Consider the following 272,433-nt stretch of genomic DNA (forward strand, 5'->3'; position numbering starts at 1 on the left):
TCCATATGTTTTAACCATACCGGTGGAAGATAGGAGTTATCCCTATGTAGTGTCCATATAATCCAGTTACCAGTGACGAGAGATGCTGAAAATGAATAAAAACTGTTATTTAAAAACAAATTGCTTGGCTCATAAAAAAAAAACAAGGATGTGTTATTATTCACATGGACAGACATTGGATGGTTTTGGTGCGGTCTGCTCCTCAATGTCAAGCCGCCACACCTAGTGGGTAGTAAGGAAGTACAGGGGGCAGGAGGAGTTGGCGCCATAATATTTATTTCCATTTTCAGTTCCATTTTTTTCAAACATTTTCAAAAGGGTTATATAAGGTCATATAAGGGATATAAGGGATTACAAGGTACATGTCGTGTTCACAGTTACAGATAAATAAGTATGATGCATTGCAATAGCTAAGTAATAAATGACACAATAACAAACAATCTCAACAAGGTGAAATTATTTTATAGGAGCAAGAGGTATAGGATGCCTACTAGAGGAAGAATGAAAAGGGTGAGAAAGGAAATATGAATAAAAAAAAAAAGGAGGGTGAGATCACTACAACTCTCCCCATCAAGTATCAGTTTCCATCTCTCCTCGTTGGCTTACTGCAGAAGGAGGGAATCAAAGAGACCCCCTAGAGGCACTATTAGCAGTCGGAGTTGGAGTGGACGTGAAACGTGTCCAGGATGCCCATGTTTTCATAAAATCAGTAAGCTTATGTTGGGAGATGTAAATCAGACCCTCCATTTCTGAGACCCTATCCAATCTTGCAAACCATTCTTTCAGTGATGGAACAGTCAGTCGTCTGCAGCGAGTGGCCGTGCACATTCAAGAAAAGCCTATGAGGTAGGGATGAGTAAAGTAATACAAACTGAACTGGGGAAAAGTCAAGAGTAAACGTGGTTATCTCCTGGATAAGCTAGTGCACCTGTCTCCAGAAGGGCTGAAGCAGGGGACGATACTACCAAACATGGAGCAAGGTGCTCTCCTCCATCATACAATACCAACAACTCTTTGGTAGTGAAGGATAGAATTTATGTAATGAAGAAAGGATCGGGTACACAGATTTAATCCATTTGTTAATGAGTATTAACATTGAGGAATGCCTTATGAATAGTTGTATGAATCATCCCCCAGTCTTCCTCTGTGAATTGGATTCCCAACTCCATCTCCCATTTTCCACATGTCAAGAACAAGTTTGCAGAAGTTTGCAGTTTGTGATCAGTCAATTAGGTATAGAACTGGGAGATAAAGTGCAGTTGTGGGGTGCCAGATAGAAATACAGCTTCAAATGGGCAAGGCTCCCTACTGTAGGCTTGTCTACAGTACAGGTGATTAATAATGTGGCTAATTTGAAAATTCAGTATCTCACAAAAGTGAGTACACCCCTCAGATTGTTGTAAATATGTTATTCTATCTTTTCATGTGACAACACTGAAGAAATGACAATTTGCTACAATGTAAAGTAGTGAGTGTACAGCTTGTATAACAGTGTACATTTTCTGTCCCTTCAAAATAACTCAACACACAGCCATTAATGTCAAACCGCTGGCAACAAAAGTGAGTACACCCCTAAGCGAAAATGTCCACATTGGGCCCAAAGTGACAATATTTTGTGTGGCCACCATCAGGCCCGGACTGGGACAAAAAATAGGCCCGGCAACTTAGACTGAGCAGCCAATTTTCCAGCAACCGCCCGTTTGCGAGGGCAGTTGGTGATGGGATAATCACGGAGTCAGTCCTCTGTAATGTAATGGGGGCACTGTGATATAAAGGGGACTGCACTGTAAATGAAACTAATGATTACAGTCCCCCTTTACAGTGCAGTTCCATTTTCATCACAGTGCCCCTACCAATTACAGCCTTCCATTACAGTGCCCCTTGCAGTCATGCCCCCTCATTTTTCTCTGTAATCGCAGTGGCCCCTGTTACTCTCTGCCTCCCCTGCACAGTCCTACCTTTGGCAGGGCAGGGGCAGGCCTGTGTGTCCTCTACCATCTCTCCCACCCCTCCAACGATGTCATCCTATAAGCAGAGTAGGGGGCGGGAGAAGCTGTAGATCATGTTTATATTAACAAACAGGTGATTACCCGCTTGTTGTTATTAAAAGACTCCCACTTTATTGAACCTGTATTACCATTGATTAGCTTTTTCTGCACCAAGGTTTTGTTCTCTTCTTTTTTCACCTATAATATTTTAGGTTTTCCCATTTTCTATTTTTTCTTATTCCGGTTTCTTACTCTTCGTGTTCTTTCATTTTTATCCTTTATTTTTTATTTCTCCTTTTTTTCCTTTTCTTTTATTATTATTTATATTTTTATATTTATGTTTTATTTATTTTTTTCACACTTTATTTATTTATTTTTTATTACTTAGGTAATTTTCTTATTTTTTTTTTTTAAGTTTATTTTGATACATTTTTCTCAGTTGTACCTTATCCTCTTAAATTGTCTCCTTTTCCCACTCATTTATTCCTTTTTTCCTATTTTCATTTCTCTATCATCTTTATCCTTTTTTTTTTTTTTTCACTCGTATTTTTCTCTCATTTTCCTCTCCTTTTTCTGTTTCTTTTTTCCTCTTTCTCTTTATATATCCCCCCTTTTTTTTCTATCTGTTCTTCTTCCTTCCTCCCCCTCTTCTTCCCCCTTTCTTATCTCCTTTTTGCCACCATTCATTTTCATTTTCATTTTTTTTCATTTTTTTACCTGTTTTCCTTCTGTGTCTCCTTTTCCTTGTCTCCCAAGCGTGGGCGGGGTCTCCAGACGTCATACGTTTCCATGACATCAGCGGCCCCAGCCCTGGCAGCGTCCCCGTTGCCTAGCTATCGCCGGCAGCAGCGCGCGTGCGCAGACAGCAATCCCTGTTTTGATTGGATCCGACCTGCTGCCTAGCAACCACGGATCCCTGCACTCACGCTGTTCAGTGTCTATGGCTCCTCCCGCTCCTGCTAATAGATTACATTGTCGGCAGGGCAGGAGAGCCTGGAGAGGAGACACAGGCACAGCCGCACGGTGAGAGGGGACCGCGGCCTGTGTTAACCCTCTCCAGGCCGTGGTCAGTGCTTAACTACCAGGTATCGGACTTCGGCCCCGATGTTGATCTCGGCGGGTCTGGCCCACCGGGCAAATGCCCGGTGTGCCCTATGGCCAGTCTGGGCCTGGCCACCATTATTTTCCAGCACAGCTTTAACCTTCTTGGGCATGGAGTTCACCAGATCTTCACAGGTTGCCACTGGAGTCCTCTTCCACTCCTCATGACGACATCACAGAGCTGGTGGATGTTAGAGACCTTTGCCTTCCTCCACCTTCCGTTTGAGGATGCCCCACAGATGCTCAATAGGGTTTAGGTCTGGAGACATGTTTGGCCAGTCCATCACCTTTACCCTCAGTTTCTATAGCAAGGCAGTGGTCGTCTTTGAGGTGTGTTTGGGGTTGTTATAATTTTGAAATACTGCCCTGCGGCCCAGTCTTCGAGGGGAGGGGATCATGCTCTGCTTAAGTATGTCACAATACATGCTGGCATTCATAGTTCCCTCAATGAACTGTAGCTCCCCAGTGACGGCAGCACTCATGCAGACCATGACACTCCCATCACCATGCTTGACTGTAGGCAAGACACATTTGTGTTTGTACTCAGACCACAGGACATGGTTCCAGTAGTCCATGTCCTTAGTCTGCTTGTCTTCATAAAACTGTTTGTGGGCTTTCTTGTGCATCATCTTTAGAAGAGTCTGGGGCTTGATATCTCATAGATAATGGAGACAGCAATCAAATAGTAACAGCCTCCACTAATCAATGAACAATACTCTTCTTCCCCTTCAATCACACAGTTGTGAGGAAGCAAGGAGAAAACTGACAATACACACTCTTACAGACCTCAAACTCACTGTCAGTCAACTCTCTAAATGGCTAAATTGACTCAATAGTGCTCACTAAAAAATAAACCTCAATAATCAATAGAACCTCAGTGATCCATATAAATAGACTCTCATAATAAAGGAAGTGTTCTCATAAAAATATATTAATCCTCAATAATAATCATGCAACTAAAAATTTATAAAGAAAAATAACAAATAATTACGAAAAAAAAAACATTATTTAAAATATATATATATATATATAACTAAAATCAATAATCATCCATTATAAATGTGCAAAAAAAGCCCATATGTGCAAAAAACAAAACAAAGTACACAATCAGCGTTATTCCTGTGGAGCTACTTTTCTCATAGTACCTTCAGAGGACCATTTATAAAGTTATATTTATATAGTATTGTCAGATTAGAGATTGGTAAGCGCCACATTCATACCCATAAATAGTAGCTTGTTGTTTTGGTGTGGGAACACCCTGATGTTGGCAGCTGCCTGTTGATTTTTTCTCCTATTGGTTTGCGCATTGATCTCCTCTTATTTACATCTTTAGAAGAGGCTTCCTTCTGGAACGACAGCCATGCAGACCAATTTGAATCAGTGTGCAGCGTATGGTCTGAGCACTGACAGGCTGACCCCCCGCCCCTTCAACCTCTGAAGTAATGCTGGCAGCACTCATACACCTATCTCCTAAATAAAGATAACCCCCTGGATATGACGCTTAGCACGTGCACTCAACTTCTTTGGCTGACCATGGCGAGGCCTATTCTGAGTGGAACCTGTCCTGTTAAACCGATGTATGGTCTTGGCCACCGTGTTGCAGATCAGCTGGGTCTTGGCAATCTTCTTATAGCCTAGGCCATCTTTATGTGGAGCAACAATTATTTTTTTTAGATCATTAGCTAGTTCTTTGGCATGAGGTGCCATGTTGAACTTCCAGTGACCAGTATGAAAGTGTGAGTGAGAGTGATAACACCAAATTTAACACACCTGCTCCCCATTTACACCTGAGACCTTGTAACATTAATGAGTCACATGACACCGGGGAGGGAAAATGGCTAATTGGGCCCAATTTGGACATTTTCACTTAGGGGTGTGCTAACTTTTGTTGCCAGCGGTTTAGACATTAATGGCTGTGTGTTGAGTTATTTTGAGGGGACAGCAAATTTACACTGTTATACAAGCTGTACACTCACTACTTTACATTATGGTAAAGTGTAATGACATGAAAAAATATAATAAAATATTTACAAAAATTTGAGGGGTGCACTCACTTTTGTGAGATACTGTAATGCCGCATACACATGACCGGACTTTCTGGCAGAATAGGTCCGACGGAATCATTCCGTCGGATAGTCCAATCGCGTGTGGGATAGTCTGATAGTTTTTCTTTAAAAAATTCAGACGGACCTCAAATCTGTCCGATGGACTCAATTCCTATCGGGAAAACCGTTTGTCTGTATGCTGGTCCGACGGACCAAATATGACGCAAGGGCAGCTATTGGCTACTGGCTATTGAACTTTCTTTTCTAGTCTCGTTGTACATCCTCACGTTCAAAACGAAGGACTTTCGAACAGACTTTAGGTCACATAGGGAGAGAGGCATTAGGAGGTTTTAGGTGGTAGTTCTTGTCTATCACAAAACATTGCATTTTGGAAAAAATTATGGTCAATAATGGTTGGATGCAGCCACAGGTTCATCAAAAAAAAGCTTGAGAGGCCCTGAGGAAATTCAAGGTTGCTTTGTACAGGCGTTATAGAGTATCTTTTTGAAGAAATAGTGGTGTTAGAGCATGCTAGGTTAACATTTGTATCTTGGCGTTAATGAGTGGGTGTGAGCATACAGCATATCCTTTACTGCTGTATGGGAGGTGAGCAGTAGGCAGGGTGAAAGGTGACAGAGTGCACTCCAAAGACAGCCATCCTTTTTGGGAGGTTTGCGTATATCAGTCTACTATTCACATTAGGTGGCATGCTCAATGATAGTGTTGCATGTCAGATTATTATTATTATACATGATTTATATAGCGCCGACTCTTTGCACAGCGCTTAACAAAATGAAGCAAGGCATTACAATTACATTACAATTTGGTACAAGTGGAATTAGAATTGTTAGTACTTTGAATTTTATTTGGGTGAGTGGAAGCCAGTGCAGGGATTGGCAGAAAGGGGGGGAGGACACTGAACGGTTGGTAAGGTGGATGTGTCTTGCAGCAGCATTCATTATGGACTGAAGGGAGGATAGTGTATGTAAGGTAGTCCAATGAGGAGTGAGTTGCAGTAGTTGAGGTGAGAGATGACCAGGGAGTGAATTATAAGCTTGTTGGTGTCATTGGTTAAAAAGAGGCATACTCTAGAGATGTTACGGAGGTTAAGGTGGCATGATTTGAACAGGGATTATATGTGGCCCTGAAAGGACAGTTCAGAGTCTAGGGTTACCCCTAGCACCCTGGCATGTGGGGACGGATTGATAGTTGTACCATTGATCTTGACAGGGAAGGCAGGGGAAGGGTCAGATAAACCAATTCCACTCTATGGGGGTTATTTACAAAAGCCAAATCTACTTTGCACTACAAGTGCAAAGTAGATCTGAGAGGTAGATCTGAATGAGGGGAAGCTCTGCTGATTTTATTATCCAATCATGTGCAAGCTAAAATGTTGTTTTTTATTTTCTTTGCATGTCCCCCTTGGATCTACAGCGACTGCACTTCCAAGTTCAATTGCAGTGCAAAGTGGATTGTCTTTAGTAAATAACCCCCTAAGTATAGGGGTTTTATTTTGCCAGATAAAAGCATTAAGAGGCGAAGAAGGCCGAAGATGATTTTTAGGAATAGTCTGCAAAAGATATAAAAAATTTAGGGACTATATCCATTTTCAGGATGGAGGAACTACCAAACCAACAAAAACATGTTTTCTCAAGTTAGACACCATAATATTTACCTGTGTTTTCCCCTACCTTTTGTCCTGGTGACAATGGACACCAAGACAAATGGTGAGGATGAACCCCTCATAATTCCATCCAAATTCAAAACAAACAAAAAAAGATTTGGCTTTAGATACAGTTTAAACTGGTGACATAGATGATTGTTTTTTGTCTCTTTTTGTCTTGTTGTGTAACAAGTCAATTTTAAAGAGGCTGTAACCTTCCCATTCAGAGCAAAGTGGCAGAGTCTATTTACAGCCCAGCCCCATCCACCTATATTAATTCTAATGCCGCGTACACACGAGCGGACTTTTCAAAATCCAAAGTCCGACGGAATGATTCCGTCAGACTATTCGATCGTGTGTGGGCTGCAACGGACTTTTGATTCGCAAAAGTCTGACGGACTTTAGAAAATGGAACATGCTTCAAATTTTTCCGACGGAACTCCGCCGGACCCAGTTCCTACCGAAAAATTTGCTTGTGTGTATGCTATTCCGACGGACTAAAACCGACGCTAGGGCAGCTATTGGCTACTGGCTATGAACTTCCTTATTCGAGTCCAGTCGTACGTCATCACGTTCGAATCCGTCGGAGTTTGGTGTGATTGTGTGTGGCCAAGTCCGCTCAGTCGAAAAGTCCGTCAGAACTCTGTCGGAACTCCGGCAGAACTCCTTCGGATGTCTGTCGGACATAAGTCCTCTCGTGTGTACGGGGCTTAACAGTTCTGTTCTGATAACTACATTGGGGGCTGGACTCTAAAGAGACCCTGCAACCAGTGGGAAAAGGTGACAGAATTTCTATAATAAAAAGCAATCAAATTTACAGGATCTTACACTAACATATATTGTGTTTATTGTGAGTTATTGTAAACATATTTTTTTTTACTTTTGCATACCAAAAAAGTGGGTACTTTTACTGTATGTACATCTTCTATTATGTGATACATTAAAGTACAGAAGTAAAAAAATATATAATAATTAAATCAGGTCTAAGGCATATGGTTGGATTATGTGAATATTGGATATTTATTTGATAACGGAATGTCTAATTTGCATACATCCAAAAAGCATAATTCTTTTCAAAAATTACGGTATCCAATCTGGAATTTTTTTTAATAATTCCTCTTTTCTGGTACAATGTTTTTCTTTGAAATATAAAAACAAGGGAAGAACCAGGTGACAAATTCCCACACACGGGATATGAACATAAAACATAAAAAAGAGGTTCACTTAAAAGTGCAAAATAGAACATATGTTATGAGGGTTTTGATTATAGACTGACACCGGCCCACCAGCTGGAGCCAGGGGCCAGTGTGTTATGCCCAAGTCATGAGACCCAGGGGCTAAGGCGGGCAAGGATGTGCGAGGTTGGCCGCACAACGGAAAGAGAAAAACAATGAAAATTAGGGAGTGCAAAGGACCACCACAGGGCCCATACTTTAAGAAATTTTGCATGGGAGTCGTGGAGGATGCTGGACAATTTTTCACGGATCATAAAGGTCATCGGGTATTCTTTACCTCTGCAAATGAGACAGAAGGTAAATATGTGGCTAGTTTCTGTAAGAATTGCTCTTTTCAAGAATAAATTTACACAAAAAAAAGAAGATTACAAATCCACATTAGATGCAGATAGGATTTACCCTATACAGGTCAGAAGACATTGTGTGGAACTTTATCAGAAATGTAGAGAGATGGCTCTGCCAGGGAATTACAGCTCTGAACTTGAAAGTGATGTAATACATGTTGCTTTCCTTTTCATTCACAGTAGGGAGAAACAGTGGCAACACCCACCATGTTCATCAGTTGGGACAGCAGAGTCTAGGATACATGGCAGGAAGTGGGGGCAGCATTTCTTCTGTCTCTGTGGAAGTGATTTCTTACTCCAGAATGTCGACAGTCATCTAGAGGAGCGTACGCACACAGACCATGTTTAAAATCCCATGATAGCAGGTGCCACTGCAGATATCTGCACGCCAACTTGTCAATCAGGGTGAATAGCTACTTTCAAATACGGTAGGTTGTAATCTAGCACATTCCCAAAGTATGTGTGAAAAGAAACCAGGGAGAGCACAACCACGAAAACAGGAGGGGGAGACTTGAGGGTAAATAGCAAGTAAGCATAAAGGGGTATAATTCACCAGCATGTGAAAAATTTCAATGCTGTTTCATGTACAATTAATGATTTTGTGCAATTATGCATATTAAGCCATCTAGACTCCCACTCTGGAATATCATATTCCACGCCTAGCTCCCGCTCCTAGTTAGTCACATATAGTAATTTGGATTAGCCACTTAACGTGGCCATAGATCTATAAAGACTGGAAATTAAGCATTTTTGTCTGGGGCATCTGCCAGGACTAGTGAATAATATGTTAGAAGAAAAAAGTATCTAATTTGTAGCTAATGATAGTATTCCCGATGAGGGAAATTTTTTGGGGTCTGCAACTGGGAAAAGGATTAAACTTTGACTCATATTGAAGATCCATGACCATAGCCAGACCTTGGTCTATCCACCATTGGAATGCCCTTGAATACTTAAAGGCTGCGGGAAGTCTGGGGTCCCCTAAGAACAATATGTCCGATTTTGTAGCCTAAAGGTCCACAATAACCTTGGAAGGTAGTTTGGAGCGATATCGGCCTGTTCAAACCTGAGCCAGAGGACACGAGAGTCTACAATATTCCATAGGGATAATTGTGTAAATCTACTGGCCAAATGATATAACCATATTTGGGGAACTCCTATACCCCCTGTTCTGTGGGAATGGTATAGTACTGCCTTGGTGAATCTAGGGGATTTACCTTGCCAAATGAAGTTATTTAGGTCGGTTTGGATTTTATGGAGATCTTAGGGTCTTAGAAATAAAAATAGGTAAGGATTGAAATAGATATAGGAGTTTGGGAGAACAGACATTTTTATTGCTATCACCCTACCTAAAAAGGAAATTTGATAGGCTGGCCAGGTTTTGAGTAGATGGCCAATTTTGGCTAATAAAGGGCGGAAGTTACTGGTAAATAGCCATTTGTAGTTTCTGGGGAGTGTGATCCCCAGATAAGAAAGGGAGGATGATGCCCAAATGAAAGGGAAAGATGCTTTAAATATTTCCAGCTTAGAAGGGGTAATGACAGGGAGGGCCACCCATTTAGTCACATTAACAGAGAGTCTGTTATTTTAGCAAATTTAGTTGAGATTCTGAGCTGATTAGGTAGTGGGATTTGTTAAAAATCACAAAAACATTGTCAGCATACATACAGAGTATAAAGTTCAAAGGTTCTTTAATATATCTCGTAATACCTGGTTGTCGTAGAATACCAGTGGTGAGGGGCTCAATTGCCAACGCAAATATCAGAGGTGACAGGGGACAACCCTGCCGGATACCCCTACAAAGCTGTAAAAAGTCGGAATTGCAGCCCGTAACTTCAATCCGGGTTCTAGGGTTGTGGTAAAGGGCCTGGAAAGCTCAGAAAAACTCATAGTGCTGTGGAAGGAGAGACATATAGCTCCATGACACAGTATCAAAGGCCTTGTGAATATCAAGGCTGAGAAGCACACTTTTTTAGCGTATAAATTTGCATCCTGAATAATATTGGTGGCCAGACAAATATTATCGGTGATAAAGCAGTTAGCAATAAAGCCTGACTGAAATGGTGAGATTAGAGAAGGGATATTGATAGCAAGGTGATCAGCAAGGATTCTACTAAATATCTTTAGGTCATTGTTGATCACCGAGATAGGCCTATAAGTTTGAGGTAGGGAGTGATCTTTATTGGGCTTTGGGATCAAAGACATATTAGCTAATAGCATTTCCTCAGGGAACTTATGCCCCTGAAGAATATAGTTAAAAAGCTGAACCAATCTCGGGGACAGATGGGAGGAGAGTTTTCTATAATACAGAGAGGTAAAGCCATCTGGACCTGGGGTGAATGAATGAATGAAATGAATGAAATATTTGTATAGTGCACAATGCGAACTGAATCGCCTCACTGGAGGTGGAGGTGGAGCCTCTCTTTAGGAATTTGATAACCGAAGTAACTGGGGAGTTCAAGGTTCCCAATTGTGAAGGGGTAAGGATCGGGAAAGAAGCAAACCAGCAAATAATATCCACTGTGGGTTCAGTTTGGTGGGAATCAAAAAGGGATGAATAGAAGTTTTTGAAAAATGTTAAAACCTCCTGCAGGTGGGATGTAGTCAAACTAGCAGAGATATATCATTTATATACATGAGGAGGGCATAGAGACTGGTTCAGCTTTCTGGCAAACATAGTGGAGGCGACATTACTATGCGTTAGAAATTTTGCCTTAGACCACCATAGTGTTTTTTCTACCTTAGGTTAAGGTGACCAGATTTTTAAAATGAAATCCGGGGACATATTTTTTTTTTTTACTAGTAATGGCAGCAATCAGTGACTCATAGCGGGACTGCGATATTGTGGTGGACAAATCGGACACTAATGTCGAATACACACGACCGGTTTTCCCATCGGAATAAACTCCGAAGGTTTTTCAGACGGAGTTCCGCTGAAACTGTCTTGCATACACATGATCACACCAAAGTCAGACCTCCAAGAACGTGGTGACGTACAGCAGGTACGACGGGACTAGAAAAAGCAAGTTCAATAGCCAGTAGCCAATAGCTGCCCTCTCGTACTTGTTTCAGAGCATGCGTCATTTTTGGTCCGTCGGAACAGCATACAGACGAGCGGTTTTCCCGATAGGAATTGGTTCCGTCGGAAATATTTAGAACATGTTCTATTTCTAGGTCCATCAGGATTTTCTAAAAAAAAAAGTCAGATGAGACCCACAGGATCGGAATATCCGATTAAAATACTTTTTCTGTCTTACATTCTGCTCGTGTGTACGCGGCATTAGTGACAATTTTGACACTTTGTGGGAACCAGTGACACGAATACAGTGATCAGTGCTAAAAATATGTACTGTCACTGTACTAATGAAACTGGCTGGGAAGGGGATAACATCTAGGACAATCAATGGGTTAAATGTGTGCCTTACAAGTGTTTTCTCACTGTGGGAGAGGTGCTTTTACTAAGGGAAGACATATCTCCCTGTACTTGCTTTGCAGGAACACAGGATCAATATCTTCCACACTGACAGAATGGTGAACTGCCTTGTTTACATAAGCAGACCACTAGGCGAGTCCTCCAGATCCGATGATTGGCTCTGACACCCAGAAATGCAGGATCACATATATAAGTGTTCCTGCACAGTGTGAATGCCCTGCAGCAGTAAATCTGCTACCAGGCGATCGGAAACTGGTTAAGATCATCAGCATTATGATAACTCACAGGCAGCGGGCACTCTATCATGGCTATGGCTAGCTCTGTCACAGTGTGTCACATAACATGGCTGCTGGGTGCTGATTTTGTGAACTTCTGACCAATAAGTGCCTGCTGCCTATGAGTTCTGATACCATCCATTATGCCAGAGAGACAGACACAGTGCAATGTAGTCTATTCACAGACACCCCCAAAGCACACCTGTGTTGAAGCCTTGAAGGCACTGGCAGCCCCATGATTGGATCTGCTTCCCCGCTATTCCTGCTGCTGGACATCATCAGCTGAGCTCAGCTGCCTCTCTTTGCCTGTCGCTGCCGCCGCCACCTGCCTCACAGCCTCTCAGGTCTCACTCTCCAGGCCCCGGCTACTACTGGGGGGGGAGCGGAGGAAAATTACTCTGCCAGGGAAGGCAAGGAGATAATCAGGCAGATGGCTGGCCGGGATTTGCGCCAAGGCACAAGAACATGTGAGCGGAGCTGAATTGGCATGTGCCGGAAACTGAAGAAATAGTCCATCCGCTCCGACCAGCACATCATCATCAGAAAGGGACACAGATGATGGAAAAAATACACCCCCTAAGCTAGTAGGAGTGGGGGGTGGGGTGTAATTCAGATTTTTTTTTTTTATTCTGCACTGTCTTTGAAAATTGCCCCAGCTCCTGTTGAAGTCAAATACGGGGACAGAACTTGTCCGGGGACAGTGTCCTCAATCCGGGGACTGTGCCCTGAAACCGGGGACATCTGGTCACCCTACCTTAGGTGATAACAGAGAATCTAGTTATAATCGTTTCTGTTCAATGGAGTGTCTAGTAGAAGCTGAGTGAAGATCAAGGGAAACCTTATACAACTGTCTAATTCCCGAGTAAGGAATAAGGCTGAAGGGGTTTTGAGGGAAAACCTATCTTCCACCATGTCCACCAATAAATGAGGCATCGTGACACACAGTGTGACACTCATTCTTTTCCTCAAAGTAATCTGTCCCCACCATAAAAAGACAAAATAGTTGCTGTTATCTACCAGGCAAAAGATTGCTGATTCTCTCATAGCCAAGACACACCCTGCAATCGATAACCGAAGGAGTAGTGTACCTCTCTTCTTTGCAAGTTCCTTGTGAGGACATGTGCACATGGCTTTTGTTCAGGAGTCTTATATGAGGATAAATTCAGTGGCATAGGCAAGTTACATTAAAAAATACATGTTCATGTTTTGTTTTTTTTATGAAATTAATTGATTATTTTATTTTATTTTTTTACATCTGCCTGGAGTTCAGCATTAATGAGCACCTAGGAGAATTTGAAGACATGCATTTTTAGCCCTTGTTTCAGCGATTACCCTCATATTTAAGATGGTAAACATGTGTTGCAGAAGCTGGAAACAGTCACTTGGAATTCCTAGTTGACTTAGTTAAGCTGAAATATCACTGCGTTATATTTTTCCAGTCCACTAGACTTGAGGTTAAGTGCTTTAAATATCATTTAGATGTATAAAGTGATTACATTCAGGACATCATGTTTATTTACTTCATTTTTGGCATGATTTGTACACTCACAAAAAGTTTTTTTTTTTCAAAAGCAGCCATTCTATATGTGTGGAACTTCTATGAGGTTTAGAATATCACCCACCATTGAGATCTAAGTTCCACTAAATTTTTTGCATACTTGTTTTTATGCACTTTTGCTAATATGGAGGTTGCAGTGTTCATGAAAATTTTAAAGTCCAAAATATTAAAATATTGAAAATAATAAAAGTCCAACTGTATTTTTGTTTTGTAAAGCATTGTCCAGCAGTGGTAGGTACAATAAAAAAGCTGTCCCCCAGGGCAATCCCTTTACAAATCCCTTTGTCGTATGAGTTGGATGACACATAGCAGCAATAAAGTTGAACTCAGCTGTATCTGAACACCACAAACTGAAAACCCTAATAATTCATTTTTAATATTCAAAGCAAACTCACCCAACCATCCATGTCTCTGTGCCTTATTTTGTTGAGCAATCACTTTGAAAACACCCCCAGTATTTATATCCACAGCCATCTTGAGTAAGGGCAGATGATTCATGTAGCATTTACTTCCTGGAATCCACTTGCCGTTAGCTCAAGCATGCAAGCAGGAGGGTGTGCTTAGCTGTGAAAGCCCCTTCTCCAGATAAAAAAAACAAAATGCTCATGAAGACTCCTGAGATGTATGCCTATTGTATGCTGCGGACATGGGTCAGTATGGGCACCCTGACTGGTGTGCGGTTACCCAGACCCATGCACAACCAACTACTTTGGACTGTCTGTTCTGACACCTTTCTATCAGAAATGGCATTAACTTTTTCAGCAATTTGAGCTCTTCTATTGGGTTGGACTACAAGGACTAGCCTTTGTTCCACATGAGCAACAATGATACTTGTCCACCCGTGATACTGTCCCTGGTTTTCCTTCCATAGAACACTTTCGGTAGGTCCTGATCACTGCAGAACAGGAACATCCCACAACAGCTGCAGTTGTGGAGTTGCTCTGACCCAGTCGCCTAGCCATTACAAATTGGTCCTTATCAAAAATCACTCAAATTCTTACGCTTGCCCATTTTTTCTGTTTTTAACATAGAAACTTCAGAGACAACATGTTCACTTGCTGCCTAATGCAGTATATCCCACCCAGGTTCAGGTGCCATTGTCACAAAATAATCAATGTTATGCACGTTACCTGTCAATTTTCAAAATGGTATGGCTGATCGGGGTAAATACCCCTTGAATGTTTTATCTACCAAAGAGTTTGTAGTCTTGTGTGGCCACTCTTGTGATTTATGTACCTTTGCCACAATGTACAGCTAGAAAGATCGCTATACTACCTCCCTTTTAAGCTTACCCGCTTTTTTGATCACCTTCCAGCTTACTGGATAGAGGTAATGGTGCTTGTCTACTGTTTAATGAGCATGCTAGAGGCAGAGTGGTAACATAGGAAGTTGAATGGCTCAACCGGAAATGAGTGTGGTACCTGATTGCTTGGCTGTGCGGTGTGCCATACGTGCGTACATCACAAGACTGTCTGTGCAGAGTTACAAATCCCTTGGCCAATATACAGTAACAGTACACACATACAGTATGTATGTATAAATGTGTACATAGATGTTTGCCTGGAGATTAGATTTAATATTAGAAACAACTATGGATGGTATGATTATCAAACCTTTCAGAAAATCAATTTCAAGTAACACTTTGCTTCATGCAACGAGTAGTCATCCAGAACATGTTATTTTAGAAGTCCCAGTGGGTCACTTTATTTGAGATTTCTATCACATGAAATTCAGACACCAGGTGAAAAAAAAAAAAAGGTTACTCGCTAGTCACTAGATAAAATTGCTAGGGACTAATCCCATGGAGTGTTGCATGTGGGTCCAGTAAGTCATGATAACAAACTGTCAATTCCTGCATTTGCTTCAGCTTAGAATATTATACAATTAGATCTGTTGATATCTTAATATTTTATATATTTACCTTATTTGTGTGTAGGTTTTACAGCAGCTTTGTCACAAAGCACATCCATGTGTGTCCCTTTATAAAACATGAGATCAAGGAGACAATCTTGGCTGCACACATATAGGTGTGAGCTCAAAAGATGTTGATGGTAGGAAATGAAAAGTGTTTGTTTTCAGACCAATCTTGTCAATTGCTCTACCTTTCTGCTACCCAAGAAGCTACCTGTGGAACTTGCATACACATAGTGAGGCCATTGTAAAAAGTAGGAACTCTGCCTGAACATTGCACTTTTATAGTACCTAAAGGAGCCACCGCTGGGGATGTGCTCTGAAGTTGTTGGTTGAAGAATGCCTAGAGAGGTTGGCAGCAATGGTATAACCACATGGCTACTATAAGGCCTTGGGTGGAAAGTGGCCCCATTAGTGAGCGAGATTAAACAAGGAAATTTCCTGTCTAGAAAAGCTAAGGAGCATTTGTGACTTGGCAGCGAAGATGTATTACCTTCAGAAATTCTACTACAGCCTTGTAACCCTGTATGCCTAATCTAGGTAATGATCCCAACAGCTGAGGTTTGTAGATCTGCAAAAGAAGCCAGAGTTTAAAGAAGTTTGTATTTGGAATAAAGTTAAGCTGGGCACACACTATAAGTCTTTTTTCGTTCAACCCCTTGAGTTGAATGAAAAAAAAGAAAAAAACCTGACAGCTCCATGCAAGGTTAGTTCCGCGATCTCCCCGGCTGAGCTGTTGTGTTCTGACACTACGATCAGCACTCTCTGCCATTGGCTGAGAGTGTTGATCAGGAATCAGTGGGATGCTGGTCTTCCAGCATGCTCATCTGACAGAAGCAGCCAGACCGACATACACACAGGCCAAATATCGGCTGTTTTTTTTTTTTTTAACTGGCCGTTGTCTTCCAACATTCGTCTGTGTATACCCAGCTTTACTGTGAGCAGGGCCATTAAAAATTATGTCATAAAATATCATGACCCTTAATAGGCAGAAAAGAATGCCCTTGAAACAGGATGGCTCCTCTGTCTCGTGGAGACAATGATCCCTATCTATGTATGTATCCTAACCTTTTTAGCACCCAATGTCCCCCCATGCATCAAGTTGATAACATCTGCATTTCTTTGTTGCTTAAAGTGAGCAGTGTTCCAGACATTTTTACGTTTATTAAAAGCCAGCAGCTACAGAAAATGTAGCTGCTGACTTGTAATAAACAAAAACCCACTGTCCCACAGTTCAGCGATGTGGCCGCCCGAAGCCTCGCTCCTCTTCTCTCTGCAGTGCCGGTATTGCAAGTGTGGACATTCAGTGACAGCTTGCGGCTTCATAGCCGGGTGCACCTTCTCAGTGGTCATGCAATTTTCTGGGACCTGGCACATGTCCCAGAAGATTTCAGGGAGGGAGTGGGAGAGGAGGAGTCGCCATCTATGTGGTGTCCGCATTAAAAACTATTTGCAAGACTTATGATTTCAGGGGGTCATTGCATCGGATTGTTGTCATATACAAAACATAAAGGTTGGTTGATGTCAAGGTCGACAAAATTTTGAAATAAAATTGTGTGTATATATATATATATATATACAGTGCCTTGTGAAAGTATTCGGCCCCCTTGAACTTTTCAACCTTTTGCCACATTTCAGGCTTCAAACATAAAGATATAACATTTTTATTTTTTGTGAAGAATCACCAACAAGTGTGACACAATTGTGAAGTGGAGCGAAATCTATTGGATTTTTGAAACTTTTTTAACTAATAAAAAAATGAAAAGTGGGGCGTGCAAAATTATTCGGCCCCCTTGCGTTAATACTTTGTAGTGCCACCTTTTGCTGCGATTACAGCTGCAAGTCGCTTGGGGTATGTCTATATCAATTTTGCACATCGAGAGACTGAAATTCTTGCCCATTCTTCCTTGCAAAACAGCTCGAGCTCAGTGAGGTTGGATGGAGAGCGTTTGTGAACAGCAGTTTTAAGCTTTTTCCACAGATTCTCGATTGGATTCAGGTCTGGACTTTGACTTGGCCATTCTAACACCTGGATACGTTTATTTGTGAACCATTCCTTTGTAGATTTTGCTGTATGTTAGGGATCATTGTCTTGTTGGAAGATAAATCTCCGTCCCAGTTTCAGGTCTTTTGCAGACTCCAACAGGTTTTCATCCAGAATGGTCCTGTATTTGGCTGCATCCATCTTCCCCTCAATTTTAACCATCTTCCCTGTCCCTGCTGAAGAAAAGCAGGCCCAAACCATGATGCTGCCACCACCATGTTTGACAGTGGGGGATGGTGTGTTGAGGGTGATGAGCTGTGTTGCTTTTACGCCAAACATATCGTTTTGCATTGCGGGCAAAAAGTTCGATTTTGGTTTCATCTGACCAGAGCACCTTCTTCCACATGTTTGGTGTGTCTCCCAGGTGGCTTGTGGCAAACTTTAGATGAGACTTTTTATGGATATCTTTGAGAAATGGCTTTCTTCTTGCCACTCTTCCATAAAGGCCAGATTTGTGCAGTGTACGACTGATTGTTGTCCTATGGACAGACTCTCCCACCTCAGCTGTAGTTCTCTGCAGTTCATCCAGAGTGATCATGGGCCTCTTGGCTGCATCTCTGATCAGTCTTCTCCTTGTCTGAGCTGAAAGTTTAGAGGGACAGCCAGGTCTTGGTAGATTTGCAGTGGTCTGATACTCCTTCCATTTCAAAATGATCGCTTGCACAGTACTCCTTGGGATGTTTAAAGCTTGGGAAATCTTTTTGTATCCAAATCCAGCTTTAAACTTCTCCACAACAGTATTATGGACCTGCCTGGTGTGTTCCTTGGTCTTCATGATGCTCTCTGCACTTTCAACAGAACCCTGAGACTATCACAGAGCAGGGGCATTTATACAGAGACTTGATTACACGCAGGTGGATTCTATTTATCACCATCAGTCATTTAGGACAATTTTGGATCATTCAGAGATCCTCGCTAAACTTCTGGAGTGAGTTTGCTGCACTGAAAGTAAAGGGGCCGAATAATTTTGCACGCACCACTTTTCAGTTTTTTATTTGCTAAAAAAGATTAAATTATCCAATAGATTTCGTTCCACTTCACAATTGTGTCCCACTTGTTGGTGATTCTTCACAAAAAATTAAAATTTTATATCTTTATGTTTGAAGCCTGAAATGTGGCAAAAGGTTAAAAAGTTCAAGGGGGCTGAATACTTTCGCAAGGCACTGTATATATATATATATATATATATATATATATATATATATATATATACACACACACTGTATATACACACACGATATACTGTATATTGGATATCTGTATACATGTATATTAATGATATTATTTACCTCCAATTTCCAGGTTGCTGCCGGCCCTTAGGCCCAAAAACATCAGTGAGCAAAACTGGGAAACTCCATGATGGATAAAATAATCTGCTGGGTAATAAATAGCAGAAGGATACATGATAGTGTAGTTCAAAAACACATACTTAGGTCTTGCGCCCAAAAACATTTTAGTATCATGATAGATGTTTTTACCTAAACCTTGAAAAATCTGTTCCATTAGGTATGACTTTAGGAGCTTCCAAATACACCACAGATCAACTAAAACATACCCTTGCAAGGTGTATAGGGAAGACCAATAATTGTGGTATGTCTTGCCTGTATATACTCCCTTAAAGTGAGTGGGCTACTCCTCCCAGAGGCTGCCCACATATCCCGGATCAAGGCAACTCAGAGTTGGCGTAGCTGTGGGCAGCAATAAGGGAAAAGAAGCTGGATGAAACCTACCTATTGACGATTTATGACATCAGTTCGTGCTTTTCCTTTTGTCCCTTAGACAAGAGCACAGGTTACAGGTTTAAGATAGCATGTTTTTTTCTGCAATACTTGTACATTTTGTAGATCTACAAATATACCTGTAACTGTAATTTCCGTTTGATTCCAACTAAAGGTGTGAAAATGTAATCCGAAAAAGTATAACTAAAGGCAATTATTTTATGTGTACAGAGTGGGGGGGGGGGGGTAGAACACCTGTCAGGTTTTTATTGCTGTCTGCGTTAAAGGAGATTCATCCTCTCTATTATTCTTGTTTACCAATATTACAGAGAGTGAATGTAAAAGAAAATCACAAATTTTGGGTTGACCCAAGAACAGTAATAGAAGGGAAATCTTCCAATGTGGGCACTGGTGACAACCAGGAATTCCCTCTCACTTTCTGTTTTGGCTATGGGCCAGGAAGTAAAAAGAAATCTCCCAATGGAACACAGATGGCAAATATAACTGACAAAGGTTATACCCATCCCTTATTCTATCACAAAAAAAAGTTTGTTTAGTTCCACTTTAAGTTTCAAATCTAATAAACAGTGAACCATCTGTCCTAATAAAATAAGCAATTCATTCAATGTGATTTGCTTTTTGAACCTGTGCAAAACATGATAGCGAATCCTAGAGAAGAGGTAAAATCGAATTATTAGAACACTGAATATCCTAGACTTAGTCAAAGAATAGCTAAAGTAAAATATCATCCTGATGTATACAATTTCTTTTGCTGTCTCTTTCCACTGGGGAATGTTTAAAACCCTAGAGAGGTCTGTCTCGCCAGCAATGACAGCTTATCTCTGGTTTACTAAGATAATTGATGCCATCTTCTACTCCTGTTAATAGATTTTGACTTTTTAAGCCAAGGTGAAACTGTGGAATGTTGAGATCGTAGGTGGTTTTCTGGAGAAAACAAAGATGACAAACTCATCATAATGAATAATGGGCCATATTGATTTTTTAAACTTCTAATAGCATAAAGGTACAATCTAGCGAAGCTTGAAAATTTAGTACAGAAATCATGGTAACAGAGCATACATGCCTGGAGATTTAAACATCCTGGAGCTTCCTTGCAGTGTAAAATTTGGCTGTGTAGCAGTCTGATATTTGGGAACACCAAACCACAAACTGCAGGAATTCCTATTGGGGTTGGGGTTGGTTTACTAAAGGCAAATAGGCCATTCAATTTGCAAGTGCAGTTGCTCCAGAGATTAGTAAATGAAGTAAAGCTTCACTTTGCAAAGACTACCCAATCACATGCAAGGAAATAAAAAAATAAAAAAAAACTGAATTTTTGCTTGCACATTGGATGATGGAAGTCATCAGAGCTTCTGCTCATTTACTAAGATCTGGAGCAACTGCACTTTGCAAAGTGCACCATTTGCCTTTAGTAAATCAACTCCACTGTCTTTCTGCAAACATTTAAATTATCATACTCCTACCCATCCAGCATCTACCGAGGGGCCCTAATGCCTTGCCACCTAATATTGCTTGTATGTAAACCTTAACAATAAACATATCTCATTTTCCTACTTTAGGTTTGTTAAATACGAATAAAAGTGTTTTGTTGTATCTGTTCAACTTGTGCAATACCTGTCAAAAAATGTAAGCACTGATATCGTCCTGTGCTCCCTGCCTTTGCTGCACTCCTGTCAGTTACAGTGGGGTTCAGTTACTAAAGACAAATGCAGTTACACTCTGCAAGAGCAGTTGCTTCAGAGATTAGTAAGTGAGCAGAAGCTCTGCTGACTTCCATCATCCCATCATGTGCAAGCATAATTGCATTTTTTTTAACTTTCCTTGCACATGATTGGGTACTCTTTGCAAAGTGAAGCTTTACCTCATTTACTAAGCTCTGAAGCAATTGCACTTGCAGAGTGCAACTGCACTTTGCAAAGTGCACAGTCTATTTGCCATTAGTTAACCCCATTGTCTCCACAGGCCCATGAAATTGTTATTCGCAGGATTACCAGGTGAAAGTGAAGGACAAAAATTGTGAATCCAGCCTAAAGCCACATCAGATAGTCATAACTATGGCAAAAATCTAGGTATAACTTTGAATTCCCCTCTCTGGGCATACACAACCCCCCTGCCCTTGTCCAACCATTCCTTCATTATAAAAAGATGGATTAGGTAATGAAATAAGCTCATTGATCACTTGGAGGGGAAGGTGCAAAAGGTTACAATGAGACTCATGCCCCTTTAAGAAGTTATTGGGGGCAAATTAAGTTGTTGGGTCAATTTCATATTTAACCTTGCATTTCCATATTTATTACGAAGGATTTTTTGATTGAGGTGGAGGTTTTTTTTAGCAAAAAAAAAAAAAAAGTAGAAAAAAAAGGCAGAAACATTATTAGAGTTCTTTAATGCTAATTCTTACAGTAGAAACATTTTTTTTCAAAATCATCATTGTTCATCAGCAAATTACAATGCAGACATAACATCTTGGACTCTATAAAAGGTTAGATGAAGAGAAACTATGAAACAAGCATAATTATGACTACCACAAAAACTAAAATGGTACAAAACCTACAATCTCTTTATTGCTTAGTTAAAAGAAAATGTCAGACTAGTTCATGTTGCACTTCAGCAGGCACTGTGTGACCTGAAAGTGTGTGCAAACTTTTCAAAAGCACGTATAGGCAGTGTTATGGATTCTAGTGACTGTTAATGTCTCTCAGTTGCAGATTGTCCTAGTGCTAAGGTCCTAGCTCTCCAACTAGGACATAGACCTTAGTGAAAAAAATCTAGGGAAGGCTTATAACCTCAATCAGTTTTTGTTGTTGTTGCTCATGTCCCCTTTGCCCAGATTTCATCTCACTCTCTGTTCTGGGGAGCAAATTAGGTAAAATATTCACACTGGGACCCAAGATAGCAAGTTCCCAGTGGAGTCAAAGACAGCAATTAAAGCCGAACAGTGTCCTTGACAGCAGAAAAACTCAAGTTATGAGAGGCCCTAAAATTGTGCTTACCACTGGATGACCGGAGTCTGCCATCTTTGATAGCATGTTTATGTAGTAAATTATTCTTTCCAGGAAATGCGCTGATTTATGTACAGCAGAGATAAGGTAAGCTGTTCTGATTTCTTATAAGACACCATGTTGTGTGATTTTCATTATACAGGGACCCTACAAGCACAGTTACATGGACCATGTGTTGTAAGGCAATCAATATCTCTTTCCTTTTCTATCCAAAACATAAAAACATAGGCATACTAATTTCAAATAAACTTGAGAAAGAGAAGGTTGATGGCATGAAATAATTGATGGCCTCGCTAATTGGGAGGGTGAGTGTCACAGCTTGAGAACACTGAACCACTGCATTAAACTACTATACCACATGCTCAGATATTTCGCTGTTATGCACAGGCTAGTCAAAGACAATATTACTTAGCGTTTTTAGCATAACTTTCAGTTCACAATACAAGAAGTCTTCACAAATATTCATAAGAGGTGCCAGAAAATTAGAAAAAAAAATCCATATTTTTCATTTCATATGATTAAAATGATTACCTTAATGCAACATATCTTAACTGCGGCTCTTCATTTAAAGAAATTCAAAGCTCTAACAGGTAGCCTTTCATCTTGTCCTCCACTGCCTACTGATTACAGCTCTCTAAACCACAGCAAGGGGTAAATGAGTGGCTCCTCAGTTGTACTAGAATATTAATTTACAAACTGTTTTCTTCTGGAACACCGCCCTTGTGAAGAAGTGTAATTTCCCACTGCCACTTGTGAGATGTCCTAGAACTGTGCTTAACATGAGGTAAACTGGGTCTGTCATCTTGGGTAGAATGCTTTTGTGGTTTCAAAATGGTTGTTTAGAGCAAATGAGCTGAATTATTAAGTGGATATGTCATTAGCAATAAAGCTCTTCTAACCTCAAGTATTACATTTTGTGTAAAAAGAAAATAACATCAGAACTAAGGGTAGTAGGCCCACTAGTCCTGAATGCATATAGAGAGTCAATGTCAGAGAAAGGAAATCTTCCAATGTAATCTCCAGATCATAGAACAGCTGTTGCTGCCCTCTAGGGATAGGGCAGAACCTTAAAGTGACTATAAAACACAAAAAGAGGGTGCATCAGCTTTGTGCATTACCATAAGGGGCTCATGATCAACTTTAGAGCCACCCATTCGACTACAGGCCAAGAAAAATGCTTATTCATTGCCGGATAAATGTGAGCTGTGTGCAGGTGACAGTAAGAAGGATCCCTGTACCCGTCTGACCCATGTTTAGTTTAACTGGACCCCTAAGTAACAAATATTGTGTTCAACCTGAGTTAAGGGCAAACCAACTACTGGAGGCATTCACAATGATTTGTGTGACTAAAGTCTAGGAGGGAAGGACCACTGTGAGAGGTGATGCATTTGCTACAAATACATGATAAAGTAAATCAACCAAAGAAACTGATAATATAGTGGTTCCACCCCAGAATAAATTAATTGGTGGAACCCCAAACAGCAAAGATCTTAAAGCACACCTATCACAACAAAACTCAGATGAATAACATTGCTGGAAACAGTCCAAATTGTCAGTGTTGATAGGGCACCTATAGATTTTGACTTCCATGGACGTTCGAGGGGAATAGTGACATGATCTAGATAGTAGAAGTCACATTCAGCTGGACTTGTTCTGTAATGTTGAAGACGTTTCGTAGCTTCTACACACCGCATCTTTCTAATGAGTGTCAGGAAGATACCCCACCATTCAGCATCTGAGCTCCACCTTCAATGTTACAGAACAAGTTTAGTTGAATGCAGTTACTAGCTATACCATGACCTAGATAAATGAAAACCTTCACAGTGACATGATAGGTTAAAGCATTTTACTGCTCAATGGTGTCTTCTGCTGCTAAGCTAGACACCCTCCATCCCCCTCCTGCCTCTCCTTATATGCCTAAAGTGTCATGTGACTGTGGTTGGGAATTGCCAGCTTTGGGCTTTAGCACTGCTAGCTACTATCTCTTTTTCTGATTAAACTATTATGCCGTGTACACACAATCTGATTTTACAGCAACAAATGTTCGTGGAAGCTTGTTGTCGGAAATTCTGACCGTGTGTAGGCTCCATCGGACATTTTTTGTCAAAACTTTGAGAGCTGGATCTCAAATTTTCCAACAACAAAAGCCGTTATCGGAATGTCCAATCATGTGTACGCAGCATTAGGGTGACACACACTTACAAGCACCAAGTGATATAGCTAGTATCCAACTAGTCAGAAAAGTAAAAAATAAGAAAGACTAGAAAGAACAAAAAAAAAAACTGATATTACATTTAATTTATCAAATGTGTAGGGAAAAAGTCATCTGATTAGTTGGTTGCTATAAGTTATGCTGCATCAAAAGTTATTTGTCAATTTTTACATGTTAGAATATATAAAAAGAATGTGACACAACGCCCTTTCAACACTGCTAAATGCAGTATTCCATATAATCCTATAGAGTTCCACCTTGCTGATTTATATTAAAGAAGGCAGTAGCACACAGAAAGCTACAAAAATCATATGAAAAAAAACAAACAGTGCAAGTCAGTAGATTTAAATAGAAATACAGAAATGCTCAATATTTAAAAATGCAACATTATTAAGCACAGAGTTTGCCTATCTGCTTTCCACAGAGGAAGCAGCCATTTTGTGGAGCACATCAGTATTTCTTTAGATTCAACCTAAGCTGAATACTGTAAGAATAACTCCCACCAATGACCTTGGTGTCTTTTATATTTAAAGTGTATAACTGCAATTATTTTCTACCTGACCATTTATACAACAAAGATAACTATAAATTTTTTAAGCAAAAAATCCCAAGAGACTAGTGCCACTAAGGCCTTTTCCAAAACACCCACAAAATAAATGGAGATGGCACACTAAATGTGTAGTGCCTTAGAATTATGGTACAGACTGAGAGAGTCAGCAGCAGCATGTTGACTGGAGAAGTCCTATACTAAATGCCACACACCTAGTACTTTTAGGTGATCTGTAGCTTGACAGATGTGTCACCTGCATAGTGCCTGCTAAATATGTCTATCAATCTACCTGGAAAATATGTAATGTCACCCTCTCCATTGTTGAAGCTGGAGTAAGGCAAGTATAATTTACAAACTTTTAGAGAGCGCCACTGCAAGCGCCAACTTACAGCAGCCCGGTGATTCCATGACTGTTGGGTGCTGGCATTCAAGGGGTCTGCTAAAAGTGGCTGTGAAAGACAATGAGAAGCTGCATGCCAACACAGCACAGTCATCATGTAGTGAGAATTGGCTTCAGCCTGTCTCTTATGAAAGCAATGCCCTTTTGATGTGTTTCACCCTCCCACTGGCTTAATCATTTAGGTCATAACTGATTACATCATGACTGGGCTATGTTGGTGGTGTGAGGCTTCTCATTGCACAGTACCCTAAGATATTAACCTCCTGTAATCCCCTTTAGGCCATCCATATACCATTCAAAGCATTAATGGAAAGGCTGAATGTACCAAGTTGATCAAGCTGCTAGTGATAATCACTGTCTTCCCCCGGTGGGTATGGCTTTCCCTGCCTGCCCACGTTCTGCCCGGAGAAGACAATTGCTCGGCAATGCCTGTCAACACTGACTGTTTTGATGGGGGGGATCGTGCAAATTTCTTTCCTGCAACCCTTTGGCCAGCCTTATAGCTGCGCTCACACTGGGAGAGGGCAGGGTGATAGTCAAGGCCAATCAGGAGTGTTGCATACAAATCAAATATGCTGATAAGGATAATTCTGACAGGAGAAAGAAAAGGGATAATTCTGTCTGTCTGCTGTTGCTCCTTCACTGTCCAATCAAAGGCTGGGGTTACAGAATACAGGATACTATATTAATCCCGAAGGGAAATTGGGAAATTGTTAGACAGATGACCAAGCTGTATTGCTTAACTGCAGCAGAGAAAAGTCAGGTCACTAACCTTGCTTTGTTATTCAACAGCACTCTATGAATTTAAGCACCAGATGGACAGTTTCATATGTTTATTTAGCGGTTTGCCTTATATTCAGCTTTTAAGGTTTAGCTGAATACAAGACTGATGTTTTAGCTATGGGTAGATACCGGCAGGATCACTCAAGCACCAGTTTTGTATATTTCTGAGGGTCACCCATGAAAAGCTTTGTACACCAGAGTTCCAAGGTCTGCCAACGTGGCATAGTTTTAGCAAAGGGGTCTATTTGTCTCTCTCTGCTGGATTTTTTACTTACTTCACATCGTCGAGGCTTCAGTGGAAAGCATGACACTCCTCCTATGCAGTTTGAGGAATGAGACCGGCATTGTTGGCCAAAGCAATTCCACTCATAGGGTTCCAAAACATGTAAACAGCAAGCATGTAATTCAGCCCCCCAGGGTCTATACACAAGTGAAAAACAGCTTTAGCCTGAAAACCAACCTACATAAAACTTGTATATAGTATCTAGAGACAGAGCTGTTAAAGATCCAAATAGAAAAACTATTAACAGTTCTGTCTCCATTTCTAAAGCTGAAAGGGTACCTTGTATACAAGATGTCTGAGCTCTGATTGTTGGGAGTTGGGGGGCTATGCTCTGTGCCCCCTAGTGACAGCTAGACATGCTGAGCAGGAGGCTCCTAACATTATAGGTAAAGTTCACATGTTTAGGACTGTTAAACAGCTGGCATTTTTTTCACAGAAAGGGCTGTTTTTTCTTAAAAAGCACCGCAGTTTTCTTATGTGGTCAGTTTAAATGCCAAAACTGCTAAAGTTCAGTTTGGGCAACACTTTCATGTCCTTCCTAAAGTGACCCTTTCCTTTACCCATGCAGGGGAAAGTAAAAGAGTTGCTTAACTCTCCAATCCCAGCAGCACATATTCACCATCCTCATACCCGTGCTGCTCTGTTTTGGCACCAGAGCCAGAAAAAAAAGTTCTGGGAAACCACCTGATTTGTCAGAACTTACACAGGCCTATAGACTCGTTTGCCTGCCCCATGTGACAGCAATGGGCCAATCAGAGGACACCTATCGCTGGCACATGGAAAAGCGCAAGTAAATCACACCTTCACCCATACCCAGGGGGTGCCGAATGGACCGAAAAGTGAGCTAGGAATGGACAGTATATATGCTGCTGGGGAGAGAGGGAAGCTAGGTGACTCTATAAAGAGTCACTTTATCTGCCCCACTATCATTTGGCAATATTTTAAATACAATATATTCTTATAAATCCACAAGTTACCCTGTTCATTTCCAGATATACATCAAACATACAATTTACAACAAGGATTTTTAATTGCTAAAATTAGAACAAAAATGGCTGTTTATAATAAAGTGCAAGAGTGCCAACTAGACACTACTGCAAGAACATGTTCACTGACTAAAGTAGTGCTGAACTGCACTTAGAAAAGCTCACTTCCCTTGTAGCAAAACTTACTCAGAGCTACATATGCTAGGGTCTGTCAATAAATTTAAAGAATAAATACACAAACGAAATAGAATACACAGTTAAATTATGTGAAAGGCAGCTGTAGCATTGTACTATCATTGCTGAGAAGTTTGGCGAATGATTTGCAGACAAAAAAAAAACAATAGAAAGAGTGAGCAAGATGGCTAAAGCCAAGTTCAAAAAAGCGTAAGAACAGAAAAAAAAAGAGAACACCTTATTAACATATTGTTTCACTGAGGCAAATACAAGAAAAAGTTCTAGCTAAATTATGAAGCCACTGAATCAATAAATTTCATTACTTAAGGGTATCAACCCATATCTGAAGGGTTTGTGGATATTACATATTTGATGACCATTAAGGTTCCAGTGAAAACATTGTTCTTGTGCTAGGTTACCAGTACTTGGAGAGTCAATCAAAGCAGCAATGTCAACTGAGCAAAGGTTATCCCTTATGGACGGATGGTGCAGAACTTTGAAAACGTATGCTTTTTGTCTTCTTAAACTATACTCATTATGGCATAGAATCCTTTAGGAGTTTAGGAGGGACTCTGGAGGAAGACAGATAATATGTGCTTCAGATGGAAAAGCCTCTCCTTTAATGAAGTCATGGAAATAATTAGCGTCTGATAGACCGGATCCAAGGGCAAGACGGACAAGAGCCACCAACACCAGAACGGACCATCTGGAGATGCCTGTGCCAGACATAAACACAAAAAATACAGTAAGTCAAGAAAGGAACATAGATGTGATATTGCTGCAGCAAATCCTAAAAGTTGCACAATAAAAAAGTCATTAACAAGTAACAAACAGTACTTTTCACCAACAAAAGGGGACACTTCATGTGCATCTACATAGTTACATAGTTAGTCAGGTTGAAAAAAGACACAAGTCCATCCAGTTCAACCATAAAAAAATAAATAAATAAAATAAAAAATATCTTACAATCCAATATACCCAATTCTATGCCCACAGTTGATCCAGAAGAAGGCAAAAACCCCAACAGAGCATGCTCCAATTTTCTACAGCAGGGGAAAAAATTTCTTCCTGATCCCAAAGAGGCAATCAGCTTTTCCCTGGATCAACATTACCTATAAATGTTAGTACCCAGTTATATTATGTACATTTAGGAAAGTATCCAGGCCTTTCTTAAAGAAATTTACTGAGCTAGCCAGAACTACCTCTGGAGGAAGTCTATTCCACATTTTCACAGCTCTTACTGTGAAGAAACTTTTCAGTATTTGGAGATGAAATCTCTTTTCCTCCAGACGTAAAGAGTGCACCCATGTCCTCTGTGTTGACCTTAAAGTGAATAACTCAACACCAAGTTCACTATATGGACCCCTTATATATTTGAACATGTTGATCATATACCCCCATATTCTCCTCTTCTCAAGAGTGAATAAATTAAATACCTTTAATCTTACCTCATAGCTGAGCTCCTCCATGCCTCTTATCAGTTTGGTTGCCCTTCTTTGCACTTTCTCCAGTTCCCCGATATCCTTTTTGAGAACTGGTGCCCAAAACTGAACTGCATACTCCAGATGAGGTCTTACTAATGATTTGAACAGGGTCAAAATGATATCGCTCTCTCTGGAGTCCATACCTCTCTTAATACAAGAAAGGACTTTGCTCGCTTTGGAAACCGCAGATTGACATTGCATGCTATTATTGAGCTTATGATCTACCAAAACCCCAACATCCTACTCCACTACAGATTCCCTCAGTTGTATTCCCCCTAGCATGTATGATGCATGCATATTCTTAGCCCCCAAGTGCATAACTTGCCACCGCCACGCCTCTGTCCAAGGTTTTACTTACCTCTTCATAAAAAGAAATCAGGTTTGTCTGACAACTTCTGTCTTTCATGAATTCATGCTGTCTGTTGCTTAAAATGTTTTTTTTTCCAGCAAGAACTTGTCTATGTGGTCTTTTATTAAATGCTCCAGTATCTTCCCAACTATAGAAGTTAAACTAACAGGTCTATAGTTACGTAATAAAGACTGTTCCCTTTTTAAATATATGCACCACGTTTGCCCTCCACCAATCCAGTGGTACTATTCCCGTCATTAACGAGTCCCTAAAAATTTGATAGAATGGCTTTGAAATTGCTGAGCTCAATCTGGGTGGAATTAGAAAGAAAAGGTTTCTTCTGAATTCTGAATACATTATTATAGTTCAACTTCAGCCAAAATGTTTTAGTTTTGGATGTTGTGTGAAAAAGATAGAACTTCTTTTAGCTTTTTATTGAGTTTTCTTCTCATTGTGGAAATTTCTCCTGGTTTCCCAGAAACCTTCCCAACAAGGTCAGAGGCTACAATAAAAACCTTCAGATTTTAACCCAGAATGCATGCCCAGGCAGGTATGTAATGCCATTTGCAGTTGAAGCTGCTGCCAATGGCTGTATTGACAGCTCACTAGGCTGAAAATTAGGAAGCCTGACCCATGGACCCCTGACATCACTGAGAACCAAACAGAGGTTTAGAATGCTGCTGTGCTTTGCGGAAGAAGCCTGCCAATGTGTCTGTATACCTGAAAATACAGGGTTTGGGGCTGATCTGAGTGAATGAATGCATGGGGGGTTGAACTGAGGTCTGAAGTGTATGCTTTGGACCCCTGGGTTGGGGGATCATCTGAGGTCTGAAGTGTATGGATTGTGGCATTATCTGAGGTCTGAGTTTTTTGCTTTGGTGCTGATATAAATTCTGAAGTGTATGGATTAGGGCATGATCTGAAGTCTAAAGCCTTGGTCATATTAATGGACACATTTTTGTCAGTTTTTTGATTGATGCTAGTCTCAAATCGAAAGTGAAGAGGGTACTCACCATCAGAAATTTTTCTGACGACAGAATTCAACATCAGAAGTAATGTAATGTGTTGAATTCTTTTGTATGTGTTTCATTTCTGAGAGCATGCCTAAACCTGGAGATCCTGCCAGAGACCTTGTTGTTCAATGACAATATTGCCTTCACTGCATTGAAATCCCAAGCAGTGACGCCACCTCTGCCTGAGTTTTCCTCTGCCAGACTACAGAACTATGCTGACCCCCACCCCAAGTGTTCCTCTCCACATGCATACATTGATTTATTTTCCACAAAAACAAACATGCTGTCTTGACTTGCAAAAGCCCACATACTATCAATAGAAACCAACCTTGCACACCCTCTTATCCCTCCTCCCAGTAGCTGCCCCTGCAAAAAGTCATATGATCACAAGAAAAATAGCCATGTATTAATAAAGAAGCAAGGTTAAAGAAAAAAAAATAATACAGGGGTATGCTCAAGTGGAGGGATATTTGGAGGTAAATTTGGACCATGCCCGTACAAATGCTTAAAAAGTTTATTATAACCACTGCTTTTGTATAACATGACCTTTCACCTGTCTGCCCTAGAAACTGAACAAGGACAGCTCTAGTCTCCTTGTTGGTCTATAGTACTATACTGATGTGAGCAGGTGTAACCTTTTCCATTATCTGTTTACCTATATTACCAAGGTCAGCTGTATTTTATCCATTATACCACGTTTGGCTTGTTTTTCTGTTCTCACAATATGTAAATCATTTGTCCTCACAAGAGAAAAGCATACCTTTCTCAGGTTCACACTCTAATTCACCTTGTCTATTCTTTGCTGCCACATTATTAAAAAGGAAAATAAAACTGAGATACTAAAACAGGAACTTATGATCTCCTATTTGGATAGAAGTGTCCCCTTGGAGTCTTTAAGTATGCTATTTTGGTTTTGAGAAAATTTTCCAGTCATTTGCTTGCAAGCACCTGGCGGCTTTTAATGGACAGGAGCATCAATCTCGCTTTCAAGAGCCGACTGTGTGGGCAAGGATAAGCACTGCAGGGTGCATGTAGTGGGGACAGATCTCCACGCTGTGCTGAATCCACTAACAGCTGCCATTAACCCCTGCTTAGCCAAAGACAAAGCCCAGCATCACCTTTATAATAGTGTTACATATAGCCTACCTGATTTGTGTGAATTGGTTTAAGATTACATTTAAAACTAGATTTCAGGCAAACAGCTATATATACCACTGCAATTCATATTTTGGAGCTGTTACTGGAAAAGTGATTTGCATTTCAGTCCTTAGACAATTTTAGACTACAGAGCCAGGCTGGTGACCTGACCTACAGATAAGCAATACAGCTTTGACACCTTCCTGCCTTTAGCTTGTGATTGGACTGTGTAGGAGCAGAAGCAGCTTGCTGAGCTCCTCCCTCTTCCCTAGCGCCTTTTAAAATTTAATTGTTAGCTCATGTTCACTGCAGCGCACTGATTGGCTCCCTAATGCTGGCCTTCCCTTTCCTAGTGTGAGTGCTGCAGTATATAGGATTACGAGAGGCCGAATCAAAATTCAGCTTCTTTACAAAGTGAGATGCGACCATCTAATTTTTAATCAACTTGCTCTAGTTACTAGTCTGCTGTGTATGGTCCAGGTGTTCTAGCGGGATTACATTTAATCAAGCTTGCAGACATGATCAGCACCTTCAAGTAAAACCCAAGATTTCATTTATTCTATTAAGATTGAAGTAGTGCAGGTGCAAGAGAAGTGCGTATACAGACAACTCATTTCAATTCACTAGGTCTTTATTAAATTCATGTTAAAAGCAAGGGAACGTGCTTTGATACATTCCAACCAGTTTGCTCTCCAAACTTCTTGATTATTTCTGCAAGCTTCACTATTAGTTGCATTTAAAAACACAGCATTTTTTCTAATCTGAAGTTTAGCCTGTTACTATTTTGCCTTCCCTGCTCCCTACAAATGCTAATGAAATTTGAAAAAATCTTGCCCGTTTTCAATTCTATAACTTATTTCAGAGTGATGTCATCATTAGGTCTCTGCTTTTCTATGCAACACTGGCAGATCATGACTGGATGGAGGGGCAAGCAGGGTGATGTACATAGCTCTCTAAAGACATCACAGCACCTTGGTTCAGTCCTGATGCATGAAGTGGGTTGGCTTCTGGGATGTATTAAAGGGGTTGTAAAGGTAAACATTTTTTCAACTTAATACATTCTATGCATTAAGGTGAAAAAACATCTGACAGTGCCGGCCCCCCCAGCCCCCTGTTTTACTTACCTGACCCCTCAAAAGTCCTGCGCTCGCCTCCGACATCCTCGTCGCCGCTCAGCCTGGCCGTTGATTGGCTAGAGTGGATGGATTACAAGCAGCACAGCCATTGGCTCGCGATGCTGTCAATGCCATCCAATGACACGGCGCGCCGGGGGCGGGGCCGAGTGATACAGTGAGCAGCTATAGCCGCCGGCTGTATCACGGGAGCGCGACCGCAAATACTTCTCACCATGCGAGGGAGCTCGCATGAACGAGAGAAGTACTTGCGGGGGGGGAAGCAGAAACAGCAGCCGAGGGACCCCAGAAGAGCAGGTTCGGGGCTACTCTGTGCAAAACAAGCTGCACGGTGGAGGTGAGTATAACATGTCCTCCGCTCGATTCACACAGTGCCCGAGTACCGCTGAGCTCCGTTCCCTGCGACGTTACGACGCACGGGAGCGGAGGTTGGCGCCAAATTCAAAAAAGTAAAAACACAAAACACATACAGTATACTGTATTCTGTACTGTATAAAAAAATACACATCCCCTTTGTCCCTAGTGGTCTGTCCAGTGCCCTGCATGCACTTTTATATTATAAATACTGTTTTTTCTGCCTGGAATTTGGAGATTGTCCATAGCAACCGAAAAGTGTCTCTTTATGTCAAAAGTGATTTTAGACCAACTAGAAAACAGCGATAATATGTAAAGCGCTGAGCAAACTGTTGGCGCTATATAAAACCTGTATAATATAATAATAATAAATTAGAATCACTTGCAGAATTGAGCGATCGCGATTTGTGGGGAAATTCATCATCAAACACTAAATCTAATGACAGCGACAATTCTGCAACTGAGCAAATTTCTGTGTTTTTGGATTTGATTACATTATTGAATATTTTTTTATTATTATTTGTTATAATTATTTATAGTTATTTATTATATTATAAACTTTATCATACCCGGGATGTCTACCAGACTCTGGTTTGAACAGATTTAAGTGAGTTATTCCTAAGAATTGCAGGCCTACAATATAAAACGGGAAATTTTCATGAAAAAAAATTGTACCGCGTTCAGCACCTAAAATCAGAAATAATCATACCACCAGGGAGGTTAAGTAAATGTGAAAATGCTTTCATATGGAGATGTCAGTCTGGAGGAGTGGGTGTTTCTGGGCAGACCACATTTGCATGCAGATCACCACAGGTTACACCCATTTGTGATCCTGAGCCTGCATGATTGAAAGAACTGAAATCCAATGAATGAAAGAGGCAAGCCAGGGGTAGCAAGGCTTGGCAAGGAAGGAGCTGGATGTTCTTCAATTAGGCGTGGTCTATCTGACTTGCTGCAGTTTTTAATTCACACTGTGAGAAGCTCAGAGCATGCAGTAAAATCAAAGTGAGCTATTTCAGTCCAGATGAGTCTGTACAACTTTGTAATACTGAAGATAAGGCTGGAGGTCAACTTTAACAAATGCATTTTTATATATACATAGATATGCCTAGACTTCACCTTTTTAAGATCTATTTTATTCTTTTTATATTTACTTGGCTGTAAACTCCTGGCCCTGACAATTTTTCAAATTTTAACAGTTCTACGGGCTGTTTGCTGAGACTTGGAAGTGTTGGAAGAAAGAAAACTAAACTAAAAGGTTAAGAGGTTCTACACTCTTATCAGTCTGCAGCAACATTTTCTGAGTATAAGGTCTACTATGGTGCCCACTGATTTGTCACTCCGTCATTTCTGCCACTACAGTCACCTAAATATGCTGGGAAGGAATTTAAAAAACTGAGCTTCCTCAGCATTTTCACTAACAGGCATTTCCTGTTGTAGGGCATTTCCAAGTGTAAATCAGTCACAAATCAGGTAACACGTGGTGGCTACAGAACCAAAGAGAGGCTTCAATGTAACTTTAAAGCGTATGTAAAAAAAAATGTTTTCCAATGTTGTTAGAAGATAGAGTATAGAAGAGATAAACCCTACCTCAATGTTTCTTTATAGGGGTCGATGTCCCTGCTAGGAAGATTAACCCTTTATCTGTTTTTTAGGCAGCTGTCATCGAGACCGAGAGTGAGAGGAAATCCCAAAAATTTTGAGTGTACACCAAAGCAAGTAGTGAGGAAAAACGTTCTATGGCAGGGGTCCCCAACCCCTGGCCCATGGACCGGTACCAGTCCATGGCCTGTTGATGGCCAGGCCATGCAGTAGGAGGTGAGAGGCAACCGTGGTCCCATCAGGACTATAACAGATCACAGTTGCAGCTCATCTCCTGTTGTGCGTCTGTTTCCCCGAGTCCATGTGTCTTCTCCTGGATCTGGAGATCAACCCTGAAGAGCAGGAGTCTTTCATATTAACAAGCACCCTTTACATTACATTAATGTAAAGGGACTGCTTTAAAGGGAGGATGGAACTGTGATGTAAAGGGGGACTGTGGACACTGTGAAGGGGGGTTGTGGTGTGAAGGAGGAATGAGGGATATCCAGTCCGTGAATATCCAGTCCAACCACCCAGTCCCTGGAAAGATTGGCTGCCACAAAACTGGTCCCTGGTACCAAAAAGGTTGGAGACAGCTGCTCTAAGGGGAGAATCTGTTCCTGTGACAATTCCAGAGGCGGCTCTAGGCTTTGTGAGGCCTTAGGCAAATCTTAGACATGAGGCCCTACTAACTCCCATAATGGAAAAAATAATTCAAGCAATAGACCCCTAGCAATTTCCCTCTCCACCCCAACATCCCAAAAAACAAACATGCACATAGACTTATCTAAAAATAAAAAAATAAACTTTAATAATGTGCAAATAAAAGTCTGGTTCACTCTCACTGATTGGTTGTTAGAGGTTAGTGCACATCATTACTGCTCGCTGATTGGTTGCTAGAGGTTACTGCACAATATCACCACTTAATGATTGGTGCTAGAGGTACTGTACATCATTACTGCCCACTCATTGATTGCTAGAGGTTACTGCACATCATTACTGCACATTGATTGGTTGATAGAGGTTACTGCACATTATTACTGCTCACTGATTGGTTGCTATAGGTTACTGCTTATCATTATCATTCACTGATTGGTTGCTAGAGGTTACTGCACATTATTACCGCTCACTAATTGCTATAGATTACTGCTCATCATTGATTGTTTTCCAGAAGTTACAGGACATCATTACCTCTCGCTGGGTGGCAGGGCAGTATTGTGATGTGTGATGCAACTGTTGGAGTACAGTTGGTTGGATGACAGGATGCAGTGTGGGATGATGGTGGTAGCATTGGGGTGAGAGGATGAGATCATATCTTCCCTATAATGATAAGTTATAGGGTGATAGGATGCCAAAGGTGGGGTACAGGAGGGATGAGGATGATAATGACAGGAGGCAAGGTGCTAGGATGTCGGAGGTGGGGTACAGGGGGATGATAATGACAGGGGGTGGGGTGGTAGAATGCCAGAGGTGGGGTAGAGAGGGATGATGGGGATGTTGATGAAAATGGGTGGGGTGGTAGGAGGTCAGCAAAGAGGCATGATGACAGTGGGTGGGTAGGAGGCTGGTAGGGGGCTACAGGGGGGTGATGATGATGGGGGTAGGATGGTTGGATGCTAGAGGTGGGGCACAGGGGGATGATGGTGATGTTGATGACAGGGAGCAGGGTGGTAGGATGTCAGAAGTGGGGTATGGGGAAGATGATGATGATGATAGTGGGTGGGGTGGTAGGAAGCTGACAGTAGGGTAAAGGAGATGAAGATTACAGGGTGTGGGGTGGTAGGAAACTGACAATGGGATACAGGTGGGATGATGATGACAGGGGTGGAGTGGTAGGAAGCTGGCAGTGGGGTATAGGGGGTGAAGGTTACAGATTGGTGGGGTGGTAGGAAACTGGCAATGGGGTACAAGGGGGATGAAGATGACGGGGTGGAGTGGTAGGAAGCTGGCAGTGGGGTGCAGGGGAAATGACGGGGTGGTGGGTTGTAGGAAGTTGGCAGTGGGGTACAGGGGAGATGAAGATGACGGTGGTGGTAGGAAGCTGGCAGTGAGGTGCAGGGGGATGAAGATGATGGGGATGGGGTGGTAAAAAGCTGGCAGTGAGGTGCAGGGAGGATGACATGGTGGGGTGGTAGGAAGCTGGCAGTGGGGTACAAGGGGATGAAGATGATGGGGGTGGGGTGGTAGGAAGCTGGCAGTGGAGTGCCCGGGGGGATGACGGGAGTGGGGTGGTAGGAAGCTGGCAGTGGAGTGCAGGGGGAATGACAGGAGTGGGGTGATAGAAAGATGGCAGTGAGAATGAAGATGATGGGGTGGGGTGGTAGGAAGCTGGCAGTGGGGTGCAGGAGGGATGAAGGTGAGGGGAGTGGGGTGGTAGAAAGCTGGCAGTGGGGTGCAGGGGGATGAAGATGATGGGGGTGGGGTGGTAGAAAGCTGGCAGTGAGGTGCAGGGAGGATGACATGGTGGGGTGGTAGGAAGCTGGCAGTGGGGTACAGGGGGATGAAGATGATGGGGGTGGGGTGGTAGGAAGCTGGCAGTGGAGTGCAGGGGGGGATGACGGGAGTGGGGTGGTAGGAAGCTGGCAGTGGAGTGCAGGGGGGATGACGGGGTGGGGTGGTAGAAAGCTGGCAGTGAGGATGAAGATGATGGGGGTGGGATGGTAGGAAGCTGGCAGTGGGGTGCAGGAAGGATGACATGGTGGGGTGGCAGGAAGCTGGCAGTGGGGTGCAGGGGGGATGAAGATGACAGGGGTGGGGTGATAGGAAGCTGACAGTGGGGATGAAGATGACGGGAGTGGGGTGGTAGAAAGCTGGCAGTGGGGTGCAGGGTTGGATGAAGATGATGGGGGTGGGGTTGTAGGAAGCTAGCAGTGGGGTGCAGGGTTGGATGAAGATGATGGGGTGGGGTGGTAGGAAGATGGCAGTGGGGTGCAGGGTTGGATGAAGATGACGAGGGTGGGGTGGTAGGAAGCTGGCAGTGGGGTGCAGAGGGGATGAAGATGATGCGGGTGGGGAGGTAGGAAGCTGGCAGTGGGGTGGAGGGGGGAGGAAGATGATGGGGATGGTGTGGTAGGAACCTGGCAGTGGAGTGCAGGGGGGTGACGGGGGTGGGGTAGTAGGAAGCTGGCAGTGGGGTACAGGGGGGTGAAGATGATGGGGGTGGAGTGGTAGGAAGCTGGCAGTGGGGGTGAAGATGACCTGGGGTGCGGTAGTAGGATGCCAGGCACAGGGGGATTATGGTGAGGATAGAAATGATGACAGGAGGTAAGTTGGTAGGAAGTATGGTGACAGGAGGTAGTGGGATGCCAGGAACAGAGGGATGATGAGGAGGATTATGATTATGGCAGGGGGTCAGTAGGTGGCATCATATGCCAGATGGCATACATCACATCACTCAGGGCTGTGAAGTCATGGGCGGCTGGCAGCCTTGATTTTCGGGTGCCCTCGGTCAGGAGGTGACATCAGGGGATGCTGTCAGCCCGTAAGTGTCGGGTAGTACCTTAAAGCTGTGGCAAACTGGCTCCTCGATGATACGGCAGCTCTGGCAAGTCCTCCATTACAGGCTGATCCATTCTGGAGAGTAGAGCAGGGAGCTTCTCAGCTGTGGCATGCAGAAGACTCGCAGAGCGTGGCAAAAGGGGGGAGGAGCCGGGGAGGCAAATACATACAGCCACCCACTGACCCGGGGACCTTGAGCAGTTATCAACTGGTTAGTCCACCCACCCGCCCGAGCTGGGAAAAGTAGTTGCAGACACCGTATTCCCCCAAGTTAAAGACAGATCGGGGACACCGTCCGGGGGCCCTCCGCAACTTAGGCAAACTAGGTGGCGGCCGCGAGGCCCCTGGGAGCGCGAGGCCTTAGGCGACCGCCTAATTTGCCGAATTAGAGAGCCGCCTCTGGACAATTCTGTTCACTTTGAGAGCATGCCTCTTATTTTTTCTTGTGTCTCCAGGACAGAAAGTATAGGGGAGACTTCCTAGAAGGACCCAGGCAGCAAGCAATATCCCTTCCATACTTATACAAAATATGCAGTGTTTAGAAACTCTATGCGTGCTCACTAGCTGTTGCTGGCATTAGCCAGACGATACTACTCCAAAATAAAGACCTATTTTTTTTTTTTCATTTTACACACCCAGCCCTCATTAACATCACACACACACACACAAACACAGACTTCAATAAAGGCTGCAGAGGCTTGGTGTTGTAGTGACATCAAAGATGGTGCCATCAGTAAAGTACTGTATAGCTCATGTTTCCATTATGATGATTACAGGAAGAAACTCACATAAGATGTATCGTGCTCTGAACTGAAATTACTTCATAGCTATACTGACAGGAATTCAGGGAAAATACAGATAATTAAAGTGGTGACAGGAAACTAAGCAACAACGTTCTCCTGGCCACCTCTTGAGATGAATTTATGTCATGTTAGAATCAACCCAGAATAACAAAAAGTAATCTGTCTATATTTTTCAGTATGTGGCTATCATTTTCAGAGGATTCTCTACATATATATGGCTGGGCATAGACGGATTGTAGTTTAGGCATTTAGCGTGCGAAAGAGAGAAAATCACTTGATTACCCCATGTATGCTAACATCATAGATGGAGGAATCTTCATTGTATTTCGGCACCCACAGCAGCGGGCATTGTTAAACAATGACTTTATTTAATAAGATGCGGTCACTATTTGGGTGATAATTTTCCACCCGGCTTAGTCAATTTTCAGTTTGACTTTTGCCAAGCTAAGGCCGCGTACACACGGGCGGATTGTCTGCCCAACTAAGTTCGTCAGACAATCCGACAGACAGTCCGTTCAACTTTTGAATGAACGGACTTGACCACACACGATGAACAGACAGTCCGCTGAAAACTTGCGCGATGACGTGTACAGCACGTACGACGGGACTAGAAAAACGACGTCCAATACACTGCAATGCAACCTTCGGCCGTGTAAATCCTTTCTGAGCATGCGCTATACTTAGTCCGTCCAACTTGCCTACACACGAGCGGACTGTCCGCTGAAACCAAGTTTGGACGGACAAAACCAAGTTTGGACGGACAAAATTACGGAAATTCCGAAAGACAAAGTCCGTCAGACTGTCCGCTGAAAAAGTCCGCTGAAGCCCACACACGAGTGGATTGTCCGCTGAAACACGGTTCAGCGGACTAAGTTGGGCAGACAATCCGCCCGTGTGTACGCGGCCTAAGTGTTACTTGCAGGGCCACCCATGGCTCTAACTTCATAGACATATGTGCTATGCCATTGTGCCACCCTTTCTTATTACCAGATCCTTTACATTGTCATACTGATGATTAAACATCAAACCTTAACTCTGCTAGGAACAAAAAATGCTTTTTAACACTGCTGCAATCACATTACCACTTCAGTTCATTACCAAAGCAATTTAATGAAATCATTTTGTAGTGATATTTACATTACTCAAAACAACTGTGTGTTTATGCTTTTAAAAAAGTCATTTTTGGAATAAATGAGCCTTGCACTGTGCCAAGTGCCAGCACTACTTTGCATGAGATGCTTGCGACTGCTGCAGCGGGATAAGATTAATGCGCGGTGGCAATGCTGTGTACGGCTTAACAATCATTAGTATACCTGCAGAGCAGAGGGACAGTAATAGAACGTGGTGTCAGAACAGTGTGTGTTTAACAGGGAGTGATAGAGAGCAGGGGAGCGACGACACAGATGTGTCTGTCAGAAGAAAAAATGTTCCATCTGTCATTTCTACTGTCTTCTCCCATAAATTAACGCTCAAACTTTAAGCTGCGTTGGCTATTTAGTGAATGCCGCTCAGGCCAGAGGTCATCGTAAAAAATGAAAAGCTGGACAGGTTTTTTTCCATGATGAGGAGCTATTGAAATCATTAAAGCAGAAATCCAACCAAAAATAATAAGATCAAATCAAGCAGCCCATTTAGTAATAAAATAATAAAACCAGCTTTTGCTGCAATATTCAACTTCAATCCAGAGGTCTCTACCACACTATGTTTTTCTGCCACTGATGGCTAGTGCGATTCAACCCACTTCCTTTGAGACCAGGTTGTCCTGGACTCACCCAAACCTGTGAGTAGACATTAACAATAACAAGCAGTACTGTGGTGATCTCTGTCAGTCTGCTTTCTCTTCCTGCCTACAACAGGCGGATGCCAGATCAAATTCAGGTACCGTATATACTCGAGTATAAGCCGAGATTTTCAGCCTCTTTTTTGAGGCTGAAAGTGCCCCCCTCGGCTTATACTCGAGTCATCGCTGTCTGCCCGCTCGATCAGCGTGTCGAGCAGACAGACAGCGGCCATTCTATAATTCAAAAGCCGCGCCTCCGGCTCCGCCTTCGCCTGTGATAGGCGGAACACTGAATTTCCCAGCAGCCTGTGTTCCGCCTATCACGGACATCGTCTCATCCTCGTACTACGGACGAGGATGATACGATGTCCGTGATAGGCGGAACACAGGCTGCTGGGAAATTCAGTGTTCCGCCTATCACAGGCGAAGGCGGAGGCGCGGCTTTTGAATTTTACAATGGCCGCCGAGGCGCCGACGAAGAGGGCACGGGACGGAGACAAGGCAAGGCACGGCACGGCACGGGACGGGACGGGACGGAGGCAAGGCAAGGCACGACACGGGACGGAGGCAAGGCACGGCACGGGACGGAGGCAAGGAGGCAAGGCACGGGACGGAGGCTCGGGACAAAGGCTCGGGACACAGGTAGGCTGGACACACACACACACACACACACACACACACACACACACACACACGGATGGATGGATGGAGACACACACACACACACAGGGATGGATGGATACACACACACACAGGGATGGATGGATGGATGGAGACACACACACACAGGGATGGATGGATGGAGACACACACACACAGGGATGGATGGATGGATGGATGGAGACACACACACAGGGATGGATGGATGGATGGACACACACACACACACACAGGGATGGATGGACGGACACACAGGGATGGACGGACACACAGGGATGGACGGAGACACAGGGATGGACGGACACACACACAGGGATGGACAGGCATGTCTCACCCTCGGCTTATACACGAGTCAATAAGTTTGCCAGTTTTTTTGGGGGTAAATTGGGGGCCTCGGCTTATATTCGGGTCGGCCTATACTCGAGTATATACGGTACTTACACTGCTTGTATTTAAAAATGCATTTACTGATGTATTAATGATTACAGAGCAGCAATTTGTGTCTTTATATCTGTCTAGAGTTTAGCTTTAAAAGGGAACGTTAGTCTTATGAATTTAATGTTTTTTTTAAATTATGTGTTGATGTATGAAAGGAAATGTATAGTAGTTTTGTAATTAATTTCTTTTGATCATACCTTTAAAAGAATAAATTCAAATATTGTACAGGACACCAGGGATGGGTCCTGGGCAGGAGATATATTTCCCACTATTTGGGCTGTCATTTTTTTTAAGGGAGAGTACAAGCGACATTTTTTAGTACTCAGGGGCTCTCATTTTGGTCCATGCAGGTTAAAGGGTTTCAAGGCAGTTCATTCGAAGAGGAGGGGACTGATTTACAGTACTCTCTGGACTGGAAGTCCTCATTTGGGACCAGGAATTCGGAGATTAGGAGAGACTCTTGGTGGGAAAGAGTCTTTAAACTCTGATTACAGGGCTTTTGGTCCCAGAAGGGCTAACCCATCTGCAAGGGAAATTTGGAAAGCAGCAGGAAGGAGTCAGCACCTATATATGAGATGGGGGGAGTAATCTCTAGTTGTGAGAAAGTGTGGGCTGTTTGAATTCCTGTGACTTGTCTTGTACCCGAAACAGATGGGAATCCTAAGCCAAAGTGTGGGACTGAGCTACTGGCGGTGAGCCATTTTTTGGTCTAAATTATACCAGGACTATGGACTGTTTGCCTTTAATTTTTTTGAAGACTCTTTGTATTTTGAGAGACTAATAAAGACTATTACAAGTGTCTGGATGGTGATCACGGGCTCTCCATATTAAAATATGTTTCTTTTCAACAGGGAATTTTAAAGTTTAGACAGCTATAGTGCTGCGGGAAGGAGGACCCCTCCATGTTACAACATACAGATGCTTCAATCACATATAAGATTCTGGGTCAGGGTTTTGTGCAGCAGAGCAGATATCTCGCTGCGATCTATTGAAAGTCATCCCTTGAACCAAGCTTTAAAAAGCTGTCTACTAGGGCTTACCTTTAATTCAAAGCCCTAGCCCCTTGTGCCATGTGATTATTTCAGTGAAGATCACATTTAGAATGTGTGATTAGAGGCAGTGTACTTTTCAATTGTACCACAGTTTCATAAACTCTACAGAGCATTTGGACTCCTTCTCTTCCGTCTACAAATTATCCTGCTGAAGTTGGCAACAAAAGTCCAGATTTGGCCAGAGGAGGTAAACAAAAAAAGAAATAATAATCCCAGCAGAAAAATTAAAAATTCACATAAAAGTTAAACTGCCAATATCTCTGAATGTTCTGGTTGTTTTAGTGTGCGGTATTCACTGAAGATAATTAGACTATCAGCGGTATCAGAGCTCTAATGACCAGATGGGGTGAGGGACACACTTCAACTGCTCAAGAGATCTGATTGAGTATTGATGAAGTGAAGCCTTCCTAAATGTGGCTGTTAATGGGAAAGACAGTCCCTAAAAGCATTTACTCCATTTTAATCTGGTGAGTGCAAATTTTGAGGGGAGTGGAATCAAGTGGTGCAGTGAAGGTTGTTATACTCTATCCGTCAAGCCCCCTAAAGAACACTCGACAGGATTATGTTCCAGTGGGACTCACCTGTCACAGGGTGTACTACTATAAATTGTGTGATATTCTGTGTTAAATACACTGAAGAGCGTTGCTTTAGTCTTATGGATCACCGGACATGAACTTTTAAGATTTATGATATACACATATAAGCAGTTTCAGTTATTTCTGGGAAGTCCCTTTTCTTGAAAACATGAAATGAACTCTTAAACTCACTATACATATTATAATTAGTGTATACAATCTTCGTATTAACTTTAGATTTACCAAAACTATGTAATATGAGGGCCTACCCAAACTACTCAATCAATCCGTATTCATTTAGGCAGACCCTTGCACAACATACAGTTTTTGTTCATAGATCCAAAGGAGATTATACAGTCAGATTGTAACATGTACAGCAAACTTAAAAGTAGAACTGGGGGGGGGGAAGGGAGAGGCAGCCTACCCCCAAAAGGTGGGCTTGAGGTTTGAACTGTTCCCATAACCACTCACTAGTATTGTGTAAAGCCTTTATTCCTGGTCTCTCTTTCTTCCCTTCTTTTTTCCTTCCTGCCATATAGCCAATACATTCTTTGTCATTTTCCTGATGGCCATTCCATATACTTCAACTGCTGTTCTCCTAGATGTGAATTCCAGTATTATCAAGATGCAATTCTCAAATAGATGTCTTTCTTATAGGTTATTTAATTTGAATACTTGCCAAATGTTATATTGTTAGGTGTAACCTCAGAACTTGACCTTTTTCATTCTCTGTTGACTACTATGTGTTTTACTGGTCTGATAGCTCTACACCTGGCATTTGTCTAACACTGCAAATGTTGATTAAGAATGCATTGTAATTTAATAGAATGAGCTTGTTAATCAGTGATTGTACTTTCATTTGAAATTCCATAAAAATATTAAAAAAGTAAAACTCCTGGCAAAAATGAAAATCCTTACATGTACTAGTAATGCTTCTACCTATTAATATTCCAGGTTTATTCTTTTTTTTATTATTCCACCACCCCAGCTACTACCATTATGGCTGCTGAATCATAGCTGCCTAGGACAACGTTTTGCCTACTGGGGATGACAATGAATGATGGGCTTGTGCTATTGAGTAGACCAATTCAGGCTACTTTTGATATGAGGGCTGTCTGACTGTGCAGGTGGCCACAGTTGGTCCACTACCCATCCATATTCTTACCCAATCTACCTAACTGAATAACAGAAATGAATGCACGATACAGACAGCAATGCCATACAGTATACCAGAAGATCCTCCATTTTTGGGATTCAATAGAGCTAAAACAATGCTTTGGGATGATTTTACATTACATAAGAATTATGTGGATTGTACACTGCTGTTGTGCTTAATAAATTTTGCAAGAAGAAGCTCTTGGGTTGCCAGCTATTTCTTCTATTATGATTTTACATTGTGCCTGCTGTTTTGCTTTAAAGCCCAACTCCAGGGAAAAAAAATTGACCCTTTCAGAGGGAACACCCGCACTGCAAGGGTTAAATGATTGTTTAGTCTAGGGGCAGAGGATTAGGGAGTAAATAGTTTAGGGAGTAAATAGTTACCTTACTACTTCCTCCATCAGGCTCCCCCCATCACAGTGAATGTTTCTCACAGCTGCATTCTAAGGTCAGACCAGCTCCAGTTGCATTCCAGCCTCCTTAGCGTACCATGGAGGATTAATGTCCCTGTATAGTATGTAATGAAGCTGAGGCTCCACCCACAAATTTGGAGCGAAGGAGGAAAGTTGCAGAGCTCTCTATAGCAGGTAATCAAGTACATAATAACCATACACATATTGTGTAATTACCCACTGCAGTGCAAGGGTGAAATGTCTTTATTTTCCTGGAGGTGGGCTTTAAAGCACACCAGTGCTGAGAGAAATACAAAGAAAGCTGTTGATGACCTTGATCTGAAAATGCTAGTTGCCTGGCTGCTCCACATTCAATACTTCAAGACACTGCTGATTAGGAAAGTCAGATCAAAGTCAAAATTTGTAACAGACACTTTTGTTTTATGTGAGTAACCTAGAGCAGTGGTCATCAACCCTGTCCTCAGGGCCCACTAACAGGCCAGGTTTTATGTATTACCTTGGGGAGATGCAGACTAGAATACTGCAATCACTGAGCAGAGAATGATATCACCTGTCATGTATTTCAGTTATCTTGCAAACCTGGCCTGTTAGTGGGCCCTGAGGACAGGGTTGATACCCGTTGACCTCGAGACTTCTGCAGCCACAGGATCACCACCATAGAAATAGCATTTTCAGTCTGTCACTTATGACAACCTCCATATTTTTTCACTAGTAGTGGCATCCTTTAAAATCAGAGTTATCTGCAGACATTTTGTTCTGCACACTGACCTGTATGTTGTCTTCCTTTGGAGGTGGGCTGGTGTGATGCATGAAGATACGTCGGGGCAGACTCCCTCTATGCTGTGAGAAGCATTCCTCCAGTTGTTGGTATACCATGTCATGTAATCTTTGCAGCTCCTCCAACTCTTCTCCCTCCACCTTCATGTCTGACAGGTACTCTATCTCCGCTTTGTGATAACCATCCAACTGACCTCTCTGCAGCACACGGAAACGTCTCCTGCCAATTGTCTCCACCAATGACCGGCCATCAGGCAAATAGTCCAAGTGCAAGATCTCCAACATGCATCCATAGTCTGCAAAGCTGAACACAGGAGAATTCGCTGTGATTCATGAAGACAAACATACCACTTATACACAAGCAAGCCAGTTTGCACATCCTGGGCAACTATTGCCAATTTTGCCACACAGGAAGGAAAATAAATTCTGTCTGACCCCCCAAAGAAAGTCACCTCAATTCCCTGGATCATAATTTTTTCTTAAATTTTTAAGTAACGCTAAAGACACGCCTTTTTTTTTACAGATATATCCCTCTTACCACAATGATACTGAACACACACATAAATGGTGCTGCCTCCTGTTTCCCGCCGTGCAGTTTTGGTCATGGTGTGCCCACGCCAAATGAAAAAAAAAAAGCTTCTGATCCTCCCTCAGGAGGACATGTCCCATCAATTTTAGCATCTGGGCTAGCTGTGTATGTTTAGTGCAGGGAGTGGCAGAAGTTATACTGTGAGCATGTATGTAAAGGTGGCTCTGGCGGGGCGATATAGGACCCTGGAACCCAAAGAACCACCTATACAATGGAACGAAAGGCCAGCAATAGGGGGACACAAGCAGAACACAATATAAGTGCTGCCAACAGCCTCCTAATTAGCAAATGAAGGGTTTAATTTACCTTTGGACATTATAATGCCAAAAAGCATTATAAAGTCATTCAGAGTAAAACGGCTGGTTGTCTTGACAAGTCACCCACTCACCCAACTGCTGATACTTGGCATGCTTGGCATGCTGTCCTGACACTTTCTTTGCCTGCTGGAGCTCTGGGTTGAATCCCTGTGTAAGTACTAGGTTGGTTTGTATAGGAGCTTACACAGGGTGAATGACGTATCATGGCGGAGTTCAGGCCTAGTGACAAGCTATGCATCTTGGGATGAAAGGGAGAAGGTCACATGCTCCCTGTATTTGAAAATACCCGGTACAGGCAAACATTTTGAGAAGTAACTCAGCTGGCAGGGAAAAAGTGGCTTGTAAATCCAACATGTCACTTTGTGCATGAAAAGGACATGGACAAATAATCTTTTAACAGCATATTTTAAAAAATACATTTGGATTGTGATAATGGAAGTCAATGGGGACACCATCTATGGTGACAGTTACCAAGGACAGGAAATTAATAGCGAAAAGCCCGAGAGCATGTATAAAGAATGATATCAAAACAGCATGGATGTACGTGTAATTAACACTTTAACCTCAGCTCTTCAGACTTTTCTAGTTAGGTTTCATGAGGATCTCCAAAGTCTATCAGCGTTTTTAAAGTTTTTAAGCTAATCCTGCTTATCAGCATTCAACAGAAGGTGTTTACATTATCTTTAATAAAAGGAAAACCTTCTTCTGTGCCCAACGGTGCCAGATGTCCACTATCCAATGGCAGCAACCCAGCAAGCTTATACGAGTGCCCTCGCTTAATAATCATTAGTCTAAAGTTCTATAATCTCCTCATGAGTGAAATATTTAAATTTACTCCCTCCTGGCAATATTCAAACAGTGGGCACTAATTAACATATTTTCTTACAAATAGCCGCGACTTGTCCTGCTAGCTGTAGCTTTTCCAGGGCATGGCTGGTTTTGACAACCTCAGGTTATCGAACCAAAAACTTTTTTCCTAGAAAAAAGGCAAATAGTGGATAAAGTGAGAAAGAGCTGCAACCCCTGTCAGGTTTTACTGCTATCTAGGGCTCTATTAACAGAGAAGTATGGGCAAAGCTTTTTAACCCAACTTCTCTTCTGGGTCACAGGAGCGCATTTAGTTGTGCTTTCCAGTGACCCAGAATCAGCCAATCATGTGCTTTAGCTGATGTCACAGAGCTGCTCCAGGCTCTGGCAGGATCCCGACAATGATGTCTGGCAGCTGGCTCAGCCCCTCAGCACAAAGATGTCTGAGATGCCTGAGCCAACCAGTCCTGCCCATTCTCCAGCCCAGTGCTCCGGTAAGCACTGGAGGGACAGAGCACAGAGTCAAATGCCCCGTACACACGAGCGGACTTTTCGACATCCAAACTCCGACGGACTGAGTCCGGCGGACTATCCGCTCGTGTGTGGGCTGCAACGGACTTTAGCTTCGCAAAAGTCTGACGGACTTTAGAAATGAAGCATGCTTCAAATTTTCCCGACGGAACTCCGCCGGACCCGGTCCCCTTCGAAAAATTCGCTCGTGTGTGTGCTACTCCGACGGACTAAAACCGACGCTAGGGCAGCTATTGGCTACTGTCTATGAACTTCCTACGTCGAATCCAGTCGTACGTCATCACGTTCGACTCCGTCGGAGTTTGGTGTGATGGTGTGTGGTCAAGTCCGTTCGGTCGAAAAGTCCGCCAGAACTCCGGCGGAACTCCGCTAGAACTCCGTCGGAAGTCTGTCAGACTTAATCCCTCTCGTGTGTACGGGGCAAAAGACTGACAGTCACCAAGAACTGAGTGATCTGTGGTCATGTGATCACTCGTTTCTTGCTGTTAAGACAATTGCAGAGTTACACCGATGCTGCAGCCATATAATTCAATATATATGTTTGTTTTTAGCACACACTTCTCATTTAGGGCCAGTTCACATCACATGCAGTCCAGTGCATTTTTTTTCTGCATTAAAAATGCATAGATAGTAGGTTATACGGTTTTTCAATGGCATAGTTTACATCAGTGCTTGAAGTTCCAGTACGTTCTAGTTCCAGAAAAAAAATGAAACATGCCACATTTTTCCTGCACTGGACTGTACCGGAACGCTGTAAAACGCATCAAAAATGCACTGTAACACACTGGAATGCACCTAAATGCACCAAAAAACGCACTGGAACACACATGTCCTTATTTAAGGTTAAGAAAAAAGAGAGGTAGGGGAATGCACTGGACTGCACTAAAACGCACTGGAACGCATCAAAAACGTGCATGCAGAAAAGCATCTAGAACGCACCTGGACTGTGTTTCTATGGTGTGAACTGTCCCATAAAGATATTTCCCTACACTTCTGTTTTGCCCAACAGGAATTTAAGGTAAATTTGCAACAGCAAAACAGAAATAAAAATGTGAAAGTGATTCTAGGCTTGCCCTGCACTACTAAAAAAAATATATATAATTTATTTTGTCTATATTGCTGTTGGAGATTTTCCCTATCTTCCTGTATGGTACATAGATTAATCCCCACTTCCTGTTCTGCTGTCTGCTATCTAAAGGAGACCTAGATAGCAGAAAAACTTGACAGGGGTTGTCATTGTTACTCACTATCCAAAACGAAGAAAAAAAGTTTTGGTTGGACATACACTTTAAAGTAATTGTGAACACACAATATTTTTGACATTTTTTAATACTGTTATAACATACTACAATTATACCAAACAACCCAATACAGCATGCTGTGTGTCTGCACAGTGTCCTGTACCTCTGAATGGTCAACTAAAGGATGAAAACTGACCACAAAGAACACATCAGCTTGTGTGCTTTGTGTGCTCAGTTTGGAACAAAGGTGATTGGCAGAATCAAACAGACACTTCAAATGAAATAAGTACATGAAAATGATGGGGACTATGATTTATAAAAGTGACATATGTGGAAAAAATATTTAGGGTAACATACACTTCACCAGAGTGGCTCCTGTGCATGTCAGAACCATGAGCACCAAAAATGGTGACCACAGAAAAGTTTGCTTCCTAAGGTTGCTGAATTCAACATGAGACACACGCTGCTTATTCAGCAAAATGTGAAGCTAGCTCTCTCAGGAGTGCCATCTGGTGGCAACCTGGAGCAGTTTTCCCCAGAAGGCTGTTCTCATACACACTCATGCCATTCTCATACACACTCATGCCATTCTCATACACACTCATGCCATTCTCATACACACATTAAAACAAGTTCTGTATACAAGCTTATTTTTTGTACTGGCTGCAGAGGCAAAGCCAGATAAGGGATCTTCAGTCAATGTGAAGAGAACTTTTACAACCTAATTGAATTGACATTGACAGATACACAGTCAGACAGACATTGTATTATCAACCTTCATTTTATAGCCTTATGACAGCGAAGCCCAAAAGAGCCAGAGTTTAGCTACATTTCCACATTATTTCTATAATCTAATGCTGCGTACACACAATTGGAAATTCCGCCAGCAAAAGACCGATGAGAGCTTTTCATTGGAAAATGCTACTGTGTGTATCGGACTTTTTCAGGTGGAATTTCGGCTAGCAAAAGATTGAGAGCATGTTCTCAATTTTTCCGATGGAAAATGTTTTGATTGGAAATTCCGATCGCCTGTAGCAATTCCGACGCACAAAATTCCTATGCATGCTCGGAAACAATTCAACGCAAGCTCGGAAGCATCGAACTTCATTTTCTCGGCTCGTCATAGTGTTGTACGTCACTGCATACTTGACGGTCAGAATTTGGTGTGAAGGTGTGTAGAGAACACAAGCTTGAGCGGAATTCCATCGGAAAAACCATCCAAGGCTTTTCCAACGAGAATTCCGATTGTGTGTAAAAGGTAGCTGTTGATTTTCGGCTTGATTTTCTCTCCTTCATCCTTTTTCTGAAGAAGTGAAAATCAATTGATACCTTCGTTAATGCTAACAGCATGGATAGAGGAATGTCCACTGGCGGCTATTGTATACCCGAACGGAGACTGCACCTGAAAGGATAGAGACATTGGGGGTTATTTACGAAAGGCAAATCCACTTTGCACTACAAGTGCAAACTACAAGTGTAAAGTGCACTCAAAATTGGACTTGGAAGTGCAGTCGCGGTAAATCTTGAGGGTTAGATCTGAAATGAGGGGAAGCTCTGTTGATTTTATTATCCAATTATGTTCAAGATAAAATGCTTCCCTTCCCTGGCTTAATCCCTTCCCTGGCTTAACTACAAACACCAGTCTACCATGCACAAAACTCACCCTTTGATAGCTCCAACATTGAACGCCCTCCGATGGGCTAGTGTTCACTACGGTATCACATCAGCTGAAGGGCCTATGACCCCTCTTAGGGGTAATCCAGATTTTAGCCCAGGGTTACACCCTTCATTTCTAACACCAGGTTGGCCTCACACCACAGTCAGAACAATGCACTTCATTCATAATGATACAATTTGCTCCAGAAGTGACTTAGCACCCCTTACCTCTCACGGCACCTTCCCCTTTTGGACCTACCTGCAGATCCGTCATTTTTTGCTCAGTCATCATCCCAGACCACAATGGTCCAGAGCGTTGACCCCTTTTGAAGATCTCTGCTCTGTTGAAGAACCCCGTCGCCACCTGATCGCGCTCACTTACTCCCTCCTATTCAAAGAGTGTGATAAGTCAGAGATGCGAATAAGGCAGAAATGGGCTTCTGATCTCCAGATGCACATTCCTGAGACGGATTGGGAGGATATTTTCAGGTATGTTCATAAGGGATCAGTTAACGCACACACTCAGGAAAACGCTTTTAAAGTAGCCTCTAGGTGGTACAACACTCCTTATAAACTACACATTATAAACCCTGCTAACTCACAGATATGTTGGAGATGCAAGACAGCAATAGGTACATTCATTCATATCTGGTGGACATGTCCAAACATTATACCATTCTGGACGGAGGTTCACAGGATGATAACTGATATCTCTACCTTCCGATTAGACTACTCTCCAGCTCAATTTCTACTACATTTTTCGAACAAATCTTCACGCTCCTATTTTCAATCTTTAGCTATGCACATGGTGAACGCTGCTAGATTGTGCATCCCATGCAAATGGCGTTCACCCGAACCTCCATCAATAATTGACTGGTTTAATCGGATTGACGCAATCATGCAAATGGAAGACCTTATACACCAAGCACATGACACCCCTACAAAATTCACAAACGTCTGGGCTTGTTGGATCCATTTCAAAACCACAGATCCCTACAAAAGTATTACTCGGAACAGCACTCCTTGAGCACTAGTGCGAAATATCTTCATGACATTGCTTTACGGTACTGTTAGAAGCGCATTAATGCACACGTCTATACCACTTCTATATCACTTGGGCAACTTCTCGGCACTGAACTAGACAACCTTACTAATATTTCAACTAGCTCAATAGGCTTATGATTCGTCTTTGCTATGGGACTTGCACACATATGACAGTTTATCTCACCACAGGCGATCCCACACGTCCGGGAGACCTACAGACATTTATATCTTCCTACGCTTCTACGGAAACTGAAATGAGACGGGCTACTAACCATTGTGTGGAAGGAGAGGAAGCTCACGCACTGATGTTTTAAGTTACATTGTGTAATGTCATAATATGATGTAATCTGCTTAATGTTAATTTACATGGCTGTTCGGCCTTTGTCTTTTCTTTTATTTCGTTGTGTTTCTTGCTTTTTCTTCTTCTTTTTTTTCTGCACTTTGAATTAATCATCTGTTCGACAGCGGCTGCGTCCGCAGATGTCATGTATTACATGTAAACCTGACCAATTGCCATTGTTTATAAGCTGTTTTGCGTGCTTGTATTGATATAAAATCTTCAATAAAACTTGTTATAAAAAAAAAAAAAAAAATGCTGTTTTTTATTTTGCTTGCATGTCCCTGTCGGATCTACAGCGACTTTACTTCCAAGTGCACTTTCAGTGCAATTTCAAGTGCACTTTGCACTTGTAGTTTGCACTTGTAGTGCAAAGTGGATTTGCCTTTAGTAAATAACCCCCACGGTGTGGCCAATAATATTCCACCTGGCTCAGTCGATTTTTAAATCAACTTTTGTTAAGGACAGTACTTGCAGGGCCAACCACGGCTCAGATTTTGGCCGCTCTAGCAGCCAGACATTGGCAGATCCCCCCCACTCTTTCTACGCAATACAAGTCTGTCTGAGGACTCTTGTGATGAGAGGTGCGGGTGGTACCCATCTATGCCAGCATAGAGCACTGGAGTGGGAGGCAGGAAATTAGAAACCACAACAAATGGTGGTACAGGCCTATTAAAGAGGAAGTAAACCCTGATGGGTTTACTTCCTCTTTGTCTCCTTGCAAAGGTAAAGCATAATGGGCTACTATGCATCGCATAGTAGCCCATTATGTGTCACTTACCTGACACAGGAGCCAGCGATGTCACCGCTGTCCCCTGTAGCACGAAACGTGCATCTTCTTCCGGGTATGATGGCACGCACGTGCATGTGCACGGGAGCTGCCACTAACGGCATATCGACTTTAGCAGCGGCATGCTCAGTGTGCCTGCGTGCCGCTGTCTATGGCGCATGCGCCGTAGACAGCGGTGCCTGTCTTTTTGCAAATATCTCCTAAACCATGTAGGTTTAGGAGATATTTCATGGACCTACAGGCTTACCTGTAGGTCAAAGTGGTCTGTAAGGGTTTACAACCACTTTAATACATGAAAAAGTGCTTTGATCCTCCACAGCCTGGAAGACAATACAATACAACACAATAGATATGTGAGAAACAGAGACAACGTGTCTGGTACCTCTTCCCACTCTCATAAAGGCACATGCCAAAGCTTTTGGTCCCAGTTTCAAGGCATCGACGCATCATGAGGCGATAACGTGGTTCAAAAACATGCAGAGGACAGGGTACTCCAGGAAAGGCCACCGTACACACAAAGATTGGCACATTGCTGACCAGGCTGGAAGAGAGAAAAATGCATACAAGATGAATACTTTATCTAATAATATGCACATTATAACCAATAACAGTAGAAGCTGTGCCGGCTATTTTTCTTAATCAGAAAAGCGTGCTGTTTTGCAGGCGATGGGAGTTGTATTTTTCTGACAGGGTTCCCAGCAGCAGGCTGCAGATAAAGACTGCTACTCTCTGTTAAAGCAGCAATCTCTCTGCAGCGGTCTGACACAACCACTGCTGAGTTAGAGCTACTCTGCAATCAGTCGCACTCACGCTCCCTGCTGACTGCAGAGCTGCACTTCTGACTAAACAGAAGATGTTTCTATGGTGATAATCCAAATCTTTTCTCTTTAGCTGGTATAACAAAATAGCATTATACCTAAAATATTGCTCGATATGTAATGTTTACTTGTATTCTTCCTTTTCAATGCAGACATATCAGGTTGTAAGCCAGTGGTGGAACTACCAGGGTCGCATATGCAACTGGTCCCTGGCGTTCCGCCACCATGGGGGGGGGGGCAGTCTTGGGAGCAGAGGGAGATGCTCCAGACACCACAGAGCTGCTGATCACCCCTTCCTCCCCCACTGCATGGTGAACTGCTGGCTGGAGAGGCAGAGGGAGATGCCAAGAACTACATGCTGCTGATAAATATGTGCAGCAAAGGTGAGTGGCCATGGAGTGACCAAGGTACCTAAAGTACTATGTTATGTGTGTTGGTAGGGTTAAAGAGAAATGTTATGGGCTGAAGGTGTGCTGGGGGGGGGGGGGGGGAGTGGAGGTGCACAGATGTGCAAGTGGGTACAGAGATGTGTTAGGAGCATGCGTGGGTGTGTGTGTGGGGGGGGGGGGGTGCAAAGATATGCCTTTAAGAGGTTTCCGATGCCAGGAGCCAGAGATGGGGATTTTGGTCATGTCATGAACCATGATTGGCTGTCACATATTCGGAAAGCCCCCAATTGCAAGTAGCAATCTGGAGCTTTCAGTTGCCCACTGGTAACTGTGCTGGGAGCGTGCAGGGTGCACACTCTCACCACAGCTTTGTTGACATTGGTACGCATATATGCAGCCGCACAGCATTAAGGCCCACCCGCCGAGAGGCTGCATATATGCATATGGCTGGCGCAAAGGTGTTGCCTGTCTGAAAGTACACATAACAAAAAAAAAGGTGTCCCTGAAAATATTTTGGAAAGGTTGGCACCATTGTAGCAAGGGGGCCCGCTGCAGAACACATGAAAGGGTCCTGCTGCAGGACCATAATTAAGGGCCCTGCAATGGGAGTAAAGGGCTCTGGAATCAGTAGAAAGGGCACTGGGACCAGTGGCAAGGGTATTGTATTTAGAGAGGTATGGACTCCAGAGAGAGAGATATCATTTTGCCCCTGTACAAATCATTAGTAAGACCTCATCTGGAATATGCAGTTCAGTTTTGGGCACCAGTTCTCAAAAAGTATATCGGGGGAACTGACACCTTCCTGCTATGAGGAAAGATTAGAGGAACTGAATCTATTCTCTCTTGAGAAGAGGAGATTAAGGGGGATATGATCACCATGTATAAATACATAAGTGGTCTATATAGTGAACTTTATTCACTTTAAGGTCATCACAGAGGACAAGAGGGCACTCTTTATGTCTGGAGGAAAAGAGATTTAATCTCCAAATATGGAAAGGTTTCTTCACAGTAAGAGCTGTGAAAATGTGGAATAGGCTCCATCAAGAGCCTAGTAGATTGTTTTTTTTTTTTTAAATAGATTATTTCCTAAAGGTACATAATATAACTGGGTACTAACATTTATAGGTAAAGTTGATCCAGGGAATATCCAATTGCCTCTTGGGGGATCAGAAAGGAATTTTTCTCCACCTGTAGCAAATTGGATCACGCTTTGTTGTTTTTTTTTACTTCCTCTGCATCAACTGTGGGTATAGGATTGTGTATATGGCATTGTATGATATCTTTTTTTTCTTTTTCCCTTTGGATTTATGTCTTTTTTTTCATCCTGACTAATTATGTAACTATGTAACTCTTATACTAAACTACAAGGTCAGCTGGCTTGCCAGACAGACTGGTCACATGACACTCTCAGTGGCGGTTCACACCAGCGCAATATCAGATATTGCATGTGATTCGCACCGCACTGCTGTGCAGATCACACGCGGTGTCTGTGTGATGCGAATTCAGTCATACAGATTGTATGGCTGAATTTGCATTGCATTCGGACTAAAATCATGCAGGACCATTTTTTTTTGTCTGCACCAGAGTGTTCACACCCATGCGATCCTATTCCTGTCCGAATTCACAGTTCGCACTGCGATATGCGAACCGATCTGAAGGTGTCCTTAACTTTCTATTGACACCCGCAGCGGTTCGCCTAGGGCAGTGTGAACTGCCTGTGAATTCTATGTGATGCGGGAACTGGCACTGGAATCGCGCTGACGTGAACTGGCACGCAGACACGACCAATAACTTACTACCCCTCCTGCCCTCACAGTTTCCAATGAAAGTATAAAAGTGCAGAAACTTTTTGAAGACCCCTCGTATAAGAAGGGTGCTGTCAGGATTAGAACAAGATGTAAATATGTAAAAAAAAAAATTTTTGGTTTGTTAAATATGGTATTTTTTATTCAAACTAAGGATCTGATTTTATATCTATGCCCTACAGAATAATTTAAATTGAGAATTTTAAGGACAGCCTCACTTTAAAAAACAACATCAAGTAAAATTAATAGGCAAACTGCTGACACATTTTAGAGACCTGAGCTTATGCTTCTGTACTACACTCAAAAAGTCTTCTCAACTTACCTGCAGGACTTCTGAGAAGGATTACAATCTCCTGTCACATGACTCTCCTCTGCACAACCTTCCTCTCATTCCCCAGAGTATGTGGAAAAAGATGCATAGCTGCTCGAACTAGAGACGACACTGGCTCACATTTGTTGAAGGCTTTTATTTATAGTCACCTAAGACTTTAGCAACTATAGGAATATAACTGGGAAAGTAGCCATCTATAGACAGTAAACATTTGGGACACTCAGCAGGTAATTCCTTTTTGCAGAGTTTGTTTTTAGTGGTATTAAACCCGAAACCAAAAATGTAATACATTGCAGTTTAACGATGATTAGATGTGGTGGCTGCATTTATTTTCTTATTTTAGACGTTTTCCTTCTGTTTTCACCTGGTGATCTGGTCAGTAACACACCTCCTGTATTAGGGTGCCTACACTCTGGATCAGTGATCCTCAACCAGGGTTCCTCCAGAGATTGCTAGGGGTTCTTTCAGCATTGGACAATTTCTGCCTCTCAGATAAGTTCCCACAGACACCATTGATCTTTTTAGCCATCTGTAAGGAGGTAATTCTTCCCAATGACCACACGTGTAAGGACCATTCTTCCCACTGATCATCACACTAGTGTATCACAAGCTGCAGATCTAATTTTTAGCAGGGGTTCCCCAAGACCGGAGAACGATGAAGGAGCACAGGGGGACCTTAGTACAGCAGAATTGTCAGTCTGGGGGGAGGGGGTATTAGATGTACCAACAGATTTAAATACACTAACAAATTTTGAAGCCAATTTCCAGCTCACACTGCAGTTACACAAATGACGCATACACACGATCGAATTGTCCGGCGGTCTCGGTCCACCGGACCACAGTACGCTGGACAATTCGATCGTGTGTGGGCTCCAGCGAACTTTTTCATCGCAAAGTCCGGTGGACTTAGAAAGTAGTTTTGACTCAAAATTTGTCCGCCGGACTCAGCTTTCAGCGGACAATCCATTCGTCAGTGTGCTAGTCCAGCGGACCAAGAATGACGCATGCTCTGAAGCAAGTACAAGAACAAACTATTGGCTACTGGCTATTGAACTTCCTTATTCTAGTCCCATCGTACGTGCTGTACGTCATCACGTTAGAAATCGCCAGACTTTCGGAGCGTCCGTGTGTGGCCAAGTCTGTTCTTTATAATGTCCGGCGGATTGTTTGCCGGACCAATTCCGCCGGACAATTCAATTGCGTGCACGCGGCATAACATTTACAGCAACAGTTTTTTCTTTTCGGATAACGGTTTAACATGAATAAATAAAAGATTGTAAGCACCCCTCTCAGAGTTGTAAATGGTATGGTTTGTCTCAATCTTCTAATTGCTACATCTGCAGGACAGTCTTTTTTTTCTGTTGAAAAGTAACAGACTATTAACCAGATCACAAGGTAAAAAAAAAAGTCTAAAAAAGAAAACAAATGCAGTCATCACATCTAAGGATTGGAATGCTACACAATAATACAGCTTTTTTGGGGGGTTTAATGCCACTTTAAACCTAAACTTCAGGCTAATCATCAAAAACAGAGATGAAATATATTTTAACCTATCAGAGGATTTGCATTTCTGAGACTAAAGCCCCGTACACACAGGACAAATGTCGGGAGACAACCGCCCAGCATTCGGCCCATATGTTTGTCAGTATGTCCGACAGAAGCTGGTGGTTCAGAGGTTCATGCTGGAAAACCATCAGCCGTGAGACTCCCAATCGGCGCTCTCAGCCAATGGCAAAGAGCGTTGATCGGAGTGTTCTGGCAGCAGGCCATCCCCGTCAGGCCACCCCCCCTACTAAACTCACATGGTTAGTACAGCAGCTCCGACCGGAGCTATCAGGTTTTTTTTTCATGCAACCGCTTTACTCAGCTCTGCCACATAGCACAACCCTGCCTGGCAGAACAGGAGACCTGATCTTATTCTACTGGAGTTCAATAGCACCTACGGGTCCTGTTACTCCACTAGCCTGTGAATAGCTGGTGAAAGGAGAAGCAGCAGACTTATACTCTGCCCACTCCTCCTATCTGTGTGTTCCTTGTAAGCACATGAGAACTGTAGTACAACCGTTTGGCTCCTTGTGCTGCTTCTCCCTCCTGTAGTCTGAGTTCTACTGCACAGGTCTCATAACAAGTCAAATTCTGGTACTTACAAAAATGTATGTTGATGATGTATTAAGGGCATGCAGAGCTATAGTATTTTGTGTCTTTTATATGTGCCTACAGTTCAGCTTTAAATGCAAAAATATTCAGGTTTGGCTACAGGGTACCTGTAAACGTGTTATAGATACCATTTGTGGTGAACCTTTTCCAGAACCGTGCAGCACACATGACTTGATGAGGTTTCTGACACCAGGGGAAGTCAATTACAAGGGCATGCCTCATTTTCAGGCTCTAAAGTCAGCAGGAAAAAAATAACGGCAATCTGGGAACATTAATTACTGCAGCGAACCTCTGGGTAAGTGTATAAATCCACCTGCTGAGGCTCTATGTCAGCAGAAGAATAATTACCCAAGACCCCACAATTACTGAACTCTGTTATTCTTTTAAACTGTTCCCGTTATGGTAATTATCTTTTTTCAATATTAATGCCCTGACTCATCTGCATTCATTCTGAAGGAGAAGAGCGGGGATCTTTGGTGTGTTTGCCTCCACTTAACTGCAGCTGTTGTGATTGTATTCTGCATTAAAAGGAAACTATTGCCAGTTCTACTCTTTTGTTCTTTTAATCTGTGTAAACGAAAGTTTTTAAATGTTGTTTTTTATTCATATGGCTCTTTTCCTTTATCTCTTCCTACCTAGTTACTAGGGATGAGCTCTGGCGTGTTCGCATGGAACACGTGCAGAGCCCGCCAGGAAGTTGGCGCAGTGCTGCGCTAATCACAGGCAGTGAGACATTGCCCTGATGTGTGGCTGCAGTCGTATTAAACCCAAAAGCAAACATCTATTAAATTGCAGCTTACCAATTCTTAGATCTGACGGCTGTAATCGTTTTTGTTTTTTTTCACCTGGTGGTTTGGCCAGTAAGTCTGTTGTTTTTGAAAAGAATGGGCTCTCAGGCAAATGTATCCATTTAGAGTGTTGGAACAAACCAGTTACGACTGACAGGGGTGCTTATAATTGGCAGCTTTTATTTATTCATGTAAAATACTTTATCCTAAAAGTCGTAAGAAAAAACTGTTTGTATTACTGCAGTTTGGCTTTGTAATGCCGCGTACACACGACTGGACTTTCCGGCAGACTAGGTTCAACGGAATCAGTCCATCATACAATGCGATCGTGTGTGGGCTAATCCGATTGTTTTTCATAAAAAATATCAGACGGACCTAGAAATAGAACATGTTTCAAATCTGTCCGACAGACTCAATTCTTATCGGGAAAACCATTCGTCTGTATGCCGGTCCGACCGACCAAATACGACGCAAGGGCAGCTATTGGCTACTGGCTATTGAACTTCCTTTTTTTGGTCTTTTAGTCTTACGTCATCACGTTCAAAACAAACTGACATTCAAATGGACTTAGTCCGTTTGTATGTGGCCAAGTCTGTTTGCACGGAAAGTCAGTCGGACCTAGTCTGACAGAAAATCCAGTCGTGTGTACGCGGCATTAGTTTATCTAAATCTGCTAGTACATCTAACACTCCCACCCCCCCCCCCCCCCCGACTGACAATGCTGATGTCCAAAGGTGCCACTGTGCTTCTTCATCCAGAATGGGGGCACTCTAATTCTTGGCCAGATCACAGGTAAAAACAAGATGGGGAAAAAAGCTATAAGGGAAAAAAAAAGCTGCAACATATTTCATTTTTGTTTTGCGTTTAAAATCGCTTTGATTTATATTTCTAGATTGCTATTCTTCCTGGAAACTCAAAGTGTTTTATATGCTGCTGAGACAAATGGTGAGGCTCAGTAGAATATCATGCTAGGGCTAAATTTAGACAGCAGTAAAAAAAAACATACAAGCATGTCTTTTTGAGTGTGTGAGCAAACCCACACAAGCACATGGAGAACATGCAAAATCCATGCAAATTACACCCTGACCAAGACTCAAACTGGGGGACCCATTGTCGCAAGACAGAAGAGCTAATACATCTAAGCCACTGCACTGTCTTTTTAACCCTTCTATTAAGGATGAGCTTTGTGTTCGAGTCGAACGTACGTTCGACTCGAACATTGGTCGTTCGGGCGTTCGCTGAATTCCGAACGTTTGGGCCGTTTGCGGCAAAATTCGTGTGGCCCACAATGCACTGCGATGGCGCAGTGCATTGCTGGCTCATGATTGGCCAAGCATGCACTGTGACCCCGCATGCTTGGCCAATCGCAGCGCCAGCAGCGAGGAGAGCCATGATTGGCCACGGGCGTCCTGCCTGTGGCCAATCATAGCTCAGGCTGTGTAGTGCACGCCCCCACTATATAAGGCCGCCTTTGAGGCGGCCTCGTGTAGTGTGTTGGCATCTGAAGCAGTGGGTGTTCTGTGTACCTTCAACACAGTTACACACCAATCGTTTTTGGCTGATTTCCTATCTTGCTCTTGTGTAGTGGTTACTGTCTGTGCCCTGACCGCAGTATACACCACTATATTCACCTCACCTATATAGCTAGTGATCTAGCTTTAATAATAGAGCTTGCAGTCAGTAGTGTTAGGAGATAGTGCGTGCTGTCTGCGTGCTCTGTACCCAGTACATACCGCTATAATCCACCTACATAGCTGTTCACTATTTGGGCCCAATTGTCATCTGCAGGAGTTATTGGAAGTTGTGTGTGCTTCCAGCACAGCACAGTATACATCTGTATATACCCCTTTAACTCTGCTGTTTTCTGGTTATTGTCTGCGTGCCCTGACCCCAGTATACACCGTGATATTCACCTCACCTATATAGCTAGTGGTCCATCTTTAATAATAGAGCTTGCAGTCAGTAGTGTCAGGAGATAGTGCGTGCTGTCTGCGTGCTCTGTACCCAGTACATACCGCTATAATCCACCTACATAGCTGTTCTCTATTTGGGCCCAATTGTCATCTGCAGGAGTTATTGGAAGTTGTGTGTGCTTCCAGCACAGCACAGTATACATCTGTATATAGCCCTTTAACTCTGCTGTTTTCTGGTTATTGTCTGCGTGCCCTGACCGCAGTATACACCACTATATTCACCTCACCTATATAGCTAGTGATCTATCTTTAATAATAGAGCTTGCAGTCAGTAGTGTTAGGAGATAGTGCGTGCTGTCTGCGTGCTCTGTACCCAGTACATACCGCTATAATCCACCTACATAGCTGTTCTCTATTTGGGCCCAATTGTCATCTGCAGGAGTTATTGGAAGTTGTGTGTGCTTCCAGCACAGCACAGTATACATCTGTATATACCCCTTTATCTCTGCTGTTTTCTGGTTATTGTCTGCGTGCCCTGAACGCAGTATACACCGTGATATTCACCTCACCTATATAGCTAGTGATCTATCTTTAATAATAGAGCTTGCAGTCAGTAGTGTTAGGAGATAGTGCGTGCTGTCTGCGTGCTCTGTACCCAGTACATACCGCTATAATCCACCTACATAGCTGTTCTCTATTTGGGCCCAATTGTCATCTGCAGGAGTTATTGGAAGTTGTGTGTGCTTCCAGCACAGCACAGTATACATCTGTATATAGCCCTTTAACTCTGCTGTTTTCTGGTTATTGTCTGCGTGCCCTGACCGCAGTATACACCACTATATTCACCTCACCTATATAGCTAGTGATCTATCTTTAATAATAGAGCTTGCAGTGAGTAGTGTCAGGAGATAGTGCGTGCTGTCTGCGTGCTCTGTACCCAGTACATACCGCTATAATCCACCTACATAGCTGTTCTCTATTTGGGCCCAATTGTCATCTGCAGGAGTTATTGGAAGTTGTGTGTGCTTCCAGCACAGCACAGTATACATCTGTATATAGCCCTTTAACTCTGCTGTTTTCTGGTTATTGTCTGCGTGCCCTGACCGCAGTATACACCACTATATTCACCTCACCTATATAGCTAGTGATCTATCTTTAATAATAGAGCTTGCAGTCAGTAGTGTTAGGAGATAGTGCGTGCTGTCTGCGTGCTCTGTACCCAGTACATACCGCTATAATCCACCTACATAGCTGTTCTCTATTTGGGCCCAATTGTCATCTGCAGGAGTTATTGGAAGTTGTGTGTGCTTCCAGCACAGCACAGTATACATCTGTATATACCCCTTTATCTCTGCTGTTTTCTGGTTATTGTCTGCGTGCCCTGAACGCAGTATACACCGTGATATTCACCTCACCTATATAGCTAGTGGTCCATCTTTAATAATAGAGCTTGCAGTCAGTAGTGTTAGGAGATAGTGCGTGCTGTCTGCGTGCTCTGTACCCAGTACATACCGCTATAATCCACCTACATAGCTGTTCTCTATTTGGGCCCAATTGTCATCTGCAGGAGTTATTGGAAGTTGTGTGTGCTTCCAGCACAGCACAGTATACATCTGTATATACCCCTTTATCTCTGCTGTTCTATAAAAAAGGCATCTGCAGGAGTTAGTGGGTGTTGTGTGCCTCCAGCACAATATAAACTACCCAACTACTGTTTTACCCAACTCCCTTCAGGCCATTACCATGTCTGGAAGGCCAGCAAGGAGAGGCAGACAGGCGCGAGCCGATAAAAGAGGGCAAGCAGGCTCTGTGTCTAGAGACAACAGTGCTGGTCGTGGACGCGGTGCATTGTCATCAGCACGTGGCCATGGGACATGCTTGTCCTTCTTTTCTGCAGCTGGACATGTTGAATCGCAACATGCCAACGACTTGGTAGAGTGGATGACCAAGCCCTCTTCATCCTCCTCATCCTCTCTCACCCAGTCTCAGGGTAGTAGCAAAGCAGCTGCCAACACATCGTCTTCCCTCCTCTCAATGTCATCATCAGTGACTCCTTCCCTAGACCCACCACGCCCTCCTGAGGAGTCTCCTGAACTCTTTGAGCACAGTGTTGGGTACATGCTCCAGGAGGATGCCCAGTGTTTGGTGGGCTCTGATGATGACACTCAGCTAGAGGGAAGGCAGTAGCGTGAGCGCAGAGAGAGGGGATGCTCAAGAAGGACAGCAATCTGGCAGTCATGTTCCACAAGCTGCAGCATACTGCCAGGTTTGCTACAGCGATGAAGAGGGAGGGGATGATGAGGGCACTGACTCTACGTGGGTGCCTGGAAGGAGGGAGGAGGAGGAGGAGGAGGAGGAGGAGGCACATGTCCAACGAGGCAGGATGCCCTCTGGGGGTCAGCTTAGGGGCAGCACACCAACTGAATCACACCGCAGAGGTCCGCCTGCGCAGAGCGCTTCCTCTGCGCGTTATTCTAAAAGTTCTTTGGTGTGGGCCTTTTTTGAGACGAGTGCATCAGATCGCACCGCTGCTATTTGCAACATATGTCTCAAGCGTATCTCACGTGGCCAAAACATCAGCCGCTTGGGCACCACATGCTTGACCAGACATATGTTGACCTGCCATGCAGCTCGTGGGCAAGCGTACCTCAAAGACCCACACCAAAGAACAAAGCGGACCTCTCCTTGCTCCTCATCAGCTGGCATCTCCAACCCCACTAGACCTTCAGTCCTCTCTGAAACCTGCTCTGAGAGGAATGAAGGTGTAGAATTAGGTGTGTCACAGCCAAGTGCTTCCGGGAACTCTGCTAGTGGTACATCCACATCCGATTATAGCAGGCAAATGTCCCTGCCCCAGCTGCTGGACCGGCGGAAGAAGTTTACTCCCAGCCATCCACATGCCCAGCGGTTGAATGCTAGCTTGGCTAAATTGCTAGCACTTCAACTGCTGCCTTTTCAGTTGGTAGACTCGGCCCCCTTCCGTGAGTTTGTACAATGTGCGGTTCCTCAGTGGCAGGTCCCCAAACGCCACTTTCACTCACGGAAGGCGATTCCGGCTCTCTACCGGCATGTGGAAGGCAATGTCCTTGCCTCGCTGGACAGGGCGGTCAGCGGTAAGGTGCATATTACCGCTGACTCATGGTCCAGCAGGCATGGACAGGGACGTTACCTGTCTTTCACGGCCCATTGGGTCACTCTTCTGGCTGCTGGGAAGGATGCAGGACAAGGTGCAGTAGTGTTGGAGGTTGTTCCGCCACCACGCCTCCAAAATGCTACTATTGGTTGTGACACACCTCTCTCCTCCACCCCCTCCTCTTCTTCTTCCTCCATGGCCTCTTCCAGTGCTCTGTCCTCAGAACCAGCGGTGCTCCGTAGGCGTTCCAGGGGTAACGCAAGTACGCAGGCAAAACGATGCCATGCCGTGCTTGCGCTGGTTTGTTTGGGGGACAGGAGCCACACTGGGGCGGATGTTTTGTCAGCTCTGCAGGGGCAGGCCGAGAGGTGGTTGACGCCACGCCAGCTTAAGCCAGGAATGGTGGTTTGCGACAATGGCACCAACCTCCTCTCCGCCCTCCGACAGGGACAACTGACCCATGTGCCCTGTGTAGCTCACGTCCTTAACCTGGTGGTGCAGCGGTTCTTGGGCAGGTACCCCGGCTTACATGATGTCCTGAAGCAGGCCAGGAAAGTCTGTGTGCATTTCCGCCGATCATTTAATGCCTGTGCTCGGCTGGCTGAGCTCCAAAAGGAGTTGAACCTGCCCAATAACCGCCTTATATGTGACATGCCCACCAGATGGAACTCAACATTGGCCATGCTGCAGTGGCTGCACACGCAGCAGAGGGCCATCAATGAGTACCTGTGCGACTACGGCACCAGGACAGGGTCAGGGGAGCTTGGTTTTTTCTCACCACGCCAGTGGGGCATGATCAGGGATGCATGCACTGTCCTGTCACCGTTTGAGGAGGCCACAAGGATGGTGAGCAGTGACAGTGCATGCATCAGTGACACTGTACCTCTTGTCCACCTCTTGGAGCATACGCTGCGTGGAATAATGGACAGGGCACTTGAGGCAGAACAGAGGCAGGAAGAGGAGGACTTCCTTGCCTCTCAAGGCCCCCTTTATCCAGACAGTGTTCCTGCTGTGCCACCCATCACACAGGAAGAGGGTGAGGAGGAGGAAGAGGAGGAGGAGGATGATTGTGTCAGCATGGAGGTGGAGGCTGGCACTCAGCATCAGCATCAGCAGCAGCAGTCTTATAGGGATGATTTACAGTCCCAAGAAACACGTGGACTTGTACGTGGCTGGGAGGAGGTAGCTGCGGATCATGTTGTCCTTAGTGACCCAGAGGACTCCGGACCGAATGCCTCAGCTAACCTACGCTGCATGGCCTCCCTGATCCTGCAAAGCCTGTGGAAGGATCCTCGTATTCTTCGGATCAAGGAGAGGGACCATTACTGGCTGGCCACTCTCCTTGATCCACGGTACAAGGGTAAGGTTGCCGACCTTATCTTGCCATCGCAGAGGGAGCAGAGGATGAGACATCTCCGGGAGGCCTTGCAGAAAGCTCTGTGCAACACGTTCCCAGAGACTGGGAGGTCACAAACTCCTGGTCCTGGACAACGTGTTGCTGAGGCATCAGTCAGAAGGAGCGGTGGAGAAGGTGGCCGTCTGACTGATGCTTTCAGTCAATTTTTTAGTCCGCAGTCTCAAGGTATGATTGGTTCCAGTACCCATCGCCAGCGTCTAATTTACATGGTGCAGGAATACCTAGGGGCAAGGTCAGACTTGGACACCTTTCCCACTGAAAATCCTCTGGCTTACTGGGTCTTGAGGATGGATCACTGGCCAGAGCTTGCACAGTATGCAATTGAGCTACTGGCCTGTCCTGCATCCAGCGTTCTTTCGGAACGCACCTTCAGTGCTGCTGGTGGCTTTGTTACCGATCACAGGGTGCGCCTGTCCACCGAATCAGTTGATCGACTGACCTTCATCAAGATGAATCAGTCTTGGATCACCCACAGCTACCAAGCACCTGAAGCTGATGTAACCGAATAATTTCTTTTGAAATACCACATCCCTTCAAGACTGCCTATGCTGATGCTGAGTGACTGTCCTGTTATGTTGATTGTCTATCCTCTTCCTCCTCCGCTGATATGTTGGAAGAACATTTTTGGTTCTGGGTGATGCCAGCAGCCCAATTTTTCTGCCCCTGTTTAACAGGGGCGTTTAATTAAAATTTTTGATGCAATGCTTTGCAGCAGGGCTAATTCCTGCAATAAAACTAGAGTATATGGCAGAGGTTGGAGTGTGGTGGCACCAGCACCAGTGCCTAAGGCCCAATTTTTCTGCCCCTGTTTAACAGGGGCGTTTAAGTACAATTTTTGATGCAATGCTTTGCAGCAGGGCTAATTCCTGCAATAAAACTAGAGTATATGGCAGAGGTTGCAGTGTGATGGCACCAGCGCCAGTGCCTAAGGCCCAATTTTTCTGCCCCTGTTTAACAGGGGCGTTTAAGTACAATTTTTGATGCAATGCTTTGCAGCAGGGCTAATTCCTGCAATAAAACTAGAGTATATGGCAGAGGTTGCAGTGTGATGGCACCAGCACCAGTGCCTAAGGCCCAATTTTTCTGCCCCTGTTTAACAGGGGCGTTTAAGTACAATTTTTGATGCAATGCTTTGCAGCAGGGCTAATTCCTGCAATAAAACTAGAGTATATGGCAGAGGTTGCAGTGTGATGGCACCAGTGCCTAAGGCCCAATTTTTCTGCCCCTGTTTAACAGGGACATGTAATTACAATTCTTGATATAATATTTCACAGGAGGGCCCCTTCCTGTGCCCACCGAGAGTAACGGTGAGGACTTATAGTGTTGTGGCACCAGCACCACAACCACCAAAGGTCAATTTTTCTACCACTGTTCAACAATGGCATGTAATTACAATTCTTGATATAATCGTTCACAGCAGGGCGCTCCAGCGCCCACCAAGAGTCACTTTGAGGGCTTACAATGTTGTGGCAAAACCAACACCTTGTTCCGCCATTTCTGCAGAGCATATAGGGCAGGCCCCTACTTACTAACATCCAACTTACAAACATCAGACAGCAGCAAGTGAGATGAAAAAAGATGGACGACAAAACAAATTATACAGGGGTGATAACCCTTCCCTATGTTTTCCAAAAAGCTTAAAAATAGTATTTTTTGACTGGAGCTACACTTTAAAAATGTACCAGTTGAAAATTACAAACAGATTCAACTTAACACAACAAACCTACACAGTCCCTGTCTTGTTTGCACCGCCTGTATACTGCTGTTCTGAGTATATAGGGCCTGGGGGCCACACACATTTCCTTTTTTTAATATGGGTACGGGGTTCCCCTTAATATGCGTACAAGACCCAAATAGGCTGGTAATGGGCAGGGAGGGCTACCCATGCCTTTTTTCTGAATGATTTTCAACCATATTGCAGGAACCAGATATAACATTAAAACCGCAAGCAGTTTTAAATGGTGTTATTTCCGTTTAATGTCATTTTGTGCAGGGACTGTTCTAAACACGGGAAACACGTGGCACTTTACAGGCATACTACAGACACCCCCCAGGCACCATATTTAAAGGAATATTTCACTTTTTTTTTCACTTTAATCGTCATTAAAATCAGTGCTCCCGCCAAAACGGACGTTTTTAAAACCTTTTTTTGCATTGACCCATGTCCCCTGAGGCAGGAGTCAGGTCCCCAAACCCTTTTTAGGATAGTATCTTGCATATTAGCCGTTAAAATTAGCACTTTCTATTTCGAACGTTCGAGTCCCATAGACTTCAATGGGGTTCGTTTCGAACACGGGGTCCGTTCGAAAGTTCTGGTGCGAACCGAACCGGGGGGTGTTCGGCTCATCCCTAACTTCTATTATGTCCAGAACTCAATTGTCTCCAGCACATTAAAATTACATATGGCAATATTTCAGAGCCTTTTCAGACTCCTTTATTGGCTTAGTCTGGGCCGGTGCCAGACTATTTTGCACCCCAGGCAAGACCAGCTACTTTCACCCCCCAAAGAAATAAAGGCTGCAAATGCAATGCACACAGCTTTAGGCCCACATCCCCCCCCCCCCCCCCCACAAAGCCTAACACCCTTACATCAGAGTTTACCCCTTTTATTTGGGTCCTCAAAGTTCACCCCCTTACATCAGGATCCCCAGAGTCCCCCCTCCTTTCATCAGTGTCCCCAGAGACATCCCCCCCCTTATGTCAGGGTCCCAAGTGTCTCCTTTCCTTAAATCAGGGCCCCCAGATTTTCCACTTTACATCAGGGTCTTTAGAGTTCCCCCTCCTTAAATCAGGGTCCCCAGAGTTTGCCCTTACATTAGAGACCCCACTTTCATTAGGGCCCCTAAAGTCTCCCCTTACGTTAGGATCCCAAAGCCCCCCTTACATCAGGATCCCTCAGAGCCCATTCCTTACATTAAGGTCCCCAGCATCTGATGTCAGGGGGAAAGGGTGGCGGTAAAGAGCAGAAAAAACACGTAATTTGGTGAAAGTTGGCTGAAAAAGTCCTGCCGTGTGTATACAATGCAAGTTGACAGCCATCGCCTTTTGGACAGAAATTCACGGGAAAGTTTGTTTGAGTCCGATCATGTATAGGAGGCTTTACAAGCAAGCTATTCTGCACATACAGATTTTACTGTTGTGGGTTTAGTAAAGCCTCGTACACATGATCGGACTTTAAACAAACTTTCCGTGGATTTCTGTACAAAGGACGTTGGTCGTGAACTTGTTGAGCATACACACGATCTGACTTTTTCAGCCAACTTTCACCAAAACACGTGGTTTTTCTGCTCCTTACCGCCACCTTTAGTCAACTTCTGTATTGTTGTCTGATCTTAGCATTGGTTCTTAGCATGCGTGTTTGTAAAGTCCGATGGTTTTCTGTACACATGATCGGACTTTGCTCCATCGGACTTATGTTGTCCAAAAGTTTGTCCGTTCGCACAGCCAACATTTGTCCGAAGAAAACCAAAAAAGTTTGTCCGATGGAGCGTTCACACGGTCGGATGTTGCCTTAAAACAGCTAATTTGCATGTTTGTTGTCAAAAAGTCCAATCGTGTGTATGGGCCTTTAGTACTTTAATTCTGAAGGACGGTAAATTGGCCCTTTGTTTAGAAAGTACGGAGACCCCTGACCTAGAAAATAGTTCACCTAATAGTACACCTAATGGGTGTACCCACTGTAAGTTACTATGATCTTTTACAATCCTTTGCATAATAGCCCCACCCTACTTTTTCAGAGTAACAATTCTTGTAACTTGTTTTCTCTTTTGATGCTGCTAACCTACTCTATTAATTAATAAAACAATTAACTCCAATTTTGTTGGGGAAAAAACAACCCCCTTGTGGTGAACTATACATATATGTGAAATTCATTTTGGTCGGATTTTTTTTTTCTCTGTTTTGGAAGAAATTGTTTGCTTCAGTGTCCTTTTACAAACTGATATTTAAAGAAGAGAGTATGCCTTCATTAACATTACCTGAGCAATCTCAGGATTGTAAAAAGAAAGGCTACATTGTCTGCTTCCCTTAGATCAGAGGTCTCAAACTGGTGGCCCTCCAGCTGTTAGCGAAACTACAAGTCTCATGAGGCATTGCAACAGCTGGAGGGCCACCAGTTTGAGACCCCTGCCTTAGATGAACCTTACAAAATATGGTATCTAATCACAAATTAAACTGCTTTTGCAGGGGATACCTGACATTCGACTGATGCACTTCTTCCAGTGATCTCCACTTTGCCGACACACTTCTCCACTGACTGCCAATATAACAGCCTACCACAGAACGCAAACTGCTGCTCTATGTATTCTGTGCTATACGTTACACTCTTCCGACTGATAAACCCTGTACACTGCTTTGTACAATCATAATAACAGATAATTGTTTTTGGAATTCAACATTTCATCTCTTAAGAACAGGTACACTTTAACTAGTTTTCGTTTGTTTTTGCTTTTACTACTGGTTGTAGGTTAAGGACTTACTTAGACAACTCAGCAATCTCGGTAAGATGAACTTGCTTTCTGTCAGCCATCTCAGAAGGAAATATGGTTTCCATGAGGTTCATCAGAAGAGAAGTGACAGCATAACCGCCCACTCTCAAGTACTACAACAGAGGAACAAAATGTCAGTGCAGTAGGCAATGCAGTCAGGACAAAAACAATATTTACGGGAACAAAAGTGGATATTACCTCTCGTAAGCTCTGCTTGCACAATGGGCAGTAGGGCTGGTGGTCCAGGCAGCGTAACAGGCACTCCTTGCAGAAGGTGTGGCCACAAGGTGTGGTGACTGGCTCCAAAAACATCCTGCCGTTATAGAAGCAAAATTACCTTCTCTAAAAAAATAAAATTACTAAAATCATATAGACCAAAACCCAATCAAAGAAAGTAATATCTGCTGTCCATCTTTGTCAGGAAATTTACCAAATGAAAGTCACATCCACAGAATCTTAGAATGTGGTCAGAAGCTCAAAAACAACATGGTTGGCTCTCAATTAATTCATAGCCACCTACGAAGGTGAATAATGGAACTCTGTCAGATGTCAAAACGAATGCTTCTTGTAAAGCTGTGGATTCAGCCCACCCCTCCATCTATACGTACATAGGTTTGGTTGGTTAATCCGGTATTGCCTTATCAAAAACATATTTTTGAACACAGAGGTTGCCCAGCTAAGTATAATAAGGTCTGGGATGCATGGTGTTCTTCAGATTTCACTGTAACCAACGCTTAAGACTGTCATTGGGGGTATTAAGTAGCAGTAATCAATAGTTGTTTTTCTGTTATTAACCATGTATATCAGGAATGGTTTGAAAGGGAATGCTGTATCATTGTAATAATGGAAAATATTCCTGCAATGTAAATGTACCTCATTGTTCTATGTACTCATGTTGAGCGCATTGATTATTATCACTGTTTTAGACCTTTTCAATAAAAAGTTTAAAAAAAACAAATGCTTGTTTCCAAAACTGTAATAAAAACATAAAGGACAGTTTGCACACATTTAAAAATATATTGGGCTGGTTGATCGCAACTAAAGAAATGGAGGACTGGAACTAAATTTGACAGACTACGAAATCATGCTTGAGTAATGTCTTTGCCTAAAGCCAGCCATAGACAAGACAGTTCAAATCTCGGAAGGCTCATTAGGGAGCGGCCAAGATTTAAACCATGTATAGACAGGCTGATTGTACCTGATAGATGAATCAACTTGGGTACAACCAGCCTGTCAGATTTTTCATGCAATTATTGCCAGCAGCTATAGCTGCTAGCAATAATCACTGTGTTCTCCCGGCTGGAAGGCCCCCCCCACCAGGAGAACACAATAGCTCCACGGGAGGGATTTCCCCATCAACACAATCATTCAGATTTCACTACATGTGATTATTGATAGCAGCTGTTAAAGCCGCTAGCAGTGATCACTGTGTTCTCCCAGCGGTGGAATTCATGGTTGCAGGAAAGAAAATCTGATCACCTATGGCCAGCCTAAGAGAAAAACGAAGGCCCCTTTCACACGTGTACGACTTGTCCTATGATTTGGGACTGCAAAGTGGCATGAAAAGTCATTTCCCATGATTTCCAGTGACAACCATTCATATTAGTAGGACTTCAAAGTAGTCCCTGCACTACTTTGGTCCAATTTTGATGCGAGTTACACAGGAATTCCCTGAAATCATGACAAAAATCACGGCAAAATCGCACGACTTTGAAGTCGCGGTAGTGTGAAAGGTGACCAAGTCCCAAACCATGTCTCTAAATTTACAATGAAGGTTTCTCCCACATGCTATCGAGGATGCAACAAAGCTGATACCTTCTACTTGGTGCACTTGCCCTGTGGTTCACACATTTTGGTTTAGTACCTATCAAATGATACATACAATACCATGCCCCATGACACAGGATCCATGTAAAACTTTACCCAATTTTCAACGTAAGCTTTATTCCTTTTTTTTACTGCAACAAAACAAACAATAGCCAAAGCCTATAGCAATCTCTATCTCACAATTTTCCAGAAATAGTGGTGAGAGACTCTTGGGCTCTACTGAATTAGAAAATAAAAAACGATGACACTGACAGACCAGATATGGGAGTATAATACCGCAAAGTACACTCCAACAGTGACTTTATGTATATCTTCATTTTATGGAAGATGCTCTGAAATCAACTTTTTATATTTTTTGGAATAATGGCTACTAGTACTCATTGCTGTTTATGGACTATGTTTCTCTACTGTGTTCTTTATTTATTTTTTTAATTCAATAAAAGCAGAAAATATATTGAACACTGGTATGTGCCTTTCCCACATATGTAAATGTAAACCTATGCCCCTATGAGGAAATTATGAAGAACAGTTGACCCAGGGGCATAAAGAAATTATTTACATGGCTTCGCCCATGATCCTAAACTATACGCCCCTTAAATTTGCGATTTGTGATGCAAGGATTTTATGATCCTCTTGGCCCACCTCACCATACCTATCTGGGTTATACTTTCTACATAAATGCTTGCAGGTTGGGTTTTCTTGTTATCAGTTGTGTTTTTATTATGTGTCCAAGGTAGGCTGTGTTTACTGCGCAGGAGAGTACTGAATACCAGTGCAGTGTGGGTGCCCACCCCAGATCCCCACCGCAGACATCAAGGAAGAATAAAAACTGTCCGCACACCACCCATAGCTATAGTAAAATTAATCATTTTAATGTCTTTATAGTCAGAGAAGCAAAACAGGACAATTTGTTAACGCGTTTCACACTAACATCTCTTGCTTGATAATAACCGATCATAATTATGATTAAGCACGAGATGTTAGTGTGAAACTCATTAACAAATTGTCCTGTTTTTTGTATTAAGGCAGTTCATTAATTTTTAATTGGCTGCCAATGCACAGGAAACTGCACCCTTTTGTGGGACTGCAGCACACAGTAGTGTGCTCATGTAGAAAAAGCAAGGAGAAAGTGCTGCACATCAGAGAAACAGTGTGTCACGGAAGGTTCTATCTGCTGATGACGCTGCTTGATATTTGGCATGCAGTACTGTGGTCCACCAGCAGGTGTTTCCTTGCAGTCTGGAACTGCCAGGTGAGATTTTCCCTGTTGGTAGTATTATGTTATCTTTGGGCTACAGTACTGGCATCCACCAGCAGGTGGTTCCTATCAGAGTGGGGCCGACATCATCTCCTGCAATCGGGCATCACCCGAGTCTGATTGAGATGAGTATAAAGTGCACGTGCACACACACCTTGTCCTGGTATTGTTCTTGTGACCTGACCTGCAGCCTGTTTTTCTATTATCCTGATCCTGATCCCTGATTCCTGTATTCTGAACCTGTTTGTATCTGTTCCTGTATCCCCGGATCCTTGCCCATGCAGCCTGATCCCTTCCATCCTGTTCCCTGTCTGTTTACTCCTGGCCCCCCATCTTCTGATCTCCTGCTTATAACCCTGGCCTGGCTTGACTACAATTCTGGTGCTCCCTTTTGCTATATATATGCTGGTTGGTTTATTATCACTGTTTGGTTTGTTCACTCCGTTTGTATTGGTGGTGTGTTCACATTTATATGCATTTACTTTAATAAACATACTTACTTTCACCTATTTATGTCTGGTTCACTCTGTCGCAGTCACACAGTTCTGGTCACATCTGGTTTATGACACTGAGAGTATAGAGGAATCAAAACGGCTTCAGACCAGCTCCTCCCAGGCCATTCCCCAATGCGTTTGGTATTAGGACTGAAGCTGTTTTGATTCCTTTCTATATTTGGGCTGTTTCTGCGGTGTGCAGTGCTTCCTTCTTGCTTTCTCTACATGTCTACACCAAAGCCGAGATGGGCTCTTCTTAATGGTTTCACCCACCTTTAATGTGAGCCACCAGAGACATGTGGGGTGATTACTTTGAGCAGTATCTATAAGCTCTTCTACAGGTTATGGACACAGTAGGCTTTAAAGCGGGTGCATTGCGTTAGTGAGTTGAGGTGCCAAGCAAACTTAAAAGCAGTGTCATGTATAAATTAGGGTTCATGGTGTGTGGTGTGACATCCTGTATAACCCCAAGGCAAAGGTGTGAAGCCAGCCTAAATTGACCCCACCGCTAGAATATATATATATATATATATATATATATATATATATATATTTTAACCCCTTGCCGCCGAGCGTATGCAGATGTGTGTACTCGGCTTCCGGGGGTTATACCGGGATGATGCCCGTACCTGCAGGCATCATCCCAGTACTGATTTTTAGAGCCGGCGATCGGCTTTCAAGGCATAACAACTGATGCGGCTAAAAGCCGCTCAGCTGTTATGCCGGAGGAGCGGGAGGGGACGTCCCCCCTCCCGCCGCCTCCCGCCGCTCTTACCAGGACACCCGTTCAATTGGGAGCCCCGATCAAACATCTGGTGGCTAGGGAGGGACTGGAATGAAGCCATAATCGGCTTCATTCCAGTCTCCTAATTGTAACCACGGAAGCGACGTCATGACATCACTTCCCGTTTACTCGGCTGCCAATGGAGCCAATAAAAATATATACAGTATTCAGATTCGCCAAAAACGGCGATCTGAATACTTTGAATTGTAAAGGAGGTATTGGGGGTCTTTTAGACCCCCGATCCCTCCATAAAGAGTACCTGTCACCACCTATTACTGTCACAAGGGATGTTTACATTCCTTGTGACAGCAATAAAAGTGATCAAAAAATGTATTAATTTTAAAATAAATAAGATTTTTTTTTTTAAAGCCACCCCCCCCCCGCGCGAGCTCGCGGAACAAATAAAACGCATACGGAAGTCACGCCCGCATATGTAAACGGTGTTCAAATCACACATGTGAGGTATCGCCGCGATCGTCAGAGCGAGAGCAATAATTCTAGCACTAGACCTTCTCTGTAACTCTAACCTGGTAACCGGATTTTTTTTTAAAGCGTCGCCTATTGAGATTTTTAGGTACCGTAGTTTGTTGTCATTCCACGAGTGCGTGCAATTATAAAGTGTGACATGTTTGGTATCTATTTACTCGGCGTAACATTATTTTTCACATTATGCAAAAAAATTGGGCCAATTTTACTGTTTAGTTTTTTAAAAATTCATGAAAGTGTCCCTTTTCCCAAAAAGTTGTGTTTAAAACACCGCTGCACAAATACCGTGTGACATAAAATATTGCAACAATCGCCGTTTTATTCTCTAGAGTCTTTGCTAAAAAATAATGTTTGGGGGTTCCAAGTAATTTTCTAGCAAAAAATATGGATTTTAACTTGTAAACACCAAATGTCAAAAATAGGCTTAGTCATGAAAGGGTTAAGAATGCAGGGGACCAGAATGCGGGAACTGGTGGGAAACAGTACTTCTTTGCAGGGGGGGGGGTACGTTTCTATTTTAGCGGCAGTTAAGTGAAATACTGCCAAAAAATATATTTTCACTGATTATTTACTATATTTTCTATTTTTATTTTAATATCAGATTTTGACATTTCCAACACAGTGGCAGCACAACTTGTGACAGTTCATGTGGGAAATGGCTTGGAGGATATATCAGCAGATAACCAGAATCACAAAATGATGTAATTTTGGAAAAATGCAGAAAAGAGACTTTTATTACTCTATAAACGCAGTCATGCACAACCTGGTCTTATATTTATAGAGGGTTCCCATCAGAGATGACAGACAGCTCTCTGGTGCAGTAGTGGGGCCCTTCGGCAGGTGTCGGTATGCATGAGAAATAACAGCGATTTGTTCTCTTCTACAAGGACGCAGTCTCTGCAGTTTTGGCCGCCTGCGTGGATTCTGGCTGTGTTTTTTGCAACAAAGAGACTCCTTCCTGCTTCTGGTTTCCAGGGAAACGTTCCAACCTCTCCAAATCCCACTAAACCTGTCTCTAAATAGACTGAAGGACTGTCACGCGTTTCTGTGCAGACTGCAGACACTGCAAAGTACTGCAAGCAAAAACAAGGGAACTAAAGCTGAACCAACTTCAGTCCCAAGGACCTGGGAACACGAGGGTACAATGAGATGCAGCTGAAAAAAAAAATGTACAAAGGAACTGTCTTATCAGTAAAGTTATTTGTAAAGTAATGTAGATGCTCTCATCATTTACCCACATCTTCATTTGTATACAGCTACATAATATAAGAAGAGCAACAGCACTATGCAGATCCACTACCCCTCTTCTTTCCTGGTCTTTGGAATACTAGGAGAAATCTCCATAATAGAGACACCCGTGACATGCCGCGGGGATCACTCTGGGTCAGGGACATGTGAGTATAAAACTGGCAGGGTTGTGGGGGGGACTGGATTTTAAAAATAAGCCCAACTGAACCCTCTGGGGTTGATTTACTAAAAGCAAATAGATTGTTCACTTTGCAAGGAAAGTTTCCCCCAGAGCTAAAAGCAGATCTTCACTGCATCTGAACCACAAACCAAAAACACAATTTAACCACTTACCTCCCTGGGCACTTAACCTCCCTAGCGGTGATCCCGAGTCTGGCTCGGGTTGGGATTTTAGTTCCACAAGCGGTAACCCCGAGCCAGACTCAGGATCGCATCGCTGGATACACGGAGAAGTTACTTACCTTGTCCCCTAGATCCAGCGATGTCCTCCGCGCTGTGTGATCGAGCCGTCCTCCGCTCGATTTACACAGTGGCCGAATGACGCCGAGCTCCGTTCCCTGCGACGTTACGGCGCATGGGAGCGGAGATCGGCGCCAAATTCAAAAAAGTTAAAACACACAAAACACACACAGTACTGTAATCTTAGAGATTACGGTACTGTATAATAAAATACACACCCCCTTTGTCCCTAGTGGTTTGTGCAATGCCCTGCATGCACTTTTATATTATAAATACTGTTTTTTTATGGCTGGAATTTGGAGATTGTCCATAGCAACCAGAAAGTGTCCATTTTTCAGTGTTTTAGGATTTGATGACATTATTGAATATTTTTTATTATTATTTATTATATTATAAACTTTATCATACCCGGGATGTCTGCTACAATATAAAACGCCAAATTTCCATGCAAAATAATTGTACCTCTTTCAGCACCTAAAACCAGAACGAATCATACCGCCAGGGAGGTTAAACCCCCTTCCTAACCAGACCAACTTTCAGCTTCCGGTGCTCTCACATTTTGAATGACAATTACTCAGTCATGCAACACTGTACCTATATGAAAAATGTGTGTCCTTTTTTTCACACAAATAGAGCTTTCCTTTGGTGGTATTTAATCACCGCTGTTTTTTTTGCAAAGGGAACAGCCTATTTGCCATACAAAATCAAAATCAGCCAAAATCAACCACTTATTATTGTTCCACAGACATGCTGCATATACATTAATAAATATGCTGCTGTTGTCGTTTTTTTTAACTTGCTATGTGCTGCTGCAAGGATTAAACTACCCTGCACTGGCAGCATGTTGGAAACTGCTTTTACACGCACACTGCTCCAAACAATAGCGCTACTATTAATTGGTGGAGTGTGTGGGGGTGGTTGGGAAAGTGTTGTGGACCACTGCAGACCCAGGCCATTTTGTGTGAGAGCTGCTGCCCAACTCTCCAATGCAACATAAAGCAAGAAATAAATAAAAAAAGAGCAGCATATGGATAACAGTGTATGTAGCCTGAAAGCAATACAGTAATAAATACAAAGGGTTTAACAGGGCTTTGCATCTATGGTCCCTAATTGAAAATGAAATGGTCTCCCTGACTCCCTCACTTTTACAGGCTTGCTGATGAAATATTTATCATGGTCATTTTTGCCCCCTCTGTCTCAAGGACATGTCACGTAAGGTCTTTTAGTTGTCACCTCCTACCCTCAACCATTAATGATGGGGCTGCATTGCACACATATACAGGGCTGTGCTAGGAGCAGATACAGGCAAGTCAACCCTATTGAAAGTGCAGGTTCAGCGTTGCTAAGCAGTGTTTCTTAACCAGCCGCTGCACCTGCATTTTTAACAGGCTCCAGGTCACTGAAGATGTTTGGCGGGCAGGAAGTCTAGTATTGCTAAGCCTATGATTTTACCAGGTTACCTGTGTTACTTATGCCGCGTACACACGATCAAACAATCGGGTGGAAAAGTCCGGCAAACTCAAGTCCGCCGGACAATCCCCCCGTGTGTAGCCTCCGGCGGACTTTTTTGACCCGAAAGTACGGCGGACTTAGAAAGTAGTTTTGCACTCCAATCTTCCCGCCGGACTTGCATTTCAGCGGACAATCTGGCCTTGTGTAAGCCAGTCCGCCGTACTTTTGAAATAAGCGGACTTTTCCCGCCCGGAGAAAAGTCCGCTCATTTTGAGCACGTCTCCAGGTAGGCGGGGCCCGCGAAGGATGCGTCGCTGGCCCCGTCACCTGGTATGGACTTAAAGGGGAACCCCAACGCCAGAAAAAAACGGCGTGGGGGTCTCCCCCAGGTCCACATCAGACCCTTGTCCGAGCACGCTACCTGGCCGGCCAGGAAAGGGGGGGGCGAGCGGCCCCCCCACCCCAAAGCACCTTGTCCCTATGTTGATGAGGACAAGGGCCTCTTCCCGACAACCCTGGCCGTTGGTTGTCGGGGTCTGCGGGCGGGGGGCTTATCGGAATCCGGGAGCCCCCTTTAATAAGGGGGCCCCCGGATACCGGCGCCCCACCCTATGTGAATGAGTATGGGGTACAATGTACCCCTACCCATTCACCTGTAAAATAAAGTTAAAAAAAACACAACACACAAGATAAAATAGTTTATTGCGAGGAAGAAAGGAAGAAAGCTGGACTCCTCCGCTAGTAAAAGAGCTAGCAGAAGATAGCGGAGGAGTCCTGCGAGAAGACCCCCGAAGACGGAAGACCCCCGGAGCTGTGCAATAAACTATTTTATCTTGTGTGTTGTGTTTTTTTTAACTTTATTTTACAGGTGAATGGGTAGGGGTACATTGTACCCCATACTCATTCACATAGGGTGGGGCGCCGGTATCCGGGGGCCCCCTTATTAAAGGGGGCTCCCGGATTCCGATAAGCCCCCCGCCCGCAGACCCCGACAACCAACGGCCAGGGTTGTCGGGAAGAGGCCTTTGTCCTCATCAACATGGGGACAAGGTGCTTTGGGGTGGGGGGGGCGCGCGGCCCCCCTTCCCCAAGGCACCCCCCATGTTGAGGGCACGCGGCCTGGTACGGGTCAGGAGGGGGGGGGGCGCTCGCTTGTCCCCCCCTTTCCTGGCCGGCCGGGTAGCGTGCTCGGACAAGGGTCTGATGTGGACCTGGTGGGACCCCCACGCCGATTATTTTCGGCGTTGGGGTTCCCCTTTAAGTCCATACCAGGTGGCGGGGCCAGCGACGTCTCCTTCACGGGCCCCGGCTACCTGGAGACGCGCTCAAAATGAGCGGACTTTCCTCCGCGTGTGTGGGCGAGTCCGTTAATTTCAAAAGTACGGCGGGTAGTACGGCGGACTTAGTACGCCGTATTAGTCTGCTGAAAAAGTGCCGTGTGTGGGCAAGTAGCCCGTTCGGAAAGTCCAGCGGACAGTCCGGCGGGAAGTCCGCCAGACTAAGTCCGCCGGATAGTTGGCTACGTGTGTACGCGGCATAAGCTGCATCAAGGATGGAGTGTCCTTTCAGCCGGCCATACATACATGGATTGAAATTCGGCCGGTTCAGCAGAGAATGGGCGAATTTTGATTTATGTATGGTTAGGCTGATTCTACCCAAGTTGATCCATCGATCGACTCGGGTACAAGCAGCCTTTCTGATTTTTCTACATGCGATTACTGCCAGTGGCTATAGCTGCTAGCAGTATTTATTGTATTCTGCCAGCAGGAGGGCCTTCCCACTGGCAGAATACATCAGCACTCCAGGATATTCCCTTATATATGACTGTATTAATGGAGGAATCAAGCGATTTTCTTTCCTGCAACCCGTGGTGGGAGAAAAGAAAATCTATTTATCTATGGCATGCTTTATGGACACTTGCCACACTGTGCCTCATGGGCATATAAATTATCAATATATAGGCAATGATGCTATATCTGTATTTGCAAATCTATGCAACAAAAATCTTTCTTTTTAACTTAAATTTTCAAATAATTTAAATAGGTGGTTTGTGCTGACTGATTGCTGGGGGATTTTAGTATTGTTCTAGTAATAAAAATCTGACAGGGATTCTACTACATTCTGTTACTCTACCAAAAAAAGGTGTTATGCCCTGTACACGCGGTCGGAAATTCCGACGGAAACGGTCCGATCGGATTATGTTGTCGGAAAATCCGATCATGTGTGGACTCTATTGGACTTTTTCCATCGGAAATTCAGGCGGGAAAGTTTGAGAGCTGGATCTAAAATTTTCCAACAACAAAATCCGATCGGACCTTTTCTGATAGTTTGTAGAGAATTCTGACAAAGTGCCCCGCATGCTCAGAATAAATTACGAGACGAAAGCTATTGGCTACTGGCCTCTAAGTAGTCCTGTCATACGCAACAAACGTCACCGCGTTCAGAATGATCGGATTTTCCGACAACTTTGTCCAACCGTGTGTATGCAACACAAGTTTCGGCCAAAATCCGTCTGAAAAAATCTGATGGATTTCGTGGTCGGAATGTCCAACCGCGTGTACAGGGCATTACAGTACTTTCTCTGTCTTTGCCTCTTTTGGGGGGATCTCCTCTAATCTTCTGTCCAGGTGAAAGTGAAACAGGAAGTAAAAGGAAATCTCCCCAGTGGAGACAGCAAACAGAAAAATCTGAGGTTCTAACCCTTTCTCATTTTATGCCTTGGGTTTGACAATAAATGTGTTTTCTTTTATATTTAATGAAATTTGTGTTTACAAAGTTAGTTTTTCCTATTTTCTTTCTTTAGACAAATCATATATTTATAAACATGAGAATTACAACAGATTCCGTTTGACTAGATAATTTCTAAACTCAGCAGAATCGGCTCATTATTGCCTGGGACATGACAGACCCGATATTTGCTCTTTTAATCTTTTTGAAACCTGGAGTGCTTATTTGGAGAGAAGCCCAGATCATCTGCTTGGTAATTGACAATAACAACCTTCATTTCTCTCTAAATAAGGCATCCCTTTGCTTTGCCACTTGTGTTACAGAATTAATTAGATTTTGCTATGATCTGCAGTGTAAAGCTGTCTATAGATATTACAGGATGCAAGATTACTAGGAAACAATCTGATCACTGAAAGATGCTTTGTATGCCCAATGCACACACAGGTTTTTAGGTTCATCCCCTCTCTCCTGCCACCCCCCTCTAGCACCAATAGATAGATTCATGCATGGCATGAATCTATCTATGGCTGCCGCTGCCACCCCCTATTCAGGCACCCAACCCCTTTTCAGGCGCAGGGCACCTGAATTACAGTGGCGGGGGGGGGGTTGTTTTGAAGCACCTGATTAGAGCCATAGGCTCTAATAGGCATCAAAAAAGGTGACCTGCGAGCACCATGCTGGGCACTCGCAGGTCACTCAGCTTTGTTAGAAAAGCGAATTAATATTTGCTTTCCTAACACTAAACCGCCTCTCCACCAATCAGATGCTCGGATCTGTTACCCGTCACCTGATAGACTGAAATGACAGGCGATGTGATTGGAGGCCAGGCGGAGGACAGGAAGAGAGGACGGGAGAAGCTGTCCCACAGAGACTGGTAAGTGCAGCCGGCGAGGGACTCACTGGCAGCATTTGATGGGCGCAGTGGCTGCATAAGATGGGCACAAATGGCTTCATATAATGGGCACACAAGGCTGCATATGGTGGGTACAATGGATGCATATGATGGGTACAGTGGCTGCATATGATGGGCACAAGTTGCTGCATTTGATGGGCACAGTGGATGCGTTTGATGGGCACAATGGCTGCATATGGATGGACACAGGTGGCTGCATTTGACAGGCACAAGTGGCTGCATATGATGGGCACAACTGGATGCATTTGATGGGCACAAGTGCCTGCATTTTATGCGCACAAGTAGCTGCATTTGATGGGCACAAGTGGCTGCATTTGATGGGGCACAATGGCTGCATATGATGGACACAAGTGGATGCATATGATAGGCACTAGGGCTGCATATGATGGGCACAGTGGCTGCATATGATGGGCACAATGGATGCGTTTGATGGGCACAGTGTCTGCAATTGATGGGCACAGTGGCTGCATTTTATGGGCAAAGTGACTGCATTTTATGGGCACAGTGAGGCTGCATTTGATGGGCACAAGTGGTTGCATTTGATGGGGCACAGTGGCTGCATATGATGGCTGCATATGATGGGCACACGTGGCTGCATATGATGGGCACACGTGGCTGCATATGATGGGTACAGTGGCTGCATATGATGGACACAGTGGCTGTGTTTGATGGGCACAATGGCTGCAATTGATGGGCACAGTGGCTGCATTTGATGGGCATAGTGAGGCTCCAATTGATGGGAGGGGGGTTTTAGTATTGTTTAGTTTGTTTGCGCCCCCCCCCCCCCCCCAAAAAAAAATTTGAGCACCAGCTGCCACTGGGTTCAACCCTATGGCCCCATTCACACTGGCGCTAAAGGAGGCCATTGTCGGCAGTTCTGATCCACTCCTTCCTCAATCATCAATTTTAGGGCCCAGTACTTTGGGGTGCCATTTTAACTGAATCTTATGTGCATTGCCACATGTTCCTGGTGACACCGTGATCAGAACAGTCAGGAAAGAAATTAGCTTGATTCCCCCATCAACATAGATAGTGTTGATGCAGGAATACCTCCTGCCAGGCTGTTGTCTTCTCCCGGCGGGTGATGGTGGTGCTTATCGCTATTGGCTATAGCAGCTGCCTGCGATAATCATATATGCTAATGTAGCAGGCTGGTTGTACCCAAGTTGATCGGCTAACCATTAATGGTTCAAATCTTGTCCGGTTCCTGCTAAACCAGCCGAGATTCAAACCGTGTATGGCCGGCCTAACCACTCACCACACTATCCAAATCTAAAAGGTGGTGCACCATTCTGAGTTCCAATGGGAGTCACTGCACTCTACACCTTGTGTTTTATTAGATAAATCAAAATTAGCTCATCCATCACAACTTACCTAATACAAAGGGAACATTCCACATCAGAAACACTCAGCAGGTCTTTTAGGGATGGATAGGGGCAGATTTTCTGAGTACCATCTTCTTTCTGATCTGAAAAATAAATTGGAAGTCTTAGGCCGCGTACACACGGGCGGATTGTCTGCCCAACTAAGTTCGTCAGACAATCCGACAGACAGTCCGTTCAAAATTTGCATGAACGGACTTGACCACACACGATGAGCAGACAGTCCGCTGAAAGCGTGCGCGATGACGTGTACAGCACGTACGACGGGACTAGAAAAACGACGTCCTATACACTGCAATGCATCCTTCGGCCGTGTAAATCCTTTCTGAGCATGCGCCATACTTAGTCCGTCCAACTTGCCTACACACGAGCGGACTGTCCGCTGAAACCAAGTTTGGACGGACAAAACCAAGTTTGAACGGACAAAATTTCGGAAATTCCGTAAGACTTTGTTCGTCAGACAGTCCGCTGAAAAAGTCCGCTGAAGCCCACACACGAGCGGATTGTCCGCTGAAACACGGTTCAGCGGACTAAGTTGGACAGACAATCCGCCCGTGTGTATGCGGCCTCAGATTCACACATATGATTCTGCAAATGTACCCCTCTACTGGCTCATTACCTCCTATGAAGGTGATATAAAGTATTGGTGCTTCATATCACCTGTGATCAGTTCACCCAAGATTGATGCAGGGACATACAGAAACCAATACAATTCATCTTGCACTGGTCTGACTTCCTCTGGGAGAACTTTGATTGGTTATTGCACCTAAATCTGAAATTGAATCTACTTATATTTTGCCTTTCCTGGCTGTTCTCTAACCTCCTAATCAATATGCTAATAACATTTTTATATAAAACCATCGCATTTTCATGAGATATCTTATTTGAATATATTATTATTAGACAAGATTTATATAGCGCCAACAGTTTGCACATTGACTATAACTGGGTATCTATGCTTCTATATGCAATGCAAGCAGATCATGGCTGGTGGAAGGGGCTTGTGGGGTGCTGTACATAACTTCCTAAAAATATCACAGCAGCCTACCTAAGTACTCCTCTCGAGAGCCCTTAGCTCTCATGCAAGTACTGGGCTGGCTCTTGCAAACAATAAAATGCCTTGATTGGTGGATGTTAGTCTGGAGGAGTGGGCATTCCTACGCAGACAGCATTTGTGTGCAGCTTGCACTAGATATGCCCAAATATGATGCTAAGCCTCCCTGACTTAAAGAGCTGACATCCAGGTAATGCCAGGGGCAGTAAAACTGGGCAGGAAAGAGTTAGATGTTACCCTAGCCAGGAAATGAGGCGGGCTCTGTTGGACTTACCGCAGCTTCTAATATTGTGAGAAATTCACAGAATGCAAAGAAATCAGAGTAATCAATTCCAGTAGAGGAGAGGACAGGAGCCTGTACAACTCTGCAGGACTGAAGTTTGGCTTTAGGAACTGGAAGTATGTAAAAAAAATAAGGCTGAATATGGCTTCTTTTAGGTCTCATGCACAATGGGCATAAAAAAAATTCCACTTTTAAGGGGGTTTGATGTTTTTTTTCTGAATGCGTTTTCAAAACGTTTTAATGCTGCTTTTCTCCTACCAGGAGAAAAGGTGTTCAGAAAAGCTGGGCATATGCCTAGTGTGCATAAGGCCATATACCTAGGGGAGTCAAATTGTGTATAAATTCTGACTTTTTGTAGCTACAATCATCTGCTGCAATCAGTGAACGACTACCATTTATGCTGCCACTTCCATACCGACCTACTCTGGCACTCCTCTCCTACATGTGAAAATCATATTTTTTTTGCTAGAAACTGACTCAAAAAGTGATTTTTTAGCAGGGACCCTAGGGAATAAAATGGCAGTCACTGCAACTTTTTATGTCACACGGTATTTGCACAGCAATTTTTCAAACGTGTTTTTTTTGGGGGGGGGGGGAAAGAATGGTTTCATGAATAAAAAAATAAATAAATAAAACACTAAAGTTAGCCCAATTTTTTTTTATAACGTGAAAGACATGCTTGTAGTTTAATTGGATCCTGTCTAAATTGGTCCTAGTATGTGTACTCCTTGAGGGCAGGGACTGATGTGAAAGTAAAATATATATATACAAAGCACAGTGTAAATTGGCGGTGCTATATAAATACCTGTAATAAATAAATAATTCTGCTGGCTATTATACAACCACTAATTACTTGGAACTGGAGATGAGAGCTGAGAGAGGACTAAACATAGGCATGGACAGCTATTTTAGGTGTCTAGCCCACAAGAGACAGAGGCCATCCACAGTTCAAGTTTTGGCTGATTAGCAGGAATCACTGAGATTTTAGCTATCTATGGAGGCCTTAAGGCAAGACATACGTTATATAATTTTCTTTCTTTCAACCACAGGTTGAAGGAAAGAAATTGCTCAATTCCCCCATCAACACAGTCATTGTTGATGGTGGAATCCCTTGCGCTGCACTATTGCATTCTGATAGCGGGAGTTTTCCCAGCCATCAAAATACAATGATCACTGAGGGCAGTTATAGCCATCAGCAGTGATGGCATGAAAAACAATCCCAGCAGACTGGTTGTTGAGGCCGGGTTCACACCGCTGCGATGCGGGAACGCCGCGAATCCGTGGCGTTTTCCCGCATCGCATTACTCCCGCCGGCAGTTCACACTGCCCTATGCGGACGGCTGGGAGTGTCAATGATATGTTAATGACACCCCCAGATCCGTCCGCATATCGCAGTGCGATCTGCCGACTCGCACAGGAATCGGATCGCATGGTGTGAACCCCCATGCGATCCGATTCTGTTGCGGACCAAAAAAAGGGTCCCGTGCGAGTTTGCTGCGGGAGCGATGCGAATTCAGCCATACTATCTGTATGGCTGTACTCGCATCGCTACGGAGATCGGATGTGATTTGCGGTGCGAATCACATCCGGATCTCCCCCCGCAGCAGTGTGAACCCAGCCTAAGAATGATAGATTGACTTTGGTACAACAAGCCTGCCCCTAAACGGATGAAAATTCAGCTGGTTCCTGCTGAACCAGCTGAATTTTGATCCACCTATAGCTGGCCCAAGTCTTCTTTCAGAGAGGTAATCTCTCTCTTACTTTCAGCACATACATACCGCAGTACAATCGATTAGCTTCTAGTACTGCCCCTCTTTCTTCCAGTCTACATGCTGCTGTGCAGGGAATTAGAAGAGGATGTATAACTGCATTCATTAGCATTTTTTAAATTATGCCCCAGTTGGATTTTTAGGTTTCCTTCAAATCTCATGTAGTACAAGACAGGCAACCATTTTAACTTCCATTCCAGTACATATATGAAAGTAATTGCAAAGGTACTCCAGTAAAAGCTCTGCTGGGAGGCAGGAACAGAGCACTTGCAATCTATTACCGGAAGGGAATGGACAAGGACCTTCATGGTGGAATGACCAGGTATTATTTAGATCGTAAATGAACGCTGCAGATTTGGAACTGTCTTTTGTGGAACTTGTGTGGAAAAAGTGCAAACAGGCAGACCTTTTATTGCAGAAGAGACATGATTTTTCTCTTCTTCAAGGATTCTTACTTGCCCATTTGCAATCTTGAAAATGTACACATGTGCAACTGAGCTCTGGCATCTGCTAGCTACTGGAATGAATGAACCTCCACGCAGGCGCAAAAGTTACATCATCTCAGCATGACCAGCTAAGATTACTGAAGATTACTAACACAGAAGAAGTCTGAACAAAGTTGCTGGCACTGCCAGGACAGGTTGCATTGCTAGCGGAGAGGTGAGTAAAGTTCCGCTTTAAATGGCACAGTAGATAGGCTATATACCACTATCTTAGTTTCCAGCTACTGACCTTTTAATTTGAAATGCTTACTTAGTCTGTAAGTTTCTGGCGGGGCCGGCTCATCAGGCTCCTTCCTCTTTCCCTGCTCCTGGTTTATGTCAGCTGACTTTGTCCTTCCATTACCAGGGGGCTCTGTGAGGGAGGTCTTTTCATTGTCTTCAAGCTGTGAGAGGACAAACACGTGTCATTTCATAATGCATACAACCTTACAAAAAGTCATAAGTAGTTCCTATATCCACAGAAGAGATTATATATACAACACAGCTGAAGAATAGTTTCAGCACTGGTATGTTACACTGTACAAAATTACATTGATTCGGCTTGGATCAATGTTACTATGCATATTCCATAGCTGGCCAATGCCCCTGGCAGTTGGAAATCATTGAAGTAGACACGCTACTCCAGTGATCCCCACTTGCTTCCAGGTCTCACCCTGCATAATGAACTTGCTGAAGTTGGCTGCTCAGCATGGGCAGCATTCACTATTTTCTGAACGAATGCAAATGATTGGATTGGAAGAGGTGAGGAGCATGACACCACTGTCCTACCTCTTCACCTCTTCCCATCAAAGAAAACTTCGCATTCAGACAATGCACAGCATTGTCTGAATGGTGCCCATGCCAGACAGCTGACCTGTGTTCAGTGAGCAGGTGTAGCTAGGTGGGAAGCGAATGGTGATCAACTGTGTCTGTGTCTACTTCAGTGATTTACAGCTTCCAGGGACATTGACCAGCTATGGTATATACTTAGTTCCCCCACTGGGTTTTTTAGCAGCAAAATATCATAAATTGTTTAAAGTATAAAAAGTCTTTATTACGTGAATTAGAACCACACGTTGAACATTAAAATATGAGCTCTGGTCATGGGACATAATACATATACCAGAATACAGCAATGCAAACATATATTACACAGCATTACATTACAATAAATGCCATGTCAGAAACCTTGACGCGTTTCGACCTATTCGGTCAAGGTCTTCTTCTGGGGGATAGTTTTGCTCTAAAACAAATGCATTAAATTTTACATTTTTCAAAAAACATCTTTAAACATGCACCAATTTACATGTGCATGAACATTGCGCTATTTACCGCTGAAAGCTGTAATGGATAGCCTCAGATGGATAGTTTCCAGCAATAAATATAGCAATGTTCATGTATATGTAAATTGGTGCATGTTGAAAGATTTTTTTTTAAAAATCTCAATTGAATGCTTTTGTTTTAGAGAAAACTATCCCCCAGAAGAAGACCATGAACAAATAGGTTGAAACGTGTCAAGGTTTCTGACATGGCAATTATTGTAATTTAATGCTGTGTAATATATGTTTGCATTGCTGTATTCTGGTATATGTATTATGCCCCATGACCAGAGCTCATATTTTAATGTTCAACACGTGATTATAATTCACATAATAAAGACTTTTTATACTTTAAACAATTTAAGATATTTTGCTGCTAAAAATCCCAGTGGGGGAACATTCCCATTCAAATACAGTTTTGGTGTGCAGCCTTTTATCTCTCACCTAGGTGTCTTTGCCAATATGATATATACCTAGTTACCTTGATCTAAATAATAATGTAACTTTATATAGCATACAGATGTCTGGAATTCTTGTTTAATTAAACTTTTTTCTAACTAACTTACTGACTTGTAATCAGCTTCATATTTCCTCAACCTATTTACTGAAATATTGCATTATTTCATGGTTGATGATGGAGTTAAAGAACAATATGTTTTATAAAACTGAGGCTGGCCATATAGTTAGTCTTTTCATTCAGCCATTGGGCTGAAAGCAAAATAAAAAAAAAACATTCCTCCATCCACACAAACGAGGTGGATGAAGAAATCGCCCCCTACCAGGACACTCTATTCTTACAGCAGCACCCGCTGCTGTCTGACTACACTGATCAGTGGCTGCAGCTGTTTTTCATCTCTTGAACAGATACTGTACATATACGGAAGATTCCTAGGATTCTAGGACTATATGCCAGAGAGTATATAACATTTGTAGTGTCCAAGGGGAGCACATGTCCAGTCCTGTATGGCCTACACAGACAGGTTGCGGAGCCAGACTGATGTCTGAGAGTTGGAGATTGTTAAAGGTTAGAGATAGTCCACATCAGAAAAGAACATTGGAGGGAGATTTGCTAAAACTGGAGCCTTCAGAATCTGGTGCAGCTGTGCATGGTAACCAATCAGCTTCTAACTTCAGCTTATTTAAGGGGCTGTTGTAGATATATTGGGGGACTGGGGGAACCAGGGTGGGGGGGGGGGATTGAGGGAGGGGGGATTTGAGGTTTGAAATATTGACACACAGGGGGGGAGGCGAGTGAGGTTTAAATGAAGTATGCAACTAGGTTTGATAGAGTGATGGGGGTGGAGGATATCTGTTTTTTTATCCTACCTTATTTTTTATTTTATTTGTTTATCTTTACTCACCCACTGTCGGATATGAAGGGAAAAGTGAGAAGGAGGGTGGAGGTGGTGTGGGAAGGATGGGATGAGTGTGGAAAGGTCACTTATAATCCCCCAGGGGGATACCTAGGAAGGTGGGGTGGTGGGGAGGGGGGAGGGGTGAGAATGGGGAGGGAGGGAAAAAGGGATCAAGTAATAGAGCGCACAAATAATCACAAGAAGGGTAAAGTTAAGATTTGTATAGTTTGTATACAAATTTTAATGTATCTAGAATGTATTTTTATAAAGGTCACGCACTTGTTAAGAATTGGTAATTTAAGAGGAAGTGAACTGAGCATATGTAGAATGTCACTTCACCAGGTATTCACGTTTGAAACTCAGGTTTTTTTTTTTCTCTCTTTTGCTTATTTTTTTCTGGCTGAATAATGCAGGATAAAATATTTAAGATCGCCTCTTGGAATGTCAGAGGTCTGGGATGCCCAGTTAAAAGAGCGGCAGTGTTCTCTGTGCTTGAGCGGTGTGGGATTGGACTGGCCTGCCTGCAGGAGACACATTTAACTAAAGCAACCATTCCCCTCCTTAAAAACAGGAGGTATCAAAACCAGTATCACTCTACTCACACATCGTACTCGAGAGGAGTGAGTGTGATAATTGGAACAGGAGTGAGGTTCTCCTGCAGGCAGGCCAGTATTGATGAACTGGGTCGCTATGTCTTTTTGTATGGTACTTTGGAGGATAGATTATACGTTTTGGTGAGTGTATACATACCGCCTCCGTTTAAGATGGAGGTGGTGTGTAGACTTATGGACTTTATGGTAGATAAGGAGGATGTACCAGTTATGATATTGGGAGATTTTAACGAAGTGTTGGATAGTCGGATTGATAGATTCCCCAGTAAAACTCAATCCGGGGAAACGGGGACAACAAAATTAAACCACTTCTTGAAGGAGGTCGGTATCTTGGACATGTGGAGGGTGAGGAATGCGGGTGTGAGGCAATACTCCTGTTTCTCGGGCTCGCATTCAACACTCTCCAGAATAGACCTGGCTTTAGGTAATGAAGAAGCATTACAAAACGTGAGAAAAATAGAGTATATGCCTAGAGGGGTATCGGACCACTCGCCCTTGGTATTGTCAGTGAGTATAGGGTGGGGAAAGAAAACACCGGGGAGTTGGAGAATTAGCCCATTTTGGCTTGAGTTAATAAAGGATGTCGATAACATCTCTAAGAACTTAAAAGAGTTTATAGTGCTTAACAAAGATACTGCCCCTATTAATATAACCTGGGATACATTAAAAGCATTTTTCAGAGGCATTTTGATTCAACATGTGGCCAAAATTAAATATAAATCCAGGAGCTGGGAGGAAAAAATTAGGAAAGAAGTCATTGAGGCAGAGGTTAATTATATTAAAGAGCCGACATATGAGAAGCAAGCAATATGGTTAAACAAACAACAGGGGTATAAATTGGTAACTATCAAGAGAGAAGAAAACAAACGATTATTCCAGAAACAGTGCTGCTTTGGGGAAGGAGAGGGAGTGGGTAGGATGCTGGCCCGTTTAGTGAAAGCTAACTCCCCCCCCTCCACTATCCCAATGATTAAATCCAGGAATGGGACAGTTATCACTAGCGGGAGAGAGATAGTGGAAACATTCTGGGCCTATTATAGGGAATTATATAAAACACGAGATCAGGGGAAGGAAGAAGGCATGGTGTTATTTTTGGAGAAAGTGAAAATGCCAACTATCACTAAAGAGGAGAGGGAGGATTTAGAGGTCCCGATAACCCTAAGTGAATTACATCAGGCGGTGGCCGGAATGGCCTCCCTAAAATCTCCGGGCCCAGATGGACTCCCGATGGAGATATACAAGAAATACGGGGAGATTCTACTCCCGGAGCTGCTCAGAACCCTGGAAGGGGCAAGATTAGAAGGGAAATTACCAGCATCCATGATGGAAGCGACCATCATAGTGATACCCAAAGAAGGAAAGGACACCCAAGATGTAGCCTCATATAGGCCCATATTGCTTCTATGCTCTGACATCAAAATATTAGCCAAGGTACTCGCAAATAGATTAAATAAAATTATCATTAAGCTCATACACCCAGATCAGACAGGATTCATAATGGGACGGTCAACTAGCATGAACATAAGAAGGGCATTCCTGAATATACAAACGCCAGCGGTGGAGGGGGGCTCAAGAGCGATTTTATCTTTGGACATGACTAAGGCCTTTGACAGTCTAGAGTGGAAGTATCTATGGTATGTTCTAGAGATATGCGGATTTGGTCCCACGTTTAGTGGATGGATTAAGCTGATGTATAGCGCTCCTAGCGCAAGATTAAGAATTAATGGGGAACAATCCGAAGAAATAGAAATGAGCAGAGGGACAAGGCAGGGGTGCCCACTCTCTCCACTGCTTTTTGCAATTGCAATGGAGCCGTTGGCAATCGCGGTTAGGTCACATGCTGATATAGCTGGATTCCAAAGGAAGGGAGGCTGGGAGGAGAGAATTGCTTTATATGCGGACGATGTCCTCCTCTTCCTAGGGGATACTGGCCAATCACTTGAGAAGGTAATCAAATTAGTGGAAGATTTTGGAGACTTCACGGGTTTGGTAATAAACTGGGGGAAGTCAGAGCTGCTCCAAGTTGACAACCTGAGTACTGTGACAGCACGGGGGATCCCACATATGGAAGTGGTAAGAGCTCTGAAATATCTTGGCATATACTTAACAACAGATGTCGACCAGTATGTGGACCAAAATATAGTTCCGTTATTGAGAAAGCTCAAGCGGAGCTGCGATGCATGGAGCCGGCTCCCTCTTTCGGTAGCAGGCCGATGCAGCCTGATTAAGATGATATGGCTACCACAATTGTTGTATATACTTCACAACGCCCCGGTTTGGTTACATACGAAGTGGTTTAAGAAATTTGAAACCCTCTTCCGTGAGCTGATCTGGAAAAAAGGGCAAGCAAGGATCCGGCTCCGGGCATTACAGCTGCCTACAGATAGAGGGGGAGTGGCGGTACCATGCCCTAGGAATTATTACTTAGCAGCGCAGCTGCAGCATATAGTGAGTAGTGATCAGAAGGGAATAAACAACTTTAATGCTGGAACTGCGCTGATAGAGGCTCCACATGAAATGCTGGGGGATGTACTGGAGGCATGCTCCTTTCAGCGTAAGGATCCCACAATAGTAATGATGAGTAAAGTATGGAAGACTGCAAAAAAACAGCTGGGGTGTACAGAGTGGTCAAAACATACGCCCCTGTGGGATAATAAGAACTTGCAGGAAGTATTACTAATAGGGAAAATCAGGTCCTGGGAGGAGAAGGGTATAGCGAGGCTGGGTCAAATATATGAGGACAGAATTTTGAAAACATTTGAGGATTTAAAAAGGGAATATAATATACCACAGCAGACATTTTTCCGATACCTACAGCTCCGACACGCTTTAGAAGCACAGTTTGGCTCTCAGATGCCAGATCTGGATAAGACATCTTTGTCACAGAAGTTATATAAGATAAACAAATCTGGGGGGTTCATATCCACTACATATGAACTATTATGTAGAGGTTCTGATACAGAACTGGACTTAGCTAAGCAGAAGAAGAAATGGGAGGAGGATATAGGAGAAATTACCGAGGGACAGTGGAGGAGAATACTGGAGCTAGGTATACTGACTTCAGTCTCTCCATCACAAAAAGTATCACACTTGATGGTGACACACCGCGCTTACTATACACCTAAGAGGCTGTTCGCGTTCGGTAAAAGAACGGACGCTAGCTGCCCTAGATGTAGGGGCTTTGGAGACCTTATACATATGTTGTGGAGGTGCCCAAAGCTGTTTCGATATTGGCAAGAAATAGTCGAAACTATAAACAGGACCTTTGGGACCAAGGTGGACTTGGACCCTAGAACCTGTATACTAGGCTACAGGAGAAATCAGGGGGAGCGAAGGAGTACAACTATCGCTGTTATAAGATGTCTGTTTCAGGCACGGAGACTAATAGCACAGAAATGGCAGGCAGTAGGGGCACCTCTTTTAAGTGATTGGACTCAGGCCATAAATGACTTAGTGTGGAAGGAAAGGACTACATATATACGCAGGGGAAACCTCAGAGGATTCGAGAAAATATGGGAACCGTGGTTGAAGAAAATAGAGAACCCATTGGACTAATAATGCCAGACGAGGATAAAGCTAGGCCTGTGATTAGTTATCTTAATAATCTTAATGACCGGATATGAAATAATTGTGGCTATAGTGAGCAAGAAGACAATAGTCTGGTGCTAGGGGGGGGGGGGGGGGGCGGGGGGATGGGGGGTGGGGGGGATTGGGGGTTGGGTTATGAGGTAATAAAAGGGCACTATGTACGGGATGTAGAGACCATTGTTTTTTAATTCATATGTATTTTTTGAGCTGTACCTTGATTCTATTGTATGACAATATGAAATATAAATAAAAAGAAATTAAGTTAAAAAAAAAAACTTCAGCTTGTTTAAGCTTTGAGAATAAAACCTGGAAGCTGATTGGTTTCTATGCAGAGCTGCACCAGATTTTGCACTCATTCGTTTTAGTAAATAACCCCCATTTTATATTAAATGGTCCCATAAACAGCAGGCAATAGAGGTGAATTGCTGTATGCAGCAATACTCGTGTCAGTGCTAATGCCTGTGTGCATCAGCGCTTAGCCACACATGCACAATTAATAAATCAACCTCATTGTGTCTGAGCAAAGGCAGTCTGTATGTGAGCAGACAGCATTCCAAGTCTGATGACCTAAAGTGGACCTTCAATGAAATTTAGGATATTACATAATCATATCCCTCTCCCTCCCTATTACATATTTAGATTTCATTTTTTTGGGTAGCATCTTTTTCAGCATATACTTGCTCCCACTTCATCATTTCCCGGCTAGGCAAAGCTTATGTCCTCAGAGGTGGCGGCTGCAGATCCCAGGCTAAAAACAGTTTCAACAAGTACAGAGAATACTTGTTGATCTTGCCAGAAAAGCAGTGTCCTTGTCACTTCCTGTGAACCAAGAAAGAAAACACAAACAACCTTTATTGTGTAAAGTTGTTAGCAACCAGCCAACTACTTTAGTGCATTATTGCTGTAATTATGTTCATTATTTGTTATTTTCATTATGTTTCTGAATTTTATTGCTCTCATGTTTTGTTACAGATAACGTTTTTCTCTTTTCTCCTGAAGAAGTACGAAACACGTAGGGGAGCAACCATCACCCCTATGCTCTCCATTACTTCAAGGGATGCTTTACTATCTGCAATCTTCGTATCCTAACACAATACTCTCATTATGTGATAGACGTGATTTTATTTATGTGTTTATGTAAAGTTTTAGTCTCAACAGTCCACCATGTAATGGACATGAGCAAAGACAGACATGCTTAAAGTCCAGCCACCCTTGGCTGCCCCCAATCCCACAAAGGATAAAAAAAAACATGGACAGAAGATGTGTTAGTGGCTGAATCACCAGGTGAATTTTATTTAAAAAAAAACCTTGAAAAAAGAAAACAAATGCAGCCATCACATCAAAAAAACGGTGAACTGCAATATATTAAATTTTTGGTTTGGGGTTTAGATATACTTTTATGTTTAAAACATATTGTTTTCATTTACAGCTTTAAAACAACAGCATTAAATTGAATCTCCAACACAAGGTCAAACAGCAAAATGGCAAGGTGAAACACAAAACTATCTGTCCGGAATAAACAATATATATAAAAGCGTGTCACTTCTCCGGCACGTAGCCTGTAACTGTGCTTCACGTCTCAATGCCTACCTGTCACATCCAATTTTACACAGGCCTGTGGATAGTTGCTATAGCAAAAGCACATGTAGCATCTATCTTTTTTTTTGGGGAGAAATTTGCATTCTTGCAATAAGACTTTTTTGTTACGCTTGAATATAAATCATTCATGTCAAATTATGCACCTGGAATATCGTGAACTACACTTTTCATTAGCTAATGCTGCACGTTTGCTATCTAATTTGAACAGAAAGAATGGGTATATTTCTTATGTGCTTATAAACGTTTTAACTCATAAAATATGTATATAAACACACTGAAATTTAGTACATATTCTATGAGAAATATTAAAAGATGAAATGATATGAAGGAAATAAGATCAGTGTTGTAAGGGAAAACTGGTCATGGACGAATATGGATGTAAACACGGCAATATGTATGAAGATAACAGAAAAAGGTCAACAAATTAGGTATAATTAAATGATAAATTCACTAAATCATTGCAAAAAACCTAAGCAGCTTTATAATAGGTATAGTATAGGTAAAGTTGATCCAGGGAATATCCGATTCCCTCTCGGGGGATCAGGAGGGAATTTTTTCCACTGATGTAGCAAAGTGGATCATGCTCTGCTGTGGTTTTTCACCTTCCTCTGTATCAACTGTGGGTATAGGATTGTGTATATGGGATTGTATGATTTTTTGAACTAATTGACTGAACTAAAGCAGGCATGTCCAAAGTCCGGCCTGCGGGCCAATTGATCTCCCAGCATCGGGGGCCACAAAAGATATATATGTCGCCTGCCTTGGCAGGGTAGAGAGGAAGCGGGACGAGTGCCGTACACACAGGAGTATTTTCTGTTTACACGACAGCCTCTGTAATAGGAAGTCCCGGCGGGACTTTCTATTAAAGAGGCTGCCAAGAAAACAGGAACTTTTCCTGTATGTAATCTTTTGGCGCTCCGCCGCCCCCCTCCCTGTCCCCTCCAAGGCTGCAGATGGATGGGTAACAATCAAGCTGCACTGATGGCAATGATAAGTCTGCACTCATGGCAATGGTGAGTCTGCGCTCATGGCAATGGTGGGTGCTGCATTCCTGGCAATGGTGGGTGCTACATGCATGGCAATGGTGTGTGCTGCATTTATGGCAATGGTGGGTGCTGCATTCCTGGCAATGGGGGTGCTACATTCCTGGAAATGGGGGTGCTGCACTGATGGCAATGGAGGTGCTGCACTGATGACAATGGGGGTTCTGCATTCATGGCAATGGTGGGGCTGCATTCATGGCAATGGGGGTGCTGCATTGTGAGGCTGCAGATGGGCACTGACCCTTATTTTGCTTCTAAGTTCTTTATTAAAAATGTTCGTTTTTTTTCTGAAACTTCCCTCTTGAAGTGAAGGTGCGTGTTATACGCCGTTAAATACGGTATTTCCAAATAACACCCCCGCACTCATCTCTTTACTCACACACAGCCACAAAGGCAGGAGAATTTTTGTTCGGCAGTGTATTAGTGCTCAAACAAACACACTTAGACGGAATTTTAATGGTTCAAAGAATTTCAGGTAAAATGGTCGGCCCTCACACATGTTCACTTCATCAAATCTGGCCCTCTTTGAAAAAAGTTTGAACAATCCTGAACTAGATGGACTTGTGTCTTTTTTTCAACCCGACTAACTATGTAACTATATATAAACCTAATTTATCTGTCTTCTTCACTTACTCTTCAATGTGCACCTTGAGTTTCTTTGCAAAACGTATATTAGTTGTTGGTAAGAGTCCTAAAAATATGAGCTAAAGTTTTACAGCAACCAGCTAGGAGGAAAATGCACAGCCTGAAGAAATTAAATAGACTTCCTCTTTTACTGGTTGGAGTTCAGTAAAGTTTATTACTATGGGTTACTGCACTTCAGACGTAGCGTATTGCTTCTCACATTCTTAGCTGAAATAGCACACAATGGAATATTGCATCAGTAAAAAAATTCTGTAGATAAATGCAGGCTTTGTAGAGTATCATGTCAATGAGAAATGCTCAAAAGGCTTGATGAATACTCAATTTGCTGCCTATTTGCAACATTTAAGCCACCCTCAGCAGTTCTGCTTTGGCACACTGACCTTCAGGGTGCACAACATTTACCCCACTCTCTGACATATCAATTTTTGCGTGTTCCATGCCACTTTCTACATAACCTTCACACCAATGTCTATGCAGCCTTCATACTATTTTGGAGTTCATCTGTCCACATTCTCCCCTACGCTGCCCACTTTCAGCTACATTCTCTCTACACCCCCTTCTGCTAAACTGACTCATTCTTCCTCACCCTGCTAACCTATCTCTTTCCACTCTTCCACACCACTTTCTGTTTCACAATGTCTACTACCTTTTGCCTAAATTCATCCACTTCACCATCCTCCCATCTCCACCACTGTAACACCACTTCCTCCACAATCTGCTCATTCTGATTCTATACACCTTGTGTCAGACTCAGTGGAAAGTCAGACTAAGTTCAGAACCTAGAGAAACCAAAGAAGAATCTCTATTTTTTTGTTTATGAATTACTATAGGTTACTGCACCCGGTGTTTTGCTCCTCACCTCCTTAGGTGAATAAACCCACAATAGACTGTTGCACCAATCAAGTGGTAGGCTTTAAAGGCTATCATGGCAACGGGCAAGGATGGACACTTAAAAATATATATATATATATAAATAAATAAGTTATGTATGTATAAAAGAATGGGGCATCTCATGTTCTGACCATCACTGCCACCCCTAATAGGGGTAAATTGGACTAAAGTGCAACAACATCCAATCCCTCTTCAAATAGGCATGTATGAGGCAACAGTCTGCTAACCAGTGGCGGCCTTTTTTTATTTGGTGGGGGGGGCAGCAAACAATCTACCCGCCCTGGGACCACCCTGCATGTAGATCAGGTGGCCGGATGCATGGATAGGTGCGGGCTCCTAGTGGACGGGCCGCCACTGCTGCTAACCATGGACCGGGTGCTGCTGACAAAGTGATCCACCAGAGATCACACTTTTGCCCATGTCATACAGGCTAAAAAGAAAAAGATAGGAAATAATAATTGCTAGCAATATTACAATTTATACAAGTTTCTTCTAGATTCTACCCAAGTGTCAAATCATTTCCCTAACATTTTGCAGTTTTTAGCTAGTTACCTAGGCAAGATATTTGTAAATTTGGTTAAGTGAGTTGTCAGCTGAACACTTGGGACCACACACTTTGTGTATGATTCGGTGCACTGGAAGGCAATTTGTTACCACTGACATAGCGTGTACAGAAGCACAGGAGGTAGATGGTGCACAAAGTGTGAATATAGTGGGGGACATGTTGTATGAAATGGAGGTAAATGTGGGCAAAGTCAGCTAGAATTAATGTAGAAAAGTGAGGTAGAGTTATGAAGGTTAGCAGAAGGTGCAGTGGACAGACATAGTAGATATAAAAGTAGGCAGAGTAGGCCAGAAGGTAGGAACAGTGGAAAAAAGGTTAGCAGAGTAGGACAGAAGGTGGGAATAGTGGAACTGAAGGTGAGCATAGTAGGACAGGATGTGGAAATAGTGGAGCAGAAGGTGGGCAGAGTTGGACAGAAAGTGGAGCGTGGAACAAAAAGGCGAACAGATTGGGACAGAAGGTGGACAAAGAAAAAAGGTGGCATACTGAGAAGACTGGGACAGAAGGTAGACATTGTAGGGTAAAAGCAGACTAGTATTGAGTAGACAGTGGGGTTAAACTGAAGCACAGTGGAGGTCAATGTGATGAAGCAGTGAGAACTGCTTAAACTGACAAAAAGGGGTTGATTTACTAAAACTGGAAAGTGCTCTGCATATAAATCAGCTTTCAGGTTTTATTGTCAAAGCTTAATTGAACAAGATGAAGTTAGAAGCCGATTGGCTACCATGAACAGCTGCACCAGATTTTGCAGGGTCAAAAGCAGACAGTTGATCAAGCAAAGTGAGCATCCTGTCTTAACACTCTTTTCAAGTACTCTAAATCTACATGAAACCTGGTTTTATAGTAGGTAATGTTGAATAAAGTCCATAAATAGTCCATCCAGTTCAACCTGTGTAGGTGTATGTGTGTCAGTATTGATAATCATTTCCCATGCACGTCCGAGAGTCTTTTAAAAATATCAATACTCCCTGCTGACACCACCAATTGTGGAAGAGTGGTCAACATCCCTATCGCCCTAAAAAAACCTTATGCAGCTTAAAGTGGTTTCAAAGGCAGAAGGTTTTTTATCTTGATGCATTCTTTATGTAGCAGCCCGACTAATGCTTACCTGAGCCTCCTCCAATCCAGCGATGTTGCAGGAGAGACTCTGCTGTCCGAAACTCTCCCAGAACTATCCCTCCTGATTGGCAGAGTAACACAACGGGTGCCACAGGCTCCTGCTGCTGTCAATCAAAGTTAGCAAGCCAATGAGAAGAGAGAGGGGGCCGGGCCACGGCTCCATGTCTGAATAGACAAATAGAGCAGTGGCTCAGCTCGGATGTCCCCATAGCAAGCTGCTTACTGTGGGGGAACTGGGGAAGGAGCCAGGAGTGCTGGTGAGGGGCCCGAGAAGAGGAAGATCTGGGCTGCTCTGTGCAAAACCACCACACAAAGCAGGCAAGTATGACATGAGACTTTAGTATCACGTTAAGGTTAAAAGTTTATCTATTAGGAAAAAGTTTAACCACCACGACTCTGAATAGCCCCTCTTGGTACCTAGAAAGTATGCAGTATCTAAAAAACCATGTAGCCTGCTATGTAAAGCAAATGGTTTCTATTGTTGCCTACTCTGACCCACCACCTCCTACACCACATTATTCCTACTGACCCACATACATCTCACCTCTTAGGCCGCGTACACACGCGCGGACTGTTCGCCCAACTTTGTCCGTCCAACAGTTTCGGCAAACAGTCCGCTCAAACTTAGCATGGACGGACATGGCCACACACGACGGACGAACAGTTTGCTGAAACCGTGCGCGATGACGTGAACGGCACGTACGACGGGACGAAAAATACGACGTCCTATACACTGCATTATAGCTTTCGGCGTGAAAATCCTTTCTGAGCATGCGCGAGACTTAGTTGGCCGAACAAGCCTACACACGAGCGAACAGTCCGCTGAAACCTTGTTTCAGCGGACAGTTTTTCGGAATTTCCGTAAGACCTTGTTCGTCCAACTGTCCGCTGAAACTGTCCGCTGAAGCCCCACACACGAGCGGACTGTCCGCCCAAACACTGTTCAGCGGACAAGGTTGGGCGAACAGTCCGCGCGTGTGTACGCGGCCTTAGAGAACCTACATGCACCTTTCTGCTCCTATTGGCTCACACACTCTCTCCTTCCTGTTTCTGTCTAAGAAAACGGATTTTACATTGATAATAACACAGTAAAAATAAAAGTAGAAAAATCTTGGTTTAATAGGCTGCAACATGAATATAACAGCAATATTTTAATTCCTAAACAGCCCACAGAATGACAAGATAAAAGTATTCAAGCTGCATAAATAAATTATATAAAGTGTACACTAGAGGGCTCCAAAAGATTGGCTAATAAAACAAATTATTTATTGAAATTGCAAAACATATCGTATTGAGGTTTGGAATCTACTCTGAAGCCTCTGGTCAGCTAAGCCCATATTTGAAACAAATACCTTATACCATGCAGGTGCAATCTAGTCATATCTGTTACAGAGAAAAGATGGCTATGCAGGTGAGTTTCATTTTTCATGTCATATAAATGGCAGGAAAAACATGTTTATAGTTTAAATTAGAACTCAAAGCAAGAAGTCAAAGCAAATACACAATTAAAATATACAGTATATCACAAAAGTAACTCAGCACACAGCCATTAATGTCTAAACAGCTGGCAACAAAAGTGAGTACACCTCTAAGTGAAAATGTCCAAATTGGGTCCAATTAGCCATTTTCCCTCCCCGGTGTCATGTGACTCATTAGTGTTACAAGGTCTCGGGTGTGAATGGGGAGCAAGTGTGTTAAATTTGGTGTTATCGCTCTCACTCTCTCATACTGTTTACTGAAATTTCAACATGGCACCTCATGGCAAAGAACTCTCTGAGGATCTGAAAAAATGAATTGTTGTTCTACATAAAGATAGCCTAGGCTATAAGAAGATTGCCAAGACCCTGAAACTGAGCTGCAGCACGGTGGCCAAGACCATACAGCGGTTTAACAGGACAGGTTCTACTCAAAACAAGCCTTGCTATGGTCGACCAAAGAAGTTGAGTGCACATGTTCAATGTCATATACAGAGGTTGTCTTTGGGACATAGACGTATAAGTGCTGCCAGCATTGCTGCAGAGGTTGAAGGGGTGGGGGGTCAGTCTGTCAGTGCTCAGACCATACGCCGCACACTGCATCAAATTGCCATCCCAGAAGGAACTCTTTTCTAAAGATGTTGCACAAGACAGACCACAAACAGTTTGCTGAAGACAAGCAGACTAAGGCCGCGTACACACGGGCGGACTGTTCGCCCAACCTTGTTCGGCAAACAGTTTCATCAAACAGTCCGCTCAAAATTTGCATGAGCGGACTTGCCCACACACGAGCGGACTGTTTGACGAACAAGGTTGGGCAAACAGTTCGCTCAACTTTTGAAATGAACGGACTCGCCCACGTAAGGCGGAGGCAAATCCGCCCATTTCGAGCGCGTGTACAGGTAGGCGGGGCCCGCGAAGGAGACGTCGCGGGCTCCGCCGCCTGGAATGGGCTTAAAGGGGAACCCCAACGCCGAAAAAAATCGGCGTGGGGGTTCCCCCCAAGTCCACACCAGACCCTTGTCCGAGCACGCTACCCGGCCGGCCAGGAAAGGGGGGCGAGCGAGCGCGCCCCCCCTCCTGAGCCGTACCAGGCCGCGTGCCCTCAACATGGGGGGTGCCTTGGGGAAGGGGGGGCCGCGCAGCCCCCCCACCCCAAAGCACCTTGTCCCCATGTTGATGAGGACAAGGGCCTCTTCCCGACAACCCTGGCCGTTGGTTGTCGGGGTCTGCGGGCGGGGGGCTTATCGGAATCCGGGAGCCCCCTTTAAGAAGGGGGCCCCCGGATACCGGCCCCCCACCCTATGTGAATGAGTATGGGGTACAATGTACCCCTACCCATTCACCTGTGAACTAAAGTACAATAAAAAACACAACACAGAGAAAAAATATTTTATTGCACAGCTCCGGGGGTCTTCCGTCTTCGGGGGTCTTCTCGCCGGACTCCTCCGCTATGTGTGTGTAGCTCTTTTGCTAGCGGAGGAGTCCGGCTTTCTTCCTCCCCGCCGCCGGCCTCTTCTCCCGACTTCGGGGGTCTTGTCCCCCTCTTCGGTTCTTCTGCCGGGCCACCGCGCCTGGTCCGGTGGCCCGGTCTTCTGTCGCCGTCTTCCGTTCTTCTGTCGCCGCCTTCGGTTCTTCTGCCGGGCCACCGCGCCTTCTTGTAGCTCTTTTACAGGCGGTGGCCCGGTCTTCTGTCGCCGCCGCCGCCTTCCGTTCTTGTTCTTCTTCTTGTTCTTCTTCTTCTCCTGGAGATGTTGACTCGACGATCTCTCCGGCCGGAATGCCAGAGCCGCGCTGTGCGGTCACTTATATAGTGACAATGGGGCGGTGTCACATGGTATATGTCACATGGGTTGGTCACATGGTGACCCCGCCCCCTTACGATGTCATAGTCCCCATGTGACATCAACCCATGTGACCAACCCATGTGACATATACCATGTGACACCGCCCCATTGTCACTATATAAGTGGCAGCGGAGCGTGTCCCTGGCATTCCGGCCGGAGAGCTCGTCGAGTCAACATCTCCAGGAGAAGAAGAAGAACAAGAAGAAGAACAAGAACGGAAGGCGGCGGCGGCGACAGAAGACCGGGCCACCGCCTGTAAAAGAGCTACAAGAAGGCGCGGTGGCCCGGCAGAAGAACCGAAGGCGGCGACAGAAGAACGGAAGACGGCGACAGAAGACCGGGCCACCGGACCAGGCGCGGTGGCCCGGCAGAAGAACCGAAGAGGGGGACAAGACCCCCGAAGTCGGGAGAAGAGGCCGGCGGCGGGGAGGAAGAAAGCCGGACTCCTCCGCTAGCAAAAGAGCTACACACACATAGCGGAGGAGTCCGGCGAGAAGACCCCCGAAGACGGAAGACCCCCGGAGCTGTGCAATAAAATATTTTTTCTCTGTGTTGTGTTTTTTATTGTACTTTAGTTCACAGGTGAATGGGTAGGGGTACATTGTACCCCATACTCATTCACATAGGGTGGGGGGCCGGTATCCGGGGGCCCCCTTCTTAAAGGGCGCTCCCGGATTCCGATAAGCCCCCCGCCCGCAGACCCCGACAACCAACGGCCAGGGTTGTCGGGAAGAGGCCCTTGTCCTCATCAACATGGGGACAAGGTGCTTTGGGGTGGGGGGGCCGCGCGGCCCCCCCTTCCCCAAGGCACCCCCCATGTTGAGGGCACGCGGCCTGGTACGGCTCAGGAGGGGGGGCGCGCTCGCTCGCCCCCCTTTCCTGGCCGGCCGGGTAGCGTGCTCGGACAAGGGTCTGGTGTGGACTTGGGGGGAACCCCCACGCCGATTTTTTTCGGCGTTGGGGTTCCCCTTTAAGCCCATTCCAGGCGGCGGAGCCCGCGACGTCTCCTTCGCGGGCCCCGCCTACCTGTACACGCGCTCGAAATGGGCGGACTTTCCGAGCGGGAACAGTCCGCTCATTTCGAAAGTACAGCGGACAAGCCCACACACGGGCGGACTGTTCGCTCAAACACAGTTTCAGCGGACAGTTTTTCGGAATTTCCGAAAGACTTTGTCCGTCCAACTGTCCGCTGAAACTGTCCGCTGAAAGCCCACACACGAGCGGACTGTCCGCCCAAACACTGTTCAGCGGACAAGGTTGGGCGAACAGTCCGCCCGTGTGTACGCGGCCTAAGGCCGCGTACACACGCGGGGACTGTTCGCCCAACTTTGTCCGCTGAACAGTGTTTCGGCGGACAGTCCGCTCGTGTGTGGGCTTTCAGCGGACAGTTTCAGCGAACAGTCCGCTGAACAAGGTTTTTCGGAAATTCCGAAAAACTGTCCGCTGAAACTTTGTTTCAGCGAACAGTCCCCTCGTGTGTAGGCTTGTTCGTCAAACTAAGTTCCGCGCATGCTCAGAAAGGATTTACACGCCGAAAGTTATAATGCAGTGTATAGGACGTCGTATTTTTCGTCCCGTCGTACGTGCCGTTCACGTCATCGCGCACGGTTTCAGCAAACTGTTCGTTCGTCGTGTGTGGCCATGTCCGTCCATGCTAATTTTGAGCGGACTGTTTGCTGAAACTGTTTGACGGACAAAGTTGGGCGAACAGTCCCCGCGTGTGTACGCGGCCTTAGGCCATGGATTACTTGAACCATGTACTGTGGTCTGATAAGACCAAGATTAGCTTATTTGGTTTAGATGGTGTCAAGCGTGTCGCGACAACTAGGTGAGGAGTACAAAGAGAAGTGTCTCTTGCCTACAGTCAATCATGGTGGTGGGAATGTCATGGTCTGGGGCTGTATGAGTGCTGCCGTGACTGCGGAGCTACAGTTCATTGAGGAGACTGGGCCGCTGGGCAGTATTCCAACATGATAACAACCCCAAACACACCTCCAAGACAACCACTGCCTTGCTAAGGAAGCTGAAGGTAAAGGTGATGGACTTGCCAAGCATTTCTCCAGACCTAAACCCTACTGAGCATCTGTGGGGCATCCTCAAACAAAAGGTGGAGGAGCGCAAGGTCTCTAACATCCACCAGCTCCGTAATGTCGTCATGGAGGAGTTGAAGAGGACTCTAGTGGCAACCAGTGAAGCTCTGGTGAACTGCTGAAGAGGGTTAAGGCAGTGTGGGAAATAATGGTGGCCACACAAAATATTGCCCCTTTGGACATTTTCACTTAGGGGTGTACTCGCTTTTGTTAGCAGCAGTTTAGATAATAATGGCTGTGTGTTGAGTTACTTTGAGGGGACAGCAAATTTACACTATTATACAAGCTATACACTCACATTGTAGCAAAGTGTTATTTATTCAGTGTTGTCCTATGAAAAGCTATAATAAAATATTTACAAAAATGTTGCAAGTTTTGTCATTCAGGAATTCCTCAAAGATATCTAATCAGCGCCTTACGCCGCGTACACATGACCGGTTTTCCCGTCATCGGAATAAACTTCAAAGGTTTTTCTGACGGAGTTCCAACAGAGTTCCACTGAAAACTGTCGTGCGTACACACGATCAAGCCAAAGTCCGATCATTAAGAACGCAGTGATGTACAGCATTGACGATGGGACTAGGAAAAGGAAGTTCAAGACCCAGTGCGCCACCCTTTGGGCTCCTTCTGCTGATCTCATGTTAGCAGAAGTTTGGTTAGAGACGTTTTGCGCTTTTCAGGCTGCAGCTTATTCCGATTGTTTTACTGCTGTTTAGTTTGTCCTTGTATCTAGTTTTCAGTGCGTGTAGTCAGTTCGTATCAGTTTTTCAGTGCGTTCTTGTCTGCTCATTACTGATCTTCAGCTTGCTCTTCACAGGCCTTGCTGTTCCTCAGTTCATTCTGTTAAGTTCGTTCTGACAAGCCGACCGTATTGAAGCCATGGTGCGGGTACATACTCGTTATAGAGTTCATGCTGTGTGGGGGCTTGGTGTTGGCGTTCATACTTTGACCCGAGCCCAGTCCATGAACAGGGCAAGGAGGAGTTCATGGACCAAGAATTGGTTACTCCAGTGTGACCAATTCTCGCACATGCCTCTGCTTCGTGAGATCCAGGAGAATAATCCTAATGATTTCAGGAATTATCTCAGGATGACGGACCCCGTTTTTCACCGTCTGTTGGCTTTGCTGACCCCTTATATCAATATACACCAACAATATTGCGCAAAAGAAAATGAAAAAATAATAAGGAGTGTGTAAGGCTAGCAGCCCGCACGCTAAAACTAGGGATTTTTTAGCTGTGAAATTGGTGAAAGGTATAGTGCAAGCGCTCAACCTGTATACACTTCCTGTAGTGCTACAAGGTGATATAAATTACAATGTATATATATGATAACCCAAAGAACAAAAATAAATATGATATTATACAAAATACAAAATATAAACATATATATAGTGACTTATATGTGTATATATAAAAAATAGTGATTAGTAGGGTATTGTATCCCGAGAAAGAAACAGTGACTGTGGGTATCTATAAACCCTAATCACAGTGATAAAGTCTATAAATGGATGTATAGTCCAAAACAATCGTGCAGAGTGCCAATAACAGCCAAGGTTCTGTGATGTTGTGACCGAAGGAAACAATATTTCACCATGTGAAGATCCCGCCACCGTATAAAATGCAGGCTTACCGGATCTATATGACCCTAGCAGGCATACGCCTCAAGGGTCAATCATAGCTTGCGATCCCAAAAAAGGTCTCAAGAGTTGGATGTATCAGTCATATCATATACGATCCCAACAGATCCCAGCAGATGGCTAGATGTAATCAATATTCCTCATGTGTATGTACAAATCCAACAACGACTCATAGGTAGGCATAGAGGATGAGAAGACGGAGCCAACATAGCATAATAACGTTTTTTAAAAAACTTTAATAAAAAATTTTTTTTAATAAAACTCACATTTCGAGAAGAACAATCAAGCGTGTCAGAGAGATAAAAATGGCAGTAGCGGAGTCCTCCCGACGCGTTTCGACCCACCGGTCATCATCTGGGGTGGACTCACACTACTGTCCTACTGCCTTATATAGGTACTCACACAGTAAAATGATGGCAATCCCCCATGTGATGTGAATATGCCCACTTCCGGTCTGTCAAAGATGGCGGACGGGCGTGCGTACCACGCCTCGGTTAAAATGCGTTCCACCCATATATCTGCACCATTAGACCTCCGGAATCATATTTAGAAGTGATGGTAATGATACTTCCGGTATACGGAAAAAATGGCGGCCCGGCGTGCGTTCCACGCCTCGCATAGGATGCGTTTCAAATATTCATGTTGATATGTGCAAAAGAAAATGTAAACAGAGACCTGTTTAGATGGTCTCTATATAAGACAAATGGGTAGGAATTGTATCCAAAACCTTTCTTAAAATGGTGGATGAGAACCGGTAGTGCGCATCCACAAGACCCGGAACCGGAAGTGAGTGTGCATCACTTCCGGAGCGGCATGGGGATGTAAACAAGGACATAGATATAGAAAAATCACTATCTATTCACTTATACTAATGGAAAGGTGGCGCTAATGACACCTAGTGGCCACTAGTAGAATTGCGACTTAATAATGTAAAAAGTAAGCCGTCAATACTACACACTGTGCAAAAAATGCATCGCATGATATAGAGTGATAACCATCTGGTCAAGGTGACTGTGTGACCAGCCACCCTGACCATAAAGTCACCACAGTCACCACTCTACAACCATAAAAAATAAATGAATATTATCATTCAAAATAGAATTGAAAATAAAATAAAATGTAAGTATATAAAAAACAAATATATAGATGATATCCACGGGTGGAAACCCACCCGATGCCAGACTACAAACATGCCCAATAACAAACTACACATTGCTAGTGCCTAAAGGTCCTATGAATCATCGATGAACGCATTAATGTCCCACTCCACATTCATACCGAATGGGGAGTGGGACTGTGGTTCATATATCCAAAAAGTTTCGAGCCTGGAGACCCCACGAGTAAGGGGTCCCCCTCTCCAGGGTGGGGTGTATTTATCTATCGCAATAAATTGGGTTCCACGTAGGTCATTACCGTGGCATTCCCTATAATGTTTCGGCACCGTATGCTTGGATAGTTTACTTCTAATCAAGGAAATATGTTCACCAACCCTCGTTGAGAAAGTTCTGGTAGTACGGCCCACATATTGCTTCCCGCAAGGGCATGTTATCAGATAGACCACATATTTAGTTTTGCAAGTGCAAAAACATTTAATAGAATATCTTTTGCCAGTTACTGTAGATGTGAATTCCGAGATTCTACGTTGTGTCAGCACGTTGTGCTGACACACACTGCATCTTTTGCACGGGAAATAGCCTGACATGTTATGAAAAAAAGTGGGTTGTGTTGGAGGGTTAATGATATTGGGGGCAATTTTACTTTGTAAGGTAGGAGCCCCCCTAAATAGGACATTGGCTCTTTCAGGAAGATTAGGACCCAATACAGTGTCCTGTCTCAAAACTTCCCAATGTTTACTAAGAATCTGTTTTACCTGCCTATGTTGTGTGCTGAAGGTGGTTATAAAAGACCATTTAAATTTCTCACTTTCATTCCGAGGGGTTTTCACCTGCAGGAGAGTGTCCCTATTTATATTCGAGACTTCCTGAAGTTGTTTTTCTAAGGTGGGTGCGTGGTACCCCTTGTCCAAAAACCGTTGTTTTAAGCAGTTAGCCTGATCCACAAAAGTACGATCGTCAGTGCAATTACGACGCAGTCTAATAAATTGACTGCGTGGAACAGAAGTGAGCCAACTTTTATGATGGCAGCTATCCATGGAAATGTAGCTGTTACGGTCAGTGGACTTAAAGTGAGTTTTGAAACTAAAACCCCCGGAAGTAATTCCAATCTCCAAATCGAGAAATTGGATTCTGTCTGTGCTGGTCTGATAGGTCAATGAGATTCCCCTGTCGTTGTTATTCAAACCACTAAAGAATTCAAGGAGGGCATGCCAAGTTTGCGCCAAGTTTGCGCCCAGTTTGGCCAATCTTTTTATGGCCAAATGGGAGGAGGATGTCGTCTATGCCCAGCGGAGCCCATCATTGTTTTTTTGGGTCCGGTACATAGACGACATCCTCCTCCTATGGGGGGGCACCCTTGATGCCCTCCTTGAATTCTTTAGTGGTTTGAATAACAACGACAGGGGAATCTCATTGACCTATCAGACCAGCACAGACAGAATCCAATTTCTCGATTTGGAGATTGGAATTACTTCCGGGGGTTTTAGTTTCAAAACTCACTTTAAGTCCACTGACCGTAACAGCTACATTTCCATGGATAGCTGCCATCATAAAAGTTGGCTCACTTCTGTTCCACGCAGTCAATTTATTAGACTGCGTCGTAATTGCACTGACGATCGTACTTTTGTGGATCAGGCTAACTGCTTAAAACAACGGTTTTTGGACAAGGGGTACCACGCACCCACCTTAGAAAAACAACTTCAGGAAGTCTCGAATATAAATAGGGACACTCTCCTGCAGGTGAAAACCCCTCGGAATGAAAGTGAGAAATTTAAATGGTCTTTTATAACCACCTTCAGCACACAACATAGGCAGGTAAAACAGATTCTTAGTAAACATTGGGAAGTTTTGAGACAGGACACTGTATTGGGTCCTAATCTTCCTGAAAGAGCCAATGTCCTATTTAGGGGGGCTCCTACCTTACAAAGTAAAATTGCCCCCAATATCATTAACCCTCCAACACAACCCACTTTTTTTCATAACATGTCAGGCTATTTCCCGTGCAAAAGATGCAGTGTGTGTCAGCACAACGTGCTGACACAACGTAGAATCTCGGAATTCACATCTACAGTAACTGGCAAAAGATATTCTATTAAATGTTTTTGCACTTGCAAAACTAAATATGTGGTCTATCTGATAACATGCCCTTGCGGGAAGCAATATGTGGGCCGTACTACCAGAACTTTCTCAACGAGGGTTGGTGAACATATTTCCTTGATTAGAAGTAAACTATCCAAGCATACGGTGCCGAAACATTATAGGGAATGCCACGGTAATGACCTACGTGGAACCCAATTTATTGCGATAGATAAATACACCCCACCCTGGAGAGGGGGACCCCTTACTCGTGGGGTCTCCAGGCTCGAAACTTTTTGGATATATGAACTACAGTCCCACTCCCCATTCGGTATGAATGTGGAGTGGGACATTAATGCGTTCATCGATGATTCATAGGACCTTTTATAACCACCTTCAGCACACAACATAGGCAGGTAAAACAGATTCTTAGTAAACATTGGGAAGTTTTGAGACAGGACACTGTATTGGGTCCTAATCTTCCTGAAAGAGCCAATGTCCTATTTAGGGGGGCTCCTACCTTACAAAGTAAAATTGCCCCCAATATCATTAACCCTCCAACACAACCCACTTTTTTTCATAACATGTCAGGCTATTTCCCGTGCAAAAGATGCAGTGTGTGTCAGCACAACGTGCTGACACAACGTAGAATCTCGGAATTCACATCTACAGTAACTGGCAAAAGATATTCTATTAAATGTTTTTGCACTTGCAAAACTAAATATGTGGTCTATCTGATAACATGCCCTTGCGGGAAGCAATATGTGGGCCGTACTACCAGAACTTTCTCAACGAGGGTTGGTGAACATATTTCCTTGATTAGAAGTAAACTATCCAAGCATACGGTGCCGAAACATTATAGGGAATGCCACGGTAATGACCTACGTGGAACCCAATTTATTGCGATAGATAAATACACCCCACCCTGGAGAGGGGGACCCCTTACTCGTGGGGTCTCCAGGCTCGAAACTTTTTGGATATATGAACTACAGTCCCACTCCCCATTCGGTATGAATGTGGAGTGGGACATTAATGCGTTCATCGATGATTCATAGGACCTTTAGGCACTAGCAATGTGTAGTTTGTTATTGGGCATGTTTGTAGTCTGGCATCGGGTGGGTTTCCACCCGTGGATATCATCTATATATTTGTTTTTTATATACTTACATTTTATTTTATTTTCAATTCTATTTTGAATGATAATATTCATTTATTTTTTATGGTTGTAGAGTGGTGACTGTGGTGACTTTATGGTCAGGGTGGCTGGTCACACAGTCACCTTGACCAGATGGTTATCACTCTATATCATGCGATGCATTTTTTGCACAGTGTGTAGTATTGACGGCTTACTTTTTACATTATTAAGTCGCAATTCTACTAGTGGCCACTAGGTGTCATTAGCGCCACCTTTCCATTAGTATAAGTGAATAGATAGTGATTTTTCTATATCTATGTCCTTGTTTACATCCCCATGCCGCTCCGGAAGTGATGCACACTCACTTCCGGTTCCGGGTCTTGTGGATGCGCACTACCGGTTCTCATCCACCATTTTAAGAAAGGTTTTGGATACAATTCCTACCCATTTGTCTTATATAGAGACCATCTAAACAGGTCTCTGTTTACATTTTCTTTTGCACATATCAACATGAATATTTGAAACGCATCCTATGCGAGGCGTGGAACGCACGCCGGGCCGCCATTTTTTCCGTATACCGGAAGTATCATTACCATCACTTCTAAATATGATTCCGGAGGTCTAATGGTGCAGATATATGGGTGGAACGCATTTTAACCGAGGCGTGGTACGCACGCCCGTCCGCCATCTTTGACAGACCGGAAGTGGGCATATTCACATCACATGGGGGATTGCCATCATTTTACTGTGTGAGTACCTATATAAGGCAGTAGGACAGTAGTGTGAGTCCACCCCAGATGATGACCGGTGGGTCGAAACGCGTCGGGAGGACTCCGCTACTGCCATTTTTATCTCTCTGACACGCTTGATTGTTCTTCTCGAAATGTGAGTTTTATTAAAAAAAATTTTTTATTAAAGTTTTTTAAAAAACGTTATTATGCTATGTTGGCTCCGTCTTCTCATCCTCTATGCCTACCTATGAGTCGTTGTTGGATTTGTACATACACATGAGGAATATTGATTACATCTAGCCATCTGCTGGGATCTGTTGGGATCGTATATGATATGACTGATACATCCAACTCTTGAGACCTTTTTTGGGATCGCAAGCTATGATTGACCCTTGAGGCGTATGCCTGCTAGGGTCATATAGATCCGGTAAGCCTGCATTTTATACGGTGGCGGGATCTTCACATGGTGAAATATTGTTTCCTTCGGTCACAACATCACAGAACCTTGGCTGTTATTGGCACTCTGCACGATTGTTTTGGACTATACATCCATTTATAGACTTTATCACTGTGACCCCTTATATCAGCAGGCAGGATACCTGCATGCGGCAAGCCATCACTCCAGAGCAGAGGCTGGTCGCCACCTTGTGGTACTTGGCGACTGGGAAAAGCCTGCAGGACCTCAAGTTCTCAACAGGCATCTCCCCACAGGCTCTGGGGATCATTATTGCAGATACCTGTTCTGCCATCATTCAGGTCTTGCAGAAGGACTATATAAGGGTAATTTTTATCCCTTAACATCACATTATATGTATTTAATGTTTGCTATTGTATTGTATTTCTTTCATCATTCCCTAATTACCATGACTGGAATAAGCTGTGAATGTCCCCTTTATCCTCATGCATGCTGGAAGCTTTTTTAATACTCCTTTTGTGGCCTACATGCATATTTGCTTTCACTAACCTCCCCAGCATGCTATCCTGGGCCCATATATACCTATAGCCTAGTCCCTTTAAACATGTATATTGTCAGCTCCATTGTACTGCTTTCCCCGAAACACCCCCTAAAATGTGTCCAAATGTAATGTGTGTCCTTAAATTCATTTATAACCCTCCCCCACCCTTTAAAATGTGTCCATATATTCAGGCAGAGTGCTGGAGGCTTTTTTTGGGCTCCCAAAGTCACCTCAAGCCCCCCCCCCCATACAATTTTATCAATAGACCATCAGAGGGGGTGAGGAATCTGATAAGTGGGCCTTATATTTTTGTCTTTTTTAAATACTCCTTAAAATAAATGTTATACTGTTGTTGTGCAAGAATGTTTTTGTGTAATCTGCTTGCAATGTTATGTTCAAAAGTACTTATATTTTTTTTCTTGTTTGACTCCACAGTTTCCTTCAATGCCACAGGAATGGCAGACTGTGGCCTCCGATTTTGCTGACCATTGAGACTTTCTCAACTGTGGAGGGGCTATAAATGGGAAGCATGTCCACATTGTGCCACCACCCCATTTGGGGTCTTACTATTATAACTATAAGGGGTTTAATAGTGTAGTGTTAATGGCGGTGGTGTCGGCACACTATGAGTTCCTCTATGTGGACGTGGGGAAGAATGGCCAGATTTTGGATGGCGGAGTCTTTGCCCAGGCGGAATTTTACCAGCGTCTCCAGATTGGTGGCCTGGCATTGCCACCTGATGCGGACAAAGTGGAAGGACTCCCCTTCGTCTTTATTGCAGGCGAAGCCTTTGGTCTGGGAAAGCATTCCCCCAAAGGACCCTCACCCCGGAAAGGAGGGTTTTTAACTACCGGCTGGCCAGAACGAGAAGAGTCGTTGAGAATACCTTCGGGATAACGGCCATCCAGTTCCGCCTGTTTCTGACAGCAATCCATATGGCGGACTACAAAATCAACCATATCATCCTGTGCTGCTGCATCCTGCCCAATTATTTAAGGAAAGATTCCCTGAATTATCTAGCCTCAGTTGGGCCTGAGGCCAGACTTATTACTAACAATTCCCTGACGGGCCTGGATACTGGCCATACTGGCTTGGCACCCCAAAGCGCTGTGAAGTTCGGCAGAAATATGTTAATGATTTTATGGGTAGGGGGGCCACTGCAATGCCAGACAATATATACAATTTTTAGTAATTAAAGTGGGAGTGCGCCGGGAGTCCGCATTTTTTTTTTTTTTTAAAGCCAGCAGCTACAAATACTGCAGCTGCTGACTTTTAAAATAGTGACACTTACCTGTCCAGCGCGCCGCGATGTCGGCACCCGAAGCCGATCTCTCGATCGTCTCTCGGGTGCTGCCGCCGCCATCTTGGGTATGGGAATCAGGAAGTGGAGCCTTTCGGCTTCATTTCCCTGTTCCCTACTGCGCATGCGCGAGTCGCGCTGCGCAATAAGGATGGACCCGCTGCCTCTGGAATCTGTGTGTTTCCCAGCAGGCAGCGGGGGACTTTCGGAAAGGGGCCTAATCTACGCCCCTTTCCGCAGAGAGCTATCCCGGAAGTGGGTGCAGATACCTGTACTGTACAGGTACCTGCACCCCCCTCCCCCCTGAAAGGTGCCAATTGTGGCGCCGGAGGGGGGGAGGGATTCCAATGAGCGGAAGGTCCACTTTAGGGTGGACCTCCGCTTTAAAACATTTTTTCAGATAAAATATAGAATTTTCTTTATTGCTTGCTTTTCTTTTTGGCTTTCCCCTAGGTTCTCCTAGTGCACTTGTAGTGCCAAGTGGATTTTCCTTTAGTAAATAAGCCCCATTGTCACTGTAAATACAAAATTACTTACAAAACTGGTATTGAGCATTGAAAGAAGAAGCCACACATTGTTGTATTTCAAAATGTTTACTCTGTGCACATTCACACATGTGCGTTTAGAAAATGTGTTAAAAAAAAAATCAAAATTTTTTTTTTACATAATTTTTCATCAATATATTTTTTCACAATTTTTTATTTATTTTTTATATTTTTTCATCAATATATATTTTTTTAACAATTTTTTTAAATTATATTTTTCCCTCAATATATATATATTTTTTTACAAACAGGCATGTTTTAAAATATAACATACACAACTCTGGAACTTACATAGTTCAACGTATAAAAACTGAAGGCAATATCAGACATTATAGTGTCAAAAATGTCTTGATATTGCCGTAAATATGATGGGGTGATGTCACCCCTGTAAAAGCCAAATTTTGAAGATGCACACAAATTGGGAGTCCAAATGGGTAATGTCAACATGTGCTATCTCCCATCATGGGGGATCAATGGATGTGTTTTGGGGTGCAATCCCTTCCTCTCACCTACTAGAGTTATGAGGAAGGGGTTGCACCCCCAAAGTGCGTACATCGAGATCCCCTGATGGCAGATAGCACAGGATGACACACCGTGTGCATCTTCAAAATTTGGATTTTAAAATGTACAAATACAAAAAACATTTTGGGGTAATCTAAAAAGAAAAAGAAAACATGATCGGATTTGGGGAAAAAGAGATTATATTCTTCCCTAAACATCGATCATGTTCTTCACTTCCTGCTGCATAATGTCAAGGCGATTTCACACTGCGTCTATCTCCCCATTCCACGCCATAATTTATTGAATGAGGGTTTGGGCGCTGGCCCTACTGAAATGGTCCGCTGCTTCCTCTTCCACAACCAGAACATCACCTAAAATTGTTGAAAAAACATGTATTTAGAAATATGCAGGCAAACACAGATTACCTGAAGCTGGGGTGTCAGACACTGACCTGGTTGGGTGCCCATCTAACCCGCTTCCTCCACCTCTCCTTCCCCAGATCCTTGAGGGGGGGGCTCTGGGTTAACTTCCCAATCAGGCTGATGAGGTTGGGGGTTCCTGGGATCCTCTGACTGTTGTCTGAGTCTTTTCTCCCCTATTATAATGAAACAAAAGGTATACTTAGCACACAGATATTTGAGTCCAGAAATAGAAATATGAAACATTGCATTGAAGTGGTGTACAATTGTCTGTTTGGGAAGAGATCCAAGTTGAAGACATGATTAAAAGTCCCTTTTTACCAAGCTGGAATACTTACCTTTTTTGGCCAAGTTTCACAGATGGAGACACCCCAAGTATCCACTGGAGCACCTGTGTGGGTTACCCTAAAAAAATGTGCTCTGGTGTCCCACACTAGTGCTCATGAGTCCAGATGTGTAAACAGCTGCTGAGTGCCCTCTCCTTACATTCCACTGAATCAAGTTTGCAATTCGTTCTAGTTTCAAACACATCTAGACAACAATGTCCTAAACTTCTTTTAATAGGACAAATTAGCATGACCAAAACGTAGGTATAACCCTGTACCAGCTAAATATGTTGTAATTATTGGCAAACGAACAATTTTTCCTAAGATCAATGTTTCCTACGAACGATGTTTCCTGCGAACGATTACTGTGCCCACGAACATGAAAGTAGCTATTTCAAACTGTACAACAGTAAACAAAAGCATATGGAGCAGCATGTAAGTTAATTATCATAATAGGAACACACAAGTACTTACTTTTTTGAAGCACCTTCTTTATTTTAGGATACTGATCCGGCTCCCTCAGTTTTATATCGGACCATCGCTTCCTTAATTGGTCTTTGGACCGTTGTACCCCAAACTTGTGCTCCAGGGTGTTGACAACAGTCATCATGATCTGGTCCTTTTGCAGATTGGGATGGGTGTACGGACCATGTTTCCCATCATAACCCTCCCTGCGCAAAATCCCAACCATCTCGACCATTTCATCAAAGGCCATGTTGATGGCCTTCAATCTCCTCCTCCTGGATTCAGATGTTTGGGGCTCCGGGCTTTCCTCCTCGCTAGTGTAAAAATGTGTCTCCACCATATTTCTCCTACTGCTCCTACTGCGCACCGAAGAGAGAAGGGGAGGGGAATATTCGTGAAAAAGAACGTCAGGGGTGGGCGAGTTTGACACATGCGCAGTGTATATAAAGCTAACACGCATCTGTCGTACGTAAGATCTGTGTGTGGGACGAACGAACGGAAGCGGTGAGTAAGGGTAAACAAAGGTAAAATTTGAACTTGGCCCATCACAGTGGCCTATACTGCTTCAAGTTGGAGGCCTATATTGGGATAAGATTAAGAGAGTTTAGACTGACATTAGTGTTTTTGTCTTGTGTATTGTCTTACAAAAAAAATGAATCTGTTTAAGGACCCAGAATTTTTTCCAGTTTTATTGATAAGTACAGGGAGATGAGGAATCTGTGGGAGGTCAAACACAGTTTATATTACAACAAACAAGTAAGGAAGGCAACGTTGGAGAAACTTCTGGTATTTGTGAAGACTCGGGTCCCAGAAGCAAACATGACGTTTTTGGAAAATAAAATTGTGATCTTGAGGAACATGTATAAGAAGGAGCACAATAAGATCCAGGCTTCACTCAGATCAGGAGCATCAGCAGAAAATGTTTATGTTCCCAGGCTGTGGTACTTCAACAAACTGAGGTTTCTGGATTACCAGACTGAAGCCAGGAAATCTCTTTCGACCCTTCCCTGCAGCCTTCCCTCCACCCCAGCAGAGGCTTCCCAGGAACAACCTGGGCCTTCCATCCTGGAAGAAGTGGATACGCCCAGCTGGAGCCAGGTATACTCCAATCACTGTCCAAATCCTGCCGCCTCAACCTCCGCAACATCTCCAAAATACGCCCCTTTCTAACCAATGACACAACAAAGCTCTTAACTCACTCGCTGGTCATCTCTCGCCTTGACTACTGCAACTCCCTTCTCATTGGCTTACCTCTACATATTCTATCACCTCTTCAATCCATCATGAATGCTGCTGCCATCCACCTTACCAATCGCTCTGTCTCTGCTACTCCTCTCTGCCAATCCCTCCACTGGCTTCCGCTCGGCCAAAGAATTAAATTCAAAATACTAACAACTACGTACAAAGCCATCCACAATTTCGCCCCCAGCTACATCACTAGCTTAGTCTCTAAATACCAATCTACTCGTTCTCTTCGTTCCTTTCAAGACCTCCTACTCTCTAGCTCCCTCATCACCTCCTCCCATGCTCGCCTCCTGGACTTTTCCAAAGCCTCTCTAATCCTATGGAATGCCCTACCCCACTCTATCCACCTATCTCCTACTTTATTAGCTTTTAGGCGATCCCTTAAAACCCTTCTCTTCAGAGAAGCCTATCCTACCCACACCTAACAACTGTATTTTCATTTTCTCCATCAGCTCACCCCCCACAATTATTACCTTTTGTTACAACTTGACCCTCCCTTCTACATTGTAAGCTCTAACGAGCAGGGCCCTCTAGTCCCTCCTGTATTGATTTGTATTGTAAGTGTACTGTCTGCCCTCATGTTGTAAAGCGCTGCGTAAACTGCTGGCGCTATAAATCCTGTATAATAATGATAATAATAATAATATTCGTTTTTAGACATATTTATTGTCCTAATATTAATGATGTTAACTAGATGTTATAATTGCTTTACAAATCAATGATTGTATACCAAAAATTATGTAGACATATCACTAGACAGTAGTGGCCAAAAATGTTGGTGACCAGTTGAAAAATGCTGGGGTCAGAATGATAGTCTTTTCTATTTATTAACATTCAATTTGCAAGTCATGAACTGAAAATTGTGTGTGATTGATGAAGCAAAAACTACAACTATGTCCCTTTTTTATACACAGGATGAGCTCAGCCAGGAGGAGAGTCTGGAAAGCTTCAGCCAGGAGGAGGCCGTGCCAAGCGTCAGCCAGGAGGAGGCCGTGCCCAGTGGTAGCCAGGAAGAGGCCATGCCCAGTGTCAGCCAGGAGGAGGCCTTGCCCAGTGTCAGCCAGGAAGTGGCTGGGCCCAGTAGGAGCCTCACCCAATCCCAGGTGCTTCCCCTCTGCCTTACCACCAAAAGGCCCAGGAAGTGCACAATGACGGAGGACGCAGCACTGGGCCTCATTATGGAAGCCAGCCATTTCCTCAGGAGGCCCCCCCAATGCTGAAGAGGCCTATGGCTGCTATCTAGCCACCAGGTTTCTGGAATTGGAGAAGGGACAACGCCTCCACTGTGAGGCATTTATTTGTGATGCCCTTCAGAAGGGGTTGAGGGGCCATCTGACAAAGAACAGCCACATATGTGAGCTTGCCCATCCTACTCCTCCTCCTCCTCCTGCCACAAGTCCACCACCAGAGCCACAGCCTCAAAGGAAGGCTGCAGGGAAGTCTGCAGGGAAGAGAAGAAAGTGATGGCCTGGGTTCAGTCTGGTCTGACAGAAGATGCAGGCTGTTGTAGTACCACCAACTGGGGACAGATATGTCATCTGCTGCTGGCCTAGATCTCTGGGATTCCTGGACCAGATTGTGCTCCCTATATGGACTCCTCAAGCTACCAATTTTCTTTTCCACAGACTTGTTGATGTGTGCAATGGGGGACAAAAGGCTTTGCAATTTCCAAAAGTTTGTCCAGCATTGACTTCCTCTTTATTTTGTTACCCAGAATAAATGGATATTTTCTTTGCACAAAATATTTTCCTATGTGTTTTTCTTCAAATAGGACAGTTTGTTTGTGAGTAGGCAGGTACATTTCAAAAAGGCGATGTCATATTAACAAGGGACACCAACCTCCTTGAGGTTAATAAAAGTATATACGATAATAATGTTATTGTGGTAACTTGACACTCCAAAAAACTAATTATATGGAGATCACTAGAAAATAATTTTTAAGTAATCATAAAATAAATCTTGATGAAATAAAAAAATTATAAAAGATGAGTATAAAAAATAATTGTAAACATTATTATGGAGATCAAGTTTTAAAAAATTTGAATATTAGTCATGGGATGAGGATAAATAATGAAGAAAGAAGTTTGTGAGAACTCTGTGTGAATATGAGCAGCAAAACAACTTCATTCTTCCAGCATTCTAAAGAAGAAAAGAATTTTCTGCATTAAAAGATCACAAAATTAGCAGCGTGAGGAATGTGCTAGCTCCAATACGAACTGTAGTTTTACCACACCAAACGCTTCCGTCTCATACTTGCTTCAGAGCATGCATCGTTTTTGGTCCGTCGGAACAGCATGCAGACGAACAGTTTTTCCGATAGGCATTGATTCAGTCGGAAAGATTTAAAACATGTTCTATTTCAAGGGCCGTCAGAATTTTCGAAAAAAAAAAAAGTCAGATGAAGCCCACACACGATCGGAATATCCAATGAAATGATTCTGTCTGACCTTTTCTGCTGGAAAGTCGGACCATGTGTAAATGGCATTAGACTCCCCCTGCAATATACACTGCATTTAACACCAAACTCCAAGAATTAAAAAAAAAAATACCCTTACAGTGCAGACCCTGGGTTAAATGTCAAGGGTTAAAGAATGATGTTGTGTACACACGACCGGACTTTCCGGCAGACTAGGTCTGACAGGATCAGTCCGTCGGACAATCCGATCGTGTGTGGGTTAATCCGATTGTTTTTTTCGTTGCAAAAATCAGACAGACCTAGAAATAGAACATTTTTCAAATCTGTCCGATGGACACAATTCCTATCGGGAAAACCATTCGTCTGTATGCTGGTCCGACGGACCAAATATGATGCAAGGGAAGCTATTGGCTACTGGCTATTGAACTTCCTTTTTTAGTTCCGTCTTACGTCATCACGTTCAAAACGAACGGACTTTCGAACTGACTTAGTCCGTTTGTGTGTGGCCAACTCCGTTTGTTCGGAAGTCTGTCTGAACTCTGCTGAAAAGTCCGTCGGGAAGACCGTCGGTCCTAGTCTGCTGGAAAGTCTAGTCATGTGTACGCGGTATAAGTTTACCTTTTCAGGAAAAATCAAAAGGTGGACTAATTTCAAAAATACCAGCCACCCCTCCGGATTTCGATGCACATAGTGGCTGTAATGCCTGTGCTGATGCAGCAGTCTGTACAGCACAATACGCATCATATTGCTCGCAGTGGCCACCAAATGCAACCAATGCAAGTAAATGCAAATGCTTGGTTCACATATGCAGTGCTATATTTCAATAGGAAATCCCCATTCGACTGAAGAAGAAAAATAAAGTATTTGGGAAGCAGTAATATCTCCCCCTGAATGCCTGGCAGCTGCTGCACTACCACCCTCTAAAAATGGATCCATGCAGATCACTTTTCAGAGGAGCAATTGCAAGTGCTGCCTGTGTAAACACAGATACATTTTAAGCTTTCAGCCAATGCACTAGGCCAGCACAGTCCCATTTAGCAGTAATCTGATACCTGTGACACAGAAGTTACAACAGGTGAGTCGGCTATATTTGAGCATATGGTTGTGTCACATCCAATGTTATAGAAAAAGGGCTTCCCCCTCCCGGGTTTGTGTTGTGTGTGGGAGCTGGGTCTGTGTTTGGGCCAGGCACCTCCCCGTTTTTTGAGGCATGCCACTTGTGTTGAATCTCCAGCTTAAGCAAACTGGGAGCATTTCTGTGCACTCATATGTTTTTAATCTGCAAGGGTTGTCATCCCATTATATGTAAGTGAACCTTTCCACCATTTTTTCCACCATTTTTTGCCTGTTGTCTCACTATATGTATGTACAGTGTTATAGTGCTATACATTTGTATACTTATGTAATTTCTCTCAATTTCACTTTAAGTATTCTTGCTCAATTACACCCCTGAAGGAGAGATACACATGTACTCCGAAACGCGTTGGATGCAAGAATTACTAGTTTAATACTTGTATTATGCTATGATGACAGCACGGTAAATTTGTTCTATTACATTTTTTTATGTGTTTTTTTTATACATGTTTTGTACTTTTCAAATTGAATAAATATTTTCATACTAGATTAATCAACAATTTCTGTGCCTTTAAAGTCCACCAATAAGGGATTTTGTTCTTTTTCCTGTGACACAGAAGAGCCATTCCCAAACACCCCCTTCCTAACACCTTGCTATCTCTCATATGTAAGAAAATGTCACTATTGAGAGGTTTCTCACAGTTGCCAATCATATTCAAATCTGCCCTGGATTTTTAAAGGTTACTGGTGATGCAGGAAGCAGAGAGAGGATGTTTCACAGGAAGTACAATACCAGTAATCCTGAGTGGTGCTCTCTGGATTCTTGCTGCAGTGAACCACACAAAATCCAGATTAAAGCAAACCCCATTACCTTTCAGCATGGTAGAATGACATGAAACACAGACAACAGCAAAAATTGGACGCATTTCAAAAGTTTCCCACTCCGGGGCCTCATGCGCACGGATGTGGAGAGGCTGAAAAGTTGTCTAGCTTTAGACCCCTTTCACAATGAGCCGCCCCGGGCGTCAGTGGTAAAGTGGCACTATTTTTATTGGCGCTTTAACGTCGTTTTAGTGGCGCTATTCGGCCGCTAGAGGGGTGGTTTTAACCCCCCGCTATCGGCCGAAAAGGGGATAAATCCGTCCACAAAACGCTGCTGCAGTGGCGCTTTGCCAGTGGTATGGTGGCGCTGCCTTATTGTTTTCAATGGGCCGGAGCAGTGTATTCACCGCTGTAAAGAAGCTGCTGGCAGGACTTATTGTGTCGCCCTACAAGCGCAGTGCCCCAGTGTGAAAGCACTCGAGCTTTCACACTGGGTTTGCAGCTGAGGCTTTTTTCAGGCGCTATGCAGGTGCTATTTTTAGAGCTGTAGAGCCTGAAAAACGCCTTCAGTGTTAAAGGGGTGTAAAACTCCCAGTGTTTTCCTGAACTGGAAAGCACAGTAGGCATTTGAATGGCCTTATGTGGTATGCCATACTTATTTGCATCAACATTTACCCATGTACATGGTGTATCTCTGACATACGTGCATGAGTGGTTAAATGCTGATGCACACAGGCAACAACACTGGCATGAGTATTGCTGCATACAACAATTCATCTCTATTGCCCGCTGTTTATGGTACCTGCAGCTCCCGAGGCTCAGGAAAATGCAGGGAATTTTACACTGGGCATATTTTCAGCCTCTCACTGCGTGTGTGCATAGGGCCATTTAATACAAAATGAGGTTTATTATTTCCTAAGACTCAAGAGTGCAAAATCTGGTGCAGCTCTGCATTTAAACCAATAAGCTTCCAGGTTTTATAGTCAACGCTTAACCACTTTAAGACCGGGCCTATTTTCAGACTTGTTGTTTAGAAGTTAAAATAATTTTTTATTTTTTTGCTAGAAAATTACTTAAAACCCCTAAACATTATATATATTTTTTCTAACACTCTAGAGAATAAAATGGCGGTTGTTGCAATACTTTCTGTCACACTGTATTTGCGCAGCGGTCTTAGAAGTAAACTTTTTTGGGAAAAAATACACTTTTGTGAATAAAAAATAAGACAACAGTAAAGTTAGCTCAATTTTTATATTGTGAAAGATAATGTTACGCCAAGTAAACAGATATCCAACATGTCACGCTTCAAAATTGCGCCTGCTCGTGGAATGGCGACAAACATTTATCCTTAAAAATCTTCATATGCGACATTTAAAAAAAAATCTAAAATTCTACAGGTTGCTCATGTTTTGAGTTACAAAGGTCTAGGACAAAAAGTATTGCTCTCGCTCTAATGATCATGGTGATACCTCATGGGTGCTGTGAACATTGTTTTCATATGTGGACGCGTTAAAATGTTTACATTTTTTTTTCTGATTTATTTTACTTTTTATTTTTACACTGTTCTTTAAAAAAAAAATGGTGTCACTTTCATTCATGACAGGACCTCTTAAATGTGAGATCTGGGGCCAAAAATACAATAAAAAAATAAAAAAAGTCGTTTGAAAAAATAAAACAAATGTCCCGTTTTGACGTCGCTTCCGCCCTGCAATTATATGGAGCCGAATGGGGGCCATCTTCCCTTCACTCAGCTCCATACCTAACATGGAAGAGGACGCGATCGCCTCCGCCACTGCCGGCGGCTTTGGTAAGCGGCAGTGGGCACCGGAGAGTGGTGAGGGGGGCCCTCTCCTGCCACCGATAAAAGTGATCTGGCGAATCCGCCGCAGAGACCACTTTTATCTGAAAGCGGACTGCCCGCTGAAGAAATGGATAGCGGGGTTATGGCAGCTAGCTGCTGCCATAACAATGATATTCCACTTCAAAGTACCGCCGTATAATGACAGGGGGTGGTCCGTAAGTGGTTAATTAAAGAAGCTGAAGTTAGAAGCTGATTGGCTACCATGTAAAGCTGCACAAGATTCTGAGTGCTCCAGTTTTAGTAAATCCCTCCAAATGTTTTTGGCTGAAGTTGCCCTTTATCTTACACTGCTGACATGTCACTGCAAGTACAATTATGAAAAGTTTTACCTTTACATCCATGCTGCTGGTGTTGGGGGGTGTCACAAGAGCAGTAATGTCCACAGGGAACAGCTTCAAGTATTGAGACACCTCATCCAGTAGATCGGCCAGAGAAGAAGGCACAGGGCGACCAAAATCTTTCAGCATCTAACAGAACATAAAATTTGCAGTTAGCATACGCTTTTTAAAATCACAATCATTTTTTAACCACTTGCACGCTGGGCAGGCCAATTTTCAGCTTTCAGTGCTGTCTCACTTTGAATGACAACTGTGTGGTCATACAGCACTGTACACATATTATTATTTTTTTCATTTTTTGACACAAATACAGTGCCTTGAAAAGTATTCACACCCCTTGAAATTTTCCACATTTTGTCATGTTACAACCAAAAATGTAAATGTATTTATTTTATTGGGATTTTATGCGCTAGAGAGCAACACAAATTGTGAAATGGAAGGAAAATGATAAATGGTTTTCAAACTTTTTTACAAATAAATATGTGAAAAGTGTGGCATGCATTTGTATTCAGCCCCCCTGAGTCAATACTTTGTAGAACTCCCTTTCGCTGAAATTAGGCACATCTAGAGAATATCATTTTTACCCATTCTTCTTTGCAAAATAGCTCAAGCTCTGTCAGATTGGACGGACAGTGTTTGTGAAAAGCAATTTTCAAGTCTTGCCACAGATTCTCAATTAGATTTTGGGTCTGGACTTTGACTGGGCCATTCTAACACATGAATATGCTTTGATATAAACCAGGGGTTATTAACTCATCTCCTCAAGACCCACTAACAGACCAGATTTTAAGCATTACCTTGGGGAGGTGCAGACTAGAATACTGCAATCACTGGGCAGCAAATGATATCACCTGTCATGTATTTCAGTTATCTTGCAAACCTGGCCTGTTAGTGGGTCCTGAGTAGGGATGAGCTTCGTGTTCGAGTCGAACATACGTTCGACTCGAACATCGGCTGTTCGCCCGTTCGGCAAATTCCGAACGTTATGGGCCGTTCGCACCAAATTCGTGTGGCGCTCACGGCCCACAATGCACTGCGTCATCGCAGTGCATTGCTGGCTCATGATTGGCCAAGCATGCACTGTGACCCCGCATGCTTGGCCAATCACAGCGCCAGCAGCGAGGAGAGCCATGATTGGCCACAGGCAGGATGCCTGTGGCCAATCATAGCTCAGGCTGTGTAGTACACGCCCCACACTATATAAGGCCGCCAGCGCGGCGGCCTAGTGTAGTGCGTTGGCGTCTGAAGCAGTTAGTGGGTGTTCTGTGTACCTTCAACACAGTACACACCGATCGTTTTCGGCCGATTTTCGATCTTGCTGTTGTGTAGTGGTTGTTGACTGTGTGCCCTGACCGCAGTATACACCGCTATATTCACCTCACCTATATAGCTAGTGATCTATCTTTTATAATAGAGCTTGCAGTCAGTAGTGTTAGAAGCTTGTGCGTGCTGTCTGCGTGCTCTGTACCCAGTACACACCGCTATATCCACCTACATAGCTCTTCTCTATTTGAGCCCACTTGCCATCTGCAGGAGTTATTGGAAGTTGTGTGTGCCTCCTGCACAGCACAGTATACATCTGTATATACCCCTTTATCTCTGGTGTTCTATAAAAAAGGCATCTGCAGGAGTTAGTGGGTTTTTTGTGCCTCCAGCACAATATACACCTGTATCTACCCTTTATTGCTGTTCTCTAATAGAGCCATCTGCAGAGCTTAGTGGGTGTTGTGTGACTCAATTACAGTATACCCCTTTATCTCTGGTGTTCTATAATAAAGGCATCTGCAGGAGTTAGTGGGTGTTGTGTGACTTCAGCACAATATACACCTGTATCTACCGTTTATTGCTGTTCTCTAATAGAGCCATCTGCAGGGCTTAGTGGGTGTTGTGTGACTCCATTACACTGCTGTTTTACCCAACTCCCTTCAGGCCATTACCATGTCTGGAAGGCCAGCAAGGAGAGGCAGACAGGCGCGAGCCGATAAAAGAGGGCAAGCAGGCTCTGTGTCTAGAGACAACAGTGCTGGTCGTGGACGCGGTGCATTGTCATCAGCACGTGGCCATGGGACACGCTTGTCCTTCTTTTCGGCAGCTGGACATGTTGAACCGCAACATGCCAACGACTTGGTAGAGTGGATGACCAAGCCCTCTTCATCCTCCTCATCCTCTCTCACCCAGTCTCAGGGTACTAGCAAAGCAGCTGCCAACGCATCGTCTTCCCTCCTCTCAATGTCATCATCAGTGACTCCTTCCCCAGACCCACCACGTCCTCCTGAGGAGTCTCCTGAACTCTTTGAGCACAGTGTTGGGTACATGCTCCAGGAGGATGCCCAGTGTTTTGTGGGCTCTGATGATGACACTCAGCTAGAGGAAGGCAGTAGCGTGAGCGCAGAGAGAGGGGATGCTCAAGAAGGACAGCAATCTGGCAGTCATGTTCCACAAGCTGCAGCATACTGCCAGGTTTGCTACAGCGATGAAGAGGGAGGGGATGATGAGGGCACTGACTCCACGTGGGTGCCTGGAAGGAGAGAGGAGGAGGAGGAGGAGGAGTCACATGTCCAACGAGGCAGGATGCCCTCCGGGGGCCAGCTTAGGGGCAGCACACCGACTGAATCACACCGCAGAGCTCCGCCTGTGCAGGGCACTGCCTCTGCGCGTTATTCTAAAAGTTCTTTGGTGTGGGCCTTTTTTGAGACTAGTGCATCAGATCGCACCGCTGCTATTTGCAACATATGTCTCAAGCGTATCTCGCGTGGCCAAAACATCAGCCGCTTGGGCACCACATGCTTGACCAGACATATGTTGACCTGCCATGCAGCTCGTTGGCAAGCGTACCTCAAAGACCCACACCAAAGAACAAAGCGGACCTCTCCTTGCTCCTCATCAGCTGGCATCTCCAACCCCGCTAGACCTTCAGTCCTCCCTGAAACCTGCTCTGAGAGGAATGAAGGTGTAGAATTAGGTGTGTCACAGCCAAGTGCTTCCGGGAACTCTGCTAGCGGTACACCCACGTCCGATTATAGCAGGCAAATGTCCCTGCCCCAGCTGCTGGACCGGCGAAAGAAGTTCACTCCCAGCCATCCACATGCCCAGCGGTTGAATGCTAGCTTGGCTAAATTGCTAGCACTTCAACTGCTGCCTTTTCAGTTGGTAGACTCGGCCCCCTTCGGTGAGTTTGTACAATGTGCGGTTCCTCAGTGGCAGGTCCCCAAACGCCACTTTTTATCACGGAAGGCCATTCTGGCTCTCTACCAGCATGTGGAAGGCAATGTCATTGCCTCGCTGGACAGGGCGGTCAGCGGTAAGGTGCATATTACCGCTGACTCATGGTCCAGCAGGCATGGACAGGGACGTTACCTGTCTTTCACGGCCCATTGGGTCACTCTTCTGGCAGCTGGGAAGGATGCAGGACAAGGTGCAGTAGTGTTGGAGGTTGTTCCTCCACCACGCCTCCAAAATGCTACTATTGGTTGTGACACACCTCTCTCCTCCACCCCCTCCTCTTCTTCTTCCTCCATGGCCTCTTCCAGTGCTCTGTCCTCAGAACCAGCGGTGCTCCGTAGGCGTTCCAGGGACTACGCAAGTACGCAGGCAAAACTATGCCATGCCGTGCTTGCGCTGGTTTGTTTGGGGGACAGGAGCCACACTGGGGCGGATGTTTTGTCAGCTCTGCAGGGGCAGGCCGAGAGGTGGTTGACGCCACGCCAGCTTAAGCCAGGAATGGTGGTTTGTGACAATGGCACCAACCTCCTCTCCGCCCTCCGACAGGGACAACTGACCCATGTGCCCTGTCTAGCTCACGTCCTTAACCTGGTGGTGCAACGGTTCTTGGGCAGGTACCCCGGCTTACAGGATGTCCTGAAGCAGGCCAGGAAAGTCTGTGTGCATTTCTGCCGATCATTTAATGCCTGTGCTCGGCTGGCTGAGCTCCAAAAGGAGTTGAACCTGCCCAAGAACCGCCTTATATGTGACATGCCCACCAGGTGGAACTCAACGTTGGCCATGCTGCAGCGGCTGCACACGCAGCAGAGGGCCATCAATGAGTACCTGTGCGACTACGGCACCAGGGCAGGGTCAGGGGAGCTCGGTTTTTTCTCACCACGCCAGTGGGGCATGATCAGGGATGCATGCACTGTCCTGTCACCATTTGAGGAGGCCACAAGGATGGTGAGCAGTGACAGTGCATGCATCAGTGACACTGTACCTCTTGTCCACCTCTTGGAGCATACGCTGCGTGGAATAATGGACAGGGCACTTGAGGCAGAACAGAGGCAGGAAGAGGAGGACTTCCTTGCCTCTCAAGGCCCCCTTTATCCAGACAGCGTTCCTGCTGTGCCACCCATCACACAGGAAGAGGATGAGGAGGAGGAAGAGGAGGAGGAGGATGATTGTGTCAGCATGGAGGTGGAGGCTGGCACTCAGCATCAGCAGCAGCAGCAGCAGCAGCAGTCTTGTAGGGATGATTTACAGTCCCAAGAAACACGTGGACTTGAACGTGGCTGGGAGGAGGTAGCTGCGGATCATGTTGTCCTTAGTGACCCAGAGGACTCCGGACCGAATGCCTCAGCTAACCTACGCTGCATGGCCTCCCTGATCCTGCAAAGCCTGCGGAAGGATCCTCGTATTCTTCGGATCAAGGAGAGGGACCATTACTGGCTGGCCACTCTCCTTGATCCACGGTACAAGGGTAAGGTTGCCGACCTTATCTTGCCATCGCAGAGGGAGCAGTGGATGAGACATCTCCGGGAGGCCTTGCAGAAAGGTCTGTGCAATGCGTTCCCAGAGACTGGGAGGTTACAAACTCCTGGTCCTGGACAACGTGTTGCTGAGGCATCGGTCAGAAGGAGCGGTGGAGAACGTGGCCGTTTGACTGATGCTTTCAGACAATTTTTTAGTCCGCAGCCCCAAGGTATGATCGGTTCCAGCACCCATCGCCAGCGTCTGATTTACATGGTGCAGGAATACCTAGGGGCAAGGTCAGACTTGGACACCTTTCCCACCGAAAATCCTCTGGCTTACTGGGTCTTGAGGATGGATCACTGGCCAGAGCTTGCACAGTATGCAATTGATCTACTGGCCTGTCCTGCATCCAGCGTTCTTTCGGAACGCACCTTCAGTGCTGCTGGTGGCTTTGTTACCGATCACAGGGTGCGCCTGTCCACCGAATCAGTTGATCGACTGACCTTCATCAAGATGAATCAGTCTTGGATCACCCACAGCTACCAAGCACCTGAAGCTGATGTAACAGAATAATTTTTTTTGAAATATCACATCCCTTCAAGACTGCCTATGCTGATGCTGAGTGACTGTCCTGTTATGTTGATTGTCTATCCTCTTCCTCCTCCGCTGATATGTTGGAAGAACATTTCTGGTTCTGGGTGATGCCTAAGGCCCAATTTTTCTGCCCCTGTTTAACAGGGGCATTTAAGTAAAATTTTTGATGCAATGCTTTGCAGCAGGGCTAATTCCTGCAATAAAACAAGAGTATATGGCAGAGGTTGCAGTGTGGTGGCACCAGCACCAGTGCCTAAGGCCCAATTTTTCTGCCCCTGTTTAACAGGGGCGTTTAATTACAATTTTTGATGCAATGCTTTGCAGCAGGGCTAATTCCTGCAATAAAACAAGAGTATATGGCAGAGGTTGCAGTGTGGTGGCACCAGCACCAGTGCCTAAGGCCCAATTTTTCTGCCCCTGTTTAACATGGGCGTTTAATTACAATTTTCGATGCAATGCTTTGCAGCAGGGCTAATTCCTGCAATAAAACTAGAGTATATGGCAGAGGTTGCAGTGTGGTGGCACCAGCACCAGTGCCTAAGGCCCAATTTTTCTGCCCCTGTTTAACAGGGGCGTTTAAGTACAATTTTTGATGCAATGCTTTGCAGCAGGGCTAATTCCTGCAATAAAACTAGAGTATATGGGAGAGGTTGCAGTGTGGTAGCACCAGTGCCTAAGGCCCAATTTTTCTGCCCCTGTTTAACAGGGGCGTTTAATTACAATTTTTGATGCAATGCTTTGCAGCAGGGCTAATTCCTGCAATAAAACTAGAGTATATGGCAGAGGTTGCAGTGTGGTGGCACCAGCACCAGTGCCTAAGGCCCAATTTTTCTGCCCCTGTTTAACAGGGGCGTTTAAGTACAATTTTTGATGCAATGATGCAATGCTTTGCAGCAGGGCTAATTCCTGCAATAAAACTAGAGTATATGGGAGAGGTTGCAGTGTGGTGGCACCAGCACCAGTGCCTAAGGCCAAATTTTTCTGCCCCCTGTTTAACAGGGACATGTAATTACAATTCTTGATATAATATTTCACAGGAGGGCCCCTTCCTGTGCCCACCCAGAGTAATGGTGAGAACTTAGTGTTGTGGCACCAGCACCACAACCACCAAAGGTCAATTTTTCTACCACTGTTCAACAATGGCATGTAATTACAATTCTTGATATAATCGTTCACAGCAGGGCGCTCCAGCGCCCACCAAGAGTCACTTTGAGGGCTTACAATGTTGTGGCAAAACCAACACCTTGTTCCGCCATTTCTGCAGAGCATATAGGGCAGGCCCCTACTTTCAAACATCCAATTTACAAACATCTCCTACTTGCAAACGGAAGGAGACAACAGCAAGTGAGATGAAAAAAGATGGACGACAAAACAAATTATACAGGGGTGATAACCCTTCCCTATGTTTTCCAAAAAGCTTAAAAATAGTTTTTTTGACTGGAGCTACACTTTAAAAATGTACCAGTTGAAAATTACAAACAGATTCAACTTAACACAACAAACCTACACAGTCCCTGTCTTGTTTGCACCGCCTGTATACTGCTGTTCTGAGTATATAGGGCCTGGGGGCCAAACGCATTTCCTTTTTTTAATATGGATGCAGGGCTCCCCTTAATATGCGTACAAGACCCAAATAGGCTGGTAATGGGCAGGGAGGGCTACCCATGCCATTTTTCTCAATGATTTTCAACCATATTGCAGGAACCAGATATAACATTAAAACCGCAAGCAGTTTTAAATGGTGTTATTTCCGTTTAATGTCATTTTGTGCAGGGACTGTTCTAAACACGGGAAACACGTGGCACTTCACAGGCATACTACAGACACCCCCCAGGCACCATATTTAAAGGAATATTTCACTTTTTTTTTTCACTTTAATCGTCATTAAAATCAGTGCTCCCGCCAAAACGGCCGTTTTTAAAACTTTTTTTTGCATTGACCCATGTCCCCTGGGGCAGGAGCCAGGTCCCCAAACCCTTTTTAGGACAGTATCTTGCATTTTAGCCGTTAAAATTAGCACTTTTAATTTCGAACGTTCGAGTCCCATAGACTTCAATGGGGTTCTAAAGTTCGTACGAATTTGGGGTCCGTTCGAAAGTTCTGGTGCGAACCGAACCGGGGGGTGTTCGGCTCATCCCTAGTCCTGAGGACAGGAGTTGAGAACCACTGATCTAATCCATTCCATTGTAGGTCTGGCTGTATGTTTAGGGTCCTTGTCCTGCTGGAAAGTGAACCTCTGCCATAGTCTCAAGTCTTTTGCTGACTCTGTATTGTATTGTATTTGGCGCCATCCATCTTCCCATCAACTCTGACCAGCTTCCCAGCCCTGTTGAAGAAAAGAATCCCCATAACATGATGCTGCCACCACCATGTTTCACGGTGGGGATGGTGTGTTCAGGGTGATGCGCAGTGTTAATTTTCCGCCACACATAGCGTTTTGCCTTTAAGGCCAAAAGGTTCAATTTTGGTCTCATCTGACCAGAGTACCTTCTTCCACGTTTGCTGTGTCCCCCACATGGCTTCTCGCAAACTGCAAACTGGACTTCTTATGGCTTTCTTTCAACAATGGCTTTCTTCTTGCCACTCTTCCATAAAGGCCAGATTTGTGGAGTGCACGACTAATAGTTGTCCTGTCCTGTGGAAAGATTCTACCACCTGAGCTGTGGGTCTCTGCAGCTCCTTCAGAGTTACCATGGGCCTCTTGGCTGCTTCTTTGATTAATGCTCTCCTTGCCCGGCCTGTCAGTTTAGGTGGATGGCCATGTCTTGGTAGGTTTGCAGTTGTGCCATACTCTTTCCATTTTCAGATAATGGAATGAACATTGCTTTGCGAGATGTTCAAAGCTTGGGATATTTTTTAATAACTTAACCCTGCTTTAAACTTGTGCACAGCTTTATCCCTGACCTGTCTGGTGTGTTCCTTGGCCTTCATGATGCTGTTTGTTCACTAAGGTTCTCTAACAAACCTATGAGGGCTTCACAGAACAGCTGTATTTATACTGAGATTAAAAACAGGTGGACTCTATTTACTAATTAGGTGACTTCTGAAGGCAATTGGTTCCACTGGATTTTAGGGGTAGCAGAGTAAAGGGGGCTGAATACAAATGCACGCCTCACTTTTCAGATATTTATTTGTAAAAAATGTTGAAAACCATTTTAGCATTTTCTTTTTCCACTTCACAATTATGTGCCATTTTGTGTTGTTCTATCAGATAGAATACCAATAAAATACATTTAAGTTTTTAGTTATAACATGACAAAATATGGAAAATTTCAAGGGGTATGAATACATTTTAAGGCACACTAGAGCTTTTTTTTGGTGGTATTTAATCACCACTGGGTTTTTTATTTTTTCTAAACAAGCGAAAAAAGGAAAAAAGTCCAAACATTTAGAAAAAAAAATCAAATTTTCTTAGTTTGTTATTACAATTTTTAAAACAGGTAATTTTTCTCTTTTACTGATGTGCACTGATGAGGCTGCACTGAGGAGACACTGATGAGGCTGCACTGATATGCGGAATTGATGGGCACTAATAGGCGGCACTGATGGGCATGGATAGGCAGCACTATTGGGCGCTGAAAGGAGGTACTGATAGGTGGCACTGATAGGTGGCACTGATTAGCACAGTTTGGGCAACACTGATAATCAGGACACTGATGATTAGTGTAGATATCCCCTTTCATACTTGCTTGTTACCGGCTCTCCTTTAAAAAGGAATGCTGATAAACGGTAAGTGTGTTTACATCATAGTCAGCTGTGATTTGACACAGTTGATCATGTGGTAAAGGGCTGGTGTGATTGGCCCTTTACCCTGATCTGTAATCAGCAGTGTCCGAAGGACAGTGATCACAGAGAGCATGCCAGGCACACGCCGCAGGGGGGGGGGGGGTGCAGTTCTGGGAGGACTTCAATAGATGCCCTCCCAGAACTGGACAACTGCACTGTAGCCTTCATTTGGCTATAGCATGGTCGGCATATAATTAAACAGAATCAAGGCCAAACTGAAAAAAAGGATGCTTAAATCAGGGCTTGACAAATTTGCTTAGAATCTAGGAGCCAGCTAAGTTAGGAGCCAGGTTTTTTTTTTTTTTTTTTTTTTTTTTTTTTATGACCGACAAAAAAAGCTTTATTTTCAATATAAAAGCTATAACGAATGTGACTGCAGGTACACAAGACTGCCATATCCCCGCTAAGGGTCCGATCAGGTCCGCCTGAAAAAAAAAAACTGACAGGCGAACTTGATCAGACAGCTCGTGTGAAAGGGGCCTTTTTGACCCCATATCTCATATTTAAGAGGACCTGTCATGCTTTTTTCTATTGCAAGGGATTTTTACATTCCTTGTAATAGGAATAAAAGTGACACAATTTTTTTTTTTTTCAAAAGAACAGTGAAAAAAAAAAAAAAAAAAGTTAAAATAAATAAGAAAAAAATGCCCCGTCCCGCTAAGCTTGTGTGCAGAAGCGCTCGCATACGTGAGCAGCGCCCGCATACGTGAGCAGCGCCCGCATATGAAAAGGGTGTTCAAACCACACATGTGCGGTATCGCTGCGATCGGTAGAGCGAAAGCAATAATTCTACACCTCCTCTGTAACTCAAAACATGCAACCTGTAGGATTTTTTTAAACGTCGCCTATGGAGATTTTAAAGGGTACAAATTTGTTGCCATTCCACGACCGGACGCAATTTTGAAGCGTGACATGTTGGGTATCAATTTACTTGGCGTAACATTATCTTTCACAATATAAAAAAAAAAATGGGCTAACTGTTGTCTTATTTATTTTTTTTTTAAGTATTTTTTCCCCAAAAAGTGCTCTTGTATGTCCACTGCGCAAATACGGTGTGACAGAAAGTATTGCAACGACCGCCATTTTATTCTCTAGGGTGTTAGAATAAAAAATATATATATATATAATGTTTGGGGGTTCTAAGTAAAGGGAAGGAGATGGGCGGGCAGTGAAAACAGGCAGGGGAAGCCTCATTAGCACTGCTGGATGTCATACCAATGGCCACCACAAGAGGGCGCCAGATTCTAGAAGGAACCTAGGACTACAGAAGGCCGCAAAGCCACAGCCTCAATTACCGGCCAGCACGGCCCAACGCAATTGCGCCGGGGGTGTTGGTGGGGGGGAGGGCCGCACGGAGACAGGATACCCCAGCTGTGCCGCCCCAGGCGCCAGGTTGCTAATTCTAGTCACAAATGCAACCTGTCACCCGGGGTTTGTCGAGCTCTGGCTTAAATGTTTAAGTGGAAGAAAAGTCATATGTTTAAATGTCCATGAACACTGGGCTTAAAAAAAAAACTGCTTCCACAGGAGTTTTTCATTTCGCCTGCAAAAGCAACTCAGCGTTATCCATGCATATTAGGACATTTAGAGGCATATTTTAAGCTCAGCATTTAGAGGCAGAAAAAAAAAACCTTCTGGTTTACGTATTTAAGAGAAGTTTTCTGGCAAAAAAAAAATGTTAAATGCTCCTAAACACCTGTACAGAAAACGCTCTATATAAGTGTTTTTTTGCTGCCAAAAGAACTGCCCTTTTTTTTAAGCCCAGTGTGCATGGCCCCTAAAAACATTGACAGGTAGGGTTTTTATGTCATAATTGTTATCCTCGTCTATCTTCTGTTAAAGCGCTGGCGATAGAGAGGAGTGCTGTCATAGTAGTGCGTGATTGCAAGGCAAGTCTGCCTTAGGGTGCATGCACACTGGGCTTAAAAAAACACCAGTTCTTTTGGCATTAAAAAACACTTATATTGAGTATTCTTGTACAGGTTTTTAGGAGTGTTTAGAGGTGTTTAGGAGTATTTAGCAATTTTTTTTCTGCCAGAAAACTCCTCTCAAAAATGCAAACCAGAAGGGTTTTTTTCTTTCTCCAAACACTGAGCTTAAAATATGCCTCTAAACGTCCTAATGTGCATGGACCCATAGGATAACATTAGCTGCTTCTACAGGCAAAATGCTGAATTCATTTAGAAACAGCGTTTCCTGTCGCATCATGACAGCATACATTTGGGTTGTGACTCTGCCCCTCACCTATCTGGGACTGGATAGAATGCTCAGCACCCCTTACCGCTCTCACCCCAGACAGGTTATAGCTTCTCCTGGGTGGAAGTCCTTGCCTGTACAGCCTCTAAACAAGCTAGATGGAAGGAACCCCCCTCTGATGGTCTCAGGGGTATGTTGCCTGGTACTTTACAAGCCTTAAATAGGCTTAGATTATATGCAGTGGTCTCCGTTTTTATCTTTCTAACACTTGCAGGGTTTCCCTGGGATCTGTAGTCCCACACAGCCATCCCAACATCCCTAAGATGGCGCCTAAGCGTCTGATCGCTTCTGAGCGAGCGAGAGTGCCGCTGCGCAGGAGCTTGTTTTGCCAGCATCCATCATGGCAATGGGCTCCTCAGCATGCCATCCTACATGCGCAATTGTGATGTCATTCCACCGTGACGGCGGTAAATTTAAAACCTCCAGCACTAAAACCTCCATCTCCTGTCACTGCAAGACACCAGGGATTCATATCGGATTGCCCTAAGTGCTAAGACACTGCCCCCTAACCTCTCTTTCCCTGCTCCTCCACTAAGGTAAGACTAACTTAGTCTCTACTATGGGTCTGCTTCTCTATGTATTTCTCTAACTCCTACTGCATACTCTAGGTGGAAGCCTCTCTTTAAGCTTCATGGAGACCACTGTCCAAGCAGACCATCTACAGCTTAATAGGTAAGGGGACTAATTGGTAAGTAGTGAAGATTAAGAAAAAGAGAGCCTTGCCACTAATGATGCCTTATTGGACAGCCCTATCAGGTCCAAGACACGATGAAGCAGCTCAGGGCACAGAGGAAGTCTCTCGGATAACCGAAGGACCCGCTCAGGGCGCCGAAGAAGTCAATCAACTCAGAGAAAACTCTCAGGTCGCGGACGAAGTCACCCTCTCGACACCGTCACTCATACCACAGAAGGTCCTCTTCCCACAGAATATCTTCGGCCAGCCATCGCTCCTGCCCGACCACAAATGCTTGCTGGGTCTGTGGCACCATAGCTCTTCGAGACAAATTGGCCTGTCGTTCGTGCTTCGATGAAGCTACTACAAAAAAGAGAGACGGATGCCAGAGAGGTGACTGACATCATTAGAGAATCAGAAAGAGAATCAATCCAACAAATATCAACACCTAAGGCAGATAAGCCTGATCAGACTACCTCAGTGGTTAAACCCAGCACATCAAAAACTGCAGATAGCTCATCTGACAGTGAAGAATTAGAGGCCTCAACAGGATTTCACTTTACCTTGATAAAGCCGTTTGTTAAATCCATGAAGTAAGCGATTGGATGGGAGGAGCCTAAAGAAGCCCCACGGAAAACAAAAAAATATTTTGTAAACCTGAAGAAGGGTCTGGAATCATTTCCATTCATTGATGAATTGGAGGAACTGATCAAACATGAGTGGCAAAACTGGAGAAAAAACAAAACAAACAACAATCCATTAGTGTCAGGTCCAAAGGTAGACGCATCACTAATGCGTTTGGCCAGGCATGAAACACTACCTCTCGAGGATGCGGTGACATTCAGAGATGTTAGACCGGAAAATCAACCTTAATTTAAAAAGAGCCAATGCGGCACTAGGCGGGGTTGTAGGCCAGCTATCGCTTTAGTAGCTGTAGGAAGAGCCATCTCTAGTTGGATGTCTAACATTGAGAAACTGAGTCTGGAGGGAGCAGAACAGGAGACAGTGATCACAGCTCTTCAGGAACTCAGTCTCGCAGGGTAGGAGCCAGGCTCAGGAAGTTCACGAAGGCTTGGGCAGAGAACATAAGAGATCGCTGGACAGTGGCCACCATTCAGTTTGGTCACAGGTGGAAATTCAAAAACTGAATTCCCAAGGACCAGTTTTATGCAACCAGACTTCCAGGATCAAGAGAAAAGAGAATGCCCTTAGTCAAGTACATTCAGGACTTGCTTCAGAAACGTGCGATAGTAGAAGTTCCATTGCACCAGAGAGGGAAAGGATTCTACTTTCCACTATTTCTAGTGAAGAAAAAGACAGGAGACCTGCACCCAGTATTAGACCTAAAGAAACTCAACAAGAAAACCATGGTCGAGTCTTTCAATATGGTAAGTCTTCAATCAATCCTTCGCGCAATAAATCCGTTGATTTATCAGAGGCATCTTCAAGTCCCCATACACGCTACGTTCCAAAGATTCCTTCAATTCTCAGTAAAACATCAACACTTTCAGTTCCAGAGTCTACCCTTCAGAATTTCCACCGCCCCTGGGACTTTCACAAAGGTCCTGTTACTGTTGAAAGCCCTCCTGAGAGAGAGGGGTCTAAGAGTCCATCACTACCTGGACGATATCCTCTTCCTGTCAGACAGTCGGGAATCTCATTTTCGATCGGGAAACACTGATTGCCACACTACAAAGTTTTGGATGGTTGATAAATTGGGAAAAGAGCAACCTTCAACCTATGCAGAAGATGATCTTCCTGAGAGCACCGCTAAACACTCGATTAAACAGAGTCGACTTCCCCAAGAGAAGGCAACTCTCCTAATCCAGAAAATAAAAAGATTACTAACAGCAGTATCAATTCCAGCCAGAGCATGCCTCAGCGCTCTAGGCTCAATGTCAGCAACCATACCAATGGTTCATTGGGCCCAGTGGCACTGAAGGACATTTCAGAAATCATTGCTGAGGCAGTGAGGCACTACCAACAACACCTACAAGAGAATCTCGAAAAAATGAATATCATTTTCACAACTATGTTGGAACATATCATCACTAGAGGTGTCACAAATTCTCAAATTCCTCCAGTCTGGTCTGGAAAAAGGCCTAGGCTCAAATACCTTAAAAGTTCAGGTCTCAGCACGATAGCGACAGGAGTAAAGTGGGCCCAGGACCCTATCGTCATGCAGTTTCAAAAAGCCTGTCTAAAAATAAGACCTCTCAGAAAATCTACTTAATGTGATTGATCAACTGTATTGGACGCACTGTCTCACAAACCTTTCTTCCCTACCGGAGACATCTCCTTTTGGGATTTAACACTTAAGGTCACATTCCTCACTGCCATAACCTCAGCAAAGAGGGTTTCAGAGATGCAGGTGTTACTTGCAAAGGAACCTTATTTAGTCTTCTATGCAGACACATTGGTCCTAAGGCCTTCGGACGGATTCATCCCAAAAGTCACCTCTTCGTTTCATTTTAACCAAGAGATAAGTCTCCCAGCACTTCTTAAAGTTCAAGGTGATCCGCATCCACTGGATGTTAAAGGAGACATCTTGGCATACCTTGTGGCAACTAGTACCTTTAGGAAGACAGATAACCTTCTAGTCATTCCTCACGGCATTCCTCACGGCTTCAAAAGGGGACAGGAGGCCTCCTCTTGGACCATCGCTTCGTGGTTGGTGAAGATCATCAAAAAAAACCTTTCACTTCAAATACCTGTGGGCCTAAAAGCTCACTCCACTAGGGCAGTGGCAACTTCATGGGCAGCGTACTGCAGAGTGTCTGCGGAGACAATATGCAAAGTCGCAACTTGGTCTTCCAAAAACACCTTTATGACCCACTATAAAGTAGATTCCGCACAGTAGTCCACTGTGGATTTCGGGAGGTCAATCATTCAAACCAATGCCTCAATTGTTTGTTAAATAGACTTTATTTCTTCTTGAACCCATCCATTTGGCAAGTTATTTCCCAAATATATACTGCCATGTCGCGACAGGAAAACGGAAAATTGAATACTCACCTTTCCGTAATTTTCCTTTCCTGATGGCAGCATACAGATGCCCCCCGTTCTAAGGTGATAGATACAGAGAATACTGTGGTGGGTCCTCTCTTTACAACCCAAATGTTTGCTGCCATGAAGATGCGACAGGAAAGGAAAATCATGGAAAGGTGAGTATACAGTTTTCCGTTTTTTAAGCCCAGTGTGCATGGACCTTAAATGTGCTAATATGCTGTGTAAACTGGCACATTATGGCAAACAGCTCCGAGGGCCTAAAATTTTTATTTTGTTGTCGTGGGTTTAGGTGTGTTACTAGCCAGATCACCAGGTGAAAACAGAGGGAAAAAAGCCTAAAAAAGGAAAACTAATGTAGCCACCATATCTAATTATTGGTAAGCTTCAATAGTTAACATTCTTGGTTTTGAGTTTAATACTGCTTTAGCCGCTTGTGGATCGCCGCACACATATACTGCGGCAGGGAGGCCATTCTGTGCCAGATCACATACCTAGTATGTGATCTGACACGTCCGGGTCTGGGGCGTGTGCACACACCTACCAGCGAACTGCTCCCGCTGTGATTGGATAAAGTGGGAGCCAATCAGCAGGTCCAGCGGATTCGATGTCCAGTTGGACCCAGTGATTGTTCCGAGAGAAGCATAACGACGGTCTGTCAATGTAAACAAGGCTAGGTTATTCTGTGAGAAGGGAATGTAGTGATTCTGTGTTTCTGCAAAAGAGAAACACGAATCTTTGCCTTCCCACAGTACACACACATCCCCCACAGTTAGAAAGCACTTCCTAGGAACACATTTAACCCTTTGATCACCCCTGATGTTAACCCCCTTCCCTGTCAGTGTTATTAGTACAGTGACAGTGCATATTTTTAGCACTGATCACTGTATTAGTGTCACTGGTCCCCAAAAAGTGTCAAAAGTGTCAGTTAGGTGTCCGATTTGTCCGTCACAAAATCGCAGTCTCGCTATAAGTTACTGATCGCCACAATTACTAGTAAAAATTAGAAAAAAATTTAAATATCCCATAGTTTGTACACGCTATAACTTTTACGAAAACCAATCAATAAACGCTTACTGGGATTTTTTTTACCAAAAATATGTAGCATTAGATTTTTTAGATTTTTTTTTATTGGGTATGTTTTACAGCAGAAAGTAAAAGATATTGGCTTTTTTTTCACAATTGTCTTATTTTATTTTATAAAAATAAAAACCACAGAGGTGATCGAATACCACCAAAAGAAAGTTTTAGTTTTGTGGGGAAAAAAAGAACAAACATTTAATTTGGGTACAGCGACGCACGACCACGCAATTGTTAGTTAAAGTGACGCAGTGCTGTATCGCAAAAAATGGCCTGGTCATGAAGGGGGGGTAAACCTTTCCAGAGCTGAAGTGGTTAATAGGACTTGATCACACCATGTCTATGAAATAACAAGGCTAACCCAAAAAGAAATAAAAATGTATTTGAAAAAACAAACAAACACCTGAGCTGCTGAGCATCCAGCTCACACAAATGAATAAATAATGTCTCTCTATCACAAAAAACAAACAAAAAAACACTCCTTTTACTAATGCATACTTATAATACCATAAAAGAGTGCTATAAACAGTTGTAATTCAAATTAAGGAGGTGTTTTTGAATTACAGCTGCGTATGATAACATTTTATGCTATTAAAATTACGCATTAGTAGGGGGTGTATGTTTTTTTGTTTTTTGTTTTTGTGATAGAAAGAAGCGCAATGTCATTAATTATTATTTACCATATCTGTTGAGTTGTGCTGATCTAAATCAGGCGTCATTAAATGGCGGCCCGCAAGACGCTTCTGCCCGGACTGGCAGGCCGCCATTGTAGTAATTGGTTTGCTGGGACCATGGGTTTCCCAGCAACCAATGACATTAAGTGTGTGCGCCCTGCCTCCTGCTCCTCACTGCGGCTATCGCTCTTGCTCCTGACAGGCGTGACGTCACGCACGCACCCTGCCCCCCTACTGCTCGCCGACTGCGGCTCCTGGCTCTCATGCAAGGTATATCTCACAGAGCGGTTTGAAGTCCACTCTCTGCTGATGTCACCAGGATCAGTCCAGGCACCGCTTCATCTGACTTCCGAAGTCTGGATCCGCCAGGTGCCTGGACTGATGGCAGTCTCAGCCTCCCAGCGAACCGCTGAGACACTGAGACGGCCGCTCCCCTCCCTCCACATCTCAGCCCTCCAGTGAGAGAGAGTGGAGAACAGAGCAGGAGAGCTGCTGATTGACAGGCAGGAGCTCTCCGCTCGGGAAGGTAAGAGAACCGAGCCATCAGCAGTGTTCGTTGGCTCTGTTCTCAGTGAAGAGGTGGTGGGGGACAGATGCAGCATCAATCTGATGCTGCATCCACCAAGGTAAGTATGATGGAACAAATAAAAAAAAAAAACACACTTCTCTTTTAAGGTGCATATTTTGTTAAGGGCACATTTTGTTGTGCCCATCACAGTGCCCCTTAACATAAAATGTGCCCATGAGGGTGTCCCTAACTTGAAATGTGCCCATCAAAGTACCTTTTAACATAAAATATTCCCATCAGAGTGCCTCTTAACATAAAATGTGCCCATCAGCATGCTACTTATTTTATGTTAAGGGTCATGCTGATGGACACATTTTATGTTAAGGGTCACTCTGATGGGCATATCTTATGTTAAGGGGCACTCTGATGGGCATATTTTATGTTAAGGAGCACCCTGATGGGCATACTTTGTTTTAAGAGCAACACCAATGGACACATTTTATGTTAAGAGCACACAGATGGGCACGTTTTGTTGTGCCCATCAGAGTGGCCCTTAACATAAATTGTGCCCCTTATCATAAAATGTGCCCATCAGCATGCCCTTTATTTTATGTTAAGGGGCATGCTGATGGGTACATTTTATGTTAAGGGTCACTGGTTTTAGGTGGTGAAAGCGGTACAATTATTTTGCATGGAAATTTGGCGTTTTATATTGTAGTCCTGTAATTCTTAGGCCGCGTACACACGGGCGGATTATCTGCCCAACTTAGTCCGCTGAAACGTGTTTCAGCGGACAATCCGCTCGTGTGTGCGCTTCAGCTGACTTTTTCAGCGGACAGTCTGACGGACTAAGTCTTTCGTAATTTCCGTAATTTTGTCCGTCCAAACTTGGTTTCAGCGGACAGTCCGCTCGTGTGTAGGCAAGTTGGACGGACTAAGTATGGCGCATGCTCAGAAAGGATTTACACGCCGAAGGTTGCATTGCAGTGTATTGGACGTCGTATTTCTAGTCCCGTCGTACGTGCTGTACACGTCATCGCGCAAGCTTTCAGCGGACTGTCTGTTCATCGTGTGTGGTCAAGTCCGTTCATTCAAAAGTTGGACGGACTGTCTGTCGGATTGTCTGACGAACTTAGTTGGGCAGACAATCCGCCCGTGTGTACGCGGCCTTAGGAATAACTCTCTTAAATCTGTTCAAGCCAGAGTCTAGCAGACATCCCGGGTATGATAAAGTTTATAATATAATAAATAATAATAAAAATTATTCAATAATGTAATCAAATCCTAAAACACTGAAATTTGCTCATTTGCAGAATTGTCGCTGTCATTAGATTTAGTGTTTGATGACGAATTTCCCCACAAATCGCTATCGCTCAATTCTGCAAGTGATTCTAATTTATTATCGCTGTTTTCTAGTTGGTCTAAAATCACTTTTGACATAAAGGGACACTTTTTGGTTGCTATGGACAATCTCTAAATTCCAGGCAGAAAAAACAGTATTTATAATATAAAAGTGCATGCAGAGCACTGCACAGACCACTAGGGACAAAGGGGGTGTGTCATATTTTTTGTACAGTACTGTAATCTGTAAGATTACAGTACTGTGTGTGTTTTGTGTGTTTTTACTTTTTTGAATTTGGCACCGATCTCCATCCCGGTGCTCGGCGGCATTCGGGCACTGTGTGAATCGAGCGGAGGACAGCTCGATCACACAGCGCGGAGGACATTGCTGGATCCAAGGGACAAGGTAAGTAACTTCTCCCTGTGTCCTCCCTGTATCCAGCGATGCGATCCCGAGTCTGGCTCGAAGTTAGCGCTCGTGGTACTGAAATCCCAGCCCGAGCCAGACTCGGGAACACCGCTAGGGAGGTTAAGGGGGAACACTATTGGGGACAATTACATTCACAGAGTATTACCAGAGCATGTGGAGGAAACCATAAGAAAAGCAGCAGAGAGCGTGGCTTGCTCCAAAAAAGGGAAATAAGACGTGTACAATCTTTCATGGTACAGACTTGTGAGTCGGACCTCGACCATCATTTTTTTTAGTGACCGGACCTCCTTAAATTTGAATTCACTACTCCTGATCTAAATAGATCAATGCAGGCTCAAGCTCAAGGGTACATAGAAAGCTATTGTTTTCTGTGTGCCCTGTTCAGAACCTACAAGTGGAGCATGCATGCAATTTTACCCAGGTCAACTTGCTGCACTTCAAAAGGTAAACAGATGCAACAATGCATCGTACTGGCCCTCACTGCCCCTACACAACATGCAGAGTGCCTATGAACGAGCCCTCTATACTTCTTCCTACAGCCTGCTGAGAAAAGTCAACTGAAAGGTGTACATGAAAAGAGGCACACTGCACTGGGATAATAAAGTGTTACTAAACATACAACAGTATAATCAAGCATGCTTGTTATACTCACTGTGGAACCTAAGGGGTTAATCCTCTGCATTGTGTAAAAAGGCTGTTTAATACTGTCTTCTCTGATCCTCCCCCACTGTCCCCTGATAATCTCCTGATAACGCAAAGTTTATGGAGTCAGGCTGCACATGTTTAGTTTGGTGTGTATTGCTAGAGTGTTTTTTTGTTTTTATTAGGAGAGTACATGTGATCAGTACAGGGTCAATCAACACTGCCCAGACAGAGGGTCAGGGGTCCTGCAGTATCATAGGTCAGTCAGAAAACTCCTTCTACAAGCTTTAACCAGTGTTTGGCTGGACACTGATAGAAGTCACAAGCCGAGGAGAAAAGGTATTTATCTGTTTATATTTACTAAAATAATTGGATTCCCATGTTCTGTGTACTGTGGGAGACCAGATATAGTGAATGCAGGATCCTGGGTTTAGTAGCACTTTAGCCAGTCAGTCTCTTTCTCCCTTTAGATCTCTATAGTGTTGACTGGAAGCAGCTGCTGCAGGAAGTGAAAAACATGCTGGTACCAGACTAGAGGGACCTGCATATAGATTTCCAACCTATCAGAAAAACAGGTAGCCTTTGCCACTGACTAATGTGAACGAGTTGCTGGGAGAAAGAAGGATAAGTGTTAAATAAGCACACATTCTTTATATAGATATATACATACAGTAGCTATAAAATGATCCACAGAGATTAAACCTGAACTTTATTAAATAAATTCAAAGCTACTCTTGAAATCAGGCCTCCTTTGATGAATGCTTGTTTTGGTATAGGGTACTTTTAAATGCAGTTTTACTTAACCCTATTCTTCGCTCTTACATGCTTCCTCCTCTGTGCACTCTGACATCATCACATACAATGCATGACCAGAAGTCCTGCAATGTAATAGAGGATGCTAAGTGCCCTGCCCACAACCTTAAACATTGGAGGATAAAGCACTGGCTGACAGGATCGAATCCGATGGAAAGAAAAGACAGAAAATCGCCTCTGGGTGCAATGTTTTAATGTAACATAATAAAAGTATTCACCACTTACATGTGGGTAAGTACAGACGTGCTACTGGATGATGAGGTATAGCTTATGTCTGGCGCATGTCCTAAGTGATGCCAAATTCAGACTGTGGAAGCCGCAAGGAGCCGGAGAGGAAGCCGGCTGTGTCCTCCAAAGGAGATGGTGATGATTCGCTCGTGGAGCAAGATGTGACACCACCAAAGGTCAGGGGGAAACAACGCGTTTCAGATCATGTGCGAAGTCCGTAAAGCGCGTGAGCTCTCCTTTCTCAAGTGTACGGGGAAGAGAACGGGGCAAGATTTAAATGCTCTACCCATAAAGCAATCACAGCTGGAAAGATGTCTAATAATTGTGTTGCATGGCAATAAAGGCTAATTAAAATACAATAATGCAAAAAATGACATAATCTAAAAAATATTATATGAAAGAAACTTGTTATATGAGAAGAACATTATATAAAAACATTAGTATATGTTTGCAAGGGGGAGAAATATTATGTGCACGTGTATAGGTAAATCTATATACACACATATAACACACTCACAGATGCAAATGTACATGCATGCATAACTGCACACAAACCTACAAGTGTGCATGCATGTGTTACGCACAGAAATTAGAGATAACTTTAATAATAATAATAATAAATTACATATTGGATTGTAAATATACACATGAAATGTGACTACTCGATCAAAGTGATTAATTGGATGGGGCACGATACAAAAAGGCATTTATAACTCACGTACAATATAAGATAACGATTGATGTACTTACCCACATGTAAGTGGTGAATACTTTTATTTTGTTACATTAAAACATTGCACTATGTTTTTTCTTTCCATGTTGATCCTAAGTTGGCTTCACTCCTGAGAAGAACAGCCCTTAGTGTCTGTTTTGCTATAGACTTTACCATCATCGTCCAGCTCCCAAGATCCACTATTCATTGCCCCTCAGAATTGATTGGACTCTTGATTTATACTTGTGCACTTTTTACAACTGATTTTATCCAGTCCTGTTTTTACTACTGGATTTATTACTAGTTCTTATTCTACTAATTGTGAGCCACTATGCCGGTACCCTGAGCGCTATCATTTGCTGTTGTTTTTCAGGATCTAATCAGATGGCAGATGACATGTGTCCGCTGACATCTGCCACTCCATAGTAGAGACTGGAAGTTTCCGATCAGGTCCGTCTAAAAAACTGACAGGCGGACCTGATCGGACAGCCCATGTGAAAGAGGCCTCAATGATATTGTTATGTGCACCCTTTTAACCTTTTTACCATTCAAATCAAATTCTCCATCTGGCAGCATGGGATGTCCTCAAGTCACAACAGACTCATTTGCAGTCATTACTTTGCAGGACGAAAGTAGTCTGTCTCTATTTCTAAAGAACAGTTCATGTTAAACTGTATCTAATGCTACAATTTTCTTTTGTTTTTCATAGAGCAGTGAAAATCCAGAAACCTGTCAAATTTTGTATTGCTGCCCATGACAACATTAGGGAGATTTACGCTCTCTATTTGTCCTGGTGACTGTTGTCACCGGGACAGGAAAGTACAATACTTTTAAATTGTCACCAGAAAAGGAATAAAGTGGGAATCTTCCAATGGGAACATCTGTTTCCCTCACTTAAAAAAGTTTTAACTTGCTCAGCTCTATCCAAAAGAAAATGTTTTGAATTTAGATATATTTTAAGAAGTGGCAAGTCTCCTAACAGCCAAAATCTAGGGCATAACAGTTCGAAGCCCTCAACCCTATGCTGCTGTGACAACATGAAAACCATCATTTTTTTTTAGGTCTTGCAACTTTTATCTTATACCTATGAAGAGGTTCACGAGTTTAAGGCTTGACCCTGCCAAGCAGAATATCTGTGTTACCTGTTCAATTTCCTGACGGGCTTCAGGGAATTGTGGACTCAGTTTCATGCAATGCTGGAAATTAATGAGAGCCTCTTCTTTCTTTTCCATGTTGAGCAAAGCCACTCCTTTTCTGTAGAAACCCTGCACAGAAGATCAAATGAGAAATACAGTTCATTAAGACCAGTCTTTCTCCACTTTTTCAACACAGAGGAGCCCTTGAAATAACTTTCTCGTCTCAGAAAAGCTCTGCTAAAAATGACTAGATGTACGACTCATGATACATTAGTGTCATGGTCAGTGGGAAGAATGTTCCTTACACGTGTGGTTATTGGAAAGAATTACCCCCTTTACCGATAGTAAAAAGATCAATGGTGTCAGTGGGAACTTATATGAGAGGCAGAAATTGTTCATGGATCAAGGAATCCCTGGCAACCTCTGGAGAAACCCTAGAGTTCCAAGAAACCCTGATTTGAACTATAAACAGATCTAAATACTTTAAAGTGGTTCTGAAGGCAGAAGGTTTTTTATCTTTTTATCAATATTCAGTTACTATTATTCTATTTTTCTATCTATTCTATGCATACTGCAATTTACTCAAAAATGTGGCCTCTCGGTGGATGGTCCTTTGCTGCATATTTTCATGGGGCCAGCGCCAAGGGGTTAAAGGGGTTAAAGGCAGAAGGTTTTTTTATCTTAATGCATCAAGATAAAAAATCCTTCTGTGTGCAGCAGCCCCCCTAAAGCCGCGTACACACGATCAAACAATCCGGTGGAAAAGTTTTGAAATGAACGGACTTTTCCCGCCCGGAGAAAAGTCTGCTCATTTTGAGCGCGGCTCCAGGTAGCCGAGACCAGCGAAGGAGGCGTCGCTGGCCCCGCCACCTGGTATGCAGTTAAAGGGGAAGCCCTACGCCGAGAAAACGGCGTGGGGGTCCCCCCTAGGTCCATATCAGACCCTTATTCGAGCACGCTACCCGGCCGGCTAGGAAAGGGGGTGGGGACGAGCGAGCCCCCCCTCCTGAGCCGTAAAAAATGTAAAAAAAAACACACAAGGGCTAAAATAGTTTATTGCACAGCTCCGGGAGTCCGCCGCAAAAGTACCGTGCGTGGGCAGGTAGCTCGTTCGGAAAGGCCGGCGGACAGTCCGGCGGTTTGTCCGCCAGACTAAGTCCGCCAGATAGTCTGATACATGTGTCCGCAGCATAATACTTACCTGAGCCCCATTTCGATCCAGCGATGTTGCCCGAGAGTCTTGACAGTACGAGACTCTCCCTCCGCTAATGGCTCCCGCTGCTGTCAAAATCAGTGAGCCAATGAGGAGAGAGAGGGGGCAGGGCTGAGCTACAGCTCCATGTCTGAATGGACACACAGAACAGTGGCTCAGCTAGCAGTTTGCCGTGGGGGCACTTGGCAGGGGGGGAGGAGCCAGGAGCACCGTTGGGGGACCCAAAAAAAAAGGATGTGGGCTGCTCTGTGCAAAACAACTGCACAGAGCAGGTAAGTATGACATGTTTGTTATTTTTAAACTAAAAACAACAAGACTTTAGTATCACTTTAAGTTAAAGAAGAAGAGACTATACAAGGACTGTGTATGAGGATAAGGCTGTAGTGTTAATGCTCAGGCTTAGGCAACCCAGTACTAGATTCTTGGCTACAGATAAATCTGGAAAACAAGTGGGCCCATATACAGAATCTTACAAAAGGGAGTACACCCCTCACATTTTTGTAAATATTTTATTATATTTTTTCATGTGTCAACAATGAAGAAATTACACTTTGCTGCAATGTAAAGTAGTAAGTTTACAGCTTGTATAACAGTGTACATTTTCTGTCCCCTCAAAATAACTCAACACACACCCATTAATGTCTAAACCGCTGGCAACAAAAGTCAGTGAAAATGTCCAAATTGGGCCCAATTAGCCATTTTCCCTCCCCAATGTCATGTGACTTGTTAGTGTTACCAGGTCTCAGGTGTGAATGGGGAGCAGGTATGTTAAATTTGGTGTTATCACTCTCACTCTCTCATACTAGTCACTAGAAGTTCAACATGGCACCTCATGGCAAAGAACTCTCTGAGGAGCTTAAACAAATAATTGTTGCTCTACATAAAGATGGCCTAGGCTATAAGAAGTTTACCAAGACCTTGAAATTGAGCTGCAGCATGGTGGCCAAGACCATACAGCGGTTTAACAGGATAGGTTCCACTCAGAACTGGCCTCATCATGGTCGACCAAAGAAGTTGAGTGCACGTGGTCAGCGTCATATCCAGAGGTTGTCTTTGGAAAATATACGTATGAGTGCTGCTGGCATTGCTGCAGAGGTTGAAAGGAGGGGGCCTTCAGCCTGTCAGTGCTCAGACCATACGCCCCACACTGCATCAAATTGGTCTGCATGGCTGTTGTCCCAGAAGGAAGCCACTTCTAAAGATGATGCACAAGAAAGCCTGCAAACAGTTTGCTAAAGACAAGCAGACTAAGGACATGGATTACTGGAACTATGTCCTGTGGTCTGATGAGACCAATATAAACTTATTCGGTTCAGATGGTGTCAAGCGTGTGTGGCGGCAACCAGGTGAGGAGTACAAAGAAACTGTGTCTTAAACACAGTCAAGCATGGTGGTGGGAGTGTTACGGTCTGGGACTGCATGAGTGCTGCCAGGCACTGGGGAGCTACAGTTCATTGAGGAAACCATGAATGCCAACATGTACTGTGACACACTGAAGCAGAGCATGATCGCCTTCCTTCGGAGACTGGGCCGCAGGGCAGTATTCCAACATGATAATGACCCCAAACACACTTCCAAGACAACCACTGCCTTGCTAAAGAAGCTGAGGGTAAAGGTGATGGACTGGCCAAGCATGTCTGCAAAACTAAACCCTATTGAGCATCTGTGGGGCATCCTCAAATGGAAAGTGGAGGACAGCAAGGTCTCTAACTTCCACCGGCTCCGTGATGTCATCATGGGGGAGTGGAAGATGACTCCAGTGGCAACCTGTGAAGCTCTGGTGAACTCCATGCCCAAGAGGGTTAAGGTAGTGCTGGAAAATAATGCTGGCCACATAAAATATTGACACTTTGGGCCCAATTTGGACATTTTCACTTAGGGATATACTCACTTTTTTTGCTAGAGGTTTAGATATTAATGGCTGTGTGTCGAGTTATTTTGAGGGGACAGCCAATTTACACTGTTATACAACCTTTACACTCACTACATTGTAGCAAAATGACATTTCTTCAATGTTGTCACATGAAAATATATACTAAAATATTTACAAAAATGTGAGGGGTGTACTCAGTTTTGTGAGATACTGTAGGTGCCCAGTGGCATCACTAGGGTTGATGTCACCCCCCCCCCCCCCCCCACATACTCCCACCATTGGCTCTCTCCTGCCACAGTGCCCTGCAGGGCGTTGGGCAAGGTGGTTTCTGCTATGGACCTATTTATTTGGCAATAACTTTGTTATAGTGTATGTTACCCTAAAAAAAAGAATAAAAATGGATCCTGTTCGCTTAAAGCATGTTATGCAGCACAGTGCTTGTGTTGTGTAATTTGGCCCCCTGTACCACCTGAAATACCTGGCTGATCCTGCCTGGTTCTGCACCCCCCCCCCCCGTAAACTGACCACGGTTTATCATGGCTGCTGAACCCTAACACTGTGGTCAGTTTGCGTGCCTCCCTCATCCGCAGTTCTCCTCTGTCCACCTCTACCACATCATCTCTTCCCTCTCCCCTCCCTGCCTGTCAGTGGTGTTAGTGCCTGCCCCTCTCCTCCTGCTGCAAAAATGATTGTCATCTTGCTATAATCCTTTGTGTTATATTAAAGTATGTGCCCCAGTGTATGTTATTTTATTTTATTATTTAAAAAATGCCACTAATTTCAGAGTGCCCCTCGGCGCTCACATGACCACCCGGCAGTCTCCTTCCCGGCTGACGTCAGCCGTTTAGTAGTTTCAGCTCGGCCCGCTGTATCTGTCGGATCGGGGGAAGACAGCAGCGGTCGCTCACGTGAGCACCGAGGGGTGCTCTGAATTTGGGTATTAAGCTGCATTTTTTTTTTATAAATAACATGCACTGGGGCACATACTTCAATATAACATGGGATTATAGGAACAAACAAAATGGCTTTACAACCACCTTAACATAACAAACTAATACATACAGTATATATTATATATGTTGTATTTTTAAGGACAAAAAAAGTTGGGGGGGGTGGGGTTAAATTCTGCACTTTTTAATGTCACACTAATAAAAAAACATTTAAGAAAGAACAAATACAAATAAAAAGGGTTAACATATTAATGGTTAATAAAATATAAATAACTATACCGTAACTAAAAAAAATAAAATCATCAAGAAAATAATAGTTTAAATGAGAAAGGGAAGAAGGGCTTAATTAGGTATGCTTAGGGCAAAATAAAGGTTAAAGTGGAAGTAAACCCATCGATTTAAACAGTTAAAAAAAAAGCATGCCGGGAATGCTAACTGCACATTGGCTGTGCTCTCAGCCAAACTATCAAACCATCCAATGGCTGGTGTCACAATGAATCACATGTGCAGCACCATAGCAGTTGACGATTAAACAGAGGCAAACATGGCAGCTTCCTTGGCTGAAAACGATAGGGGAGTTTACTTCCACTTTAATAAGTGGTCAAATGGGACAATGTTAGGAAAAGCAAAAACAAAAAACTTTTTTGTTACTTGTTAGGTTGCTTTAACTGACATCATCTATTGAATCTTAGCCCTTTGATCTGCAAAAGAATAAAATATAAATACAAAAGAAGCGAGTCCCTATGTACCTTGAAGAAGTTTCTTTGGCTGTGTTCAGTACTCTCACTGTTCTAAACTAGTTAGGTATCTTTAGTGTCTGGTATGCATGGTTGCTCTGATATGTAGAGACCTCCTTAGGCCTCTTTCACACATGCGGACCGTTCGTCCGTTTTTCATCCACCCGTTGATGGATGAAAAATGGACATCAATGCATTCCTATGGAAAAATGGGTGACAACGGATGATCATCTATTTTCATCCATTTCCATCCGCTTCCGTCAACATCCATTTTTTTTGAACAGATGAAAGCCCTGTTTTTCATCTATTAAAAAAACAGATCGGATGAAAAACGGATATAAATGGACGAGCGGTCCATTTTTTATTCATTTTTTTCATTTGTAGTGTATGTAAAAAAAATAACGGATAAAAAAAAAAGGAGGAAAAACTGATGAATACTACCTCCGTCTTGATGTGACTGAACTGATGAAATGAACGGTCCGCATGTGTGAAAGGGGCCTTATTCAAATGCACTTCTGCCTAAACCCCATTGGTTCCTAGCAGGGTTGCCCATTACAGTAATGAACCAGTGGTGGTAAAAGATAGGCTAGGTGTTTAACCCAGGGAGGCCTCTCTATATGAGATCATCATACATTCAAAGCAAAGAAAGGCGCTATAGGGTTGATCTAACTATATTTAATAAAAATGTTTTATGTTGTTATAAAATACAGATTATATTTTTGCAGTAATCCCAACGGTATGGAATAATGCATCAGGTTCGTAACTAATACAGAGTAGACTAATGCTGCCTGTATGCTGTCTGTCATAAAGTTGGAAGACCGGCCGGGGCAGACACATCTATAGCAGAACTCTAGAGGTTGCGCTAACCATTCATTAGCACTCTATAAGCCAATTTGGAGACAGTTTTGTTCACAGAGCGGAGCTACTCGAGGTCTCTCGCAAGGTCCCAGACCCACTAATCATTCCATAATCAGGTCAAGAGGCCGAGAAAGCGATTTGATGTTCAGCCTCAGTGTGGGAAGAGCTGCCAAAAAATGACTTGTAAACAGAGACTTTGAAGCCTGATTCTCATCTACAGAGGTGTCAGAAAATACAGATCTGTGAGCTGCACAAGCAAAACATGAAAGAAAAAGAAATGTGTCTCCAATTATTTATTTCAAATTTATACCAAATTTATACCAAATTTTGTTAGTGGAATACTTTTTATACTTTTTTTTTTTAACCACTTTCAGACCGGACCATTTTGCTGGTAAATGACCAGAGGTCTTTTTACAATTTGGCACTGCGCTGTTTTAACTGGTAATTGCGCGGTCATGCAATGTTGTACCCAAACAAAATTTGCGTCCTTTTCTTCCCACAAATAGAGCTTTCTTTTGATGGTATTTGATTGCCTCTGCGATTTTTATTTTTTGCGATATAAATGGAAAAAGACCGCAAATTTTGAAAAAAAATGATATTTTCTACTTTTTGTTATTAGAAAAATCCAATAAATTCAATTTTAGTCATACATTTAGGCCAAAATGTATTCAGCCACATGTCTTTGGTAAAAAAAAAGTCAATAACTGTATATTTATTGGTATGCGCAAAAGTTGTCACATCTACAAACTAAGGTACGTTTTCTGGAATTTACGCAGCTTTTAGTTTACGACTGCCTATCTCAGTTCTTGAGGTGCTAAAATGGCAGGGCAGTACAAAACCCCCCCAAATGACCCCATTTTGGAAAGTAGACCCCCTAAGGAAATTGATAAGTGGCATGTTGAGCCCATCGAATATTTTATTTTTTTGCCTCAAGCGATTGAATAATGACAAAAAAATATTTTTTTTTTTTTTTACACAAAGTTGTCACTAAATGATATATTGCTCACACATGCTATGGGCATATGTGAAATGACACCCCAAAATAAATTCTGCTGCTTCTCCTGAGTACGGGGATACCACATGTGTGGGATTTTTTGGGAGCCTAGCCGCGTACGGGGCCCCGAAAGCCAAGAACCGCCTTCAGGTTTTCTAAGGGCGTAAATATTTGACTTCACTCCTCACTACCTATTACAGTTTTGAAGGCCATAAAATGCCAAGATGGCACAAAACCCCCACAAATGACCCAATTTTAGAAAGTAGACACCCCAAGCTATTTGCTGAGAGGCATTTTGAGTCCATGGAATATTTTATATTTTGCCACAAGTTGCGGGAAAATTACAAACTTTAATTTTTTTTTATTTTTTTTTCACAAAGTTGTCACTAAATGATATATTGCTCACACATGCTATGGGCATATGTGAAATGACACCCCAAAATAAATTCTGCTGCTTCTCCTGAGTACGGGGATACCACATATGTGGGACTTTTTGGGAGCCTAGCCACGTACGGGGCCCCGAAAACCAAGAACCGCCTTCAGGTTTTCTAAGGGCGTAAATATTTGACTTCACTTCTCACTACCTATTACAGTTTTGAAGGCCATAAAATGCCAAGATGGCACAAAACCCCCACAAACGACCCCATTTTAGAAAGTAGACACCCCAAGCTATTTGCTGAGAGGCATGTTGAGTCCATGGAATATTTTATATTTTGCCACAAGTTGCGGGAATATTACAAACTTTTTTTTTTTTTTTTTTTCACAAAGTTGTCACTAAATGATATATTGCTCACGCATGCCATGGGCATATGTGAAATGACACCCCAAAATAAATTCTGCTGCTTCTCCTGAGTACGGGGATACCACATATGTGGGACTTTTTGGGAGCCTAGCCGCGTACGGGGCCCCGAAAACCAAGCACCGCCTTCAGGCTTTCTAAGGGCGTTACAGTTTTGAAGGCCATAAAATGCCAAGATGGCACAAACCCCCCCCAAATGACCCCATTTTGGAAAGTAGACACCCCTAAATTTAGGGGTACACTAGTGAGACTAGGTAATAAATGGCGGGTGCCCTGAAACTATAAAAAAAATAACTAACCAACCAGCGTCACCTGTAACAGTTATATGGTGATCACTGGTGAAAGGGTTAACTAGGGGGCAATCAGGGGGCTTTATGCGGTAGTATATGGGGGTCCCTGGCGCTATAAAAAGCTGCGGCGAACCTAAATACCTACCTGCCTAACTAGCGTCACCTGTGACACTAATACAGTGATCAGAAAAACGATCGCTTATTAGGCTGGGTTCACACTGGAGCGATGTGGGAACGCCACGAATGCGCGGCGGGTTCCCGCATCACATGCCTCCCGGCGGCAGTTCACACTGCCCTATGCGAACTGCTGGGAGTGTCAGTGAAATAATGACACCCCCAGATCAGTTCGCATATCGCAGTGCGATCTGCAAACTCGGATCGCATGGTCTGAACACCCATGCGATCCGATTCTGCTGCGGACCAAAAAAAGGGTCCCGTGCGAGTTTGCGGCGGGTGCGGCGGGTGCGACACGAATTCAGCCATACTATCTGTATGGCTGAACTCGAATCGCACAGAGATCGGATGTGATTTGCACTGCAGTGCGGTGCGAATCACATCCGTTCTCATAAACCGCTGCAATGTGAACCCAGCCTTAGTGACACTGGCGACGGGGGGGATCACGGGGTTAAACCTTTATTGGGGGGGTTAGAGGGGTACCTTAGAACTAAAGGAGGCTAACCCTAACTGCCCTAACAGTTATTACAGTCACAAATGACACCCGCCGGGTGATCAGGGGGTTAAACCTTTATTAGGTAATAAATGGCGGGTGCCCTGAAACTATAAAAAAATAACTAACCAACCAGCGTCACCTGTAACAGTTATATGGTGATCACTGGTGAAAGGGTTAACTAGGGGGCAATCAGGGGGCTTTATGCGGTAGTATATGGGGGTCCCTGGCGCTATAAAAAGTTGCGGCGAACCTAAATACCTACCTGCCTAACTAGCGTCACCTGTGAAACTAATACAGCGATCAGAAAAATGATCGCTTATTAGGCTGGGTTCACACTGGAGCGATGCGGGAACGCCACGAATCCGCGGCGGGTTCCCGCATCGCATGCCTCCCGGCGGCAGTTCACACTGCCCTATGCGAACTGCTGGGAGTGTCAGTGAAATAATGACACCCCCAGATCAGTTCGCATATCGCAGTGCGATCTGCAAACTCGGATCGCATGGTCTGAACACCCATGCGATCCGATTCTGCTGCGGACCAAAAAAAGGGTCCCGTGCGAGTTTGCGGCGGGTGCGGCGGGTGCGACACGAATTCAGCCATACTATCTGTATGGCTGAACTCGAATCGCACAGAGATCGGATGTGATTTGCACTGCAGTGCGGTGCGAATCACATCCGTTCTCAAACCGCTGCAATGTGAACCCAGCCTTAGTGACACTGGCGACGGGGGGTGATCACGGGGTTAAACCTTTATTGGGGGGGTTAGGGGGGTACATTAGAACTAAAGGGGGCTAACCCTAACTGCCCTAACAGTTATTACAGTCACAAATGACACCAATGCAAAAAAAAAAAAAAAAAAAGCAATTGGTGTCACTGTGACTGGGGGGGCAGGGGTAATTGGGGGGGTGATCGGGGGGTAAAGGGGGGGTGTGAGTGTGCCTGGCATGTTCTACTGTATGTGTGGTGTGTTGGTGCAACTCACCGAACCTCTCTCCTCGGTGCCGGAACGAAAACTACCGACACGGAGGAGAGAATACATCACTTCCTCTCCTGTGTTTACATTACAGGAGAGGAAGTGATGTCACGGAGGATTTCCATTCGTCGAGAGCGATCGCGAGGGGGTGGCCATGAATGAATGGCCGCCCCCTCATCCCGGATCGCTCTCGAAGGAATGCCGACCGCCGCAGGCACCGGGGGGGGGCCCGATTGGGCCCCCCACCCGCGGGCAGGCAGGGACTTATATATACGCCCATATGCCTGCCCGTGCCATTCTGCCGACGTATATCGTCGTGCGGCGGTCGGCAAGTGGTTAATTTTTAAATCCCAACCAGTTGAAATTGTTGTAGATGACAGAGATGACTTTTATCTTTATCAAACTCAAAAAAGATATATACAAATAATATATCTAACAATATAGATGATTTCTATTAGAACTGGGATGTAAAAGGTGTACAGATAAATTTGTAAAAATGAACTTTTGATATTCTGTTCAATAATATATGATAATTGTTACAAGTCATGGGATCAAATAAATGCAATCACACATAAATCAGCTGAACAAAAATAAATAAATAAAATATAGAGGTAATGTAGCAAGTATTTATGTGCATATATACTGTATATACTGTACATCAGTTATGAAAGAATAACAGTCCTGGTCCCAAAAGATTTATATAGTAATTTATTAATTAGGAATTTAAAGCAGTAGTAAACATCCAGAAAAAAATAAAAAATGGGGCCTCTCTGCAGGTTTAGGTCATAGTATACTAATATGCACAGCATACTAGCACATTATAGCAGACTTACCTGGATACAGAGCCTTCCAGTGCAGCGCTGTCCTGACTCCCTGGCGCTTCCATCTTCACATCTTCCTCCTGGGTTCACAGACACCGGCTCTATGAATGGGCAGGGGCGCGATGACATCACTCCCATGCATGTGTGCTGCAGCTCCGGCACAAAGCATTGAAGATACCGCAAGGGTATGCCGGCTCTTCAGAGCGCATGTGCCGACGAGGTCACCAGCTGCATGCTGTGTGAATATCTCCTAAACAGTGAGGAGATATTTACTTTACCTACAGGTAAGCCTTATTATAGGCTTACCTGTAGGTACAAGTTAAAAAGTGGATTTTACTTCCACTTTCCTAATAAAATCATTTTTACTGTTCTCTGTAAACACATTTACATCCCAGATCTCATATACATGATCGATACAGTTTGATATGTTTTTCAAGTAGGATCGTATTTATTGATTAATCTATTTGATAGAATGTAGCAGATAACTGTAAACATAATGTTGTAAGATGTTAGTCTAATATGCAACCTGGTAACAAACCTTCATATACAATTTTTCCTTTTATTTGCTTTGTTTTTTATGTTTTCTTACCCCTACCTCAACTAAAATCAATTATACTTTTAGACCATTTAGAACTAATATTTTTTGTTTTTAGATATTTTCCTTGTTTTATGCTTCTGATGAGAGTCTACAAGGCAGCGAAACGCGTCAAGCCTTACATTTTACTATAATTCTACCATGGACCAATTTATATTCTCTGCGATTTTATTCATGTTTTTAATCATTCAGTATATGAATTATGTTTATTTATTTATTTTATTTGTATTTTTTATTTTTTATCCCCTCTTCTCTTATTTTTTTGATACATTTAGTATTGTTTTTAACCTACCTATGTTTATAATACGTATGTATTGTCTGTTCTACAACTGTTTCAATGATTGCGGACTACTATGTAACTTATGTTGTAAATTATCAAATGCTTTTGGAGGTTATATACCCATTAAGTTGTATGTTAGATTATACAACATGAATAAACAGTATTTCCCAGTCACTTGACTTCCTTTTGTGCTGCTGTGTGCTTCACACAAAGTCCCACCACTTGCTCTCAATTGTAAACACAATGCTTCCACATGGCCGTTACATTTGAAGTAAAGTCTCAAGTTACATTATGGCACTTCCTCCTTGTATGGAAGCTTGGGCAGAGCTGAAGTGCCCCTTACCTGCCTCTTCCTCCAGCAGCAGTCATTCTTGTAATGATCTACTGCAGCCAGCAGTAAATCCCTATTAGAAGTCATCTGTTGCTACATAGCTGTCTAGATCTGGTCTCCACTAATCAGACATATTACTTTGATCAATTAAAAAAAAAAAACGTATTATACTATGTATTTAATATATTTTAAAAAATCTGAAAAGAAAAAGAAGTCTCCTGATCAAAATGGCATTCGTGTTTACTGCAAACGTGTCAAATTCTCATGTAAGTGAATGCAAAGTCATTTGCAATTTTAGTAAAGCCTAAAATGATCATTTGTATTCTCACTAACCTGACTTGATCCTGTCTAAATGTTATGCTAACTATTTACGCAACTGGTTTCATTTTCTCAGCATGCTCTGCAATGTACCTTTAAGAGGGGAATCGCTTCTCGGCCTTTTGGCTAAGATCAAGTGTATTATCTGTTCTTATCAGTTGCCAAAGGAGGCGCTGTTCCATCCCTATAGAGAGGGTTTGGTCAGCACTCTCCGATGGCGTAATTAGCACCTGGAAGGACGGTTTCAATAGGGGTCACGTTGTGCCGCCCGACAGTAAACTGGGGGCCGATGCATGATCGAGTCTGAGCCGTCTGGAAGGGTGCTCTGGCCTATATTTGGCTAGCTCTAGCTCCAGTTTTCTAGGAGGGAACACCGGGTCTGAACTGCAAAGCGGGGAGGAACGCTTAGTACCTCTGGGTGTAATTAAGTAGGAGGGACGGGAGCAGGGGTTTGAGCTTGTGGTGGGCAGGCTCTCCCCGAGCTTCCTGAACTCCATGATTTCCTGACCGGAGTGGGGGCTGCTGTGGTCTGGGCTGTGGGTCAGGGTTGGGGTTTGAAAGCCTATGGAGTATGTGCCCCTGGAGTGGCAGTCCAGGGGTGCCCAAATATCACTGTGAGTGAGGGACACTTTGATTTTGGGCACCAAGGGCACTGCACCATATAACAACACGCTTTTTTAGCACCTGCCTCTTGGGCCGGGCCTTTTGGCTAGGACCAGAGGAATTTTTTATTCCTGGTTGGAGTGTCCCGTCATTGTTTCACACAATGACCACTCTTTTCACTCTCCTCTCCACTATCCCTTCCCCACTTTATTTATTTATTTTGTGTGTGTCACGTCTTTGTTTTGTCACTTTGCACATTTGCTGTGATGAGTAGGGTCACAGGTCCCAGGGCCTGTCCTGAAAGTCTGGGGAGGGGGTGGACATGGCCTTCTGGCTTAGTTCGCCCTCTCCCTAAGGGTTGGGGTCTCCCTTCGGGGGAGCCTCACCTAGTATTTGGGTGGGTCTATTTTGGCAGACCTTCCAAAGAACGGGGTCTGCCTGGTTTCGGCCAGAAAGACCAAGTTTTAAGTGTCCTTCTCCTTGTCTGGAGCCTAACGCCCCGAGGGATTTAGGGCAAGGCCCTCTGATTGTAGAGGGCTTGTGTACCCGTCTGAACTTTTTTGTGTCACTCTTTATGTGTGTGCACATTTTTTATGCACCGGGTGAAGTTTTTGAGTGTGTTTTGCAAGCCATAAGCTTTTTTTTTTGAAAATATTTTTATTGAGTTTAAGACAGACAACAGACAGTCAACAGGTAACAGTAAACATGCCACATTATTAGGACTAGACCCAGGCAGGGGCCAGTGCGTTGCTTCCAACATTATTAATCTACAGCTGTAGCACGTCCACAAGAACAAACAACAACTAACTTAGTGCTAGGTTGGCTTCCACTCAATTGAGATGACTAAGGACCAAATTCTTCAGTCGGGCCGCAGGGGACTATAGAAGAAATGAACTAAACCCATAGTAGTGGCTACACTATATAAAAAGTCAATAAAGACGTAAATCGATACTAGGCAACAAAAATCCCATCCATCCGTAGAGTGGCAACATGTACATGTTCAGTTTATGGACGCTGTGGAGGCCTCAGCCAGCCACCTGGCAGCCATAAGCTTTTGAAAAAAAAAAAAAAAAAGCTTCACTGAAGAGAAATGCAAACCTTCACTTTAAACTTTACCATTTAGTTATGCTACATAAAAATCACAGTTATGTTATAGAACAGGGGTAGGCAGCCCCCGGCACTGGTGCAGCAATTGGCATGCAAAACCTCTTTTGCCGGCACATGACTCCTCCCCAATCAGCAGGGCAGCGCAGGGAAATGCCAGTGAGACACTAATGCATTCCAATTGAAGAATTCCCCACGCCGCACCTGCACTGAGGGGGAACTTCACCCGGTGCATAAAACACATTGTAAAAGATGGGAAACATTGTTTGGTTTTGTAATCTTGCTGTAGTTGCAATCATCAGCTCTTGTGATGGGGAAGAGATTGGGTTCAGTTCTGCTGGGTAGGGGGGGGGCTGTCACTGGCCACTGCTAAAGCCAATCACAGTCCTGCTAGCCACGTCCACCATCTGGAGGAAGATGACTCGCTTGGTTGCCACTACCAATCTCAGAAAGAAGGGATTTCACTGTGATTGAGAAAACCACAATCAGGTGACAGTTTTTGGAATTGGTGTTGAGCTTCTGGGAACTTTGTTGAAATTATTCCTGAACCTTTACTTAACTTACTACTGAACCCTGGAACTCTGTGTCCCTTTAGGCCACAGCCAGTATTCAGTGCAATGAAAATCATACCCACCTTTTGATGTGGGGGCTCGATCTTGCATACAGGCCCACTGCTTTCAGAAAATGCCCCTGACCTGAGCTCATCATTGCACATCCATTCCAGATGCTTGTATGTGACATCACATACATCACATATATCACATACAAGCGCGTGGGCTGGATGCGAGAGGTGGATCAGCAGGATGAGTGTGCCAGGACAGGTAGATGTGTCTCATCTCTGCTTCCTTGCACAACTCTGCATATCATCGATGAGAAGAGGGTACAGCAGTGGGGCAGATGTGTTGGGGGGTTCAGTTTCGGGCCAGAGGAGAAGGGGGTTCAGTGGTGGGACAGAAAAGCAGCGGGGTAGAGCAGTGGGTCAGATGTGACAGGAGGTGTATTGGTGGGAAAGATGAGCAGGGGGTTACAGTGGTGGGACAGGAGATCAGGGGGATTCAGAAGTGAGACAGATGTGTAGGATGTGGTGGTGGGGCATATGAGAAAGGGGGATAATTGGTGGGGCATATGAGCAGGGGGTTACAGTGGTGGGACAGAAGAGCAGGGTGGTACAGTGGTGGGGCAGACGTGCAGGGGGTTACAATGGTGAGGCAGATGTGCAGGGGGTTACAGTGGTGGGGCAGATGTGCAGGGTGGTACAGTGGTGGGGCAGTTGTGCAGGGTGGTACAGTGGTGGGGCAGTTGTGCAGGGTGGTACAGTGGTGGGGCAGTTGTGCAGGGTGGTACAGTGGTGGGGGAGATGTACAGGGGGTTACAGTGGTGGGGCAGATGTGTAGGGTGGTACAGTGGTGGGGCAGATGTGCAGGGTAGTACAGTGGTGGGGCATATGTTCAGGGGGTTACAATGGTGAGGCAGATGTGCAGGGTAGTACAGTGGCATGGCAGTTGTGCAGAGTGTTACAGTGGTGTGGCAGATGTGCAGGGTGGTACAGTGGTGGGGCAGATGTGCAGGGTGGTACAGTGGTGGGGCAGATGTGCAGGGTAGTAAAGTGGTGGGGCAGATGTGCAGGGTGGTACAGTGGCGTGGCAGTTGTGCAAAGTGTTACAGTGGTGGGGCAGATGTGCAGGGTAGTACAGTGGTGGGGCAGATGTGTAGGGTGGTACAGTGGTGGGGCAGATGTGCAGGGTAGTACAGTGGTGGGGCAGATGTGCAGGGGGTTACAGTGGTGGGGCGGATATGCAGGAGGGGCAGTGATCTGAGGTGTGAAGGTGCATGAATTGGGGCTGATCTGATGTGTGAGAGTGAAAAATTTTAATTTCTCACTACTAAAGTAGTTTACAGCATTTACATTATAAAAAATAATTTTCGTGATTGAAAAAGTTATAAAATTTTTGTTATAAATCAGAGTGAGATCACTTTTATTGGCGACTGTAGAGGCCCACTCAACCCCCCCCCCCCCCCACCCGGACCCACCGTGCTACGGTGCCCTCCAGAGCCATTGGCAGCGGTGAAGACGATCGAATGTTGATCCTTCCTTGGCATGGAGACGAGTGAGGGGAAGATGGCCCACACCGGTCTCCATACCATTGCAGGGCGTGATGTCAAAACGTCAGTTCCACCCAAAAGGGGCATTTAAAAAAAAAAAAAGTAAATTACACATTTACATATTTTTTTTCTTGTTTGAGTACATTTTAGTGTAAACGTGAGATCTGAGGTCTTTTTGACCCCAGATCTCATAATTAAGTGGTCCTGTCTCACTTTTTTTTATATTACAAGGGATGTTTACATTCCTTGTAATAGGAATAAAATTGACAGATTTTTTTTTTTAAAGAACTGTAAAAATGTAATTTTTTATTTTATTTATTTTACCTTTTATTTTTTAACGCACCCCATCCGGTCGAGCTTGCGTGCAGAAGCGAACACATACGTGAGTAGCTCTCACATATGAAAACAGTGTTCACACCACACATGTGAGGTATCGCCGCGATTGGTAGAGGAAGAGCAATAATTTTAGTCCTAAGCCTCCTCTGTAACTCAAAATATTCAATCTGTAGAATTTTTTAAAGGTTGCCTATGGAAATTTTTAAGGGTAAACGTTTCTCGCCATTCCACGAGCAAATGGCAATTTTGAAGCGTGACATGTTGGGTATCAATTTACTTGGCGTAACATTATCTTTCACGATATTTCAAATTGGGCTAACTTTACTGTTGTCTTATTTTTTAATTCAAAAAAGTGTATTTTTTCCCAAAAACGTCCGCTTGTAAGACGGTGTGAAAGAAAGTATTGCAACGACGCCCATTTTATTCTCTAGGGTGTAAAAAAAAAAAAAAAAAATGTATAATAATTGGGGATTCTAAGTCATTTTCTAGCAAAAAAAAATGTTTTTAACTTGTAAACAACACATCTAAAAAAGAGGCTTGGTCCTTGAGTGGTTAAGGCACTTAAAGATTGTTTTTATAACTAGGTGGGGTTGCCTGAAGATCTTGGATCACTATAAACATGATGCATACTTACATCCGGCTGCTGGGGCTGCAAATTACAGATCACTTCTGCCTCTCGCAAAGATTCTGGAAACTGTTTTAAAGACACATATACCTGGGAACGAAGTATTCTTAAAGGAACGTCCTGAGGAGCTGCAAAGACAATACAAATACAAATTACACAGAAATGAAAAAGGCTTAGAAAACTAGGTCTAATAAAGCAGACAAAAATGTGGTTAGTCCAAAACACATATTGGGCTACTGGTGCTTGTGCAAGAACTGGGTGACCCCTTAAAGCAGGGGCAGGCAACCTTAAAGAGGTGGAGATCTACCTGAACAACATGGGGGTTGCTGACCCCCGCCTTTAAGTATAATTTCATATACACCACATAGCTTTATCTTTCTTTTCCGTTAAAGCGGTTGTATAGTCCTTTTTGTAACTTTTACCTACAGGTAAGCCTATAATAAGACTTACCACTAGGTAAAAAGAATATCTCCTAAACCTGTACGGTTTAGAAGATATTCCCCTTGCAATGAGCCGCTGACTTCAGCGGCGCATGCACACAGGGGATTCTCGGCTGAAAGTCTGGCAAACGCCGGACCCTGCCGGGAAGAAAACTCCCGTGTGCATGCGCAGGAGTGATGGCATCGCGGCTCCGGCCACTCACAGCGCCAGAGCTGAGATACCCGGAAGACACGCCGAGGGAACATGTCAGCTCCCTCGGCATGGACTGAGTGAGATGCTGGCGCCTCGTTCTAAGGTAAGTATTACGTAATGAGATAGTATACAGTGCATACTAGCTCATTATGCCTTTTCCTTTACAGGGGTAAAAAAATAAAAAAGTCAGCGGGTTTACTCCCGCTTAAAAGAGGTTGTAAACCCGAGAAAAAAAACAACCTGTAATACAAAGGCATAATGAGCTAATATGCATCGCATACTAGCTCATTATGAAATACCTTAGAACAAAGCCTTCCAGTGGCACCCAAACCCCGCTGAGATGGCTGACAGCATCCTCTGGGACTGTGACACCATAATGGCCGGGGACATCATCCGGTGATGTCCCTATATAAGTCGCTGTGCATCGCGTCGGAGCCATTGTGAGTGGAGGATGCAACGAGTCAACATCTGAAGAGAAGAAGAGAAGAACAGAAGAACAGAACAGCGGTGACGACGACAGCGGCGACAGAAGACCGGGCCACCACCTGTAAAAGAGCTATAAGAAGGCGCGGTGGCCCGCCAGAAGAACCGAAGAGGGGGACAAGACCCCCGAAGTCAGAAGAGGGCGGCGGCGAGGAAGAAAGCCGGGCTCCTCCGCTAGCAAAAGAGCTAGCAGAAGATAGCGGAGGAGTCCGGCGAGAAGACCCCCGAAGACGGAAGACCCCCGGAGCTGTGCAATAAACAATTTTTACCCTGTGTTGTGTTTTTTTTGTACTTTTTTTCACAGGTGAATGGGTAGGGGTACATTGTACCCCATACTCATTCACATAGGGTGGGGGGGCCGAGAAGCCCCCCGCCCGCAGATCCCGACAACCAACGGCCAGGGTTGTCGGGAAGAGGCCCTTGTCCTCATCAACATGGGGACAAGGTGCTTTGGGGTGGGGGGGCCGCACGGCCCCCCCTTCCCCAAGGCACCCCCCATGTTGAGGGCACGCGGCCTGGTACGGCTCAGGAGGGGGGGCGCTCGCTCGTCCCCCCCTTTTCCTGGCCGGCCGGGTAGCGTGCTCGGACAAGGGTCTGATGTGGACCTGGGGGAACCTCCACGCCAATTTTTCCGGCGTTGGGGTTCCCCTTTAAGTCCATACCAGGTGGCGGGGCCAGCGACGTCTCCTTCGCGGGCCCCGCCTACCTGGAGACCCGCTCGAAATGAGCGGACTTTCCTCCGCGTGTGTGGGCGAGTCCGTTCATTTCAAAAGTAGGGCAGATAGTAGGGCGGACTTAGTATGCCGTATTAGTCCGCTGAAAAAGTGCCGTGTGTGGGCAAGTAGCCCGTTCGGAAAGTCGGACGGACAGTCTGGCGGGAAGTCCGCCAGACTAAGTCCGACGGATAGTCCGCTATGTGTGTACGCGGCATAAGGCAGTAAATATAAAAAATATCGATTTAACATGAAAACATAAAGCTAAGGCTTAAAGTGATATTAACCACTTCAGCCCCGGAAGATTTGGCTGCTGAATGACCGGGCCATTTTTGCGATTCGGCACTTCGCCACTTTAACTGAAAATTGCGCGGTCATGCAACGTTGTACCCAAACAAAATTGACATCTTTTTTCCCACAAATAGAGCTTTCTTTTGGTGGCATTTGATCATCACTGCATTTTTTATTTTTTGCGCTGTAAACAAAAAAATTGCGACAATTTTGAAAAAAACACAATATTTAGTACTTTTTGCTATAATAAATATCCCCATTTTTTTTTTTTTTTTAAGAAAGCAAATTTTTTTCTCTGCGCAAAAGTTACAGCGTCTACATAATAGGGGATAGATTTATAGCATTTTTATAGCATTTTATTATTATTTTTTTACTAGTAATGGCGGCGATCTGCGATTTTTATTGTGACTGCGATATTATGGCGGACATATCGGACAATTTTGACACATTTTTGGGACCACTGGCATTTATACAGTGATCAGTGCTATAAAAATGCATTTATTACTGTAAAAATGTCACTGGCAGTGAAGGGGTTAACACTAGGGGGCGATCAAGGGGTTAACTGTGTTCCCTGGGAGGTGATTCTAACTGAAGGGGGAGGGGACGGACTAGAGGAAGTGATGGATCGTGGTTCCTAGCTAATAGGAACACACGATCTGTCACTGTTCTCAGAACAGAACAGGGATTTGTTCCGTGTTCCGTCCCTTGTGCTCATGATCGCTCATGGCCGGAGGTGATTGCGACCATCGGCCACGAGCATCGGCATCCCCGCTGTGTAGCGGGCACGCGCGCTTGCTATCCAGATCCTGCGAGCCAACGTATAGCTACGTCAGTTTCGTGGGATTGTGCCGACCTGCAGCAGTATAATGACAGTGTAATGACAGCGGCTGGTTGGCAAGCAGTTAAACACAGTTTTAATCGCTTTCAACAACTGATGTAATGCATGCAATTTTTTTATCTTTTAATCCTTGGCTATGTTCTAGATTAAGCTGATGCCATGACCGCTGCCCGAGGTTTCTTGTTTTAGGGTGGCTCCACCTTTTCATGCAGGGACTAGTGGTATGTCTCTCTACACTGCGTGCATCAACAGAAACACACAGCTCCATAGCCTAGGATGACAAGGCACTTTCTCCCTCCTCCCCTTTCCAAGCTAACAAACTGCCTAAGACCCCTTTCACACTGAGGCGCTTTTCAGCCATTTTAGAGCTAAAAATAGCACCTGTAAAGTGCCTGAAAAGCGCCTCTCATGCCTCCCCAGTGTGAAAACCTGAGTGCGGTGGGACGGGAAAAAGTCCTGTAAGCAGCATCTTTAGGGCAATGTGGGAGCGCTGTATACAGAGCTCCTACACCGACCCTGTAGGGTGCCCACGTGTCCCGGACTGTCCCGCAATGGACATGTCTGTCCTGGGTCCCGGGCACCTTCATTCCGGGACTATACAGTTTCCCAGAATGAAATAGTGGACACAGCCAGTCCAGCCACCCTATTTACTACATTGGTGAACTGGTTGCTAGGGCCGGCCCCGCCTGGCGTCTAGCAACCAGTCACGGCACACTCACAGACAGTGATGCCAGGAGCAAGGCCCGTGTCTAATGCTGCCCTGCTGTCTCCACCCACCTTGGCAGTCGGCACCTCCTCCTTCTCCGGCCCCCGTCGGGATGCAGCAGGGAGTCAGGACAGTGTCTCCTGAGTACCTGACCAGCCCACCTACTGTGTGTCAGCCTGCCGACTGCTGCTACTGCTCGGGTGGCAGGCAGTGGGTCTGGTTACCAGTGATGACAGTGTGAGGAAGCAGAAGTGGCAGATGCTGTCAGGTTGACCCCAGAGGAGCACAAAGTATCCAGACTCCAGTCCCGGAACTCCTCCACCCTGCACGTCACCGCAAAGACCAAGAGCAAGTGACACTGACATGGAGCTGCAGTAAGCCACACAGGTACAGAAAACATGGGGCTGTGGCAGGGAGAGGGCAAGTATGACTGGAATAGGTTGGCCATGAGGTGGGCAGTGTGCTCTGCTCCTAACATTGACATGGCATGGATTAATAGCCATAACTCCTCAGGGCTTTCTGAAGGGGGCACTCTGGAGGTACTATCCTACTGCCTCCGGAGTGTCCCCTTAAAACCTCCAGGGTGCCTCCAGAGTGCCCCTTTACTTTTATCAGAGTGCCCACTGATATTCTGCATGGATGAACAGTAGTACTAAGGGGGCAATCTGGAGGAGAATGTAAGGGGCACTCCAGAGGATGTATGGAGGCACTAAAAGGGCACCCTGGAGGATTTAAAGGGGCACTCCGCAGGATGTTAGGAGGCTCTGGCTAAGTTAGTACCACCAGAGTGCCCCCTTCCAGATACCCCCTTACAACCTTCAGAGTGCCCCCTTACAACCCTCGGAGTGCCCCTTAGTGCAGTAGTACTTATGGGGGCACCCTGGAGGTACTAAGGGTGCACTCTGGAAGAGGATGTAAGGGGGGATAGACCTGCTGTACTGCCTGCGGTAGTTCCTTTTGAAAAGTGATCCTAGAGCCCACTTATGATCTTGTACACAGGCCTACTGATTTGATAATACGCCACTGCCCCTGCCCCAAAAATTGGCCAAAAAAGGATCAAAAATCATCTTTTTGGGTGGCGGGGGGGGGGGGGGGTGTCCCTAAATGGATGGTAGCTTGGAAATGTGGTCACCCTAAGCCCCTGCCCATCAAAATGAATGGGCAGCGTTTCCAAAGCGCATGAAAAGCACCTTGAAAGCACCACAAGGGCACTTTTAACGCTTTCTTCAGCCGCTAGCTGGGATTAAAAGCTCCCCCCGCTAGCAGCCGAAAAGTGCAGCTAAAACAACGGTAAAGCACTAGCAGTGCTTTACCACTAACGGACACCCCCCATGCCAGTGTGAAAGGGATCTAAAGACTGCACAGTCCCCTGTTAACGCTTTCCTGTGAACAAGTTGAGGAAAGGAGGAGCAGAAGGGTTGAGGGATTATTATTACTTTAAATGAAAAATGTGGGTCCTGTTACACCTTTTAACCTGGCCACATGATGATAATGGAGGTGACCAAACCCTTCATGATCATGCTGTGGCCAGCCCCTTCCTGCTCCCTTTGTTTCCATACTAGACCAAAGCATGATGGGTGGCCTCACTTGTCAATATGGAGATAAGGAATGGTGGAAGCAGTGGCCACAGCACAATCATCTGAATACTAGTCACTGTTTTCCTAAGCTCTCGTTCATATTGGAGAGACTTGTCATGCGATTTGTCCTGTCAAAGTCGCACACTATTGTCGGCAATGGCCATGTTCAAATCGGTGCGCCGCCGACTTTGCGGTGCCGAATCGATTCGAAAATGTAGTTCCTGCACTACTTTTGGCAATTTCTGGTGCGACTTGCATAGACATCTGTGCATGAAGCCGCATAGCTATCTTCAAATTTGCACTGAAATGCGGCTTTGAAATCATGCAATTACAGATGAAGTCGCACAATTTCAAAGCTGCATTTAATGTGAATGGAGGCTAATAGTGGTGTGGATTCTGAGTTCCTCTGCAAGTCAACAAAATATTCATGAACTTTCATTGTGTTTAGGGGCAAATGTTTAAAGAAGCAGCCAGTGGTCACATCTTTTAAGTATGGACTAAGCTTCAAAATAGTTGACATGCCATATAATAAAATCACCGCCCCACATTCCTGTCCCCGTGACTGATGGCTTTGCACTCTGGAACTTTAGGCTATTTTTTCTGTCAGAAATAGTGAAAAGAAACAAGTATAACCTGAAAGTGTGCAATTGAGCACTAGTAAGACTACATACTGGGGTTGACAGACTAAAATGTGCACTTTGCAAAGACATTGCTCCAGAGCTTAGTAAATGAAATGACGCTTCACTTTGCAAAGAACACCCAATCACAAGTAATAAAAAAAAATAAAAAAAAAATAACATTTTGCTTGCACATGATTGGATGATGCAAATCAGCAGAAATGCCCTTAATTTACTAAACTCTGGAGTAAATGCCCTTGCAGAATGCAACTGCACTTGCACAGTCTATTTTCCTTCAGTAACACCCCTTTCACACCAGGGCGTTTTGCAGGCGCTATAGCGTTAGAAATAGCGCCTGCAATCCGCCCTAAAGAAGCTGCACCATTGTGTGTAGTGTGAAAACCCGAGGGCTTTCACACTAAAGCGGTGCGCTGGCAGGACATCAGGGAAAAGTCCTGCCAGCAGCTTCTTTGGAGCAGTGTGTTTACCGCTCCTCCACCGCTGCTCCCCATTGAAATCAATGGGGCAGCGCTGTAATACCGCCGGCAAAACGCCGCTACTGCGGCGTATTGCCGGAGGTTTTAACCCTTTCTCGGCCGCTAGCGGTGGGTAAGAGCGTCCCGCTAGCGGCCAAAATGCACCGCAAATCTGGCGGTAAAACGCAGCTAAAAATAGCGGCGTTTTACCGCCCACGCTATCGGCGGTGTGTTGTGAAATGGGTCTAAATCAACCCTAATGTCAGAATTTTTTCCTGTAACCAGATTGTTGAAAGCTAAACTCCAAGCAGATATAAAAGGCAGAAATAAATCCAGCTCTGTATTAATCTGTAAGGTTAAATTCACACTAATGCGGCGAATAGCGTTTTACAGTAAAACACTGGTCACTACTGGGCCACACAGAAAACAATTGTTTTCTATGGGGTAAATTTGCTGAAGGTAAATAGAGTAGATCGCTTCTTGGCCTTTTGGCTAAGATCAACTATAGTATTGACTATAGCCTTTAGGGGTGTCTCTGCTTCACAGCTAGGACGTTGAGAACCACTTGTATCTATCCAAGCCATTTGGACCTTGTGGGGTACCCTCGGCTCAGCCTTGTAGGATCGTTCATTCAATTCAGCTTCACCTACTTGCTGCTATTGGGCAGAGGCTTAGCCCCCACAGGGAACGAATTTGTGGTCTCCCCCCGACTCTGCATTACTATCTTCGGGCAGTACACGCTCAAGAGCTTTTGTAAAGGCTGCGGAAGAGTGAAGCCGTCGAGGAAAAAGAAGGAAGCCGCCTAAGATCTCCTGAAGCGGCATCCAACTCCGAGATGATGGGGAAGAGCAATAAGACCAGCTAAACGATGAAGAAGAACCCTGCTCCAGCCACTTCATCTGAAGCCCCCTCAACCACCACTCCAGCCAGCCGAGACCGGCCGAGCTGTACCTGCCTACAGACGGGCTCCCAGTCTTGGAGCCTTGGGTGAAGCAGACTGTCATGCTGCAGCTGAAGGAGGTGGACGGAAGAGTCCCGACATGACCCCGGAGATCTTCGGAAAGAAGATGATCTTGGAGCAGGGGTTCAGCAAAACAGAGACGCTGTCCATGCAGACCTTCACAAGAGGTATATTCTGGTACAGAGTGGAATGTACCCTGTTGAAGTATTTGTTTTTTGTATATTTTTATGCAAAATAAAGTGCCGTATTTATTGGCGTATAACATGTGCCGCCGTATAACACGCACCCCAAGTGTAGGTGGGAATTTTGAGGAAAAAAACTTTTAGGAGGGAAGTTTAAGGGAAAAACTTTTAAATGCCTATAAATGCAGCCTTATCAGTGTAATTTACAGCCTTCTCATGCAGCCTTGTCATGCAGCCTATCATGTAACCTTGTCATTTAGCCTTGTCATGCAGCCTTTGTCAGGGTCATTTGCAGCCTTGTCATGCAGCCTTGTCATGTTGCCTTGTTATGTAGCCTTGTCATGTAGCCTTGTTATGTAGCCTTGTCATGTAGCCTTGTTATGTAGCCTTGTTATGTAGCCTTGTTATGTAGCCTTGTCATGTAGCCTTGTTATGTAGCCTTGTCATGTAGCCTTGTTGTGTAGCCTTGTCATGCAGCCTTGTCATGCAGCCTTGTCATGCAGCCTTGTCATGCAGCCTATCATGTAACCTTGTCATTTAGCCTTGTCATGCAGCCTTGTCAGGGTCATTTGCAGCCTTGTCATGCAGCCTTGTCATGTTGCCTTGTTATGTAGCCTTGTCATGTAGCCTTGTTATGTAGCCTTGTCATGCAGCCTTGCCGTGTAGCCTTGTCATGTAGCCTTGTTATGTAGCCTTGTCATGTAGCCTTGTCATGTAGCCTTGTTGTGTAGCCTTGTCATGCAGCCTTGTCATGCAGCCTTGTCATGCAGCCTATCATGTAACCTTGTCATTTAGCCTTGTCATGCAGCCTTGTCAGGGTTATTTGCAGCCTTGTCATGCAGCCTTGTCATGTTGCCTTGTTATGTAGCCTTGTCATGTAGCCTTGTTATGCAGCCTTGTCATGCAGCCTTGTCGTGTAGCCTTGTCATGTAGCCTTGTTATGTAGCCTTGTCATGTAGCCTTGTCATGTAGCCTTGTTATGTAGCCTTGTTATGTAGCCTTGTCATGTAGCTTTGTTGTGTAGCCTTGTCGTGTAGCCTTGTCGTGTAGCCTTGTCATGCAGCCTTGTCATGCAGCCTTGTCATGCAGCCTATCATGTAACCTTGTCATTTAGCCTTGTCATGCAGCCTTGTCAGGGTCATTTGCAGCCTTGTCATGCAGCCTTGTCATGTTGCCTTGTTATGTAGCCTTGTCATGTAGCCTTGTTATGTAGCCTTGTCATGTAGCCTTGTTATGTAGCCTTGTCATGTTGCCTTGTTATGTAGCCTTGTCATGTAGCCTTGTTATGTAGCCTTGTCATGTAGCCTTGTTATGTAGCCTTGTTATGTAGCCTTGTCATGTAGCCTTGTTATGTAGCCTTGTCATGTAGCCTTGTTATGTAGCCTTGTCATGTAGCCTTGTTATGTAGCCTTGTCATGCAGCCTTGTTGTGTAGCCTTGTCATGTAGCCTTGTTATGTAGCCTTGTCATGTAGCCTTGTTATGTAGCCTTGTTATGTAGCCTTGTCATGTAGCCTTGTTATGTAGCCTTGTCGTGTAGCCTTGTTGTGTAGCCTTGTCATGCAGCCTTGTCATGTAGCCTTGTTATGAAGCCTTGTCATGCAGCCTTGTCAGGGTTTTTTTCAGCTTTGCCATTTAAATGGCAGCTTTCGGCAAGTCTACAAGTCTCTGCAAGTGCATTTTCTCCAGAGCAATAGTGTTAATGAAGAAGAGCTTCACTATGGTGGAACATGGAGACAAGGACCCAAAAGTGCCGGCAGGGGACCCCAGAGGATGAAGTTGGGGGCTGCTCTGTGTAAAACTATTGCACAGAGCAGGTAAGTACAACATATTTATTATTTTAATTCAAATTAAAAAAATTAAGCTTTACATCTCTCTTAAATGCAGGTACCTGAATTTGCCTTGGTATCTCCCTTATAGGTTCGATTCACACTTCGCATAGCAGGAACGTGCATTTTTTTGTGCATTTTTTGTATGCCTATGCGCAACAAACGTGCCAAAGAAACTACCGTACCACTTTGGGCATGGAGCATTTTTTGGATCATTGAACATGTGTTTTGAAGCATTTGTAGCATGTTTGCCACATGGCAAAATGCTCATCTGCTACCATGCTTGTGGTGTTGTGCAATTAATGGCACCGCAAGCGTGACGTGTGTCTGCAATGTGTTTCCGAAATGTGTGGCAACACACACATTTCCTGTGCATTTTGTAGCATATTTGGGAAAAGTTAGAACGGGACCCTATATTCAGCAGTGCAGACTGGAGGAGGGCAAAACCACACAAGGAGCTAGTGAAGGGCACTGCACTGTTAGAAGTCTGCTTACAGGGGTAGAGAGCAGAGAAGTAAAGTGTGTACGGTAAGCTGACCTTACTGATAAGGGAAGGATTTCTGCAACCCCATTAGCTGGAAAGGCACTGCTATGAGTTACCATCGCAGTATTAACTATATATATAGGTTAAACTGTATCAATATATCTACCTGCACTGTGAGTATACCTCAGCACGTATTATAAATGGCTCTGCCACGTCATGAATGGGATCTGTTTATAGAAAGGTATTTGCAGTGGAGAGCACACATCCATAATGAATTCCTTTGGAGGACTTGCTGCAGTGTTGGCAAGAAACTATATATCTGCTGATTCAATGTATTTCCATATAGGAAATCTGTACCTCTTTGGAAAAATTTAATTTCTCTGCCACATTGTTAGCCAATGACTCATAGGGGTTGCTTTACTAAAGCCAAATAGACTGTGCACTTTTCAAAGTGCAGTTGCAAAAGCAGTTGCTCCAGAGCTTAGTAAAAGGGCAGATGTTCTGCTGACTTCCATCATCCAATCATGTGCAAGCAAAAATGCTGTTTTTTTTTTAAATTCCTTGCATGTGATTGGGTATTGTTTGCAAAGTGAAGCTTTACCTCATTTACTAAGCTCTAAAGCAGGGATGCCCAACTTTTTGAAGAGCAACGACTACTTAAGCGACTTGGTAATGGGTCGCAGGCCGCAGTGAGTGGTGCAGGTGGATGACAGGTCAGTGACACTACACATATGCAGAGCAGACACGGACACAGCGACACAGCCCACTCTACTCTTTGGACCCTCCAATCCATTCCCCCCCCAGATGGAAGAAGACAGATCCCCTTCTGTTTTTTGGGGTTTTTTTTTTTAAGCGGATCGGATTGGAGGTAGGCGTGTGTGAACGGACACAAGTCTGTTTACATTTGCTGCTCCATAGAGGTGAATGGAGGGTCTGATTGGGTCTGACCGATCGTGTGAATGGGACCTAAGGGCACTTGCACACTGATGTTCTATGTTTTACCCACACTGCGGGTGCAGAACTGTGCACCTGTGGCTTTCCTGGGGGTTAGCTGCACTTTGCCATAGACTTCTGCAGGTGTAGTGCACTTTCTGAAAAGTTCTGAAAAGCACCAAACCCGCAGGTAATATGACCGAAGTCTATGGCTCAGTGCAACTGCGGATCAGTTTGAAAACAGCTTGGCAACCACTGCAGAACAGATATGATCATATATAAACTGTGATTTTAGTATTAAACTTACCTTTAATCACTTACTGACTGCCCGCCATCGTTTTACGTCGCTACTTTGAAGAGGAGCATCGTTGTTATGGCAGCAGCTAGCTGGCATAACCTCGGTATCCTCTTCTTTAGCAGGCGGTCCGCTTCAAGATTAAAGTTGCCTCTGCGGCGGATTGGCCGCATGATCACTTTTATCGGTGGCGGGAGAGGGGCCGGAGGGCGCCGAAGAGTGGCTTGGGGGGGGCTCTCAGGCCGCCAATAAGAGTGATCTTGCGGTGAATCGCGTCTGCTCCCTAGCTTGGCACAGAGGCGAGTGAGAGGAAGATGGCCCCACCTGTCTCCATATGGCTGCAGGGCGGAAGCAACATCAAAACCAAATGACATTAAATTATTTATTTTAATTTTTTTATTGCATTTTTGTGTAAATATGAGATCTGAGGTCTTTTTGAACCCATATCTCATATTTAACCACTTAACAACCGGCTCATAGCCGAATGACGGCTATAGGGATGTTGCTTAACTCTGGGAGGACGTACTATTACAAGGTATGTTTACATTTTAAAGAACAGTGTAAAAATTAAAAATAAACGTGAGTAGCGCCCGCATATGAAAACGGTGTTCAAGTCACACATGTGAGGTATCGCCACGATCGTTAGACCTCCTCTGCAACTCAAAACATGCAAGCTGTAGAATTTTTTAAACCTCACCTATGGAGATTTTTAAGGGTAAAAATTTGTTGCCATGCTACCAGCGGGCGCAACTTTGAAGCGTGATATGTTGGGTATCAATTTCCGCGACATACCATTATCCTTCACAATATACAAAAAACGTTAGACCTCCTCTGTAACTCAAAACATGCAAGCTGTAGAATTTTTTAAGCATCACCTATGGAGATTTTTAACCACTTCAATACCGGGCACTTAAACACCTTCCTGCCCAGACCAATTTTGAGCTTTCAGCGCTGTCGCACTTTGAATGACATTTGCGTGGTCATGCTACACTGTACCCAAATGAAATTTTTATCATTTTTTTCCCACAAATAGAGCTTTCTTTTGGTGGTATTTGATCACCTCTACGGTTTTTATTTTTTGCGCTACAAATAAAAAAATACCGAAAATTTTGAAAAAAAAAATGTTTTTTTTTGTTTCAGTTTCAAAACGTTGTAAATAAGTATGTTTTCTCCTTCACTGATGGGCACTGATGGGGCTACACTGATGGGCACTGATAAGGCGGCACTGATGGGCACCAATGATGTGGCACCAGTGAAGTGGCACTGATGAGGTGGCATTGATGGACACTGATAGGCGGCACTGACAGGCGGCACTGATGGGCGACACGGATGGGCGACATGGATGGGCGACATGGATGGGCGACACGGATGGACACTGATAGGTGGCACAAATTGGCACTGATAGCTGGCACGGATTGGCATGGATGGGCGGCACAGATGGGCATGGATAGGCGGCACAGATGGGCATGGATAGGTGGCACAGATGGGCATGGGTGGGCACTGATAGGCGGCACAGGTGGGCACTGATAGGCGGCACAGGTGGGCACTCATAGGCAGCATTGGTGTTATACTGTACTAATGGATGCCAATCAGTGCCAAACAATAATGCATGCCAATCAGTGATGCCCATTGTGGGCACTGATTGGCATCCATTATGGGCACTGATTGGCATCCATTGTGCTGACTGGCATCCCTGGTGGTCTAGGGAAGATTACCTTTTGCTTAGCATCCTTGGTGGTCTGGTGGCATCCCTGGTGGTCCAGTGTGGGCATCCTCGGGGGGGCTGTGCTGATAATCGATCAGCACAGACCCCCCCCCCCCCGTCAGAGGAGCAGCCAATCGGCTCTCCTCTACTCGCGTCTGACAGACGCGAGTGAGGAAAAGCCGATCACTGGCTCTTCCTATTTACACTGTGATCAGCCGTGATTGGACACGGCTGATCACGTGGTAAAGAGTCTCCGTCGGAGACTCTTTACCGAGATCGTAGTTGCCGGGTGTCAGACTGACACCCCGCAACAACGATCGCCGCGATGTGCGCCCCCGGGGGCGCGCAGCAGCTCATAATCCTGATCACGTCATATGACGTCCGATCAGGATTATGAAACCACTTTGTCACCGTCAATTGCCTATAGGGCGGGCGGCAAGTGGTTAAGGGTAAAAATGTGTTGTGGGCAAAGGCTCACATTCAATAGAGTTTAGCTCTTTGGAGAGGTGTTCTATTCACGGATGAATCCCAGTTTTCACTGTACAGGGTAGATGGCAGACAGTGTGTATGGCATCGTGTGGGTGAGTGGTTTGCTTATGTTAATGTTGTGGATTGAGTGGTCCATGGTGACAGTGGGGTTGTGGTATGGGCAGGCGTATGCTATGGACAATGAACACAGGTGCATTTTATTGATGGCATTTTGAATGGACAGAGATACCGTTACGAGATCCTCAGGCCCATTGTTGTGCCATCCATCCACAACCATCACCTCATGTTGCAGCATGATAATGCACGGCCCCATGTTGCAAGGATCTGTACACAATTCCTGGAAGCTGAAAACATCCCAGGTCTTGCATGGCCAGCATATTCACCATTTCACCCATTCAGCATGTTTGGGATGCTCTGGATCGGCATATACAAAAGCGTGTTCCAGTTCTTCATCTGTGAGGTAGATGGATGAATTATTTCGGCAAAAGAGAAGTGCTCACTAACACAGATTTAGACAGACATGTACACAAAATAGCCCTTTTGTGTACATAGAAAAAGTTGTAGCTCTTTGAGTTCAGCGCATGATAAATAGGGGCAAACACAAAAGTGTTGCATTTATAATTTTGCTAAGTGTATATAAGCTCAGTTTACTGGTAAAAATAAGTATGAAATGGCAGACTCCAGTGGGTGTAAAAAGATGTCCGTGTGCCGGTGATGTAGAAGCCGAACATCTCCGAAGATAAGCGGCGCCTGCGCAGTGAGTCCAGGTTCAAGCACCACCATCCAAGTGAATATAGAGTTAGAATAAAAAATAGCCGAGGGAAGCGAGTCCCTGCCCGAAGCGTGGCGAGCGAAGTGAGCCCTCGAGGGGCCCTGTTACTATGAGCAACCCTATGTCCACTTGGATAGTGGAGCTTCAACCTGGACTCAGTGCAAAGGAGTCGTTCTTCTTCGGAGACTTTCGCAGTCTCCTTTTCTTTGGTACTGTGCAAGCCCAGTACGGGGCGGACACTATTCGATGACCGGACACTTTTGGACAGAACACCGGCTTTCACACTGTATCCTTACTGTGGGTGACTGCGGGGTGTACCAAGATGGCTGTGACAGAATGTGCCACATTTAGGCCCCTGAGCCACTTGTTGGGCACCCGTGCTCTAGAGCAACTGCTTTTGCAGAGTGCAACTGCATTTTGCAAAGTGCACTGTCTATTTGCCTTTAGTAAATCAACACCATAGTACCACTTGTGTGAAGTGCTACACGGAGCAAATATTATTGTGTGGTGCCACTATTCTAGGATGAGAATCTGCAAAGAAACAATGTTGCAAGAGGAAGGAGTTAAAAGAGACGTATGGGTTTTATTTAATCATTCTTACCTAGGTGGATGCAGTGTCGGACTGATGCTGCATCTGTCCCCCACCGGCTCTACCCCCGCTGGCTCTAACACTGAGAACTTAGCGATCAAACACAGCCAATCGCTCAATTCTCACAGCTCCCTGCGCAGAGAACTGGTGACTGTCAGTCACTGCTTTCTGCTCGTCCCACCCCCGTCCCCCCCGCCCCCCCCACGCACTCAATGGAGCACTGATCTGTGAAGGGGGCGGGAGTTGCCGGGTGCCAATTCAGGCATATGTGCAGATCCCGACCATATGGTGGCAACCTTGCTTGAGCCTGGACTGGCTCTGTGACGTTGGCCGACAGCAGGCTTCAGCATTCTGCTGAGAATGGGTCACAGGTATGCAGAACGAACAAGCTTTGGCTGTACTTCTTCTTTAATTATTTGTTACTTATTAAGTCCACCACATTAGAGGCATCTTTGCCACCTTACTGAAATCCAGATTATGCATTATGGTATCTAATTACTGGTTTTAGTAATGGTGGTGCTGAGGAGAGGGGGATATGCAGTATATTATTTATAACAGATCTGTTATGCTTTTAAATTTATGTGCACACATTGGGGAAGGAAATGTTACCAATATATGATACTTGCATGAAATGGGGTGTTTAGTTCAGCATTTAAGTACCACCCTAATAATACGCCATTGTAAAAAAAAAAAAAAAGGCAGGTTGGTGGACCCAATTCTCTGGAAAGCTGTTTGTTAACAGCCCTCCGTCTCCTGCATATATACATTCCAAGTGTGCACACAATGCCTGTGATTAAGCTGTCATGAGTCAGGCAAAATGCACAGAGCCCACCAGATTGGCTCTGTGCCTTATGACTGTGAACCAATCACAGCGATCACAAGTTTCAATACAAAATATAAACAAGCCCTTGTCTTCTGCCAATATCTTAATGAATCTTGATCTTAGAGGAGGCACACTGACGACCAGTGTTGTGGGGCACTGACCACTGATGATCAGCATTAAAGGAAGCACACACCACTGACAACCAACATGTAAAGAGGCACTCCCCACTCACCATAAGGGAGTACTAACTCCTGACCACTGAAATCTGCAAGCTGTTCTATGCATTGCATAGTCCTGATCCATGAACTATGACTGCTGTACTGTGCTACACTTTTTAACTTGACAACCACTTTAAGACTATTTCTAAAGGCAAAAAAGACATTCTCTGCATTAAGGTGTCTGTGCCTCCCGCCATCCTTTAAATACTCACCTGAATCTGTTCTTGATCCAGCGCTATGCCCATTTGCAGCAGCCCTTCTCCCATTTCTCTTCTCACAGGAGACAGTGGGAGCCAATGACTTCTGCTGCTGTCAGTTAAAGCGGAGGTCCACCCTAAAGTGGACCTTCCGCTCATCGGAACCCTCCCCCCCTCGGGCGCCACAATCGGCACCTTTCAGGGGGGAGGGGGGTGCAGTTACCTGGATAATCCAGGTAACTGCACCCACTTCCGGGATAGCTCTCTGCGGAAAGGGGCGTAACTTACGCCCCTTTCCGCAAGTGCCCGCCCCTTCCCGCAAGTGCCCCGCTGCCTGCTGGGAAACACACAGATCCCAGAGGCAGCGGGGAGCGTCCTTATTGTGCAGCGCAATTCGCGCATGCGCAGTAGGGAACCGGGAAATGAAGCCGAAAGGCTCCATTTCCTGATTCCCATACCCAAGATGGCGGCGGCAGTACCCGACAGACGACCTAGAGATCGGCTTCGGGTGCCGACATCGCGGGCGCGCTGGACAGGTAAGTGTCACTATTTTAAAAGTCAGCAGCTGCAGTATTTGTAGCTGCTGGCTTTTAAAAAAAAAAAAAAAACGCGGAGTCCCGGTGGACTCCCGCTTTAAATCCAGTAAGGAGGGAGTGAGATCAGGGGCCAAGCTGCACTGTGTGTGTCTATAGACACACACAGCCCGGCTCGAAATTGAGCCCCCAGGTCTGCCCCTATAGTAAGTGACTTTTTATGGTAGCAGACACAAGAGGAGGAGCCGAGAGCACTGAACCCTAGAAAAGGAGGTTTGGGGCCGTTCTGTGCAATACCATTGCACAGGGCAGGTAAGTATAACATGTTTATTATTTTAATTAAGTTAAAAAAAAATAAAAAATAAAAAAAAGCTTTACAATCACTTTAAATTAAACAAAAAATTGTTGGTATTTTTCCTTTTACATAGTAAAAAAAACAGTGATTATTAAATAACCACAAAAGAAAGCTCTATATTAAAAAAATTTAATAAAATGTATTTGGGCACAAGGATGTATGACAGAGTAATTGTCAATCAAACTATCACAGTAGTTCCTTTTCTTTCATGATAGTTCTCGCATTCAAAACACACTGCAGTTATGATCTGCAGCGGGTGTCAATACTAGGTTAATGACAACCCAAACACAGGTCACAAATGCAGTGTGTTTGCTCGCACTGGATCACATTTTACAGAAGTACATCGTTATCTGGTTGCAGTGAGTTTCCAAAAGTAGCGTATGCACTACTTTAAGGGTGGTGCAGTGTGATCTGAGCCAATTCAATGAATAGGATGAAATCACACTGCACAGAACTGCATGTGAATCGCACGGCATGTTGTTCCTGTACGATTCCCGGTGTGAACCAGCTCTAAGTAGTACAACATTTGTACCGTTCGAATATCTATCAGGACTGTTGTATAACACAAACATATGACAAGGGAAAGTGTCATAAACATATTTTCAGGTTAAAGATCGCACGGATTTCAGATTAGCATGAAGTTTCATAATCAGACATAATATGCATTTTAACAGGTGTTTTATATACCAAAAGTGAACTCTGCAGACAACTTACAAGGAAGACGCTGGTGACTAATACAATAATTCATTTTAATTCTTGCATCAACTACAGACTCAGGATCCAAGTATTCTTTAACCGCTTCAATACCAGGCACTTTCCACCCTTCCTGCCCAAGCCAATTTTCAGCTCTTAACTCCGTCCATTTTAAATGACAATTGCGCGGTCATGCTACACTGTACCCAATTTTTTATCATTTTGTTCCCATAAATAGAACTTTATTTTGGTGGTATTTGATCACCTCTGGGGTTTTTATTTTTTGCTAAACAAATAAATAAAGACCGAAAATGTTTTTTAAAAAAAAAGGTTTTCTGTGTTTGTTATAACATTTACTAAATAAGTAAGTTTTCTCCTTCACTGATGGGCACTGATGAGGTGGCACCAATGAGGTGGTATTGATGAGGTGGCACTGATGAGGGGCACTAATATGCAGCACTGATGGGCACTAAAATGCTGCACTGATGGGCATTGGTAGGTGGCACTGATGGGCACTTATAGGTATTACTGATAAGCACACATAGGCAGCACTGATGGGCACTGAAAGGCTGCATTGATGGGTACTGATAGGCGGCACTGATAGGTGGCACTGATGGGCACGGGTGGGAACTGATAGGTGGCACTCATGGACAGTGATGGACACTGACAATTGGCACTGATGAGCTGGCACTGATGGGCACTGATGATGAGCACTGATAGGTGGCACTGATATGCAGCACTGATGGGCATTGATAGGCAGCACTAATGGACACTGACAGATGGCACTGATAAGGAGACACTGACAGGAATTTATGAGGGGCACTGATTAGCATAATTTGTTGGCACAGATTGGCATCCCTGGTGGCTATGGGTGGCATATGTGGAGGTCATCATTGGTGGGCATCCCTGGCGGTCCTGGTGGCATCCCTGGTGATCTTATGTGGGCATTTTGGGGGGGGGGGGCGCTGATAATCAATCAGCGCAGACCCCCTTGTCAGGAGAGCAGCCGATCAGTTCTCCTCTGCTCACGTCTATCAGACGCAAGTGAGGAAAAGCCAATACACGGCTCTTCCTGTTTACACCGTGATCAGCTACGATTGGACATGGCTGATCACATGGTAAAGAGCTTCCGTCAGAGGCTCTTTACTGAGATCGGTGTTGTGGTGTGTCAGACTGACACACCGCACCACCGATCGCCACGCTGCACACCCCCACAGGCGCATGCCGACTCGTTATCCTGAAAGACGTTATATGATGTCCAGTCAGAATAACATAACCACCACCCAGGCTTCATTTTGCTATAGGCTGGTCGGGAAGTGGTTAAGGGCCTCCATTACCATGTTTCTCCCTTGGGAAGGCTTCCTTTCACTTTCTGGCTTTGTGACTGTTGCCATTAGGATATTAGAAAAAAGGTTATAACCCTTCCTGGACATTTTTTTTTACCTTAATGCATGCCCTGTAAGTGTCACATAATGTGCTAGTATGAGAGTCATACTAGCACATTATGCTTTTACCCTTGAGGTAGAAAAAAAACACACAGCGGTTTGCTACCGCTTTAAACTAATGACAGAGTTGCTTTAGGAGAAGAGTGAGTAAGGAGCACGTACTAGAGCAGCCTTCCTTCACCAGGGTTCCACCAGAAGTTGCTTGGGGTTCATTGAGCAATGAGCAATGGTGGATTGATCGCCTGCCTAAATGAACCACCAATGTAAGGGAATCTCTGACATCTAATGTTAGGACTCATTTCTACGCTTTAAGGCCTCCCCCCTGCTCTTCGGTAGGAAATGGCACTTTTTTGGGGGGAGGGGGGTGGAGCAAGTACTTAGTTTTGACAGGTACCTGCTATCACTTCCGCTCGGATCGCCTAGATTTCCCCTCTATATGTTTCGGGAGACAACCCAAAAGTTGGAATTTTCTTTTACTTCCACTTTCAATGATAGTAGTAAACAGGACAAATAGGATGAATGTCTCTAGCAGGGACACAGATAGCAATAAAAACTGACAGGTGTTCTAATTCGAAACCTTCTTCATTCTATCCAAAACTTTAAAAAAATAAAAAAATAAAAAATAATTGTCTTTTGTTATACTTGAAGTAGAATTACAAACCAGCATTTGATTAACTTAAAGTGGTTGTAAACCCTTACAGACCACTTTGACCTACAGATAAGCCTAGATTAAGGCTTACCTGTAGGTCCAAGAAATATCTCCTAAACCTACACGGTTTAGGAGATATTTACAAAAAGACAGGCACCGCTGTCTACGGCGCATGCGCCATAGACAGCGGCGCGCAGGCGCACTGGGCATGCCGCTGCTAACGGGGATATGCCATGCGATGCATAGTAGCCCATTATGCTTTACCTTTGCAGGAAGACAAAGAGGAAGTAAACCCATCAGGGTTTACTTCCTCTTTAACAGCACAATAAAATAAACATCCCTCAGTAAACTGGTAAAATTGTTAACCAAGCACCTGCAGTTTACAACTACCAAAGGTGCTGACTCTCGTTGCTGCTTCCTTGAACAGTAGAGAGTTACAGGAAAGAGTTAACATTAGACAGTGCAGTCCAGGGGAGGGGACCGGGGGAGTGTCTTGCTAACCTAGGCTATAAGGCTGTGTGTTTCTATTGATGTACACAGTGTAGAGGGACAAAACTCTATTCACTGCATGCAATCGTGGGTCCCACAGGGTGCTGCAAAAGTAAGGAGCCACCCTGAAACAAGAAACCTGGGGCTGCAGTCTTGGCATCAGCTTAAAGGGGTTGTAAAGGTAATTTTTTTATTTTCTACATAGTTTCCTTTAAGCTAGTGCATTGTTGGTTCACTTACCTTTTCCTTCGATTTCCCTTCTAAATGTTTTTTTTCTTTGTCTGAATATCTCACTTCCTGTTTCTCCTCAGTAAACTTCTCACCATCATCCGAGCTGGTGGTTAGTCAGCCAGAACAGCTTACTGAACAGCTTACTGAGGGGGAACAGGAAGTGAGAAATTCAGACAAAGAAAACAAAGAAAAAAAAACATTTAGAAGGGAAATCGAAGGAAAAGATAAGTGAACCAACAATGCACTAGCTTAAAGGAATCTATGTAGAAAATAAAAAATTTACCTTTACAACCCCTTTAAGTTGTAAAATAGGCAAGGATTAAAAGAAAAAGAAGCTGCATACTGAGTAAGTGATTACATCAGCTGTTGGAAGTATTTAGAAAACGGAGAGTTTAATATCACCTTAGAGGATGGATTTTAGCATGTGGGTTGGTGTGAATGAGCCCCAAGTGCTGGGGACAATGGTCATCAAGACAAGGCGAGAGGTGAATCTTCCCAGTGGGCACAGGGACAGCAATAAAAACATGGCAGGGGTTCTAACTCTTCTCTGCTCAGTCCAAAACCTAAGCCTGGGTCCACACCAGTGCGTGCCGAACACCACATGTGATTCGCAAAGGAATCGCACCACAATGTGAATCGCACAGGAATCACACTGCATTCCTGTGCATATCACGTAAAGCCTGTGCATTGCAATTTGAGACATACATTTTGTATGGCTTAAAATCGCATCGCATCTGTGTGAAAATGTTGCAGGACCCTTTTTTTCCCCCACCTGAATCACATTGCATGAGTGTTCACACCCATATGATGCAATTCTGGCAATCGCACTGCGTTTTGTGATCTGTTTCGGGGTGTCGTTAATCTAACATTGACACCCACAGCAGATCGCATGGATGCTATGCAGAGTGATGCAAAGCAGGGAAACGCAGCGCATCTCGTGCGTTTCCTGCTTTGCATTAGTGTGAAGCAGGGCTAAAGAGGAACTAAGCCTTGCTATTATTTACAGCCAAGGAGACTGCCATCTTCCCCTCTGTTTGATCTTCAACTAGCATAATGCTGCCACATGTGATCAGCTGTGACACCAGCCACTTGATGGTTTGACAGTTTGGTAGAGAGCACAACCAATGTGTTAGTTACATGTGTCAGAATATACATTTTTTAGCCCTTGTCAATTTTTTGTCAATTCCAAATCGCATGACAAGTCACACCTCACTGCCTGCAATGGAACCGTTCAAATCACCATGACTCATGTTGCAGGGACTTTGAAAAAGGTTCCTGCAGTACTTTTTTCCCCAATTTTAATACGACTTGCATTGACATCTGTTTAATGAAGTCACAAGCCGCAGTGAAATCGGATGTACAAATTGCACTATTTTTCGATTACAAAACCGCACTGGTGTGAACCAGGGTTTAGTTCCGTTTTTTTTTTAAGTTTTGGGTTTAGATACACTTTTAAGCTCAAGTTTAGGTTTGCATTTTATTGCATAGTTACATTTCTCCTGCCTGGACCAATGTGAGTATGCACAGCTCATACCTGGCAGATCCTACAGTGACCGCAGCAGCCTTCTGGGTCCAATGCCTAGTGGCTGCCCTTCTGCCCAGTGACCACAGGGGGTTCCTCACTTGATACTTGTTGCTTTGTATTTCTTACAATGAATACAAGGCATTCTCTAATGAGGTGGAGACTGTAATGTCACCATCCTGCCTCTTTGTAGCATCCAATCAGAGAATGCCTTGTATTCACTAAAAGACATTACAATGGGATCTGTGAACTGCGGCAGTGCAGATTGAGTGACCCCCCGTGGTTTCTATGCAGAAGGGACTAAGAAGACTACTGCTGTTGCAGAAGTAGTAATGACCACTACAGTGATTTGTAGCTTGCACAGGATCACCAAAGTATGAGGGACTAATGCTTCCATGGGTACAAGCTGAACTAATATAACTATGCAAAACAATTATTCCTAAACTTCAGCTTGGGTCTAGGTGGCAAAAAGACAAGGGGCTTCAGCCCGAAGTCCAAGGCCGGCATGGGGGGGGGGTGTAGTAGCATGGGGTTTTTTGGCTGGGCAATGGGGTCGTGTAGTTGTGTGGAAGGGGGTAAGCCCATCAATGCTGACCACTAAACTCACCTGCCTGACACACTGACCTACCTATCTGACATACATACACTGACCTATCTACCATATTTGAGTCTAAGTCTAGGTTCACATCTGTGCTGGTTCATGCACAGATGTCTATTGAAATCACCCCTGAAGATGCCAAAAGTAGTACAGGAACCACTTTTTAGTGTCGCACCAATTCTGACAATGCTGTTCCCGGCGAAAGGCTCCAAACTGGCATATCAAATCGCATATTCAATCGGCCCGATGTGAACCAGGCCTTAGTCAATATCTACTTTATCCAAAGTAAGAAAAATAAAATAGCTTCATATATACTTTAATAAGGTTGAACCAGTCAGCCTTCACCTTTCCAAACTCTGGCTACTCAAAACTTTTCTAGGCCCTCGTTCACATTGAATGCAGCTTTGAAATTGTGTGTCTTGATTTGAAATCGCACAATTTCGAAGCCGCGTGTTAGTGCAATTTCAGGTGCGACTTTGAAGACATCTGTGCGGCTTCATGCACAGATGTCTATGTAAGTCGCACTCAAAATCACCAAAGGGACTTTTTCAAATCGATGCGGCAGCACAATGTTGGCGTTGCACCGATATGGACAGTGCCACAGTAGACAATAGAGTGCGACTTGTCATGCGATTTGACCTGTCGTTCCAATGTGAAAGAGTGCTAAGGCTAAACTTTTCTTTTTTGAATTCCAACCTAAAACTAGACTAGCTGATCCCTTGAACCCTGTGCGCGCCCCTCGTTTGTGCATCCTTACCCAGGGTAACAGCGTTGCAGGCCACCTTCCCAGCCTCCTCATACTTCTGCTGGGCGATGAGATGGTGGAGGTCCCTTGTGATCCTGTTGATTTTGGTGTGGGGGTCCAGGCACTTGTCCAACAGATCGGACAGCAGGGTGTTACATCTGAGCTCCTGGTCGCCTGAGATCTTCAGCTTGGCTCTGCAGACCTGGCACCTGCCCCTAGCTGCTCCCTGCAGGCACCTCTTACAGAAAGTGTGCCCACAGGGGACAGTCACAGGGTCCCATAGAGGGTGCTGGCAGCATGGACAAGCCAACAGCTCCATCATCTCACGGCAGTCTAATGTCACCTCAGGGCACAAGCTCAAGTCCCTTTAACAATCCTTAAAAAAAATTATAAAAAAATAAAATAAAGCAAAAATGTTTGCAAAATAAGGAGTGCAGCACTTCTCCAGCTACCAACAGTGCCTGCTGCTGTCAGCACGTAGTTCAGGGGACTCCTCCGTCTTGGCATCCATCGCAGAGAACAGCTGATGCCATCCTGAGGTGGGCAGGATAAGAGGAAAGCAGAAAGTATCGGCTTGCATTAGAGCAGCGAGGAGGGCACACAATGAGGTGTCACAGGACGGCGCCGGTCCTTATTCTAAAAACAAAAAAATAAACACAAAGAAAAAAAAAGATGATATAACATGTGCTGTCACATTACATAAAGTAAGCGCACACGTGATGCGGCAGGGCGCCCTCCTATTGGCTGACGTGTGATCCCCGCCCTTGTTGTGAAACAGACAGAATCCTGTGTTTCATAATGTTGGTCCTGGTGAGGAGGGGGAGAGGAGAGGACTCAGAGATAGGGGAAACGGGGTGACCATACAGGGAAGAGGACTCAGAGAGAGGGGAAACGGGGTGACCATACAGGGAAGAGGACTCAGAGAGAGGGTAAACTGGGTGACCATACAGGGGAGAGAACACAGAGTGAGGGGAAACGGGGTGACCATACAGGGAAGAGGACTCAGAGAGAGGGGAAACGGGGTGACCATACAGGGAAGAGGACTCAGAGAGAGGGTAAACGGGGTGACCATACAGGGGAGAGAACACAGAGTGAGGGGAAACGGGGTGACCATACAGGGAAGAGGACTCAGAGAGAGGGGAAACGGGGTGACCATACAGGGGAGAGGACTCAGAGAGAGGGGAAACGGGGTGACCATACAGGGGAGAGAACAGAGTGAGGGGAAACGGGTCGACCATACAGGGGAGAGGACTCAGAGGGAAAACCGGGTGACCATACAGGGGAGAGAACATAGAGAGAGGGGAAACGCGGTGACTATACAGGGGAGAGAAACGGGGTGAGCATACAGGGCAGAGGACACAGAGAGAGGGGAAACGGGGTGACCATACAGGGGAGAGAACACAGAGTGAGGGGAAAGGGGGGACCATACAGGGAAGAGGACTCAGAGGGAAAACCGGGTGACCATACAGGGGAGAGAACATAGAGAGAGGGGAAACGGGGTGACTATACAGGGGAGAGAAACGTGGTGAGCATCCAGGGCAGAGGACACAGAGAGAGGGGAAACGGGGTAACCATACAGGGGAGAGAACACAGAGTGAGGGGAAACGGGGTGACCATACAGGGGAGAGAACACAGAGAGAGGGGGAACGGGTAACCATACAGGGGAGAGGACAAAGAGTGAGGGGAAACGGGGTGAGCATACAGGGGAGAGGACACAGAGTGAGGGGAAACGTGGTGAGCATACAGGGGAAAGGACACAGAGAGAGGGGAAACAGGGTGATCCTACAGGGGAGAGGACACAGAGAGAGAGGAAACGGAGTGACCATACAGGGGAGAGGACACAGATAGAGGGGAAACGGGGTGAGCGTACAGGGGAGAGGACACAGAGAGAGGGGAATAGAGGTGACCATATAGGGGAGAGGACACAGAGTAAGGGGAATAGAGGTGACCATACAGGGGAGAGGACACAGAGTGAGGGGAAACGGGTGACTGTACAGGGGAGAGGAAAAAGAGGGGAAACGGGGTGACCATACAGGGGAGAGGACACAAAGAGAGGGGAAATGGGTGACCATACAGGGGAGAGGACACAGAGAAAGGGGAAACAGGGTGACCATACAGGGGAGAGAACAGAGAGAGAGGGGAAACGGGTGACCATACAGGGGAGAGTACACAGAAAGAGGGAAAACGGGGTGACCATACAGGGGAAAGGACGCAGAGAGAGGGGAAACTGGGTGACCATACAGGGGAGAGGACACAGAGAGGGGAAACGGGGTGACCATACAGGGGAGAGAACACAGAGTAAGGGGAAAGAGGTGACCATACAGGGGAGAGAACACAGCGTGAGGGGAAAGAGGTGGCCATACAGGGGGTAGGACATAGAGTGAGGGGAAATGGGGTGAGCATATAGGGGAGAGAACACAGAGTGAGGGGAAAGAGGTGACCATACAGGGGGTAGGACATAGAGTGAGGGGAAATGGGGTGTGTATACAGGGGAGAGGACACAGAGAGAGGGGAAACGGGGTGAGCATACAGGGGAGAGGACAGAGAGTGAGGGGAAATGGGGTGATCTTACAGGGGAGAGGAAACAGAGGGGAAAGGAGTGACCATACAGGGGAGAGGACACAGAGTGAGGGGAAAGGGGGGACCATACAGGGAAGAGGACTCAGAGGGAAAACCGGGTGACCATACAGGGGAGAGAACATAGAGAGAGGGGAAACGGGGTGACTATACAGGGGAGAGAAACGTGGTGAGCATCCAGGGCAGAGGACACAGAGAGAGGGGAAACGGGGTGACCATACAGGGGAGAGAACACAGAGTGAGGGGAAAGGGGGGACCATACAGGGAAGAGGACTCAGAGGGAAAACCGGGTGACCATACAGGGGAGAGAACATAGAGAGAGGGGAAACGGGGTGACTATACAGGGGAGAGAAACGTGGTGAGCATCCAGGGCAGAGGACACAGAGAGAGGGGAAACGGGGTAACCATACAGGGGAGAGAACACAGAGTGAGGGGAAACGGGGTGACCATACAGGGGAGAGAACACAGAGAGAGGGGGAACGGGTGACCATACAGGGGAGAGGACAAAGAGTGAGGGGAAACGGGGTGAGCATACAGGGGAGAGGACAAAGAGTGAGGGGAAACGTGGTGAGCATACAGGGGAAAGGACACAGAGAGAGGGGAAACAGGGTGATCCTACAGGGGAGAGGACACAGAGAGAGAGGAAACGGAGTGACCATACAGGGGAGAGGACACAGAGAGAGGGGAAACGGGGTGAGCGTACAGGGGAGAGGACACAGAGAGAGGGGAATAGAGGTGACCATATAGGGGAGAGGACACAGAGTAAGGGGAATAGAGGTGACCATACAGGGGAGAGGACACAGAGTGAGGGGAAACGGGTGACCGTACAGGGGAGAGGAAAAAGAGGGGAAACGGGGTGACCATACAGGGGAGAGGACACAAAGAGAGGGGAAATGGGTGACCATACAGGGGAGAGGACACAGAGAAAGGGGAAACAGGGTGACCATACAGGGGAGAGAACAGAGAGAGAGGGGAAACGGGTGACCATACAGGGGAGAGTACACAGAAAGAGGGAAAACGGGGTGACCATACAGGGGAAAGGACGCAGAGAGAGGGGAAACTGGGTGACCATACAGGGGAGAGGACACAGAGAGGGGAAACGGGGTGACCATACAGGGGAGAGAACACAGAGTAAGGGGAAAGAGGTGACCATACAGGGGAGAGAACACAGCGTGAGGGGAAAGAGGTGGCCATACAGGGGGTAGGACATAGAGTGAGGGGAAATGGGGTGAGCATATAGGGGAGAGAACACAGAGTGAGGGGAAAGAGGTGACCATACAGGGGGTAGGACATAGAGTGAGGGGAAATGGGGTGTGTATACAGGGGAGAGGACACAGAGAGAGGGGAAACGGGGTGAGCATACAGGGGAGAGGACAGAGAGTGAGGGGAAATGGGGTGATCTTACAGGGGAGAGGAAACAGAGGGGAAAGGAGTGACCATACAGGGGAGAGGACACAGAGTGAGGGGAAAGGGGGGACCATACAGGGAAGAGGACTCAGAGGGAAAACCGGGTGACCATACAGGGGAGAGAAACGTGGTGAGCATCCAGGGCAGAGGACACAGAGAGAGGGGAAACGGGGTAACCATACAGGGGAGAGGACACAGAGAGAGGGGAAACGGGGTGAGCGTACAGGGGAGAGGACACAGAGAGAGGGGAATAGAGGTGACCATATAGGGGAGAGGACACAGAGTAAGGGGAATAGAGGTGACCATACAGGGGAGAGGACACAGAGTGAGGGGAAACGGGTGACCGTACAGGGGAGAGGAAAAAGAGGGGAAACGGGGTGACCATACAGGGGAGAGGACACAAAGAGAGGGGAAATGGGTGACCATACAGGGGAGAGGGGAAACGGGGTGACCATACAGGGGAGAGAACACAGAGAGAGGGGGAACGGGTGACCATACAGGGGAGAGGACAAAGAGTGAGGGGAAACGGGGTGAGCATACAGGGGAGAGGACACAGAGTGAGGGGAAACAGGGTGATCCTACAGGGGAGAGGACACAGAGAGAGAGGAAACGGAGTGACCATACAGGGGAGAGGACACAGAGAGAGGGGAAACGGGGTGAGCGTACAGGGGAGAGGACACAGAGAGAGGGGAATAGAGGTGACCATATAGGGGAGAGGACACAGAGTAAGGGGAATAGAGGTGACCATACAGGGGAGAGGACACAGAGTGAGGGGAAACGGGTGACCGTACAGGGGAGAGGAAAAAGAGGGGAAACGGGGTGACCATACAGGGGAGAGGACACAAAGAGAGGGGAAATGGGTGACCATACAGGGGAGAGGACACAGAGAAAGGGGAAACAGGGTGACCATACAGGGGAGAGAACAGAGAGAGAGGGGAAACGGGTGACCATACAGGGGAGAGTACACAGAAAGAGGGAAAACGGGGTGACCATACAGGGGAAAGGACGCAGAGAGAGGGGAAACTGGGTGACCATACAGGGGAGAGGACACAGAGAGGGGAAACAGAGAGAGAGGGGAAACGGGTGACCATACAGGGGAGAGTACACAGAAAGAGGGAAAACGGGGTGACCATACAGGGGAAAGGACGCAGAGAGAGGGGAAACTGGGTGACCATACAGGGGAGAGGACACAGAGAGGGGAAACGGGGTGACCATACAGGGGAGAGAACACAGAGTAAGGGGAAAGAGGTGACCATACAGGGGAGAGAACACAGCGTGAGGGGAAAGAGGTGGCCATACAGGGGGTAGGACATAGAGTGAGGGGAAATGGGGTGAGCATATAGGGGAGAGAACACAGAGTGAGGGGAAAGAGGTGACCATACAGGGGGTAGGACATAGAGTGAGGGGAAATGGGGTGTGTATACAGGGGAGAGGACACAGAGAGAGGGGAAACGGGGTGAGCATACAGGGGAGAGGACAGAGAGTGAGGGGAAATGGGGTGATCTTACAGGGGAGAGGAAACAGAGGGGAAAGGAGTGACCATACAGGGGAGAGGACACAGAGAGAGGGGAAACGGGGTGACCATACAGGGGAGAGGACACATAGAGGGGAAACGGGGGGCCATACAGGGGAGAGGACACAGAGAGAGGGGAAACGGGGTGACCATACAAAAGAGAGGATACATGGAGAGGGAAAATGGGGTGACCATACAGGGGAGAAGATACAGGGTGACCATACAGGGGAGAGGACATAGAGAGAGGGGAAAAGGGGTGACCAAAACGGAGAGAAGACACAGAGAGAGGGGAAACGGGGTGACCATACAGGGGAGAGGACTCAGAGAAAGGGGAAACGGGGTGACCATACAGGGGAGAGTACACAGAGTGAGGGGAAACCAGGTGACCATACAGGGGAGAGAACACAGAGAGAGGGGAAACCAGGTGACCATACAGGGGAGAGAACACAGAGAGAGGGGAAAGGGGGTGAGCATACAGGGGAGAGTACACAGAGTGAGGGGAAACAGGTGACCATACAGGGGAGAGAACACAGAGAGAGGGGAAAGGGGGTGAGCATACAGGGGAGAGGACACAGAGTGAGGGGAAATGGGTCACCATACAGGGGAGAGGACACAGAGTGAGGGGAAACGGGGTGAGCATACAGGGGAGAGGACACAGAGTGAGGGGAAACGGGGTGAGCATACAGGGGAGAGGACACAGAATGAGGGGAAACGGAGTGACCATAACGGAGAGAAGACACAGAGAGAGGGGAAACGGGGTGAGCATACAGGGGAGAGGACTCAGAGAAAGGGGAAACGGGGTGAGCATACAGGGGAGAGGACACAGAATGAGGGGAAACGGAGTGACCATAACGGAGAGAAGACACAGAGAGAGGGGAAACGGGGTGAGCATACAGGGGAGAGGACTCAGAGAAAGGGGAAACAGGTGACCATACAGGGGAGAGAACACAGAGAGAAGGGAAACCAGGTGACCATACAGAGGAGAGAACACAGAGAGGGGAAACGGGGTGACCATACAGGGGAGAGAACACAGAGAGAGGGGAAACAGGGTGACCATACAGGGGAGAGGACACAGAGAGAGGGAAAAGGGGGTAAGCATACAGGGGAGAGGACACAGAGAGAGGGGAAACGGGGTGAGCATACAGGGGAGAGGATACAGAGTGAGGGGAAATGGGTCACCATACAGGGGAGAGGACACAGAGTGAGGGGAAACGTGGTGAGCATACAGGGGAGAGGACACAGAGAGAGGGGAAACGGGGTGATCCTACAGGGGAGAGGACACAGAGAGAGAGGAAACGGGGTGAGCGTACAGGGGAGAGGACAAAGAGAGGCAAAACAGGGTTATTGTACAGGGGAGAGGACACAGAGAGAGGGGAATAGAGGTGACCATACAGGGGAGAGGACACAGAGTAAGGGGAATAGAGGTGACCATACCGGGGAGAGGACACAGAGTGAGGGGAAACGGGGTGACCATACAGGGGAGAGGACACAGAGAGAGGGGAAATGGGTGACCATACAGGGGAGAGGACACAGAGAAAGGGGAAACGGGGTGACCATACAGGGGAGAGAACAGAGAGAGAGGGGAAATGGGTGACCATACAGGGGAGAGTACACAGAGAGAGGGGAAACGGGGTGACCATACAGGGGAGAGGACGCAGAGAGAGGGGAAACTGGGTGACCATACAGGGAGAGGACACAGAGAGGGGAAACGGGGTGACCATACAGGGGAGAGAACACAGAGTGAGGGGAAAGAGGTGACCATACAGGGGAGAGAACACAGAGTGAGGGGAAAGAGGTGGCCATACAGGGGGTAGGACATAGAGTGAGGCGAAATGGGGTGAGCATACAGGGGAGAGGACACAGAGAGAGGGGAAACGGGGTGAGCATACAGGGGAGAGGACAGAGAGTGAGGGGAAACGGGGTGATCTTACAGGGGAGAGGAAACAGGGGAAAGGAGTGACCATACAGGGGAGAGGACACAGAGAGAGGGGAAACGGGGTGACCATACAGAAGAGAGGATACATGGAGAGGGAAAACGGGGTGACCATACAGGGGAGAAGATACAGGGTGAGGGGAAACAGGGTGACCATACAGGGGAGAGGACACAGAGAGAGGGGAAACGGGGTGACCATAACGGAGAGAAGACACAGAGAGAGGGGAAACAGGTGACCATACAGGGGAGAGAACACAGAGAGAGGGGAAACGGGGTGACCATACAGGGGAGAGAACACAGAGAGAGGGGAAACGGGGTGACCATACAGGGGAGAGAACACAGAGAGGGGAAACGGGGTGACCATACAGGGGAAAGAACACAGAGAGAGGGGAAAGGGGGTAAGCATACAGGGGAGAGGACACAGAGTGAGGGGAAATGGGTCACCATACAGGGGAGAGGACACAGAGTGAGGGGAAACGGGGTGAGCATACAGGGGAGAGGACACAGAATGAGGGGAAACGGAGTGACCATAACTGAGAGAAGACACAGAGAGAGGGGAAACGGGGTGAGAATACAGGGGAGAGGACTCAGAGAAAGGGGAAACGGGGTGACCATACAGGGGAGAGGACACAGAGAGAAGGGAAACCAGGTGACAATGCAGGGGAGAGAACACAGAGAGGGGAAACGGGGTGACCATACAGGGGAGAGAACACAGAGAGAGGGGAAACGGGGTGACCATACAGGGGGGTGGACACAGAGAGAGGGAAAAGGGGGTGAGCATACATTGGAGAGGACACAGAGAGAGGGAAAACGGGGTGAGCATACAGGGGAGAGGATACAGAGTGAGGGGAAATGGGTCACCATACAGGGGAGAGGACACAGAGTGAGGGGAAACGGGGTGAGCATACAGGGGAGAGGACACAGAGTGAGGGGAAACGGGGTGAGCATACAGGGGAGAGGACACAGAGTGAGGGGAAACGGAGTGACCATAACGGAGAGAAGACACAGAGAGAGGGGAAACGGGGTGACCATACAGGGGAGAGGACTCAGAGACAGGGGAAACGGGGGGGGGGGCATACAGGGGAGAGGACACAGAGTGAGGGGAAACAGGGGAGAGAACACAGAGAGAAGGGAAACCAGGTGACCATACAGGGGAGAGAACACAGAGAGGGGAAACAGGTTGACCATACAGGGGAGAGAACACAGAGAGAGGGGAAACGGGGTGACCATACAGGGGAGAGGACACAGAAGGGAAAAGGAGTGACCATACAGTGGAGAGGACACAGAGAGAGGGGAAACGGGGTGACCATACAGGGAAGAGGACACAGAGAGAGGGGAAACGGGGTGACCATACAGGGGAGAGGACACAGAGAGAGGGGAAACGGAGTGAGCATACAGGGGAGAGGACACAGAGAGAGGGGAGACGGGGTGAGCATGCAGGGGAGAGGACACAGAGTAAGGGGAAACGGGGTGATCTTACAGGGGAGAGGAAACAGAGTGAGCATACAGGGGAGAGGACACAGAGAGAGGGGAAATGGGGTGACCATACAGGGGAGAGGGCAAATGGGGTGACCAGACAGGGGAGAGGACACAGAGAGGGGAAACAGGGTGACCATACAGGGGAGAGGACACAGAGAGAAGGGAAACCAGGTGACAATGCAGGGGAGAGAACACAGAGAGGGGAAACGGGGTGACCATACAGGGGAGAGAACACAGAGAGAGGGGAAACGGAGTGACCATACAGGGGGGTGGACACAGAGAGAGGGAAAAGGGGGTGAGCATACATTGGAGAGGACACAGAGAGAGGGGAAACGGGGTGAGCATACAGGGGAGAGGATACAGAGTGAGGGGAAATGGGTCACCATACAGGGGAGAGGACACAGAGTGAGGGGAAACGGGGTGAGCATACAGGGGAGAGGACACAGAGTGAGGGGAAACGGGGTGAGCATACAGGGGAGAGGACACAGAGTGAGGGGAAACGGGGGGGGCATACAGGGGAGAGGACACAGAGTGAGGGGAAACAGGTGACCATACAGGGGAGAGAACACAGAGAGAAGGGAAACCAGGTGACCATACAGGGGAGAGAACACAGAGAGGGGAAACAGGTTGACCATACAGGGGAGAGAACATAGAGAGAGGGGAAACGGGGTGACCATACAGGGGAGAGGACACAGAAGGGAAAAGGAGTGACCATACAGTGGAGAGGACACAGAGAGAGGGGAAACGGGGTGACCATACAGGGAAGAGGACACAGAGAGAGGGGAAACGGGGTGACCATACAGGGGAGAGGACACAGAGAGAGGGGAAACGGAGTGAGCATACAGGGAAGAGGACACAGAGAGAGGGGAGACGGGGTGAGCATGCAGGGGAGAGGACACAGAGTAAGGGGAAACAGGGTGATATTATAGGGGAGAGGAAACAGAGTGAGCATACAGGGGAGAGGACACAGAGAGAGGGGAAGCAGGGTGACCATACAGGGGTGAGGACACAGAGAGAGGGGAAACGGGGTGACCATACAGGGGAGAGGGCAAATGGGGTGACCATACAGGGGAGAGGACACAGAGAAGGGAAACAGGGTGACCATACAGGGGAGAGGACACAGAGTGAGGGGAAACAGGTGACCATATAGGGGAGAGAACACAGAGAGGGGGGAAACCAGGTGACCATACAGGGGAGGGAACACAGAGAGGGGAAACGGGGTGACCATACAGGGGAGAGAACAGAGAGAGAGGGGAAACGGGGTGACCATACAGGGGAGAGGACACAGAGAGAGGGGAAATGGAGTGAGCATACAGGGGAGAGGACACAGAGAGGGGAAACGAGGTGACCATACAGGGGAGAGAACACAGAGAGAGGGGAGACGGGGTGAGCATGCAGGGGAGAGGACACAGAGTAAGGGGAAACGGGGTGATCTTACAGGGGAGAGGAAACAGAGTGAGCATACAGGGGAGAGGACACAGAGAGAGGGGAAATGGGGTGACCATACAGGGGAGAGGGCAAATGGGGTGACCATACAGGGGAGAGGACACAGAGAGGGGAAACAGGGTGACCATACAGGGGAGAGGACACAGAGTGAGGGGAAACGGGGTGACCATACAGGGGAGAGGACACAGGGTGAGGGGAAACGGGATGACCATACAGAAGAGAGGATACATGGAGAGGGGAAACGGGGTGACCATACAGGGGAGAGGACACAGAGTGAGGGGAAATGGGATGACCATACAGGGGAGAGGACACAGAGAGAGGGGAAACGGGGTGACCATACAGGGGAGAGAACACATAGAGAGGGGACAGAGGGTGACCATACAGGGGAGAGGATACTGAGAAATGGGGTGACCATACAAAAGAGAGGACACAGAGGGCAAACAGGGTTACCATACAGGGAAGAGGACATAGAGTGAGCGGGGTGACCATAAAGGGGAGAGGACATGGGGTGATAATACAGGGGAAAGGACATGGGGTGATAATACAGGGGAGAGGACATGGGGTGATAATACAGAGGAGAGGACAAGGGGTGATAATACAGGAGAGAGGGCATGGGGTGATAATAGAGGGGAGAGGACACGGGGTGATAATACAGGGGAAATGACACAGGGTGATAATACAGCAGAGAGGACACGGGGGTTAATACAGGGGAGAGAACATGGGGTGGTGATACAGAAAGGAGAAACAGGGTGATAATACAGGGGATAGGACACAGGAGGTAATGATACCAATGGCCATAACTCCATACTCATACTTTTAGACTTCTCTGCTGCCTTCGACACAGTTGACCACCTGCTCCTCCTCCACAAACTACACTCCCTTGGCCTCTATGATTCTGCTTTATCCTGGTTTGCCTCCTACCTAATTCAGCGCAGTTTCAGCATCACTTACAACTCCATCTCCTCTGCTCCTCTTCCTCTCTCAGTTGGGGTACCCCAAGGCCCCATCCTTGGGCCCTCCTATTCTCGCTCTATACCTCTACCCTAGGCCAGTTGATAACCTCCCATGGCTTCCAATACCACCTCTCTGCTGATGACACCCAGATCCATCTCTCCACTCCTCAACTCACCCCCTCAATCTCACAGATCTCAAACTTACTGAATAACTGCAAACTGGCACCAAGATTGTGTGGAGGAACTCTGAATGTCGTGAAGGTCCTGGGAATCCTAGAAATCCCTGCAGGCATCCTGCAAGGAATCCTGGAAGACCTAGCAAGGATCCTGCAAGGAATACTGGAAGATCTGACAAGGATCCTGTTAGTATTAGTATTAAATTTCCCTTTGAGTCTAGCCTCCAGGAGCAAAGAGTAATATTGGTGCTTCTGTAGGGTAGCATGTGACAGCACAAACCTGTAGAAGCTTCGGAACCCAGTGTGGTCACATGGGGATAAGGAAACAGTCCTCAGTCATGTGTAAGCTCAAAGCCGTGACCTGGAGCTTTCATAGGTCTTACTCTCCTTACTCCCTGAAACTGAAAAGGAAGGAAGAAGGATGGAGTATATGCTGCTGAGCCACATCATCTCAGTGACTGTGTGATTTCATTACAATTTTATGACTCATGTAGCACCCAGTCCAAGAGGGTATATCTTTATTATCCATCCTCTGCTTATCCATCCACTTACCATCCGACATTGATGAGCACGTTTCTCTAAATTATAATCTTTTTTTTTTCAGTTTCAATCATTTTTATTGTTTTAGTAAAACAAAGAAAGAAGATAATTTAGTAGAGCAGAAAATAATCGTCGCACGCTCCTAGCATGTAGCAAACTAACATACACATGCAATGCTTAGGAGTAACTGGTGAAGACCAAACACATAGGTTAGATCTGCCATGAGGCCTGTGACAGGCTCCAGCCACCCTGATTGGGTATCTCCGCCAAGACCAAGAAGCTGCTTCCCAAGCTCTGGAACACGAGACCTCTGTATAGGCTTAATTCCACAGAGCTTCTACAACTTCTAGGTTAGGGCTGCAGTAAACTGAGCCCCTTGGTCCGAGATAAATCTCCAGAGTGTCAGAAACCATAAATCAGACTAAGACAGAAGTACAGTTAAATCACACTTGTTGAATAATAAAAAAAAAAGGTAAACAGAGTAAACGTAGTTAAAACATAGCCAGAGTTCAGGGACCAGAAAGGATAGACAAGCCAAAACGTCAGGGAGCCAGAGGGAATGTCAGCCAAGCAAGTCTTTAACAGGAACACAGGAGAGTGTCTCTAGAGATGTGACCAAGGCGAAGGCAGAGATCATCTGGACTAGACGGCTTAAGTAGGCAGGACCGCTGAGCAAGATCAGCAACAGGTGAGTCACTGTGGAGAGATAGGAGCTGGCAATTAGCCGAGCAGCCAGCTCAGAGAAGGAAGAGCTGGGCCCAGCCCTGACAGTACCCCCTCCCCCTCGGAGGACCACCAGGCTTGAGGGGAACCGTCTATGGAAATCACGGAGGAGGACAGGGGCATGTATGTCTGAGGATGGGACCCAAGAGCGTTCCTATGGACTGTACTCTTTCCAATGCACCAGGTACTGTATGCACCTACGGGAGCAAACAATGGACTGTACTTCATACTCCTTATGGTTCTCAACCTAAACAGGGTGAGGATGTGGCACCGAGGTGGTAAAGCTGTTTCAGACCAAAGGTTTTAATAAGGAGACAAGTAATACATTTGAGATATGCATATTAGAAGGAAGGTCTAATGTGTAAGTCACTAGGATAATCCTGCAAAGAATACGGAAAGGCCCAATAAACCGAGATGCAAACTTCAGAGAGGGAACACGAAGTCAGAGGTTGCAAGATGACAGCCAGACCAAGTCCCCAATCTGGTAGGAAGGCGCAAGCAGGCATCTGCGGTCAGCATGGAGTCTGTACCTATCATTAACATGTCGCAAAGCCTCCTGGACTTGTGTCCAAGTGGAATTAAGACCACGGAGATGCTCTTCTAATGCAAGAATACTCTGCGGAACAAAAGAGTCAAGCAACATGGAAGGTTATATACCATAGTTCGTCATAAACGGGGATAATCGTGAAGCAGAATTCAAGGCACTATTGTGAGCAAACTCTGCCCAATGGTAGGTCTGACCAGTTGTTATGGTCAGAAATATAGCAACGTAGGAATTGCTCCAGGGACTGATTGGTTCGTTCTGCGGCCCCATTAGACTGTGGGTGATACACAGAGGAGAAAGCAAGCTAAATTCCCAACTGTGCATAAAAGGCTCACCAGAATCGGGACATAAACTGACTATCCCTGTCCGAGACAATCACCTTGGGTAGCCCATGTAAGCGAAAGATCTCCCAAGCTAAAATGGAAGCCAGTACCTTAGAAGTGGAATACAATGAGACATTTTCGAGAACCGGTCAACCACCATAAGGATAACCGTGTTGCCCTGGGAGTTGGGTAACTCCACAATAAAATCCATAGACAGGTGGGTCCAGGGCCTCTTAGCTTCTGAAGCACACGACAGACATCTGTGTGGTGGCTCTCCAGGGGCTTGGAAAATATGAGGATATCATCGAGCTAAACTACCACACATAACTGCAACAAATCTTGGAGTACATCATTAATAAATTCCTGGAAAACTGCCGGGGCCTTATAAAAGGTATTCAGAGGTACTCATAATGGCCTGTTCTGGTTAACTCGCCGCCCTCCTTAATCCCCACAAGATTGTATGCCCCTCTCAAATCAAGCTTCTTGAAAATTGTTGCCCCCTTGAGGCGGTCAAATAACTTCGTAATCAACGGAATCGGATAGGCATTCTTAATCGTGAAACGATTGAGACTCCTATAATAAATAAAGGTCTCAGTTCACCACTCTTCTTCACAAAAGAAGAAACCAGCACCAGCAGAAGACGATGATTTGCATATGAAACCTGGAGAAAGTGCAGCTGCAACATACTCCTCCGTGGCCTTATCCTCCAAGACCGACAAAGGGTAAACCCAGCCATGAGGGGGTATGGCACCAGGTTGAAGGTCAATTGCGCAATCATACGACCGGTGTGGAGGCAAACTACCGGCTTGACCTTTGTCAAAGATATTGCTAAAATCGCAGTACTTCTCCAGCAGGGAGGAGAGTGAAGAGGTGCATAGGACCTTGACTACCTTCTAGAAGCATGGCTTACTGCATTGTGGCAACCAGGAGAGAACCTTAGCACAGAGCCAATCAAAAGAGGGGTTGTGCCTCTGTAACCAAGGATAAGCAGGAGAAACTTAGGTGAGGAAATAACTTGGAATTGGATTATCTCATGGTGAAGAGCTCCTATGGCCATGGACAATGGAACAGTCTCATGAGTCACATGGGCAGGCTGTAGCAGTCTCCCGTCAAGAGCCTCAATGGCAAGTGGAGTGTCATGCAGCTGCAACAGAATTGATTGCTTCGATACAAAGGCAGCATCAATGACAGGCCTGCAGTCCCAGAGTCGATTAGAGCCTGTATCTCAACAGACGACTCAGCACAAGAAAGGGTAACCAAAACCAGGGACTTATCCTTTTGTATAACTGGGGACAAAACAACGCCACCTAAGGCCTGTCTGTGACAGACCCTCAAGGTTCGGGCATTCCCTGGATGGATAGGACAAGACTTCAAAAAGTGACCTGCCTGGCCACAATAAAGGCACAATCTCTCCCTCCTCCTAAAGGTTCTCTCATCTGCAGAGAAATGCGTGAAACCCAAGTGCGTGGGTTCACTTTCACTGACCGACTCGGGACCAGGAGGCATGGGAGGTGAGGGAAGCAAGGGTGGGACTGCAAAGCTCGCACACCAATGTACAGGAGGCTTATGCAAGCTCTCCTTAAAAGAGAGTCTTTCTCTGAGTCTGGAGTCAATGAGGATGGCAAACGGGATCAACTTCTCCAGCTCAGTGGGTATATCTTGGGCTGCCATCTCATCCTTGATGGTATCCGAGAGACCATAAGAAAAAGCAGCCAGGAGGGCCTCATTGTTCCAAGCAACCTCTGCTGCCAGATTACAGAATTCAATGGCGTAATCGGCAACAGTTCTCGTACTCTGTTTGATGGACATGGGACACTTGGCAGCAGAAGCAGAGCATGCGGAAACATCAAATACCCTTTTGAAAGAAGTCACAAATTCAGGGTAACTCAAGACAACAGGTTTTTGCATCTCCCATAGAGGGTTTGCCCAGGCCAAGGCTCTCTCAGAAAGTAAAGATATCACAAAACCTACTTTGCTTCTGTTTGTGGGAAATGCCTTGGGCAGCAACTCAAAGTATATCTCAACCTGGTTGAGAAACCCTCTGCATTGGACTGGATCACCCCTAAATCGCTGGGGAAGTGGAGCAGAACCAGACATACCTCTTATAGAGGTAATACTCAAGGCGGGTGCCTGCACAGAGACTGGAGCAGCAGCAGGGATGGCCTGCAACACAGGTTGTACCGGAACAGCCACCGTGGGAGATTCTAGGTGAGCCGTGCCACTCAGGAGTGTTTGTAACGCCATGGCAAACTGATCCAATGCGGTGATCCTGCTCATCCAATTTGGAAAATGTATTACCAACAAGTGGATTGACTGCATCTTCTGAATTCATGGCCTTTGCCTACTGTCAGAAACCATGAATCAGGCTGAGACAGAAGTACAGTAAAATCACACTTGTTTAATATAAAAAAAAAAAAAGGGTAAACAAAGTAGACGTAGTCAAAACATAGCCAGAGTTCAGGAACCTGAATGGATAGTCAGACAAGCCAAAACATCAGGGAGCCAGAAGGAATGTCAGCCAAGCAAGTCTTTAACGGGAACACAGGAGATCGTCTCTAGAGATGTGACAAAGGTGAAGGCAGAGATCATCTGGACTAGACAGCTTAAAGTGGTTTGGTACCTAAAAATGAAAGTTCATGTTATTAAAATCAACATTTAGCATACTTACCTAAACGAACCCTGAAAAAAAAAATTATTATTTACTTACCTTTTATTTCTGATGTTTCAGCTGACTTCCGGGTTCTCCTCCCGTGGGAGTAGGGGTGGCTATCGTCCTCGCAATGGTCCCTGGGAAATTTCCCAAGAATCCATGGGGGACAATGAAAGTTTTTCTTTCCTTGTCACTGCTCTCACTGAGCATGTGCAAGATGGAGCGGAGCATGCTGGGAGCCAGACGTCATCATATACCAGGAAGTAAATGCCTGTGGGCTTCAGACGCCCACAGTTAAAATGGAAAATGCCAGAGCAGGTTTTTATAAGTCATCCTGAAGAAAAGATTTGTCGTGCCGGGGGTCAAATAAACGCCGGACGTGGATGCCAATCGAAGCTAGCACTCGCCCACCAGTGAGACAGGTAAGAAAAAAATAAAAAAAGAGCGGAATCCCACTTTAAGTAGGCAGGACCAACGAGCAGGATCATCAAGAGGTGAGTCACTATGGAGAGATAGGAGCTGGCCAGTTCAGAGAAGGAAGGGCTGGGCCCAGAGAAACCCCCCCCCCCCGACAAAGATTCAGAGCAGGGCCTCCACCACTGTCTCTGCATGTATGTTTGTCAGGGGAATTGCTTCCAGGTAATGAGTAGCATAATCTACCACCATCAAGATATATCTCTTCCTGGAGGGACTGGGTCAGGGTAACGGTCCTACCAGCTCTACGGCTATCTGGCTAAAGGATTCAGCTATGATCGCTAGGGGGTACAAAGAAGCTTTAGATCGGTCACCCTTCTTTCCCACCCATTGACAAGTATCAGAGGTATGACAATACTGTTTAATGAACTCACTAACTAACAATATAAAGTGCAATACGTTTCATATAGTGCAAATGGATGACACAAATGTGATGTCAAACTAAAATAACTTCCAAATATCTCATAAAGTGCATATAACAAGATAAGTTGCAATTTCCAAAAAATGCAATCAAACTCCAATGGGAAGAGAAACAAATCTCCATATAGCAGTTCATATATATATACAATAAAAAGTGCATGTGCAATAAAATCGATCGGTGTCCACTTCATCCAATAGCTATCGCCATCTGAAGTGCGCCACTCATTTCCCCCAGCCTCTCACCTCTAATAAAGACCCCTACGGGTCAGATCGAGCTTTAATATGAAGTATAAGCAGGATCCCCACAATCAATCGACCTCCAGCGATAGCCACAGCAATAGCGGTATTTTTGAAAGATGGCTTCAGACTCCAGGCTCATCAGATGCGGTGAGGGCATGAAATAAAGAGGCATGGCTCCATCATGTAGTAATTCGTAAAAAATGCGTTCATAAACAAACGTAGCAACTTACATTTAAAATCTCAGCAATCTGACTATAATAAGGACACTTCTGGTCTCAGCTGCGACCAGAAGTGACAATACCTGGCTCCTCACTGACGCGTTGAGTCACTGCATACATTACTTCATCAAAGGGTGATTAGTTGCTATGTACACACGACCAGACTTTTTGACGGACTAGGTCAAAACGGAATGAATCCATCTAATATTACGATCGTGCATGGGCTCCAACTGACTTTTTTTCCCCAAAGGTCAGACGGACCCAGAAATAAAACATGTTTCAAAGCATTCCGGGGGACTCAAGTCCGGTCGAAAAATCCATTCGTCTGTATGCTAGTCCGACGGATGAAAACCGACGCTAGGACAGCTATTGGCTACTGGCTATGAACTTCCTTATTCTAGTCTGGCCATACGTGATCACGTTCGAATCCGTCTGACTTTGGTGTGCTTGTGTGTGGCCAAGGCCGTTCGTTCGGAAAGTCTGTCGGAACTCCGCCGAAAGTCCGCTGGGAAGACTGTCTGACCTAGTCTTTTGAAAAGTCCATTCGTGTGGACGTGGAATTACAGAAAGCGTTTGACCTATGTCATTGCTAACAAAGGATATATAACAAAGTATTGAGATGAACTTTTGATATTGACAAAATACTTATTTTCCACCATAATTTGCAAATGAATTATTTCGAAAATCAGACATTGTCTGGATTTGTTTCCACATTTTGTCTCTCATAGATGAGGTATACCTATGATGACAATTACAGACCTCTCTCTCTCTTTAAGTGGGAGAACTTGCACAATTGGTGGCTGACTAAATACTTTTTTGACCCACTGTATATGAACTTCTATATGGAGATTTGTTTCTCTTCCCATTGGAGTTTGATTGCACTTTTTGGATATTGCACCTTATCTTGTTATACACACTTTATGAGATATTTGAACGTTATTTTAGTTTGATATCACATCAGTGTCATCCATTTGCACTATATGAAACTTATTGCACTTTTTTTTGGTAGAACTTTATATTGTTAGCACTTATGCTATATTGAATATTTGCCACACACAGTTCATTTCTGTTGTTGCAGCAAATTTCTGTCATTTGCCGTCAGCTTGTGTGTTGTATATTTATTCACTTTTATTTCATTATAGTTAGCGCCACATACCTTCTTATTTTCATGACTTAATTCTGTGTGGGAACACTTACATATGTTGGCAGCTTCTCACATCCTTTATATTCATTATTTGTAGTTTATTTTGGTTTTGCACATTAGTTCACCCCCCCTTTACAAATATTGTTTAATGTCCCCAGTTATCCCTGGCCAGAAGAATAGCTGAGTCAAACTATGATGGGTTTTGGTCATTCCGAACAGACCAGTTAGGGAAATGTCATGTTCCGATGCCAAGCAGGTCACGCCGATATTTCTGTGGCACAACCAGCTGTTGCTTGAGCACCAGATGAGATCCCTTCCCTTCCGTGAGGAAATATCCCACCCTCCGCTTGAGTGCTTCCATCGGGATATCACTTTCTAAGCTCTGGAACATAAGACCAGTGGATCTGGCTTGGAGTGAACTAGAATAAGAACTGTTTATTTGTATGATGAGCCAGGTTAGGCAGACCCAACTGGGGTTCTCGGTCACCCTGTGCCCCTAATAGACACAGGGTTACATACATATAGGAGAGGATGGGGAATCTGGACAAGGAGTTTCCAGCGCTCTCCAAGGTAAGCTGAGTTCCACAAGCCCTTTGCCCAAAGTGACTACCTTCACACCTTCGGTCACCCGATAAAGTAATTCCCAATCCCACTCTGTTCTCTTTCTAATTCCCTGGGGTCCATCCCTGTCCTCTCCCGGTAACTACCTAACGTTGGGTCAAATAGTAGTTACCAGGTAAAGTCAGGTAAAGGGTGGTAGCGTCTGGTCGGGGTTATGGAAGTTAGGTTTTACCTGGGTCCCACTATTGAGTGCCTCCTCTGCTCGCTTTGCTTGCGGTCAGGTCATCACAGGGAAGGCTTCTGGGGATAAATCCACAAGAAAAGATGATGAAAGATGCCCCAAATCATTTCCAAGTAGAACATCTGCAGGTAAATCTCTAATAACTACAACTTCCACATCTCTGGATCCCGAGCCCCAATCCATATGCACTTGGGCGGTAGGGATGCATAAAGCTTTGCCTCCAGCCACTCGCACAGCTATGGACCTCCCGGTTTATGTAACCATCCTGGGTTGCACCAAGGTAATAGTAGCTCCGCTGTCCCCGAGTCCTTGGGTGGGTCACCCATTCACCCTTGCGTCCTGTCGGTGATGCCTGCGGTTGTCATCAGCAGCAGCTTGGATCGGGTTCACATCATGGAGTAGCCCAAATTTCTCTTCACCCCAGCCGGTTGAGGTAGATGGTGAAGCAGCCTCCAGGCAATGAGTGGCTGCTCAGGCTGGGCCAGGGGCAGCACAGTTCCATTAAGTGGCGTTGACTTTCCGAGGACAGTTAGCTTGTTTGTGTCCCATTTGATTACACTCATAGCAGTGAGGCCCGGGCATCTTGATGGGTATAGCTGGTCTGGCCATTGCAGGGAGGGCGTCTGACTGTCAGGCGGATGGCTGGATATGGGCAGGTGCTGGCAGTGGTCTGGAGAAGCTGTGAGTCTCCGGTTGGTGGGATCTCCGGGTATCCATATAATGGTCGGCTAGTTCCGCTGCTTTTTCTATCGTCAAGGGCTTTTGGTCTTGGACCTACTGGTGCACTTCCATAGGGGATTGTTCATAAAACTGTTCAAGTAGGATCAGTTTGGCAACATCTGCTAAGGTAGTGGCCTGACACCCGGAGAACCATGCGTCTGCGGAGCCCATTCCGTAGAGGGCTGGCCCTCTTCCCATTGTAGGCTGCGAAATTTGAAACCATGAGATTCGGTGGTTATTGCATATCTTTTTGTCTTCTGCAGGTATGGCTTCTAAACAGCTTGCTGATGAGGATGGTTACCCAGTCAGCTACGTCAATTCCCTGGAGACTGCACTAGGTCTTGAAGACATGAAGGTACCGGTCAATTTCCTCCACCTCATCCTGCGTGAGAAGCTTCTTGTGGCTACTCTGTTCTGCAGCTGCAGTATCCCCAATGTCCTTCTGGAGCTTAAGCATTTTCAGATGAGTCATGTCTGCAATTATCTAGGTGATCACCTCTTTGGGGGGGGGGGGGTGGTGGTGCTGTAGAGCGACAACTGCCACTGAATCTCTCACTGGAGCTCGGGCATCCTAGACCCCTCTATAGCTGGCCCTCTGCTTCAGTCACTCATCAACTCGGAAATTAGGCTGGCCTTTGACTTGTCCCCTTGATTCCAGCAGATCCTTGAGTGTGCTTCGCTTAAGGCTGGAGTAGCAAAGCTCCATCCAGCAAGGTCCCATTGGTAGTTTGGATGTTCTAGGCACAAGGAAGCATCCCACTGCTACAAACCAAATGTGACAGGCTCCGGACACCCTGACTTGGTATCTCCGCCAAGAAGCTGCTTCCCAAGCTCTGGAACATGAGACCAGTGAATCTGGCTATAGTTACCCCAAGAACTAGGCAATGCCAGTTTTGGTGTAAACCAGAATAAGAACTGTTTAATGAACAAACTCACACAGACTATATATTCCCCAGGAGGACAGTCCTCTCCTGATCATATTACCCTAACAATACTAACTGTAACCAGGAACATAATTAACATGAGCTAATTAACTAGACACTTGGACACTCAAACATTTCATTCCAGGTCAGACTTGCCAGCATCAATCTCGCAAAGTACAATACGCTTTATTACAAGTGTAAACACAGAACACCTTCAGACAATAGCAGGTGACCAACTTTCAATAAACACATTATGGCAGTGGACCCCAGACAGGTGGCTTGCTGATGACATTAACATCTGATAGTCTCACAGTGTGAAGCAGTCACTATTTTTAATGAGGCAGCTAGGCCCTTAAGCAGGGACCCCAGGCCTAGAGTCCCAGAGTCAGTTTGTCTTGGGGAGACATGGACTTAAATCCAAGGGTCCCCCAGGCATTTACCTCCAAAAGAGTTATCTTCTCTTGAAAGCCAGGGCCCATAGTCTATGGGCAAGAGGCTAGCCTGCAGTTCCCTTCAAAAGCCTCCTAAGTCCATGACAAGGCCCTTTAACACACATAAAATAGTATAATAGGAGGGACAGTAACTGATTATAAACTAAAAATAAAGCATAGGAACAACATAACAACCTGATGAAGCATACATATGCAATAACGTGGTCATGGGTGCACAAGTTTACTAAGACATAACCACAATAAGTTGGTGATAATGCCTCTTACTCATATTGTGCCATATTTAAGGCACTTACAGTTAACAGACATTGCAACTGTCCCAAGTGAGGGCTCATATTGCCAAAAATATATCCAGGAGTGTCTGGGTTATAATAAAGAAAGGGGAGAAGCAAGAGGACTATGAAAACACAATGCTAAGGTTGGCACAAAACAAAGGAATTTAAATATTTTATAAAGGTCCATGCACTGAGAGTGCTCTATCCTACATGAACAGCTGTGAATAGGTCCTTAATCCTTTGTACAGTGGCACATGTAGCTGTATAAAGCTGATTCCTTTGCACAAAAGCTCAGGGTCAGGTTCCTTTATAGCCAGCATAGGCTGTGGAAGAGCTGCCAGGGGCAACCCACGCATGTAGCTGACAGTAATGCATTCCTAGCATTGTATAAAAGATTTCAAACTGCTGCATTGCCTACCAAATCAATCCACCTGGGTCCTTATTGTTGCTGTCCTTACACAATTTCTGTATTGCTGTTGGTGGACTGTGTGCTTACAGCATACCTGAAACCAAACACCTAGCACAATACGGCAACAGTTTGACTCTAGTCATCAGTTAGAGATGCACTGATGTAGAAGGGACAGATTGCTTCTTTTGGCCTTTCTGCCCCCTACCTCAGCATACCTTGTGTGGCACTATAGCCGGCCATAGATGGTTCAAATCTCAGCCGATTCAGCAGGGACTGGCCAAGATTTGATCCATCTATGGGCATGCTTATTGTACCTAAGTCAATCCATTGATCAACTTGGGTATAACCAGCATGTTGGATTTCTACCATGCAGTTATTGCCAGCAGGTATAGCCTAGGGTGAGCAGAAGTCCCCGGGTTCCGGGGACAGTCCCCAGATTGAGGACACTGTCCCCGGAGCCTGTCTGTCCCCGGATTGCGGGGCTATGTTGGCTGTTCCAGCTCTGTATGCTTGTCATTGTGGCATGTGCAGTAATAATCTCAGAGTAGCTGGAGAGGAGGAACTGGAGCGGCTCCAGCCGCCACTCCTCCACATTTGTCTGCAAAAGTAGATAGTAGAACCGCCGGTTGCAATCCCGCTGACACATAACCACCTTCTCCCAGCATCCCGACACTCTCCTCCTACCTCTGCTCCCTCCTCCCATCACTCTTCCAGCAGCGGCAATACACGGGGAGAGAACAGAGCACATATTCCTCGCTCCCCCTCCCTCCTGGATGATGTACTGGTAAAAAATTATGGTAATGTACCCCAGGAGCGGGATCACATTGAAAATGAATGGAGCTACAAGGAGGAGGTGAGTTTGTGTTATAAAATTTTAACCAAGGACCAAGCCTCTTTTTGAAATTTGTTATTTACAAGTTAATAACATATTTTTTTGCTAGAAAATGACTTAGAACCCCCAAACATTATAAAAAAAAACATTTCTTACACCCTAGAGAATAAAATGACGGTCAATGCAATACTTTGTCACATCGTATTTGTGCAGTGGTCTTACAAGCGCACTTTTGTGGAAAAAATACACTTTTTTTAATTAAAAAATAAGACAACGCTAAAGTTAGCCCAATTTGTTTTATATTGTGAAAGATAATTTTACGCTGATTAAATCGATACCCAATATGTCACGCTTTAAAATTGCGCCCGCTCGTGGAATGAGGACAAACTTTTACCCATAAAAATCTCCATAACCGATGTTTAAAAAATTCTACAGGTTGAATGTTTTGAGTTAAAGAGGAGGTCTAGGGCTAGAATTATTGCTTTTGCTCTACCGATCGCGGTAATACCTTACATGTGTTTCATACGTGGGCGCTGTTCACGTATGCGTTCGCTTCTGCATCCGAGCTTGGCGAGACGAGGAGCGTTTCAATTTTTTTTTTCTTATTTATTTTACCTGTTTTAAAAAAAAAAAATAATAAAATGTGTCACTTTTATTCCTATTACAAGGGATGTAAACATCCCTTGTAATAGAAAAAAAAAAGCATGACAGGACTTCTTAAATATGAAATTTGGGGTCAAAAAGATCTCAGATCTCATATTTACACTAAAATGCATAAAAAAAAAAAGTTTTTAATTAAAAAAATAAAATAAAATGTCCCTTTAAGAGCTATGGGAGGAAGTGACGTTTTGACATCGCTTCCACCCTGCAATGGTATGGAGATGGGTGGGGGCCATCTTCCTCTCACTTGTCTCCATACCCAGCAAGGAAGAGCATCCGATTGCCTCTGCCGCTGCCCGGCGGCTCTGGTAAGCAGCGGAGATTTGCGTATCTGATAATCAGTGCGTGTAGTCAGTAAGTATTTGTTTCTCATTGTGGACTATATCTTGGTATAGTACGCTTTGATTTGCATTGCTTATTGTCTGCTTGCTTCTGCTATTCAGGTCGTTCTTTCAGGCATTGCTGTTTATAAGTGCTTTCTGTTGTCCGTTCTGACCAGCCGACCGTTTTCAAACCATGTTTCATCTACGTACTCGTCGTAGAGTTTGTGCTGTGCAGGGGCTTCGTGTTGGGGTTCTTACTTTGACACAAGCCCGGTCCATGAACAGGGAGGGGAGGTGTTTGTGGACCAAGAATTGGTTGCGCCAGCGTGACTAGTTCTCACACATGCCTTCGCTCCGTGAGATCCGCGAGAATATTTCAGGAATTATCTCCAGATGACGGACCCCATTTTTCACCATCTGCTGGCTTTGATGTCCCCTTATTTCAGAAGGCAGGATACCTGCATGCGGCAAGCCATCACTCCGGAGCAGAGGCTCATCACCATGTTGCGCTACTTGGTGACAGGCTCTGGGGATCATTATTCCAGAGACCTGTTCTGCCATCTTTCAGGTCCTGCAGAAGGACTATATGAAGGTAAGTTTTATCCTTTAACATGATATTCTATGTATTTAATGATTGCTAATGTCTTGCATTTCTTTCCACATTCCCTAATTACCATCATTGCAATATGCTCTAATTCATATGCTCTGCCCCTTTGTCCTCATGCATGTTTGCCTCACTAACTTCCCCACCATGCTCTTCTTGGCCTATAAAACTATAGTCTAGTCACTTACCAATGTCTTTTGTCAGCTCCATAGTATTACTTTCCCCTAAAAACCCCCTAAAATGTCTACAAATGTTAAGTATGTCCTTCAATTCACGCAGAGTGACATTTTTTTTTTTGGTTGTGCCAAACTCATTAGGAACCCCCCTCCCCCCAACTGCTAGGTCAGCTGCTAGCAATCTGCTGACTTTACCAAACCCAATACACACTATATCTACCTTTTTGATGGCCGCATTTATGGATGAATTCACCAAAGCATGTAGTGCAAGGGCCTGCCTCAATACTTTCAAATGCTATCATTTTTTTCCCCCCTATTATTATCTTGATATGTAATAGCAGAATATGAAAATGTGCTTCCATTTTGGTTTCTTTTTGGTATTATGACACTTCTTACCTGTCTGGTGGCCTGCCAATAGTGTAAGTAAGGCGGGGCTTCCCAAAATATCACACATTATTTAGGCATTCAGCTCTCAATCAAGTGGAGAGGGTTACCTGTCCAAAACATCCCCCCCCCCCTCATTTTTAGCAAGGGCCCATCAGATGGGGGGATGGGGGGGGGTGATGACTCTGATAAGGGGACCTTATACTTTAGGCTTTAAATACTCAGTTCCCAAAATATTATACTGATCTTGGCCAAAAATGTTGGTGTCTAATCTGCTTGCAATGTTGATTTGCAAAATTACTAATTTTTTGTCTTGTTTCACTCCACAGTGTCCTTCAACGCCACAGGAATGGCAGACTGTGGCCTCCCACTTTGCCAGTCATTGGGACTTTCCCAATTGTGGAGGTGCAATTGATGAGAAACACGTCTGCATTGTCCCAGCCCCCAACTCGGGGTTGTACTATTTTAACTACAAGGGGTTTCATAGTATTGTGATGTTGGCAGTAGTGCCTGCAACCTATGACTTCTTGTATGTGGATGTGGGGCAAAATGGCCGGATGTCAGATGGTGGAGTGTTCTCATGGATGGAGTTCTACTGGCATCTCCAGAGTGGCAGTCTGGGCTTGCCACCCCCAGAAGATAATCAGGAAGGACTCCCGTTCGTCTTCGTCGCGGATGAGGCGTTTGCCCTGGCAAACCATCTGATGCGGCCTTTCCCGATGAGAACCCTGACCCCCGACCAGAGGATTTTAAATTTCCGCCTGTCCAGAGCCAGAAGAGTGGTGGAGAACACTTTTGGAATACTGGCCAGCTGGTTCCGCCTTATTTTAACGCCTATCCACATGGCAGAATACAAAATCAATCACATTGTGCTGGCCTGCTGTGTTCTGCACAATTTCCTAAAAAGACATTCTGCAAACTATGTGGTCTCAGTTGTCCAAGAAGCAGACTTGCTGGAAAATGAGAACCTCACAGGCCTTGAAGCTGCTCATCCTGGGTTGCCCCCCCAAAGCGCCCCTGAGGTTAGAACCCAATACATGGAGAACTTTGTGGGTAGGGGGGCCATTCATATGCCAGACAATGTCTCAGCGGCATTTTTGGAATACATTTTTCTTTGAAACTCCAATAATCTTTGCTTTCATTTACTGCTTGGCTTGGTTTTATGTGTCTCCTAGGTAATTTTATGTTTTTTATTGTTGTGCCTTTTTCTCATACAGTGCAAACCCAAGTTCTGAGCGAGATGAGGGGACAGTCTCTTCTTCAGATAATCTTATGATGTTGTGGGTCTGCTACACACACACACCTTGTTTTTGTTAAGTAATGTATGTAGTGCATAATTGACCAAAATCTTGCTAATTTTCAGCACCATGACAGAAATATGTGGGCTCAGGAAAATGGCATGATTGTGAAAATTAACACATCACTGTGGGTGTTATTTACTAAAGGCACATCCACTATGCACTGCAAGTGCACTGCAAAAGTACACCTGAAACTGCACTTGGAGTGCAAACTGGAATTGCCTTTAGTAAATAACACCCATTGTCACCGAAAACAACAATTTTACTCCAAATACTGCTTTTGCGCATTGAAAAAGGAAGCCACACATTGTTGATAATTTAACTTTTTAATCAAAGCACATTCACATGTGCGTTTAGAAAAGGGTTTTACAACAAATCAACAAATTGGGTGTATCAAAAACATTATTTCAGGTAATTTTTTGGTAACTTGGTGTTTTTGTGTAAACAGGCATGTATCTAAGCGTAACATACAGAACACAGGAACTTACAAAGTTCAACTTTGAAAAGTGAAGACAATATCAGACATGAGTATGTACAAACTGGGCTGATATTGCCTTCATCACATGGGGTGTCACCCCTGGAAAAGCCAACTTTGGAAGATGCACACAGTGTCAACATGTGCTATCTCCTATCATGGGGGATCAATGTACATGTTTTGGGGCTGCAACCCCTTCATCTCAGCCACTTTCCACAAAACACGTACATTGATCCCCATGATGGGAGATAGCGCATGTTGACACACTCTGTGCATCTTCCAAATTTAGATTTTTATAAAAGACAAAAGTTGTTGTTTAAAAGCAAAAAAATAAAACCCTAGCTAGTTTGGGGTGTTTCACACTCTCCCCAAAACATCAATGATGTTCTTCATTTTATTTTTAGCATCATTGATGTTTTGTATATTTTCTAAATCCCGATTGTACCCCATTATCTCCCCAATCAGGATCTGGGCACTTTCACTGGTAAAATGTGATTCTTCTTCCACATCACCTACAAAACAAAGCAAAAAAACACACCAAGTATTATAAATATGACAACATACATTGGTGAGCTTACCGGAAGCTGTGTTCTCCGACACTCACCTGTTGTGGTGACAATTTATCCAACTTCTACGATCTCTCCTTCCTCCTCCTCCTGCTCCTCTGCTTCTGGTTTTGGAATTTTGCCTTCTTTGGGAGGGGTGGGGTCCCTGGTGTCCTCAGACTTCCCGAGTCTTCTCTCCCCTATGAGAATGTAAAAAAGGAATAATTAGCACACAGAGGGCCGAAATAGGAATATGAAACATTGCTTGGAAGTGTTGTACAATTGTGTTTTTTGGCCGAGTTCAAAGGTGAGAACATTATTGTGGACACTTTGTTAAGCTGGAATATTTACCAGCAGAACAATGTTTCTTACGAACGAATGGAACTTGAAAGTGGCCATTTAAAACTGCACAACATGAAATCAAAGCACATGGAGCAGTATGCAAGCAAGAATAATCATATGAACACATGATAACTACTTACTTTTTTGAAGAACACGTTTGATCCTTCTGTACTGATCATGCTCCCTGAGTTTCAGGTCTGACCAGCGTTTTCTCAGTTGATCCTTGGATCGGCGTACCCCAAAATTCTTCTGAAGACTCTTCACAACTTTATTCATGATCTTGGCCTTTCTGATATTTGGGTTTGGGTAAGGTCCATACTTCCCATCATAGTCGGTCCTGTTCAATATGTCCAACATCTCTACAAAAGACATATTTGAGGCCTTAAATCTTCTCTTCCTGGATCGGGACGTTTCAGGCTCCGGGCTTTCCTCACCCTCCTCCTCGTTAGTAGAACTCTGATTGTGCACCTGCTTTGTCTCCGCCATGTGCTTTTCCCACTGCGCCAGAAGCGAAGGGGCAGGGAATAGTCTAGAAAGAACGTCAGGGGCGGACGGAGTTTCACGCATGCGCACTGTATATAAAACGCAACACGCGTGTGTCGTCCGTAGGATCTGTAAACAGAGTGAGGAGCTGACGCGAAGATCGTGCAAACGAAGGTAAAATTTTGAACTTGGTACATCACTAGACTAGACTGCTTCTATCTAGGCCTATGTTGGGACAAGATTAGGAGGGTTTATCATGGCATTATTAGTATTTTAGGGTTTGTCTTGTGTTGAGTCTTGCAGACAAGATGGATCCCTTCAAAAACCCACATTTTATGGGGCTATTTTTTGAAGTGTACAGGGAGTTGCCCTGCCTGTGGCAGATCAACAACCCCTTTTATCATGACCGAAGAAAGAGGAAGGCAGCGCTGGAGAAACTTCTTTCTTTGGTGCAGATCATGGTCCCCACAGCAGACATGGCCTATGTGAAGATGAAAATTGGTGCCATGAAGATTACATATCTCAGGGAGAGAAAGAAGCACCTGGAGTCCCTGAGATCAGGAGATCCAGATGTCATTTATTACCCCAGAATGGTTTACTTTGAGAGGCTGCATTTTCTGGTAGACCAGGGGAACCCACGCCACCACTCGACCGTCTTCCTTCAAGGCTTCCTTCACCCCCAGCTGAGGCTTCCAACGTCCAACCTGGGCCTTCCAGGCAGCAACATGTGGTGGGGCCCAGCTTGAGACAGGTATTGCATTGTTGAACATATTTCTTGTCATACATTTAATGATGTTAACTAGATGTTCTTATTGATCAGTAAGTTGTGATTTAACAAAGTGGTTTATATATCAATAGACAGTAGTGACCAAAATTGATTGGGACAAGAATGAAAAATGCTGGGCTCAGAATGATAGTCTGTTCTATTTGGGAACATTCAATTTGCAACAGTCATGAGCTAAAAATGGTATGACTGATGAGCAAAAAACTAAAACTATGTCCCATTTTCATACACAGGAAGACCTCAGCCGGGGGGAGGCTGTGGCAAGTGGCAGCCTGGAGGTCGACCAACGCCCTCCTTCTCCTCCTCCTGCCCCAACTACAGGAGCCCAGCCACAGCCTGGAAGGATGCCTGGCGGGAAGTGCCTAAGGAAAACGAGAGAGTGATGGCCTGGGTTCAGTCTGGTCTGACAGAAGATGCAGCCTCTTGAAGAACCACATCCTGGGGACATAGATGGCATCTGCTTTTCCTGATCTCTAGGACTTCTTGACCAGACTGCTCTCCCTGAGATATGTACTCCTCAGGCCACCAATTTTTCAAATTAGTTCATGTCTGCCCTGGGGGCCAAAGGCTTCGCCAAATTGACAAGTTTATCCAGCACTGCCTTCCTCTTTTTAGTTGTTTGAGACCTAAATAAAGGTTTTTTTTTGTTTGAAGAAATACTTGTGTATGTGTTTTACTTCAAAAAGGCCAGTTTATTTGTGAGCAGGCAGGTACATTTCAAAAATACAAAGTGAAATGAATAACAAGGGGTACCAACACTAAACAACCTCCTGTAGATTAAAAAAGAAAATATCAAAAAGATAATAATGTTGTTGTGGTAAGTTTATACACAAAACACACCCCAAAAAATGGAAAGATGAGCAAACTGTCAAAAACGATGTTTATGAAAAAAAACAAACACAAAATTCACCCAAAAAACAATAAAAAAAAATTGTGTAGATGTGACGATTTCAAAAATTGTATTACTGAAATTAGTAAAAAAGACTCAGGAAATACGTTCGAGAGAAGTGTGTGTGACTATGAGCATCAAAAGAAGTTCCTTCTTGCAGCATTGAAAGAACAAGAGAATACGCTTCATGAAAGAATTTTTAACATTGCAGCGTGACGAATGTGCTTCGATTACGAGCAGTAGTTTTATCTGAGCGAGTGCTTCCGTGTCAGAATTTGATTGTGAGCATGCGTGGCACCTTGTCTGTCGGAGTAGGCTACACATGATCGGAGTATGTCCGATCGGAGCATTTTGTCTGAAAATTTTACCGGCAAGTTGGAAAAGTTGGTCCATCTGATGCAGACCACACACAGTCGGAATATCCGACAAAACGCTCCGATCGGAAACATTCGGTCGGAATCTCCGACCGTGTGTACAAGGGCTTAGATGTTTTAGTTGGCTGCCAAAAAGTAACTTTGTGGTTGTGGGACCACCATACCCCCTCCCTTTTTGAAAGCTGTAAAGTTTGTAAGCTTATCCTAGCCTGGCCTCCTTTCCATATTAATCCTCTAAACAGAGTATCAATTTTTTTTAGGGCTGTGAAAATTAAAGATTAATTCCTCAATTAATGGTAAATTTTTTTTGGGTCTTCAGGGAGTTCCGCCAGAGATCCGGTGACGTCACCGGACTCCTCCCCCCTTCCCCAGGTGCCTCCGTCTGCTAACGAAGGGAAGGGGGAGGAGTCTGGTGACGTTGAAGTTTCTGGTTGAACGTAACGTGTACGGGGGAGGAGCTACGCATTACGCCACCCGCTGCTGCCCTACGGAACTAACACGATTGTACAGAAATATTCTGCCCACACATTTCTAATGGGAACCTATCCAATTTTTTATTTATAGCCTCATTAAAATCCCCTACTGCTATAACTGGTATCCCAGTTTTATCCATCATAAATTCCATTGTCTATACAAGACTTCTAGTTTAAAAGGTGGAATAGAGGATGATCACTCTGGTTCTCAGCCAGAAGGGGGAGAGCAAGCGGACTATCACAGTATACAAAGAGGTAAAGCCAATATAATGGACAACAGTATAAATAAAAAAAAAGTCTTTCAATGTTTATTGGAAAATTGATTTAAGCATAAAACACGTGTACAAAATCAATGGCTAATGGGTACGGTGAGGTATTTCGACTAGTTTCGCTTTTACAGCTTCTTCAGGAAATACAACCATCTATGAAAAACATAGTAAGGATTAGTGGTCACCTTCAATATATATGTAAAAAAAAATCACAAAACAGAGAGAAAAGAGGCAAAGAAATACATACAAAAACGTAGAGAAGTCTTAACGACTGTGCCGCAGCACCTAGAAACGCCCAAGGATCCCAAATGTCTCCCCCGGCGACTGGGGGTGGAATATTAGCCACACCAAGGCCTGAATCTGAGTAAAACAAGTGATCCATGAAATACTAAAGTTGACATATAAGGTTAAATGAGATTGTAAAAGCACCATCGTGGGTAAGGATGTGTGAAAAAGCAGGGCCAATTAAATAAATAAAGTGAATGTGAAGAAGAAAATGGAGACCACAAAAAGGTGAAAATACCAAAATTAGAATGCAGTGAAAAAATGGGGTTAAATGAAGTGGAATAGAGTCACATTAAAAACCCCATACTCTGGTGAAATAAAACGTGACCAGGAATATACTAGTGTGAGTGTGGAATAAAGACAAGATAGTAAAGTGAAACTGAAACCAAGTGATCACCATAAAGAAATAAGAATTAACCTTTCTGATAATAGATAATAGTGAAAAATCATCCCGGAGACAACCAAGACAGTGTCTGAGTTGCTAGCATACCAGCTCAAAACACGCCAACCGCTGGATGTATTAGGGAAATAAGATCCATCCGGTATATAGTAATAATATGAGGGTAACCTGTATAGATATAATGAATCAAATTATAATGGCTACTACATAATTCGGATGATGGTATATGTCTGAAAGCTGGTTCACAAATTTCCCGAAAACAAAGCTTGTTGTTGGAAATTCCGAGCGTGTGTACACAATTCCGACGCACAAAAATTCCACACATGCTCGGAATCAAGCAGAAGAGCCGCACTGACTATTGAACTTAATTTTTCTTGGCTCGTCGTGCGTGTTGTATGTCACCGAAGTGCAGACTTTTTGACAACATTTGTGTGACCGTGTGTATGCAAGACAAGTTTGAGCCAACATCAAAAAATCCACGGTTTTGTTGTCAGAAAGTCCAATCGTCTGCACGCGGCATAACAGTTATCATTCATGGCATTACATGGCATTACTTGAATGTAATTATTTTGGGAAACAGTTAACTCGTTGGATTTGGTTCCATTTTAACTGGAAGCTATCATGAAACAAACACCTGTCTGAGAAGGTTCCGATGAAGAAGCCATCCCTCAATGCATGTGTTGCCTCTAGGGCAGCAAAGCTGAAACTATTACTAAGCATGGTTCCACTTTTAGTAGGGGAATGGCTGCTTCCACTGGTGTTTTGCTTTTTGACAATATCCCTTTAAATCAGCAGCTATCCCTCCTTTCATGCATCTGATCCACGTTTACCTACCACAATTTGGTACATTTTCCAACACCTGTTCCAAAATAGTTCTAGAGTATGTATGCAGGACCCTTATTTGCTCTAAGGAATGGGAAGGGGTTACAAAACACCTGAATTATAGAGGGGCTCCACCATCCTGGCTACTCAAGTATTCCTGGCCTGAGGCCTGCTTTTAAGAACATTTAGGTTTCCTAAAATAAACGATTCTCCACATGATTAGTCTTTCCAGATGCTTTGCTTGAACAACGTAGAAATAGTACAAATGCTACAGAATAGTGCCAACACCCCCTCCTTTTCTCTCCAGAAACTGTGGCACAAACAGGGGTACCACTCAGCCTTTCCAAATTGCATTCTCAGTAAAAGCCCTTAAATATATTTCTGGAAAGATGTCACTGACACTATTTAACTTACCTCTCTAGATTTGAACAATAACCTGGAAGCATGCCTTATATAATTCATGGAGAGACCTATCCTGAAATGCAAGTCTTCCCTAACTATTAAACTTTTAAATATACCAAAGGCCTGTATTTCATCTATCTATCAGCCTGTATTTTTATCCTATGATAGCAGTCTTGTTTCCCCATGAAAGTCCTATGGTTCTTGAAATTCAATGATGTTCTAAACATGGAGGACCTCACTGCCAATTTACATAACTCAGAGGAAAAGTTCAGACTGACTTGGAGGCCCTGGCAGCACTGCAAATTCACAGAATCCTATTTAAATACCCTCTCAGAGATGACAAACCCTCAAATGTAACATTTACATCAGTCATGACTATACCCATTGGCCCTACCTTCCTGACCCCATCTCTCTCCCCCATCCATCCAGCCATCCAATTTTCTCGCCAACTTACTTTTGCTCCTTTTCTTCCTTTCCTTAACAGGACACACACATCTCCTTTTTTTCATCTAACCTGAACCTGATATATTGACTATATTTTTATAGTTACTGAGTTAACTATCTCCACGTATCATCAGCAGCTCCTCATTTTTCCTGTCTAGTTCCTTTTCCAGACTGGGAGAGCTAAATAGCTGTGCTGTTTATTTCATTTTTGTTTCCTACTACTATCCCAACTCATTAGTTAATACATATATCCATCATGATCTCTACTGTATGAAAACTCTTGTCACATTGTACATGATGGCAACATACTCTTGGATCTGTCTGTAAGGTTATACCTTAGTGCTGGTTTCTGTCTGTATTTATACAGTTTGTAATGTGAAGTTCAGAGGGCAGTGGATGGTGTCAGTAGTTGTTTATTTTAGATTTTTTTTTTTTACAATTTTTAAGCAGCCTTGTTGGGGGGCTTGCGGGCTTTGATGAAAGAGCGCTGATGTCTCACTTTTGAGACAGAGAAGGAGATTGAAGACCCACTCCTCAATCTCAATTTCTTAAGCCTCAGCTGCACAGAATGAATGAACAGGAAGAACTCTGCATGGTCTCCCTGTCCATTCACAAACCAAAGCATACTAAACACAGTTTAGACCACATGTCAAACACAACACGCATGCCAAATCCAGCCCACCAGGCCATGTCATGTGGCCCTCGCACCTATCTTGCAGCTGCGACACCCCCATTTTCTCTGCCTCCACCTTGTCTCAGCAGTCAGCAGTAGAGCGGAGAACAGAACTCCTTGGCTAGATCCTGTGCCTCTCCACGCAACTGTGGAGAGACACATCTCAGCCCCCCCCCCGTCTTAGCAGTCGGCAGCAGAAAGGAAGACAGAACTCATCCTACAGATCCTGAACCTCTCTGTGCAGCCGCAGTACCCGCTCATCTATGCCTCGTCTTCTCTCAGAATTTAGCAGATTCCAGCAGCTCACTTGGACCTCAGCAGTCTGTTATAGGAAAGGGAGCAATGATTTGGAAAAGGGTAATGACAGTGATCCCTACTAGCTTCATGTAACAAGTCCCTAGTACCTCATTGTCTTCTGCAGCAGGTCTTCAGGCTCCAACCAAACCTGTATCATGTCTACAATCTTTGAACATCAGTTGTTCTAGTACAGTTATTCTCAACCAGAGTTCAGTGAAACCTGATGGCTCTTCCAGAGATTGCCTCGAGTACGTTGAGCTGTGGCAGATTGACCTTCCATTTGATATTGCCTGCATAATTCCAGAGCCAACTCCACTTGACAAAGCCAGCATCATGACATCAATGATCATTTTAGGTGTCTGTAAGTATGGAATTCTGACCAACACTCTAAGTCACATGTGTCAAATACAAGGCCCATGGGCCGAATTATGTGGCCCTTGCACCTCTCCTGCAGCAGTGGCAACCTCCACGTCTCTGCCCCTACCTTGTCTCAGTAGTCAACAGCAGAGAGGCCAGAACTCCTCTACCAAATTGTGTGCTTCTCCATGCAGCCACAGAGAGCCTCGTCTCTCCCACCTTCCCCCAGTCTCAGCAGTTGGCAGCAGAGAGGAAGATAAGACTCCTCCTTCAGATCCTGCACCTCCCTGTGCAGCCACAGCACACCCTCATCTCCACCTTCCATAGTCTCAGCATTCAGCAGACTCCACCAGCTGACTCCAGCCCCCCTCTGGTCCTCCTTCAGACGCTGCACTTTCTGCTTCCCAGCTCCACCCCCAGCTTCTTCTCAGAAGCACAAAATAAGCGGGTGCTATGATGTAAGGGATGGTGGGGAACTCTTAACTTCTGATGGGGGGGCTCTTTACATCTGATCTAAGGGGGGTTCTCTGGACATCTGCTTTTAATTATTTTTATTATTATATATTTTTTATTATTTTTCGTCTTTGATAATGCCCTGGAGGAGGGGCAAAACGTGTCAACGTAATTTCCACCCAGCGGCTTAACCAGTGACGCCATTTCCTGCCTCCATGGAATGCACGCCGCAAGTGCAGTGATCGCGTAAGTTCTTTCTGAGTGTTTGTTCATATTTATCCGCTTCTGTAAGTAGTGCCATAGTGCACGGTATTTCATACAGTCTAATGGTGTTTCACCATATATTTTTCCATCTCTTTCTTTACCGGTGGAGTGTGGTATTTTCTTATCAAGTATTCATCTAATGTTTTCATCTTTGGAACTTTTTCATCATCAATTTTGGGGCTGTTTTACTTGCTTGATCCTTGGACTGAAAAGTTGAGGACTCTTCTAGTTTGGGGAATGTGGTCTCCTAAGGGGGAATACACTGTTTTGCACTTTTTTCGCATTTTTTGCACTATAACCATTTTGGATTTACAAATGACTTTTGGTTATTATCAACATTTTTAGGAACTCACTTAATTCACATTTTTTGATATTCGTTCACATATGCACACATGCTGTGTTACACTTTTTATTTGCTAGCGCTGCTTTCATATGTTTATGTTGTATTATGAGTACATTACAATTCTATGAAAGTTGGAAAGCACGGTTGCACACTGCTGGTATCATACACAAGAAACGTTATTGGAAACTGCTCACACAGAACATTAGCAGAACTGTGTTCTGTCTGAGCAGTCTCCAATAAAGTTGCTTGTGGGTGATACCAGCAGTGTGCGACACCCCTTTTCAGACTTGCATCATCTACTGCAGGCGTACGGGTGGGCTCTGTGCCTGCCTGCACTTGCCCTCCACAGCTTAAGTCTTGCATTATTACTAAAACCAGTGATAATCAAATGCAAAGGCAGTGGCGGCTGGTTCTCAATATTTTGGGGGGGGGGGCGGCAACGATCACCCCCCACCCCCGCGGGAGATTGACGGCAATAATCCTAAGACTCCCTGGCCAATCGGGGCATCCTGATTGGCCGGGAGAAGAATCAGGAAGACAATAACGAATATTCAATCACCAATGTCACACAAGTCGGTGGGCTCACTGCGCCCCGAGCCCACCCTTTTTTGAAGCAAATAAGAGCCTCAGGCTCTAATCATATACTTTAAAAAAAATCCAATTGGAATCTATGCATCTGGCACCCTGCATGGAGATTAGGGCCCGGGTGCATTGATTAGGGGGGTGGCGCCCCTGCGCCCTGCATTATGGGCCTCCACTGTGCAGAGGCAGTTATTTAATATGATAGTAGATACCTTTATACAGTCTTACAGATACGACCGGCCCTTTAAGGGAAACCATAATGCTGATGTGGCCCGTGATAAAATTAGGTTTGACACCCCTGGTTTAGGCGGTGGCAGAGGCACCCAGGAGGCTGATAGAAGTTCCTAGCCCAGATCCCACAGTGTATACAAGCTACCAGGGTCAGGTGTGAGGCCCCTACTCTGTCTCCTCTAGCTGAACATTTCCCTGTGCTAGACATACTCCCTGGAATTTACAAAGACTGGGGCAGGCAAAGTGTCTCTCATGCATTCTAAAAGTGGTGAAGAATGCGCCAAATTCACATACCTTTCTAGAACCTGTACCTGAATTTGGCTCATGCTGAGCTACTTTTAGAATGCACGTGAGACCAGTTTTTCTCTGTATGCCAAAAGAGAGTTGGTCTTAATTAGTTCCACTTTTACATTTTGCACATTCAATACGACACAATGTAAAAGTGGCGCATTCAGTGTGACACAATGTAAAAGTGGCGCATTCAGTGTGACTCAATGTAAAAGTGACGCAATTTAGAACTACCTGAATTTGGTGCACGAGTCACTGTCACAACCATAAATGTTGCAAATTCTTCATGAATTTGACGCAATATATTAACAAGAGTGATTACCTCCAGAAAATTGTCTCAGTAGCTTTATTACATTCCCACCACTATCCTTCACTAGCGGGTTCCTGTCTCGAACCTAGCCACTTCGCAAATGTGCGCCAACTGCAGTGGAACAGTACTCATTATTAGCACTGCCTTTTCTAAAATGGCAATAGAGATCATTCAGCACAGCAGCATCAAGTCAGACAGTTGCTCCCCTGATGACACCTCAGGCCTCAATTAACAGAAGCCCCTCTCAACTTCCATTCCCTGTGCATAGTGGCTGTCAGAATGGCACCACCTATAGTGGGGAGGCTGAACTGAACCTGTCTACCCCCCCCCCCCCCCTTTGAAAATGCTGGAATTTCTGTACCTGGGTCTTACACCGATTATCCTGTAGCCAGTTACACAGAGTTATCACACAGCCAGATGCATTCACTCTTTCGCTCGTTGTCTTCAATGACCAGCCTATAGGATTTGTTTTTATGTTTTTTTTGGAAAACCTGGATAGGAGAAGGGAGTTGGTAGGATACTCCAAATTAACTATGCACAAGTGATGATTATGGGGCACCCAGGCAATCAGAGATTATGGGGCCACACAGTAGACACAAACACACACACACACACAGTATACAATCACACAGTATACACAGACATGCTTCTATTGGCTGAGAAGCTACTGGAGAGGTGGGGCAGCTATAAAGCTATAATCTCAGGATTTTTAGACCAAAAGGATGTCGGTAAGGGACATTTCAGAGACAGATGTAAAAAAACAAAAACAAATTTTTACATAGTGTCCCTGGTTTTACTGAGGCTGGCAACCCTGATGGGGCCACCTAGTGGCATGGGGCCCTCGGGTAGTGCCTGAGTGGCCCAATGGTCAGTCCGCCCCTGGTTACAGAAGAGACTTGTGGACTGTGTCAGTGGACTTAAGTCTTTAAGACACTAGCCAGTGTCTCCTTTAGCTCACAAACCCAGTATGCTGACTTCTAGAACCAGAGGGGGTATTGCAGCAACACACACTCAGTCTCAAGGGTCCCTTCAGGGTCTGTACTCACAAAATGTCCAGGGACAGCTGATAGCCTCCTTCCAACTTCCAAGTGATGCTCTATTAGTGAAATAAGACCATATCCACAGTCTTCCTCCCTTAGTCAGCTTGCACAGGAACGCTGGGTTGTAGCTTTCAGGCTTCTGGCCCTCAGGTCTGGCACCTGGGGCTGCATAGAAACCTTTGCTGGGGACAGACAGCCACCTCCTCCCCACCTGAACCTCACTCCTCAGAGGTGGGCTGGACTGGAACCCCGAGCCCATGTGCTTCTCAGACTTAAAGGAGAAGTGCAGCCTGAGTCTGTTTGGCTGGGCTTCCCCTATGGGTCACAGGAGTGCAATTCGTTTTGCACTCCTGTGACACGATTTTAGCAGAGAGAGGTCTGAATTCCACTCTCTGCTGATGTCACTGGAATCAGTTCAGGCACTGCGTCATCACGACAATAAAGTCTGGATCTGCCAGATGCCTGGACTGATGCCTGTTTCAGCCTCTCAACAAGCCGCTGAGAGACTGAGACGGCCGCTCCCCCCCTGCACAGCTCAGCGCTCCAGTAAGTGGGGAGGCAGAACGGAAAGCTGCTGGCTAACAGGCAGCAGCTCTCTGCTTAGGGAGCTGAGAGAACCGAGCCATTGGCGGTGTTCAATCGCTCGGTTCTCATTATAGATGCTGCATCCACCTAGCTAAGTATGACGGTAAAAAACGAAACAAAAAAAACATACTTCTCTTTTAAATACAGGCACCCAGCATTCCTTGGGGCACATCCCTTTCTAATTGGCCAGGGCTGAATCTACATCCATGCTCTCACCCAGATGTGTTCCTAGGGTCTCCAGTGCCCTTGGCGAGAATCTGTATCGGCGCCCCCCCCCCCCCGGCACCCCCCCTTTCTTTTAATTTTTAATTGTCTGCTTATCCATTAAAGATAATGTTTAGGCTATACAGTCCTTTTCAATTGTTTTGACTTTTGAAAAAAGATATTGCATGCAAACATTGTAGTCAGATGAGATTTAGGATAAACACGTGGTATCACATTCAGAAGAAATATAAAACCTTATAAACCTTAATAAGTTTTATATTTTTTCTAATATAACTCATTTTACATTTTTAAAGGTGCTAAATATAATAAATGATAAGAATCTGTAGTTATATTATGCTAGTGCTTCATATTGTGCTTAGTAGGGATGAGCTTTCTGTTCGGGTCGAACACGAGTTCGACTCGAACATTGGCTGTTTGACCGTTGGTCGAAAACCGAACATTATGGGCCGTTCATGCCAAATTTGAGTGCCACGTAACGGCCCATATTGCACCGCAGGAGCACAGTGCATTGCTGTATGATGATTGGCCAAAGCATGAACCATGACCTGCATGCTTTGGCCAATCACAGCGCCCTCAGCTAAGAGACCCATAATTGGCCAAAGGCAGGGTGCCTAATGCCAATCATGGCTCAGAGGGACTAAGTACACGCCCACACTATATAAGGCTGACTGGATGTCGGCCTTGTGTAGTGTGTCATTGCTGGTGTGGACGGTGAGAGAGTGTCGTTTAGATTGAGCAGGCAGGCAGATTATTCAGTTAGCTACAGTGTATTTAATATATATATATATATATATATATATATATATATATATATATATATATATATATAGAGCGAGTCTAGTATATACATATCCACTGCATACAGTTTAGCTAGATCTCACTGCAGTCCGTTCCTGGTGGTGTACTGTTTTTACTATACTTCTGGCAGGCAGGTGATTCAGTTAGCTGCAGTCTATTTCATATATATACAGCGAGTCTAGTATATATATATATATCCACTGCATACAGTTTAGCTAAATCTCATTGCAGTCCTGGTGTACTGTTTCTACTATACTTCTGGCAGGCAGGTGATTCATTGAGCTCCAGTGCATAAAATATATATACAGTCTCCTACATATATATATATATATCTACTGCATTCCAGTCTAGCCAAGCCTATATCTGACTGCAGGCCATTGCTGGTGTACGTTTTCAAATATACTTTCAGACAGGCAGGTGATTCAGTTAGCTGCAGTGTATTTCATATTTATACAGTCAGTCTAGTACATATATATATACCGTATATATATATATATATCCACTGCATGCAGTTTGGCTAGATCTCACTGCAGTACATTCCTGGTGTACTCACAGCTTCTACTATACTTCTAGCAGGCAGGTGATTCAGTTAGCTGCAGTGTATTTCATATTATATATATATATATATATATATATATATATATATATATATATATATATGCCCTAAACTAAAAATATTGTTGGAAGCTAGCATCATCAAGATTGAGGAGGAATAGGGTAGTCGCTCTTCAAGGCATCCCACATCCATAGAAGAATAAAGCAGTTACATCAGCATCAGGTGCTTGATAGCTGCTGCGGATCCAAGACTGATTCATTTTTATGAATGTGAGCCTATCAAGGGAGTCTGCTGCTGAGTGTTATCCTCCACGTCCATGCTGACACGATCCTCCTCCACACTATCCACAGCAAAAGCGAACATAGAACAAAAAAATGTTGACGCGTTTCGCACTGAAATCAGTGCTTACTCATAGCTATGAGGAATCTAGAAAGCACCAGGAAATACACTTTGAGAACACCAAGATTATGCTAATCCCAGACTTTTCAAAAAAGAAGATCCTTTAATGAGGGTCGCAAGAGAATGAGAGGAAAGGAAATCCAGTATAGCATGCTGTACCCTAGCAGGCTGTGGGTGCAACACAAAAGAGCAGTTAAATTCTATGATGATCCGTTGGAGGCTAATGAATGGCTTGACAGGAATACCTAAGGCTGCAGGGCTCTGTTTGTTCCAGGTTTTTTTGAGATCCTAGAAGAACAGGTCAATGTGGTATGCTACAAAAACATGCTCTCATGGTGTTAATTCTTGTGTTCCTTTACTTATTACTTGTCAACCTTCCCTTTTAATTCTTTGCCGCCTGATATTCCTTTTATTCCTCTCCTTCAATACATGAGGAGCTGATCCTGACTGTATGTAAATTCTTACTCCTGATACCCACAAACTTCTTTTTCTTATACACAGTTATACCTGTTGGGAGCCACTAGAGGGCTCCATGAGACTGTTTAAATGATCTGTTGTGTGGCCAAGTTTGCAGTGTTCAATGCTCCTTAATCCTTCTCCCATGGGGCTCCATGAGGACAAGCAAGGAAAACATAATAACTTGTTGAACAATTCGTCACTAGGCTACAGATTTCCTAGTTTTTTTTTTTTTTTGCTCTCCCCATTTTTGTGAGTTTTGGGTCTAAGCCACATACCAGTGGTTATGTGTTTTTGGTTTTTGTTCAATTCTGGTATAATGGCGGGGGGAGGGGGGGGGGGGGTTGTAGCTCAGTTCACTACTAACAAGGGGGAAATAATAAGGATTGTATGTGGCACTGGCAGGGCAGGACCTAGGGTGGTGGGCTTGAGTCACTTTCGGGCCCTACCTTCTATACACTACCATATTTTTCAGCGTATAACACGCACCCCAATTTTAGGAGGGAATTTCATCTCACAGTCACGCCCAGTCCCTGTGTCATGTCCATCATGGGGCGGGACTGGGCGTGACTGTGAGTGGAGCAGAGCCGAATACACTCAGCTATGTATCTCGGTATGGCCCGTGGGGCCCCCAATTGGGCGGGGCCCATGGGCTTGAGCCCAGTCAAGCCCAATGGTAAGTCTGGCCCTGGACAATGGTCTACACAGTACATGTAGGCTATACAGGGTACTGCACTCAGGTTCCTGGAATTCACAATCACTTTTACAGGGTAATGGCTAAAAGCGCTTGTACTCAGAGTCAATCCGTGGATAGTAAGGAAAGGAACAAAGAGCAACAAAGAACATAGACCTGAAGTGTGCCGGGGTCACGTGGTCAGTATGCCTAAAAGGGGGCATACCCAAGTATGAAAAGTAATGAATGAAATGAAAAGAAAAAGGGAATGGGTGGGTGGGACATGAAGCCAGCGTCCACGAGAGGAGGAGGCAGAGGAGGGCAGGCTTTATGCAGTCCGACTCCTGCCTCCTCCTACAAACACAGGCTGACCTGCGGTCAGCCTTACACTTGTACTCGGAGTCAATCCATGGATAGTAAGGAAAGGAACAAAGAGCAACAAAGAACATAGACCTGAAGTGTGCCGGGGTCACGTGGTCAGTATGCCTAAAAGGGGGCAAAAATAACACAGTAGGGTGAAAGCTTAACAACCAGATTATACAGTGAATTAACGTCTAACCTGGGGTGGCAGCAATGACTTAGCTGTTGAAAAGGAAGCGCTAGGAAAGGCAGTAGAGGACCATCCAAGGTTTGAGAAATGTAACACTAACAAACTGGTATAAAACCAACACCAAGCACCACACCTAGCCAGGCTCCAAGCACCTGATAACCGCGCCACCCCCGAATGCTGCGCCTTGCGAGCATGCAGATGTAACAGAAAGGGCCGGGGTGCCAACCAGTAGCATGACCAAAGTAAGTGAGACCCTGGGCCAGAAGCACCCCCCCCTCCCCGGCTTTTGAAACCACAAAGCCAGCTAAGGCACTGCCTTGAGCCCCGAGCTGGTAACCAACGCAAAAGGAGACCTGAGAGTATGTCAAACGTCATGAAAAGCAAGACCCACAATGGAAAATCAGCTGAGCACAGCAGGGAGTCTAATCCGCAGGAACCCTGGACGGCTTCAACGAAAGTGCAGAAAATAATACAACTTGACGGGTCATTCAGCATGAAATGCTGAGACTTAACTCGATATGCCCTGAAAGTGTTGAGGGCCAATACAAGCTGGAGGAGGCAAAAAAAAAAACAGAAAAGCCAAAATGGAACTGGATGTTAACCAACAGGACTGGAAACCTAGATCGGAAAGCCTAGAAAACATGCCAAGCAGTGTCATGAGCCTTCCTGGTACTTAAAACAAAACCTAATGATCAAGGCTGCTACGACAGCCAAAAGGAAAAACAATCTACCACAAACTGGAACTGAAGAGAAAGTGCGACGCTGGTACCTGCTTCCCTAGACCCGAGCCTACTGATACTGGCCCAGGCCCCGAGAGGGCCCCAGGATCCACCAAAGCCCCTGAGCCAGTAGAAGCTGCAGAGCAGCAATAGGCTGACTAACCAATCGCTCCATACCATAGCGCAACTCCTGGCCAGACGCAGCTAGGAAATAAAAGATAATGTGGACTGACCCCCAACTGGGCAGGAACACAACTAGCGAGAGAACCATGAGCAGACAAAGAAAACCTGTGACAAGAAAGTAACCTGCAAGAAGGAAACGAGACTGGACGAGAAACATGAGTAGCGTGAGCTGATTAAGAACCAAGGCTGCAAGAAAACACAACCTGCGATAAACCACGAGAAAAACCCTGGGGGGGAACATGAGAGAAAACCTGGGGGGAGACACGAGAGAAAACTCCGGGGGGAGGGGGGGACACGAGAGAAAACCCCGGGGGGAAACGAGAGAAAACCCGGGGGGACACGAGAGAAAACGCTGGGGGGGGGGGCACGAGAGAAAACACGGGGGGGGGGGACACGAGAGAAAACACCGGGGGGGGACACGAGAGAAAACCCGGGGAGACACGAGAGAAAACCCGGGGGGGACACGAGAGAAAACCCCGGGGGGGACACGAGAGAAAACCCCAGGGGGGACACGAGAGAAAACCCCGGGGGGGGGACACGAGAGAAAACCCGGGGGGGACACGAGAGAAAACCCGGGGGACACAAGAGAAAACCAGGGGGGACACAAGAGAAAACCAGGGGGGGACACAAGAGAAAACCAGGGGGGGGGGACACGAGTGAAAACCCGGGGGGGGGACACAAGAGAAAACCCCAGGGGAGGGACACGAGAGAAAACCCCAGGGGGGACACGAGAGAAAACCCCAGGGGGGACACGAGAGAAACCTGGAAAACGAGAAAAACCTGGAAAACGAGAGAAACCTGGAAAACGAGAGAAATGTAACATTGCATTAGAAACGTGACATTGCATGAGAAACGTAAATTGCCTGATAAACGTAAATTGCCTATGGACAACCGTATGAGAAACTAACTGCATGAGAAACATGAGTTTAGAACAAAATGTGAGTGGTGTAAAAACAGATGAGAAGACTTGCCACCGACCAAGCCAATTAATAATGATCACCTCAATCTGTTAAACCCATAGGCGTGATGGGTAACCTGAGGTGGAAGAACATGGACAGCCCAGCTGTGTGAGACGACCAGAAAACCTAATAACAACCCACCTGTGACACAACAAACCCCCTGGTACCTGACAAGTAAATGACGTAGGACCTAAAGTGTAAGGACGTGGGTGCCGAAATGACAGGACCAACAGCGCATGAATGTGAACCTGATGATACCACCCTAATAAATGCAGAAGTGAGCCCGAGCAACCTGCAGCGCCAAGACAGGAAATTAAAAATGAACACTCAGGGCTAAGGTACCCACAGACTGTGGTGGGTAGTAGTAAAGGTGTAACGGTGAACATGTACGTATGATGTGTGGGCTACAGGCGAGAAGATTGTGGGACGACAATCAATTAACAACGAAACCTCAGCCTGTATGGACCTGTAGACGTAACAGATCCTGGATGTAAGTACCAGCTAACGAAAATGCTGCAAACGAAGGGCAACATGAAACATGCGACACATGGGAAAACATAAACATATTGGTTAAAACGTAAACATATTGGAAAAAACGTAAGAAACATGGGAAAAACGTAAGAAAACATAAAAGTCGCCTGAGACATGTACAATACAACAGACACGTAAAAAAATGCATCAGACACGTAAAATTGCATCAGACACGCAAATTTCATGGGAAAATGTAAAACCTGAGAACCATAAATTCCTTGAAAACCCTATAAGAACCGTAAAATGACAACCGCCTGAGAAACGCAAAGCGAATGAGCAACACAAATTGCAAAAAAAAAACGTAAATTGCAGAAAACAGTAAAACTGAGTAAGAAACCGTAATTTGCAGAAAACTGTAAATTGCTTGAAACCATAAATCACACGAACAAAAAAAAAAAACATAAATCGCATGACATGTCAACTGCATCAGACACAGAAATTGCATGAGAACCGTAAATTGCGTAAACCGTAATTGCATAAAGCCGTAAATTAGCAAAAACGTAGAATTGCGTAAAAGACTCGTAAATTGCATGAAACCGCAAATTAGCACGAGACCGTAAATTGGTATGAGAAACCGTAAATTTACATGAGAAAAACAAAACTGCATGAGAAGATCATAAACTGCATGAGTGACCGTAAACTGCATGAGAGACCGTATTGCACAAGAAACCGTGTTTTGCACGAGAAATTGTAAATTGGATGAGAAACCGTAAATTGCATGAGACCAGAAAATGCATGAGAAAACGGGAAATGCATGAAAAACGTAACCTAGCATGAGAAACCGTAAATTGCATGAGACATGAGGACCACCACCAGGCAGACGGACCCCCCCCCCACCCCCCCGGCAAACCAGGCGACCGAATCCTCCCCCCCAGCAGAACCACCAGGAGAAGGAGGCAGGCGGGAGAAGCGGCTCCCCGGAGCCACCAGGTGGATGAACCCTCCCTCCCCTGGCAGAAGCAGGCAACCTGAACCTCCCCCGTGGCAACACCGGGAGAAGGAGGCGGGAGGGAGAAGCATCTCCCCCGCAGCCACCAGGTGGACTAACCCCCCCTACCCTCGGAGAAACCCCCCTCCCCTCGGCAAGTGAACAAACCACCCCCCTACCCCCGGCAGAACTACCAGGAGAAGGAGGCAGGCAGGAGAGGCAGACGAACCCCCCCCCCCCCCGCGCGCAAGAAAGCGCGGCAGGAGAAACGGCCCCCAGGTGGCTGAACACCCCCCCGGCGGAACACCGGGAGAAGTGGGGTGAATGAGTGGACGAAACCCCCCCCCCCCCCCCAGCATGAACACCGGGAGAGAAGGCCGGCTGAAACAACATGGGGAGAGAGGGGCGGACTAACCACCCCCCCACTCGGCGGCAATCAAACCCACCCCCTCCCCCAGCAGAATCACAAGGAGAAGGAGGCAGGTGGGAGAGCCCGCAGCTAACATCTCCCCCCCCCCCCGGCAGAGGCAGCCGGAGAGGGAGGCGGGCAGGAGAAGGGCTCCCTCGTGGCGACCGGAAACCTCCAGTGAACCCCCCAGCAGAACTACACGGGGAAAGCCTATGGATGCAAACCTCCCTCCCCCTCCCCTCCGGCAGAGGCAGCCAGAGAGGGAGGCGGGCGGGAGAAGGGCTCCTCATGGAGAACGGAGCTGCCAGCCAACCCCCCCCCTCTCCCCCCGGCAGAGCCACGCGGGGGAAGCCTGTGGAAGAAAAAATCTCCCTCCCCTCCGGCAGAGGCAGCCGGAGAGGGAGGCGGGCGGGAGAAAGGCTCCCCCATGGAGACCGGAGCCACAAGCGAACCCCTTCTCCCTCGGCAGAACCACACGGGGGAAGCCTCCCGGAAGTGATGTCGACACAAAGCCAGTGTCCACAAGAGGAGGAGGCAGAGGAGGGCAGGCTTTATGCAGCCCGACTCCTGACTCCTCCTACAAACACAGGCTGACCTGTGGTCAGCCTTACACTAAAATTGTGTTCTGCAATGTGAGATATTGATCAGACCGGTTTCATGCCCGGAAAGTCTACTGATACGAATTTGAGAAGATTGTTTACTCATCTTCAGCTTTCCGGACATGAGGCGGGCACTAGAATCATTGTGTCGATCGACATAGAAAAGGCGTTCGACTCAATTGACTGGAAATACATGCTCCAGGTACCGGAAAAATGGGGCATGGCAGTGTGTTCAGGCAGTGGATTACCCTATTGTATAGTAACCCCAGGGTGGCAATTAGGCTGGGCCAGTCCACATCTCCCTTTTTTTCGGTGGGAAGAAGTACTAGACAGGGGTGCCCTCTCTCCCCATTTATATTTGCACTTATGATGGAACCCCTGGTGGTGGCACTCAGGACTTCTAGTGAAGTTAAAGCTATAAGAGTAGGTACAATCAATAAATGCCTGGCATTATATGCTCAGGACATATTATTATTTCTGGAGGACCCTGGGCCCTCGCTGCAGGCGGCCCTGAGAATACTAAATAATTTTACCACTTTCTCTGGATTAACGATCAATTGGAGCAAGTCCTCCATACTGCCACTAGATGAGGGGGCTTGGGAAAAGGCTGACCATAGTCTGCCGCTGAAGTGGGTATCATCCATCACATACCTAGGAGTGAAGATTACAGCTGACAGTACCGAATACTTGACCCTTAATTTGGTGCCCCTACTTACATTTTTCAAACAAAAGACTCAAGCTTGACAGAGGGAGGATAAACTTACTAAAAATTGTAATTATTTTATTTTATATTTCCTGAGACACGCCCCTGTATGGGTCCCTAGGTCCTTTTTAAAACAACTAGACAGTATTACTAGCTCATTCCTATGGGCACCAAAACCACCACGCATAGGGCTCAGAGTGCTTCAGGAACCCTGGGGACAGGGAGGGTTGGCCCTATCTGACTGGAGGAAGTATTATTTAGCCAGTCAAATGATGTAGCCAGCACTTAACCAGGAATAGGGAAGCTCACCAATCAGAGCCACGCTATGCCAACCAATGAGGCATCAGCATGTAATAATATACACAGAATAGATGAGAGGGAAACACACACTTTTATGGGAGAGCAACCATCAGAATGGATTGAACCTTGGTGCAAAGGGTAATTATGGGAAAGGTCTGCATTTTTCTTGTAACTAAATATGTTTGCAGATTAATGTTTTCAGGAATATACTCTGTATTCCTCCATGTAATTCTCTTATTTTAATCTAATATTTTCTTCCTTGCTGTAGACTATAGATAGATGGTTGTATATTAGATAAACTTTCAACTACTCACCAATAAATGTTATTATTGTGTTAAAGCTTTCACTCATGGTCAAAGAACTCTCATTTAACCCAAATCATATCTGAGAGATATTAGATCTCAAATATAGAATACTGGAAAAAGACTGCATGAGAGGTTGCCATATGTCTGGTCAAGCATATGGTGCCCAAGCGGCTGCTGCTGCTTGACCTGCTTCAGACACAGGTTGCAAACAGCAATGGTGCGATCTGCTGCACACGTGTCCAAAAAGGCCCACACCAAGGAACTTTTCAAGATCAGCAGGGAGTCAGCAGCTTCCTGCACCTATGGAGCTCTGCGGTGTGATGCAGTAGGGTGGCTGCCCTTAAGCTGCCCCCTAGGGGACATCCTGTTTCGTTGGAGTTGTGCCTCCTCCTTCTCCTCCTCTATTCTATCAGGCACCCAAGTAGAGTCAGGGACCTCATCATCCCCTCCCTCCTCGTCACTGGAGCAAACATGCTGCAGCTGGGGAAACATGACTGCCAGTTCCTTGGCCTTCTTGGGCACCCCCTTTCGCTAGGCTCATGTTACTCCCTTCCTCAGCCTGGGAACCAACATGGGAGCCTTCAAATCACTGCACATCCTCCAGCAGCATGTACCCGACTATGTGGTTGAATAGTTCGGGGGACTTCTCCATGCATGATGGTTGGGCTGCGAAAGTGACTGTGGACAAGGAGCCGGTGGAATAGGCCACTTTGGCAGCTACATAGGAAGGAAAACTACTCTGAGCCAGGTTGACAGCGGATGAGGAGGATGAGGGACGGCTTTGTTATCCACTCCACCAACTCTTCTGCATGTTCTGGCTCAATAACACAGCCAGCAGCAAAAAAAAAGGACAAGTGTGCCCCACGGCCACCGACAGAGGATGCACCATGTCCATGACCAGCACTGTTGACTGTAGACACAGAGCCTGCTTGCTCTCTTTTAGAAACGTAGTAGCAACTGCACTACGGCTGCACTGTATTGTGTCAGGTACTCACCAGAGTCGAAGTGCTGAGAGCGGCTTCCCTTGCAGCTGGGTGCACAGTACCAGAATGCAACAGTGGGTACAGGGAACGGGTTGCCAGCAGGTGACTAGTATGCAGAAGGTCTTCTGAAGGAAGAGATGCCCGTGCAGATGGCCTTGGAACTTGTTAGAAGGGAACGCCTGGCAGGGGTTCTAACACCTGGAGTGAAGGACAGCAGGAGGCAGAGGGTCAAACACCAGGAAGATTAGATCAGAGTCCAAGAGCAAGCCAGGTCTTACACAGAGGTCAGTCCGTGGATCCAGGCATCACAATACAGGGAATAGGCAGAGACAAGTCCAGGAGGCAGGCCGAGGGTCAAACACAGCAGCAGCAGAGAGGGGAATCCAGGAAGCAAGCCAGGGGTCAATCACAGGAGAGGTCCAAGAGAGTAGTCAAGTGCGATCCGGGTCACAACGGGAAAGCTCAGGAAATAAGGCACAGGAACACAGGAACACTGGAGCTGAAAAGACAAACCAGCAAAGACACAGAGCACATTGATGCCTTTTGTAGGCCTGTCAGGCCAATCAGGTGATGTCCATAGCCGTGTGCACAGGTGTGCGCACGACATATTGTATCGCACATATGCGTGCGCCAAGCCGTGGAACTGTGTGCGCGCGGACCCGCTAATTCGCACACCTGTGTGCGCCGTTGCGCCGTTCTTCCCCGCAGGCGCACAGGGAAGTGCCGATGTTGAAGTCTGGTGATTCTCTGACAATTGTAATTAAAATTTGTGATCTAATATTTCACAGCAGGGCCCATTCCTGTGCCCAACAAGAGTATCTGTGAGGGGATACAGTGTTGTGCTACCACCACCGCTACCACTGCCTAAGACCCAATTTTTCTGCCCCTGTTAAACATGCGACTTGCAAACGACTCCTACTTACAAACGGAGGGAGACAACAGGAAGTGAGAGGAAATCTACCCCTAGGAAAGGAAATTCTCCTCTGTAAGAGTTAATATGGGAAAAAGGTGTCTCCACTGATGCTTTATCACCAATCCTTCTTTCCCTAATAACCCTAAATTTTCAAAATCCAATTGGTATTGGGACAGAAAGTGAGGAGAAATCTTCTGAACAAGGGCACAGACAGCAAAAAAATGTTACAGGGATGATAAACCTGCCCTATATTATCCAAAAAGCTTAAACATAGATTTTGGGGCTGGAGCTACACTTAAAAAATGTACCTGTTCCAAATTACAAACAGATTCACCTTAACAACGAACCTACAGTCCCTATCTTGTTTGTAACCCTGTGACCAGAGTATATAGAGCCTTGGGGCCCCAAGGTCTTTTTTTTTATTTGGGTGCGGGGTTCCCCTTAATATCCATACCAGACCCAAAGGGCCCATTACGTTACAGCAAGCAGTTTTAAATGACTGTTTTTCCTTTAGAAATGTAATTTTGTGCAGGGACTGTTCTAAACACGGGAAACACGCGACACTTTACAGGCATATTATAGACACCCCCAAGCATTATTAAAATCACTGCTCCCAAAAAAGGCAGTTTTTAAAACTTTTTTTGCACTGATACATGTCCCCTGGGGGCAAGACCTGGGTTCCCAAACACTTTTTAGGACAATAACTTGCATATTAGCCTTTAAAATTCACATTTTCATTTTTCATGTTCATGTCCCATAGACTTTAAAGGGGTTTGCGTTTTCGCACAAATTTTTGGTCTGTTCGCATGTTCTGCCATGAATCGAACTGGGGGGTGTTCGGCTCATTCCTAGTGCTTAGCTTGGCTATCTAAAATTTCACTTTTCTCGCTTTGACTGTAGCAAAATCCTCTTTCTTGGCTCATCGTAGAACATAGATAATTCTTTATTAACTTGAGTTTGCTAAAGCTGCGTTCACAAGACGCCACAGTCACTGGTAAGGTTAAATAAATTTGAAGTGCTGTTTTGATGTTTGGATGGCTATCACCCAGAGAGTTCTCATGTATAAATCCATGGGAGTTGCTGACTCTAATTCCTTGACCAGCTCCTGCACTTGTTCTTTGAACACTTCTAATTCAGAAACAAGCTCCACGATGTCTATGTCTGATGAGTAGCGAAGTCCAAAGTCAGTGGCATGTTTTTTCAGCTCACTGAAACTCAGATCCTTCAAGTTATTACCACACAAAAAGGAAAATTCTGAAGATATAGCTGACATGGCCTCATATCGTAACTTCATTTCAGTTAAAATTCTGTCATAAACTGTATTTATTTCTCTTCTAAAGCTTTGTTCAGGGGAAAGATAAGGGTCTTTGTTAGAAGCACTGTCATTAAAACAATTTCACTTTCTTCACCCTCACGTTATAAAAGTTGCCTTCTAATTCCATTTCTGAGGATTTCTCTTTGGCAAACGTTATGTCTGGTTCTGTTCCATCATCTCACATTTTCTGCAATGATTCTATGAGACCCTTTAACATTTTGTTTGCTACATCAAGAGAAATAACCTTGCTTTGAAGAGACTGGTTGACCTTGTCAATGCAAAACAGTATTCTTTCCCATATGTGAAGAAGGCAGAGAAATCTGAAGTCTATTTGTCTCATCAAAGTTTGTGCTCCAAAAGCTGTTTCCTTATTATACAAACAAACCCAAGGATAAACAGAGGAAAAAACCAAGCTTTACTTACCACCAGCCCACAGACAACCAGATAACCTGTCTAACAGTATGCGTTAAAAACAGGGGTTTAGTCTGCACACATTTGCAAATGCATGCGTAAGCCACAGAGCCACGCCAAGGCACCCCAATATCTGTGGTACCTAACACTAACTTATAAGTGTCCCCACAGTGGAGGCACATGCATTCTGATGGATAGGTGAAAGCAGGTGGACTGAAGGGGAGCCACCCCTTCTTAAAGGTACAGGAGCACACTGAACACCCAGCACAATGGCAACACAGGTGTCAGTGAGATGCCTGACCAAAAAACACAACCTGTGACACAAAAAGACGCCACCGCTCTCACCTATAGCTGGCTATCGCAGTAAGAAGCTTGGAAGGCTAACAACAGATACAAACAAACCCAAGGATAAACCGAGGAAAAAAACAAGCTTTACTTACCACCAGCCCAATTTGTGCATTCAGTATGTAAAAAAAATATTTTACAGGCTTTTTTAGGGCGTTAATTGCTCCCTTTTTGGATGACCATCTTGTATCATTGCGACCTTTTAAACTAACTTCAAATTTCTGCATTAAAACTTGCCATCTTCCTGTGGAACCACTGAAAATTTGAAGATTTGCTGTACAGTTCCAAAGAATATTAACATCATCAGTGAAACACTTGCAGCATGGGAGCCAACAAGATTTCAACTGTGGGCAGCACAGGGTATATATCTTGCCAACTCATTAACCTGAGATAATCTTGCTTGTACTCCGCTATATTTTCCAGCCATTTTGCTTCCGTTATCGTATGCTTGACCGCAGCAGTCATCGATTTTCAGACCGTCTACCTGCAGTTTTAATAAAATAGTATTTGAAAGGCCTTTTCCTGTTTTTTCATCTGTATTAATAAAATCAAAGAAACTTTCCTCAGTTTGACAAAGGAGGTCTACAAACCGTATAACTTGACTCATCTGCTCCATCCAAGCACTATCTGGGGTGCAGTCAAACATGATAGAAAAATATTTTGCTGCTTTAATTTTTTTCAGTATCTCGTCTTTTACTTTTCTGGCTATTAACACAATTAACTAGTTTTGAATTGTTGATGAAAATTAACTCACAGCATGCTTACTTTCTTTCACGTAGGTCATGTGAGCTGCTAGCTGAGGGTGATAATGGCTTAACAATTCCAAGGTACTGAGGAATATACAGCATTCAGGCTCCCCTGCGATTCCCTTGCTTTCACGAAATGCCAAATAGTTTTTGGCACAAAACAAAATAACGTCAACAACAACTTTTAAAATATTGCACCATTTATCCTTTTCTTTTTGAAGTCTGCTTTGTATTTCAGCATCCACAGTTTGACCAATTTTTAATCTCCTTTTAAAGTCTTTACACATCATGTAGCAATCTCTGTGATGGGATGAGTTTTCATGAATTTGAAGAGAGGGATTTAAGAGTTTCCAATCCTGAAAACCTTTGTCAAAGTCAGAAAAAACTGTGAGTTTTGGGATCTTGGGGAAAAGTAGACATGGAAAACAAAAAAGAGCATCTTTAGGTAATGGCTGTAAATCATCCATTGTCTTTTGACACGTTCCCCATTTTTAAGAATGTTATAAAACCATTTGGCGTCAAGATGTCTTCCATCATCTGAGGTTGTAAATTTAAATTTGGATATATTGACTGTTTCAGGGTCATGGTCAACAACAAGCTGGGTACGAACACTATCAGAGATAGTTCCCGGCCACTTGACTGAATGTTTATGAGCAATCACTTTTAGTAGTACTTGGTTACAGTTGTCATTTGAATCTTGTTCTTTGTCATTCACACCTGTTACAGGCTCAATGCTGTTTGCCTTTGTAGATGTGCATGAAGAAGAAGCCACAGCAAAGTCTTCGACTGGTGGGATCACGGAATGATATTCATTTCCTATAGGATCTGTGAAAACATTTTCAGCTTCATGGCTCTGACAGCTGCTTGCTTCTTTTTCTATTAAAGGATGTTGATCATCCCGGTCTGCATTTGTATTACAACCACGATATCCCTCATTGTTTGGGCGCAGCCAGTTATTAAGACCTCCAGATAAAGAAGCAATTTTTTTTTCTTTTTCTCTTTTCAGCTTTCTAAATGCACTACCAGATAGTTTATTAAGTCCCATGTTGCAGGCTGTTTTGCCCCTCGACTTCAAAAAAGTACAGGAAAAACCTCTGCAGACAGTCAGATCACAAATCTATGTTAAATGGGCACAAAAAAAAATAATTTCATTAAACGATTGCTATTAAAATTGCTTAAACTTGATGCAATCTTTCCATTAAAAATACCACTCAACTCTCTCTACTTCGTACAAGGTATTGGGCACCCCTCAATGACCTTGGTCATTAATAAACTCCCCTATCACTTAGTAAAAAGTTCAGGAAACACTTCTGCAGGCTTCACTTGCAGCACGAAAATCCTATGCTTTTTTCAATGCATAGATAACACATAAAACCATCATTAAGAGTGACAACTCACATCATCGAATAAAGCTTAGTACTGTTTAAACTAATGCTAACACACCACATGGTGTAATATTGTCATACAGCACAGCACCACCCAACATGGATTTTACTAATTCCTCTAGATGTTCAAGATTTATGCCCTGTACACGCGGTCAGACATTCCGACAATGATTTTTTCCGATGGATTTTGCCCCAAACTTGTCTTGCATACACACGGTCGCACAAAGTTGTCTGAAAATCCGATCGTTCAGAAGGAGGTGATGTAAAACACATACGGACTATAAAGAGGGCAGTAGCCAATAGCTTTTGTCTCGTAATTTATTCTGAGCATGCGTGACACTTTGTCCGTCGGAATTGTCTACACACGATTGGAATTTAAACGATCGGATTTTGTTGTCGGAAATTTTTGGATCCAGCTCTCAAACTTTGTGTGTTGGAAATTCCGACGGAAAAAGTCAGATGGAGCCCGCACACGATCAGATTTTCCAACAACACAATCCGATCGCACATTTTCCATCGGAATGTCTAACCGTGTGTACAGGGCATAATAGTAAATATTTTGAGGGCCGACCATTTTGCCTGACATTATTTAAACCATTAAAATTCGGTCTAAGTGTGTTTGTACGAGCACTAATACACTGCCCAACAAGAATTCTCTCGCCTTTGTGGCTGTGTGTGGTGAAGAGATGAGCTTGGGCATGTTATTTGGATATACCGTATTTATCGGCTTATGACACGCACCTTCACTTTAAAAAGGCTGTTTCAGGAAAAAATCGTAAATTTTAAATAAAGAACTGTGAAGCAAAATAAGGGTCAGTGCCCATCAATGCAGCCTAATCAATGCCCATCTGCAGCCTCAAAAGTGCCATGAATACAGCACCCACCGTATTGCCATGAATGCAGCACCCACCGTATTGCCATGAATGCAGCACCCACCGTATTGCCATGAATGCAGCACCCACTCCATTGCCATGAATGCAGCACCTACTCCATTGCTATGAATGCAGCACCCACTGTATTGCCATGAATTCAGCACCCACCGTATTGCCATGAATGCAGCACCCACTCCATTGCCATGAATGCAGCACCCACTCCATTGCCATGAATGCAGCACCTACTCCATTGCCATGAATGCAGCACTCACTCCATTGCCATGAATGCAGCACCTACTCCATTACCATGAATGCAGCACCCCCCGTATTGCCATGAATGCAGCACCCACTCCTTTGTCATGAATGCAGCACCTACTCCATTGCCATAAATGCAGCACCCACTCCATTGCCATGAATGCAGCCCCCACCGTATTGCCATGAATGCAGCACCCACCGTATTGTCATGAATGCAGCACCCACCGTATTGCCATGAATGCAGCACCCACCATATTGCCATGAATGCAGCACCCACCGTATTGCCATGGATGTAGCACTCACAGATCCACTCCATCCCTCAGGGCATTCAACATGCCAAATATCTAGCAGATTCAATGTTCAACCCCTTACATGCTTGTGGGGGTCTGCCGGCGGGGGGCTTATCAGAATCTGGAAGCCCCCTTTAACAAGGGGACACCCAGATCCTGCCCCCCCCCTGTGTGAAATGGTAATGGGGTACACAGCTACCCCTACCATTTCACAAAAAAGTGTCAAAAAATGTAAAAATGACAAAAGACAGTTTTTGACAATTCCTTTATTTAAAGTCTTCTTCTTTCCGTCTTCTTCTGGTCTTGTTCCTTCTTCGGTTTCTTCCTCCATCTTCTTCTTCCTCTGCTTCTTTCTCTGATCCTCTGCTTCTTGCTCCGGTGCTCTCGTCTGGCATCTTCCTCTGCAGCGTCTATTTCCTCAACTCATTCTTGAGCTGCTCCACATCCATGGGAGGCTCCCACTGTGTGATGCTTCTTTTGACACTTCTTATATAATGGAGGGCGGGGCCACCCGGTGACCCCGTCCCCCTCTGACACAGAGGGACTTGACAGAGACTTCCCTATGGAGCCCTTCAAGCCTTCAGGTCTGGCATCTGGGGCCACATGGCAACCTTTGCTGGAGAGAGGCAGAAAAAACAAAAATGATATACACTCTCTAGCACCTAACTAGGAGGGTGCTACACAGGTAAATGTCTTTGGTTAAACCGGACAGGGCGATAAGTCTTACTGTCATTTTCTGGCTCAGCATCAGATATTTCACTTACTGGGGGCTACTCAGAGACCACAAGTGCTTGGGGTTATCATGGGTGGGCATAACACCCTAAGCTGGGTCCACAACAGCATCTATAGAGGGATCTGTGGTCTCAACAAGACACTCAATTTTCTCACACATGTCCCCAGCCTGGCCCTCAAGGGGAACAGTCTGGCTTTCACCTTCAGGGCAGCCAGGGTCCAGAGGTCTAGATTCCATAATGGCTTGACAGGCATCATTCTCTAAAGAGTTAAAAGCCATTTCTGCAATCAGCCGAATGAGTAACTAGTAGAGAGGTACAGCACTTTCCAGTCTTTTTCCCCACTCCGTTAGTGAGATATTACACCAGATGAAATTTGGAACCAGAGCTAAGGCCACTCCTAACGGCACCATGGTGGCCCCTGTGCCCCCATCCATGCCAACCAATGTGTGAGGCATATAGTGCTGACTTATGCCAAAGTGTGAGTGGGGTCGGATGTTGGTACCCAAAGTGGAGTAAATGCACACTGTGATGTCTGGGGTTCTTTAGCTCAAGTGTAGCGCTCACCAGTGAGTACAGTCCACACCAGATGTTAAGGGCTTGTTGGCCCTCTTTTATTAAATCAGAATGAAAAAGAGAGAATGAGAAACAGAACAAAGGGTTTCCCTTGCAGGGTTTTCTACCATCAGTTTGAAATAAAGTAATATTCACCCTCCTGGCTCTCTTCAGTAGTGCAACTGTTCAGGCCTTGTGCTCTGGTCCTCCTGCCCATCTAATGCAGCCTCCCTGTGTTCATGTACAAACCTTGTACTGCTGTCAGCTCTCCTTCTGGCAGCTTCCTGATGCTTTAGCCCTCAGGCCTTGGTGCTCTGTCTGTTCTATCACAGACTACACCATGCAGACATGCACACTTCTGGCTGCTCTATTGCTAACACACAGACTCCTCTGGAGGGTGGAGCCCAATCTACCATCAGGTTCCAGACTATAACAGGTGTAAACACCTGTGCCATCAGTGTGCCGGCTGCCTGCAAAACCTGGTTGCAGGATCAGAGATTTCTCCCTCTCAAATCTCTAGAAAATTTCTGGGCTCCATGCCCCATACCAGGTTTAACCAATCACTGAGGAAATTGGAAACCCAGTTTCCTCCCAATAAAATAAGAACCCTGGACCCCTCAGCCTGCCTAGTTGAGAATCCTGGGTGGCCTAAAGCCCTTTTAATACTGTGACAGGACACCGCACTGTCACAACTCGGAGATCAAAGAATGTGGCATAAAATATTTGAACAAAGATAAGCTACAAACTTGGTAGATAGTGGCAAAGAGCTCTCTTAGCCCTTGTACACACGGTCGGACATTCTGACAACCAAATCCGTTGGATTTTGTCCGACGGATTTTGTCCGAAACTGTTGCATACACACGGTCGGACAAAGTTGTCGGAAAATCCGATTGTACATAACGTGATGACGTTATTTCATTACGACGGGACTACGTTCAGGCTAGTAGCCAATAGCTTTGGTCTAGGAATTTGATCTGAGCATGCGTGGCACTTTGTCCGTCGGAGTAGGCTACACATGATCGGAGTATGTCTGATCTGAAAATTTTACGGACAAGTTGGAAAACTTGGTCCGTCGGATACTCCGACAGAAACAGTCCGATGGAGACCACACACAGTCGGATTATCCGACAAAACGGTCCGATAGGACACATTCCGTCGGAATCTCCGACCATGTGTACGAGGGCTTACAGTTCCATAAAGGTGGAAACAGGGCTTAAATATCATAGCCAACTCAAGTACAACAGCTCCTCACAGTTAGGGTTATCGGCTCACACTCTCTATGTTGAAGACGTGTGGGCAATCTTACAAGACTAGGCAGCATCTGACAAAGGAGGTGCCTGATAGGCAGTGTGGTGGCAAGAGTGCCTGGGAGCCTGATAGAACTTGCTAACCCAGATCCCACAGAGAATACTAGTTAACAGCATTCTATTTATTAGCATTGTCCTCACTAAAGATGGCCATAGAGGTCATTCAGCGGGACAGAATCCAAACAGACAGCTGCTCCCCTGATGACACCTACGGGGAAGCTCCTCTCAGCCTCCATTCCCTCCATATAGTGGCAAGTAGCACCTTCAAGCATTCTAGTGACATCAATTGTGCATCTCATTTCCTGACTACCTATCACATTTTTGGAGGCCCTGGAGCACCAAGACAGTGGAAACACATACAACATTTTGGACAGTAAACACCCCAAGGTATTCACTAAGAGGCATAGTGAATCTTTGGAAGATTTAATTTATTTGTCACAAGTTTTTGTAAAATGCAGAATGAAAATGAAAATTTATTTTTTACACAAAGTTGTCAATTAATAAGATATTTCTAAAACACAGCATAGGCATACTTAGAATTACACCACAAAACAAATTCTTCTACTTATTCCAACATGAGACTTTTTCACAGGCTAACCACAGAGAGGCTCAAAATCTGGGAGCACCTTAAAGTGTTTGTAACCTTAAATTGCAAGCCAGCTGCCAGCCCCTCTCCAGCTATATCCAGCTATAACATGCAGTGTATGTATTTGTGGAAAACAAAGCATCTAAATATATTTTTTGCAGATATCTTGAGGTCGGTCACCTAACTCCTGGCCGCTCTCCTACTCTGATCCAGGGCTACAGTGGGAGGAGCCCAGATCTCCCACTAACGTCAGACGGGAGGTCACATGACTGGAGGTAACATGACCATTGTGCTGGCTGCTTAGCCCCTCCCATTGTAGCCCTTAGATGGTGGCAGAGAGTGGCCAGGAGTCACGTGACCAGCCTGAAGATATCTGCAAAAAGGTATTTAGACGCTTAATTTTCCACAAACACATACACTGCATGTTATAGCTGGATACAAGAGAGGGGCTGGCAGTAAATTGTTTTAAAGTTTAAATTACTACTAATAGGGGCAGGAGGGGTGGCACACACACATACAGGAGCTGACAGGCAGTGGGGGGGGGGGGGGGGGAGAACAGAATAGGACAGAGGAGAGCTGTGGATGATGAAGGCACATAAACTGACCATGGTGTTAGGGCTCAGCGGCCATGATAAACCATGGTCAGTTTATATGGGGGAGGGCAGAACCAGGCAGGATCAGCCAGGTATTTCATATTATTTTTTGACAACCTATCACAATTTTGTGAGGCCCTGAAGCACCAGGACAGTAGAAATACCCACAAAATTACCACATTTTTGGAACATAAAGGTCCCACAGTAATTTTTAGGATGCTATTGAGTCTTTTGAAGACTTCATTTTTTGCCACATGTTTTTTAGAAAATGCAGACTTTTTTTTACACAAAGTTGTCAATTCAATAAGATACTTCTCGCACACAGCATGGACATACTTAGAATTATAACCCAAAACACATTCTGATACTCCTCCTGAGTATGGTTATACCACATGTGTGAGACTTTTTCAGTGTTTGAACTGATTATGTACTGAACGTTGTAACTTGCTATCACACAAATGAACCAATTATATCAAAGCCCAAGTACGGTATTGTAATGAATGCCTCTTTACAAGTGGTCAGGGAATATAGCTTAGTGTAACATTACCTATAGCAGTCCCCATTACTACAAGCCAAGCAAACCTAACCTACCAGTACGTGGCTGCATCAGGGAATGCCACGCTTACTGGCTAGGAAGTACAGGAGGCTGAAGAAAGAAAGAAAGAAAGAAAGAAAGAAAGAAAGAAAGAAAGAAAGAACAAAAGAATTCTTGCAGTTCCAGGAGTGCATTTGTCCACAGGTGTAGGTTGGGACTGGTGTCTCATAGAAGCATAGTCATTCGGACGTGCAGATGGGTCAGTTCAGGCAGCAGGTAGAGACATAGTCATCAAAAAAGGCAAAGGATCGGTCTAGGCTGCAGGCAGAAATGTGGTCAATAAACAGGCCAGGATCAGTACAGGCGGCAGGCAGAGACAACACTGCACTACTGGGGCCCTGATATGGAACACTGTTGCTGGCTGCACTGGTTTAGTGGCACTGGGACTGGTGTAGTGGCATTCAAGAACACTTCTGTTGGCTTACGCTAGGCTGGTGACACTGGGGACTAGTTTGGCAGCAATGAGGAACACTGTTGCTGACTGACACTGGTGTGGTGACACTGTGACTGTTGCTGGTATACACTGGTCTGGTGTGGCGGTGACCAGGAAAACTGTTGCTGGCTGCACTGGTCAGGTGTGGTGGCTGTTGGGGTGTAGAGTGGTCTAGGGGTGAGTGGACCCTCATTTAAGGTATCTGCCTAGAGTATCCTTCAAACCCAGTAGGCCTGGAGACCACTCAGATAAGGAAGTATTCACACACACACACCATACAGTTCTCAAAGTGGTCTAACAATTTATTTTCGGACTTCAGCTCATAAGGGCAAAATGACCTCACAAAGAAAGCCCAACCCCCCTTACATTAATATATGATAAAATACATACATTAATTAAAACAAGCAGTGGAAAATTACTGAGTATGTGCCGAAACAATATACGCCCCCAAATTCATATAGAAACTGGCCACAGGAAAGGCTAGTAGAGAAAAATTTTGAAGATTGTTCTCGAGAACATTTGTTCTCAATAATGCCGCATACACACAATCAGACTATCCAGCGGACTTAGTCTGGCGAACAACTCGCCGGACTTTGCAGCGGAGGTCCGCCGGACTTTCTGAACGAGCGCACCTACATCTGCGAGATTGACACCTTAAGAGCCCAGTCACCTGGTATGGATTTAAAGGGGAACACCTACTCCAAAAAAACGGCATGGGGGTCCCCCCAAAGTCCATAGCAGGCCCTTATCCGAGCGCGTAGCCCTGGCCGGTCAGGAAAAGGGGTGGGGATGAGCGAGCGCCCCCCCCCTCCTGAGCCGTACCAGGCTGCATGCCCTCAACATGGGGGGTGCTTTGGGGAAGGGGGGACCCTGCTGCCCCCCACCCCAAAGCACCTTGTCCCCATATTGATGAGGACAAGGGCCTCTTCCCGACATCCCTGGCCGTTGGTTGTCGGGGTCTGCGGGCGGGGGGCTTATCAGAATCCGGGAGCCCCCTTTAATAAGAGGGACCCCAGATTCTGGCCCCCTATCCTATTTGAATGAGTATGACGTGAAATAAGCAAGGTTATCTTCTCTGGCCGGACCTGCTTCTCCGGAAACTCCAGGAACGACTCCTTCGTCTGCTTGGACTTCTGCTTGAGGGTCTCCTGTATCTGAAATCCCCTTCCCGCTCTTGGGTTTCTGGACAATCTTTTTCACCCGGCTGCCATGGATCCAGGATTCCTAATTTTCCACCAGGATTTTTGTTCTGGTCACTGCAACCACTGTAGTAGGAGGTCCAAAAGGGTACTCTCGCTTCTTGCTTCTATGCAACTGCTGGACCACCACCGTGTCTCCCACCTTGAAAGGATGGGTAGGTTCCTGTGAAGAAATAGGAAAGGTGCGAGCAACATTTCTCTTGACTGTATCCAAAGTTTTTATTAGTTTCCTCACATACTCTGACTGTACCAAATCCAAATCCCCCTGCTCTATCACAAGAGGGGCTCTAGCCAAGGGAGTGGGAAAAGGGTGACCCATTAGTACTTTAACCACTACAATACAGGGCACTTTCGCCCCCTTCCTTCCCAGCCCAATTTTCAGCTTTCATCGCTCTCGCACTTTCAATGACAATTGCACGGTCATGCTACACTGTACCCAAATGAAATTTTTATCATTTTGTTCGCACAAATAGAGCTTTATTTTGCTTTATTTAAAAGCAGAAATTTGGAAAAAAAACAATATTTTATTTTTTCTATTTTAAAAGAAATCCAATAAAATCTAATTTTGTCATAAATTTAAGCCAAAATGTATTCTGCTACATGTTTTTGGTAAAAAAAATTCCGTTAAGTGTATAATAATTGGTTTGTGTGATCACGGACAAATGTACGCAAATGATCATGTACAGATGTGTGCAGGTTTGGGGACATGTGTTTTTATTATTTGGGGACATGTGTGTTTTGGGGACATGTGTGTTTACACTGTGTGTTTATACTAGACTAGTGATCAGTGAGTAAAAAGCTGTAAAAACAGCTCATACTCACTGATCACCAGCCAGCTGCAGCGATCTGCTCTCCTCTACTCAGCGACGACTTCCGTGTGAGGAGAGGAGAGCCGATTGCCTAGCAACCGGCTGTTTGTTTACATCATATGACTGCCGTGATTGGACACGGCCATCATGTGATCAGGAGGGCCAATCACAGAGCCCTCCTGCCGATCCGAGATGCGCCATGTCTGGGTGACACGAGCGCATCGGGATCGCGCCGCTGAGCGGGCACGCGTGTGCACGATTCCCCTCCTTCTGAAGGACGTCCCTGAACGTCCAGTCAGAAGGAGGCAGCTCCCACCCGGCCGTATATGTACATTGGCCGGGTGGGAAGTGGTTAAAGGGAGAATAGCCTGTAGTCTTGGATGGAGTACTTCTCATCTCTGCCAAGGCTGCTGGGAGAACCTTCTTCCAATGGACAAAGGTTCCTCCTGTAGCTTTCCTTATTTTATCTTTCACTGTCTGGTTTGTCCTTTCCACTATCCCTGAACTCTGGGGGTGATATGGAATGTGAAACTTCCATTCTATTTGAAGTGAATATACCAAATCCTGGCATACTTTTGGTGTGAAAGCAGGATCTCTCTCTGAATTGATTTGAATTGGACACCCCCACTAAGGAATGATTTCCTGGGTGAGAATTTTCACTGTTTGTGCGTCTCCCTTGGTGGTTACAAAAATTTCCAGCCATCTGGAAAACATGTCCACAATCACCAAAAGATATTCCTGTCTTTTGCCTACCTTGGGAATGTGTGTGAAATCAACCTGTAAGGCCGGGTTCACACCGCTGCGATGCGGGAACGCCGCGAATCCGCGGCGTTTTCCCGCATCGCATTACTCCCGCTGGCAGTTCACACTGCCCTATGCGGACGGCTGGGAGTGTCAATGATATGTTAATGACACCCCCAGATCCGTCCGCATATCGCAGTGCGATCTGCCGACTCGCACAGGAATCGGATCGCATGGTGTGAACCCCCATGCGATCCGATTCTGTTGCGGACCAAAAAAAGGGTCCCGTGCGAGTTTGCTGTGGGAGTGATGCCAATTCAGCCATACTATCTGTATGGCTGAACTCGCATCGCTACGGAGATCGGATGTGATTTGCGGTGCGAATCACATCCGGATCTCCCCCCGCAGCAGTGTGAACCCAACCTAAATGTGTAAAAGGAGCTGGATATATTAGGTGTTCATGTTTGGCTTTGTGTGAGTTATTTGGATTGTTCCTGATACATGTGCTGTATCTTGATACATAATCCTTAACCCATGCAGGGAGTTCTGAGATGTAAAAGTCTTTCCTGTCGCATCATGGCAGCATACACTCTGGGTTGTGACTCCGCCCCCACAACCTGATAGGACCACATAGCTATAAGATGAAGATACGCCCCCCGCCCCGGTATTCTCTTATTTTTCCTCACCTGTTGGGACCGCACGGATCATCACCCCCTTACCGCTTCGCCCCAGCCAGGTTCTAGCCTCTCCTGGGTGGAAGTCCTTACCGGTACAGCCTCTAAAGGAAGCTAAATGGAAGGAACCCCACTCTGGTGATCTCAGGGGTATGAATACTTTTTCTCTGCAAACAGAGCATTGCCTCTATAGCCGTTGGAAGTAAGCCTTAAACAGGCTGAAGGCATAAAATAAAAAGATCGGTCTTTAAGCATTAAACAGGCTTAGTACCTGCGGTGGTCTCCGGTTTCCTCTTCCTCCCTGGTGTCACTCTGTCTACAGCTTGACAGCATACTCTCTGCCTTCAGTATCTCTTGTCACCTTAGGTTGTCTGGTGCCTTTCCCCCAGTGTTGCCTTTCTGCCATATTTTACTTCCCTTTGCTGAGCTCTGTGTCCCTCAGCAGCTGCAGCATTCTTCCTGGTCACTCTGCTGCTTTGCACATGCTCACTGTGCACTTTGGGCAGCCTGTGTATGTCTATCTATGTCTTTTCCCTTTTCCAAGATGGCGCCGGCGGCCGCACGGCTCTACTGAGCATGTGCGGCAGGGACATGACCCCGGCTCCAATTTTAAAGGGTGAAGATGCCTTTTTTTAACGCAGATGCCTTTTTTTGCCTGTATTTCATGCTCAGCTGAATTTCATGACTGCTGCATTTCTGTTTTTTCTGCCCCAGTTTTGCCTCTCTGTTTGGTAAGTATCTCCCCTGTATTTTTCTTTTCTCTATTCCCCTCTTGTTTCTGTTATGGCTTTATTTTCCTTACCCTTTTTGTGTTACCTGTGTCCTCAGGCTTCCCCTGTTCCCTATCCATGGAGACCACTGCTCCAGCAGATCACCACCAGCATAATAGGTAAGGGGGGAGGAGTTTGGTAAGTAGAGAAGATCGAAAAAGAGAGCAGGACGCACTAGCGCTACCTAAATGGTTAGCCCCATCAGGTCCGCAAGATCATCTCGCAGAGATTCCTCGCATAGAAGCCGCTCTGGCCATAGGCGGAGCCATTCGGGTGGAGGAAGTCGCTCAGGGAAAGGGAGTCGCAGAAGGAGTCGCTCCAGGTCTCGTTCAAGGCGCAGCCATTCCCGCTGAAGAAGATCCCCTGATCGGAGGCACCATTCATCAGCAAGCCACTCCCATCCTTCTAAAAAATACCTGCCAGGTATGCGGGGCCATAGCCCTTCCAGATATGTTGGCATGCCGCAGGTGCTTTGAAGAAGCCACCAGAGAGAAAGGGCAAGAACACAGAGAGCTCACAGAGTCTTCTGCCCCACGTGTCGCTCCCGACACGGAATTATCTCCAAGGGGTGCTTCGCCGGCTCCCCCAAGTACTTCCAGAGAGCATGATTCTCCTTCAGATGAGGAAGAACTAGAGGCTTCAGTGGGCTTTGACTTCTCATTAATAGAGCCTTTTGTGAGATCAGTGAAGGGGCCATTAGCTGGGAGGAACCCCAGGAGGCCCAACCCAAAAGGAGAAAATATTCCTCGAACCTGAAGAGAGAACCCGAAGCCTTCCCCTTCATTGATGAGTTGGAGGAACTTATCAGAGACGAGTGGCAGAGACCCCAGAAGAAAGCAAGTCTCAACAATCGGCTTGCCAAACTATATCCTCTAAAGGAGGCTAAAATTAATCTCTCGTGTCCCCGCCAGTGGTGGATGCATCCCTCATGCGTCTGGCCAGACGCGTTACGCTCCCTATCGAGAATGCCGTGTCATTCAAGGATCTCAAAAGAGCTTACCTAGCATCAGGAGGAGTATGCAGGCCAGCAGAGGTTCTTGTAGCTGTGGGTAAGGCTATTGCCAGTTGGTCAGCAAGCACAGAAAAGCTTATATCCAAGGCGCTGATCAGGACCAGATAGTTAGGGCCCTGCAAGAACTAAGCCTTGCAGGGGATTTTGTGGCAGAGGCATCTGTGGATGCTGTTAAGTCTGCATCCAGGGCTATATTGTCCTCGGTAATGGCCAGACGGGCTCTATGGTTCAAACCCTGGGCGGCAGATCCTGCTTCCAAATGCAATTGGTGCCGCATCCCGTATGATGGCGAGAACCTTTTCGGCGCAATTTGGACTATGCTATTTCTAAGGTCACTGGCAGAAAATCAGGGCTTATCCCCTCAAAAAGAAAGCCAAAGCTTCAGAGGTCTCCTCCCTTTAAGCGTAACCTCCCGGACAGGTACAGGGATGCCAAGTCCTACAGGCCTGTTAGGGAGTACAGAAGGCACTGGAAGGCCCCTCAAACGTCCTTCCTGAAGTTCCAAGACCCCGGCATCTACTGACCAGAAGTCCTTTTTGAGGGTGCGTCCGCCCAGCCAGCAGTGGTGGGGGCCAGACTCTCAAAGTTCAAGCTGGTCTGGGCGGAAACAATAAGCGACCCCTGGACATTAACCACCGTTCGCGTTGGGCACAGATGGTCATTCAGGTGACTTCCCCCGGGAGACCATTTTTGCCCAACAAACCTCCCGTCATCCCCGCAAAAAGGTTAGCCTTGACCCGATACGTTCAGGATCTGCTCCAAAAGGAAGCAATTACCGAGGTGCCCCTATCCCAAAGAGGTCGGGGGTTCTATTTCCCTCTATTTTCTAGTAAAAAAGAAATCGGGGGACCTACGTCCGGTCCTGGATCTAAACTTAAACCGTTCTATCCAGGTAGAAGCATTCAAAATGGAGAGCCTCCAGTCTATCCTCCAGGCCATAAATCTGGGGGACTGGATGCTCTCCATAGATCTACAGGACGTCTACCTCCATTTCCCTATCCATTCAGAACTCCAAAAGTTCCTCAGTTTTTCGCTAAACCACAGACACTTTCAGTTCTGAAGTATTCCGTTTGGAATTTCTACGGCTCCCAGGACCTTTACAAAGGTCCTTCTTCCCGTTATCGTGCATCTGAGGGAGAGGGGGCTGCGAGTCCACCATTATCTGGACGATATTCTCCTCCTCTCAGACAGCCGGGAGTCGCTGTTAGAGCATCGAAAGATCCTCGTCTCCACTCTGCAGAATCTGGGATGGCTCATAAACTGGAGGAAGAGCCAGACTCGGCCCACCCAGAGAATGATCTTCTTAGGAGCCCAGTTGAATACAGTGCAGCTGCCTCCGGAAAAGTCTTCCCTGTTGGTCCGGGAAGGTGAAGAAGGCCATTCTAGCAAGATCCCTGTCGGCCAGAGTATGCCTCAGCCTTCTAGGCTCCCTATCAGCAACCATTACTATAGTCCGTTGGGCTCAGTGGCACACCACACCTCTGCAGAACTCCTTCCTACATCAGTGGGATAGTTCATCCATGGCCCAGACGATCCGGATCTTGGAGACAGTCAGGCGCTCATTGCGTTGGTGGACTCGTCCCCACAACTTAAAAATTGCAAACACATAGTCATCCCTCCTCAGGAGGTAGTGACCACGGACGCCAGTCTAGAAGGTTTGGGAGCCCACTACCAGTCCCATGCAGTGCAGGGCCGTTGGCCTTTTTTGAAGTACGGGACTCGGTATCGAACGTGCTGGAGACGAGGGCGGCCCTCCAGGCTCTCCTGGCCTTCAGCTCCCCTTTAAGGGGGAAGCAGGTCCTCTTAAGGATGGACAACAAGGTTGCTGTCACCTACATAAACAGACAGGGGGGGGGACCAGGAGTCCCTCCATGATGCGGGAAGTTCTCCCTGTGATTGAATGGGCACAGTTGAACCAGTCAGACCTGAGAACGATTTACTTTCAGGGGGTAGATCTTAGCCGACACGCTCAGCAGGGAGTTCGCCTCCAACAACGAGTGGTCCCTGAGCCCTCAGGCCTTCTCCCTCATCTGCCAGACCTGGGGTCATCCAGACATAGACCTTGCTGCGACTCCAGCAAACTCCAAATGCCGAGGGTTCCTGTTGAGGTTTCCCTTTCACTTAGCGGAGGGGACAGATTGCCTCCAGCATCCCTGGAACTTCCATCTCGGGTATATCTTCCCTCCGACTCCCCTGATAGCGAGATTTCTCTTAAGGCTCAAGAGATCAATGGCATTGGTGATAGCGGTGATTCCTTTTTGGCCCAGGAGGCCATGGTTCACCACTCTCCTACAACTGAGCACGGCAGACCCTTTTGCTCTTCCCCTGTTAGCCGACTTGCTCTCCCAGGGCCAGCTACTACATCCAGATTCAAGGAAGCTGCACTTGATGGCTTGGGGGCTGAGAGGGCTAGGTATCTATGTCAGGGCTGCTCCCAGAAGGTAGCTGATACCCTGCTCCAGGCCAGAAAACCTACCACCAACTGCACCTACTGCAGGGTCTGGGAGAAATTTGTTGCCTTCTCTCAGGACCTTGGCTGGGATCTGTCCTCCCTTTCGGCTCCTTTGATCCTAGAGTTCCTGCAATCAGGCTTAGACAAAGGTCTTAGCTCTAGTACTCTGAAAGTTAGGTGTCAGCTCTATCTGCCCTGACAGGGGTTAAATGGGCTCACGATCCCCTTGTTATGCAATTTCAGAAGGCCTGTCTTAAACTAAGACCACCTAGGAAGCCTTCCTTTCCAACATGGGACCTATCAGTCATCTTAGAGGTACTATCCAAAGAACCCTGTTTTTCGCTGGAAAACATCTCCCTCTGGCACCTGACACTAAAAGTCACCTTCCTGGTCGCAATCACATCAGCGAAGAGAGTTTCAGAGATGCAAGCACTACTGATTAAGGAGCCGTATCTGATCATTCATCCGGACAGGGTAGTTCTAAGACTCTTGGATCACTTTATCCCAAAGGTGGCACCCTCTTTTTACTTCAACCAGGAAATCAACTTGCCAGCTCTTAACACAGACCAGGGTGACCCTCATCCTCTGGATGTAAGGGGCAACATCATAAAATATATTTTCCTGTCCAAATCCTTTAAAAGATCGGAGAACCTCTTCATCATTCCCTATGGCCTTAGGAGAGGTCAAGCAGCGTCGGCCTGAACCATTGCCTCCTGGTTGGTGAAGGCCTACTTGCTGAGCGAGTTGCAAATTCCTGAAGACCGGAGGGCTCATTCCACCAGAGCAGTGCCCACCTCCTGGGCAGCGTATTGTAGGGTCTCAGCGGAAACCATCTGCAGAGCGGCCACTTGTTCCTCCAGGAACACCTTTATCTCTCACTACAAGGTGGACTCAGCTCAGCTATCAACAGTAGAATTGGGAAAGTCCATTATTCAAGCCAACTTTTCTATTCCTTGCTAATAAATGTTTACCTTTGCATCTCCCACCCAGTCTGCGAGTTAATCCCCAGAGTGTATGCTGCCATGATGCGACAGGAAACCGGAAAATTGTATACTTACCTTTCCGTAATTTTCCTTTCCTGTCGCATCTTCATGGCAGCATACAATATCCCACCCACAAAGGTGATTCATATATACAGAGAATACCGGGGCGGGGGGCGTATCTTCATCTTATAGCTATGTGGTCCTATCAGGTTGTGGGGGCGGAGTCACAACCCAGAGTGTATGCTGCCATGAAGATGCGACAGGAAAGGAAAATTACGGAAAGGTAAGTATACAATTTTCCGGTTTCTCCAGTAGTTTCCAGCCTCTGTGACCTACTCCATGATCCTGAGCAATAAAAAGTGATGCACTAGCAACCGGAATACATGACCTCCCCTCTTTGCAGAGAAGTCCAGTCTTTGGATCTTTCTGCACACCCTTTTTTATCCCAGTCCCTTTGATCAGCTTCTTCTGCATACTTCTGTAATCTACAAGTGACAGTTCAAATGGGGTTAGGTCAGGTATCAACATGACCATTTGGGTATCTGCTGTTTGGGTGATAGCTGCTTGTTTAGCAGCTTGGTCAGCCAAAGTATTTTCCTTGGCTATCTCTGTTTGTTGGCCTGTGTGTGCTCTGCAATGTATTGCCAGATTCCTAGGTAACTGGATGGCTTCCAACAATGCACATTAGGCAGAGCAGTAGGGGACAAATCAGTTCTGGGAGATGTGTCCTGGTGGATGAGGTTGGTGCAATCATGCCCTGGGGCATTCTACACCAGGTCAATTTCTGTTTTTTTAAAACTGAATGCAAAGAGTGGCTGTGTCTCCTCATCCACAGGGACGCTAAAAAAGCATTTGATAAATCAATAACAGAGAAATATTCAGCATCAGGTGGTATGGAGGTGAGCAAAGATGGCACATCAGGCACTATTGGAGCAATTGGTACCACTAAGTTGTTTATGGCCCTAAGGTCCTGAACAAACCTGTAATTGCCTTCCGGCTTCTTAACAGGATTGATAGGAGTGTTGTATGGAGAAATTATTTCTTTTAAAATCCCTTTATCTAGAAAGTCTTTTACAATTGGCTCTATGCCTTCTTTTCTTTTGCAATGGTGTACTATTTTTGATACACAGGTAAAGCTCCTGGTTTCAAAGTTGCTTTATATGGTGTACAGGATATGAACTCTACATCCAGAGGGCCCACTGCCCATATTACCTCTTCACTCCATTTAACATGTTCCTCTTCTGGACATGATAGCAATGCAAAAAGGTGAATCTTATCAGATTTCACGTGCAAGCCTCCTTATGTGGTGATTTTCATTATGATGCCCAATTTTCCCATTAAATCTCTTCCCAAGAGACTCATGGTACAGTCAGGAATGATTCTAAAACAATGTTAGGGACACTGTCATTTTTGTGACAGTGATCAGGGACACTATGACTGGTGTGGCGGTGATCAGGGACACTGTGACTGGTGTGGCGGTGATTAAGAACACTGTGATTGATGCTGTATGAATAGGGACACTGTGACTGGTGCAGTGGTGAGATTGTATTGGTGTGGCGGTGATCAGATGCAATGGGATTTTCCCATGTTGTCACAAAAGCAGTGCAGTTTCACCATAGTGACCACATTTTAGAGAGTAAACACCCCAAAGTATTTTTTAAGAGGCATGGTATGTCTTTTGAAGTCCTTAATTTTTTGCCACAAGTTTTTGGAAAATGAAGTATTTAATAAGATGCTTCTCAAAGACAGCATTGGCATACAGGGCAGAATTACAACCCAAAACGAATTCAGCTACTACTCAAGAGTATGGCAATATGACATGGCACAGGGTAGGAGGTAGAGCAGAACTGGATAGATGGTAGGAGGTCCTCTTCTGAATGCTGCACTGGTCTGGTGGCGTTGGGACTGTTGTGGCGGCGATTAATAAGACTTTTGTTCGCTTACACTAGTCTGGCGACACTGGGGTCTGAATGCTAGGATGGTCCTAGATCAGCCTCACGTGTTTATATAGTGCAGTTGGCCTGGACGCCAGCATCATAGCAATGAATGACACTACGCGTCCTGGCTGCTCAGCAGCATTGGTCTTTATGGTGCTGGTACCCAGACAACCTGTACCATGGAATCACATAGCATAAATACCAGATAAAGTTGCTGCTGCCTGGGTAAAATCTTGTAGTGGCCAGATACGTTCCCCGGGCTGAAGTTTGGAGACCCCTGATGAAAATAATGGATGACTAGGCCCCATTCTTACAACATTAGGACCTGTGTCTCTGGGCTTTGGGCTTGTGTCAATGACATCAGTTTGACATCAGTTTGAGATGAGTCTGAGATCATTAAGGATTCATTGACAGGTGTATGTGACCTGAAGTTGACATTGTCTAACCTGCTTCAAGCAGGGTTTGCATTTCTGTATGCTTGTGTGGGAAGGCAAAAAAAAATTTAAGTGAACGAAGCCTATCAAAACAGGTCCTTATGCCTTTATGGTGGCTTTGGTGTCTATCCACACTTCCTCAGGCTAACAATTATCTAATTTGTTAAATACTATAGTCTGAGATACTATAGTGAAGAGCACAACCAGATCTATCTAAATCCAGAAGCTGAAGACTACAAACTTTATATTCTCCCAGTGACCATATATTGATTTTGGAAATGACAGGTGCTGATTTAATACCTGTGCTGCGCACAGTTGCCAATAAAGTGCTCAATATGTTACAATGTCCTCAGCCAGCAGGCTTGGCAGAAATTCCCATCTAACCTCCAGACAGAACATTAGATGATCAGTTAATCTTGATTGTTTTTGGGACAGTGACAGGGATTGTGACAATGATGAATAACTAAGTGCTCAATGTTCTGCCGCTTTGCATTCAGCATTTGCTATAAAATCACTGAAGGAAAACAGGTTCTAGGAAGAGGCAGGATCACTGGTTCCAGACAGTATAAAGTTGCCCTGTTTGTTGACTTCATTTGGAGTTGTTTACAAGGACGACACAAGAATTGTCAGTTTGGAAGTGGACATTGTTCCAATATGAAGTTTGCTGTATGCTGCTGGTTTAAAACATGGTGAAACCTTTGTCAGGGCTCACAGACCAGCATCCTAACACTGTTTAAGATTCCTGTGACAATACTTAAAGCCCAATTAGATACTTATTAGATAGAACAAGTCCAGAGAAGGGCAATAAAAATGCTGGAAGGTCTGAGGTATAAAACATCAGGAGAGACTCCAGGAACTTAAAGTGGATGTAAACCCACTCTCATCAATTCTAAACTACTGCCATAGTGGTGATCTATTAGGATATACATGCCACCTGCATGTATACTTATCTGTCAAATGTCCCCCCCTTTAGCTGTTTGAAACCCCAAAAAACTGCAGATTCTGTGGGTGGGTCTGTTGTTCGGCGCTCTGTGGGTGGAGTCATGATGTCAGCAGACTCCCCGCCGACCTCTACACTCCCCTTGGCCAGAGCGTGCAGGAGAGGCAAAGCGCATTCTGGGTAAAAGCAGAGCACGCTCACGGCCACATCTATACAATGTCCAGTGACAGTGGGGGATGATCGGTGCGATGGGAAAGCTGTAAGCACTGATCCCCCCTGCATGGCTCTTCATTATCTGTTTCACTCCCTCCCGCGACTTTCACCTGAAAAGCCATGCAGGGGGGATCGGTGCTTACAGCTTTCCCATCGCACCGATCATCCCCCACTGTCCTTAGTGTCCTCCTCCTCCCCCCTCCATGTGTCCAAAACACCCCCCTTGTCTTCCTCCTCCTCCTCCTGTCCCTCTCCGCCTTGTGTCCTGTGATAACTGAGCAGAGTAACCTGTGCCGCTGGCTCTCCTCCATTCATCTTCTGTGCAGAGAAAGGACTGGGAAATCTGTATCCTCTGTCCTTTCTCTGTCTCAAATGGGAGATGTCAGGGGTTTCTGTTTAGACCCCTGACATGTCACCAAAGCCCCAAACAGGGCTGATAAAAAAAAATATTCCAAAAAAAAGCTAAAAAAATTAAATTTGAAAAAACAACACCCGCCCACTGCCCCACTGACACTGACCACTGCCTCACTGACACCGACCACTGCCCCACTGACACCGTCCACTGCCCCACTGACACTGACCACTGCCTCACTGACACCGACCACTGCCCCACTGACACCGTCCACTGCCCCACTGACACGGCCCACTGCCCCACTGACACTGTCCACTGCCCCACTGACACTGACCACTGCCCCACTGACACCGCCCCACTGACACCATCCACTGCCCCACTGCCACCATCCACTGCCCCCCTGACACTGTCCACTACCCCACTGACACCATCCACTGTCCCCCTGACACCATCCACTGCCCCACTGACACTGACACCATCCACTGCCCCGTGAAAAAATATATTTAAAAAATAAAACCCCACCCTCCCATCATTGTTAGAATAATACAAAAATAAATTGTAAAAAAATAATTAAAAAAATTTAATTGTAAAAATGTATAAAAAAAAATCACTATTCCCAAAAAACCTTTTGAAAAAAAAAAAATTTTAAATTGTAAAATAAAAAAATTATCTGACACAGTCCACTATCCTGACACCATCCTGCATATACTACCCACCACTGTACATCCCTGTGATTTGCACCGCATTGCTGTTCAGATCACATGCGATGTCTGTGCGATGCGATTTCAGCCATACAAACTGTATGGCTGAAATCGCACCGCATTCCGACCAAACTCACATAGGACCCTTTTTTTGGTCCACACTAGAATCACATGGGTGTTCACACCTATGCAATCCGATTCATGTCCTAACTGTCAGTTCGCAGTACGATATGCGAGCTGAAATGGGGGTGTTGTTAACATTGTATGACACTCCCCAGCAGTTCGCATATGGTAGTGTGAATTGTGAACTTTTTACACAGGATGTGCCTGTCTCAGGCTAGTGCATGACATATGTAAATAACCTGTCACTCACAGCAAGTGGGAGGTTTTGACAAAGTTTTCAAGACTTTGTCAAGATTTTTTTTTAACAGAACAATAAAAGACGATTGCTCAGAGCTGGATTAAATCTGTGTGGCAAGACTGGGCTCAAATGATAGAAAATCTTATTCTCTACGTTATGACATAAAATTAAAAAAAAAGAAGGGAAAGGGTAGACATAGCTGAAACCTTTAAATACATCAGGGGGTCAATAAGGTTCAGTAGGACAGTATTTTTAACATCAAGCCAAGATCAAGAACACAGGGACATGACATCAAATTAGCAGGAGAAAAGTTCAAAACGAATCTTAGAAAGTATTATTTTACTGAAGAAGTAGTTAATGCTTGGAATAGACTTCCAGCAGAGGTAGTGAGTCAGTCAACAATAAGTGGATGCAAACATGCTTTGGATAAACATAGATGTACTGTATACAACAAAAGAGTTGAAAAAAATAATAATAATAATAATAATATATATATATATATATATATAATCTTAATGAAAAGTCCATCAACAGGTTGATGAAATATAGGTAGAATTTATACTGAGAATTTCATCTCTCACTCTCCTTATCTTAATAACACAAGTCTGTAGTCCAGAAAGATAAAAACAGAAGCAGGGCTGAGGGCACAGTTTGATATTTTTGAGTTGTCAGCTGACAAAGGGAAGATAGGAGCTCAATAGATTTTTGACACACCACACTTTTCTGAACATGCAACATTTATTAAGTGACAAACCATGGGGAATTGTGCGCAAAAAGTACCTAAACCCCTTTATGACAACAATATGCATACAGTATATGCGGTGGCAGTGCTTGTAGCCTTAATGCCTAGCCACCACATATATGCATCACTGTCATGTTCACTAAGGGCCGGTTCACACAGCGAGGCGCGGCGAGGCGTCTCTGACTTGCCTCGCCGCGACCTGCGGGGACCTCAGCGGCGACTTGCAGAGGACTTCTGTATAGAAGTCAATGCAAGTCGCCCCCGAAGTCGCCCAGAAGTAGTACAGGAACCTTTTTTCTGAGTCGGAGCGACTCGAGTCGCTCCTCTCAGAACGGTTCCATTGTACAGAACTGGGGCGACTTGCGGGAGCGAGGCGAGGCGAGCCGTGTCGCCTCGCATCGCCTCGCTGTGTGAACCGGCCTTGACAGCTCATGGTCAGCTACTAACAACAATAGAGAGCTTGTACGATAGGCTACCGATGACGTCCCTACTGTGTAGTCAATTACAGTGCCGCATGATGGCTCCTTCCTATCATGATCCATTTAAATCAGCGGCTTACACCAGTATAAAAGTATTTAAAGAGAAAAATATATATATTTACCTAGGTGGATGCAGTATCAATCAGATGTTGCATCTTTACCCGCCGATCGCTCACTTGAATCAGAGAGCGGTGACTGTCCATCACCTGCTCTGTGTTCTGCCCCTCCAGTGTTCACAGGAGTGCTGGGCTGTGGAAGGGGCAGGAGTGGCTGCCTCAGATACACAGCAGCTCGCTGAGAGGCTGAGCTAGCTACCGGTCCAGGCATCTGGGTGGATCCTGACTATAAAGTTAGGATCGATCCAGTATCTGGACTAGCTGAGTGACATCAGCCAAAAGCAGACTTTGTCCCACTGTTAACTGAAAACGGGTCACAGGAGTGCAGGACTACACTCCTTTGATCCATAGGACAAGTAAGGCCAAAAAAAACGTTGCCAATACTTCTTTCAGGATACCTTCCAACAAAACATAAACATTTTCCAGCTGAGCAGACTCATGGGAAACAATTGCATTGCTGTAATTTTTTTTTTTTGGTGTTAAGAAAGTGCTCTAGGTTGGTCCACCCTTGCTCACGCTACTACTAGGTTTGCATACAGCTTGTCACTGGTGTAGGTGAGTTAAATTAGGGGATGACCGCATTTCCTGTGAATTTCAAAAATTCTCCTTAAAAATTCTCTCTTATCAACACAAATCAAAAAAAGTGGGACAAGTTTGACAAGTTTCATGCTAAAAAGCACTTAATCATAGAGTATTTTTATTAATAAAGGTTTTTTTTTTATTTAAGTTCACTGTAAGTGCAGCATCCCTTAATTTTTTTTATTTTGGTAATTTTTGCCAGGATATCCTGATAGCTAAATCCTTTCTCTATCACCACATTCCAAAATGCCCTTAGACTGTTGACAGGCTAGTATGCTCTCTGGTTCCGGCATTTCAGCGCAGCTTGGTAAGTGCCAGCCTGTTGAGCAGATGAATGCTCTAAAACAAACGAGGTCGTTTATGCAGCTCATGTTGACGATCAAGCCAAGTTTTATATTGCCTGTGTATCAATTTCGCTGCAGGCTAGATATAACTGTCTTACCTGGGAGCAGCTGTCATGTAAAAAAGAGATAAATGAGATGAAGACTCCTGAGACCAAGTCTAAACTGATGCATGATGACAGCCCAAATAATGGAACAGCGTTTGTGAGAGGGCTTTCTGGTTAGTCACTTGCAATCGATGTTGTGTTAACCAGATGCTGTACATAAATACTTTAGCTTCGGTGAAGGAGGGAAAAATTACAGTACATCTATACGACCAGTACTTTGTACTCTACACTAAAAACACATTTCAAAACTGCCAGGGCATACAATTTATAAGTAAATATGGGCTACACTGACCTAATATTTTTTTTTTCATAGAAAAACTATTCATACATTTTTAAATAGGCAAAATACTTTTTATATTTTAACTTCACTTAGTAAACATATCATTAAGGGAAATCGGCGCTTAGATAAATGCCAAGGCTGTTATTGCAGTGGGTGAGTCAGGATAAGTCTAATCATTGGAGTAGAGCACACTGAGTTCCCAGCATAGCTAGAGAACTCACCATGGTGTGTTCTCCTGCTTAGTGTGGTTATCTTTTAACTGGAAAGCTGAGGGACTGGCAGGAACACCAGGGATTTCACATAAAGGAAGCAATGCAAAGAGAACAGGATACTTTTTCATACAAGTACATGGTACAGTAGGCACATATCAGGAATATGAAATGTTGGTTTTATATATTCTTTAAAGCCTTTAAAGCAGCATGACAGCCAGACAGCTAGCATTTTAAATGGAGGTCAACAACAGCAGCCTACATATTTAAATCACTATAGGCTTCCCTAAATATTTAAAATTCAACTAAAGCTGATAGAAATATGTCATGGACTTTGGGCTGCAGGAGAACCATGGCCTGGAGAACTCTGTGTTATAATGTGTTCTTAAGTTATAAGTGTTCTTAGTGACCAGAGCTGGTCACTAATTGCTTGTGGCTTCTTATGCAAGTTAGTCCGGGGAGGCGGACTGTCTAAGGAGGTTATTGTTATAATAGGACTAGCTCTTCTGTGTAAGGAGACCTTTGAGATAATGTGAGTAGCCCTTAGTTAATGGTTTGCTGTATAAATTCAGTGTTTCTAAAAATAAAGCAGTTCCTTTTCTGGTGTACTCCAAGACTGGTGTTGTCTGGTCCTTGGGGTTTTTATAGCCAGATCCATTTGTCTTGTGTTCCAGGTCTTGGGAAGCATCTTCTTGGCGGAAATACCCAACAGGATGTCCGGAGTCCGTTACATTTGGTTGGTAGCGGTGGGATGCTTTCCTGTGCCTGGAAAATCCAAACCACCAGCGGGACCTTGTCAGATGGATCTTTGCTACTCCAGCCTTAAATGAAGCACACTCAAAGATCTGCTGGAATCAAGGGGACAGAACTCCAGCAACAGGTCAAATGCAACTCTAATTGCCAAGTTGATGGAGAGTGATCGGGCCAGCGACAGAACCAGAGGGCCAACTATGGAGGGGTCCAGGATGGCTGAGCTCCAGCGAGAGATCCAGTGGTGGCTGTCTCTATACAGCACCACTCCCCCCCCCCAAGAGGTGATCACCTCGATAATTGCAGACAAAACACATCTGAAAATGCTTGAGGTTAAGAAGGAGATCGGGGGTACTGCAGCTGCAGAACAGGGTAGCCGCAAGAACTTCCCTACGCAGCAGTGCCTTCATGTCTTCGAGACCCAGTGCAATCTCTAGGAAAGTGACGAAGCTGACTGGGTCACCATCTTCATCAGTGAGCTGTCTGGTCGAGCATTGGATGCTTTTGAAGCCATACCTGGGGAAGACAAAAAAGACTACAAGCGTGTCAAGGAGCGACTGCTAGCAAGATACACGATCACCCCCGAAGCTCATAGGTCCAAATTTTGCAGCCTACAATGTAAAGAGGACCAGCCAGCCCTATACGGAATGGGCTCATCAGATGTCCTGATCAGTAGATGCATGGTTTTCCGGCTGTCAGGCAACTACCTTAGTGGATGCTGCCCAACTGATCCTACTGGAATAGTTTTACAACCAATCCCCTAGGGAAGTTCGCCAGTGGATCCAAGACCAAAAGCCCTTGGCGGTAGACAAAGCAGCGGAACTAGCCGACCAGTATATGGATACCCGGAGATCCCACCAACCGGAGCCTCGTGGCATCTCCAGACCAAGGCCAGCACCAGCCCTCCCTGCAATGGCCTGACCGGCTATACTCGTCAAGAAGACCGGGCCTTCGCTGTTATGGGTGTAATCAAATGGGACACCAACAAGCTAACTGTCCTCAAAATGTCAACGTCACTTCATGGAACAGTGCTGCCCCTGGCCCAGCCTATGTGCCCACCTTGAAGCCACCGCACCATCTACCTCAACTGGCTGGGGTAAAGAGGAATTTGGGCAACTCTATGAGGTGAACCCGATACAAGCTGCTGCCGATGACAATCAGGGGCATCACCGACAGGCCGTATGGGTGAATGGGCGACCCGCCCAAAGACTCAGGGACAGCAGCACTACAATTACTTTGGTGCAACCCAGGATGGTTACAATGACTGGGAAAACCGGGAGGTCCATAGCTGTGCAAGTGGCTGCAAAGTTTTACACATCCCTACTGCCCAAGTGCATATGGATTGGGGCTCGGGATACAGAGACGTGGAAGTTGGAGTTATGAGAGATATACCCGCAGATGTTCTACTTGGAAATGATTTGGGACATCTTTCTTCATCTTTCCATGTGGATTTATCCCCACAAGCCTTCCCTGTGACCACCCGGTAGCAAGCAAGGCGAGTGGAGGAGGCACTCGGTGATGGGACCCAGGTGAAGCCTAACTTACCTAATCCCGACCAGACTGTACCACCCTTTACCTGTGCTACCCCAACTGACTTTACCCGGGAACTACTATCTGACTCGACGTTAGCTAGTTACCAGGAGAGGGCAGGGATGGGCCCCGGGGGATTAAAAATAGGGATGAGCCGAACACCCCATGGTTCGGTTCGCAGCAGAGCAGAACATGCGAATAGGCAAAAAATTTGTTTGAACATGCAAACATTATTAAAGTCTATGGGACACGAACATGAATAATCAAAAGTGCTCATTTTAAAGGCTTATATGCCTTAAGTTATTGTTTTCTGTAAAATGTTGTACCTGTGGATGTCTATAGTATGCCTGTAACGTGGCACATTTTTCACGTGTTTATAACAGTCCCTGCACAAAATTACATTTCTTAAGGAAAAAAGGTAATTTAAAAGTACTCGCGGCTATAATGAATTGTCAGTCCCTGCAATACAGATAAAATAAGTGTTAGAAGTTTTTGAGGTAATTAATATCTTAAAAGATAAAAGTTTCTAAAAATATATGTAAGTTATATGTTTGGTGGTAAGTGATGGTTTCTGAAGGTCACACAACAGCAGATCATATAGGGAGGAGGGGATTTGCTGAGTAGGTATCTATTTTTGAGTTACTATGTCAGAACAATGGGTGGAGTTATGCTACTTATCTATAGGCTGAACCATATTGGGTATATATGCAAATGTGGGTGTTATTAGAATATGCTGACATAACATCTTGAAACAGTATAAGAATGGACTAGGGTTATAGGAAAGGTAGGATTGGTGGGAAGAAGAAAGGATTCTACACTTTGGAGAATGTAGATCAGACGACCCTTTCCTCCTTCTGAGGCCATCACCATGCCATATGTTACCAGATGTCAATCTTGTCTTTGCTTGTCTTTCTGAACAATAAACAAACTATTGGATGAACGAAGGATTCTTCAATTTCTACTCCTGAAAGTACGTTTGAAATGCCTTGAAGGAAGACAGACTTTACTGATTCACATATTACACAAAGACTTTGCTATTCATTAAGAAACGCCCCTGTGAGTGAGTATGTAGAGTTTCCACTATACTACATTTACATTTTACTTACTCTCTAAACTCACTTCTAACAATAAGTCATTGAAAAAATGGCATGGGTTCCCCCCAGTCCATTACCAGGCCCTTTGGGTCTGGTATGAATATTAAGGGGAACCCAGAACCAAAATTTAAAAAAAAAAATGTGTGGGGGTACCCCCAAATTCCATACCAGGGCCTTCAGGTCTTTTGGCTGCTCCTGACTCAAACAAACATTTTTGTGTACATACAGATGCTTCTACCTTCAGTTTGGGAGCAGTGCTAAGCCAAGTGGGAGCCAACAGCAGTGAGCACCCTGTTGCCTACATCAGTCGCAAGCTACTACCCTGGGAGGTGGGGTATGCAGCCATAGAAAAAGAATGTTTGGCGCTGGCGTGGGCCTTGAAAACACTTCAGCCATTTCTCTATGGATGATCCTTCACAGCGCTCACGCACCACACTGGTTAAATCGGACGCTTATTGAGATGAAGATTGCCCTGCAGCCCTACAATTTTACTGTGCAGTACAGGCCGGGCCGTCAAAACGGCCTATGCAAGCGGACTTTCGCTGCAAACTGAACTTTGATTGTACTATTGCTCCCAAGGCTGACCCGTATTAGATCTACCCAGGTCTGCTGTTCTATAGAATGGGGGGAAGTATTGTCACAGACTTTGGACTGCAGGAGAACCATGGCCTGGAGAACTCTGTGTTATAATGTGTTCTTAAAGAGGAACTAAACCCTGATGAGTTTACTTCCTCTTTCATTCCCTGCAAAGGCAAAGCATAATGGACTACTATGCATCGCATAGTAGCCCGTTATGTGTCACTTACCTGACACAGGAGCCAGCGAAGTCGCCGCTGTCCCCTGTAGTCCGCGGCATCCATCTTGTTGGTGGGGTCTAGCAGCTCTGCCGCTGTCATTCGGCGAAGCCGCGATGACGTCACTCCCACGCATGCGCACGGGAGTCTTGGAAATACCGCGCTCAGTGCGCCTGCGCGCCGCTGTCTACGTTTTCGGGCAAATTTTCGCCGCTGTCTCCGTTTTTGGGCAAATATCTCCTAAACCATATAGGTTTAGGAGATATTGCTTGGACCTACAGGTAAGCCTTAATCTAGGCTTACCTGTAGGTCAAAGTGGTTTGTAAGGGTTTACAACCACTTTAAGTTATCCAGAGCTGGTCACTAATTGCTTGTGGCTTCTTATGCAAGTTAGTCCGGGTAGCCAAACTGTCTAAGGAGGTCATTGTTATGATAATAGGACTAGCTCTACTGTGTAAGGTGACCTTTGTTTGAGATAATGGGAGTAGCCCTTATCTGATAGTTTGCTGTATAAATTCAGTGTGTTTCTAAAAATAAAAATAAAGCAGTTCATTTTCTGGTGTACTCCAAGACTGGTGTTGTCTGGTCCTTTGGGTTTCTATAGCCAGATTTATTGTTCTTGTGTTCCAGGACTTGGGAAGCAACTTCGTGGTGGAAATACTCAACAGGGTGTCTGGAGTCCGTCACAAAATTGATTGACTCCTGACTTCAAAATCTCTGCTGTGAATCTTGAGGATGAATTACTCCACAATTTCTGCAACTAGTGAGGTCAAAGAGGCCTTGTTTTGCAACTCAGTAGCTGGTTGTTAGGAATATGCAAATGCTTCAATGTCCATACTCTGCAGGTACACTTTAAATGTAAATTACTCACTCGTCTTATATTTAAACTGCTCCCCGGCACCAGTCTAAAATCCAAAGTACAGGCAGCATGCTGCAAAAAAGGCCTCTCTCTGCAGCAGTACATCATGCCCTCCTACCTATCTCCCAGATCAGGCCAATAGTTCTGCAATCAGCAAAGTTTACATTCTCTGCTATCTACAGAGCTGTAGCAGCAACACACACCCTCAAAATGTCCCCCAACTTACATGAATCGTGGGGTGATTCTCCCTGCAGCCGCCTGTTTTTGAATTCAACAGCGTTTGAGCTCACTAGCCAACCAATTTTTATAATGTGGGTGAATTTATTGCACTTTTGCAAGAGGTGGACTATGCCTTTAATCTCATGTTATTTCTTTGTAACTGTGCTCCGATCATCTTCTTACATGTGAAAACTCAATCAATTACCAGATGTTTCTCTTTGATTGGATGCAGTTGGGAATACATGGCATGCTCAATCATGGGCTCTGGAACTCAGATTCCCAGACCACCAGGATACTTAGCAGCAACCTGATTCTAATCATTCGGGCAACCTAAAACGTTATCGCTATGCTAGGATTAAGAACATCAGTCCCAAATAGAAAGGTACTTTGCGTGTATATATTTCAAAGTTTAATTTCCAGCTGCACTTGAGAGAACAATCAACCCATTTTAGAGGGTGTGTATTTATAATTTTAACATCTATATATATATACAGTATCTCACAAAAGTGAGTACACCCCTCACATTTTTGTAAATATTTTATTATATCTTTTCATGTGACAACACTGAAGAAATTACACTTTGCTACAATGTAAATTAGTGAGTGTGCAGTTTGTATGACAGTGTAAAATTGCTGCCCCCTCAAAATAACTCAACACACAGCCATTAATGTATAAACCACTGGCAACAAAAGTGAGTACACCCCTAAGTGAAAATGTCAAAACTGGGCCCAATTAGCCATTTTCCCTTCCCAGTGACTTGTTAGTGTTTTACAAGGTCTCAGGTGTGAAAGGGCTTGACTGCTGCCAGCACTGGGGAGCTACAGTTCACTGAGGGAACTATAAATGCCAACATGCACTGTGACATACTGAAGCAGAGCATGATTCCCTCCCTTTGGCGAATGGGCCGCAGGGCAGTATTCCAACATGATAATGACCCAAAATACACCTTCAAGACAACCACTGACTTGCTAAAGAAGCTGAGGGTAAAGGAGTTGGACTGACCAAGCATTTCTCCAGACCTAAACCTTATTGAGCATCTGTGGGGCATCTTCAAACGGAAGGTGGATGAGTTTGTTGTTTTGCATAAGACTGGCCATACACCTATAGATTATCTGCAGATTTTCTATGGTTAGATGGAAAAAGTGGAAGATTCTTCCATCCACACAGTTCAGCATAGATGGAGGAATCTGTTCCACTTTTTCCATCTAACCATAGAAAATCTGTAGATAATCTATAGGTGTATGGCCAGCTTAAGAATTCTTCTTTTTTGCACATATGTATTTTTGCACTTTGGTCCCGTTTAGCACTTTTTGTTATAAGTGGATGTAGATGTATATGAAATAAGTGATATAATTAGTATTGTTGCACTCAGCACTTTTCTTAAAGAGACAGTGTGCTTTTTTTCTTTTTCTTTAGATTTTTTTTCTCTAGCTCAGAATTTGGTTGGGCTAGTCACATAAAATTTATAGAAATTACTTAATGGTTTAAAGCGGGAGTAAACCCGCTGAATTTTTTTTTCTGACCTGCAAGGGAAAAGGCATAATGAGCTAGTATGCACCGCATACTAGCTCATTATGAAATACTTACCTTCGAACGAGGCCCCGAGATCTCCGATGATCCATGCCGAGGGAGCTGACATGTTCCCTCGGCGCGTCTTCCGGGTATCGCGGCTCCGGCGCTGTGAGAGTCTGGCGTCTGCCAGGCTTTCAGCCAAAATTCCCTGTGCACATGTGCCGCTGCAGTCAGCGGCGCATTGCGAGGGGAATATCTCCTAAACCATACAGGTTTAGGAGATATTTTTTTTTTACCTACAGGTAAGCCTTATTATAGGCTTACCTGTAGGTAAAACAAAAAAAAAAACAGTATACAACCACTTTAACCCCTTCCCGCCGAGCGTACGCAGATGTGCGTACTCAGCTTCCGGGGGGTATACCGGGATGATGCCCGCACCTGCAGGCATCATCCCGGTACCGTTTTTTTCAGCAGGCGATTGGCTATCCAGGCATAACAACCGATGCGGCTAAAAGCCGCTCGGCTGTTATGCCGGAGGAGCGGGAGGGGACGTCCCCCCCTCCCACCGCCTCCCGCCGCTGTTACCGGTGCTCCGCTCGATCGGGAGCACCGATTCAAATTCCGCTGCCTCCGGCTGCTGAGGAGACTGGAACGAAGCCGATTAAGGCTTCGTTCCAGTCTCCTCATAGTAAACACGGAAGCGACGTCATGACGTCACTTCCCGTTTACTCGGCTGCCAATGGCGCCGGTTTAAAAAAAATATCCGGCATTCAGAATCGCCGTTTTCAGCAATCTGAATACATTGAAGTGTAAAGGAGGGGTGGGGGGTCTTTTAGACCCCCGATCCCTCCATAAAGAGTACCTGTCACTACCTATTACTGTCACAAGGGATGTTTACATTCCTTGTGACAGCAATAAAAGTGATCACATATTTTTTTTTTTAAACAATTTAGTCATTTTAAAATAAATAAAATAAATACGCATACAGAAGTCGCGCCCGCGTATGTAAATGGGGTTCAAATCACACGTGTGAGGTATCGCCGCGATCGTCAGAGCAAGAGCAATAATTCTAGCACTAGACCTCCTCTGTACCGCTAACCTGGTAACCGTAAAAAAATTTTAAAGCGTCGCCTATTGAGATTTTTAGGTACCGTACTTTGTCGTCAATCCACAAGTGCGCGCAATTATAAAGTGTGACATGTTTGGTATCTATTTACTCGCCGTAACATTATCTTTCACATTACGCAAAAAAATTGGGCTAATTTTACTGTTTTGTTTTTTTTTAATTCATGAAAGTGTCCCTTTTCCCAAAAAGTTGCGTTTAAAACACCGCTGCGCAAATACCGTGTGACATAAAATATTGCAACAATCGCCGTTTTATTCTCTAGAGTCTCTGCTAAAAAAAAATATATATAATGTTTGGGGGTTCCAAAGTAAATTTTCTAGCAAAAAATATGGATTTTAACTTGTAAAGACCAAATGCCAAAAATAGGCTTAGTCATGAAAGGGTTAAGATACACACGTTGTAAGATTTAAAGCGGAGTTCCACCCATTTAAAAGTCAGCAGCTACAAAAAGTTTAGCTGCTGACTTTTAATAATCAGACACTCACCTGTCCCAGTCCAGCGATGCGGGTGCACAAAGCTCTGCTCCTCTCCCCCTCCTCTCTGCGGCACAGCCATTCTAACTGTGGGTGTCCAGCCGTGGCTTCACAGCCAGGCGCACACTGCTCATTCGTGAGCCACGCTGCGCGCTGTGAATGACCGGGCAATCTTCTGGGACCTGTGACATTTCCCAGAAGATTGCAGGGAGGGAGGGAGAGAGGTGATCTTCCTTCCGGCGCCGTGGTGCCAGGGCAAGAAGTGGGATCTGGGTGCCTCTAAAAACAGGGTACCCGCTCCCCCCCCCCAAAAAATTACATCCAAGTGTGGCATGTCAAGGGGTTGCCAACACTTCAAGCGGAAGTTCCATTTTTGGTTGGAACCCCACTTTAAAGAGATAGCATACGGTCACTATATTTCCATTTTTCTATTTATTTTTAGTTTGTACATTTTTAATGGATATCACATATTTATTATTAGGCAGCACAACTCACACCTCCATCACCATTCAGATTTGGCTTTTTGTTTCTCCACTTTTTTGTGTCATACCAATACAAACAAAAGAAATAAACATGAGAATGCCTAAACATTTGTAACTGCAACAATTTTCTGGGTGAAGTGGTGCATTATCTAAACTGCAGGGGTGCCAATACTTTTGGCGATGACTATATATATATATATTAGCACTATTTGTCCCATTTTAGA

The 272,433-nt window shown here is 44.9% G+C and overlaps 1 protein-coding gene, 1 long non-coding RNA gene and 1 pseudogene across 3 annotated transcripts; 1 reads left to right on the forward strand and 2 right to left on the reverse strand.

Annotated features, from left to right (window-relative positions):
* Positions 1 to 21,702: 21,702 nt before the first annotated feature.
* On the reverse strand, positions 21,703 to 187,025 carry LOC143960078 (LON peptidase N-terminal domain and RING finger protein 1-like). 2 transcript variants are annotated; one of them, XM_077468356.1, is made up of 11 exons: positions 186,319 to 187,025; positions 163,247 to 163,365; positions 146,772 to 146,894; positions 124,198 to 124,335; positions 87,347 to 87,500; positions 83,501 to 83,594; positions 70,677 to 70,791; positions 70,470 to 70,591; positions 53,623 to 53,781; positions 45,920 to 46,232; positions 21,703 to 28,439 (listed from the first exon to the last, which is right to left on the reverse strand). In XM_077468356.1, exons 1-11 carry the CDS (start codon positions 186,626 to 186,628, stop codon positions 28,284 to 28,286), a joined length of 1,803 nt encoding a protein of 600 aa, XP_077324482.1. In that variant the 5' UTR covers positions 186,629 to 187,025; the 3' UTR covers positions 21,703 to 28,283. The 2 variants fall into 2 exon arrangements, with proteins under 2 accessions (XP_077324482.1, XP_077324483.1); XM_077468357.1 differs by having other exon boundaries at positions 87,368 to 87,500; positions 186,319 to 187,024.
* LOC143964596 (U2 spliceosomal RNA) lies at positions 158,573 to 158,679 on the forward strand (annotated as a pseudogene).
* Positions 187,026 to 247,215: 60,190 nt separating the features above from the next.
* Positions 247,216 to 251,239, reverse strand: LOC143960079 (uncharacterized). The gene is made up of 2 exons (XR_013270255.1): positions 250,634 to 251,239; positions 247,216 to 248,301 (listed from the first exon to the last, which is right to left on the reverse strand). It is a non-coding gene; the product is annotated as an uncharacterized LOC143960079 (long non-coding RNA).
* Positions 251,240 to 272,433: the final 21,194 nt, after the last annotated feature.

This window comes from Lithobates pipiens, unplaced genomic scaffold, assembly GCF_037356315.1.
Source record: "Lithobates pipiens isolate NorthernLeopardFrog02 unplaced genomic scaffold, aLitPip1_a1.2 Scaffold_8, whole genome shotgun sequence".
Taxonomy (NCBI): domain Eukaryota; kingdom Metazoa; phylum Chordata; class Amphibia; order Anura; family Ranidae; genus Lithobates; species Lithobates pipiens.

What these genes read in the sequence shown, in the direction of transcription:
- LOC143960078 (XM_077468356.1), bottom strand. Translation starts at nt 186,628, where the DNA reads ATGATGGAGCTGTTGGCTTGTCCATGCTGCCAGCACCCTCTATGGGAC. An exon ending in CTGCAACGCTGTTACCCTGG is followed by an intron (nt 163,366 to 186,318) that starts GTAAGGATGCAC and finishes TTGTCTTTGCAG; the next exon opens with CTCCTCAGGACGTTCCTTTA. An exon ending in CTTTATGAGAGTGGGAAGAG is followed by an intron (nt 46,233 to 53,622) that starts GTACCAGACACG and finishes TCCTGTGTTCAG; the next exon opens with CTTTGCAGACTATGGATGCA.